We start from the raw sequence: 243,793 nt of genomic DNA on the forward strand, positions 1-243,793 counted from the left end.
ATTCCTTCTACCTTTACCATGCCCATTTTCCGACCAAATTCTAGTACCTTACTGCTGATCAATGACAGCTCAGCCCCGGTGTCTCTCCAGATTCGTATGGGAACTGGTGTGTCTTCCTCCGTCACAGACACGGTTCCGTGTGACAGACAACTCCCAGAGCCTTCTCGTACTCTGTCTACCCTCGGCTCTCTGGTCGATTTACTGATTACCACGGCACACCTGATAGGGACTGCGGCTTTCCCTCTTCCTATCTCTTTCCTCGGAGCAAAGCATCGAGATGCAATATGCCCCTCCTTTCCACAATTAAAACAGGTCAAACCCGGAAACCTCTGGACATCTTGCCTTTCCCCCTCAACCTTACCGCTAGCTCCAGGTGGGACCTCTGCCTCACTCGTCGGACTTTCTCGATCGTTCCCACGGTCTCTCTGGGAACTTTTATTCGAGGAAGACTTTATCTTGTGGGTTAGGACACATTCATCCGCAAACCTAGCAAATTCTGAAATGGACTTATCCGGCTTCTCATTCAAATACATCCGGATCTCCTCCGGAACACAGCCTTTAAATTCCTCAATCAAAAGTAACTCCCTGAGTCGCCCATAATCCTCGTCCACCCTTTCCGTGGTGCACCAACAGTCCAAGAGCACCCCCTTCTCATGGGCTAGCTGGGTATACGTTTGATTCCACCCTTTCTTTAAATTTCTAAACTTTTGTCTATAGGCCTCAGGTACCAATTCGTAAGTCCGGAGAATGGCCTCCTTTACTTCAGCATAATTCTCCTCTTCTCTCTCCTCCAGGGACAATGCCGCATATGCTCGTTGGGCCTTCCCCTTTAACACACTTTGTAACAACGCCACCCACTGCTCTTTTGGCCACTTCTGATTTATTGCCACCTTTTCAAAAAGCAAGAATTAACTATCAACATCTGTCTCCTCGAACGGGGGTACCAATCTCAAATCTCTACTAACATTAAACCGCTCCTCTCGGTCTAACCCTTGATCTCTTCGCTTGTTCCTCATCTTCTCCATCTCCCAGTCATGTTTCCTCTGTTTCTCTTTCTCGGCCCGTTCCTTCTCTTTCTCGACTGCTTCTCACTCCTTTAGCTGAAATTCATGCTGTCTTTGCCTCTCAGCTTGGTCCTGCTCCTTTTTCACCTCTAACCCCTTTAGTTGAAGCTTATGGTCCCGGGTCGCCTCTAGCTCCTTTAGGTGGAACGCCTGCTCCCTTTCTTTCTCTCTCTCAGCCGCTTCCAGCTCTTTTAACTTAATTTCATGTTCCAACCTTAATTTCTCCACCTCTAACTGAACCGTCCCACTTGATGGTACCTTTTCAGGGATATCTTCCAATACCTCAGCTTCAAACACATTCTTCCCAATGTAATACTGAGTTATGGCCCTTCGCACCTCCTGCTTTTTCATGGACGACCTCACTTCTGCGAGGTTCAACCCCTTTGCCAAATTTAACAAGTCTGATTTGGTGGCCGCCTCTAGCGCCCCCACAGTTGGGTTTTTCTTAAATTCACCCACGTCCATCTTTGCTGGTTTCCCGTCTGGCTACCAACGTAACCAGATTCAAGTTTTGGACTTACAAGCCCGATTCACTGGCCTCCCAATCTGGTGTCAAATCCCGAGACGAGAAACCCAAGTTGTTACATATCCTGTAACTGGATAACTTACCAGCAAAGATAGAGAGGTCCGTTGAAGTCTGATGGCACTATTTTCAAACGGTTTTATTTATAAAGGGGCACAAAAGTAAGGCTAATACAAATATTCAGATAATGCACGTCGTCAATACTCAATCTAAAGCGCGGGTATAGTAATAAGCATCCTTAAGAAATCATCTCGACTGTTGTCTAGGGGATAATATATTGTCCGTTGGAGATATAAAAGTCACTCAGAAGTCTGCAGGCTTCAGCCTTTTGGGGAATCGCTGGGTTTCACGTGTTTTAGAGAGATTGGTGAGGAACGGAAAAAAGACTTGCCCGGGTCTTTATGAAGCCACTCTGTTGAATCAGGGGAGCGTTGTTTCCCCTTTGTTAGTTCGAAGTCCTTCTCGGTATTATCAGCCACCTGCTCCCCAGGCAAAGGAGTTACGGAGCGCACGTGGCGTTGAATGGCTTCCTGCTAGCACGGGAGCACTGAGCGATGGTGTCCTTCTGGTGCGTCGCTGGGGTACCGCCTCCTGCAGTCCCCTTTTATCTTGACTTGCAGAGTTGTAGATGTCCATCAACAAAGGGTAATGCAATCCCCACCCCCACATTGCCCGAGGGTGTCCATATCCATGGTAGCTGTCAAGTAGCAGGGACATGCACTTCACACAGGTGTCTCTAAGAACAATGGCCAAAACCGTTGCATTGTCTCTCATTTCCTGGGTCCGAGACCCGAATTAATAGTGATCTTGCGATTCTCTGGAAGGAGGGGGCTGCTCCCGCCCCTTCGGCCCCTCAGAGCTGTGGTACATTCATAACAGTAGGTTAGTGCCTAAGACAGAGCTGACTAGATTTACAACCTTCTTCAGCTTCTTTTGGTCCTGTGCAGTAGTCCCTCCATACCAAACAGTGATGCAGCCTGTCAGAATGCTCTCCACGGTACAATTATTGAAGTTTATGAGTGTATTTGTTGACATGCCAAATCTCTTCAAACTCCTAATAAAGTATAGCCACTGTCTTGCCTTCTTTATAACTACATCAATATATTGGGACCAGGTTAGATCCTCAGAGATCTTGACACCCAGATACTTGAAGCTACTCACTCTCTCCACTTCTGATCCCTCTATGAGGATTGGTATGTGTTCCGTCATCTTACTCTTCCTGAAGTCCTCAATAAGCTCTTCCGTCTTAATGACGTTGAGTGCCAGGTTGTTGCTGCGGCACCACACTGCTAGTTGGCATATCTCATTTCTGTATGTTCTCTCGTCACCACCTGAGATTCTACCAATAATGGTTGTATGGTCAGCTGTCTGTCTAACACGTTAAGTACATCTATTTGTTATTTAAAGTCATAGAATTATCTCTAACTTTTGCTTGAGGTTTTCTTGGTAATCATTTCTATTCAACCATATGAAACTAAACTGCTGCCCATAGTATTTTGACTGTAACCAAGCTGACATAAATGGGATATTATGAAATCATTAATTTCTTTGAGAACTCATGCAGGAAATCAGTTAGAATAACTATCCAAATTACTAACAAGGGAAAATCTGCAGTATCCAAATTACTACTTGTTGGTGGAAGGTGGCAAGAATATCATTTGACATCCATCATTTTAAGTTTTTTATGTTGGAGTTATCAATTCATTGGTTATATTTAAATAAAATTACAGTCATAAATGTTTCTTTTAGATACACAAGGGCAGGTTATTCTGGATATAGACACAAGATTTGCATTTGTTTTTTTGTCCCCCTTTACAGACCATAAACTACCAGTCCCTAAGACTTCACATATGTTCAATTCAACCTCTGTTTCTGGGCTTGACCGCATAGAGGATCAAAACCTTTCAGGTACTTGTGGTAATATGCAGAGTAGGTAGTAATGATGCTGCGTAATGTTAAACACTATTGATAATTTTGATAATATTTTATGATCCATTTTACAATTCTGTTGTTTTAACAAATTGCAGTTTATTATTATTGCTTTAATTTTATCGTACAGTTTGTATATTGATTTTAAAGATATACAAAAGCTAATGAATTGACATTGAGCTTTGCAAGTGTTTATGGTGTTACTAAATCAGTGATCATCTATTTTAAATATTTGTTTTGAGAGGGTTATTCATTTTAATGCATGGCTTGAAATGATATGAATCAGTTTTAATCCATTTTAAAGTTATGCCATACCAAAATTACCCCTGGTTTATTTCTCTGGAAGTTGTATTGGGTAAGCAGTATATCACATGGAGTCTTTTGATTCTACTTCTGCAAACTAAACTTGCTGGGCAAAAGCCATAGATGGCATAGATGCCATAGATGGCATGAATTATAAATGGTGAGTTTGGCTGTGTTTGTCCATATTTAGATAACTAGTCGATCATGGACTCCTGGTATTCAGACAGAAACCTTGTATACTGTAATTACATCACCTGGCAACTGGGAATTTCATGCTGCTGGAATATTGTTGTTACATTGTTTATTACTTCATCACGCTATGTTTTACAAATTCTAATGACGTTAACTTACTGTGCCTTCAGAAGGTTTTAGTGTTTACCTATTCTTATTGGCTGAAAACTGGACCAGAATTTTTAGGGAAATGGCAAATAAGTCCTTGTTGAAATGCCGAGCTCTATCTTGCCTCAGTTCCACTTATTTTGAGATCTCTGCTTGAATTATTCATCTTTCTTTCTCTGCTGTTGGATTCTTCATGGATTCCAGCAATGAACAGCAAGGTAGAGCCAGTTTGCCAGGTCTTATACGGGGCAATCTGCCTTCTGACAGCAACTCTAAGCATTTGTATGGCGATGAACAACTATGGGAAAGCAAGGTAATTATCTGAAAATTTATATATCTTTTTATTTAAAATAGTTGAATATTTTTAATATTTCTAAAATGCTCTGAAATGTTTTTAATTTGTGATTTTGATTTTTTTAAGGGGGCAGATTTTCTGCTGTCTCACAATTGGTGGCTGCTACCTAACCATACCAGTTGTTCCGGCGAAACCTTCCATCTTCCTCTGGAAGCATGGGCACCAGCTCTTCAGTGTGGCTAAGGAAGGCACAAGTGTAACCTTCGCAATCATTCACCTAGACTCAGAATACAGCTTTGACATTTGCAAACCTTCAATAACTTTCCAGACTTGTTTAAAAAAATAAAAATATTGTTTTTATTTGCACTTAACAAGAAAATAGAATCACAGTGTCATACTGCAGGTAAGCTGACCCTTCAGCCCTCCATGCTAACCTGGACTACGGAGCACCCATTTTCTAAGAAACTGATAACTTTTCATTTAATGCTTCTGCCATGTTCAATGCAGTACAGGCTCTGCAGTCAGGCTTCCTAGCATCCATGAGGACACCAATGTAGCAGACGAGTAGTCACCAACTGCAGGGTAGAAAGTACCACAGTGAAATTGCAGCCATGGCAGTCCTAGACACTGTGATCTCAACTTTCATTATTAACATTGGTATTAGATTGCAGGTTCCTGGCTGATAATTTTTGAGTTCAGGATCATGCAAAACTTCTCAGAGTTTTGACAATCAGCTACACCAGGTCATTTTCTGGATGTTTTATAAAAAGGCTTCTGCCTCCTCACAAGACTCATCAGGCTCTGTTACCATTCAGTCCTGATTCTAAGGAATGAGCTGGCAAACATCAGCAATTTGACAATGAAAATATACATAAGGTAAGTTTGACCTCTCTTGAAGCACAGTGCTGAATCTCTGTTGACTCACCACTTGTAGCCCAACTGCATTCCTAATGACAGGGAAAAGGTTTTTAAAGATCTTTATACTTGCTTTTTAATACTTAACTTCCTAACTTAGGTAGGGTCTGCCTTCAGAAGCTTCTGTAATTGGAGAACAGTTGGAAGTAAAGCTGTGGGCCTCGATGGCAGTTCTAGGAGGAGCCTGTGTTATTGTTACTGAGCAGTTAAACAGCTCAAATGGTGTACCCATTTGAGATCTCCGAGTACCTACTATGCAAAAGAAGTATAATTCTTCTGAGCAAGTGAGTCCAGAATAAAGATTTTCCTTGACCACAGGTTTTTGGTTGGTAGTAATGGAGCAGTTAACAAGTGGCTATGAGGTGACTGCACCAGAAATAACAGAATGCTTTTACTTTGGGTGAATGTTAATTTTGGAGTAAAGTCTTAAGTCAAAATTTCCATCACGTTTTCTCACATAAAACTGATGCTAGGAATAGCATTACATCACTGGTGTCTAGCAAAGCTAGACTAAGCGAAACATTTAGAACAACTTGTCATTTATATTCATCAAATGGCAAACTCCTGAACAGAGTGATCTCACAAGGAGTCAGTAAAACAAATCTAAAATAATCTGATGCCTCCAGTGGGGTCAGTAAGACAGCTGGGTGAAGGCAAGCACTGCTGCATTGAATTGGGTTAGGAAGAAAAATCTAACCGCTAAGTACTTGTTTGCACACCTCCACTATGTGTGTAAGTCAGTAGCTCACACAAAGTTAATGGATTGCAACTGAATCCTGCAGCTTGCCCAAATTTGGATTTGTTCCCTGTTATGTGCACCAGGATTGAGTTGGGGCTTCTCCAACAGAAATAAAATAATTTCTGTACAAATCACTAGTTGAGAAATGGATGTAATATTCTGCATTAGGAATGCTCTATACTATAGTGGGAAGAACATCTCCCTGCTCTGATAATGAGACGAGGAGGATTTTCTGCAACAAATAGACTTCTTTCTGCACTGTAATCATCTGACATAATAACTGTAGTGTTGCAAGAAGAAAAGTGAACTGACTAAAAAAGGAAAGGTGAAAGCTTGCCATCACTTTTCTCTATGGATGTTCATAAAGATACATTCCATACTCTCCAAGTTTCCTCCTGTTCATCCCACCACCATTAGTAGAGGGCTGCATCTAGCTGTGAGGTAAGTTGGAAATGTGATACATGAGGGTCATTGAGATATAGAGGCTTGAGGGAGTAGTGTATTCAAGCATTCTCATTATATTTAAAACACTATCTTAAAAAGAGTATTTGAAGCACCATGGCATGAAAAGCTATAGACCAGGTGCTGGAAAATTGGGTGAACACAGATAGGTACTTGCTCACTAGCATCAATGTAGAACTTGATAACAGAGAAGATTTCATCGTGCCAATGCAAGGGAGGGCATTTCTCCTTTTACAGTGGAAAGCAACAAAAGGATGTTCAACTGACAGACCTTAGCTCCTTTGATAATTTTTTTGTTGATGAGGTTCTCCAAATCCAGCAACAGAAACCACCATCAACTGATGAAGAAACAATGGGCTTATTCCATTTCACTTTTTGCATAACACTTAAGCTTTCATTCACATTAGTCTTTCATTGTCGAAAATGCCATCACTTCATACCCATTCTTAACTGAATGTTGCATGACTATTCATTTCTTTTGCTGACTACATAGAGGCAAAGGCTTCTGTACCAGGTACTTGTATGTGTGGTTGACTAGTATCATCCTTTGCAAATCACCTTTGCATTGGTGTTTCATTGCTGTAATGCAGTCACCTCATTACCAACCCAACAGGTAAGTTCACCAGAACTCTGACGCAAGGACTGGTGAGATTAAGAATGCATTGCCTGATAAGGTAATGGAAGCAGGCACTCTCACAAGGTTTAAGAAATATTTAGAAGCCATGGATTGATGGCTCTAGGCTGAGAGCTAGAAAATGAAATTAGCAGAGGTAGGTACTTGATGGCCAGTTGTACTGAGATCTCCTTATTCCTGACTGACAGGTAAGTTGATACAATGAATGGTATATGTGTGCATGGCTTGCCAAGCTGTGATTAGTGTTACTGCCTTTTCCAGTAAGCAATCATCCACGCAGCTTGTCATTGGTTCTTTCAATGTTTTCAGGTCATGGATAGGGATAGCAGTTAAGCAGTTTGTCCTAAAGTTGAAGAAACACAGAAGCTCATGTCATATTCTGTCTGAATAACTTCTCCATTTTAACAGTGACTTTCTCACTTCAGAATATGCCTGATTTGTTATACCCATTCTGGATAGTATGACTGCACAATGCATTCTTTCTGAGAAAATTAGGAGATGGTACCTGTGATCATTTCAATATTGGTTACAATCATGTGTAATTGGCAAAAAAAAACCTCCCAGCATTGATCATTATTGAGAGTTACAGCTGCCTACACTTGATGCCATTTCCTCCTTTCTCCTGATAGGAGTTAATTGAAGCATTGGATTGTCTCCATCTGCCTTTGAGAGACCTGAGGGCCTATTTAATACTATTCACAGGCCTTGAATTATGCACGTAGTGCATAAGGATGGATGTAGTGTATAAGGATGGACCATAATGAAGTTAGCCCCCTTTTATTCCATGTAATAGACCTTGTGAACATGGCTAGTCTGAAGCATTGTAATTACTGCCAGTATACTGAAGTATAAACAGAAGATGATTCAAAAACTACTGTTTGATAACTTTAATAAAACTGTTGTCACCAAAGATCATTTGCAACCACATTACTTGAAAGCAATTGGAAACCAAAGATGATGTAAATCTGAATTAAGTAATCTTTGGGAATTACGCAGCAGTCGGGCATCTCTGTGGAGGGAGGCACAGTTAACATTCCAGATCAAAGGTCTGGATCAGAAATTTAAATGTTCAGTTTAAACTCACAGCAAAAAGATCTTGCATTCCATCTTGTTTCAGAAATGCTGATCAATACTTGTTTGTTCTGTTGCATGTTTGCATAGTTTATTCAGCTAGAAATGTGTTGTATATTGATTGAAACCACAGGCACTCTATCATGCATCTCACTGCTTTTAAGGACTTGGGATGTCTGATACAGAAACGCAATAGGAGTAGATATAGGCCGCCGGGACCCTTAAGCCTGCCCAGCCATTCAGTATGATAATGACTGATTTATGCTGGCATCACTAATTACTCTCAACAGTTCCCCATAATTATTATAACCTTAATTTTTCAAATACTTATCTATTTCCAGCTCAATATACATGTACTGATTCATCCTTTACCACCCTCTAGTACAACAAATTCCAGAGATTCAATACCCTCTAAGAGAAGAAATTTCAGTGTACTTCAGTTTTAAATGACCAATCCCTTATTTTGATATGTTTATATATTACCCTCTTAGGAGTGAAAAGATTTCAACATCTACCCTGTTAGGCCCTCTTAGTAGCCACCTGAATAAGATACCCTCATCCTTGTAAGGATTACAAACCCAAAGTGTCTCACCTTTCTTGATAGGACAAGACTCTCCTCTCAGGAATTAGTCTGGTCTGTCTCCTTTGGACTGTCTCTAATGCTATGAAATCCTTGTTTAGATAAGGGGAGCAAAATGCTGCACTCTCCGGGTGTGGCTTCACCAACACTCTCTGCAATTGTAACAAAGCTTAACTTCTTTGCAACACAGATCAAAATGCCATTCTAACAACTCCTTGGACCTGCCTGCTATCTTTTTGTGATTTATGTGGTAGATCGTAGGTTCCACTGAACTTCACTTATCTGTAGTCTTACTCCATATGTAATAATCTACTTTTGGATTTCTCTTGCTGAATCTCGCACTTCTCACACTGACCAGGATTTTGCCCAATCACTCGATCTATCTGTATCCCACTGCAGAATCCTCATTTGAATATGCCTTTCTACCTGTTTTCATAACATCTGGGTGAAGTGGTTTTGATCTTGTATTCTGGAGACTGGGTTTCTGTAGGGGTATGGTGATAGTGCAGAAAAGGCAAATTATTTGCATAATTCTCATACTTGTATTTGATTTCTTTGTTGTCTCTTGCAGATCAAAAGCTGCCAAAATCTGACGATTATGCATCCAATCCAGCCCCTATATCTGAACGTGGTTACACAGAAGAACAAGAATTTAAAGGTATTCTTGTTCATCTGTGATGCAGTGTCCATCAGCTATTTGACATAATATAGAAAATATTAATATATAATATCTTTTTTGTACAGTGGCTTTTTATGTTTAGTGTATGTCTATTTTGCATTAAGATTATATCTTGAATTAGATAGCTTATAGAAACTTAGAAAGTGTCACTGAAAAGTTTTTCTTGCTTTTATAAGAAGTCACTACAGAAAATTAATCTCTCTAAAGTTATCAGTTATAGAAACATGCAGTCATAGTACAATACAGCATGGACACAGACCCTTTGGCCCAATGAGTTAGTGCTGACCACAATGCCCACCCAGCTAGTCCTATACCTCTAAGCCCTGCCTTTCTATGTACCTGTCCAAATGCTTCTCAAATAATACTATCTCTTCATTCTCATCCCAAACTTATGCACCCCCCCACCCCCGGGAAAAGACAATTACCATCCGCCTATGACTCAGAACTTTAAGGATGCCCTTCATTCTCCTATGTTCCAAAGAAAAAAGACCCAGCCTGGTCAACCCCTCACTCAGGCCCTCTAGTCCTGGCAACATCCTTGTAAATCTTTTCTGCACTCCTTCAATTTAACCACTTCTTTCCTATAATTGGGTGATCAAAACTATACAGATTACTCCAAGTGCAGCTTCACCAGTGAATTATAGAACTGCAACATAACGTACCAGCTCTTGTAACACCCTGACTGATAATCATCATCTAAGAAGAGAAAGCACTAGCTGTGTAATTTTAAAGCACAGTGTAAATAATGTCTTCCTTGCTACGTTCTATATTGTAAGTATTTAATATTTAGAAAGTTCTTGTTTACATTTAGGTAATTAAACTGAATAAGCAATGCATCTTTGCCAGATGGCACTGGGAACCAATAACAACATTTTGCAGACAGCTCACGCTCACTAAACTACCAGATATTCTAGTAGATATACTTATGAACTGTAGCCACTATGGTCAGCAGCCTGTAATTTCCCTTTAAGGGATATATTTTGAACCAACTAAGCAAACTGGCACTTTTGCGATCTCCTGTGAATTCAGCAAAGTAGACTCTCAAAAGTGCCAGTGGGGTGGACTCTGTTCCAAGGAGACAGTGAAAGAGGAATCCATGCTAGCCTTCATTACTCCGCACCAACTGAACTGTTGAGCAAGATTAAATTTGTCAAGGCTGAAAGCAGGTGTTTGCTTTGCTTTTGGCTGGTCTCCCTTTCCTCTTGCCATTACTGCTGGGCGGGAGATGCTTGGGTCCCATGCCACCAAGTTTGGGAGCATTTGCTGCCTGTGGCCATCAGACTGGATGTACTTCACCCACCTCAGTGATGAACTGGCTCTGCAGCTCTGGTCTCACTTTCAGGAACTCTGCAGTTCATGTTCCATGTGTTATTTGTTTACTACTTTTCACTATTGGCACTATTTGTCTTCTTTTGAAAATTGGATATGGGATGGTCTTTGTCATGTGTGTTTATTTTTCATAGATTCTATTGTTTTTGTTTTATGAGTGCCTGCAAGAAGATGGATCTCAAGGTTGTTTATGGTATACAAATTTTGATAATAAATTTGAACTTTGAAGTTCCTGGATCCCAAAATGGTGGTTTGAGTCTGATAAAATTGAACATTTGTCTTTTGAAATTGGAGAATACAAACCTTATTTGAAACCTGGTTGTATTCTTCATTGCCAGAGTTTCCCGAATTTGACTGTGTTGGCATCACAGTGATGCAGTTGGTGGATCTGCTGCCACACAGCTGTGGCAAATTGGGTTTGATTCTGAGCTTATACATTCTCCTCATAACTGCACAAAACTTCCCCTGGTGCTCTGATTTATTCAAACATCCCAAAGATATGCTGTTTGGTTGATTAATTCACCACTGTTAACTCCTCCCAAAGTAGTTGGGTGGCAGGAGAATTAGAAGTCTTGATGGGCATGTGAAAGGTTATAAATTATTTGGAAAGTAATTTGGGAAGGGACTGATGGTATTGTTCTTGGATTGAGGGATCTCCTATGTTATGAGGAAATATCAAGTCACCAGAACATTTGCAATCAGTTCTTTGTTGTCTGCAAGATTACTAAGCTATTAATAATAAATACATTATTATGAGGCTAGATTTGTTACAGACCAATTTTTAATCCATGAATTTATTTACATATAAATTGACAAAAATAATTACAGACAAGGCAAGTTACCAAAGTGGCATCAATTTGGTAATGACGCAAAAGATTCTGTTTATTTCCTTCAGCCTCTGAACCAACAGATTCGGAAACTTCTCATGTGCTAATTTCAACCCCAAGATCTGAACTTGATAAGAAAGAAGACCAGGAGTTTACAGGTAATTAGTTCTCCATGTTTTGAGACTCCATAATAGATAAATGAATATAAATAATAGTGTGTACATGAGTTGTAGTTTCTCCTTCACTCGCACCCACCACGCATGGAAGTGTGCCTGCTGCAATGCCTTAGGTCCAAGGACTGAAGAGTGCCATCTTGCACTTCCCCTTTCATTTCTATCTTCCCCTGATTATTGTTTCACTCCCAACACTGTGCTACCAAGCTCTTTACCCCTCCACACTCACATTCTCCCACTGCCACCAGTGATCCATTCACTGCACTATTCCATTTCTTCCCCAATCTCAAACATACTTGAATGCCAGACTCGGATGCCACCCCTGCTCCAACATCTGGATGTTCTGCTCAGCTACATATAGGTGAGGTTCTCTCTCAAATGACACATTCAGTGGAGGTCTCACCTTTCCACAAACGCTTAAGTAGCCAGCAGATGGGAACAGTGAGATGATGATGGTAACTGTGTCACTTTATGAAGTATCAGTCTTTATCACATCCTTTAAGTTTTAGATCCAAAAAGGGCAGAAGTCTGAAGTTTATGACTGAGACAATGACTTCAAAGTAATTAATGTCCACATACAGTAGCTGCTAAACAGATTAAAGGCAGTGGAAAATCTGCTGCATTTTGATAGACTTGAAGATCTTTGTTTGCACTTGGAAGTCAACGTGCTTGTAGGAAGTACATAGAAAGAATGAACAAAAATGCATAAATAACCTTTTGAGTTACAAAATGCCCAGGTAGTTAATGTTAGTATTATTTGAGTGAGACATATACAGTAGATATATACTTTGTTTTTTTTAACACCTTTATAGATTATAAACAGCCAGCTTCTGGCACACCAAATGTGCTTAGTCAAAGCCAAGAACCCACACACGATAAGATAAAGGACGAGGATTTGGCAGGTAATTGCAATATTGTCTCTGGCACGGGTTCATAATGTTCTGTTGTAATATTTTAAGAAGTCATATCTACTCCTTCATGAAATTATAAAGTGACTTTAAGAAATTACCATATTTCCTTTAATGGTGAGTTTACATTTTTGAGGAAATATTAGGAAACTGGAACATTAAGTATGAATCAAGGGCATTGTTGAATAATGCAGGTTGGTTTCATGAGAATTTTGCATCAAGAATGTTGTCAAGTGCTGGGTAACTTTCAAACCTAATCAAATTGTCATTAAAGATACTTACTATGTGCAATTTTGAGAAATAAGTTATTGCAAGCTATGTAGCTGTTAACTTGTAAATATCATGCTGCATTCTCACATGCATCGCACTGGAGAACTGTACTCAGCACTCACAGCACTGTAACTTGCATGGAGTTCATTCATTGCTTTGTGATCAGTTTACCTTGTGCTTCAAGGTTTATTAGTGTTCTGCCTATTCCCTTTTTACATATTAACTGTATTCTATCACTGTACTATAGAGGCATGAAAAATAGATTGGCTGATCAATATTTTGCAGTTGTGGCGACCCACTTTCTGCGCAGGCGAACCGGCTCACAAATAGCCAGCGCGCAGGAGGAGACTTTGGTAATGCACCTCGGACGTCATTTCCGCCCGGAGAGGGCGGGCGCTAGGGATTAAATGCCAGTGCCGCGAAGTTGGAATAAACTAGTCTCGAAACGATTTACCGACTGTGTGTCGTTATTTCAGCGCTTTGTGTAGCACATCGCTACATTGGTGACCCCGACAGTCCAAATGGGATTTGGACCAAAGATGACCAACTCTTCATCTGTTCACGCAGTTTCACTGAAACTGCCGACTTTCTGGATGCTGCGACCACGCGTGTGGTTTAGCCAAGCAGAAGTCCAGTTCCAGATTCAGCAGATATCTTCTGATTCCACGTGTTACTATCACGTGGTGAGTGCCCTTGACCAGGAGACGGCCGCCCAGGTTGTGGATTTCATACAGTCACCCCCCCCCCCCCCCCCACCCCGGAAGAAGGCAAATATGAAGTATTCAAAGCGCTGCTCATTGAAACCTTTGGCCTCTCACAGCGTGAGCGAGGTGCCCGCCTGCTTCACCTGGACAGTTTAGGAGACAGACTGCTGTCAGCATTGATGAACAAGATGCTGTCCCTGGCTGATGGACACTAGCCCTGCCTCATGTTCGAGCAAGCGCTCCTAGAGCGACTGCCCGAGGACATACATCTGCTGCTGGCCAACGCAGATTTCAGCGACCCCCAGAAAGTGGCGGCCCGGGCAGACGTGCTGTGGAAAGCCAAGAGGGAGAGCGTGGCGTCTGTCGGTCAGATTACAAGGCCACGCGCCCAACAGCAGACCAGACCAGGCCCAGCAGAGGGGTGCACACAACACAGAGGCAGGAATGAGGAGGCCAGTGAACAGTGGTGTTTCTACCACCAGTGATGGGGCACAAAAGCCTGCCGTTGTCTCCTGCCCTGCAAGGGCCAGGGCCAGGGCCATCTGCCACTAATGACTATGGCAGCTGGCCACCAGGACAGCCTCTTGTACATCTGGGACAAACAGTCGGGACGCCACTTCTTGGTCGACACTGGAGCGGAGATCAGCATCTTGCCCCCGACGGGGTACGACACCCGCAACAGGAAGCCAGGACCCACCCTGAGGGCCGCAAATGGCAGCACGATACGGACCTACGGCACCCGCACAGTGCAGCTACAGTTCGTCGCCAGCCGGTTCACGTGGGACTTCACGCTGGCCGCGGTGGCCCAACCACTCCTGGGGCGGACTTCTTGCGAGCTCACAGCCTGCTGGTGGCCTTGCAAGGAAAAAGACTGGTACATGCCGAGACTTTCCAGACGTTCTCCCTGGGTGAAGCCAAGTTGCCAGCCCCACACCTGGACTCCATCACGCTGTCGGACAACGAATTCACCAGAATCCTGGCGGACTTTCCATCAATTCTGGCACCGCAGTTCACGGCAGCCATGCCCAGACACGGGGTACAGCACCACGTTCTGACCCAGGGACCACCCCCCCACGCCCGCGCATGAAGGCTCCCCCCGGAAAAGCTCCGCCTGGCAAAGGAGGAGTTCAAGAGGATGGAAGAATTGGGGATTGTACGGAGGTCCGAGGGCCCATGGGCCTCCCCCCTGCACATGGTGCCCAAACCAGCTGGGGGTTGGAGACCAAGCAGCAACTACTACAGACTGAACGAGGCTACCACTCCAGACCGCTACCCTGTGCCACACATATAGGACTTTGCAGCAAACCTGCACGGGGCAAGGATCTTTTCCAAAGTAGACCTCGTCTGGGGATACCATCAAATCCCTGAAGACATTCCCAAAACAGCACTCATCACCCCGTTCGGTCTGTCTGAGTTCCTCCGAACGCTGTTCAGCCTGAAGAATGCTGCACAGACGTTCCAGCGGCTAATGAACGCGGTGGAACGCGACCCGGACTTTGCGTTCATCTATTTGGACGGCATCCTTATAGCCAGTACTTGTCGCCAGGAGCATCTGTCCCACCTTCACCAGCTCTACTCCCGCCTGAGTGATTTCAGCCTGATGATCAACCCGGCCAAATGCCAGTTTGGTCTCGATACCATCGACTTCCTGGGCCACAGGATTACCAAAGATGGGGCAACCCCTCTGCCAATCAAGGTAGGCGTGATCCGCCACTTTGACCAGCCCAACATGGTCAAAGGCCTGCAGGAATTCGTTGGTATGGTGAACTTCTACCACCGTTTCCTCTCCTCAGTAGCCCGTATCATGCGCCCTTTGTACACCCTGATGTTGGGTAAAGGCAAGAACATTACTTGGGACGAGGAGGCCGCGGCCACTTTCGTTAAAGCCAAGGAAGCCTTGACAGATGTCGCGATGCTGGTGCACCCCAGAACGGATGTTCCGACCGCCCTCACGGTGGATGCATCTGACACAGCAGTCGGTGGGGTGCTAGAGCAGCTCATCAAGGGCGCTGGCAACCCCTGGCGTTCTTCAGCAAGCACCTACGACCACCCAAACTCAAGTACAATGCTTTCAACCAGGAGCTGTTGGCACTGTATCTGGCAATCTGGCATTTCAGGTACTTCCTAGAAGGCAGGCCGTTCATCGCGTTCACGGACCACAAACTGTTGACCTTTGCGTTCACAAAGGTGTCCGATCCCTGGTCGGCTCGCCAGCAGCGACAGCTGTCCTACATCTCCGAGTACACAACTGACATCCAGCATGTCTCGGGAAAGGACAACGTCATGGCGGGCGCACTCTCCAGACCAGCTGTCCAGGCCCTGTCCCTGGGGGGTGGACTATGCAGCACTGGCGGAGGCACAGCAGGCAGACGACGAGATGTCCAGCTACAGGACCGCAGTCTCGGGTTTGCTGCTGCAGGACTTTCTCGTAGGCCCAGGTGATAGGACCCTCCTGTGTGACGTGGCTACCGGCCAACCTCGCCCCATCGTTCCGGCAGCCTGGAGGCAGCGAGTTTTCGACTCCATACACAGTTTGGCACACCCATCTAACAGGACAACTGTCCGGCTGGTCTACAGCAAGTTTGCGTGGCATGGACTTTGCAAGCAGGTCAGTGAATGGGCCAGAACGTGCGCTCAGTGCCAAACAGCCAAGGTGCAGTGGCACACTGAAGCCCCACCGCAGCAGTTCGAACCCACCCACTGGTGGTTCGACCGCATTCATGTGGATATTGTGGGCCTCCTACCAGTGTCTCGAGGAGCGCGGTACCTCCTAACTTTGGTAGACCGGTTCACGAGGTGGCCAGAGGCAGTCCCGCTCACCGACACATCTGCCGATTCCTGCACCTAAGCACTGATCGCAACCTGGGTAGCACACTTCGGGGTACCGACCCATATTACCTCCGACAGGGGCGCCCAGTTCACCTCCAGCCTGTGGTCGGCTGTGGCCAGCCTGTTGGGAATGCAGCTACACCACCCAACTGCCTACCACCTACAGTCGAACGTACTGGTGGAACGCTTCCACCGTCACTTGAAGTCAGCTCTCATGGCCTGCCTGAGAGGACCTAACTGGGTGGACGAGCTTCCCTGGGTCCTGGTTGGAATTCATACAGCGCCCAAGGAGGATCTGCATGCCTCGTCGGCTGAGTTGGTGTACAGTGCGCCCCTGGCCATCCCAGGAGAGTTCATACCAGCGCCAAGGGGGCAAGAGGAAGAATCCACAGCAGTCCTGGACAGGCTACGCAAAAGGCTTGGCAACCTGGCCCCCGTGCCAACTTCACAGCACGGACAGACCCCGACCCATGTACCCAAAGACCTGCAGAACTGTAAGTTTGTGTTTGTACGAAGGGGTGGACACTGGGCACCGCTACAGCGACCGTACGAGGGGCCATTCAAAGTGATCAAGAACAATGGGTCCACGTACATTCTGGACATTGGGGGGATAGAGGAGGCTTTCACGGTGGACCAACTCAAACCAGCCCATGTGGATTTGGCGCAGTCAGTCGAGGTTCAGGCTCTGCGGAGCAGAGTCAGACCTCCCAAACAGAGGCTGATCCAGACTGTAGACATTGGGGGATGTAAGGACGGTTCTGGGGGGAGGTTATGTGGCGACCCACTTTCTGCGCAGGCGAACCGGCTCACAAATAGTCAGCGTGCGGGAGGAGACTTTGGTAATGCACCTCTGACGTCATTTCTGCCCGGAGAGGGCGGGCACTAGGGATTAAATGCCAGTGCCGCGAAGTTTGAATAAACTAGTCTTGAAACGACTTACCGGCTGTGTGTCGTTATTTCAGCGCTGTGTGTAGCACATCGCTACAAGGTTCACTTTCCACTTAGGTATTGTTCCATGTATTGCATTTATGCACAGTGAATGACAGAATTCCACAATATCTTGCTTGGAATCTTTTTGTTGTTCTTGCATGAAACACATTATCTTTTAAGTGTGCCATGTCTTGCATTTGCCTGCTTTATTCAATAGTTTTAATATCCTTGAACTTAGTGTTTCTGCTTGTCGAGAAATGGATTAGCTGGCTAATGCTGTGCCTTTAGTAAAGTTTAAGTATTGTTTTTGCATTTTTTTTTCGAAGAGCTATTATTCCTGAAAGGTGGCTATTGAATAGTACTGAACAATAAATTCTGCACTCAGGCTTTCTAGAAGTTATGAATGTTCTAACCAAACAGAGTGCATTTTACCTTGGAGAATGTATTACCATAGTCAGTGCATGAGAGATGAAAGACTTTGTGTTTGGTATTTTTTATCCTTGACAGACTATGAGCTTTCCTCTTCTATCACTTCAAATGTGTTCAGACCATCTCCTGTGTCAGACCTGGGTAGCACTGGTAAAAAAGATCTCTCAGGTATTTTTAAAAATACCAGCATGGATTTTAATGTTGCTGTTAACATTGTGTTAAAAATGTCATTATCATCTCTTAATCATCCATTGTTGCTCGACATCGTCATTCTAATCTTCTTAGCTTAATTCATAACTGGCTCTATTTTTATCTGGCATAGATATCAGTCTCCCAAAATATTGAATATTGGCTGAAATGATGCGAGCATATGACATGGATATAAGTAATGTCCTGTTATGCCGCTCATTGTTACATATAGCTCAGTAATTTGCTTTGCATTTGTGCAAGATGTGCTTTCGATATCTTGTATGCTTGCTTTGCTTGAAATTTTACCACTTCCTTTTGGTCATTACATCAAGTAATCAATTATGTTAATTTATTTCATTTTAATTTCTTTGCCCAAATGTATGGACAATTCAAACTATTGTTTCATTAGGCTAATGTTCTAAATGATCTTCACACATCAATGATGATATGAGATTCACTGCTTGTATCGTATATAATCAGAAAGAATGCCTGAACTTCCCTAGTAAATAAATACATTGCAGTGCCATCAGGTTTTGTTATTAGATGTACACAATTCAGGGATTTTGAAATTGCTCTCGGCTCACATCTTAACCCATCTTTGGACATTGATAAAATTATATGCCCTCCTGGACCGTGTTTTTAACTGGCCACTTTTTCTATTTATTTGTTATCTCTTACAGAATCTGATCCTCAATCAGACATATCTTTCAACAGTGCCTCAAAACCAGTACACAAAACCAATGCCAAACCATACCGCGCAGGTAATAGTCGATCACATTACAAGCAATACATGATTTAGAAATACTGTTACTCTCTTCGGCTGCCATTTCCTGCCCCTTTACCAGTTGTTGAGTTAAAGATCGATTTTTAATTTAGTGCTTCTCCTTGGATTCAGGACACTTTATGTAAAAAATGTGAAAGCGCAATTCCAGATAGTGAGTGTATTTAGATTCAAACATACTAGGCAGAATCATTAATTTCTTCATTGAGATGAGAAAGAATAAAGTCCAGCTGCTTTCCTTTAAAGGATTCTATAACTGTAGATGTAAAGTAATGCTCAATTTTTAAGGAATACAGTTTCTTACTAAATCAATTGATTTTAATGTATTCATTTTGCTTTTTAACATATGTTTTGCATTTTGGAGGGTGATAAAATAAGCTTGGATCAGTAGTGCCTTTTGTTTTGGTGTTACATTCTATTTTGGTATCAAAATGATGCTCACTGTGCATGAAATACAGCGGGTTGTGGTTAATTGGTCCATCAGTTAATTTGGTTAGTGGCTTTTTTGGGACAACTCTTAAAGAACAGAAGTTAATTGAGGAAATAGACAAGATTCCTTTTGTTTATTTGCCACTCTGCACTGTTTAATTTAGACAGAAGGCTGTTGTGAACAGTTACTAATTAGAAAAACACACACAAGGTGCTGAAGGAACTCAGCAGGTCAGGCAGCATTTATGGAAATGAATAAATAATTGATGTTTCAGGCTGAGACTGTTCTTCAGGACCTGAACACATGTTTATTTATTTCCATTGTTGTTCCCTGAGCTGCTGAGTTCCTCCAACATTTTGTGTGTGTTGCTCTGGATTTCCAGCATCTGCAGAATTTGTTCAGTTTCAGAGAAGATTTTATCTAGTGTTAGTCACATGGAATTGTGTGGCCTTTAGACACGACACCATATTTAGAGTGGATGGTTTTTAAACAGAGTCAGTTGAGTATGTTTGTGTTCAAAAGGCAGTGATTTTTTTCACTGACATTTGGCAAGAAATAAGCAGTAAGATATAAGCAGTATAGAACTGTCTTTTTCAAGCATTGAGGCTTGAAACATCCAGGAATGAAAATGGAACTCTTTCACCAATTTCACTACTTCACCAAGTTAGGAACTACAAAGGATTTGAAGGTATTAACAATCATCTTGAATGTTACAATGATAACGAAGATTTGGAGGAAGCAGTCCATTATCTGCTCTAGTTCATTGTCACCAATGCTAATTTACTTTATATTACTTTGTCACCAAACAATTGATACTACAGCGTACAATCATCACAGCGGTATTTGATTCTGCACTTCGTGCTCCCTGAAGTGCAAATTGAAGTAAATATAATAAAAACTTAAATTATAAAACATAATTAGAAAATAGAAAGGGGAAAGTAAGGTAGTGCAAGTCAGGTCCCGATATTTGGAAGGTACGGCCCAGATCCAGGTCAGGATCCGTTCAGCAGTCTTATCACAGTTGGAAAGAAGCTGTTCCCAAATCTGGCTGTATGAATCTTCAAACACCTGAACCTTCTCCCGGAGGGAAGAGGAACAAAAAGTGTGTTGGCTGGGTGGGTCATGTCCTTGACTATCCTGGCAGCACTGCTCTGGCAGCGGGCGGTGTAAAGTGAGTCCAAGGATGGAAGATTGGTTTGTGTGATGTGCTGGGCTATCTTCACAATCTTCTGCAGCTTCTTCCGGTCTTGGACAGGACAACTTCCATACCAGGTTGTGATGCACCCTAGAAGAATGCTTTCTACAGTGCATCTATAAAAATTAGTGAGGGTTTTAGGGGATAGGCCAAATTTCTTCAGCTTTCTCAGGAAGTCAAGGCGCTGGTGGGTCTTCTTGGCAGTGGACTCTGCTTGGTTAGACCAAGTCAGGTCATTTGTGATATTCACCCTGAGGAACTTAAAGCTTTTGACCTGTTCCACCTGTGCACCACCGATGTAGATGGGGTCGCTACTCCTTCTGAAGTCAACAACCAATTCCTTCATCTTGCTGACGTTGAGGGATAAGTTATTGTCTTTTCATCATGCTAGCAGGTTCTTATTTTCCTCTCTGTACTCAGACTCATCATAACCCAAGATACGGTCTACAATTTTGTTCATTTATAGCAGGGGTGGGCAAACTTTTTGACTTGAGGGCCACAAAGGGTTCTAAAATTTGACAGGGGGGCCGGACCAGGAGCATATGGACGGAGTGTTTTGGTAATACACCTCATAAGAGAAAATAAAATATCATGGGATATGTAGAAAACATGTGCTTTAATTTCAATTGAAAATGAACAAATGCATTACAACAAAATATCTGTCTTTGAAGTCCCATGGTATTTAGCTATTTATTGAAATGTCTTTTAAAGCACTGAAAATTAAATGAATAAAATACAGCTTTTTTTAATAGTAACAGTTATTATTTTAAAGCACTGAAAATTCTGTTATCCTTCAAGATATTATCATCATCACTCTCCTCCTGACTGTCTTTATTTCAAAAACGGTAAGAGATGCAGGTCTACTTGTCCTGCTCCTTCTTATTCAATTGTCCCCTGTGCCAAAACTCAACAACAACCAGCACAATGACAGAACAGTGGGAGCGCGCCAATATGCGGAGCTCTGTGCTCACAAATCCCCGTAGGCTATCTCCCTTAGCCGGAACGCTGGCTAATTGTGAGCCGGTTCGGATGTGCCAGGAAATGGGTCGCCACAAGGTCACAAAGTAAAGTGCAAATGTGGAGTAATACGCTGCATCTCAACAAAGGTCAATGTATATAGAGTGCGTCATCTATTGGGAAAACGCCAGAATTGCGGGGAAAAAATGTTGACAAGGTTTATTAATATAATTTCATCAAGTTCTGCGGGCCGGATTAAAAAGCTTAACGGGCCGCATATGGCCCATGGGCCGTAGTTTGCCCATGCCTGATTTATAGTCATCTAATGGAAATGGAGAGTGTTGGTTGTTCGTGGTGTCCAACTATGGCAGTGAAACCTGTACAGGGGAATTTTTAAAGTGGAGAAGCCATTGAATCAGAATCGGGTTTAATATCACCGGCCTATGTCGTGAAATTTATTGGTTTTGCAAAGCAGTACAATCCAATGCATAATAATAGAGAAAAAATTAGGAAATAAAAAATAGTAAGGTAGTGTTCATGGGTTCAATGTTCATTCAAGAATCAGATGGCTGAGTGGAAGGAGCTGTTCCTGAATAGTTGAGTGTGTGCCTTCACACTTCTGTACCACCTTCCTGTGTGGTGGGGGTCCTCAATGGTGGCCACCACCTTTCTGAGACATTGCTTTTTGAAGACGTCCTGAATACTATGGAAACTAGTACCCATGATGGAGGTGACTAATTTAACAGCTTACTACAATCCTGTGCAGTAGCTTCCATACCAGACGGTGACGCAGCCAATTTCAATGCTCTCCACAGCAAATCTGTAAAAATTTGCAAGTGGTTTTGGTGGCATAACAAATCTCCTCAAATTTCTAATGAAGCATAACCGTTACAGCCTTCTTTATAGCTGCTTCGATATGTTGGGTCCAGGTTAGGTCCTCAGAGCTATTGACACCAGGAACTTGAAATTACTTATCCTTTCCACTTCTGATCCCTCTATGAGGACTGATGTGTGTTCCCTCGTTTTACCCTTTCTGAAGTTAACAATCAATTCTTTGATGTTACTGACATTGAGTGCAAGTTTGTTGCTGTGACACCACTCAACTTGCTGGTATATCTTGGTCCTGTACGTGCTCTCGTCACCATCTGAGATTCTGCCAACAAAGGTCGTATCATCAGCAAATTTATAGATGGCATTTGAGCTATGCCTAGTCATATAGTCATGGGTGTAGAGAGATTAGAGCAGTGGGCTAAGCACACATCCCTGAGGTGCACCAGTGTTGATCAGCAAAGTGGAGATATTATTTCCAATTGCACAGATTGTGGTCTTCTGGTTAGGAAGTTGAGGATCCATTTGCAAATTCTGGATGAATCCCAGGTTCTGGAACTTGTCAATCAGAACTATAGGAATGATGGTGTTAAACGCTGAGCTGTAATCAATAAACAGTATCCTGCCATTTTTATTGTCTACGTGATCCAAGATTACGTGGATAGCCAATGAGTTCACATCCGCTGTAGACATATTGTAGCAATAGGCAAATTGCATTAGGTCCAGGTCCTTGCTGAGGCAGAAGTTGATTCTATCCGTAATAAATCTCTCAATGCAATTCATCACCACAGATGTGAGCGCTACTGGACAATAGTCAGTGAGGCAGCTCACCCTGCCCTTCTTGGGCACTGGTGTAATTAATTGCCCTTTTGAAGCAGGTGGTAACTTCCAACTGGTCTGCCACAGGGATCAGTGCTGGGTCCATTGTTATTTGTCATCTATATCAATGATCTGGATGATAATGTGGTAAATTGGATCATCAAATTTGCTGATGATACAAAGATTGGAGGTGTAGTGGACAGTGAAGAAGGTTTTCAAAGCTTGCAGAGGGATTTGGACCAGCCTGAAAAATGGGCTAAAAAACGGCAGATGGAGTTTAATTCAGACTAGTGTGAGGTATTGCACTTTGGAAGGACAAACTAAGGTAGAACATACAAGGTAAATGGTAGGGCACTGAGGAGTGCAGTAGAACAGAGGGATCTAGGAATACAGATACAGAATTCCCTACAGGTGGTGTCACAGGTAGATAGGGTAGTAAAGAGAGCTTTTAGTACATTGGCCTTTATAAATCAAAGTATTGAGTATCAGAGTTGGAATGTTATGGTGAGGTGGTATAAGGCATTGGTGAGGCCGAATTTAGAGTATTGTGTGCAGTTTTGGTCACCAAATTACAGGAAGGATATTAATAAGGTTGAAAGAGTGCAGAGAAGGTTTACAAGGATATTGCCGGGACTTGAGAAACTGTTGAACAGAGAAAGGTTGAATAGGTTAGGACTTTATTCCATGGAGCGTAGAAGAATGAGGGGAGATTTGACAGAGGTATATAAAATTATGATGGGTATAGATAGAGTGAATGCAAGCAGGCTTTTTCCACTGAGGCTATGGGAGAAAAAAACCCAGAGGACATGGGTTAAGGGTGAAGGGGGAAAAGTTTAAAGGGAACTTTGGGGGGTGGCTTCTTCACACAGAGAGTGGTGGGAGTGTGGAATGAGCTGCCAGATGACTGTAGACTTGTAGGTCTGACACGGTGGTCAGCAGCACAGGAGCGCCGCAGGGGACCGTGCTCTCTCCGGTCCTGTTCACCCTGTAAACATCAGACTTACAATATAACTCGGAGTCCTACCATGTGCAGAAGTTCGCTGATGACACGGCCATAGTGGGGTTTGTCAGGAATGGTCAGGAGAAAGAGTATAGGAAACTGATACAGGACTTTGTGATATGGTGCAACTCAAACCACCTGCATCTCAATATCACCAAGACCAAGGAGATGGTGGTGGACTTTAGGAGATCTAGGCCTCATATGGACCCAGTGAACATTAATGGAGAATGTGTGGAGCAGGTTAAGACCTACAAGTATCTGGGAGTGCAGTTAGACGAGAAGCTAGACTGGACTGCCAACACAGATGCCCTGTGCAGGAAAGCACAGAGTCGACTGTACGTCCTCAGAAGGCTGGCGTCATTCAATGTTTGTAGTGAGATGCTGAAGATGTTCTATCGGTCAGTTGTGGAGTGCGCCCTATTAAGAAGAGGGACGCCTCACGTCTTAATAAGCTGGTAAGGAAGGTGGGCTCTGTCGTGGGCACAGAACTGGAGAGTATGACATCGGTGGCAGAGCGGAGGGCGCTGAGTAGGCTACGGTCAATCATGGAAAACCCTGAACATCCTCTGCACAGCACCATCCAGAGACAGAGAAGCAGCTTCAGTGGCAGGTTGCTGTCAATGCAATGCTCCTCAGACAGGATGAAGAGATCATTACTTCCCAACGCCATTCGGCTCTACAATTCAACCACCAGGGGCAAGACATGTTAAACTGCCGGGGTTAGGACTAAGCTTAAGTTTACACTCAATGCTCTTTAGTAAACTATTTAAGAACTTTTTAAAAGCTATTTATTAATGCTTTTTGGGAGGGTGATTTTAGATGCATATCATATTTATACTGAGTTAAATACTGTATGTAATTAGTTTTGCTACAATAAGTATATGGGACACTGGAAAAATGTTGAATTTCCCCTTGGGGATGAATAAAGTATCTATCTATCTATGAAGTTGTAAATGTGGGCTCACTTTTAACATTTAAGGAAAACTTGGACAGGTACATTGATGAGAGATGTATGGAGGGATATGGGCCAGGTGTAGGTCAGTGGGACTAGGCAGGAAAATGGTTCGGCACAGCCAAGAAGGGCTAAAAAGCCTCTTGCTTTGCTGTAATGTTCTCTGGTTCCATTCTATGTAGCAATGAGAGATTGAAAATGTCTTTAAGCACCATCCCCCTGGCCCCCTGCCAGTTAGCACACATTTTCAGAGCCTTACCAGGTACTCCATCGGGGCCTGTCGCCTTGCGAGGAGGGGTCACCCTCTTGAAAGGCAGCCTGGCATTGGCCTCTGAGACAGAGATCACAGGGTCACTGGGTACTGCAGGGATCCTCATAGCTGTAGTTTTATTCTCCCTTTAAAAGTGAACACTGGGGCAGTTCCACTCTTTTGACCTCAAAGGTCCAGTGGTGCAAGTAGTCATCAAAGCTGGGGTCTTCTTTGTTTGTAGTGGATAACCATGACACCTTCTGTGTCTTGTCATGATCTTCGTTCTCCATGAAGTGATGCAGAACTGCCGCCTTGGCTGTTGGATCTTGCTGTTGATTTCATCTTGCCTAGTCCGTCGAAGCTGACTTGACACGCTAGTCTGTCCCTATCTCACTGGGGTATGAGACCCACCAGCTACCCTCACCCAGTTTAGCTCACTTGTCGAAGGGGTTTACAGGGGTGTGGCCACTGTTGCATGTAAACAGCTACTCAGACCCACAGGTGAGAGCTGAGTGTCAGGTGTGGACCAGAGGTGAGTGAGTTTCTCCAGAAGGGACGTAAGTCAATTTACCAGAAGTGCTGCCCCTCCTTGGACACCCCATAAACAGCAACATCCCTTAATCAATAACTATTAGGAAGTGTTGGCACATGGCCTAGTGGATAAGGCATCAGTCTAGTGATCTGAAGGTCACTGGTTCGATCAGCTGAGGCAGCGTGTTGTGTCCTTGAGCAAGACACTTAACAACACATTGCTCTGCGATGACACCGGTCATCTGCTCTGCGATGCTTGGGTCCTAGTACCCTTCCCTTGGACAACATCGGTGGCATGGAGAGGGAAGGCTTGCAGCATGGGCAACTGCTGGTCTCCCATACAACCTTGCCCAGGCCAAAATATACTGGTCCTGATGTGTCCCAATTAACTGGAATTCACTAGACATTTATGATTTGCCACCATTCTATAAATTGATTAATTAGACAGTGTACGAAGAAAGTATACAGAGTAAATAAAACATGACATCAATTCATTCAACAATGATTTGATGTTATGTTGTCACCTTTGGATCTTTCTGCTCCAGTTGATACACTTTTTCCAGCACCACATCAGAACACAGCAAGCAGCATGAAAGACTCCTCTACCTAGCTGCTACAAGGACAAAGCCAGCCGGAGAGCTGCTGCTTGTTGACTACAGGTCCTCCCCAGCCTATGAACACCTAACTTGTGTACTGCCCAAATGTACAAGTAAGCACTGGGATGAATTTACCAGCTGCTGTAAGGCTGCAGTCAACATCTACCACATTTCCGACTTATGAACCGTCTGAGCTACAAACAGTTTACAGGAACAAAACCCGACTGTAAGCTGGGGAGTTGCTGTAAGTAGCTGTTGCTACACTCTTACAACTATTTAACCCATTGTTTCTGTTCTAGAAATGGTGAAGGAATATAGTCACAGGTAAAGAAAGTCAATAGGCTGCAAAAAGTCAGTTGCTGCCAGACTTGGCTGCATTAATAATATGTGCAATATGGCATTATTGGAAAAATAACCAGAGGGAAATGAGAACTATTTGAAGAAGAAGGGGGAGACAGTTTCTCAGCAAGAAGATAAACATTTAGCAGATGTTTGGGGAGGTTCAGTGTGATCTTTCAGATGCCTGACCTCTATAAGGACATCTTCTTTCAAATGTGCCACCTGCTACAGTAACAAAAGCTCCTTGGCCCTCTTAGTTATAGAATTGCAAGAGTTAAACCCCTCTGGTGAAAAAAGGTTTCTTCTAATATAACCATATAACAATTACAGCAGGGAAACAGGCCATCTCGGCTCTTCTAGTCCGTGCTAAACGCTTACTCTCACCTAGTCCCACCGATCTGCACTCAGTCCATAACCCTCCATTCCTTTCCTGTCCATATACCTATCCAATTTTTTTTTAAATGACAATATCAAACCTGCCTCTACCACTTCTACTGGAAGCTTGTTCCACACAGCTACCACTCTCTGAGTAAAGAAGTCCCCCCTCGTGTTACCCCTAAATTTTTACCCCTTAATTCTCAACTCATGTCCTTTTGTTTGAATCTTCCCTACTCTCAATGGAAAAAGCCTATCCACGTCAATTCGATCTATCCCCCTCATAACTTTAAATACCTCTATCAAGTCCCCCCTCAACCTTCTACGCTCCATTATCCTTATCATGAATATTATCATTATCCTTATGGCCAAATTTCCCAATTCTGAATAGCTAGAATATTCTTTATGAGAAAAAGACTTGCATTTATCCAGAATAATTCATTGCTATAGAGAGTCCAAGAACTTTTCTTTGGATAATGAAATACTCTTCTGGAAGAATAGCCACTGGATAAAAGAGGAGATTTGAGAGTGCGGTGGGGGAGGGGGGTGGTTGAGAAAGTTGGGAAATGAGGAATACTGGAAAGGGTGCTGTTCTGATGGGAGTTGAGGCTGCTGCTTCCCTTCTGCATCAGAATCAGAATCCGGTTTATTATCACTGACTTGTCTCATGAAATTTGTTGTTTTGCAGCAACAGTTCATAAAGACGTAAAATCACTCAAAGTTACAAAATTAAGTAAAATGTTGGAAAACACAAATAATGAGGGTTCATGGGTTCATGGACCATTCGAATAAGGAGATAGTATTTAAGGGTTCATGATCCTTGTGGGTGGTAGTGTATCTCTGAAATTCTTTACTGCAGGGTACTTGGAGGTTGGATCATTACAAGTATTTGAAGTGGAGCTAAATAGATATTTGAAAGATTGGTGAGTTGTGGGCTTTGGGGATCAGGCACAGAAGAACGGTCAAGGCCTGGAATGGATTGGTATGATCCTCATGAAATGGTGGGACACAGTTGAGAGGCCATGTGGCCACATTTGAGAGGCCTTGTGGTTAGCTGCAGTGTTTCCAGACCCCTGTAAAGCTTGATGGCATGTTGAGTTGGGTGGTTTGAGTGTGAAATGAGTTGACAGCGGAAGTGGTAGATGCAGGTTCAATTGCAGTATTTAAGAGAAGTTTGGATAGGTACATGATTTGGAGAGATGTGGTCTGGGTGTAGGTACATGGGACTAGACAGAAAATCAGGTTGGGAAGGACTAGATGGGCTGAAAGCCCTGTTTTTATGTTAAAGTGCTCTGTGACTCATGTCAGGGACTCCCCTGGCTTGGTCCCATCCTATCACTCAGTCATAATCAGAATATTTGCACCCCTTGTCACATCATTATTTGTACTGTCCCTCCATGATTTAGCTTTGGCTTAATCCTTGTTGTCACCTATGTACTGCCCTTGGGAAAAGACATCCAAAGAGGATTAGAAACTCATTGTCTTGTGCTAAATTTGCGACATCATGTAGAGAATTTTAAAATTTCATTTCATTGAAGCCAATGAAACTAAACTGCAGCATTGATTTAAATCCTGAGGCAGCACACCACTTCCTGTCATAAAATTTATTACAAAGACAAGAACGTCTGCAGATGCCAGAAATCTAAAGTAACACACACAAAACGCTGGAGGAACTCAGCAGGTCATGCAACATCTAGGGAAAAGAATAAACAGCCGATGTTTCAGGCTGTGAGAAGAAAGGGGGAATAATAAGGTGGGAGGAGAAAGAAGCTAGCTGGAAAGTGATGGGTAAAGCTAGGTGGGTGGGAAAAGTCAAGAGTTGGAGAAGAAAGAATCTGATAGGAGAGGAGAATGAACCGTAGAAGAGGAGGGGATCCAGGGTGCAAGTAATAGGTAGGTGAGAAGAAGTGAAAGATTCGAGTGGGGAACAGAGGAAAGGCAGACAGTTATTTGTTTACCAGAAGGAGAAATCGATGTACATGTTATCAGGTTTGATGGAAAATATGGTGTTCCTCCAAAGACATTGACGTAGTCAGAAACTTACCCTGAATATTCAGATACTAAAATACGTAATCAATGAGTTAAGTGAATCCAACAAGGTTTTTCTCTGCCATACTTAAACCTGCAATTGTGCCAAAACTCCAGATTCATGGATTAAAAAAAGAATCACGCTTGGAAACATCAACTCAGGTGGTGTCTGTGCCTGAGAACTGCTTCTGGGTAACATTATTATTATTATCAGTGCTGAAAATAGAAATACAAATGGTAAGAACATTGATTCTACATCCCTTCTGTTCTGAGTCCACCATTCGTCATCTGAAATGAGTGTTCTGGATTTCCAAATGTCATATTTGGCAACAAATCACAGAAATAAGTTAGATAGAATAACTACTTTCATCATTCCTTGCTATTCTTCATTCATTGATATTTCAGCTTTGAATTCTTGGTTTGAAAGTATGTGCAATTATATTAAGAGTAAAGTTGAAGACATCTAGGCTTAACTGCAGAGTACATTCCAAAAATCCCATTCTTCTTCAACAATAATCAGTGATGTAATTTCTGGCCACTATATTATCCTAATTGTTTTGGCACTCAAGTGTTTGGATAAAATGCACATCGTGGGACATGGACTGTAGTAACTCCAGTTGTAATACTGCAGTTCAGCAGTTCATGGATTTTAATTCAAACTCATTAAATATTACTCACCTATTGTTAATTATTTATTCTGCCCCTTTGTGAACAAATGAATAAATATTTTGCATGATACCAGAGACGCAAGAGAGACTACAGATGCTAGAAATCTTGTGCAGCACATGCAACTTGCTGGAGGAACTTGGCAAGTCAGGTAGCATCTATGCAGGGAAGTTTATTTCCCTCCATAGATTCTGCCAGACCTTCTGAGTTCCGTTAGCATTTCATGTGTGTTTTGAGGTAATAATTGGAGTTTTAAGGAACTCTTAAGGTGAAAATGAATCTAAGTCTGAGTTTGGATCCAGAATAAGTGATGTGGTAGTGGTAAAATCCTGGATTTTACAAATTGTTCCAAATTAAGGCATTAAGATTAAGAAGCCAAAATGAAAACTGCTCCTGATGCTGAAGCAGAACAGTTTATTAGACAAATAATGTTTCATCAGGGATAGTAGTTGACCTCTGATTTGTGAGGCTACCACTCCAGAAAGTCAAAGGAATGTAAAGATTATCACGCTAAAGCAGGGACATCCACAGTTAATGGGAGGGGTCCATGGCATAAAGAAGGTTGGGAACCCCCTGCCCTAAAGGGATAAGCCAGATTTGACACAGCTTTTCCAAAGTCAGTGCAGTGCTATAACATTATTACATATTGAAAGGAATTACAATACAATATAGTGTTGTGTGGTTGTCTTTAAAAACTGGTGTACTTGATTTATCATTAATGGGGATGCAGTTGGTACCCTTCCAGTTGTTATTTCAGCACATCTTTGAGAGAGTTAAAGCATAATTATTGTCTGCAACCTGAAATACAAATGACCACAATTTTAGTACAAAGGAGAATATTTTCTTTTGCTAATGGTTTAATGAAATCCAGCAATTATCCACAGAGGAACTGTTAATCAGATATTAAATTCAGCTTGAAATGAGTGTGAGTCACAAAACCAAACAGCTAGAACTGGTTATGGAATATTTTTCTAAGCTGACAAGGATGGGATTATGTCCCAACCCTGTTTCTCAATAAACACAAGCCTGCCCTTCGCTGTAAAATGGAGAGTTTATCCAGAGACTAATAACCTTTATCTGCCATGCAGAAAAGTCACCACCTCTAGTATGCTTTGTATGCAGACCAGTGAGCCCCTAAAGGAGTCTGAGATGGGGCTATTGCACGACTCCTGTTTTTAATTGTTACTCCAATATCTGACAGCAAACAACAAATAGATGTGTGATGATCAGTTTGTATACTTAGATGCTTCCTATTTGCATATGGAGCCTGATATTTTGAATGAAGTTCTCTGCTGCTTGGGTGTTAATCTAAAAGTAGATGCCCATCTGAATTAAAAGAAGCTGTTGCAGAGTGCAGTTGTTTCATTAAGAAACTGAGGGCCATAGAGTCAATACAACATGAAAGCATGTTCTTTGGCTCAATTGGTCCCTCTAAACCATAGGTTCCTAACTTTTTTTATGCCATAGACCAATACCATTAAGCAAGGGATCTGTGGACCCCAGGTTGGAAACCCCTGCTTTAAACCTTTCTTATCCATGTCGCTGTCCAAGTACCTTCTAAAAATTACTAAGATTCCTGCTTCAACCATTTCCTCTGGCAACTCATTATATTTACTGACCATTCTCTGGGTGAAAAAGTTGCCCCTTAGGTTCCTATTAAATCTCTCTACTCTTCCATTAAACCTGTATCCTTCTTGATTCCAAAAGCCTTCGGTAAATAAATGTGCATATTTCCTTTGTCTATGCTGCTGATAATTTTATACCCCTCTTTAAGATCACCTCTCATTCTCCTACAGAGCAATGAAAATAGTCCCAACCTGCACAGCCTCTCTCTGTAACTCTTCCTTTGAGTGCAAACATTGTCCTTATAAATCTCTGCACTGTTTACAGCTTAATGGGATCTTTTCTATAGCAGGGTGACCAAAAAAGAACACAATATTCCAAATGCAGCCTTACTAATGTCTTGTATGACTGCAACGTATCATCTCAGCATCTAAACTGAGTGCCCTGACTGAAGAGGGCCAGCATGTCAAAAGCCACCTTCACCACTCTATATACCTGCAACACTCAAGGTGCCATGTACTTGTAGAACAGAGTGAATTAGGAGTACAACACTCCCCAGGGCCCCATCATTCACTGTGGAAGTCCTACCCTCATTTGTCTTACCAAAATGCAACAACTCACTTATCCAAATAAACCCATTTGCCATTTCTTGGCCTAATTATCCAGTTTATCAAGATCCTTCTGTAAATCCTAATAATCTTCATTGTTCACGATACCACCTACTTCAGTGTCATTAGTAATCTCAGCTAACTAAGCCTTGTAAATTCTCATCCAAATCATTGATATAGATGGCAAATAGCAATGGCCTATCACTGAGCCATGTTGAACACCACTAGTCACGGGCCTCCAGTCCGAAAAATGACCTTCCACCATCATCCTCTGTTTCCTACTATTGTCAATTCTGTATCTAATTAACTCAGTCTCCCTAAATCCCATGTGATCTAACTTACCAAAGCAGTTTACCATGCAAAATCTTATCAAAGGCCTTACTGAAGTCCATGTAAGCCATGTCTACTGCCCAGCTCTGATAGACCTTCTTGGTTACTTCTCCAAAAGATGTAATCAAATTTATGAGACATGGCATATGCTGACAATCACTAAACAACTCATCCTTCAAACCGTTTGTATATCTTATCCTTCAGAATCCCCTCTAGTAACTTACCAACCACTAGTCTATAGTTCCCAATTGTTTTTCATTTGCAGTTATTCTTAAATAAAAACAAACATTAGCCACCCTCCCTTCTACCAGCACTTCAGCCATCACTAACAATGATGACATATCTCAGCCAGAACTCCCGCTCTTTCTTCCTTAGCTTCCCATGGTGTTCTTGTATATACCTGATCATGACCTGGATATTTGCCTACATTCAACATCCAATACCTCCTCTACTGTATACAGACTACCCCAAGACCTCCCCATTAATAATCTCAATGTCTAAAGACTTCATGTCCTTCTTAACAGTAAAGTCAAAGGAAATATACTCATTGATGACTTTGCCCATCTCTTGCAGAAAGTTGGATAAGTACACAGATAGGAGGGATATGGAGGACTATAATCTAGGCAAAGGTTGATAGGAGTTGGTAGGATAATAGCACAGCAAAGACTAGATGAGCTGAAGGGCCTATTTCGGTTCTGTAGTGTCCTATGACAATGATAGACAGAAGTTTTGTTAAAATAATCATGAGCATACTAGATCAGATGTTTATTAAATATTGATTTGAATCAATGGAAAAAAATTTACAATGAAATCCTTGAGAATTTCTATTTTTTAGGTTACTTCTTGGGTGCTTATGAATCTGTTGGTAAGATTGCCATCTATTATCCATTCCATCTACACTGGAAAATTTACTTGAATGATAAAGTCTATTGATAAGTTCGTGGCCTACGGTAGAAGGAGTCCATTTTAGAAAACCTAGTACATTTATTTTTCAACATAGTTCCGTCCTACATTTACACACTTAGTCCAGCGATCAAGGAGCATACAGATCCCTTCCTAGTAGAAGTGGTCCACAGCAGGGGTGATTGATAAGTTTGTGGCCTATGGTAGAAGGAGATGTCATTAACTTCAAACTTTCTGCAATATCACTCAAAGAGTTGAATGTAACAAGAGTGTCTTGGACCTCCAGGTGGTCCACAGCAGGGGTGATTGATAAGTTTGTGGCCTAAGGTAGGAGATGAGTTATATAGCCCTCGTTACATGCATGTGCAGTTCAACTCTGGGTGATAATGCAGAAAGTTTGAAGTTAATAACTCATCTCCTTCTACCATAGGCCACAAACTTATCAATCACCCCATGCTGTGGACCACTTCTGGAGATCCAAGACACTGACTTCTATGAAGAAGGGATCTGTATGCTCCACAACCACTGGACTAAGTGTATAAATGTAGGAAAAATAAATGTGCTAGGTTTTCTAAAATTGACGCCGTCTACCTTTGGCCACGAACTTATCAATCACCCTTTGTATGTGGTGACAGACTAAGCAGGACAGGATTTTGATCTATTAAAAAAAATGGCATGCAATGTTGCCTTGGAAGTATCATCTAAAAAGACAGAAGTGAGAATAAGGGAATGGTAATGAAGTGGACTTGATGGGTCATTCTATTGCTTTTTTGTAGAGGGGTCACACTATGATATGCCAGTTTTGGAGGGAGGTCAAGTTCCAATCTGGTGGTCTACACGTGACTGATATTATCATGCCAATTGAATGTTGCTAAATTGTAATGAATCAGGCTTGTGTGAAGTCATCTATCACATTCCTCATATTTGGCTTCTATCTAATCTAGAAGAATCGCAAAATGAGCAACTTGTTACAGATTATCCAGCTTTGACCAGTTCCATCAGAGTAGGCATTTGTGTGATTGGAACATTCAATTTTCTGGTCCATAGTGATTATAGGATGTTAATGCTGTTAGACTTTCAAAGTTTTTTTTAGACTTTTCCTGGTTGGGAGTGATAATTGCTTAGCACTACATTGTGTCAGTCTTGAGCACTGCAATCACTAGGGAACTTTCTGTTGAATGGAAGATTACTAATAAAGGAGTTGAAAATTGCAACTGGAAATGCAAGAAACTCAGAGCAAGTCAGGCAACATCTATGGAAAGAGAAACAGTTAACCTTTCAGATCTTAACATTTCAACTCATTAACAACACTCCCAAATGCAGCACTGTATTACCTAGGCTGAGGTAGCAAATGTACAGGAATTACTGTAAAGACAATATTACTGAAGATAGTTGGTTTTAAAACAAGGGTACTGGGGAGCTGCAGCATCTTCGTCCTGGAACACAAATAACCATTCTCCAATTTCCATAAGCATCTGCTTTCTTCATAGCTGGTCTTAGGAAGCAACAGAATAAATGAGATTGTAGAGCAGGTATACAAAACAATTTTTACAGACCCCTTCACTATCTGCCACAATAGCCACAATAACCAAATGTTCCTACAGTCTGTATTGTTTTTGGAACCTCTTATTCTTTGTTGTTTTGTATTGATTTGTCATTATCCTCCTCTGTTAACTTTTTAATGCAATTTATAGTCAAGACATTAAACAACTAAAGCTCCTCACCCATGTTCTGTTGTATCCAATAACCCCATACTATTTATTGATGACTACCAGTCTTCTGACAAACACCAACTGGCTGATCTCTTTCTTCCAACAAATATTATCTCTTCAAAACATTTCAAGGCTTGTTAGCCAGTTATTGATCTACTCGAGGAGCACAACTTCCATATAAACAAAAGAGGTTCTGCATAGGTTGGAAATTTGGGGCATAACACACAAAATGCTGAAGGAACCTGGCAGTTCAGGCAGCATCTATGGAGAGTAATAAACAGTTGATATTTCAGGCTGTGACCATTCATCAGGTTCCAGCATTTAGTCTGTATTGCTCAGCATTCACATTAATATTTCATGTATATTTATTTTGGATTGTATATGAGTAGTATAATCTACATCAGCTTAACTTTGGATTGTAACACAGCCATTGCTATTTATAATTTTAGCCCAACAGAGAATTAAAAAAAAATTGTTTATTGAAATATTGCAATGATTTATGATGTTGCACCTCCGATGTACAGGAGTACGCAGTGGTAGAAATTGAAAATGGCCGCTCACTGAAGCTGCTCTACAATAAAAAATGTTATCTTTAGTTACTCATAACGGCATTTTGTGCTTATACAATGAATTGGAATTTTGCTATATAGTTCTTTAGCTGTACATGTTTAATAGTTTTCTATTGCTCCAGAATATTCCTGGCATTTTGTATTCATCTCCAGGCCTCTGCTTAAAGGGAACTCGTCAATAAAAATCATTTTACGTATTTGTTTTGGGAAAGGGAATGAATTAAAAGCTTTGGATGAGTGATTAAACAACAGTGAAAGTTTATCCAATCAAGATATGGACTTCCCTTTCCACTTTGTTTGGGAGGCATTGTCATAGAGTCATAGAAAAGTACAGCCTAGAAACAGGCCCCTTGGCCCATCTAGTCCATACCGAACCATTTAAGCTGCCTAGTCCCATTACCTGCACTGGGACCATACCACTCCCATCCATGCACCTAATCAAACTGCTCTTAAAGGTTGAAATCGAGCTCATGTGCACCACTTAGGCTGGCAACTCATTCCACACCCTCATTGCCCTCTGAGTGAAGAAGTCTCCCCTCCTGTTCCCTTAAAGTTTTCACCTTTCACCCTTAACCCATGACATTTAGTTATAGTTTCACCCAACCTCAGTGGAGAAAGCCTGCCTGTATTTACTCTATCTATACTCATTGTGTGATAGGCTTTTGGATGAAGGAGGTGATGTTATGTAAACTCCAGCAATATAGCTAACCCCATGCCCTGCTCCTTTTCTACTACTGTGGATCTACTGTCCGGCTTTGCATTATTCTTGCCCTGATCTCTCTTAGGCTCAGACAGTGATCAGTTATTCTTTTATTCTGAAATTCTCAGCCAGATACATGCTAAGCCGTCAACTGTTGAACAACTTTTAAACTTTGAGCTACTTCTTTGTCTTGCTATCAGTATATTTCATTACTTGTGTACCATAAAGAACTTTACATTATGTGTTTGCTTTCACTCTTGTAGGGATGTAAATAGCAATAATAGCTGTGTAATTGATGCACCATAAATAATTCTCGGAGACGTGAGGCGAGAGATAGGCTTTTATTAGCTGGAAGAGAGAGAACTATCAGCAGCAAGAGACCATCACACAACATCCTGGAGACTGAGGGAGGAGCAGTGCCTCCAATCACCTTTATACAGTGGTCAGTGGGGGGAGCCACAGGAGCAGTCAGCGGGGGAGGGGGGCGTGTCCAGACAGGTACATGTAGTTCCCCACAGTAATTGAAGGACTGGGCAAGGAGGAATGCTTAAAGTATCATTTGGAAGAGATTATTCAAATATTTTCCAAGACAAAAGATTTATGAACATCTGCATTGTGAACAAAACCCTTTGACATCCTGAACCTGACGAATGGATGGTGACTGATTTCAGTTCAAGCCATACAGCTGTATTGGTCAGCCAGGATTTTACTGCACACTGCAATCCACCTTCTGACATTCTGTTCAATTGACTGGTATAAGAAATACAAAATAAAAAGGATCTTATGGATTATTCTTCTAAAGCCAACTATTAAGACACTGTGGGTTGATCTTTATGCTGTTCCTCCTCTATGGCTTGAGTACTGAATATAATTCCTGTTAAATGTGGCAGACTTCCATTCCTGAAAAGCAAATGGATACAAAAGTCACCCAGAAAATGAAATTATTACAAATGAAAATCCACATGTTCTGTTTCTTTATTTGCACTAATGTATTAAGAATCATTCATCTTATATTAGAGTAAATTAGTTCTATGTATAATCAATAAGAAAATACATTTATTTACTGTTAGTGTTGCCCCTTGTACAGATCTATTGACCTCCCTGTTTGACATAAAAATGCTTTAATCTGACTCACTGAGAATGTGATTTAATTGGTTTGAATAACATAGAATCAAATAAATCAACGCACTAACATAGAGTGAGCTAGCTGTTTCCATTACTTGCTGAAAGCCTGCCACTCCTTCCATTACTTCATTACAACTAAAGCCAAACCATACAAATTCCTATGGCCATTGGTTATGTTATAGTAGGACTGAGTTCAGACCACTGCTAAGCTTTCGGGTTTCCAATCATTCATGTAGACACAAAGCAATATTTGGCAGTTGAAGTTTTATTAAACTAGTCACCCTGCCAACATTAAATTGAAAGCACTAAAGAAATGAGTGTCTGATGTGTCCAGACTTCCCTGGTGTCCTTAAGTTTGCTTACCCTTGCTTTCCTCTTAAGCACTCTGATCCTGAATTGCACAAAAGCAATAAGCATGCCTGGAGAATAATAACTTATCTATATTTTGTAGATGGATGTAAGATGAACAAGTTCTGAACAACTTTATGGATCTCACTTTGTAGATCATATAATTTCTAGCAGATTTTAAAAGTAACAGGGCAGTTGGCTTCTGGCTAAAGGAGGTGGGAGTTTCATAGTAAAGGGCAATTGAATGGCATCTGATTCACAGAAATTGCAGGACATTTAATAAACTGAGTGTTGATTCCTATAAAATGCTGAAATCTCTGCTGTTAAATAAGTGGCGTGAGTTTCAAAGGTAGTTAGAATGTAAGAACATCAAAAATGAACACAACTATGCAAGGATGAATGGCAGTGAGAGAGGGAAAATAGAGTAAATTCATTGCTAAGTAAGTACTAATGGTTATAGAATTGAATACTTTATTAGAATTGAATACTTTGTTGTAATTGAGGCCACAGTGTAGGAGACATTGAGGTAGGGAATGAAAAACAAAGTTGTAAATAAATGCATTTTATGGAGGAGAAAGCTCGAGTATTAGTATGAAGTGCATCAGGAAAGTTGAACTGAGAGGTGATGAAATTTTGAATGACATCAAATAATGACTAAGAGGCAGAAATGGATATCTGTTTGATAAATAAACAAAATACTAAAGATAAACTGTACAAATAACATATCATATACATGATTATATGAATAGTCTTCTGGTGGCCCAATTGAATCTAGAGAGGAGGCTACACACAGATCGAGGCGAGACATCTAAAAAGGAGCATTTGTGGCCTTTCGGCTTTTTCCAGTGGCTCAATCAAATCGCAATTCATTAGCAAGGGCAAATAAAAATAAGTTAGGAACAGTGGAACAGCCCTTGTGCGAGTGGACCAGTGTTACAGTGGGGAGGCTTTGGTTCAACAGGCGTGGGTGAGAACAACCTTGTTTGAGATAAATTTCTGGTAAGTTTCTTCTTCATTCATTGTCTGTTAGAGCAGTGAGGATGGTTCCAGAGGCTGTATTGTGTTCTTTGCGTCAGATGTGGGAATTTTGGGAGACTTCCAGCCTCTCTGATAACCACCGGTTGGACCAAGCTGCAGCCTCTCAGAGAACATGTTAAGGAACTGGAGCTGCAGCTCAATTATCTTCAGTTCATACGGAACACTGAGGAAGTGATAGTTAGGAGCTACAGGAAAGTTGCTACCCCTAAATTGCAGGAGGCAGGTACCTGGGTGACTGTCAAGAGAAGGAAAAGAAATGGGAATCCTGTGCAGAGTACCCCTGTGGTCATTTCCCTCAATAATAAGTATTCCACTTTTGATACTGTTGAGGGGGACAATCTACGAGAGTAATTGGGTCTCTGGCGCTAAGTCTGGTGCTGTGCCTCAGAAGGGAAGGGTGTGGGGGAGAGGACTGCAGTAGTGACAGGAGATTCCATAATTAGTGAAGTAAACACTAATTTCCGCAGACACGGAAGAAACACCTGGATGGCAAGTTGCTTCCCAAGGACCAGGATCAGTGATGTCTCAGACTGGTCCCACAGCATTCTAAAGGAGGTGGCTGAGCAGGCTGAACTCATGGTGCATATTGGCACCAATGACATAGGTAGGGAAAGAGAGGAAGTCCTGAAGAGAAAGTTTAGTGAGTTAGGTAGAAAGCTGAAAAGCAGAACCTACAAGAGGTACCAGATGGAATATACTGTAGGGAAGTGTATTGTAATGCACTTTGATAGAAGGAACAAAAGAATAGACTGTTTTCTAAGTGGGCAGAAAATTCAAAAATCCGGGGCGGAAAGGCACTTGGAAGTCCTCATGCAGGATTCCCTAAAGGTTAAGTCAGGCGGGGAAGGTAAATGCAATGTTTTCATTCATTTCAGAGGACTAGAATATAAAAGCAAGAGTTTAATGCTGAGACTTGATGAAGCACTGGTGAGGCATCACTTGGAGTATTGCGAGCAGTTTTGGTCCCTTTATGTAAGAAAGGATGTGCTGACATTGGAGAGGGTTCAGAGGAGGTTCATGAGAATGATTGTGGGAATGAAAGGGTTGCTGGATGAGGAGCGTTTAATGGCTTTGGGCCTGTACTCCCTGGAATTTAAAGAATGACGGGGGATCTTATTGAAACCTATTGAATGTTGAAAGGCCTTGATAAAGTGGATGAGGAGAGAATGTTTCTTATAGTGGGGAAGCCTCGGACCAGAGAGCAGAATAGAGGTATATCCATTTAGAATGGAGATGAGGAGGAACGTCTTTAGCCAGAAGGTGGTGAATCTGTGGAATTATTGCCACAAGCAGCTGCTGTGGCCAAATCACTGAGTATGTTTAAGGTGGAGGTTGATAAACTTGATTATTCAGGGCATGAAAGTTTATGAGGATAAAGCAAGAGAATGGGATTGAGAGGGACAATGGATCAGTCATGATGAAATAGTGGAGCAGAATGGGTTGAATGTCCTAATTCTGCTCCCATCTCTTATAGTGTTATGAGCCATTTATTTTTTTAATAGCTGAGCAACTATTGGACATGTTTACCAACGTTCTCTTTCTGTTACTATGCTCCAGAACATCTAAAAACAGCAAATCTTAGATTATATCAATCATTTTGAGTCATGTATTCTAAATTATAATTAAAACCTGCGATTATGATTAAGTAATTCATCTTTGAAGTCCACAAGCAAAACTCATGCTATACCATATTATTTAGTTCCTAATCAGTCGTAAGTCACTGTAGCATGAAAATTGAATACAGCTTGCAGGCATTTATAATTTTGGTTCTTTTGAAATGGATGAACAATATAAAGATAAACATAAGAAGAGAAGAACAAAGAAAAATCAATGGTCCCTCAGCACACCCTCCTGGATTGACCTTTCTCTTGATGCAACCACCCGCATCGCATGTAACAAACTGCAGGAAATTTATTCTCTTTGCAATTAATTCCCAGCACTGAATCTTTAATGTGGTGAATTAAACCATAACTATTCCATGGCCTTGAAAATTGTATACTTCAGCTGCAAATGAAGAGATAAAAGTGGATTAATTTAAATTTAGTGTGCTTTTTTGTAATCTGCAAGTCTGCAGTAAGCATTGAATGACATAGATGCTCAGAAAGTTTACATGATAGAAAATGAAATATTAAAAAAGTTGGGTCTGAGAAATGAAGACTAGAGGAATTCTGTGTGAACTTAATAATGTGTTAGACAAAGCATAAAGTTGGCTCCAGTGACATTCTCCTCTTTAAGTATTGGGCAAATGGCATGGTAGGTGAAGTGATAGAAAGGAACCCAAGTCTTTTTTTAAATCCAGTGCTTCTGACAGAAGTAAAACTGCCATGTTTTGCCTTGTCATATTTTAGTTTCTTTCTGATTCATATCTTATCTCTGAACAACAATCTGTTGCTAAGGTTAAAACCAATGGAAAATGTTTTGCTACTTCTAAACATAAATTAGTACCAAGGATTATTTTCAGGATAATGTGAAACATTAGAATACTTCAGTGACTAATATTAATTTAATTTTCTAATATTATACACTCCGAATACCATATTGGGACAAAAACCACCATATTACCACCATATTTAATGCGATGGAAATTTCTACCTAATAATATGCTTTGTTCTCTGTCTAGCATGAAATTTAATCATTAGCATTGAAACAAACCGACCATAATAATTTAAAAATAGATTTTGTATAATTTACCAGCAGATATTATAAGACTACTTTTAAGAAAGATATAATTATTCATCATATTTTCATTTTTCAAGTGCACATGCTTGCTGAAAGCAATGAGAAAATAATAGATGAGCAAATTCAGAGCACTCTAAAGTGTGCTAAGGTTGTAAGACCTCAGAAAATTACTTTTGTTTTTAGTGTGCACAACATTTTACCCATTTCTTCAACGTTTTTACAATCAAACTGCATTTGCACATTACTTGCTCACGAAATGAACTACAAAAAAGATAGAACTGATGATTAGAAGTTTTAACTACAGAGGTAATCTCATTGATTAAATGTCAATGAATCTCTGTGACCCAAAAATTGAACTATTGCAAATATTCAATCAGTCCCTCAGACCATTGCTAAGATTTAATAAATGGTATATTATGAACCATATTTTTTCTCTCTTCCCCCCCAATCCAAACTACTTCACCCTCTGATTTTTCTCTTTCTTTGCTTGAACTCACACAAATTCACTCTTTCTTATTCATCCTTCTTCTCATTTATGTGTAAATTCCAAAATGTTATTTGTAAGATTGTTCTCGCCACATGCCTGATGACATTGCAATGTATTTTTAAATACTGCATTACTGTTGGGCTTCTCTTATTTATAATATGTTTACATCGTGGTATTCTGCCTTAAGAATTTAATTGATGAAGCAGTTTTGTATTGGTATGCTTAGGATCAATTGAAATCCACTATAAATTGCTTGGGAAATGATCATGATGTTAAATTACCATGAAGGCCAGATGCTCTGCATAATTACTTACTGCCCATTATGCTGCTGGCATTTAGGGCAGCAATGGAGGCCCTCCATCTCTGTCTGTCCTTGGCCACTCAGATGTAGAAGAGTTTTTTGTAGCCGTTTCCATAACAATTTTGTTTTACAAGTCAGGGTTGAACCCCCAAACCTGGAGGACCAGTGGACCACTCTTAGCCTGGCCTCTACCCTCTACCCTGACTCCTGCCAACATAGCTCTCCGGCTCACTGAGGCACACAAGCCTCCAAACCATGGGAAGGTTGTGATCCTGTTGAACGTCTGCACAATTATAAAGAGTATCAGAGATGGTGTTTCTACTGTAAATGAGTATGTTGAATGATCAGCAAAGCAACAGTCTAGTATTGTGCATTGAATGTTCATTGACAATGTTGTAGTTACAGGGCTTTTAGGGATAGTGTCGCATAAAGATTGGAAGTGATTTAGTTCAATTGGAAACCAGGGTTTCAAATCAGGATAGAACAAACTAAAAAGGAATAACACATGCAACACATACAAAATACTAAGGGAATTCAGCAGGCCAAGCAGCATCTATGGAAAGAGTATAGTTGATGTCTTGAACCGAGACCTTTCATTGCAACTCCTTTTTCATTGAATGTTACAATGAAAGTGAAGTTTTGGATGATGCAATCATTGAAAGTATTTTGTGTGAAACTAGTCTGCTATTTGCACTAGGTGTCTACGCCGATTTTGTTTATTTACAGTCAATCTAAACAACACAGCAGTGTACGCTGAATAAATTCCTCTGCTATTAACTTTTAGGAACCAATACACAGTTTCATAGTACTGTAGTAGTATTGATAGTGTTCTGACTTGTTCTGTATATCATTTAACTACATTATCTGTTAATCAGTTAAATTGTGGTTTGTGTTCTTTATACCTTTTAAAATATTTGCATGAAACAGGCTAATTGAGGTAGTCCCTTAATTGAGCCAAATTGTACTGGTCCCAATGTGTCCCAATTAACTGGAATCCACTGTATGTCCCTCCAAAGTTAAGAAAAAAGTAACAAGAAAAGTGACCCAGCTGTGGGTATCATGGGAAGTTAAAGATAGTATGTGATCAAAGGAAAAGCCTTAAAACATTGCCAAAAATTCCTGAGGATTTGGAAAAATTTCAAAATTCAACAAAAGAGAACTAAGAAATTAACAAGGGAGAACAGACTAGAGTAATGTGGAATGTAGAAACAGATTGCAGGAGCTTCTATAGAAATGAGAAAAGAAAAAGATTAGCAAAAGTTAACTTCAGACTATAATGTACTGAGACAGGAGAAATTATATTGAAGCATAATGAATTTAAACAGTTATTTTGTGTCTGTCTTCGCAAGAGCAGAATATGTCCTGGAAATAGTACAGATTGACAAGTAGGGCATTGAGCTGTGCGGTGGAACAAAGGGATCTGGGAAAACAGATCTATAATTTCTTGAAAGTGGGATCACAGGTAGATAGGGTCATAAAAGGTGCTTTTGGCACATCAGTCTTCGTAAGTCAGATCATTGAGTACAAGAGTTGGGATGTTAATGTCAAAGTTGTATAAAATGTTACTGAGGCCAAATTTGGGATACTGTTAGCATTTGTGGTAAACTACCTACCAGAAAGATAACAATAAGCTTGAAGGAATGCAGAGAAAACTTACAAAGATGGTGCCAGGACTTGCGGACCTGAGTTATGCAGAATAGTTTAGGACTTTATTCATGGGAGCAGAGGAGAATGAGGCAAGTCTTACAGAGGTGTACAAAATTATGAGGGGTGTCAGTAGTGTGTATACGCAGGCTCTCTCCCCTGAGGTTGGTTGAGGCTAGAACTAGAGGTCGTACATTTAGGTTGAAAGGTGAAATATTTTAAGGGGGACCTCTTCACTCAGAGGCCAGTGCGACTGTTGAGTGAGCTGCCATCTGAAGTGGTGAGTGCACATTCAGTTGCAACATTTAAGAAAATTTGGATATGTATATAGATTAGAGGGCTATGAAGGGCTAGGATAATGGTGCAAGATGATGGGACTAAGCATAAAAGCAGTAGGCATGGACTAGATGGGCTGAAGAGCCTTTTTTGTGCTGTAGAGCTCTTTGACTCTGTAACCAGAGCAAAGGGGAACCTCAAAGGATTTAGCAAGATTAAACAAATTGATGGGCTTGGAAGCTGATGATGTTCTACAACCTAGTTTAGCAAGCAAGTAGAAAAATTAAATAGCTGTTGGCCTCATTGCAAGAAAATTTGAGTGCAATAGTAGAGTGCTTTACTTAATTACACAAAACCTTAGAGAGGCAACACATGGAATATTGTGAACAAGTCTGCTCTCCCTACCTATGGAAAGATACACCTGTGATAGAGGAAATGCAGCAGAAGATGACAGGACTTATGAGAAGTGATTAAGCAGAGTAGGCCTGTGTTCTCTCGAATTAGGAAGAATTAAAGATTATCTCAATGAAGCATCAAATTCTTAGATGGTTGCCCTTGTGGGGGGGGGGGGGGAGTGGTTCTTGTCTCAAAACAAATGGTTAGCCATTCAGGACAGAAGAGAGAAGAATACCCACTAGATTTTGGAATTCTTACCCAAGAAGCTCAGTTGCTGACTCTGCTCAAGATAATTACTGATAGATTTTTATGTATTAGGAGAATCAAGGAATATGAGGTTATTTTAAATAATAATTACTTATATAGCACCTTTCATACATTAAGATACAGGCTCAAAGTGATTGTAAAGATAGATCAATATTATCATAAAAATATGAGACAAAATTAAAAATCATAAATAAAGACAAACATATGGAATAAAATGTAATCAAATATATCAAATTATATAAATACCATGAACAACAACAGGCATTATGTAAGCCAATTTTTAAAAAGTAGGTTTTTAGAATTATTTTGAAACGTTCCACAGTAAGAGCCAGGTGTATCTCAGTTGGTAAAGTTTCCATATTTCAGGTGCAGAAGAGCAAAAGGCCGGATCACCAGTTCTTATGTGTTTGGCTCTAGGAATGCTAAGCAAATACGTATCCACATACTTAGGAATTACGATTAGGGATGTAAAGCGATAGACATGACAAAATATATGAAGGAGCTAGATTATTCAGAGCCTTATATACAACTAGGGGTATTTTAAAACTGATGCTAAACAACACAGGCAGTCAGTGTAATGATGTAAAAACCAGTGAAATGTGCTCAGATTTTCTTATTTTGGTTAAGATTCTTGCTGCTGCATTTTGAACAAGCTGCAGCCAATTTATATCTTTCTAAAGAAAAGAAAGTACTACCGTAGTCTAATCAACTAAAAACAAAAGTGTGTTATCAATTTTTCTGCATCCCAAGATGTTATAAGAAATAGAACTCTTGCAATGTTCTTTAAATGAAAGTGCGCAGTCTAGGTAATATGGTTAATATGTGATTTGAAATTTGGCTCTGAATCAATAATAATACTTAAATTCTTTATTTCTGGCTTGATTTGTAAGGTCAGATGATCAAGTTTATTTCTAGGATTCACACCTTTTTATTGGGTTTCTTCCTTATTTAGTTTAAGGAAATTCAGAATTCAAATTAAAAGCTCAGTGACAAAAAATTCTTGAATGAGGTTAGCAGCCATGAAATGCCAAATGGTCTACAACTACCCTTGTTTCTTATGTTCATAGGGATGCCTAATTTTGAAGGAAAGTCAATCATAAAGTAATGGTTCAGTTGAAGGCTAAATAAACAGGGCACCTTCATGAGATAATTGTTTGAATCTAGTACACCAACTTTTTGATTTTTTTCAAAACAACTTAAATTCTGATTGTTTTTAAGAATTCTTTATAGTGTTTTCCCTGAGTTACTGTTATGTCATCTACAGAATGCCTTGGGTTGGTCAAAACAAAATGTGAATTTTGTATAGCAGTATAACATTTCAACTGTGGATGTTTTGTTTTAATTAATTGAGTATTGCTCTCTGGTGCTGACTGCAAAAAAGCAGCAAATTATCAAGTAAATATAAGAGTTTTCTAAAATTATCACTTTACTGCTACTGGTAAACCTCATTATCATTTTTGTTTTTGTTTTACTGTCCCCTACAGGACCCAAAACACCATCAACGGTTAGTCAGTTACCCTCCACTAGTTCTCGAAGTACTCAAGGTAAGTAATGATTAATGGAAACATATAACTGACTTTTTTCACAGAAGTAACACTTTACAAATCACAGGAAAATAACATGTTTCAGCAGTGTCACCTCATTTTGATCTCTGTTGGATCAAGTATATCAACTGTATTCAATGTAAATATCTTATATACTACATTATTGAATATTGCCATGTTCAACCACTGAAGACTATGTTTCCCATGTATAAACTTTGCTACGGCAAGAATGACAGATGTTTACTGAATTCATTTAAAAAATATGATGGATTCATATCCAACAGATCTGTACCAAGACTAAACTCAACCATGAGCTACTAAAAATAATTGCAAATAATTAAAAGTAATGCACATGAAAAATATAATCTAATAATTTGGATTTCCAGCATTTTAGTAGAATATGAATTTTGTTCACCACCAAAGATTCATACCATTTCTTACTGAGGAATCCTCAGCAATTGCAGAGTTTATTATGATCCTTAGCTGTAAAATATTCAACCAAGCCATCAGACTAATTAACACATGCTGATTTGAGTGTATTTCTATGTTATATTGACTGTTCTATTTATTATAAATTACTATGATTACACATTGCACATTTAAATGGAGACGTAATGTAAAGATTTTTACTCTTCATGAATGTGAAGGATGTAAGAAATAAATAAAGTCAACTGCTCAGTTAAACAAAATCTCAAATTAATGCTTATTTACCCATTTGGCAAAACAAATTATTTTTAAATGATATAAAATCACTATTTAATCTTGCTTTTAAGTGTACACTAGACAAAAAGAAAAATGCTATACCTAGTCTGTACATCAAATTCAAATTAAAATCATCATTGCAACATCTAAAAGACATTTGGAGAGTTATGTAGATAAGGAAGGCTTAGAAGGATAGGGGCTAAATACAGGCAAATGGGACTTGCTCAGAAAGATGCTTTGGTTGCCAGTTGGGCCAAAGGGCCTGTTTCTGTTCTGTATAACACTGTAACCCTATGATTCTATTACAACAAATAGATGAAGTCATAGAGTTGTATAACACAGCAGAAGCAAGTGGTTCAGCCACCATACTGACCTTTTTGCCTATTTACATTCATCCCACTTGCCTGCACTAGACCCGTATCTTTCTATGCCTTGCCAATTCAAGTCTGTCCAACTGTCTCAAACATAATGATTATATCTGATTCCATCCTTTCAGTTTAAACTTATATCCTCTTGATTTTGATGTCCCTACCATGAAGAAAAAGTTGTTGATAATCTACCCATTTTATGCCTCTTTTAATTTTACCTGCCCTCCCAGTTTAGAAATGCCCAAATTATGGACACCAGAAGGGCTGTAGGCATCTTCTGCTGTTTGAGAACATGGTTCATTGTCACACTTCTGATTTGAGAACTGTTCAGATTATGAACATTTCACAAGAACAGAACCCTGCTGAAACCTGAGGAGGCTCTGTTTACACCTTCATCAGTACTCCCTTCACTCCAGGGAATGCAAACCCAACCTGTTCAGTCTCACCGCCTCCCCCCCCCCCCAACCCATAACTCAAGATTTCCAGGCCAGGTCACATTCTGGTTAATCTCCCCTGCACTCCATAGCAGAAACAAATCCTTCATGTATTGTGGCGACCAGAACGCTACATGATACTCTTATAAGTGCAGTCTAACCAGTGTTTTATGAATTGCAAAATAATTTCCTAAGTTAAAAATTCCAGCCTATGAGAGCAAGCCATATGTGCTTTTCACCACTCTATCTGCATGTGCTACCACTTCCAAGGAACAATGAATTTGAATCCAAGAGTCCCTTTGTTCATCACCTTCCCTCGGGGCTTAAAGTTTGCTGTAATGACGTCCAAAAATGCATTAATTCACATTTGTGAGGATTCATTTTCATCTGCCAATGATGCACACAACTTTTCTCTGATCAATATGCTACTGTAGCCATTGCCAATATTTCTTCTTATCCATGTCTCCACCAATTTATGTGTCACTGGCCAATATACTAATTAAACCTCTAATGTTCATTTCTAAGCTTTTACACTATTTATTTTAAAGAGTGTTTTTTTTACTATGTACATATTAAACTTACAGTTCTTTGCTGGGGGACTAACTACGTTAACTACTGCCAGTTCTACTTAACTTCTGGCTGAAGGGAGGTATGCATGGCCCTCAAATCACTAATACAGGTCTTTGACGTCTTACGGAATGTGAAAAACATAACGTGACTGAAAATCGATGAATATTGTTTGAAATCCACACGGGTTGCCTGGAATCTGTATTATATTGCATGTATTTTAACCATAAAGACCTGGTGTATGATCAATTTTAAATATATTTTCCTGCAGTTCTTTATATGAATGAAGAGTGAATGTGAGTATAGAGTGATAGAGGCAAGTTTTCGACTTCTAGACATGCACTGAGTCTTTTTGTTTCAAATGTGACTGGAAAAATGCAGGTGACGATTGTGTCTGTGAGTCTGAGAAGGTATTGCTTGTAAAATGTTGCTTGTAACATCAGAAAGCAGATGCTCAGCAATAATATTAGTAATGTATCCTGTTTAGAATTAAAGTGAAAAGAAAATGTGGGGTTTGGAAAAAAGGGAAAATATTTGTGTGTGTAGGTTCTCTGTGTCTATTCAGGTTATTATACTAGGCATAGTTAAATTAGAAGAGAAAAGTCATCATATCCTCTTGGGTTTGATGGGCCTGCATAAGAACTTCATGAATTGTCGCACAGAGCAACAGAGTCTCTCAATCTGATATGAATAGAAATTATTTGCAATTCTGGCAAATTTACTTGCAGCAAAGAAAATAGTCTTTTGCTCTGATGGTAGTCAAATGCTTGAAAATCAAATTTGATGTCAAAATGTGCTGCTATGAGGATATTCATGAAAATGAATAATTGAGGTTAGAGTAGTTTGTCACTTTATGCAATTAAAGGTAGCTATTTAGAGCTTATGCTGCATGTGCTTTTAATATGGTATTGCATTGTCAATAAAGCTGCATTTTGCCCAAAATTTAATCAAGGATTTTTGCCTTTCATTTACATTTTCCTTTATTACAAATACTTTATTGGTATTAATTATCAACAATGCTAATATTGGTACTAACATTGCGGAATAACCCCTAGTTTTTTTCTGGATACAGTTCCATGGTTCAAAATAATGACCGAACTGGTAGGACCTTTACTGGCATGCATTATTAATATTGTGTTATTAAGGTGGGTTTATAATAAATTCTCTTTATGCATTAAATTCTCACCTCTGAAACTGTCTACATTCATTTTGGACTCTCACACCTACAGTTACCTGTAACAGAATCCATGGTATTACAAACATTGGAATGAGATTATGAAAGTACCTTAACTGGCCGGGAACCTAGGTCAGACAACTGGATTTATAATTAACTTTGAATCATTTGACTATTAAACTTTTGTTAGCTATGATTTATTGAGATCAATAGTCACCAAAAATAATGCTGATTCAGAAACTTTGAAGCGAAAGCAGAAGATGATGGAGATGTGCAGCAGTCTAATCAACATTCATAAAGAGAAAGCATAAGGAAATGTTTCTGTTCTATATGTTTCATCAGAACTTAAAACTTAAAAATCAGTTATTTTGTTAAGGATAAAATAGAAAAGCTGATGATGCAATAAAACAAGGGAAGGTATATGGCAAATGGCTGCATGAAAAATTCCCATCCCACACTTTCAGAACGTAATCCACATGGACACTTCAATGCAATACTGAGATAGTGACACTTCGTCAGAAAAGCTCTTCCTTCAAATTCATCATCGAATTAGACCCCTGTCTGCTGTGTAGGATTTCTCTGATAACTGAGGATCTGGCTGCATGACCTGCAGCGTGTTCATTGATGCCTTAAAGAAAGGCAGTGAAAATACATGCGGAAATTATCTGTTATGTCTCCGAACATTTTTCTGTTTAGTAATTTGTTCAACATTATACCCATTGATTTTCTCTCAGTGACTGAAGTATTTTTGTGTCCTTACTCAGATACTTGCAGTAGTTGTCTTGTAGTTTTAGGTTCTGATGAAACGAATACACCTGCAATGCACAGTTGTTTCTTTAGTCTTTATGCTTTTGAGTACCTGCTGCATGTGGCCAGACATCTCTATTTTCCAATAGTTTCGATATTTCCTTTCAGATACTGTGTGCACAAAGCTGGGAAGTCACTTCCAGACTCATAAAAATGCTTTCTTTTAAATTTATTACAGAAAGTCCGCCTGTCTTCAGATCAACCCCAGTATCTAATATTGATGGCCAGGGGCAAGAAAGATTTAGAGGTACAGTATTCCTGTCAGCTTGGCTCAGCTGGGAGCATTCTTGCTTCTGAGTCAAAAGGTTGTGGGTTCAAGCCCCACCCCAAGGACTTGATAACATAATCTATGCTGACACTTTAGTGCAGTGCTTAGGGAATGTTACATTGTCAAATTCACTATTAAATTTCTGCCCAGTTTGCTATCCAGAGTGCTTTTGGTAGGTATTAAAACAAGGTTCTATTCTCGAAAAGTAGGGAATTCTCCTGGTGGCTCAACAATCCACCTTCAATAAACCCCACCAAACTGGTCATTCCAATCACCTCTGTTTAATGGGACCTTGAGTGCAAAATGCCAGCTTTGTCTGTCTGCATAAGCCTATGCAACAACAGTGATTTTAACCTGTTGTGTATGAAGTTCTTAAGCATGTTTGAGAAATATGGTAAGGTTTGTAAGGGTGAGATAGCTTTATGTAAGTTCTGCTTTCCATTTCAGATAGTGAAGTGTGAATGTATGGCTTGATGGATGTTTCTTTACAGTAGTGTCCTAAATTAAATAATATCTGGAATTATGCAGAATAGTATTGTTTTTGCAGTGGAGACTGCTTTTCAATTCATTGCCTTGTTTGGATCAGATATTTTATCCATCACATGGAATCATCTGAGATCCAGGATTGAAATCAATTGCATTGCTCTTCCCGTAATGTATAACACTACTAAGTTGACAAATTTATTAGAGAAATTATAAGTATATTTGATGTGTAAAATGGAAATCTTTATGATGGTTCTGTTCAGAATTTGGGGAAAGAGCAGCGGCGTGGTACCTCATCTCTATCATTATGAGTAGATCTTTCAATACCAGTTCTACTGTGATGACTGCAGAAATAATATCTTCAAAAATATTAAGATGAGCTTTTACTAGAAACCATGTATCATTTTCACACAGCACCATTATTTTGAATGGACCAAGTAATATGGTTGAAATTATAAATTCCAAGTAGCATTTGATCCACAAGCAGGATTTCAGAAAACAATGAATTTAAACTCTCCCCAACAGCTCTAGCAAACCTACCCACAAGGATATAGGTCCTCCTCAAGTACAGGTGTAGCCCATCCCTTTTGTACAGGTTCATATATTCTCCAGAAGAAATCCCAATGATCAATAAATCTGAACCCCTGCCCCTTACACCAGTTCTTCAGCCATGCATTGATCTGCCAACTCATCCTATTCTTGCCTTCAGTGACGGTGGCAAAATCAGTAGTCAGAGATTGTTACTCCAGAAGTTCTGCTTTTCAGCTTTCTACCTAGCTCTCTAAATTCTCACTTTAGAACCTGCTCTCTTCATCTTCCTTTGTCATTGGTGTCACTATGTACCAAGGCATCTGGCTGCTCACCCTCCCCCTTTAGAATGCCTTGGACCTGAACCGAGATATCCCTGACCATGGCACCTGGGAGACAACATGCTATCAGGATCTCTCTATCATGCCCACAGACTTTCCTATCTACTCCTCCAACTATGGAATCTCTTATCACCGCTGCATTCCCCTTCTGAGCCGCAACACAAAATTCAGTGCCAGAGACCTGGTCACTGCAGCTCTACCCAGTAGGTTATCTCCCTCCACGCCCCCCCCCCCGCCAACAGCATCCAAAAAAGTATACTTGTTATTGAGGGGCACAGCCACAGGGGTATTCTGTAAAAGCTGCCTATTTCCCTTCCCTCTCCTGATAGTCACCCATTCTCCTGCCTAATGCAACCTAGGGGTGACTACCTCCCAGTAGCTTTCATCTATCATCTGCTCAGTTTACCTTATGGGCCAAGGGTCATCGAGATGCAGCTCCAGTTCTTTAATACATTTTCTGAGGAGAATGGGAATCTGAGTTCAAAAAAATTAATTTCTTATCCGTAAGACATAGGAGTAGAATTAGACCATTTAGCCTGTTGAGTCTGCTCTGCCATTCCATCATGGCTGATCCCGGATCCTGCTTAACCCCATACATCTATCTTTTCGCCATATCCTTTGATTCCCTGACCGATCAGGAAATTATCAATTTTTGCTTTAAATATACCCACAGTCCTGGCCTCCACTGCAGTCTGTGGCAGAGCATTCCACAGATTCACTACTCTCTAGCTAAAAATATTCCTCCTTACCTTTGTTCTAAAAGGTCTCCCTTGAATTTTGAGACTGTGCCCTCTAGTTCTCTCCACAGGAAATATTCTGTCCATATCCACCTTGTCTAGATATTTCAACAGTCAGTAGGTTTCAATAAGTTCCCCCCACATTCTTCTAAATTCCAGTGAGGACAGGCCCAAAGCTGCCAAGCGTTCCTTGTATGTTAACCCCTTCATTCCAGGACTCATCCTCGTGAACCTCCTCTGAACTCGTCTCAAATGACAATACATCCTTTCTGAGATATGGGGCCCAAAGCTGTTGACGATGCTCCAAGTGTGGTCTGACTAGTGTCTTATAAAGCCTCAGCATTATCTCCTTATTTTAATATTGTATTCCCCCTTGAAATGAACACCAACATTGCATTTGCCTTCTTTACCACAGACTCAACCTGTAAATTAACCTCTGGGAGTCTTGCATGAGGACTTCTAAGTCCCTTTGCACCTCTGATGTTTGATTTTTCTCCCCATTAGATAAAAAATATGCACTATTGTTCCTTTTACCAAAATGCATTATAATACATTTCCCAACACTGTATTCCATCTGCCAGTTTTTTTGCCCATTCTTCCAATTTGTCTATGTTGTTCTGCAATCGCATTGCTTCTTCAACACTACCTACCCCTCCACCTCTCTTCATATCATCTGGAAGGTTTGCCACAAAGCCATCAATTCCACTATCTAAATCATTGACAAACAATGTGAAAAGTAGCAGTCCCAATACTGACCACTGAGGAACACCACTAGTCATTGGCAGCCAACCAGAAAAGGCCTTCTTTATTCCTACTTGCTGCCTCCTGCCTGTCAGCCATTCCTCTATCAATGCCAATATCTTTACTGCCATCCCAGTATTTTATGATAATCCACTATATTATCAGATGGATGGAAGCTAAGGAATTGTTAGAATGATTTTTTCAGAGATATTCATTAAGAAATCATAACACAACCCAGTCTTTGGAATTTGTGGCTTATGTATTGATATGTTAGACATTTTTCCAGTTCATTCCAATTAATTAGAATCTATGAATATATAATGTCACTGGCAGTAACCTTAAAACAAAAAAAAAAGTAATTGGCAGCATTCTAAGGCTAAGCTGAAGGTGTCCAAAATGAATATTAGAAGTAAGAGTGAAGTAGGAAAACAGATTGTAGACAGAAGCAAAAGGGTTCCAAGGAATTTGGTTCAGTTATGTAAAAAGTTGATATAAAAGGCCAGGTAGTTCCTTTGAGGAATAAGTTGGGTAGAAATATCATAGAGAATCAGGAAACAGTAGTCGTTAAATATATTTTTCACATCAGTCTTTAGAAATGAAAACCATGAACAAAATCCAGATGCATTTATTTGGCTTGGAATCTGTAACATATGTAAAGATCGATAACGTATATGTTACAAAGAAATGCAGAGAATTGACTGCCTGAAGAGCACTTACACTGGATAAGATATGCACCAGACTCATCCAAAAATCAGCCAGGATATAGACAAGACTCGTGTTAATATTTCTGAGAGCTACATAAATTAGAGAGTTGTACCTGATTGAAGGTTATGCTGAAGGAGTATTCAACACAGTAATTATAACTTATTTGAGTGCCAATTATCAACTGTCAGTGGAAGTAATTTAATGACCCCATGAGTTTGAAAACAATTAAACAAAGCTGGCAAAATTCTGTGAAAATTTGTTTAAATAATTTAAGATTCACAATGTTAATTAATTACATAGTTGGATTAAAAATTGTCATATAGACAGAATATACAGGACTGTTCCTGGTCATTAAAGGGATAAGGTAAACTCAATGAACATGCTATATCTGAATTTTCAAAAGGGCGTTAGCAAGGTAGTACATGAAATGGGGCTCAGAATGAAGGAAGTAACATTAGCAAAGTTATAACTTTATTTAAAGTAGGGTTCCCAACCTGAGATCTACAGACTCCTCAGTTAATAGTAAGGTTCCTTGGCATATAAAAAAATTGGGAATTCCTGATGTGAAGGATAGATAACTGTGTTATTATATGTGCATAACTCCCCGTTCCCTGTGAGCAATGCAGGGGGTTCACCCGGAACTAGAAGCTTCGATGGTGAGTTGGTCGCATGTATTCCTGGATGAATAAGAGTTCAGTGATAAAATGTTCTAGCGTAAACCCACGCCAAGTTTGTCTTTATTAAGAACAAATATGAGATGGTGTCAGAAGTTGGTGTGAGGTAAACATGGAGAGTAAGTGAATACCGTGCGCAACTGAGAAAGAGACGCTAGTTACAACAGAGAGAAGCAGGACAGCAAAAGAGCACACTGTTCTAGAAGTTCATCAGATTCACCAAGAAATTAAGGTGAGAGGCTGAGAGTTCCTGTCATGGATAACCTAAGTCCTCCTTTACCAATGCAGTTTACCAGCAATTTAATTGATAACTGGAAATGCTTCAAACATCAATTCAATATATATTTAGCGGCTAGCAAAATGGGAGAGGCCAATGAAAATTTGAAAGCATCCATTTTCTGCATGTAATTGACAAAGATGCCTTAGACATCTTTTAACAGTTTTCAAATTGATGGCAAAGCTCTAACATTGGACAGTGATGACAAAATTTGAGTATTTTGTCCCGAGTAAAACACCATGCTTAAAAAAATGTTTTTTTCCCGTGACCAGAAACAAGGACCAATACTTAGCTGAGCTTCACACACTGAGTAAGTCCTGTGAATTTGGAGATTTGAAAATCTCACTAGTTAGAGACAGAGTAGTTTGCAGAATTTCATATGATGGACTGTGTGAATACTGTGTGAAAAAGATTTGATGCTGGAAAGACTGTGAATGTGTGTAGGTCAGCGGAGACCACATGAGCACAAGCCAAGGTGTTGCACACGGCAGACACAACAGTGCATGATGTGAAAACAGGAGCAGCGTACAAAGTGCTTCCCAAAGCAACAGGAAAACAAAAAGAAAGGCTCAAAAGACAAATGTTGGGGCAGTCACATTCCAAAAACGTGTCCTGCTGATGGAAAGTCCTGCAATAATTGCAGGAGGAAGAATCATTTTGCAAAGTGCTACAAAACTGGGGCTATCAAGAGAAAGGTGCAGCTGGTTGATGAGGAAATGGAGGAAGCCTTTGTAGATTCTCTACAGACTGCAGCTGCTGGAAAAACAGAACACATTGTTCCAGTAACTGTGAATGAAACAGTCATTCCATTCAAGCTCGACACCAGAGCCCAGGTGAATCTGTTATCCATGGATGATTAAAAGAGCCAATATTAGGTCTGAATGCATATGAAAAGTTCAACCTGATGAAAGAGTAATGAAAAGATTAATGCAGATATACAGGCCTATGTTGACATGAGTTGGGCAGTGAGAGGGAGTGCAGAAAAAGAGCTACCTTTCAAAAAGTTTGACTACCAAGATTTAAAAGGCAGAGCTTCACAGCAGTTTCTCTGAGTTGGGATGTAACCAATCAAAAAGAGGGGTTCATTAGAAAGTGTGAATAAAAATAATGCAGTGCAAGTGGAGCAGCCATTATTTTGAGTGTGTCACATAGCGTGTCTTTGCCTTGTCGTGCTTAGGCGAGATCCAGCTTGGGTGAGGTAAAGTATCTGATAAGTTTCTCTCTTTTTGTTCTTATTTGCTCATTCTTCATCTATTAGGGCATAGTAGTGTACTGAGAATGCCTCCTAGGATAGAGTTTTGTATTCTGTGCAGGTTGTGGAAAGTCTAGGAGACCTCCAGTTTCTCAGATAAGCACACCTGCATCAGGTGCAGCTCCTGAGAGAATGTATTAAGGAACTAGAACTGCAGCTCAATGACCTTCGACTCATACAGAAGAGTGAGGAAGTGATAGACAGGGGGTAGTGACCCCCAGGTTGCAGGAGACAGGTACTGGGTACTGTCAGAAGGAGGTGAAATACGCAGCCAGTGCAGTGTACACCTGTGGCCATTCCCCTCAATAATAATAATACACAACTTTAGATACTGTTGAGGGAGATGACGTACCAGGAAGGAGCTACAGTGTACTTAGTCTGGTGCTGTGGCTCAGAAGAGCAGAGAGGTGAAGAGGTCTGCAGTATTGATAGGAGATTCCGTAGACAGAGGAACAGAGATGAGATTCTGTGGCCATGGTTGTGACACCCGGATGATATGTTGCCTCCCTGGTGCCAGGATCAGGGATGTCTTGGATCAGGTCCATGGCATTCTCAAGGGCAAGGGTGCGTAGCTAGAAGTCTTGGTGCACATTGGCACCAATGACATGGGTACACAAGGTGAGGAAGTCCTGAAGAGAGATTTTAAGGAGCTAGGTAAAAAGCTGCGAAACAGGACTTCCAGGGTAGTAATCTCTGGATTACTGTCTGTGCCACATGCCAATGAGGGTAAGAATAGAATAATTTGGATGGTGAATGTGTGGCTGAGAAATTGGTGCAGGGAACAGGGGTTCAAATTTTTGGATCATCGGGATCACTTCTGTGGAAGGTATGACCTGTACAACAGGGTTGGGTTATACCTGAACCCAGGGGAGTCCAATATTCTGCGGACAGGTTTGCGAGAGGTGTTCAAGAGGGTTTAACCTAATTTGGTAGGTTAATGGGAACCACAATGACAGGACTGAGGATGGAAAAGTTGATTTAGAAACAAAGGCAATGTGTAGTGAGACTCCTAGCAAGGAGAGGTTGATGGTAGGTCAAAATTGCAGTCAACAGGACAAGTTGCAATGTAAAAGGTGGACAAACTCAAAAGGGGTGAATATAGGACTGAGGTGTTATATTTGAATGTGCACAGCATACAGAATGAGGTAGATGAACTTGTAGCACAGTTACAGATTGGCATACAAGATGTTTTAGGCATCACTGAATCATGGCTGAAAGAAGCTTATAGCTGGGAGCTTCACATGCAAGGATACACATTGTATCAGTTATTTTGGATTGGGTGTTGTGCAATGAACTGGAATTGATTAGAGAGCTTAAGGTAAAAGAACCCTCAGGGAAAGTGATCAGAAAATGATTGAATTCACCCAGCAAGTGAAGTTAAAGACAGATGTAATGGTATTATCATAGAGTAAAGGGAATTACAGAGGCATGAAAGAGGAGCTGGGTAAAATTAATTGGAAAAGATCACTGTCAGGAATGACAGCAGAGCAGCAATGACAGGAATTTCATGAAGCGATTCAGAAGGCACAGGATATATATGTCCCAAAGCAGAAGAATTATTCTAAAGGCAAGATGACACAACCATGGCTATCAAGAAGTCAAAGCTGTCATAAAAGCCAGAGGGCAGATAATAGAGCAAAAATTAGTGGGAAGTTAGAGGATTTGGAAGCTTTTAAAAACCAACAGAAGGTAACTAAAAGAGTCATTAAAAAGGAAAATATGGAATACAGAAGTAAGCTAGCCAGTAGTATCAAAGGGGATATCAAAAGCCTCTTCGGATACATACTGTAAAGGAGAAGTGAGAGTTGATATTGCACAACGGGAAAATGATGCAGGCGAGGAAGTAATGGGGGACAAGAAAATGGTGGACAAACTGAATGAGTATTTTGCATCAGTATTCATTGTGGAAGACTCTAGCAGTATGATGGAAGTTCCAGGTGTCAGGGGTCAGAAGTGTATGAAGTTTCCATTACTTGGGAGAGGGTTCTATAGAAATTGAAAGGTCTGAAGGTAGGTGTGTCACCTAGATCAGATGGTGTGCAACCCAGGGTTCTGAAAGAGGCAGCTCAAGAGATTGTGGAAGCATTAGTAATGATATCTCAATAAACAATGGGTTCTGGAAAGGTTCCAGAAGTCTGAAAATTGCAAATGTCACTCCACAGTTCAAGAAGTGAGGGGGGAAAAGGAAATTATAGGCCAGTTAATCTAACCTCAGTGGTTAAGAAGATGTTAGAGTTGATTGTTAGGGTGGATGTTTCAGGGTACTTAGAGGCACATGATAAAATAGGCCATAGTCAGCATAGCTTCCTCAAGGGAAAATCTTGCTTGACAAATGCGTTGGAATACTTCAAAGAAATAACAAGCAGGATAGACAAAGGAGATTCACATGATGTTGTGGATTTGAATTTTAAGAAAGCCCTTGACAGGGTACCAACGAGGCTGCTCAACAAGTAAGAGCCCATGGTATTACAGGGAAAAGTGGTAATAAAGGGAGACTTCATTAGTTGGCTGCCGATGACTTGTGATGTTCTACAGGGGTCTGTTGGGACTGCTTCTTTTTACATTATATGTCAAAGTCTTGCCTGATGGAATTGATGGCTTTGTTGCAAAGTTTGAGGGTGATACCAAGATAGGTGGAGGAGCAGGTAGTTTTGAGAAAGTAGAGAGACTACAGAAGGACTTAGATTAGGTTAATGGGCAAAGAAGTGGCAGATTGAATACAATATTGGAAAGTATAAGGCCATGCACTTTGGTAGAAGAAGTAAAAGGATACACTATTTTCTAAATGGAAAGAAAATCCAAAATTCTGAGGCCCAAATGAATTGGGATTCCTTGTACAGGATTCCCTGAAGGTTAAATTACTGGTTGAGTCTGTGGTTAAGAAGGAGAGTGTGATGCTATCATTCATTTCAAGACCACTAGAAAATAAAATCAAAAATGTAATGTTGAGGCTTTATAAAGCACTAATGAGGCCTCACTTATTGTATTGTGAGCAGTTTTGGGCCCTTTATCTTAGAAAGGACATTCAGAAGCTGGAGAGGGTTCAAAAGAGGTTCATGAAAATAATTCCAGGTTTGAGTGAATTGTCATATGAAGAGCGTTTGCTGACTCGGGGCCTTTATTCAGAAGAATGTGGTCTGACTGAATTAAAACCTATTCATTGAGGGTGAAAGGCCTTGATAGAGTGGATATGGAGAGATTGTTTCTTATTGTGGGAGAGTCTAGGACCTGAGGACACAGCCTCAGATGAAGAAGCATCCGTTTAGAACAAAGATGAGAAAGAATTTCTTCAGCCTGAGAGTGGTGAATCTGTGGGATTTATTGACACATTGGCTGTGGAGGCCAAGTCTTTACGTATATTTAAGGCAGAAGTTCATAGATTCTTGATAGGTCAAGGCATGAAGGGATACAGGGAGAGGGCAGGAGACTGGGGCTGAGAGGAATAATGGATCAGTCATGATGAAGTGGCAGTGGATTCGATGGGCCTAATGGCCTAATTCTGTTCCTATATCTTATGGTCTTTTGATTGTCACCTCCATTCCAGTATCTCCTGATAGAGCAGAGATTTAAAAAGCAGCAGGGACAAATGAAACAATGAACGTACTCAAAGAGGCAATATGGAAAGGATGGCCAGCAGCTTAGAATTACTGTCCAATGTGCATTCATGATTATTGGGTACACAGTGCTAAACTGTCAGTAGTGGAAGATAACGGTCTTCAAAGGGAACACATTTTGTAATTCAAGTGTTGCTATTCAAGTAAATGCTGCAGAAGACACACAAAGGGCATCTTGGTGAGGAAAAATGTAAACATTGAGCTCTGGAAGTGAATATACTGGCCAAGAACGAACCAAGACATCAGCTAGACCACTGTTTCATGTGAAATATGTCTTACCTACAGACCAAAGCAGCAACCAGAACAGCTTACACCACATTCTGTACCAGGCAGGTTGTGCATCAAAGGTGGAGTGTATTTGTTTGATTGTAATGGGAAGAATTACGTTGTTGTAACAGACTACTTTCCCAATTATCCGGAGGATGCAACATCCAGCAAAATGATCAGTCATCACCTTCCTGAAAGCTGTGTTGGTGAGGCATGGAGATCCCTGTGAAGTGGTATCAGACAGTGGTCCACAATTTTCGAACTGTGAATTTGAGTCTTTTGCCAATGATTGGGAGCTTCAGCATATAATTTCAAGCCCATTTCATTCAAAATCTGATGGCCTAGCAGAGAACTTGGTCAAGGAAGAAAACACAAGGTGGAAGAGAGAACTTCACAAAAGTCAAATGATTTACTGAAGTGTGCCATTGCAGAATTGCCTTTCTCCAGCCCAAATGCTGATGGGTTGACACATACGTACTAACTTTCCAGTTCACAAAAACCTGCTGATACCTGAAAGAACACACTCTGTCAAATTGACTGAAGTGATAGGGAAATAAAAAGAGAAATAGCAACACAACAAAACTGCAAAACGCCTACCAGTCCAGAAGTATGAATGGTAGAAAATCGATGACTTGGCAGATTAATGCATGGCTGAGAAGCTGGTGCAGGGCAGGGCTTCAGGTTCTTGGATCATTGGGATATCTTCTGGAGGAAATATGTCTTGTTCAAGAGTGACGGGTTGTACCTGAACCCAAGGGGAATCAATATTGTCACGGAAAGGTTTTTTACAGCTGTTTAGTTTAAGCTAATTTGGTGGGGGGCGGGGGGGCGGGACTGGAGTTGAAGGGATTTAGGATTAGATGGATGGTGAAAAAGCAAAGATAGCATGTGGTCAGATTATCAGGATGGGCAGGCAGAAAAGGACATAATTGCAGCCAGCAGGGTGAGTATCTGTGCATTAGGGATGCAGAATCAAAAAGGGTAGTAAATACAGCACTCAGAGTATTATATCTCAGTGCATGGAGTATAAGAAATAAAGGTGGATGATCTTGTTGCACTATTACAGATTGTCAGGTATGATGGTGTGGCCATCACTGAATCATGGCTAAAGGGATGGTTGTAGTTGGGAGCTGAATGTCGAAAGTTACACATTGTATTATAGGGACAGGAGGGTAGGCAGAGGAGCTGGTGTGGCTTTTTTGGTAAAGAATGGCATCAAATCAGTAGAAAGATGTGACAAAGGATCAGAAGGTATTGAATCCTTGTTGGTGAGTTAAGAAACTGCAAGGTTAAAAGGATTCTGATGTCAGTTATATACAGGCCTCCCCACAATAGCTGGGATGTGAACCACAGATTACAACAGGAAATAGAAAAGACATGTCAAAGGGGCAATGTTATAATAGTCATGGGAGATATACAAGGTAGAAGACTTGTAGAACATACAAGGCAAATGGTAGGGCACTGAGCAGAGCAGTAGAACAGAGGGATCTGGGAATACAGATACAAAATTCCCTGAGAGTGGCGTCACAGGTAGACAAGGTCATAAAGAGAGCTTTTGGTACATTGGCCCTTATAGATCAAGTTATTGAGTATAGAGTTGGAAGGTTATGGTGAGGTGGTATGAGGAATTGGTGAGGCCGAATTTGGAATATTGTGTGCAGTTTTGGTCACCGAATTACAGGAAAGATATTAATAAGGTTGAAAGAGTGCAGAGAAGGTTTACGAGGATGTTGCCAGGACTTGAGAAACTGAGTTACAGCGAAAGGTTGAATAGGTTAGGACTTTATTCCCTGGAGCATAGAAGAATGAGGGTGACTTGATAGAGGTATATAAAATTATGATGGGTATAGATAGAGTGAATGCAAGCAGGCTTTTTCCACTGAGGCTATGGGAGAAAAAAGCCAGAGGACTTGGGTTAAGGGTGAAGGGGGAAAGGTTAAAGGGAACATTGGGGGGGGGGCTTCTTCACACAGAGAGTGGCGGGAGTGTGGAATGAGCTGCCAGATGAAGTGGTAAATGCGAGCTCACTTCTAACATTTAAGAAAAACTTGGACAGGTACATGGATGAGAGGTGTATGGAAGGATATGGTCCAGGTGCAGGTTAGTGGGACTAGGCAGAAAAATGATTCGGCACAGCCAAGAATGGCCAAAAGGCCTGTTTCTGTGCTGTAATGTTCTATGGTTCTATGCTTCTATATCAACATGCAGGTTAAAAATCAGGTCAGAAATGGATCTCAAGAGAGTGAGGTAATTGAATGCCTACAAATGACTTTTTAGAGCAGTTTGTCATTGAGCCTGCTAGGAGATCAGCTATATTGGAGTGGGTGCTGTGTAATGAACAGGAGGTGATTAGCGAGCTTAAAAACGAACCCTTAGGAGGCAATGATCACAATATGATTGAGTTCAACTTGAAATTTGATAGGGAGAAAGTAAAGTCTGGCATAACAGTATTTCAGTGGAGTAAAGGAAATTGTTTCCAACGAGTGGACAGTTGCAAGGTTGCAGGACCGGATGGCGTCCCAGGGTGGATACTCAGAGTGTGCAGAGCACAACTGGCAGGTGTGTTTACAGATATTTTTAACTTCTCCTTCTCCCAGTGTAGAATGCCTTTCTGCTGTTGTTGTACCTAAAAAGACCAAGGTAACATGTCTGAACGACTGGCATCCTGTCACATTCACTTCAATAATAAGCAAATGCTTTGAGAGGCTGGTCAAGGATTACATTTGCAGTGTGCTACCACCCACACTGTACTCCTACAGTTCATCTACCAACAGATGATGCAACAGCCACAACTCTACACACCGTCCTTACACATCTGGAGAAGAAGGTTGCTTATGTGAGAATGCTGTTCTTGGACAACAGTTCAGCATTCAACACCATAATTCCCTCCAGGCTCGACAAGAAGCTCAGAGACATTGGCCTTCACCCTGCCTTGTGTAGCTGGATCCTGGACTTCCCGTCAGATCGCCAGCAGGTGTTAAGAGTGGGCTCCCTCACCTCTGCCCCTCTGACCCTCACACAGGTGCTCCTTAGGGCTGTGTACTAAGCCCCCTCCTTTACTCTCAGTATACCCATGACTGTGTTGCCACCCACAGCTCCACTCTACTAATTAAATTTGCTGATGATGCTACACTGATAGCCTGATCTCAAATAATAATGAGGCAGCCTACAGAGAAGAAGTCATCACCTTGACACAGTGGTGTCAAGAAAACAACTTCTCCCTCAGTGTCACAAAAACAAAGGAGCTGCTTGTGGACTACAGGAGGAATGGAGACGGGGTAACTCCTATTGATATCAGTGGATCTGGGGTTGAGAGGATGAACAGCTTTAAGTTCCTCAGCATACACATCATCAAGGATCTCACGTGGTCTGTACACACCAGCTGTGTAATGAAAAAGGCACAACAGTGCTTCCTTCACCTCAGACGGTTGAAGTTTGGTCTGGGCCCCCAAATCCTAAGAGCTTTCTACAGAGGCACAATTGGGAGCATCCTGGCTGGCTGCATCACTGCCTGGTATGGGAACTGTACTTTCCTCAATCGCAGGACCCTGCAGAGAGTCGTGTGGACAGCCCAGTAGATCTATAGATGTGAACTTACCACTATTCAGGACATTTACAAAGTTAGGTGTGAGAAAAGGGACTGAAGGATCATTGGGGACCCGAGTCACCCCAACTGCAAACTGCTCCAGCTGCTACCATCCAGGAAATGTTATCGCAGCGTAAAAGCCAGGACCAACAGGCTCTGGGACAGCTTCTTCCACCAGGCCATCAGACTGATTACTTCATGCTGACACAACTGTATTTCTATGTTATATTGTTGTACTATTTATTATAAATTACTATAAATTGCACATTGCACATTTAGACGGAGATGTAACTTAAAGGTTCTCTTGTATATGAAGGATGTAAGTAATAAAGTCAATTCAATTCAATTTGCTCATTACAATTGAAGTTAATGTAGATAGCTTTTTTGGAAAGGATTATTGTTCCTTGTAGGTTTATGAGGACATCGTAGTGTGTTTGTTTTTCTTTAATGGGGGAAGATGTGTTGTTATGTGTGCATAATAAAGAATTTTCGGGCAATGTGGATGGTTCACCCAGAACAGGAAGCTTTGATTGTGGGCTGAGAGGGGAAGTAGGTGGATGGGGAGGGTGAATGAAGCTAGAAGCTGGGAAGTGATAGGTGGAAAAGGAAGGAATCTGATAGGACAGCAAAACACACAAACTGTTAGATAAATTCAGCAGGTCAGGCAGTTTCTATGGAAACAAACAAACCATTGACATTTCAGGCCAAGACCCTTGTTCTAGCTCCTTCACTCCATCCATAATAAAACAGCATCTGATCGGAGAGGAGAGTGAACCATGAAAGAAAGGGAGGAAGAGGGGCATTGGAGGGACGTGGTAGACAGGTGAGGAGAAGTGGTAAGAGAGGAGCCAGAATGGGAAATTGAAGAAGAGAGAAGTGGGAAGGGGAAGAAATTACTGGAAGTTAGAGACATTGATTTTCATGCCATCAGGTTGAAGGCTACACAAATGAAATATAAGGTGGTACTCCTCCAGACTGAGTGACCTCATCATGGTAGTAGAGGAGACCATGGACTGACATGTCAGAATGGGAATGGGGATTGGAATTGAAATGGTTGGCCACCAACATCAGGTCTCACCAAAGTAGAGGAGTGATTGGGGAACCACTTTGTCGAGCACCTTCACTCCATCTGCAACAAACAGGATTCCCAGTTGCCAACTTGTCTGTTTTTATCTCTTTCATATTTAAGTGAATTACAGTATGAGAGCATTGGCCTTTATGTGGCGTAGAAGTCCATTTTGAGTGGGATTAACAAGGTAGAGGTCAGATGGCTGTTTCTTCAAAATGGTGAATGGTCTCAGAATAATGGATTGGCTATTGAGGACTAGGATAAGAAAGGTGATTTATTAAAGGATTAAGTCCATTGAATAGTGAGTAAACACTCGCAGAAACAATACCTTTAGGGATGGGTGCAAGGATGGGTGATGAAGTGATTGAGGCACCAGATAAAACATGAGATTGAACAATGGCAGGGCTTTAAGCCTGCTATTACTAATGTTTCTAAACAAAATATTCAGTATATATGAGTGGTCTGGGTGCAAAAAAAAAGGCTCATAAAATAGGCTGGACATTGGAGGAATTCTGTGTGATGTGTGGTATGCAGATATGACTTCGTCAAAAGCATGGGAAGGCTTCAAAGGATTTGTCCTGACTACCTGTAACTAATATAGAAAGGTTGAGAGACGACACTTAGAATCTATTTCTGTTTTCTAACTATATAAAATATGGAGGAAAATGTTTTTATTGGTGAAATTCAAGTTCAACAGCATGGACTCTAGAAAATAATTAGGAAAGGTAAGTGCATTGAACTGAAAAATTAGAAGTCACATCTGGCATGTGCTTCAGGTCTTAACATAGAGTAAATGTTGATGAATGATAAATGATGTGTATTGTGATCAATGATCTAGAGGTCCTTCATGGCAAAAGAGATGAGAAATATCGCTCATAGTGTGTTTAGCTGCCTTGTGTACAGTTCACAGAGCAGTTGCTTTAACTTTGATCAACTTATTTTGGGAGGTTATACTAGACTGGTATTGTAGCTATTAACAATTACTTTTGGAAGCAGAGAAATATTTCAGTCAGGATTGTATTACTAGTTTTAAATTTCTTCCTTCATCTTCAGCTGATTGGGTGAGTATGGTTGGGTTGAAGATGAGCTCAATAGAATGAAAACGTGAAGAGATAAATTTTTTTTTTCCTGTAACACCTTCTGTGTTCATAAAGGCACATATTCACTTTTTAAATAGATAAGAAATGCAATATATGTATGTACTTCAACAGACACCGAAAGTAACTGTTAAGGAAGGTAGAGATGTATTTTTCTGCTGCATTAAATGGAGACTGTGGAGAAAGTACTTGTCAGAGTACCTTGTATTTTCCAATTCTTGAAACATAGTTCCTCTTGTTGGCTGACTAAATGATGGAAGGGTGTGGCTGTTAAATCAGTGAGAATATTCCATTGGATTGAAGAGAATATTCAATTGTATAGAGATTACTGACTATTTATTATCCTGCTGCTGTCTTCCCTTCTAAGGCCCTCATGTGAAATACCTGACAAAGGAAAACATGCCCTGTTCCATTACTGAATCACTGAAGCATTTTGAAGAGGAAAACTCTACAAATGCAACTGCCTTAACTGCTCCGAAATATCCACCTTCAAACCTTACCCTTGTGACCGTTGAAGGCTGTCCGACTTTTCTCATAGTTGACTGGAAGAAAAATGAAAATGACACTGCAAGCGGTAACTGATCCATATCTAAAATTATCTCTCTCTTTCTGATGCAAGTTTTGACTGTGACATTTTCTGTTTGTTAATATTGAATATTTGTGAAGTTGGAAATGATACATGTTAGCTATTCTGCCATCTGGATTGTAATTACTTTGCTAGAACAAATCACAGACATAAGAGGAGTTTACTAATTCTTGTTCTCTGCTGATAACTGATAAGTTTGCAAATTGAACTTGTACTTAAGCCCTGAAGAAGGGTGTCGGCCCAAAATGTCGACTGTTTATTCATTTCCACAGATGTTGCCTGATTTGCTGAGTTCCTCCAGCATTTTGTGTGTGTCACTTTGGATTTCCAGCATCTGCAGAATTTCTCTTGTTTATAACTTATAAACTTATGCCTGATTGCCTAAGAAGCCCTTGTTAATGTCCAATTAAAGATGGCCAAGAGGCAGCCTATGGTATTATTGAGATCCAAGAAAAATCAAACATCCCATTTTTTTTTCTTGGATGGCACTTCAGGTTTTTGATTCTTTGTCCTGAGTTTTACACAGCAAAGCATCATTGTCTGTGAGTTCAGAACAGGTGGTGAGACCCTTAATATATTTTCCCATTAACAGCACTTGGTCATAGCTTTAGTCATTAGTTGACTTTTCAAATATAATTGCAGAGAGTTTGGGTGAAGCCTTTTACAAAACTAAAGCTTCCTACTTCAAAATGCTCAAAATAATCATCTTTTAAAAAGTTGCGAGTTAGATTTGGTGAGGAAAAATGGAAGGAAATTAAATTCACCTTCCTCAGAACAGGGCAGTTCCTTCCATGGTTTCTGAATTTTTATACACAGAATGTTGGCTGCTGTACTATACTGGCATAACTGCAAGAGACTGTACCAGACATCTGTTGGTGTCACCTCACACACCTGCACCCCTCCATCCAATGCTTCCCAGCATATAGTTCACAGATTGTATTGTTGGTTGGTGGTGCCACTCCTGCAAAGGTTTATCAGAAACAGATCAATGAGCTCTATCTTTACAAGGTTATATTATTAAATAAATTATTAAATAAAATTCATGTCCGCTCTCAGCTGCCTAAAAATTTATTTTGGTTATTATCAACATAAATTGACTAGAATTTCTTTGCAAACTTCTGAACACTCACCATTAACACAGAATATTCACCCTCTCCCTTCCCCATTACTGAAATATCACTAACCTTGGTAAACAAGGTCCCAATTTTGCCCTAGTCTTTTTAGTTGCCACACAATCCTATTAGAATGTGTCAAATCAAATTTTAAGACCCATGTCTCTAAAATCAACCCAGTTATCCATGTTCTTTGTGAAAAATAACTTATTGGACATCAGGAATGATTTTTAATGATATGAAGAAATCTCTTATCTTGAATTATTTTACTATTTCAATTGAAAGATGTCTTCAAGGAAAATTATATGTAGTATTATATTTATTTATCTTCAGTAAGTCTAATTGCAACCATTTTATTTTTAATTTTCCTAGTTCTTAATATAAAATAATTGTTTTCCCTTTCTAAAATGTCTTCACATTTTCATCTTACAGAGTATGAAGTTGTATCACAAATGCAAGGTCCTGACAACAAAACAGAGAAACTTGTTACTGTTACCAATCAAACCCACGCTGCAGTGGAAAATCTCAAACCAAACACTAGGTGAAAAAACATGTTTTTATTCTTCACAGTTCCAAGTAACAAATTATTTTCTTTTCCATTCAGAGTTCTGAGAATATAACTAAACCTCAGTTGTCTGTTTATTTGCATAAAAGATTACAGCCAATTGAGAAAATACTGCATTTGATTTTTCTTAAAGGAGGCTGTAGGGGACCTGCAAAGCTGATGTTTGGTAATCTTTGAGCCAGTTAAAGATTCTTAAAACAATTGCTATGTCAGTTATCAAGGCTGTTCATACAGGTTGGTATTAAAGATAAACGTTTAAGTTTTCATGAATGAACCTTCTTCAAAGCAGAGACATTGGTCAAATATGGCTTTCTGTTGGAATTCAGGCTTGAAGAATAGGGAAAACTGAAAAGTATTACTTGTGGTGGAATAGACGTGATGGGGCAGATAGCCTGATTTTGCTCCGACTTCTTATGGACTTATGAAATTCTCCTGGGCAGATCGAAAACTCATTGCAGGATTTAAGGAGAATGGACTCTGAATGATCAATAGCTTAAGCGTTGTGGACATGGTGAATCCAGATTTGAACCCAAAATCCTGATCTCGCTGAGTAATTATTCAATTTCCACTCTTCCCTACCTTAACAAAATAATTTACAGTTATATACACCTAAGCTTGTTTTTAGTGTGCTAACTCAGAAACAGTGGCTTTATGAAACAAGTTATGAAATTTTAAAGTTAATCTTTAAAAAGATTTAGTAGCATCATTACTCTGCTATATAAAAATAAAAATAGTGAAATGAATTAACCATCTGTTAACGTGAATAGATTACCTGCTCCCAAAGTTTAACATATGATCAGAATAATTTTCTATGCTCCCATGAGTGCAGTTTGAAATATTGTTACAAAATGATAAAAGCATCATATCATTTGATTATGGTCTCTTTGAAGTAGAAATGTTATTAAACATCTCCAGATGGAATTACACATACTGGTTGACCTTTTAGCCCACTCCCACCAATTCATCCTTGTATACAAATTATATCTAGTCTGTAGCTCAGTAATATGAAACTGACGCGTTGTCTCTAATGTTACTGTGGCAAAGTCACTGACGGGCATAAATGATTCTATTGCACAGGAGCACAGGGCACATTTTCAGCAGAGCCAGAAACCAGAGCTAGGTGTTTCTCTCTGGATACATCTATGTGCAGTTAACTTCCTTCTCAAGCACTATCATAACCAGGATAATCATTGCACTCATGTTGCAAAAGGTTCTTAAAAGCAAGAACTTTTGAATAGCTTATGTTTCATATTTGCGTATCTTGTATCTGTTAGAAACAATCAGTAGAGTATCATTGTAGAGATAATTTGCAGTAATAAAAAATTAATCTTCAATTGCAAATCTCCCCAGGATTAGCTCCGATGCCATTTTTCAGAAAGCTATTTTAACAATAATTTGGGAAGATGCTAGTTTATAAGCTTTCAAAATAATACACATAGACCCTGGTGTTCTACTTCCTGAGTGTGCACTGATGATCATAGCCTTAGTACTTACAATTTATTTGGCTTTGGTTAGTTCTGGTTAAGAGTATGGCCTGACTTATTTCATTGTTCTACTGAACCTAATAGATTTAATTTCTATAATTATACAATTATATAAAATTGACATAATTTCAAAAATTTGGCAGCACTGTGTAATCAGCAAAAGGTACAGGAATATTTATAATCTACATAGAAATACAATGCAGTATATAGAAAAATTAATATAGTATCAATAAATAGATGTGACAAAGGATAAATCAGCATATAAAAAGATATTAGTGCACAGATCCATAGAAAGTTGAATCTGAACTTCAAATCAGTGATTTCCTCAACAGTGGAGGAAAAGGTTAAACTGGTCATTATGGTATTAGTTACATTTTCCTCCCCATTGTGGTAACTCCCTGATGGCATGGTTGTCTAAGTTGCTTGAGTTGTTATCATTTGACATTATTGATCATGTCACTTAGCAAAAATTACAATGTGAGCTCCTTATGTAGTGTGATAAAACTGTCTTGGCGGACAAATGAATAATTCCAGGACTTAGTGTGATCTTCATTTGGCATTTATGAGGTGCTTTTGTGAGGTGTGGCCCTTACCCTGATGCTGAGTTCTCAGTCATTGATCTCATTCCATCCTATGTGTTCATGTTTGCAAAATTGCCCCTCAGTGGTTTCCAAAAACTACTTTCTATGTATACAAATATGCTAATCTGAAAATATGTAATGTTTTAATTGGTTGGTCTAGTCACCATTATATTCCCATAGATTTTCATTTTGTTTGAATAGAATTTTTAAATACTAAAATATATTCAGGACATCATATTTAGAGGTTAAGTTCCCTGAAAATGTTACAGTGTAGTTACATACTAAAAACAGGGATCATGTGTTCTTATTTCATTAAGCAACTTTCTGACCCCAACTGGAGTCTACAGGAGTTGCAGATTAATCTTCTGGGCAGTATTTCAAGAAAAGAGAATTGTTCTGCCACAGTCTCGTTTGCCCTGAAGGATTTTACAGAGTCCTCTCAGCCAAAGCCTAACATTAACAAGAGCCAGAGGTTGTTTTTCCTGGCATTTCTCACAGAAAGGACACTTCTAATGTATTCACTAGCCAATATTTACCACGCACTTTTAACTTACTACTCAAAAGTGCCACGTGAGGTCAAGAAATTAGAGTTGAGTAGAACCAAGAGGTAATGGTGTGTTACTGGGAGGTAAAATTAATGATGAAAGCTGCTTTATGTCCAATTAGAGCTAGAAATCCTGTCTAATTCCCTTAATTCCCTGTGGGATAAAGATATACAATCAGTATCTTTCTATGAAAGCATCAGTGTTCCAAATGTATGAAACTCATGAATAACAAAACACTATCTAGTCACTGAGTTTCCCTTTCAGGAAGAATAGAAAGGCTGTGGTTCCAATACTGTGGCTGAACAAATAGGCAGACAACTTGCAACTGTTCTTGGAATGAACTGAGTCTTTAAAATGTTACAAATGTACCAGAAGTTTAAAGCAGGACCAGGGTAAAATGCACTAAGAGCTGGAGGAACTCAGCAGGTCAGGCAGCATCTATTGAGGGCAATAAACAGTCAACCTTTGGGCTGAGACCCACCTATTTATTCCCCTCCATAGATGCTGCCTGGCCTGCTCAGTTACTCCAGTATTTCCAGCATTTGCAAAATCTTATATGTCCAGGATAAAATACCAAAAGACCATGAGACATATGAGCAGAATTAGGTCATTTCACCCATCACGTCTGTGCCACCATTACATCATGGCTGATTCATTATTCCTCTTAGCACCAATCTCCTGCCTGCTCCCCATATCTCTTCATGCCCCTACTAATCAAGAATTTAACAACCTCTGCCTTAAATATACCTAAAACTTTGTCCTCCACAGCTGCCTGTGGCAATCAATTTCACAGATTCACCACTCTCTGGCTAAGGAAATACCTCCTCATCTCAATTCTAAAAGGACGCCCTTCTATTCTGAGACTGTGTCCTTTGGTCTTAGACTCTTCCACCATATGAAACACCCTCTCCATATCCACTCTATCAAGGCCTTTCACCAGTGAGGTCACCCCTCATTCTTCTGAATTCCGGTGAATATAGCCACAGAGCCATCAATAAAAATTAAGCCTGGAATAATTTTTATGAACCTCCTTTGAACCCTCTCTAGTTTCTGAATGTTCTTTCCATGATAAGGAGCCCAAAACTGCTCACAATACTCCAAGTGAGGCCTCATCATTGCTTTATAAAGTCTCAAAATTACATCCTTGGTTGTATATTTCAGTCATCTTGAAATGAATGATAACATTACACTTGCTTTCTTCACCACAGACCCAACCTGTAAATTAACCTTCTGGGAATCCTGCATAAGGACTCCCAATTCCCTTTGTGTCTCAGCTTTTTGAATTTTCTCTCCATTTAGAAAATAATCTTCACTTTCATTTCTTCAACCAAGGTACATAACCATGCACTTCCCAACACTGTATTCCATCTGCCATTTCTTTGCCCATTCTCCTTATCTGTCCAAGTCTTTCTGTAGCCTCTCTATTTCCACAAACTTACCTGCCCTTCCACCTATCTTCATATTGTCTGCAAACTTTGCAACAAAGCCATCAATTCTATCATCCTAATCATTAATATATAATATAAAAAGAATCGGTTCCAACACAGATCCCTGTGGAACACCACTAGTCACCAGCAGCCTATATCCCCACTCTTTGCCTCCTACCATTCAACCACTGCTTTATCCATGCTAGAACAATCCCTGTAATACCATGGGCTTGTAGTTTGTTAAGTAGCCTCACATGTGGCACCTTATGAAATGCATTCTGAAAATCCAATTACACAACATGAAGTGATTATCCATTGTCTATTCTGCTTGTTATTTCTTCAAAGTATTCCAGCAGATTTGTCAGGCAAGAGTTTCCCTTGAGGTAACCATGCTGACTACAGCTTATTTTATCATGCACCTCTAAGTAACCTGAAACCACATCTATAGCAATTGACTCCAACATCTTTCCAACCACTGAAGTCAGATTAACTGGTCTATAATTTCCTTTCTTCTGCCTCTCTCCCTTCTTGAAGAATGAAGTGACATTTGCAATTTTCCGGTCTTCTGGAACCTTTCCAGAATTTAGTGAATCTTGAAAGATCATTACTAATGCCTCCGCAATGTCTTTAGCCATCTTTTTCAGAACTATGGGGTGTATACTATCTGGTCCAAGTGACTTATCTACCTTCAGATCTTTCAGTTTGCCAAGAACCTTCTCCGTAGTAATGGTCACTTCATGACCGCTGACACCTGGAATTTTCACCACAGTGAAAATTGATGCAAAATACTTATTCAGTTTGTCTGCCATTAATACCTCTCCAGCATCGTTTTCCAGTGGTACAATATCCACTCTCGCCTCTCTTTTACACTTTATGTATCTGAATATATTTGTACTGGTTTAGAATCTTGGCTCCTGATGAAGCGTCTCAGTCTGCTTATTTCTCTGCATGGATACTGTCTGATTTGCTCAGTTAATCCAGCATTTTTGTGTATTTCTCCTGGCTCCAGCTTGACCCCTATTGGATTTACTCTGGCACTTTCACAGGAATGTCTCCATAAGACAATAAGACATAGGAGCAGAATTAGCCCATCAAGTCCATTTCATCATGCCTGATCCCAGATCCCACTCAACCCTAAACACCTTCCTTCTCGCATAATCTTTGATGCCCTGACCGATCAGGAAACTATCAGTTTTCACTTTAAATATACCCACGGTCTTGGCCTCCACAGTTGTCTGTGGCAGAGCATTTCACAGATTCACTACTCTCTGGCAAAAACAAATTCTTCCTTACCAGAGAGCTGTGCCCTCTAGTTCTGGTCACCCCCATCGTAGGAAGCATCTTCTCCACATCCACCATATCTATTCCTTTCAACATTCATAAGTTTCAATGGGATCCCCCTGCATTCTTCTAAATTTCAGTGAGTCATGGCCCAAAGCCGCCAGACTCTGCTCATATGTTAACCCCTTCATTCTTGTCATCCTCGTGAAATCCCTCTGGAGTCTGCAATGTGGCGACCCACTTCCCAGCACACTCGAACCGGCTCACAAAGTGGCGCGCACCGGCATTGAGGCCGGTCCCAAAGATGGCGCCAAGCCTGCTTCACCAGCAAGGGGAAAAGCCTGCGCGCGGGACGGGACTGTGAACTACAGCATTCTCGCCCGGGGAGGGCGGGAACAGGAAGACATTAAAGCGAGGCTGCGAAGTTTGAATAAACCTCTTTTGCAACTACAGCTCACCGACTACGTGTCGTTATTTCAGCATTGCGTGTAGCACACCGCTATAATTGGTGACCCCGATGGCCCAAACGATATTTGGACCGGAGATGAACGACGCTGCATCTGTTCATGCAGTTTCATTAAAACTGCCAAGCCTCTGGATGCTGCGACCTCACCTACAGTTCCAGCAAGCAGATGCCCAATTCCGCATTCGGCAGATAACGTGGTGAGCTCCCTCGACCAGGAGACAGCCGCCCAGGTTGAGAATTTGATACAATCAGCGGACGGCAAACACACAGAATTCAAAGGCTTGCTCAAAAGGACTTTCGGACTCTCACGGTGCGAGCGAGCTGCCCGCTTACTGCACCTGGATGGTTTGGGGGACAGGCCACCATCGGCTTTGATGAACAAGATGCTGTCCCTGGCCGGAGGACACAAGCCCTGCCTCATGTTTGAGCAGGCATTCCTGGAGCAGCTGCCCAAGGATATATGCCTGCTGCTGTCCAACGCGAATTTCAGTGACCCCCGGAAGGTGGAGGCCCAGGCAGACGTGCTGTGGAAAGCCAAGAAGGAGAGTGGGGCATCCATCACACAGATCACCAGGCCACGCTCCCAGCAGCAGACCAGACCAGGCCCAGAGCCCACTAACCCCAGAGGCAGGGGTGAGGAGACCAATGAACAATGGTGCTTCTATCACCAGCGGTGGGGCGCAGAAGCCTGCAGCTGTAGCCCACCCTGCAAGTTCCCGGGGAACGCCAGGGCCAGCTGCCGCTGATGGCCATGGCGGCTGGCCATCAGGATAGCCTCCTGTATGTCTGGGACAAGCAGTCGGGACGCCGCTTTTTGGTCGACACCGGTACCAAGATCAGCGTCTTATCTCCGACGAGTTACGACACCCGCAACAGAGAACCGGGTCCCACCTTGCGGGCCGCGAACGACAGCCCAGTAAGGACCTACGGCACCCGTAAGGTGCGGCTACAGTTTGGCTCCAGCCGGTTCACGTGGGACTTCACACTGGCCACCGTAGCCCAACTGCTCCTGGGAACGGATTTTTTGCAAGCTCACAGCCTACTGGTCGACCTGCCAAGGAAGAGACTGGTCCACACTGAGACCTTTCAAACGTTCTCCCTGGGTGAAGCCTAGTTGCCGGCCCCACACCTAGACTCCATCACGCTGTCCGACAACAACTTCACCAGAGTCCTGGCAGATTTCCCATCGGTTCTGGCGCCGCAGTTCACGGCAGCCATGCCCAGAGACGGCATACAGCACCACATCCCGAAACAAGGACCACCCCTCCACATGCGTGCTCGAAGGCTTCCCCCGGACAAGCTCCGACTGGTGAAGGAGGAGTTCAAGAGGATGGAGGAATTGGGGATCATACGGCGGTCTGACAGCCCATGGGCCTCCCCCCTGCACATGGTGCTCAAAGCAACAGGAGGCTGGAGACCATGCGGCGACTACCGCAGGCTGAACGAGGCTACAACACCGGACCGCTACCCTGTGCTGCACATTCTGGACTTTGCAGCAAACCTGCAACGCACGGATCTTCTCCAAGGTAGACCTCATCCAGGGATACCATCAAATCCCGCATCCGGACAATGTCCCCAAAACGGCTCTCATCACCCCATTCAACCTTTTCAAGTTCCTCCGCATGCTGTTTGGCCTGAAGAATGCCGCACAGACGTTTCAGCGGTTAATGGACGCGGTGGGACGCGACCTGGACTTCGCTTTCAACTATTTGGACAACATCCTCATTGCCAGCAGCAGTCATCAGGAGCATCTGTCCCACCTCCATTAACTCTACGCCCAACTGAGTGAATACGGCCTAACAATCAACCCGGCCAAATGCCAGTTCAGGCTCGACACCATCAACTTTCTGGGCCACAGGATTACTAAAGAGACGCGGTCTGCCATTTCCCTCAACCCAACACAATCAAAGGCCTTCAGGAATTCTATCTATTCAGGCCTTCAGGAATTCTATGGTGAATTTCTATCACCGCTTCCTCCCTTCAGCAGCCCGAATCATGCGCCCCCTGTTCGCCCTGATGTCGGGTCCGGGCAAGGACATTATCTGGGACAAAGAGTCCGCCGCCGCTTTCATTAAAACCAAAGAAGCCTTGGCAAATGCCGCGATGCTAGTGCACCCCAGAACAGACGCTACCGCCCTCACAGTGGATGCATCTGTCACGGCAGTCAATGGAGTGCTGGAACAACACATCGAGGGTCGCTGGCAACCCCTGGCGTTTTTCAGCAAACACCTATGACCACCCGAGCTCAAATCCAGTGCTTTCGACTGCGAACTGTTGGCGCTATATCTGGCAATCTGGCATTTCAGGTACTTCTTAGAAGGTAAGTTGTTCACGAACCACAAACCACTTACCTTTGCGTTCATGAAAGCATCTGACCCCTGGTCATCCTGCCAGCAGCAACATCTGTCCTACATCTCCGAATACATGACGGATGTCTGGCATGTCTCGGGAAAGAACAATGTTGTGGCGGACGCCCTCTCCCGCCCTAACATCCAAGTCCTGTCCCAGGGGTAGTCTTTGAAGTGCTGGCAGAGGCGCAGCAGGCAGACGAGGAGATCCCTAGTTACAGAACAACAGTGTCCGGTTTGCAGCTCCAGGACCTCCCCGTAGGCCCAGGTGTGAGGACCCTACTCTGTGACATCACCACCGGCCAACCCCACCCCCCCCCCCGTCATCCCGGCAGCCTGGCGGCGGCATGTTTTCAACTCCATTCACAACTTAGCGCACCCCTCCATCAGGTCAACCATCCAGATGGTAGCCAACAGATTCATTTGGCACGGACTCTGCAAGCAGGTCAGTGAATGGGCCAAAACGTGCATGCACTGCCAAACAGCCAAGGTGCAGCGGCACACCAAAGCCCTGCCGCAGCAGTTCCATCCCGCCCACCGGCGTTTCGACCACATTCATGTGGATATCGTGAGCCCCCTGCCATGGTCGCGAGGAGCGCGGCACCTCCTGACTGTTGTGGACCAGTTCACAAGTTGGCCAGAGGCGGTCCCGCTCACTGACACCACTTCCGAATCTTGCGCCCGAGCACTGATTGCAAACTGGGTATCTCGCTTTGGTGTACCGGCCCATATTATCTCCGACAGAGGCTCCCAGTTCACCTCCAGCCTGTGGTCAGCTATGGCCAGCCTTTTGGGGACATAGCTGCACCACACAACTGCCTACCATCCACAGTCGAACGGACTAGTGAAGCGTTTCCACTGTCACCTGAAGTCGGCTCTCATGGCCCGCCTGAGAGGAGCTAACTGGGTGGATGAGCTTCCCTGGGTCCTGCTCGGAATCCGCACAGCACCCAAAAAGGATCTGCACACCTCGTCAGCCGAGTTGGTGTACGGCGCACCCCTGGTCATCCCAGGGGAGTTCATACCAGCCCCAAGGGGGCAAGAGGAAGAACCCGCAGCAGTCCTGGGCAGACTACGCAAGAGGATTGGTGACCTGGACCCCATACCCACTTCACAGCACGGGCAGAAGCCGACCTGTGTACCCAAAGACCTGCAAAACTGTAAGTTCGTTTTTGTACGACGGGGGGACATTAGGCACCGCTACAGCGGCCCCACAAGGGGCCGTTTATGGTGGTCAGAAACAACGGGTCCACATTCGTGCTGGACATTGGGGGAAAAGAGGAGGTTTTCACAGTGGACCGACTCAAACCGGCCCATGTGGACTCAGCTCAGCCGGTCGAGATTCAGGCACCGCAGCGCAGAGACAGACCTCCCAAACAGAGTCCGACCCAGACTGAGAACATTGGGGGTTGTATCGCCAGTTCTGGGGGGGGGGGGGGGATATGTGACGACTCACTTCCCAGCGCACTCGAACCGGCTCACAAAGCGGCGCGCACTGGCATTGAGGCCGGTCCCAAAGAGGGCGCCAAGCCTGCTTCACCAGCAAGGGGAAAAGCCCGCGCGCGGGACTGGACTGTGAATACTCTCCCCCTACAGCATTCCCGCCCGGGGAGGGCGGGATCAGGAAGGCTTTAAAGTGAGGCTGCGAAGTTTGAATAAACCTCTTTTGCAACTGCAGCTCACCAACTACGTGTTGTTATTTCAGTGCTGCGTGTAGCACACCGCTACAACACATCCTTTCTGAGATATGGGGTCCAAAACTGTTGACAATACTCCAAGTGTGGCCTGACTACTTCTTATAAAGCCTCAGCATTATCTTCCTATTTTTGTAGCCTAGTCCCCTTGAAATGAATGACAACATTGCATTTGCCTTTTATACCTGAGAGTCTTAAATGAGGATTTCTAAGTCCCTTTGCATCTCTGAAGTTTGAACTTTCTCCCCATTTAGAGAATAGTCTGTATTTTTGTTCCTTTTACCAAAATGTGTTATCATACATTTCTCAACATTGTATTCCATCTGCCACTTTTTTGTCCATTCTTCCAATTTGTCTAAGTTCTTCTGCAATCATAATCCTTCCTCAGCACTACCTACCTCTCCACCTCTCTTTGTACCATCTGGAAAGTTTGCCACAAAGCAATCAATTCCATTATCTAAGTCATTGACAAACAATGTGAAAAGTAGTGTTCTCAATATTGACCCCTGAGGAACCCTAATCACTGGCAATCAACCAGGTCACACCTGCCTCAGAGGAGGTCCCAATGATCCAGAAATCTGAATCCCTGCCCCTTGCTGCAATTCTTCAGCCATGCATTTATCTGCCACCTCATTCTATTCCTATACTTACTATCGTGTGGCACAAGCAGCAATCCTGACATTACTACCCTTGAGGTCCTGCTTCTCAACTTTCTTCCTAACTCCCTATATTCTGTTTTCAGGACCTCCTCCCTTTTTCTACCTATGTCGTTAGTACCAATATGTACCACAACTTCTGGCTGCTCACCCTACCTTTTGAGGATATTGTGGACGCATTCAGAAACATCACTGACCCTGGCATGTGGAAGGCAAACTACCATCTGTGTTTCTTTTTCACACCCACAGAATCACCTATCTATCCCCTTAACTATAGAGTCCCTTTTACTGCTGCCATCCTCTTTGGTTCCCTACCTTCCTGAACCACAGGCCAGACTCAGTGCCAGAGGCATGGCTGCTGTTGCATCCCCTGGGTAGATCGATACCCCCGCTCCAACAATCCTCAAAATGAAGCACTTATTGTTGAGAGTGATGGCTGCAGGGGTGGTCTCCACTATCTGACATTTTCCCTTCCCTGTCTTGACAGTCATCCATTTATCTATCTCCTGTAGCCTTCGGGGTGACTACCTCCCTGTAGCTCTTGTCTATCACTTCCGCAATTTCCGTAACAAGCCAAAAGTCATCAAGCTGCAGCTCCGGTTCCCTAACATGGTCTCCAAGGAGCTGCCTCTTAATGTACTTGGTGCATATGTGGCCATAGAGTAGGCTGGAAGTCTCCTGGAAATCCCACATCTGATTCCCAGAACAGAACACTAGCCCTGCAGGCATACCCCCTATTCTTTCAAGAGTTAAATAAGAAATAAACTTACCTACTTACCTCGCCTCTGCCTGTTCTTGCTGAAGCCTGTTGATTCAAAGCCTTACCACTCTGATGATGACCGCTTCACTAGACGGTACCTATGGAGATTGAGTTCTTCAAGTTCAGCTCCAGACCTGCATGGGAACACTTTTACTGTGTCTCTACCACTGTCCAATCAAAGACTCTTGCTGAAAACTGGATGCTTTTTCAGCTCTGCTCCAGACCTGCGCGGGAATGCTTCTACTGCATCTGTGCTGCTGTCCAAAAGACCTGCAGTTTTTAAAAGCAAGCTGCTTTTCAACAAGATTCATGAAAAAGTCAATGGATAAATTCACTGTAATCTAGGTGATTGTCTAAAGTACAGATTAGGCAGAAATTTAGTATGTCTTGGGTGAAAAGCAGATCATAACAGAGAGTAAATAGAACTGGTCACAGAACTTCAAACTACCTGAGCTAAAGCAAGTTTTTTTTTAATGCTTCTTTTGAAGAAATGAAGGATCTCATTGTCATCAGTGCACTATTTTTAAGTTCTATGCTCAGATATTTTCTTTAAAATTTTTCTATTTTTTCTGGTCCAGATCTCACTCACCAGGCTTTTTCTCACAACTCCCAGTGGCCACACTACTTTGTTTGGTTGCAAGGACCAATCCTGTTGACCCTCAATTTCTTAGAATCCTGTAGCATGACATCAGCTCAGTGGGGCCATGTGCAGAGAGGCAAGAAATCCCACCCCTGAACTGTTACACAACTTTTGTGAGCTAGAAAAGCTGGGAATGGAGTCTTATCTGCTCTGAAAGTTTTCATTGTTTTTTTTTTCTTTTCTCTGACATCCAGAAAAAATTTAAAATAATTAAAATAAAATTGGTAGTTAAAATATACTCAATAATTTAAAAAGTTAATAACATTTATAAACATTAGAAACATTAAACTATTCAAAAATTACAGACCTGCTCCTTTGCCTCTGATTCTTTGACAATTCCTGTTGAAATTGGTGGCTGAAATCTTTCACCAGGTTTGATGGGGCAAGTGATTAAAAAGATAACTTCTCAGAGGTCCCAGCAAGAATAGGCTCTTCCACTGCATATGGCCTTTTGAATCTCTTCATAATTTCCCAGTCTTGGGCTTTTGTTAACGAATGTACCAACATCTAAGAGTTAGATTTCAACAGGTAAGCACCGGTGGTTTTCATCAATCTAAGCAAGAGTATCTGTCTCTGTTGTTGCTTTAGATTCATCAGCTGCATGGAGAGAGGGAGCCTGCTACATGGCTAATGGCTTGCTCTTCATATCATTCTGCGTGGCTTGCATAATGGCTTGTGTATCATGTAGACAGCTGGAATGCAACATCTGTGGTCGACCCTGACCCACAGAGGTCCTCAAGCAAGAGTCTACCCAATAAGCTAGTTGATGTTGATCTCTGCCTTTTATATGAATGTTATGGATAAGCATTTGATTATTTTCAGTTTTCTTTGAATTACTAATCTAGGAATATTTCAATTTGCTGCCTCAAAGATCCATGGTTAATTAGATAAATGTAAATTTAATACAGACATTTTTAGTTAATCTTGGTGTGCTATTTCTGAACAATGGTTCAGACCCCAGATAGCAGCAAATTGCCAGTTTAAGCACTCTTTTTTTTACCCTACTGCATGGAAATCAATGCCTTTAACATAAGTAATTCTCATATCCTGGTTTCCATCAAAATCATCATTCATATGGGCACACTTGGATTAAAAGACTTTTCCAATATTGGGTCTCTAAAGCATTCCTGAGAAATAGCATGCTTAGATGAAAAGACTGTGTAGATAATCCTAAAGTAATCCTAACAGTCATGCATAACATATTGCTGAAAAATTGCTTAGTTTTAGTGGCCTTGAGATTTGATTTCTACATTGTTTCCAAAAGAAGTCTTCACCATGATTCACAGTTAAACCTTCACTGGCTTCTTATTAGTTGATACATACTTCGCTCTGAACAAAAAGGATTCTCCTCTAATGCCAATATTCCATTTCAATAAATATGTTATTAATATCTTTCTCCAGCATGAGGGAATCCCAAAATGTGGATACAGTTTAAAAATAACTGGCTGTTTGGTGTCAATATAAGATTCTTTTGAAGAGAAAGGATCTTGCAGACCAAGCCATAAATCAAAGTCATATTTTTAATGTGTTTCTTTGGTGGCTTTAGTGGATTGCCCAAGCAGATTTGGCTTAGAAACCTGCAAAAGATGTATTCCTCTACCATTTGGCAGAATCATCTATCCCAGATAAAAATATTTGCTCTTTAGTAGAATACTTGCAGCAGTCTGTTGCAACCTGTGAAGGGCTTACAGTCTTATCAATAAATCTGTCATTGATATTTACAATGGAAGCTTCCATTACTGAAGCCATTTCCTGGATGAGTTGTCTCAGTGTTACATTTTGATTCTCCAAAACATAAAAACTCATTAGAAGCAAAAACAGCAGAGCCAGGTGACAACTTGAGTACCTTTGTTTTTACTTTAGTGAGGCATGTACGTTTGACGTGGCTGCATAGTGACATATGCATTTATGGTATCTTACATATAATCCATGATACATTCTATATATAGCAGAAGGCTTCATCAAACAATTAATTTACAATGTTACTCAAATATTGATGGTATCCATTATTCTCGCAAGACCATGGATCTGCGCCTGGAAAGTCTTGCAGAATGTCCTCTCCAGGGCACAGGCCTGGGCAAGGTTGTATGGAAGACCAGCAAGTCTCTCCTCTCCACGCCACTGATGTTTTCCAAGGGAAGGGCAAGGGTTGTACAGCTTGACGTCGCAGGAGTTGCCAGAGTGAGGTTGAAGGCAACGTCGGACTGCCTTAGGGACTCCAGCTCCAGATTTGTCCTCAGGGTTTACTCCCAAAGACTTTCCCATGAGTGGGTATGGCTGCAAGGCAACAGAGGTTTGAAATCAGAGTTTCCCTGTCTTAGATGGGCTGCCTTCCCAGGCTGACGAGCTCCATCTACCCGAAGCACTGGTTTTAAGGTGCCAGGACCCACCTTCACCCCTTCTCCTGTCAGTAGAAACAGTTCCGCCAGGCTTAGAGGCTAAGCCACATGAGAAGGCCAGGAGTGGGACTTGATTGTCAGAGGCTATTTGCTGTGAAGAGCACTTTAGGTAGTGGGAGCTTGTCCCCACTACCACTCCTTGGCTTGACAATACACAACACTCCTCCCTGCTTAGCTATAAACTCCACATCGATAGAGAATGCATCTCAACTATATACTCAGTATACTATGTAATATAACTACTAGAGATAGACATCCACAGCATAGTAAACTTTAAATTGTCCCATTTCAGCCTAAAGATTTAATCACTGTGGAGGCTTTCTTACTCTGGTGGGATAATGTCTTTTCTAACAAGGAAGATCACTCTGCTTGGCAGATGAGACTTGTGGCTTCTGTGGCCTCCTCTGTGGTGTTGTAGGAATTGATTTTGAGGCCGTAGGAAGTGGTTCTGACAGCTCTAGATACATTCCTTCTGGATGTGTTGGCAACCTGAACAGTGCATAGCAAGCTTCACTGAAAGATGTGGATAATAATGTGTGAGTACGATATCCTTTTCCTTTACCTTCTGTAAAAGCACCGCACACTGCTTTGTCCATTGCATTTTTTTCCCTGTCTGTAGTAATGAGTTCAAGGAGTGGAGCACAGTAGCCAGGTTTGGCAGGAATCTGTTAAAGTCATTGATGTATCCTTAAAAGGACTGCAACCGTGACACATACTTTGGCCTTCGGGCATCTACCACTGCTTGAATTTTCTCTGCACACTTGTGTAATCATTTAATGGTGTGACCACAGTAATTGATGATTGGTTTAAAGAATTCACACTTGTTCCATTGTGCTCTGAGCTCATAATCTTGTAATCTTTTTAATACTGTATTGAGGTTTTGGAGATGTTCCTTGTCATCCTCACAGATAACAATGTCATCCATGACAACCTTCAAGCACCTGGTCCATAGCTTTCTGTCAAAGTGCAGGTGCAAATGTTACTACAAAAATAAGGCTATTAGAGTGATAAAGCCTTTTGTGAGTGTTTATGGTGATAAACACTTTGGACTCTTCTGCCTTCTCCATCTGTAGGTAGGCTGCAGATGTCCACTTTGCTAATCTGTTTCCCCCCAGTTATCCTCTATCCTGGGCAGTTGATCTACTTTCAGAACTGGTTTGATGGTGGCCTTTCAATCACCACAGATCCTGACTGACCCATTCTTCTTGGTTACTGGGACTCCATACCCATGGACTGGGCTCAAATTTGGAAAGAATTCTGTTTGCCTCCATGTAATTTAGCTCACTGGCTACTTTATCGAATGGAAGAACTGGATGGGCTCTGTAAAATTTGGGTGTGATGTTTTCATTTAACACTATTTTACCCTTGATATATTTCAGTTTTCCAGTGCCATCTGTGAATGCTAATGTGACATTCATCCAGTACCTTTTCTAATTCATTTTCAGTTGACTCTATTGCAGGGGATGTGGCATGCAAATGATGGAAGGATCTCCAATCAAATTGTGGTTGTTCACCCTCACTTTTGTTCCTGACTGCAACTCAATTGCATCTCTATCTGCTGTTTCCATTGATACAGCTATTTCAACTACTCTTTCAAATGTAAGTTGTGCTTCAGGCTACGACCACACTAGACTGGATAAATCTGTAACCAAAGCTTTTTCTCTTCGCTTTGACCCTCCGTCCACACTGAAACAGTGTTCTCCTCTCCCGAAAATGGAGCTTTTCTAAAACACCCTCCAGAGTGTGTAAATTTGAAAACGGTGATTGGGCAGAGCAGTGTGGATGGGGTAACCTGGGGTAAAATGCTGATGTGACATGCCGGAACAGATAGTGGTGGCAGCGCAGCATTTCATTGTTTTCTTGAATGCAACCCCCACACAACCTAACAATTTCAGAACAGACGGCAACGAGACTGGAGCCAAAAGAGTTAGAAATGTACTCACCAAATACTTTGACCCATAACTTACTGAATAAATAAGTATACTCACTTTGCCCTGTTTTCTGTCCTTGCTTATATGAAGGTGCTTTACCTATTTATGCAAGTACTCCTCTAACAATAGATGTGTAGCAGCCTGCTGTTACATTGTATGGAAATACAAGATAACACTGATGCAGACATGTTTTATACATTTAACAAAGCGCTTTATTAATGCACCTTACAGAGTTAGTCAGTTTTTCAATGTTCATCGTCAGCCGGGTCACACTGTCCATGAACTCCCTGTCGGTTGCCTTCATACGCTCCAGTATTTGTTTTTTTTTTTTAGTTTTAAGTCCTCCTGCATGAAGGCCAACAGCTGTCCATTGTTTGGCAATTTCCTTTTAAGTTTTTCTAGTCTGTAACTGCACAAACACGCACTTCCACGGCGAGATTCGACAGCAAACATGTCGCTTGTGTTCTGTAGATGTGTCCTGTACATACCCAGTAGGAGGAGATTCGCCCAACTACCCATTTTAATGTGGACGGAGGTATTTTCAAAAATCCTTGGTGTGGACGCCTATTGTTATTATGCGTTTTCAAAATTATCCGGTCTAGTGTGGACGTAGCCTAATCAATTAGAGGCTGTTTTGGAATGCTTTCTTGTAAGATTCCACAAACTAAATGATCTTTTACTGCATCATTGAGTCCATCATTGAACTGACAATGCTCAGACAATATCTTCAATTCAACCACTGAAATAGAGTCCTGTTCCTTTTGATTACACTTATAATACATAAAGCATTCTGCAATCAACAATGTTTTCAGTTCTAAATGTTCCTGTTTTGCTTTCACAATGTCAGCAAAGACCATTACGGGTGGTTTGGCTGAAGGAGTCAAGCTTATAAGCAAACTGAATGCCTTTAAACCTAATGCACTCAGCAAAACTGGTACTGATTTCTCATTGGCTATTTCATTTGCTTCAAAATACTGCTCAATTCACTCAGCACACATGAGCCAGTTATCCATTGGACAATCAACCTTGTGTATCTTTTTGATGAAGCTGGCCATTTCTGCTTTTGTTTAATTTATGATTATAATTACCTGGTACTCACTGTTTATAAACCTGTGAATTTTGACCATTTTTTAAAAAAATGTCCCATGCTTCAACAGGTAGCTAGTAATCTCTGGTTTGTTTTAAAATTTCCTTGTCACCACTGTTATGTTTTGTAATTCTAAAACACAAAACTAATTAAAAGCAAAAACACAGCCAAGAGATAACTTGTGTACAAGAATGTAGACAGAACTCTCTCTTGGCTATATGCAAACAATGGATTTGGCAACAAAAGGACACCTATTTTGTTCTGAGTTGATGTTCTTCAAAAAAAAGTCAGTTGAAAATATTTTATTTTCCCAGCAATGGCACCTGTTATGGTCTGCTAGGACGTAGCAAAAATGGCTGAATTTATTGTACAGTACCTTTTGTAAAAGTACTTGGGCATAGAAATTTTCTACCAAAAAATCTCCTAAATTAGTAGAGGGCCTACTACAGCCAATCACTTTACAGAGAATTTAATCTAAAGGTTTGAGTCAGTGCATCATCAGTCTAAAATTTTTGCAGGCTTGTCAAATTTTAAGTAATGTTTTTATAATTGTATTTTACATTACAATAGAACATAGAATGGTGCAGCACAGTATAGGCCCTTCAGTCCATGGTGTTGTACTGACCTACACAAATCCCACGATCAATCTAATCCTCTCCTACACAGTCAGTAATCCTCCACATTTTTCCATCCATATGCCTATCAAATGTTTGCATTGCATCAGTCTTTACCACCAACCCTGGCAGTGCGATCTAGGCACCTACAATTCCCTGTGTAAAATAAATCCTACCTCTGACATCTCCCTTAAACTTCACTCCATTCATTTTAAATGGATGTCCTTTTCTGCCCGAGGAAAAGGCACTGGCTGTCCACTTCTTGTAAGCCTCTCTTAACTTAATATGCCTCTATTGAGTTGCCTCTCATTCTCAGACTCTCCAGACAGGAAAGACCTAGCTCGCTCAACATTTTCTCATAAGACATGTTCACTAATCCAAGCACCCTCTCTAATCTCCTTAGCACCCTCTCTAAAGCTTCCACATCCTTCCTATAGTGAGGCTGCCAGAACTGAACTCAATACTCCATGTGTGCTCTAACTAAAGTTTTATGGAGCTGCAACATAATCTTATGGCTCTTGAACTCAGCCCCACTGAATAACAAAAGGCCAGCATGCCCTACATCATTTGCACGGCAGCTTTGAGGGATCTGTGGACGTGGACCCAAATGTCCTTTTGTTCCTGTGTACTGCTAAGAATCCTGCCTTTAAACTAGTATCCTGTTTTCAAGTTCAACCTTCCAAAGTGCATCACTTCACACTTCTCTGATTGAATTCCATCTGCCACTTCTCCATTTAACTCTGCACCCTGTCGATATCCCCATGTAATCTGTGACAACCTTCCATACTATCCACAACACCTCTAGCCTTTGTGTCATCTGCAAACTCTCCAATTCATCCCTCCACTTCCACATCTAAGTCATTAAATAAAAAATTACAGTCTAGGTGGCCCCAGAACAGATCCCTGTGGAACACCATTAGTCACTGACCTCCAGCCAGAGTACTCCCCATCTACTCACATCCCCTGCCCTCTGTGGCCAAGCCAATTCAAAGTCCATGGAGCTGGGTTTCCCTGATCCCATGCATCATGACTTTCTGGATAACCCTTACATGATGAAACTTCTCAAATGCCCTACTGAAGTCTATATGCACCACATTTACCACTCTACGTTCAGCAATTTGTTTTATCACTTCCTCAGAAAAACTCAATTGGATTCTCACAAGGCATCCCTAATAAGACTATGTTTCTCCAAATGTTCTTTAATCCTACTCTTAAGAATCCCCTCTATTAGTTTGCTATAAGATACACTGGTCTATAATTCCCAAAATCGTGTTCCCTCTATTTTTTTACAGCTGCGTGGACCAACCATTCCTATGAGTAAGAAATTTTTACATGGCCTGAAAACTGCATGGCACTTTAGTAAAACATTATACAAAAGGAAGTTCTAGCTACATGGGAACATTTCAGTTACTGCATGGCACCCATGTAGCCTAAAAGGAACAGTGCCCAGGATTATAGCTGTTTCTTTTCTTGAACACCATTATTTAAACCTCTGGTACCACCACTGTGGTCAAGGAGGATGCAAAGGTTGTTGTCAATGCCTCAGCAATTCCTTTCCTTGCTTCCCATAGCAACTTGGCTTAAATCCAGAGACTTGTATATCCTAATGTTTTTAAAAAGCTCCAACTCTGTCTCTTTCTTAACCTCGACATGCACATTAACCTGCTCTATACTAACCTCATATTTGTCAAAGTCCTCTCCCTGGCAAAGTATTCTTTAAGAACTTTCCCTACCTCCTCTGCCTCTAGGCACGTTTCCCCATTTATCCCTGAGCAGTCACCCTCCTGTTCTTCACATACCTGTAGATTGCTTTGCAGTTTTCCTTAATCCTTAGTCCTACTCAGCAGGGCCTTCTTATGCCCCCTTCTCACTCGCTTAAGTCCCTTAAGGTCTTTTCTTGTCTGCCTTATAATCCTCAAAATCCTGTCTGCTATTTGCTTCCTAAATCTTAAACTGCTTCCTTCTTCCTTTAGACAAAATGTTCCACTTCTCTTGTTAGCTTACAAAATGTCAAGAAACACTAAGTGACAATTTATTTTGAAGGTGTAAAATACTCTTCCTAATTTGATGATTCTCCCCATGATTCATGTTCAATAGTGTCCATTAGCAACCAGCAATCTTGGACGCAGAGCAGTATATCCCTAATCCTAGTATGTCCTAAAGTACTTTGCAACCTGTGAATTGGTGTTAAGGTGTATTTGTTCCATAACAAAATGTTTTATCACGTCTTAACTGAATGCAAGTGTTGCCTATTTGCATTTGGTGGCATTTTCTAATCCAGGTGGCTGTTACCTGGCAGGAATTGTGTGTGTGTGTGTGTGTGTGTGTGTGTGTGTGTGTGTGTGTGTGTGTGTGTGTGTGTGTGTGTGTGTGTGTGTGTGTGTGTGTGTGTGTGTGTGTGTGTGTGTGTGTGTGTGTGTGTGTATATATATATATAAAATAGAATTTTAATAAAAATGCTGATGAGTATGTCAGGAGTCAAAGTCAAAGCAGGTTTATTATCAAAGTACATATATGTTACTATATGCTACCTTGAGATTCATTCTCTTGCATGCATTTACAGAAAAATAAAGAAATACAATAGAATTTATGAAAATCTATACAAAAACAAAGAATACTTGCCTTTAGTTCAAACATTGTTCACTCACCTTAGCTGGTACTAACCATAAACTATAACAATATACTTATCTAAATCAGAGTGAATCTAACCTAAAAATATTCAATACTCATTTTTTGACATTAAAATAATGCTGTAGCTATTCCTAATATTGTTTGTGAAAGCTATGTAAAGCACTAGAATTTCATTTGTGAGGTTCATAGAACAGCACCATTACATTCCTTTAATAATGCTGTATTGATACCAGTATGTTGCAACTTTTTATATATATTTGTCGGGTTCTAGTGCAGCAGATGTGGTCTTTGTAGCCAGTTTTTGGAATTCGAGAACAAACTTCAGACAGAGTTTTGATTTTGAATGAATTGGTGCTGTGATGACAGGAATGGGGTAGAATGGTAGTTCCCAAAGGGTCTTAGTAGCTGGACAGGCTGATGAGGAATTGTCCCTTCATGCAAGGAGCCAACAGGTTAACACCAGGATCAGAGCCAGGCACTCCTTGACAGGATATTGCCAGAGAGGTCTCTGAAGGCTTGCATAATGGATAAGCATACTATTGCAGGGAAAATTAGTTTGTTTCTGTAGGCTGAGGGAGAAATAAATGAAGTCTTCTCTTGGAGAATGGAGATTGAGTGACTGACCTAATACAGCAGAAATCAGCAAACTCAGAGATCCTGGACCCCAATTGGCAAGGAGACCAAGGCTTGCAATCAAAGGAAGCTATTTGTGTCTGTGAGAATGCAGTTTTTAAAAAATGTTTGCCTTTAAATGGTACTAAATATGATCTATAGTTTTTCATCCTATTTGTGGGAATCTTACGCTGGAATAAAGTAGTTTGGAGAAAGAAATTTCTGCCAAAAAAAAAAGAGGAGGCAAATTCACTAACAGGTGCTGAGTCTCCCAGAAATGCATACAGAATCGCTATACATAGCTTTAAGGCAATTTTCAACCCTCAGTGTTTGGAGTTATGTGGACAAAGTTTTAGGCTCATCAACTAATTTCTAATTGTACAGTTAGACTAAGGAAATGAGTCTGTGTTTGAAATCTATACAGGTAAGGTGTGCTATGAAGAAGGTTAGACCAGTAAATATGTACATGTCTCTACAGGCCTGCTGGTAAATGCACATTCCAAGAATGCCATGGGAGCAGATATTTGCTTAAAATTATTTCTCTATCATTTCAACATGTATTAATACCATTGTTATCAAAAAGGATCTAGCATTTTCCTTGCATATACGATAAATAAACTCTTCTTGGGCTTCCAGCCAGGTACAGATATTGATTATAACTGACATTTCGATGACAAACTCTACTATCTTCTTTAAGGATAATGGATATGTCTAGTCCAGTGGTATTAATATCCCCATTGTCAGTTCTCTCCTGTTTGGTTAATCCTCATCCAGTCAGGTTTCTGCTCTCCCATCTTGTTTACAATCGGATTCCAGTTCTTACTTAGAGTGCTACCTTCATCTTTTGTTAACAATTCTTTTCCTCTAGTTTTATTTCAATGGCTTCTTTTACCTAGCAGTCCCAAAAGCCATTAGTGTGCTACAGTGCTTTAGTTTCATATGTTGTGTTTTGGTAGCAGAGCACTGCATTCTCAATTGCCATAGGATTGCCCTCAATGGTACAAATCCAAGAGCAGAAACCTGATTAGATGAGGACTAACCAATCAGGAGGGAATGGAACACAGAGGTATTAATACCATTAGACTAGACATGCCCAGGCAGCATCCCTAAAGAAGATGGCAGAGTTTGTCATCGAAACATCAGTTAAAATTGATAACTGTACCTAGTTGGAAGCTTCATAAGAGTTTATTCACCATTGTTGTCTTTTACTAAGATATTCAATAGCTTCTTTATCAATGGAAATACAAGCTTCACAACCACATGACAGAACATGACACCTTTTGTGTTCCCTGCGAAAGGAATGGTAGTAGATTGCCTTGATTTGAAACTATGGAAGGTTAAGGAATATTGATAAAGTTATTCAGAATCATGAAGTGTTTGCTTTAAAATCTACGGGATTTTAAGAATAAATACACAAGGCTGTGTGGAAGGATCAGGGAAGTTTGTTTAATTAAAAAGCTCTTTCAAAAATCAGAAAGATGGGTTAAGTGGGTTCTTTCTGCACTTATCCTTGTTTTAAAGGATGTATTTACACTTTTGCTCTAAAAGAATATCTCAACATTATGAATGCTGACTTAAGTTGTTCACTATTTTTAACTAATACCAATTGTCAGATTTCATGTAAAGCAATTATAAATGAAGACAAATCGGGTTTACATTTGGTAAGTGGATTTGCATGTCCTGATGCAGGATATTGACCCAAAACATCAACAGTTCCCACATGTGCTGCTCAACCCATTGAGTCCCTTCAGTAGTTTTTTTGCTTCAAATTCCAGCGTCTGCATTTTTCAACAGTACTATATGGGGAAAATTTCATTGTTTTTGTGTGCTTGCTGTTCCCTTGGCAGAACATGATTGTGCATAGGGAAAAGAATATGCTTAAACAGGAAGCCCTGAAAATCAAACAAAAGTAGTTCTATGAACCTAGAGTTCTTTTGTTTGCTCATGGGCATTGTATATTAGAACTAAGGAATGATAGATTTTCGTCAGAGGAACCAAGATGAACTCCAATTGTTTCTATGAGTCTACAAGAATATCTCATAATGGAATACCAGCAAACCTGTTCTTAAGATATTACTTGTATTCACAAATTACAATAGTTGTATTTTGGGGTTATTCATAGAGTCTTAGAGAAGTACAACACAGAAGCAGGCCCTTCAGCCCATCTAGTTCATGCCAAAACTATTTAAACTGCCCATTCCCATTGATCTACATCGGCACAGTGGCCCTCCATACTCCTACCATTCATGTACCTATTGAAGCTTGTACTGGCAGGTCATTCCATACTTTCACAACCCTCTAAGTGAAGAAGTTGTCCCTCATATTCCCCTTAAACTTCTCACTTTTCACCCTTAACCCAAGAGCTCTGGTTGTAGTCCCATGCAACTTCAGTGGGAAAGAGTTTGCTTGCATTTACCCTATCTGTACCCCTCATAATTTTCTATAATTCTATCAAATCTCCCTTCAATCTTCTGTGTTCTAAAGAATACAATCCTAACCTATTCAATCTTTACTTATAAGTCACGTCCTCCAGACCCGACAACATCCTTATAAATTTTCTCTGTACTCTTTCAAACTTGTTCACATCTTTCCTGTAGGTAGGTGACCAAAACTACACATAATACTCCAAAATAGGCCTCATCAACATCTTATACAATTCTAAAATAAATGTTCTTGAATGGATTTTAGAGTAAGCATGGAAGATCTGTGATTGCATTGGATTTGAGTTAAGAAGTAAACTTTCAGTCTGAATTTTTTCCGAAGTACAATTTAAAAAGGCAAATGCAGATTCATTTTTGTTGTTCTGAACAGTTGAGTAGAGTGGGTTGTTCTTAAGAATAACTAAATAATTTTTTATGTTTATTAATGTGTTTGCTGCCTATATTTAACAGCTATACGTTTTCAGTGACACCTACAAACAAACATGGCAGAGGCCCATCTAGTGACTCACTTCCTTTTGTTACTGAATCAGGTAAGCAGATATTTCTAATGGAAGTATGGGGAAACTATGAGATTAATTACACCATGCTGATCTGTGTCTTAACCTTTAGCTACCTGCCTCACTTCCATAACCTCTTGTTGACAAGTCTCAAGGAAAATTATCAATATTAATTCTGAAATCTATAATTCATACTGCTGGTTGCAGGGAAGGCTGGTGAGAAAAGGATGAGAGAAGAACTACTATTTTTTAACTGTAAAGAAATGTTTCTTATATTACCTTTCAATGGCTTACCTTTAATTGTAAGAGTCCTTAATTATAGATTTATGCAGAGGAAGTAACTTCTGTCTGTTAACATAATGCTCTTAAAATCTACATATCAAGACCAACGTGGTAAGTATGTTGGGGAAGATAGGACCACTCAGATGAAGGAAGGAATATGTGCTTGAAGGTGAGGTCTAAATGAATGATTTGCATCAGCATTTATGAAGTAGGAGGGTGTGACAGTCATACTAAAATGCTGGAGTCTCTTGAAGGACATGAATGTTGCCCCAGTGCCTACTATATCCCAGGTTATTCAGAGAAGCTAGAGTTGAGAATGCTGGGACCATGACCAATATTTCATGGCAAGGTTCTGGAAAACTGACAAGTAGCTATTGAAATTCCATTATTTAAGAAAAGAAATGGGTATAATCGTGGCAACTTTAGACTGGTAAGTCTCACATAGATGGTAGAAAAGTGATTTGAGGATTGCTTGGGACAGAATTTATGAACACTTGGAAAGCCATGGTGTAATTGGAGAAGATGATTACTGTCTTACAAACTTGATCGCTTTTTTTTGAGGAAGTGATGGAGATGGTTAATTAAGGTCAAGCTGTGGATATTGTGTGCATGGGTTTAGTAAGGCACTTGTTGGGATTTGTCATGGGAGATTCATCCAGAACATTAAGATGCATGGGATCCAAGGTGACTTGGCTATTTGGATTTGGAATCGGCTTGCCCATAGAAGACAAGGATAGCGGTCGTGGTGAGTTATTCTGGTTGGAGGCCCATGACTAGTGGTTTTCTACAGTGATCCACATTGGAATCTCTGCTGTTTATGATATGATTTAGATGGACAGTTAATAAGTTCTCACACATTACAAGATTGGAGGCATTGTGGAAAGTGCAGAAGATTGCCAAAGGATACAGTGGGACGTAGATCAGTTGCAGATATAGGTAAAGAAATAGCAGATGAAGTTTAATCTGGCCAAGCGTGAGCTGTTGCAATTTGGGAGATCAAGTAAAAGTCACAGTACACAGAGGACTTACTAGGGATCCAAGTGGTTGCACAAATTGATCACGTGGTAAAGAAGGCAGATAGCATTCTTGCCTTTATTAGTCAAGAAACTGAGTTCAAGAGAGAGGTATTTATGTTGCAGCTTTATAAAATTCTGGTTAGGCAGCATGTGATGTATTGCATTCAATTCTGATTGCCCATTATAGGAAGGTTGTGGAGGGTTGAAGAGGGTGCCCAAGAGGATTAGCAGGGTGCTGTCTGGATTTGAGAACATGTGCTCATTGGAAAGCTTGGACTTTCTCTGGAGCAGCAAAGGCTGTGGAGAGACTTGACAGAAGTTTGTAAGATTATGAGAGGCATAGATAGACTAGACAGCCAGCATGATTTTCCCAAGATGAACTGTCTAATACCAGCAGTGAGAAGGGTTAAGTTCAAAGGACATAGATTGGTCAAGTTTATTTTGCAAAGGGAGGGGAGAGTGCCTGGAATGTGTAGCCAGGGGTGATTGTGGAAACAGATATAATTCAGGCATTTAAAAGGCCTTTAAATAGGCACATGAATAGGTTGCTAGGCTCTTGATTAGTAAGGGTGTTAGGGTTGAGAGGGATAATAAATCAGCTATGATGAAATGGCGGAGCAGACTTGATGGCCTAATTTTGCTCTGATGTCTTGTGGTCTTATGAATATGCAGAGAATGAAGGGGTATGGGCCTTGTGCAGGCAGAAAGAATTAGTTTAGTTAGGTTTTTAATTATTAGCTTATTTTAATTAGTAGTTTATCACAACAAGCCCTAGTGGGCTGAAGGGCTTGTTTTTGTCCCAGTTGGATGAGTTAGTGCAGTTAAAACAGAAAGCAACAAATACCGGACTGAAAGTGCTACATTTGAAAGCACACAGCACAAGAAATAAAATGGACGATCTTGAAATTCAGCTACAGATTGGTAAGTATGATGTTGTGGCCATCTCTGAAACTTGGCTAACGGATAGCTGCCTTTGGGAGCTGAACATCCAAGGACATATGGTGTATCGGAAAAATAGGTTAGTAGGTAGAGAGGGTGGTGTGGCTCTGCAGATAAGAAATAATAAATCATTAGAAAGGAATGACATATTGGAAGGTGTAGAGTCTCTATGGGTTGAGTTAAGAAATGGCAAGGGTAAAAGGACCCTAATGGCAGTTGTATATAGGCCTCTAAACAGCAGCTGGGATGTGGATTACAAGTTACAGCAGGAGATAGAAAAGGCATGTCAGAAGAGCAATGTCATGATAATCGTTGGGGATTTTAACATGAAAGTGGATTAGGAAAACCAGGTCAGTACTGGACTTCAAAAGAGAGAATTTGTAGAATGTCTAAGGGATGTTTTTTTCTGAACAGCTTGTTGCTGAGCCAACTAGGGTATGGTGGATTGGGTGTTGTGCTATGATCTGGAGGTGATAAGAGAGCTTAAGGTTAAGGAACCTTAAGGGAACAGTGATCACAATATGATCAAGCTCACTTTGAAATATGAGAAGGAGAAACTAAATTGCAATGTGTCAATATTTTGGTGGAATAAAAGAAATTACAATGGCATGGGAGAGGAACTGGCCACAGCTGACTGAGAAGGGACATTAGCAGGAATGACAGCAGAGCAGCAATAGCTGGAGTTTCTGCAAAAAATGAGGGAAATGCAAGACAGATATAGTCGAAATTAAAAGTGAAGAAGGACACTGCCGTGGTTGACAAGTGAAATCAGAGCCAAAGTAAAAAGAAAAAGAAGGCATATGAGGAAGCCAAAGCTAGTGAGAAGATAGAGGATTGGAAAGCTTTTAAAAATTTGCAGAACGAAACTGAGAAGGTCATTAGGAAGGAAAAATTAATTATGAAAGAAAGCTGGCAACTAATATCAAAGGAGATACTAAAAGCTTTTTTTTAAGTATATAAAGTGTAAAAGAGAGTTGAGGGTAGATATAGGACCAAGAGAAAATGATGCTGGAGATATTGTAATGAGAGATGCAGAGATGGCAGAGGAACTGAATGTGTATTTTCCATCAGTCTTCACAGTGAAAGACATCTACAGTCTACTGGACATTCAAGAGTGTCAGGAAGTGAAGTATGTGCAGTGAAAATTATGACTGAGAAGGTGCTCAGGAAGCTTAATTGTCTGAGGGTGGATAAATTTCCTGGATGTGATGGAATGTACCCTTGGGTTCTGAAAGAAGTAGCTGGAGAGATTGCGGAGGCATTAGCAATGCTCTTTCAAGAATCAATTGATTCTGGCGTTGTAGCGGATGACTGGAAATTTGGGAATGTTACTCTGCTATTTAAGAAGGGTGGGAGGCAGCAGAAAGGAAACTATTAGGGATAAGATTACAGAATACCTGGAGATGCATGACAAGATAGGCCAAGGCCAACATGGTTTCCTGAAAGGAAAATCCTGCCTGACAAACCTGCATTTTTTTGAGGAAAGTACAAGCAGGGTAGACAAAGGAGATCCAGTAGATGTGGAGTACTTGGATTTTCAGAAGCCCTTTGACAAGGTGCCCCACACATGAGGCTGCTTAGCAAGATAAGAGCCCATGGAATTACAGAGAAGTTACTGGCATGGTTGGAGCATTGGCTGATCAGCAGAAAACAGAGTGTGGGAATAAAGGGATCCTATTCTGGCTGGCTGCTGGTTACCAGTGGAGTTCCACAGTGGTCGGTGTTTGGACCGCTGCTTTTTAAGATGCATGTCAATGATTTGGACTATGGGATTAATGGATTTGTGGCTAAATTTGCCGATGATACAAAGATAGGTGGAGGAGCGAGTAGTGTGAGGAAACAGAGAGCCTGCAGAGAGACTTAGATAGTTTAGGGGAATGGGCAAAGAAGTAGCAAATGAAATACAATGTTGGAAAGTGTATGGTCATGCACTTTGATGGAAGAAATAAACGGGCAGACTATTATTTAGATGGGGAGAGAATTCAAAATACAGAGATGCAAAGGGACTTGGGAGTTCTTGTGCAGGATACCCTAAAAGTTAACCTCCAGGTTACCCTAAAAGTTAACCTCCAGGTTGAATTGGTGGTGAAGAAGGCGAATGCAATGTTGGCATTCATTTCTAGAGGTACAGAATATAAGAGCAGGGATGTGATGTTGAGTCTCTATAAGGCACTCGTGAGACCACACTTGGAGTATTGTATGTAGTTTTGGGCTCCTTAATTTAGAAAGGATATACTGACATTGGAGAGGGTTCGCTCTTTGAAACATTACAAGTATTAAAAGGCTGGAACAGATTAGATGTGGCCAAGTTATTTCCCATGGTATGGGAGTCTAGGACAAGAGAGCATGACTTCAGGATTGAAGGACATCTATTTAGAAGAGAGAGGTGGAGAAATTACTTTAGTAAGAGGGTGGTAAATGTGTGGAATTTGGTGCCACGAGTGGCTGTGGAGGCCAAGTCATTGGGTGTATTTAAGGCAGAGATAGATAGGTTCTTGATTGATTAGGTCATCAGAGGATATGGAGAGAAGGCAGGGGAGTGGGGATGACTGGAAGTATTGGATCAGCCCATGATTGAATGGCAAAGCAGACTCGATGGGCGGAGTGGCCTACTTCTGCTCCTATATCTTATGGTCTTATACTGTTCTATAATCATTTCTATAATAATCTCTATTAAATTTTACCCTTCAATCATGGAGGAATTAGAATCTGGATTAATTAATTGTTTTAGTGTAGGTAATATCCTAGCAAATCAATGCTGCAGTCCACTTCTTCCCTCACCATACAGTTTATGCATCTTATCTGATGTGTACTTTGTAAAACTGAATGCAGTATTTCAGATGGGTTGTAAACTGCTCGAAACTGGTATACTTCCTTTCTATTCCAGTGCTACTGAAAGCAAAGGACCACCAGTCATAGGTGGTGCTAGAATAGTCCAGCACAGTACAGGCCCTTCAACCCATGATGTCATGCCAACCCCTACACTAACATCAAACTAACCCTTCTCTCCCACGTACTCTTCCACTTTTCTTTCATCTTAGTATTTTGTATTATTTTTGTACCACTAGTTTTTATTGATATCCATGCTGCATAGTTGAATTATATTGTAAGAATATAGCAAGTGATATAAGGACAGATAGACAATGTGTCTTTGGGAATGACAAAAAATGTGGCTAAAGTGGAAAGGGGAATCTATCCTAAGGAACTTGGATAAAGTGCAGTCAAACTAAAACCATCTGTAATACTGTTATTTTTCCTTCCATAATAAAAGTGTTCAAGTGTTCAACCATAAGTATTTCTTTCAACTGTTTCCCAACACTGGAATTTATTTTGAAGTTATTAGCTAAACAATAGAACTCTGGCAGAATATAAAAAAGGAGCATCTTTAGCTGAGGTTTGTGCTCCAACATTTATGAATGTGTTTCACTGTGAGAGTTCTAAAGTACAAAAGATAATATTTCAGTGTGGGCTGCATTTATTTTTAATTCTGTCTACACCACTTCTGCATTATTTCTGCTTCTTTGTCTGCTGCCAGCTCTCCAATACTTTATCCAAGTGACCTTTAGCAAAGTAAATGAACAGCAACTAAACTAAGTTATTTTACGCCTTTAATATAGCAAAGCATATGAGTGCATTCAAAGAAAGAACAACAATGATACAAAGACATTTAAAGACACCTAGAGAATGTAACTAGGAGGATTGATCAGTTGTCCATATGCCAGTAAATTGGGCTGGAAAGATATCCTTAGTTTCACTGTTAACTTGCAGACAAATAAAGTTGAGGTCCAATGAAATAATTTGAACAAAGTCTGCATATTTAACTTCGGTCTTGCAGCCTTCTGGCATATGATCAAATGCTATGAGAAGATAACGGGATTAAAAGAATGTTTTCTTCCCCTTTTTACCTGCTGGATTAATAGATTCCAAAAGGTATGCTGTCTTAAAATTGTGAACAATTCTCAAATTTCAAAGTACAATTTCATATCAGAATATATACATGTCACCAGATACAACCCAGAGATTCTTTTTCCTTGGGCATGCTTAGCAAATCGATAGAACAGAAACTGTAAACATGATTAATGAACAACAAGCTGTGCAAATAAAGATATAAATAAATAGCAATAAATAACAAGCATGAAATTACAAGATAAAGAGTCCTTAAAGTGAGACCATCGGTTGTGGGAACACCAGAAGTAGAATGAGTGTAGTTATTCCCTTTTTGTTCAGGAGCCTGATGGTTGAGAGGTACTAACTGTTCTTGAACCTGGTGGTGCGAGTCCTGAGGTGGTTGTACTTCCTACCTGATGGCAGCAGCAAGAAAAGAGCATGTCCTGAGTGGTGAGGATTTTTGAAGATGGATGCTGCTTTTCTACAGCAATGTTTCATGTAGACGTGCTCAATGGTTGGAAGGGTTTTACCCATGATGTACTGGGCTGAATCCACTACCTTTTGTAGGCTTTTCCACATGTTTAAACCACAGTGTTGTAAAACATTTTAGCCTCAAACCTCCAGTATGTAATGAGAGAGTATGCAGCTTTCTAAAAGAGATCTGAGATTGTTAAGAATTTTTAAAAATAGTATAATTTCAAAAACATATTGCCTGAGTTGATGTTTCTTTTTGAGGCAATGCTTCTCTAAGAAAGATGACCCTTTTCTCCTCTCCATTTCATTTGCACTACACAATTCATGGGATCACAGTCAAGTGTATTTCGCACTCATGCCAAGGTGCTATAAGAAGTAACATATGTCAACAATGTAGTAAAGTAATATCCAAATCGGGTGAGAACCTGAAATGATAGAGTAAACTGTTGATTAAAATAAAATGAGACAGTTACTAACTAATCAGTCATAGTGTCGTTTAAAAATATAGCCAGACTATATAACACAGACTAAACCTCACTGTGCCCATCTTACAGATATAAATTATTAAAAAAACATATTGAATCAGACTTTATGACAAAATTCTGATTGTCCAATGAAAATGAAAAATTGCTGTTTCTATTGAGCGCCAAGAAAGAATTCTGAATGTCCTTAAATCCAGCAATTTAATTTAAATAGCTATTTCAGACAGATAAAAGCAGAGAAAGCTGTTATGTAATTAATGATACCTTATTTTCAGGGCTGCAGAGGTTTCCTGTTCTTGAAGACTAATCACACATACTTGCCAAACACTTGATGCAAGTTCCATATGCAGACAGAAAAAGCAAACATTCTTTTCGATCTTTCCTTAATTCCACAGTCAATCTCCTGATCACATGCCACTGCATGTGATATTGGGAATATGAACAAGACCACAATATCTCACTAAGCATATAGACAATAAAAATCAGAGCAGCATGAGAAAGCAGAGCTGGAGCATTAGTGTGGAGAGAACTTCAGAGTTAGATTTAGAGCAGTTGGACGTACAGGAAGCCCAAATATTAGTGGAGAAAAACAAAATGAAAAATACAAAGATATTTCTATTTTTAATAGAAATCCATGACACCAACTTCAAACCTTAGTGATTTGAATTTATACCTTAATGTTTCTGTAGACAGACTTTTAAAAACGCTACTCAAAATAATTTTAAAATCAATTCTCTCAATTAACGTCATTCACAGATTTAGGCAAACACCAACTCTTCAGACTATTGATTTCAAAATCAATACAAAATAATATCTATGAGTCGGTATTTGTTAATTTATTCTTTTGAATTGTTTCTACCTTTGCGATTGTTTCACACACTTCATAAAATTTCATGTTCTAACATTATTTTCCAATGTTAATTTTCTTTCCCTTCCCCTCTTATAGCGGACCCCAGCGTAAGTGAATACATACCAGGTAAATGCAACAGCTCCATTTAGAATGTATTTCACTGATGTAAGAGTGTAATATGAAAGCTAAAAGCATTGTAATGTGTTAACATTGTGTTCATCTGCTCGACCCATTGAGCTCCCTTGGTACATTGTTTGATGTGTTATCGTTAGACTTACACTATTCTCCTCTGCCATCTGATTTCCAAATGGACATTGAACCCATGAACACTACCTCACTTTCTTTATTATCTCTATTTTTGCACCATTTTAAATTTAACTGTTTAATACACACACACACACACACACTTTTTTTTCTATATTATCATGTATTGTATTGTACTGCTGCTGCTAAGATAACGCATTTCATGACATATTAAACCGGAGATATTAATTCTGATTCTGTTTCCTCTATGTTGCACAGTAACTGAAGTGCTTCTGTGGACATAGCCTTTGTTGCCCCACTGCTGGAATTTTCTTTTATATAATGTTTTATTCAAGTGCTGTGCAGTTTTCAAGCTGTGTAAAGATTCCCTGCTCAGAGCAATGGTTAGGTCCATGTAGCTGTTTAAAAAAAATGGAGGGAACTTTGGACACTTGTGTCACTTCCACCCACCTATTGACAAGGGTAACTCAAATATATCATCTTTGATGTAATTGAGATAATTTGGTAGTTTTGAAGAGATACTATCAAATTGAAAATATAATTAAGATTTTTTTTCTCTTCCTGTAAACTGGTATTTTTATTACTTTTCTCAGAATTTTATTCTGATAATGTGAGCCCCACCATAAAGACCAGGATTACGGTAACTGACCAAAACAAGTATTTTTCATATTACATGGTTTCTAAAATGTTAATCCATGGGTTTTTATCTTTCCTTAAAATGCTTCGGCCTGTTCATAATTTACAGATTGGTAAGAATGGTCACATGGAATGCACCTTAAAGCTGGTGCAAAGGTGGAAAGAGGAACTGTTCAAGGAAAGGATGCAGAAGGCAGAAGCTGAGTAAAGAACCTACAAAGCAGAAAAGAGAAAACTGAAGTAAAGGGGGAGAAAAGGTGGCCTGCAATGTTTAAGATGGGCAGGAATGGCAGCTCAACATTAATGGGGTTCACGTGAGATTGAGAAGAGCCAGTGGGGGAAATTGTAAAACACTGAGGTGATCAGCATGTGAGGTCAAATAGGTTGAAGTGAGGAACATTTTATAAACTGAACAATCACATTTATGGTGGCATATTGTTGGCCTCACCAGTCAGAAGTAGCCAACCTAAATTGGGATTCTAGCTGAATATGGGCATAGAAGTAGCATAATCCTTGAAGTGAATTCATGAGAATGCAGCAGCTATTAAAAGTTAGAGTCATAAAGGAGTACAGCACCAAAAGATCATTGATATAAATGACAAATAACAATGGACCCAGCACTGATCCCTGTGGCACACCACTAGTAACAGACCTCCACTCAGAGAAGCAATCCTCCACTACCACTCTCTGGCTTCTCCCATTGAGTCAATGTCTAATCCAATTTATTACTTCACCATGTATGCCTAGCATCTGAATCCGCCTAACTAACCCTCCATGTGGGACTTTGTCAAAGGCCTTACTGAAGTATTCTCTTGCATTTCTTGTACTCCATAAGCACCTCCTTTGTTCCTACTTGCCTATACCTGCTACGCACCTTTTTTTCCCTTAACCTAGAGCCTCAATATCTCTTGAAAGCCGTGGTTCCCTATACTTGTTATCCTTATCTTTTATTCTGACAGGCACTTACAAGCTTTGTACTCTCAAAATGTCCTTTTTGAGGGCCTCTACCTTCCAAGTTCACCTTTGCCAGAAAACAATTTGCCTCAGTTGACACTTGCCAGATCATTTCTCTATCGCCTAAGTTGGCCTTTCTCTAACTTAGAATCTCAACTCATTGACCAGACCTATCTTTTTGCATATTTACTTTGAAACTAATGGCATTGTGGTCACTGGGTGCAAAGTGTTCCCCTCACAGACTTCTGTCACCTGCCCTGTCTCATTCCCTAATAGCAAATCAAGTATCCCATGTTCTCTCATTTGGGACTTCTATGTACTGATGAAGGAAACTTTCCTGAACACATTTGACAAACTCTATCCCATCTGGTCCTTTGTCAGAATGAGATCCCCAATAAATATGTGGAAAGTTTAAAATTACCTAATATAACAACCTTGTTTCTTGCAACAGTCTGTAATCTCTACAAAATTGTTCCTCTAAATCCCTAGGACTGTTGGGTGGTCTGTAATATAGCCCCATTATCATGGTCATACCTTTCTTATTTCTCAGTTCCACCCATATTGCTTCACTAGTCATGTTCTCCAGTCTGTCCAGTTGAAGCACTGCCCTGACATTCGCCCTGACCAGTCACAGCACCCTTCCTCCTTTAATCCTTTCTGCTCTGTCACATCTGAAAGAATAAAACCCCAGAATATTAAGATGCTAGTCCTGCCCATCCTGCAACCAAGTCTCATTAACGGCTGCAACGTCATAATTCTAGGTGTTGATCCATGTCATGAGCTCATCTGCTTTTCCTACAATACTACTTGCATTCAAATATAGGCAGCTTAGGACACTAGTCGCACCCATGGTCAGCTCAACCTTTTGATCCTTACTTTGTCTGAGGTCTAACCAACATCTGCCTCCACAACCTCTCCAGTAACTATTCTGGCACTCTGGTTCCTATCCCCTTGTAACTCTAGTTTAGTGAGTTTCAGGCCAAATACATTCCCAGTATAGCAGTTAGCATGATACTATTACAGCTTGGAAGCTGGAATTCAGTTAACTTCCAGCATCCTCCATAATGAATTTGTATGTTCTCCCCATGGAATGTGTGGGTTTTCTCCAGGTGTTCCAGTTACTCCCTACAGCCCAAAGCCATGCTGGTTCGGTTAATTGATCTTTTGTCCCATGATTGTCTGGGTTCGCTGGGGCAGTGTGGCTTGAAGGGCCTACTCTGCGTTGTCATGTTAAATATAAAGAAAGGCTCCCAAGTTTTGCAGTACTCAAATAGGACAAGATGAAAAACATAAGCTTATTACAAATTTTGAGAGGTTTCCAAACAATGGAAAGCCCAAATGGATCCTTGTTGGTTTATGAATTAGTGGCAGGACTAGTTCACTCAACTTCTCAAACCTGATCCACCATTTATTAAGATCAGGGTTTTTAAGGGGTTGCTGTAGGTAGTGGCCCCTGATTTTTAAAATGACACTAGTTCTAGATTGATTCCTCTTGTGGGATATTCAGCTGGTTTAAGTTTTGGCAGCATTATTAAACAATTCAAACTAATGATAGGAAAGCGAGACAAGGATAAAGAACAAAAAGAGAATAGTGAATACTGTGTGGTTAACATTTCTATATATTTATAAACCATAGTACATGAAGGTTTATTAATAGAGACTACAAAGAGCATGCCAGTGGACGGATATTATTTGGGGGTGATTAGTAGTTATGTAGGAGGAAGTAGAGACATAACTGGTAAGTTTGTTGTGCATCACAGAACCAGAGCACATCTTGTTTATGATTGTGCAAATGGGCCACAGATTCTGCCAAGTGATTAATAATTCCATGTATTGAACTAGTTTGAGATAGGTACAATTTTTAGTGTAATTGTTTCCCTTTGTTTAATAGGAAAGGATGCAATCTGGACTCAGTACAGTTTCAAATTTGACTCGTATTCAGAATGTCAAGGCAAGCGATTTGTTAAACGGACCCGTTACAGGAAATTTGTCGGCATTATACTGTGTAACTCTCTGAGATACAAGATTTACCTCAGCAATTCCCTCTCAGGTATGATATGTTTTCTAGATATCACTTTTAGTGCAAAGAAAAAAATGCACCTCGCACCTCTTACCAGCAGTGTAATAGTTATTAGAGTACTTGTGGGGGGAGGAAAGTTGCCATAAAGCATTTGTAAGATTGGCAAGTTAATTCTGCAGTTTTAAATTAAACTGCCAATTATGGCTCTACCACAATGCCAAGATGCAAATTTTATTTCAGTATTTCCTGCATTACCTTCTCAGCTGTGAAAATGCATATTTTTAATCAATTATTTGCCTAAAATCCAACCAATTGCCAGCTAGAAGATTATTCATATTGAAGAAATATTTGTGGCAGAAGAAATGGAAAGTGAATATTTTAAGTGAATATAAGAAGCAGAAAAAAGCAAATAATACTTAGTAACTATGACCTGTATTATTGAGTTCCACATTGCACCATTCACTTGGTCTTCCCAAAGCTGGCTTTCACGGGTAGCTCCTGCACATGGAGCCATCGAAACATCAGCAAAAGGCACGGACTCATGCCAAGTACCCAGCACAACACTATGCACATGAGCTTATTTTATTTAAAGTAAAATGTATGTATTTGTGAGTGTTCAAAATGAAAAACCAGGAGCTGTATAACAAGAGAGGCATGGTAGCATAGTAGGTAGCACCATGCTTTACAGTACCAGCAACCCAGGTTCAATTTCTGCCTATAAGGAGTTTGTACATTCTCCCTGTGACTGTGCGGGTTTCCTCCGGGTGCTCCAGTTTTCCCCTCATAGTCCAAAGATGTGTTTGTCAGTAGGTTAATTGGTCATTGTAAATTGTCCTGTGATCGGGCTAGGGTTGCTGAATGGCACGGTTCAAGGGTGATTAGGCTGGGGTTATATCAGGGTTGCCTAACGGCACAGTTCAAAGGGCCAGAAGGACTTATTCCACTCTGTAGCTCAATAAAAATACAAACCCCATTTCCAGAAAAGTTGGGATATTTTCCAAAATGCAATAAAAACAAAAATCTGTGATATGTTAATTCACGTGAACCCTTCTTTAACTGACAAAAGTACAAAGAAAATATTTTCGATAGTTTTACTGACCAACTTAATTGCATTTTGTAAATGTACACAAATTTAGAATTTGTTGGCTGCAACACACTCAACAAAAGTTGGGACAGAGTTAAAATAAGATTGAAAAGTGCACAGAAGTAACACCGGTTTGGAAGACTCCACATTAAGCAGGCTAATTGGTAGCAGGTGAGGTATCATGACTGGGTATAAAAGTAGCGTCACTGGCTCACCCCTCTGTGCCAAAACTTGTGACGGAATTGTCAGTTAGTTCAAAAGGAACATTTCCCAACACAAGATTGCAGAGAATTTAGGTCTTTCAACATCTACAGTACATAATATTGTGAAAAGATTCAGAGAATTCAGAGACATCTCAGTGTGTAAAGGGCAAGGTCGGAAACCACTGTTGAATGTGTGTGATCTTCGAGCCCTCAGGCGGCACTGCCTAAGAAACCGTCATGCTACTGTGACAATTATAGCCACTTGGGCTCGGGAGTACTTCGGAAAACCATTGTCACTTAACACAGTCCATCGCTGCTTCCAGAAATGCAACTTGAAACTGTATTACGCAAGGAGGAAGCCATACATCAGCTCTATGCAGAAAAGCCGGTGAGTTCTCTGGGCCCAAGCTCATCTCAGATGGACTGAAAGACTGTGGAACCGTGTGCTGTGGTCAGATGAGTCCACATTTCAGCTAGTTTTCGGAAAAAACAGGCGTCGAGTTCTCCGTGCCAAAGGTGAAAACGACCATCCTGATTGTTATTAGCGAAAGGTGCAAAAGCCAGCATCTGTGATGGTATGGGGGTGCATCAGTGCCCACGGCATGGGTGAGTTGCATGTATGTGAAGGTACCATTGACTTTGAGGCGTATATTAGGATTTTAGAGAGACATATGTTGCCAACAAGGCAACATCTCTTCCCGGGACGTCCACGCTTATTTCAGCAGGACAATGCCAGACCACATTCTGCATGGGCTACAACAGCGTGGCTTTGTAGAGACAGAGTGCGTGTGCTTGACTGGCCTGCTGCCAGTCCAGATCTATCTCCTATTGAAAATGTATGGCGCATCATGAAGAGGAGAATCAGACAACGGAGACTATGGACTGTTGAGCAACTGAAGTCTTATATCAAGCAAGAATGGACAAATTTCCAATTGCAAATATACTACGATTAGTATCCTCAGTTCCAAAACAATTAAAAAGTGTTATTAAAAGGGAAGGTGATGTAACACAATGGTAAACATGCCTCTGCCCCAACTTTTGTTGAGTGTGTTGCAGCCATCAAATTCTAAATTTGTGTATATTTACAAAGTACAATTAAGTTGGTCAGTAAAACTATTGAAAATCTTTTCTTTGTACTTTTGTCAGTTAAATAAAGGTTCACGTGAATTAACATATCACAGATTTTTATTTTTATTGCATTTTGGAAAATATCCCAACTTTTCTGGAAATGGGGTTTGTAAATAAATAACATCAGGATTCTGAGATATGGCACAAGGCAGCTATCTTAGATCATTGCGACAAAAGTTACGAGAACAATAACCAAAATCAAGCATCTTGAACTATCAATTCATACATGAAAATGTGGAGGAGAGAATAAATGGATGTGATAGAGATTGTAATGCTTAGTCTCAAATCCCACTATGAGTGTTGTCACTATTTTTAGCATTTTCAAGATTCAGGGCTGTGCAGCAGAATGCTTGGGGACCAATCTGACGGTACCAAAATAACCGACAAAGTCTGATTAAAAGTAGATGGGTGATGACACCACTATTAAAGTTTCACAGTTCCGAAGCACCAATCCCATTAGATTCTACAGGTTCAGTCTTTATGGTATAGTTTCTTGATTAAAACAACAGTGGTGAAGAAGACATACATTAAAACAAGAAAAAGTCACCTTTCTGTCATAAATTTTGTATGTAAAACTTTAACCTGCTTTTAATAACCATCACAAAATGCTAGAGGAACTCAGCCAATCAGTGTCTATGGAAATGAGTACACAGTTAATACTTTGGCTCAAAATGTTGACTGTACTCTTTTCCATGGATGCTACCTGGCCTGCTGAGTTCTTCCAGCATTTAGTTTGTGTTGGTTGGATTTCCAGCATCTGCAGATTTTCTCTTGTTTTTATAACCTTTCTCAGATAAACTTGTTGAACAGTTCAGTAAGATTATGTAGCTGTCAAGAAACTTGTGATGTTAACACAATCACAAAATGCAACTTTGTCCAAAATGGAAAGCTAGTCCAGACAATATTGTAACAAAATCCTCCCACACCTTGAGTATTTTGGAATTGTGAAAACAGAACCTTGTCTCAGGTGGATGCCACATGCATAAATGTAAACATGCTATAAACCCATTAAAATAAAGTTTCTTCTACTGATGATTTAAATCAAAATAAAAAATCTAGTGTGTTCATAGCATGGTTCGTAAGTTTCAGTCAATTTCCTCAGCCACAAATATAATCAGTTTCCTATTATTCTCATTCTGTCATCCAGATGAGTAGTAGAGCATAATGACCATATGGGAAGCAAACTGTGAAGTCACATCAGTGCAGAACTCAATGTTTGTATGTATACTAACTTTCCACATTATAATAAAGGTTATATTATTTATCAAACTCAGTGAAGCAGAGAAAACTGATGTATATTTAAATTCTGAACTTATTGTATTGCTATGAAACTGAAGGTGCTTAAGTGGAATTGAAGTGAACATCATGCAAATTATGAACCACATGTCAAATTTGTCATATTGTGGTTAGATGAATCTAATTTATGTAAAATGCATTTCTAGTCCCAGATTGAAAAGGAATAGCATCAATATTAAACCTGATTATATATTTTTTCTCATTTCAAAACAAAATGCAGGCATTTTCTACAACATCGGAGATTTATCGGGGCACGGGGAAGATCACTGTCAGTTTGTGGACTCCTTCCTAGATGGGAGAACAGGCGAACATCTCCTTCCTGAACAGTTACCAATCAGACAAGGTGAGCTTATTCTTAATAATTATGCTCACCTGATCTCATTCTCTCTTGGTCCAAAGTTGTGCAAAATATTAACACAAAACTATCCAAAATGGTAAAACTTTGCTGTGGTAATGGGCAGGTTAAATAACCATCAGGCTGTAACACATTTCATTTGATATGAACTCTGCAAGAGACGCTGTTGGCTCTACTTCGAGGAAGACAGAGGGCTTAAAACATGTATATATATCTGCCACTGCATTACGATATCGAGAATTAAAATTACAGGTTGGGTAAAAAAAATTATAGGTTGTTGTGTTCTAATTGCTCTGCCCTGTACTATTTTGGATCTGTAATTTCTGCCAATTTTTTGTACCTGGAAAATATTCTGTCAGGTATTCCTTTCCCCAGGCCTAGCTAAGGAGATCAGCATGTGGCAGTGAGGGGAGGGTTTGGTTGCCAGAGACTGGCTTTGTACCTGATACTGCATGTATTCGAGTATGCATCTTGTACAAGACCATAAAGCACAGGAGTAGAATTTAGGCTATTCTCCCACTGAGTCTACTCTGCCATTCAACCACAACTGATATTTTTTGTTACAACCCCCTTTTACTGCCTTCTCCCTTTAATCATCATTCCCTCACTGATCAAGAATCTATCACTTCTATAAGAGCTAGAGGAAGAAGATGAAATATGATGGTAGCCTAGCTAATAGTATATTTTTAAAATTCCAGATTGTTATATACGTAAAATACTTTTGTCTTAATGTACTACGTTCAATCTCTGCCTTAAATACTCCCAGTGATTTGGCCTCTACAGCCATCTGTGACAACAAATTCTATAGATTTACCACCCCAACTGAAGAAATACCTCCTGTTCAGTTTTAAAGGATTGTCCCTCTAAGGCTGGCTGGTGGCATAGTGGCATCAGCGCCGAACTTCGAAATGAAGACTCCCAAGTTCAAATCCAGCCAGCTCCAAAAACCTGGAGAGGGATGGGCTCTGCCAGGTTTCAGATGCCTGAGACACACCGTATAATGAGCAATCACCAAAAAGATCGGTGCAAAAAGCTTGTCATGACGGCACCCCGACGGCTCCACCAGCAGTTAAGGGCGCACGCACACACACCCCCTAATGTGGAAAAAGGAATAAAGAAATGATCTTTTAAAACTCTGGTCCTAGACTCTCCTACTAATGGAAACATCCACTCCATGTCCACCATTCAGACCTTTCAGTATCTTGTAAGTTTCAATGAGATCTCCATTCATCCTGACAAACTCCATCAAGTACAGGCCTAGATACTTAAAAGGCTCGTTATTTGTTAAGCGTTTCGCTGCTGGGATCAATTTTATGAATCTCCTCTCGAGGGTCAGCATATCCTTCCTTAGATATGGGGCCCAAAATTGCTCACAATTTGCTAAATATGGTACGATCAATGCCTTATAAAGTCTCAGTATTACATCCTTATGTTTATATTATGGTGCTCTCAAAAACAATTGCTAACTTTGCATTTGCCTCCTTTACTACCAACTCAACCCACAATTTAACCTTCAGGGAAACCTGCACAAGTCCCAAATCCTTTGCATCTGATTTCTGATATTTTTCTCATTTTAAAAAAAAACTCTCTTTTCTTCATCCTACAAAAGTGCATTACCCTCCATTGCATTCCATATGCACTTCTTTGGCCATTCTCCCAACTTGTCCAAGCCCTGCTGCAGATTCCCTGCCTCCTCAACATGACCTGATCCTCCACCTATCTTGATATAATCTGAAAACTTGGCCACAATGCCATCTATCCCTTCATCTAGATCATTAATGTATAAAATGAAAAGTTGTGGTCCTAACATTGACTCTGGGGATCACTACTAGTCACTGAGAGCTATTCTGAAAAGGCCCCCTTAGACCCCACACTCTGATTTCCATTAGTCAGCCATTCTTCTATCTGTGCTAACATCTTGCCTTTAACACCTCATGTTAAAAATCCAAGTATGTAACATCCACCAATTCTCCTTTGTCGAACCTGCTTCTGACCTTGTTAAAATATTCTAACAGATTTGTCAGGCAAAATCTCCTATTATTAAAAACATACTGATTTGATCTTATTTTATCACAAACTTCCAAATTTCCATCCTAATAGTACTCCAAGATCATATAAAGGTCAGGCTAATTGCCATATAATTTTCAGTCTTTTAACTTCTTAAACAGCATTGTTATATGTGATTTTCCAGTCATCTGGGATCCTCCCTAATTCCATTGAGACTGGTAAGACCACTACTAATGCCTCCAGTTTCTTTAGCTACCTCTGAGAATTCTAGTGTGTGGTCTGATGCAGGTGATTTATTCACCTTTCAGCTTCCCCAACATCTACTCCTCAGTAATGGCTACCACCCTCACCTCTGCCCCGATTCTTTTGAATTTCTGGCATGTTGCTGGGTTCTTCCACTGTAAAGGATGGGAAATACTTAGCTCCTCTATTTCCCTGTTCCCCATTACTACTCCTCCAGCATTAAATTGTCCAATGTCCACTTTTACCCCTCTTACCTTTTACATATATTAAAAACAAACTTCTGTAATTTTTTTAATCATACAGTATTGGTTAGATTAGCCTCATATTTCTTCTTCACCTCCTTTATAGCTATTTTAGTTGTCTCCGTTGCTTTCTAAAGGTTTCCCAATCCTCTGGAATACTACTAGTCTTCACTAAAAAGTGTACTATATACCTTCTCTTTTGCTTTTATCTTGTCCCTGACTTTCCCTGTCATTTTTCTTTTGTACTTCACTTAGTGTGCTGCTTCTTCCTTGGGATGAAACTTCAATGCAGCTTCCAAATTACTCCCAGAAACACCTGTCATCTTCTCTGCTAGGGCCCCGCTGAATCAGCTGTAGCTAGCTCCTCCCTTCTACCAGTATACCTTTACTCAGCTGTAATATTGTTACATCAGATATCAGTTTTTCTCTCCTTGCTGGGTAATTCAACATTAAGACCAATATCTCCTAAAAGTTCCTTCATCTTAAATTCCCAGATCCAAGTCTGCCTCAAAAGAAACACACACAATAATCAGAAAAAAAAAATTTAAACAACACTCAATCTCAGAATACTATCACTTTATCCCTTGCAGCTGTTTTTTTTTCTGTTGAAAACAATGCACTAAGTGCTTTAAATAGATTTCCCAATTATACATGGTCAGGAATTGCTGTACTCTGTTGCCAAGTCCAATGCTGAAGTGCAGTTGAGAAGACATGAGGGAAGAGCTGTCAGCATACAGAAGGGTTAAATCACAAGCTTCCCAATACTTACCATGGGAAATGCCAGCTTTTCTGTGCAACATCCAGGAACTGGTTCTAAGCCAGAAAAATGTTTCGTTTCTAGTCAAATCTTCATTTGACGCATTGTAATGGAAAATCTTAATACAGGATCATAATCAATACATTTTGTGTTTATTTCTATTGTGAGGTTTCTGTATCAAACTGGCCAAATAGCTGTCTTTGGGAAAACAGAATTACTGGGAACTCCTTGTTTATTTTCCAGTCAGTAGCACCACATGCACAGCCCTTTGGGTACAGGTTTGAGAAAATGCATGTCAACACCAAATTTAATTTTTGAACCAAATCACATTCAAAACTACTATTCCAGTACTACTCACATGTAACAGACTGGATGAATATTTAGTCTGCACACAGATAAGGAAATATCGGACCTAAAGGTTAGTGCCTTTTATACTCAGATTATCGAGACATTTGTTAATTTTTGAATTCTCAGGTTTTTATCGAAGTGTTCGCCAAGAGCCGGTTATGTTTGGCACAATAGGTGGGCAAACACATATCAATTATGTCCACTGGTATGAATGCGGCATAGCTATTCCTGGGCAATGGTGAGTCAAACATCTACAGTACAAGCAATGAAGAAGAAACAGCAAAGACCAAAGGAACCTAGTCGTTATATTCTATTGATATTGTTCCTGATATTCAATGTAAGATTCAAGTAGATCATGTGATGTACAAAGTGTTATTTTTAAGCCGCATTGAAATGCTTACATAATGTGGTACAGGGTCAAGTGTACCCATTCTAAGGCACATAATTGAAATTATTCCACAAATAAAATGGCTTTAGAACAATACAACCACAAAATCGGGCAGTAAATAATGACATCTATAAGATGTTAAAAGCAATTTTCTGACCAACTTCCACTTAAAAAGGCCAGATGAAAAAATTAATGTGCTACTTCCAAAAGTAGTAGTGGCCATTAGAAAATTGATGTAAACATCTAAGTACACTAAAAGAAATTCTCACCCAGAGCATTGTAAATAACTGATAGTACTGCCCTGATTTTTGTAATCTTAAACCAACAGGCTATTTGGTCAATATGTCCTTTACAGTTTGCTTTATTTATCTGAAGAAACCCCCTGATTATTTTTTTTTGAAAACACAAGCTTTGATACTGGGAAGCTGGCTCCCTAAACCATCAGTTTTGAATATAATTGTTTAAATGTTATTTATCAGGAATGTATTTAAAACAAAACAACAAATTGTAACTTCTATTCACAAAGTGTTGGAGAAGGGTTTTTTTTTATTTAGATTTTTTGTAACAAATGAGCTTCAGGAATAGAAGAGAAATTTCTCTCATTATGTGCCCTGAAGATCAAGTAGTTCCTGTAGCAACTGTACCCAAAATAAATGTAGTGTATGTGTTGTTTTGTCCAAAGGATGTACTGAAAACACAGGTACCTATGGGGGTGGGGTGGGGGGGGGGGGGGGGGGAAGCCTTTTCTTTCTGCTAGTTAAATTGATGGTTACACTATTTTAGTCAAAAAACAGTATTTACAGCCAGGATATTTTCTTTACACGCCCAATTTGTAATTCTTTTATTAATGCATGTATATTTATCCACATTATGATGAGCGTACCAGAACGTACATTCACAAATAACCCTATGAAAATACCTAATTATAATAGTGCCCCGATGAAATTGTTGGCTAACATACATCCACACATCCATTTAATGATGCTTACTACTGTTGCTCTTGCAGGTGTTCTTTCAGTACTTGCAAATATTTTATTCCCTTATATTCTTACCACAAATGGATAGGAAAAATGCTATAGATCTAAAAATGTACACTGTAAGTAGCTTCGCTGGAGTGATTATTTTAAATTTCATAAGGCTAAATTACCCACGTAACTCACAAAAATACTCAGCATCATACATCTGAGTATGCAGATAGGGCACTAATCTCCAGCTTAGCTGCCAAATGTCTGTATGCATTCAAATCCTTAGTCATTAACAGTTCCATATAAACATGTTCCTCACATGTTCATGCACATCACAGAAGTTTTCAATAATTTTGTAATGCTGTAACACTCATTCAAACATCTTCATGGAAATACACATGTTCTCATGTACCTGTTCATTGTGGTAAAAAGAGAAAAACTTATCACAAGCCTCTCATTGCCAGTTGTGCAATGTCACCAACATAAGCATAGGCTAACAGATATCTAATAAAGCGTGTGTGGAAATAGGCAGTTATCAAACATTTATTTATTCAGTCCCCATAGAGCCCCCATCGTAAAAATTCAGCGAACATTGTTCTAAAAATGCTCAATTATCACATCTTCAAAAAACCCTCAAGCACCATTTCTTAGTGTCCATATAGAAAGGTTTAATTTTCAATTTCTGGTCTTATTGCAGAATGCTGCAAAAACAGATGAAATGTAAATCAAATCTCCACTCCTAACAGGTGCTCAGTTGCCAAACATTAACAAATGCTCACACAGACATTTAGCTTTGTTGGCCTTGCAATTTATTCAATTATTTGTGGAGGCTTTTGTCTCATATTCTGATGTCAAATGGATACTATAGGTTCAGTAATGCATACTAATATATAGTTTTTCTCCTATCTGACATTGCTAGTTACACAAGTTTATTTGTGAACAAATGGCTGCAGTTTGTATTTAGATTGTCAGTGGCCTTACTTTTGCAGAGTTTTTGATAAATTTTGCAAGGCTGCTTGCAGCAGTGAATTATGCTGTCATAATTATGCTGAGAATAAAACATAATTAAAATGTAAAACTTAACATGAAACTTATTACCTGATGTTTTTATGCTGTAAAGAAACGCACACACAATCCTTGGGGGCTGCCTCATCAAAAGACACCAACAAATATGATATTCAAAATGAAGTTCATTACTTTATGGACTCTTATGTTCTACAATTACCACCTCTTTTAAAAATGTAAGTATTTTCCTTTACTAGAATGCTTTCCACAACTTCAAAAGCTGTTTGGGAAGTCCTGAACTGTACTCTCTGGGGAAATAGCAGCAAATTTGCACGTAGAAAGCTCTCACAAACAAGGTGATTACTAAGAGCATTATCCAAAACAATGGTGACTAATAATTCTTCAAAATTGTACCCTCTATCTTTAGCCTTCTGCTAAGTTAGCAAACTCATCCATAGTTAATGGTCTCATTTACTCACTGACACTGGCAGAAATGGATCATTTTTCAGTACTGTACTGGATGTTAATTGGGCATCTCATTTGACTTCAGTCAAACATCTGAAAGGTGCCATGTAAATACAAATTCTATAAATATGTGGATATGTCCACAAACAAAATAAATGCCCAGTTTCTTCCAAGACATTAGTAAGTCAAACAATAGTTAAGTCTCTTGTTTATGGGTATTGTTATTTTTCTGCCTGTGTGGTAATGCTTGTTAAACAAAGGAGACACTCAGAATGAAGAATGTATATTTGTAATGGTAATGCAAAGAAAAGGTGGACTCCCTTCATATGCAGTTCCACCCATCACTTCCATTGCCTAAACTTACTGATCTGTTTCACATACAGATCCAATACGTCATCAGTAGACATAATGTAATCATGTATGATGCATGCGGACCTAGGGTCAAACTTCCTACTAAAGCCTACCCTAGTATGAGGCTGAAAGGCCAGATGCAATGCAGCTGGCTTATCTCTTCAGCACATCACTGCTTCAGCATTGGGATTACAGCAAACCCAGCAGGAATGCAGATGGCCAGATGTACCAACATCTGTTGCCCAACCTCATTCTTGATGATCTTTTTCCTTGGATTAGGCAAATGAACAAATATCCAATGTAAGTTACTATCAAACTAGAATTAAGTTATAGTCTGGAGAGAAAATAAGCTACCAGGTAGCCAAAGTAATGATTTCAACCATTTTATTAGTTTTGCAGAGGAATATTACTTTTGTACATATTACCTTTGAATTTCACCTCAATTAGTACATTTTGTTATTCATACAACAAAGAAAATGAATCGCATTTGTGGCCTACTTAAAAACTATATTTGTATTATTTATTGTTCTTTTGCCTATGCATCTACAAGATCAAAATCACAACACGTTTAGGTAGTGTCTCGAGAAAAGAAATTTTTATGCTATGATGCTGATAAAATTGAAAGCAGAAAATAAGAAAAATCTATTTTGGTCTTTTTTCCTCAGCAAACAAAATCCCATCATTCTGAAGTTAATAGAAGGGCTGCATTGCTTTAGATTATAAATTGTTTCCAAATCAAAATTGGTTTGCACCCAGTGTGCATGGATGGAAATTATTACCTAAAATATTAAGTTTGCTTGCAGCTTTCTGAATAATTCAGGTACCTTACCGATAACCTGGACCAGGTTGAGTGTACCCTTGAGCAAATGGAGGACGATTACGTGCATATGGATTTGATCCAGGTAGCGGCGGTGTCACATTGCTCCCTGGGGAAGGTGTAAATCCTGGTCTTGGCTGGTAACCTCCTGCTTGATTTGGAGCTATACCAGGCTGGGACGCAGGTGGCATTGTGTAATTAGCAGGCTGGGAAGCTTGTGTTGTGTAATTCTGTGGTGGGAAGGAACCTGCTTGGTACTGCTGAGGAGGCTGTGATGGCATGGGCTGGGCTTGGGTGGAGAATCCAGGTGCAGGAGCTTGGGGAGCTTGCTGATTGAAAGCCTGAAATTGCTGAGCCTGTGGCTGGGAGGATGTTTGCTGGCTGTAAGCTGTAAAGACAGAAATTTAAAAAATAAGCAAGCTTAATATAAATAAATGGGAAAACAAATCCACAGTATAGTTTCATATGATTACTTTATACTCTAATTAGACCTCAAAACCAAGTATATTACAAAACACACAAAAGATTTGTTTCTTAAAATCTATTTCTGAGTGTAATTTTTGTGCATCAGATGCAATTATTACTGTTGAACTCTTCTATTCTCTGCATAACCACATAAAACATAGCTAATAGTATTAGCTATTTAGTACAACTACAAAGTAACAAGGCAGAGAAAAAGCACAATAAAAATTTAGAAATTGCTGCCTTGAGATGTGCAGCCCCATCAGTAACATTTCTGAAAACGGCATATTTCTGTTTATTCATATTAAGACAAGACCAACTGTAATGGTGAGTTCAGTTTGCATCAACATGCCAGTGAAAGTCATGCTGTTCAATTATAAATCTGCCCAAGTCACAGACACCTTTTAGAGAACCTTTTAGAATTAGCACGTTAATTCTAACTCCCATTTAAAGCAACTTCTACTCCATAAAATCTTATGTAATTTCAAGAGACAAGTGGTAATGTGCCAGTCAATCATTTAAAACAAATCCTGGCCTATTAATTAGCCTCTTCAATGTATCCACTGATTCAGGACCACACCTGAATGAACTTGTTCATCTGCCAAAAAGATTTTAAGATTATAATACTGTGCCATATCTTGGAAATGTCTAAAGCTGTCAAATATAATGTGTACAATTCTGGGCATTACTGTTTAGATGTTAAAAACAATTTAAAAAAATCTTTAAACTGAGATTTTTTTAGAGCCAGTAAGTAAGGAATAGAAGGCCTTCAGCATTGTGATAAATATTTGCACAGTTTTAATCAGTTATATCTCTTCGTCCATCTTGGACAAGTCTTCTTATAACTCTGAACAAGACACAACAATAAATACAAGCAAAGCCATAGCAAATGGTAAAAATCTGTGTTTAAAAAAAACTAAATGGTAAATGGCAAATAGTGACTTGTATCAACATGTCTATTCAAATCTTACATTTCAAAGCTTAATTAAAAACAGCATTAATTAATTTCAGTTTGCTCTTATTTGTTCTTTAAATGAAAGGAGCTTAAGCTATTTTTAATCACAAAAGTGCAGCCATCTGACAATGTAACTCAAGTTTCAAAATCCAGCAGTGTTAAAAACCCACAGCAAATATTTTAATGCTCATATAAGGGAATCAGTCTATGCACACTGCTATCCACTGTTATCCTCATTCTTTGTGACTGCAATTTAAGGGGAAAACCCCTCAGACCATGTATGGGCCATTCTGAGAACAACATGCACAGATCCTCCTTTTAGGAACCAACACTTCAAAGTTTCTCTTATGAGTGACAGTTTACCCTGGAGATGCACAACAGCTGATTAAATCATTGCAATTAGACTTAATGTAAACATAGAATAATACAACACAATACAGACCCTTCGGCCCACAACGTTGCGCCGACCCTTAAACCCTGCCTCCCATATAACCCCCCCCCCCACCTTAAGTTCCTCCATATACCTGTCTAGTAGTCTCTTAAACTTCACTAGTGTATCGGCCTCTACCACTGACTCAGGCAGTGCATTCCAAGCACCAAGCACTCGCTGAGTAAAAAACCTTCCTTTAATATGCCCCCTTGAACTTCTCACTCCTTACCTTAAAGCCATGTCCTCTTGTATTGAGCAGTGGTGCCCTGGGGAAGAAGCGCTGGCTGTCCACTCTATCTCTTCCTCTTAATGTCTTGTATACCTTTACCATGTCTCCTCATCCTCCTACTCTCCAAAGAGTAAAGCCCTTGCTCCCTTAATCTCTGATCATAATCCATACTCTCTAAACCAGGCAGCATCCTGGTAAATCTCCTCTGTACCCTTTCCAATGTTTCCACATCCTTCCTATAGTGCAGCGACCAGAACTGGACACAGTACTCCAAGTGTGGCCTAACCAGAGTTTTATAGAGCTGCATCATTACATCGCATCTCTTAAACTCGACTTATGAAAGCTAACACCCTATAAGCTTTCTTAACTACCCTATTTACCTGTAAGGCAACTTTCAGGATCTGTGGACATGTACCCCCAGATCACTCTGCTCCACACTACCAAGTATCCTGCCATTATCTTGTACTCTGCCTTGGAGTTTGTCCTTCCAAAGCGTACCACCTCACAATTCTCTGGGTTGATCTCCATCTGCCATTCCTCAGCCCATTTCGACATCCTATCAATGTCTCTCTGCAATCTTCGACAATCCTTTACACTATCCACAATACCACCAACCTCTGTGTCGTCTGCAAAATTGCCAACCCACCTATTTAGGTCGTTAATAAAAATCACGAGAAGTAGAGGTCCCAGAACTGATCCTTGTGGGACACCATTAGTCACCACCCTCCTATCCAAACGTACTCCCTCCACCACAACCCTCTGCAGGCAAGCCAATTTTGAATCCACCTGGCCAAACTTCCCTGGTTCCCATGCCTTCTGTCTTTCTGAATAAGCCTACTGTGAGGAACCTTATCAAATGCCTTACTGAAATCCATGTAGATCACATCCACTGCATTACCCTCATCTATATGCCTGGTCACCTTCTCAAAGAACTCTATCTGGAACTCTAAAACTGAGATCATTATAGTTAAATCATGAAAATTATAGGATTTTGCACTACATTTTCTCCTGCTGGATCACCAGGTTGAGTAATTAGTCTACCTAAGAATTAGAATTGATTAGGATTTATTTATGGTTTATACAGCTACATTCAATGCAGCATAAAATACTCATACAAGTGATGAAATGGCATAGAATCTTAACTGATGGCTTAAAGACAACAATAAGGCAATCCACAAATTTGCAGTACTATGCACAGAAACCATTTAATCCAATCATTAACATCACCCACAACATGACCTCATCATTGTATCATCAAGAAGGTGATACAGGAGTCTTAAATTTGTTTCAAGAACAGCTTCTTCCACACTGCCATCAAATTTCTGAATGGACAATGAATCCACGAACACTATCTCACTATTCTTCCCTCTTATTTTGCATTAATTTTTATTATATACTTCTTATTGTGATATATAGTTGTTTAAATTAAGTATTGCAATGTAATACTGTTGCAAAATAATAAATTTCATGACACGTTAAACTTGATTCTGATTCAAATTTGGTTTTCAGGAAAGTCTTCAAATACTAAACAATTTGACTGTACCTCATAAATAGAAATGGAACTAAATACTTCCAAGGAAGTCTTTTCAAAACAAAGAAAATACAAAATCATAGGCTTCTCAGTGGTTTTCAACAGATCTACAAAAAGCAGGTTTTCTCAATCTACAAAATATGTTGGACATCCACTGTATAGTGCACAAGGAAACTTTGCGTGCAAAAGCTGGCCTTAAGGAACTTGAAGTAGTGATAAAAATTGTAATCAAGATGACTAATTTTATTTCTGGTGTGCTTTGAAAATAAAACTATTTCAGAATTTATTGAGAATTCACTAAACACAGGAGTACTAAAGTACTACAATGTTCTTGGCTTACTAGAGGTTCTATATTTAAATGAATGTTTAGATGAAACTTGTCTGATTTTGATGAATAAAACATTTTCTTGTCAAAAATTATATGACATTGTGTGGATTTGTAGATCGATTTTTTTTTTGCGTTTTTCTCCTCGTTTAAATGACTTAAACATCAAATCTGACAAACACCATATTAAGCACTACACACAATGCCATTTTCAGCATCACATTAAATACTTCCAATTTGATTTCCAGCCAGGTAATATAGAAACATAGAAAATAGGTGCAGGAGTAGGCCATTCGACCCTTCGAGCCTGCACCGCCAATCAGTATGATCATAGCTGATCATCCAACTCAAAACCCTGTACCTGCTTTCTCTCCATACCCCCAATCCCTTTAGCCACAAAGGCCATATCTAACTCCCTCTTAAATATAGCTAACAAACCGGCCTCAACTGTTTCCTGTGGCAGAGAATTCCACAGATTCACCACTCTCTGTGTGAAGAAGTTTTTCCTCATCTCGGTCCTAAAAGGCTTCCCCTTTATCCTTAAATTGTGACCCCTCGTTCTGGACTTACCCAACATCGGAAACAATCTTCCTGCATCTAGCCGGTCCAATCCCTTTAGAATATTATACATTTCAATGAGATCCCCCATTCAATCTTCTAAATCCTAGTGAGTATAAGCCTAGTCGATCCAGTCTTTCTTCATATGAAAGTCCTGCCATTCAAGGAATCAATCTGGTGAACCTTCTTTGTACTCCCTCTATGGCAAGAATGTCTTTCCTCAGATTAGGGGACCAAAACTACACACAATACTCTAGGTGCGGTCTCACCAAGGCCTTGTACAACTGCAGTAGAACCTCCTTGCTCCTGTACCTGCATGCCCACCTTCAATGACTGGTGTACAATGACACCCAGGTCTCATTGCACCTCCCCTTTTTCTAATCGGCCACCATTCAGATAATAATCTGTTTTCCTGTTCTTGCAACCAAAGTGGATAACCTCACATTTATCCACATTAAATTGCATCTGCCATGAATTTGCCCACTCACCTAACCTATCCAAGTCACCCTGCATCATCTTAGCATCCTCCTCACAGCTAACACCGCCGCCCAGCTTCGTGTCATCTGCAAACTTGGAGATGCTGCATTGAATTCCCTCCTCTAAATCATTAATATATATTGTAAACAACTGGGGTCCCAGCACTGAGCCTTGCGGTACCCCACTAGTCACTGCCTGCCATTCTGAAAAGGTCCCGTTTACTCCCACTTTTTGCTTCCTGTCTGCCAACCAATTCTCTATCCACATCAATACCATACCCCCAATACCGTGTGCTTTAAGTTTGCACACTAATCTCCTGTGTGGGACCTTGTCAAAAGCCTTTTGAAAATCTAAATATACCACATCCACTGGCTCTCCCCTATGCACCCTACTAGTTACATCTTCAAAAAATTCTATGAGATTCGTCAGACATGATTTTCCTATCACAAATCCATGCTGACTTTGTCCGATGATTTCACCTCTTTCTAAATGTGCTGTTATCACATCTTTGATAACCAACTCTAGCATTTTCCCCACCACCGATGTCAGACTCACCGGTCTATAATTCCCTGGTTTTTCTCTCCCTCCTTTTTTAAAAAGTAGGGTTACATTAGACACCCTCCAATCCTCAGGAACTAATCCAGAATCTAAGGAGTTTTGAAAAATTATCACTAATGCATCCACTATTTCTTGGGCTACTTCCTTAAGCACTCTGGGATGCAGACCATCTGGCCCTGGGGATTTATCTGCCTTTAATCCCTTCAATTTACCTAACACCATACTAACATGTATTTCCCTCAGTTCCTCCATCTCACTAGACTCTCAGTCCCTTACTATTTCCGGAAGATTTTATGTCCTCCTTAGTGAAGACAGAACCAAAGTAGTTATTCAATTGGTCTGCCATGTCTTTGTTCCCTATGATCAATTCACCTGTTTCTGACTGTAAAGGACCTACATTTGTCTTGACCAATCTTTTTTCTTTTCACATATCTATAAAAGCTTTTACAGTCAGTTTTTATGTTCCCTGCCAGCTTTCTCTCATAATCTTTTTTCCCTTTCCTAATTAAGCCCTTTGTCCTCCTCTGCTGCTCTCTGAATTACTCCCAGTCCTCAGGTATGCCGCTTTTTTTTGCTAATTTATATGTTTCTTCTTTGGACTTGATACTATCCCTAATTTCCCTTGTCAGCCACGGGTGCACTACCTTCCCTGGTTTATTCTTTTACCAAACTGGGATGAACAATTGTTGTAGTTTATCCATGCGATCTTTAAATGCTTGCCATTGCATATCCACCGTCAACCCTTGAAGTATCATTTGCCAGTAAGTTCAGAACCTTTGTTTCTGAATTAACTATGTCACTCTCCATCTTAATGAAGAATTCCACCATATTATGGTCACTCTTACCCAAGGGACCTTGCACGACAAGATTGCTAACTAACCCTTCCTCATTGCTCAATAGCCAATCTAGAATGGCCTGCTCTCTAGTTGGTTCCTCGACATGTTGGTTCAGAAAACCATCCCGCATACATTCCAAGAAATCCTCTTCCTCAGCACCCTTACCAATTTGGTTCACCCAATCTACATGTAGATTGAAGTCACCCATTATAACTACTGTTCCTTTATTGCACACATTTCTAATTTCCTGTTTAATGCCATCCCCAACCTCACTACTACTGCTAGGTGGCCTGTACACAACTCCCACCGGCGTTTCTGCACCTTAGTATTATGCAGCTCTACCCATATCAATTCCACATCCTCCAGGCTAATGTCCTTCCTTTCTATTGCATTAATCTCCTCTCTAACCAGCAATGCTACCCCACCTCCTTTTCTTTCCTGTCTATCCCTCCTGAATATTGAATATCCCTGGATGTTGAGCTCCCAACCTTGGTCACCCTGGAGCCATGTCTCTGTGATCCCAACTATATCATATTCATTCATAACTATCTGCACATTCAATTCATCCACCTTGTTACGAATGCTCCTCACATTGACACATAAAGCCTTCAGGCTTGTTTTTACAACACTCTTAGCACTTATACGATTATGTTGAAAAGTGGCCCTTTTTGCTTTTTGCCCTGGATTTGCCTGCCTGCCTGCCTGCCACTTTTACTTTTCACCTTACTACTTTTTGCTTCTTCCCTCATTTTACACCCCTCTGTCTCTCTGCACTTGTTCCCATCCCCCTGCCACATTAGTTTAAATCCTCCTGAACAGCAGTAGCAAACACTCCCCCTAGGACATTGGTTCCAGTCCAGCCCAGGTGCAGACCGTCCTGTTTATACCAGTCCCCCCCATCCCAGAGCTGGTTCTAATGCCCCAGAAATTTGAATCCCTCCCCCTTGCACCATTTTTCAAGCCACGTATTCAACTGAAATATCTTCCTATTTCTACTCTGACTAGCACATGGCACTGGTAGTAATCCAGAGATTATTACCTTTGTGGTCCTACTTTTTAGTTTATCTCCTAACTCCCTAAATTCAGCTTGTCGGACCTCATCCCCCTTTTTACCTATATCGTTGGTACCTATGTGCACCACGACCACTGGCTGTTCACCCTCCCATTCCAGAATGTCCTGCAGCCGCTCAGAGACATCCTTGACCCTTGCACCAGGGAGGCAACATACCATCCTGGAGTCTCGTTTGTGGCCGCAGAAACGCCTATCTATTCCCCTTACAATCGAATCCCCTATCACTATAGCTCTCCCACTCCTTTTCCTTCCCTCCTGTGCCGCAGAGCCACCCATGGTGCAATGAACTCGGCTGCTGCTGCCTTCCCCTGATGAGACATCTCCCCCAACAGTATCCAAAACAGTGTATCTGTTTAGGAGGGAGATGACCTCAGGGGACTCCTGCACAACCTGCCTACTGCTACGCTGTCTAGTGGCCACCCCTTCCCTTTCTGCCTGTGTAGCCTTTACCTGCGGTGTGGCCAACTCACTAAACGTGCCATTCACGACTTTCTCAGCATCGCAGATGCTCCAGTATGAATCCAAGTGCAGCTCCTGACGCTCAATGCGGTCTGCCAGAAGCTGCAGCTGGACACACTTCCTGCACACAGTCGTCAGGGACACTGGAAGTATCCCTGATTTCCCACATACTGCAGGATGAATAAACCACAGGGCTGATCTCAGCTGCCATGACCTACCCAATACTTGCCTCAACTTTCGAAACTTTCTCCTTTGAAAGGAACTTACCCAGCCTTACCTCACTTGGAGTGAAGCTTGTCCTCAGCCTCTGCTCGCCAAAGCCTCTCGAGACAAAGCCTTTCTACTCTGTCTCCCTCTACTCCGTCGCCCGCTCTGTCTACTGTTCTCTTTAAATACTCCCGCTGCCTCACGGTCTGACTTACACGCGCTTGCGCAGTCGTGTCCCCATTAAACTGCCGAAGAAAATGACCTTGGAATATAAAAGCCTTGGAAATCAAACTGGAAGTATTTAAATGTGATGCCGAGAATGGCACTTTTCAATAGTTCACTAACCTAAAAAAGACATGACAGATATAGAAGTTCTTGAATTGACAGACATTCAGAGTCTTCCAATGCAATTTTTGAGCATTAAAGGGTCAACTATTGAACAATTTTCTTTAAGATTCACTAAATTCAGGTCATGTGAAGAAACTACAAAATTCAGGAAGTAGGCAGAGAATGTCACATCAGGCACACTGAATATGGAAATTTTGCTGTGGATTAATTTGGACAGTTTTGAAATGCAGTTAATAGATTTCTGAAACAGCTCACTTTGGAGACAAAAACTTGTAGATTTAAGACGTGAACTAGAAAATATTGAAAAGGATCAGTTAGTGACTGGATCAAAGCATAAAAATCCAGACAATGAGGTTCTAAAACTTGATATTCCATTCCTGACAATTCTGTTGCTTGATTGGCAAGGTTTAAGAAGAGCTCGGGGCCTTTCAGAACCTTTTGGCGGGCTGCAATCAGAACAATTCCTTTAGGCCTTGGCAAAGGCCAATAAAAATAAGCAAGGTGTAGGCAGAGGAGCCATTTGAGGAGCAGACAGTATTAGAGTTAGAGTGGTCAGGCCTTGGCAATAACAGGCAGAGACCAAGCAAGTTTCTAGCAAGATTTTTTCTATTAGTACACTTTCAGGGCACTGAGATTGGGTCCAGACTTAGTGGTATGTCCTTTGTGTGAGATGTGGGAATTCTGGGAGACCTCCAGTCTCCCTGATAACTACAGCTGCATCGAGCTGGCAGCTCCTTAGAGCCAATGTTAAGGAACAGGAGCTACAAGCTGAATGACATTCTGCTTGTACATTAGAGTGAGGAAGTAATAGATAGGAGCTACAGGAAGGTAGTCACCCTTTTGTTGCAGGAGGCAGCAGGTGCAGAGTACTCCTGTGACGGTTCCCCTTGATAATAAGTACTTCACTTTGCACACTGTTGGGGGGGCGAGGAGCTGCAGCAACCATGTCTTTGGCACTGTGCTTAGCTTTGTGGCTCAGAAGGGAAGGTGAGAAGAGAATTGCAGTAGTAGCAGGGGATTCCATAGTTGAAGGAGCAGACAGGAGATTCTGTGGACGTGAAAGAGACACCCAGATGGTATGCTGCCTCGCAGATGCCAGGATCAGGGATGTCTCAGACTGGGTTCACAGGATTCTAAAGGGGGAGGGTGAGCAGCCATAAGTCTTGCTACATATTGGTACCAACGACAAGGGTCGGAAAAGGGAAGAGGTCCAGAAGAGAGGATATAGGGAGTTAAAAAGGGCAAAGTTACAATAGTTATGGGGGTTTTTAATATGCTGGGAATTTGGGAATATCAGGTTGAGCCTAGATCCCACAAGAGGGAACTTGTAGAATTTTCATGAGAAGGCTTTTCAGAGCAGCCTGTGACTGAGCCCACTAGGGGAAAAGCAGTTCTGGGTTGGATGTTGCATAATGAACCAAATTTAATTAGGGATCTTAAGGTAAAGGAACCCTTAGGAGACAGTGATCATAATATAATAGAATTCACACTGTATTTTGAGAGGGAGAAGATAAAGTCAGATTGGCAGTATTACAGTGGAGTAATGGGAAATACAGAGGTATGGGAGATAAGCTGGCTAAAGATGTTTGGAAGAGAATGCTAGCAGGGGTGATGGCAAAACAGCAATGGCTGGAGTTTCTGGGAGCAATTCAGAAGTTGCAGGATAGATAAATCCCAAAGATAAAATAGTATTCTAAAGGGAGGATGAGACAACCATGGCTGGCAAGGAAAGTCAATGACAAAGCAAAAGGGAAAGAGAGGGCATATAACAGCGAATATTAGTGGGAAGTTGGGGGATTGGGAAACTTTTAGAAACCAACAGGAGGCAACTAAAAAAGCAATAAGGAGAGAAAAGATGAAATATGAAGCTAAGCTAGTCAATAATATTGTGGCGAGCATTTGGTCTATAATGACAGATGAGGAAGCTCTTTAACTCAACAACATTTTTACTGTGATAGACACAAAACAGACTGGGCACAGTTACAGTCAGGGTGACCCACAAATACACAAGCAAACAACTGTATAACCCAAGCTAAAATGTAACAATAAACGAACTGGAACTTTGCACCATAATCCCATAAAAGCATTTTTTAACACAAGAACAATAAACAGTACTGTCGACCACACCTCCACCCAGAACATCACGATATAAAAGAGGATGCCAAAAGATTTTTCAGATACATAAAGAGCAAAAGAGATGCAAGAGTGGAAATTGTACCACTGGAAAATGTTGCTGGAGAACTGGTAACCAGGGACAAAGAAATGGCAGATGAACTTAAGCATCCTGTATCAGTCTTCATGTGGAAGACCCTTGTAGCATGCCAGAAATTGGAGAGGGTCAGGGAATAATTTACTGTAGTTGCTATTACCAAGGAAAAGTTGCTTGGGAAGTTGAAAGGTCTTAAGATAGATAAGTCACCTGGATCAGATGGAATACACCCCTGGGTTCTGAAAGAGGTAGCTGTGAAGAGATTGTGGAGGCACTAGTAGTGATCTTTCAAGAATTACTAGATTCTGGAATGGCTCTGGAGGACTCGAAAATTGGAAATGTCACTCCACTCTTCAATGAGGGAGGGATGCAGAAGAAATTATAGGCCGGTTATCCTGACTTTAGGGTTGGGAAGATGTTGAAGTACATTACTAAGGATGAGGCTTCAAAGAACTCAGAGGCCCATGATAAAATAAGCATGATTTCCCTATCCGGACAAATCGGTTGGAATTCTTTGAGGAACAACAAGCAGAATAGACAAAGGAGAGTCAGTGGATGTTGTTTATTTGGATCTTCAGAAGGCCTTTGACAAGGTGTTGCACATGAGGTTGCTTATTACAGGAAAATTACTAGCATAGATTGAAGATTGACTGACTGGCAGGAAGCAAAGAGTGGAAATCTGAGGGACCTTTTCTGGTTGGCTGCTGGTGACTAGTAGTGTTTCAAAGGGGTCAGTTTTGAGATCACTTATTTTCAGGTTATATGCCAGTGATTTAGATGACAGAATTGATGGTTTTGTGGCCAAGTTTGTGGACAATACAGAGATAGCTGGAGGGGCTGGTAGAATTGAGGAAGTAGGGACTCTGCAGAAGGAATTAGACAGACTGGGAGAATGGGCCAAAAAGGACAGATGGAATATACTGTGGGAGTTTAAGGTCACACACTTCGTTAGCAGTAATAAAGGCATAGACTATTTTCTAAACAGAGAAAGTTTTAAAAAATTGATCTGTAAAAGGACTTGGAAGTCCTTATGCAGGATTCCCTAAAGGACAACTTACAGGTTGAGTCAGTGGTAAGGAAGGCAAATGCAATATTAGCATTTATTTCAAGAGGACTAAAATATAATAAAGGATATAATGTTGAGGCTTTATAAGGCATTCGTCAGACTGCACTTGGAGTATTGAGAGCAGTTTTGGGCCCCTTATCTAAGAAATGATGTGCTGGCATTAGTGGAGGCTCACGAAAATTAATGAGGAATGAAAAGGTTAACATATGAGGAGCATTTGATGGCTCTGAACCTGTACTCACTGGAGTTCAGTAAAATGAGGGGGGGGATCTCATTGAAACCTATCAAATATTGAAAGGCCTAGATAGAATGGATGTGGAGAGGATGTATCCTTTAGTGGGTGAGTCCTGGGCCAGAGGGCACAGCCTCAGAATACAGGGACGTCCAATTAGAACAGAGATGAGGAGGAATTTCTCTAACTAGTCATTAGTGACTCTCCATGGAATTCACTGCCACAGACGGTTGCGAAGGACAAGTCAATGAGTATATTTTAAGTGGAGATTGATAGGTTCTAGATTATTCAGGAAGTCAAAAGGTTATGGGGAGAATTTTAAGTTCCAGTTTCATTATCATTCAACCCTACATGGCCATAGCCTAATGAAACAGTGTTGTTCCTCCCAGCCCAAGGTGCAAACCTCATCACCAACAGCATACAGCACATATGGTTATGACAGCAGAAGCATACAGTCCAGTTTATTCTTCCACCAAGCAAACACTGGAGGACAGCCCCCGGCCCAGGCTGCAGAAGAATGGGGTTGAGAATAAATAAGTCATAAAGGAATGGCGGAGCAGACTCAATGGGCTGAAATGGCCTAATTCTGTTCCTATATCTGAGGATCTTATGGTCTTATGAAAAATCTCACAATGGCAATATTAATAGTATTTTCGTTTTCATATTCCTGACAGTTTTTAGTGATAAACTTGGCCCAGTCAATTATAGTAGACCTACTGATGAAAATAGTGCTGCATACATAGTATTCAAAACAACCAAATATAAGATCCTGATCCTGTTCTATGTCTAAAACAATTCAATTATTGAACCAAATAAATGCAAAAATATCAAAGATATTCTCTTTTAGTTGCTTCCTTTTAAGACTTAAATGTCCAGTTTGCTCTAATCTTTCCAATATTTCATGGCTACTCTTACAATATTGTCAGAAAATATTTTTTTCATAACTTCCTGGTGGACAATAAATGGAACAAAATGTAGTAACTGATTAAGAGGAGCATCCACATTTTGCATTGCTGTATGAAAAGATAATTACATTAATTATGCTTAATTTCTTTCCACCTTATTTCCATGTGCATTTGTCTATTTTGATTTGATCTACTTTATTTCTTCCGCAATGCATTTTAAAGACATGGAGGACTTAGGAAAGGAAACTTGCTCAGTGACAATGTCCATTCTCTATAACATGAAGAAATGCACAGTTCTAACAACATAACGCCAACCTATTCAGCAAACCAGTACGAAAAGCAACACAGGGAAATTTATATGTAGGTTAATGCCCTAGGTCACTTCATGTTTTTTCTTTATGATCTTTTAAGTAGGTTCAAGGTCCAGTTTTCCCAGATCAGCTCAAACCAGAAAACAAATTCCATCACTAGGTTAAAACTCTAAAATTCTGCTAATTACACTCATGTAAGAAATTTAAAATCATCTTATTTTTCTGCACATGCTGGGAATAATATATGCTTTTTCAAATCATGTAGTAAAACAGTCTTCCTTAATAAGAAAATTACTATTTAAAAAAAATTAAACACAAGGCCACAATGGTTTCATTAATAAAAGTCACCTGCAGTGATTTTTAAAGATGGTTAGTGTCACAGGTGATAACAAGAGGTATTTCCAGGTTATCATGAATATATCAAGGAGCCCTCTTTGATGAACCTAAGATTGCACTGTACAAATTTCCATCTGTACAGCAACACAATAGATCACTTGCTTAAAATTTAATTTATCATGCCAAAATTTAATTTAGCAGGAAGCTTAGGGCTTAAAAAATCCAAATATATTTTGGGTGCAAATTCCTATCTGCAACTTGGTTTACAGCATGGAAGCCCAAAGAAAGCTGCCTCCATTATACACTATAAATTTTCTACCAAACCACAAGTACATCCCTGACTCTAGCCACTTACAGCAGAAAACAAAATGTTTCTTCTCATGAACTTCAAATACTTTCATTTTATGCCTGCTGTTTCCTGACCCTTCTACCAACAGGAAAGTTTTCTCTATCGAGATGCTTCATGATTTTAAATAACTCAGACCTTTCTCTAACTTGTGTTCTAAGGAGAATTAACCTTGCCTTTCTATTCACTTCATGCATTTATAGCCCCTTATCTCTGTAATTATGTTTGTTAACTTCTACCCCTCAAAGCAGAAATGCTACTCTTTTATTTTTAAAATCACTTCATTTTTATTTTGGAAGCAGAGCTGCTTACTTAATGATCTGCTGAAATCACTTCCTAAAGAAAAGGTGTGAGCCCACTATGAAAAATGATGCAAGCACAGATCCTTTCTGATACAAATAGTCAAGTTCCCTGTTGATGTATTTAAAACGGCGAAATTGGCAATAATACTGTCATTTCCTACTTTACTTAACCTTCCAATTATTGAGATGTTATGTGACATGACAAGCACATGCTCCAGTCAATATACTAAAGGAAGGATGTGATTAAGCTCAAGTGGGTGCAGAAAAAGAAGGATGTTCAATGACTGGTAGGCTTGAAGTATAAGAGAGACGGGATCAGCTGGGACCTTTTTCCCTGAAACAAAGGTGGCTACTCAGTGGCCTTATAAAAGACATATAAAATCATAAGGGTCATAGATAATCAGATGGTCAGTTCTTTTCCAAGGGAAAATGTTTAAAACTAAAGGCCATAGATTAAAGGAGATGGGCAAGATATAAATAGGACCTGAGGGGCCAGGCTTTCCAGAAGCTAGTGGACAATATGAAACAAGCTGCAAGAGGAATTAAATTGAATTGACTTTTATTTCTTACATCCTTCACATACAAGGAGTAAAAATCTTTGTTACATCTCCATCTGAATGTGCAATGTGCAATCACAGCAATTTATAATAAATAGAACAGTCAATGTAATATAGAGTACATTCAAATTAGCATGAGCTCATTAATCTGATGGCTTGGTGGAAGAAGCTCTCTTGGAGCCTGTTGGTCCTGGCTTTTATGCTACGGTACCATTTCCCAGATAGCAGCAGCTGGAACAATTTGTGGTTGGGGTGACTTGGGCCCCCCAATGATCCTATGGACCCTTTATACACACCTGTCCCTTGTAAATGTCTTGGATCATGGGAAGTTCACAACTACAGATGCGTTGGGCTGCCCGCAACACTCTCTGCAGAGTCCTGTGATTAAGGGAGGTACAGTTCCCATACCAGGCAGTGATGCAGCCAATCAAGATGCTCTCAACTGTGCCCCTATAGAAAGTTTTTTGGATTTGGGGGCCCATACCAAACTTCCTCAACCATCTGAGGTGAAAGAGGTGCTGGGGGGGTGGAGTTTCATGATGGCGACGTAAGCATCTGCCTTTTAGGCGCTCTTTATTTTTTTAACTATAATCACCCTTTAATTAGATCTTTTCGAACTTAATCATATGAGTTGCTACCTTTGATTGACCCTTTTTTCCTAAAATAATAGTTGATCTAATCTTGTCAAACTTAAAATGGCTACAAGTAAGAAATCGGCTAAGGATCCTGTATCCATCGACGCAATTTCTGGTCTTTTGGACATTAAACTGGATGTTAAATTTGCGGGTATGGAAGGTAAATTGGACAATAAACTGTATGCTAAATTTGCGGGTCTGGAAGGCAGACTAGAAGGTAAATTGGACAGTAAACTGTTAAGTTTGGAAAGGAGGATTACTTCGAAAATATCCGATCTTGAAGGAGTTGTTAAATCGCTTGAAACTAAGTTTCAGTCGCAGGCGTTAGAGGTTCAACAGCATGGAAATAAGATCACGACTCTTGAACAATCAATTTGTGAAAAAGCACGTACAATTGAAGTGTTAGAGAAGAAGATAGAGTCGACTGCTAAAACTTTAGATCAGTACAAGTTTAAAATTACTGATCTTGAAAATCGTTCTCGCAGACAGAATTTGCGCATCATCGGAATTCCCGAAAAAGTTGAGTCCGGTGATTTAACTGAATTTTTCTCTAAATTACTGTGGGAAATTTTCGGTGGTGAAGGTTTGAAAAATGAACCTGTTATTGACCGCGCTTCATAGAGTTGCGAGGTTTTCGTCTGTGCCTGATAAACCACGAGCGGTGATTGTTCGCCTTCATTATCCTCGTGAGAAAGAGCTTCTAATTCGATTAGCTCGTAAAAAAGGTATGATCTCCTACAGAAATTACTCATTTCGAATAGTTGAGGACTATTCGTATGAAGTAATGAAAGCCAGGATCGCTTTTAAACCAGTGATGGCAGAGATTCATTCGATTGGATTTAAACAAGCTTTAATGTATCCAGCGAAGCTTAGAATGGTGCTGCCCGACAACAGTCTACACTTTTTTAACACTCCTGAAGAAGCGAAGAAATTTGTTGAAGAATATCGATCCTCTAGTGCAACTTGAACTACGAGTTACATTGAAGATTTTTTTTTTGGAGAGAGGATGTCATTTCATTTTAAGTTTTAACCCTGGAAGTTGGGTTATAACTTTTTATTTTGAACTATGGGTCTGGGTCTTTTTTTTACTACTATTATTATTGCTTATAGATGCTGTTTTAATTTTTATAATATCCTTTTTTATACACGTTTGTATTTTGTAATAATGAATTATTTTTTCAAAATGTCGTTTCTTCTTCCCATAAGTCTTTACTTTTTATAAGCGTTTATTTGCTTGCCTGTATTTAGAAATGGAACAAAGGTTTTGAATTCTTTTTTTTTAGTTTTTTTTTATATATGTTGTAGTGTCTATTAAATCTTTTTCTTTTAAAAAATTCTATTTTGATAACTTTTTTACTAAATTTTCTTATTAGATTGCTGAATTTATATTCATATTTTGTAATATGGCTTTCTCAAAATGTCGTTTCTTCTTCCCATAAGTCTTGGCTTGTGAAACGTCATCTTTGTATCTGAATATGGAATTTCTTTTTTAAAGATGTATTACATTTTTAAACTTTAATGTTCATTTTTTTTTATTAATGATTTTTCTGGTTTTACTATTTTAGTTTTTTTTTGATTTGTCTGATATGTGTGTGTATGTGTATATATATATATGTAGGTATATATATATATATATATATATTTTTTTTTTTGCAACTCTATATTTTAATTAGGGTGTTATATAGTTTTTTCTTAAAAAATTTTCTTATGGAGCTGCCATCTTGAAATGGGGGTAATTTTAGTATTAGTTTATGCGCCTGCCGCTTGGCTTTCTTTCAAAGGGTGGGGGGAGGGGGGAGGGATCTTTTTTCATGCTTTTGCTTTTTATTTTTTTGCTTTTAGTTTATGGGCTGACTTTAAATTGTTAATATTGTTGAGGTGTCAGGATCTCCGGTTGCTCCTGAATCAATTTTCCTTCTTCCTAAATTGTGGGTTATGTGTCTTTTTAACCTTTTATGATACACACAATTAATATTGGTATGATGGATAAATCTATTAACTTTATCTCGTGGAATACTAATGGTTTAAATCATCCGATTAAACGTAAAAAAATATTTAAAGTATTCCATAGATTGAACGCTAATATTATTTTTGCACAGGAGACCCATATTAGGAGGGAGGATAATCAACGTTTTTTTAGGTTCTGGAAAGGCCAACAATTTCACTCAAATTGTACCGCTAAAATTAGGGGTGTGTCTATTTTTATAGACGCTTCAATTTCGTTTACACATTATGAAATTATTTCTGATCCACAGGGTAGATTTTTGTTGATAACTGGTTCACTTTTTAGTCGGAAAGTTGTTTTAGTTAATATTTATGCTCCAAACTTTGATTGTCCTGAATTTTTTAAACGTTTATTTACTTCTCTTCCTAATTTGAATGAATATATGTTGATTATGGGTGGAGACTTTAATTGTTGTTTGAATCCTTCGATGGATAGATCTAAACCTATTCGAACTCTTCCGAATAGATCAGCTTTACTTATTAATTCTTTTATGGTTGATTCTGGAATTATTGAAATATGGCGGTTTTTGAACCCTAAAGATAAAGAATTTTCATTTTTTTCACATGTATATCATAGTTATTCTAGAATTGATTACTTTCTTATTGATCATCGTTTATTAACAGATGTTATTGATTGTAAATACGATTCTATTGCTATTTCGGATCATGCGCCTTTGAAGTTATCTATCAAGATTTCGGACTCTTCTATCAATACTAGATCCTGGAGACTTAATGCTACTTTACTTCAAGATCCAGAATTTATTACCTTCATTAAGCAACAAATTGACTTATTTTTTTCAACAAACTATAATGAAGAGATTGATAAAGGAATACTTTGGGACTCTTTCAAGGCTTTTATTCGTGGACAAATTATTTCATATTCCGCTGGTAAAAGAAAACAAAGATATTCAGATATAGCTTTATTGGTGGATAAAATTAAAGAAATTGATAAGATTTATTCCGTTACTCCTACCAAAGAACTTTATAAGAAGAGAGTTGAGCTTCAAATGGAACATAGTTTATTATTATCTTCTTCAATTGAGAATCAATTAATTAAGACTAGGGCTCAATTTTATATTCATAGTGATCGAACTGGTAAATTGTTAGCTAATCAATTAAAAGCTATTTCGACTAAGCGACAAATTATTAAAATTCGTAAACAAGACGGTAATTTAACTACTGATTATAAAGAAATCAATAACACTTTTCAAGATTTTTATAAATCTTTATATCAATCAGAATTTGACGGTGACCGGTTTACGATGGATAATTTTTTTAATAACTTGAATATTCCTAAACTGATAGATGAAGATTGTAGCTTGCTTGATGCTCCTATTTCTATGGATGAAATAAGAGAGGCTATCTCATCAATGAATTCAGGGAAAGCTCCTGGTCCTGATGGTTTTATTGTAGAATTTTTTAAAACTTTTTCTTTATTGCTTTCTCCTTGGCTATGTGAAATCTTTAATGATGCGTTTGTTAAGAAGAGACTACCTCAATCGTTTTATGAAGCTACTATCTCTTTAATTCTTAAAAAAGATAAAGATCCTACTTTATGTGCATCTTATCGCCCTATATCATTATTAAATGTAGACTCTAAGATTCTTACAAAAATTTTAGCCATTAGATTAGAAAAGGTATTACCACAGATTATTTCAGAAGATCAAACTGGTTTTATTAGGAATCGATATTCCTTTTTTAATATTAGAAAATTGATTAACATAATTTATACTTCATCACCTACAACCCCAGAATGTGTTATCTCATTAGATGCTGAAAAAGCCTTTGATAGAGTTGAATGGACATATTTATTTAATGCATTGAGAAACTTTAATTTTAGTCCTAATTTTATATCATGGATTAAATTAATATATTATAAACCTGTTGCTTCTGTTCTTACAAATAATTATAGATCCTCTTTTTTTCAATTATCTCATGGTACGAGACAAGGTTGTCCTTTAAGTCCTTTATTATTTAATATTGCATTAGAACCTTTAGCTATTGCTATTCGTGAGTCTCCTAATATTTTTGGTATTACCCGTAATGAGAAGTTATACAAATTATCGCTTTATGCTGATGATTTGTTGTTATATATTTCTAATCCTAGTAGGTCTATTCCTGCTATTTTATCCTTGTTGGCTCAATTTGGTAGCTTTTCTGGTTATAAGTTAAACTTAGATAAGAGTGAGTTATTCCCTTTAAAAGCGCAAACTTTATTGAGTGATAGGATGCCATTTAAAGTTGTTACTGATAACTTTATCTATTTAGGTATAAAAATCACCAAGAAATATAAAGATTTATTTGGACTGAATTTTTTACCTATGCTTCATCAAATTCAGCAACTTACTACTAGATGGTCTCCCTTATTTTTATCATTAGTTGGTCGGATTAATGCTATTAAAATGATGATTTTACCGAAATTTTTATATTTATTCCAAGCTTTACCAATTTTTATTCCTAAATCTTTTTTTGATAATATTGATTCAAAAATTTCCTCATTTGTGTGGCAAAATAAAAATCCTAGGTTAAGCAAAAGGCAATTACAAAAGTCTAAAAAAGATGGTGGTCTAGCTTTACCTAACTTTAGATTTTATTATTGGGCGAATAATATTCGTAACCTAATGTACTGGAAACTAGATTTGGATTCACCTGTGTGCCCACAGTGGGTAAATTTAGAATGTAGTGAGGTTAAGGGATATTCTATATTTTCCGTTCTTGGTTCTTTTCTTCCTATTGATTTAGCCAAATTCAATAAACAGATATCTAACCCTGTTGTTAAACATACACTACGAATTTGGTTTCAATTTCGCAAATTCTTTAATCTGAAAAACTTTGCTCTGGACAGCCCTATTTTATGTAATTTTTTTTTTAAACCTTCATTGACAGATCAAGCTTTTAGTATATGGAAAAGGAAAAGTATAAAATGTTTTCGTGATCTTTTTTTTGAAGGTACTTTGATGTCTTTTGATCAACTATCCAACAAATTTGAATTACCTAAATCTAATTTTTTTAGATACTTACAAATTAGAAATTTCTTACATAAAATTCTTCCATCTTTTCCTAACTCAACTCCATCGGATTTTTCAGATTTGATTTTTACTTTTAATCCTTGTCAGAAGGGATTAGTAGCTTTTATTTATAACATGATTATGAAGATACAGCCAGAAATATCGGATAGAATTAGACAAGAATGGGAAAAAGAACTTCGATGTAATATATCAATAGATAAATGGGAAAAAATTTTACAAATGGTTAATTCCTCCTCTATTTGTGCTAAACATGCTTTAATACAATTTAAAATTGTACATAGAGCTTATATGTCTAAAGATAAGCTTGCCCGATTTTATTCGCATATTAATCCTCAATGTGACAGATGTCACTTAGAAGTGGCTTCATTGACTCACATGTTTTGGACATGTCCCACTTTACATAACTATTGGAAGGACATTTTTGATGTCATTTCCTCAGTATGGAATATCGATTTACAACCCCATTTTATTACTGCAATTTTCGGTATACCAAATGAAGATGGCAATCAGCTTTCCCCTTCAATCAGACGAATGATTGCCTTTGTAACATTAATTGCCAGAAGGTCTATATTACAAAACTGGAAAGAAGTAAATCCTCCTACTACATTTCAGTGGTTCTCCCAAACTATTTCTTATTTGAGTTTGGAAAAAATCAGAAGCACTATCTTTGATTCTTCAATTAAATTTGAAGAAACCTGGGGACCATTTATTCGACACTTTCATATGAACTAATTTGGCCTATTTCAGATCCTTTTCTCTACTTATACTTGTTCAGGTATGGAGTTCCGGAGTTCTTTTCTTGACACCTTTATATATTTATAAAATGCTATTATTGCCCATGTTAGTTTTAGTTTAGTATTTTTTTTCAATATATATTTTTTCACATATATAATTTCAATTTTTTTTCTTCTTCTTTTTTCGATGATTATTTTTGTTTTTTTTCATACATATTTATATAGACTTGATTGATTTATGTACCTTTTGTTGATGGATGTTTTAATAGGATATTATTATCCTATTACTAATGTAATCTCAAGTTTATTGAATCTGTAATCTATTCATTATTATGTGCTGTTTTTTTTTATATATGAAATTTAATAAAAAGATTGAAAAAGAAAGAAAGAGGTGCTGTTGTACCATTTTTACTACACAGCTGGTATGTACAGACCATGTGAGGTCCTTGGTGATGTGGATGCCAAGGAACTTAAAGCTGTTTACCCTCTCAAACTCAGATCCACTGATGTCAAAAGGGGTTAGCCAGTCTCCATTCCTCCTGTAGTCCACTACCAGCTATTTGTTTTTGCGACATTGAGGAAGAAGATGTTTCCTTGATACCACTGTGTCACAGAGGTGACTTCTTCCCTGTTGGCCATCTCATTATTGGCCAATCAACATAGTGTCGTTGGCAAATTTAATTAGCAGATTGGGAGTTGCAGGAGGAGAAACAGTAACTGAAGCAGATAACACTTAAAAGTTCAGGAGTGTACATTGCTTTTTATGGGTTGAAATCACTGTGACTGTCACCTTAAACTATTAATGCTTTTGCACTATATAGATAGTTGCTTATTTATCTCAAAGGGAGCTGAATTTCAACTCCATTTCCTTCCCTATCCACACCTGAGAAACAAAACAAGATTTTAAAGATCAGTATTGTTGTAGAAAGATCCAGAATCAAATGCTGTGCTGATGAATTGTCCTTTTTTTTCTGTCTACTCACCTGAGTACGGTGGACCATACTGTGGCTGAGCTTGTGGTTGTGGCTGAGTTGTATATCCTGGTTGTTGGTACTGCTGATACATTTGACCTATTCAACAAAAAACATTCACCTTCAATCATATATCAACATTATAAAATTATACAAAAAATATATAGTTGAGAGGAATATGCCCAGAACAGGTCTTACTCAGGTAAGAAACAACTTTACATTTTAGTTTAAATGACCCATAACTGATTTTTCAGGGTTTTCACTTCCTTTCCTACAGCGAGTGCCTCAGAAAAGAAAGTGGCGTTACTTTGTGACTGACATTAATAGTTCGCAAAGTAAAAATTACTCCTGTGTTACATTAGTTCATTTACTGAAAGATGAGCTCTGTAAAGACAATTCTTAACAATGAATATTTACAAGTCTGAAAAACAGCTGAAATTTTAATGTCCTGAAATTCAAATTGAAAATTGTGAAGTTTTCTAATCTCTTACATTTAAAAATCAATGAAAAGAACTAACCCAACCACCACCCTCATATTCTGGAACAGACCCTACCAAAGACTGTTTTCTCTTAAAGCAATAGAGTGAGGCTTTGGGTACATTTGTGATGCCAGTTAGTGTTGGAATCAACTAGATTTTGTTTTTACCAACATTAAACTCAGCTATGAAAGATCAATCTGAGAGTAACTTTTCACAATTTATATAAATTACTTGGATGAAGGTACTGAAGGTAGGATTGCTAAATGCAAAGATGGGCAGTGAAGTAAGTGGAGAAGAGGACTAAAGCAGGCCACAAAGGATAGACAGATTAAATGAGTGGGTACTAATTTGGTCAATGGACTACAAAGTGAGAAAATGTATTGCAATTGCTCTGAGTGACAGTGAGGTACTCTAAGCTTTGCATACCACCCAGCTTTTCCGGTGAGATAGGTGAGTGCTCAGACAGAGCAGGTCTACCCTGTCAACAAGGTGCTCTTTGGTGGATGAGTGGAACTTGGTGCAGGACATGTTGCCTGCTGCAGAAAGGCGTTGGAGTCAGTGCATGAAGGTGGTGCGCAGTCTAACAGCAAATGATTGTCTTAGTGTTTTTTTATTGTGATCACAAGATCCTATTGGACACTGGCAATGTGGAATGCTGCAAATCAGGTTCACTGGTTTATCGATGGGACTGATGGTGGGGCAGTTGCGTGGCCTCACCTATAACATGGACTAAGCCTCATGCCACGGTGTCACCTGCTGCAGCCACCCAAGGGGGGTGATGCTGGAGGTGATATGGCACATCAAACATACTGGCATCGGTGTTGCCCTCCAGTGTTCGTTCAGTGGAAAACAAGCTGGATTGCGTTCATCTGCAGATTTGTTCTTGCCAACAGCATCCATGGAGTCAGGGACTTTGACTACATTGTATTCTTATCTTGTGCAACTGGATGTTTACAGCTATCTTATATGTGCCTTGTGCTACATATGACTGTTGGTTCTGTGGTTTGCACCTTGATCCCAAAGGAACGCTGTTCTGTTTGGCTGTATTCATGTATAGGTGAATGACAATTAAATCTGATTGGATCATACCATGCATAATTACACTGAGGTAGTAAAGAGAGAGAAGAATGTAGTGGTGCCATGTACTATGCAGGCAGATTTTAAAAGGCCAAGACAAGGTAGAATGGGTGACCAGAAGTATTTTTATAGAGTCCTTTATAGAGTCTGGTAACAGTGGGATAGAAGATGTTTTTGAGCTTGGTGGCTTGTGCTCTCAAGTTTTTGTATTTATGTACAATAGGAGAGAGGAGACAAAGATCAGGGAAGAGAATTCATTCATTATGTTGGCTGCTCTCCCTGAGGCAGCGGGAAGCATGGATGGAGCAATGGAAGGAAGATTAGTTTGCATGATGGATTGGGATGTGTTCATAACTCTCAGCTATTTCTCATCATCTTGGGCAGAGCAGTTGCCATATAAGCAGTGATGCATCTGGATAGGATGCTTTCTATGATACATCTGTAAAAATAGGTAAGAGTTATTGGAGATGTGCCGAATTTCCTCTACTATCCTTTTCGTGAGGAAAAATAAAGAAATCATATAATCTAAATTATCTGATAGCACATTTCTGGCGTAGAGGATTTTGGTTGGCTGTATTATTCTCAAAGCACTTGTAAATTGGTACAGGAAGCAAGCAGGAAAGCTAACTGAATATTATCATTTATTGCTACAGATCTAATTCTAACAAAGAATTTTTGCAGCAGATGGCAGAATGTTTATGGAACTCAGTGCTCATAAAATTCAAGATGTGTAGTTAGAAACTTTCTTGGCATTATCTGGCCACCTCTGAGGCACTATTGTGCACCATCACTGTATGATATCTAGGCTTTGCCATGCACAACACCTTTGAAATTCATGGCTCTTTGGTCCAAGTTTACAACAGGATCTAATAAGATCTGGACGAAGAGGTCCTGGCAAAACACTGTGTAATTGTAAGCAGGTTATTACTGAATAAGTAGTACTTGACAACAAATCAAGGGCACCTCGTATAACTTGGATAATAATTAGGAGCAGACTGACTGGGTGGTAATTAGCCAAATTGGATTTACATATACAACATAGATCAACCACTTTCCATGTCATCAGGTGGCTGTTACTGTTGCAGCCAAACTACAACAGCTTGGATGGAAAGAGAATTTGTTTGGAGCAGCTAGGCTTCAGACCTACACCTGGGATACTGTGCAGACTCAAAGCCTATTTGCTATCCACAACCGTCTGCTGTTTCTTGACATCATGTAGAGTGAATAAAACTGGCTGAGAACTAGCTTCCATAACAATGGAGAGCTTGGGAGAAAGCCACGATGAATCACCCACACAGCAATTCTGGCTTCAGTCTCATCTTCAGTCCTCACATACTTGGCTCTGCCGTAATACCGATGGCAATTCCTTGGAGCTTCCTTGGAGTACAAGCTTCCTCTTTTTAGCTGTCTCTGATCTTAAACATGTTCATTCGTGCATTTCGAGTAGATAAATATTTAAATCTAAATACAACATCAAATATCTGGTTCTGAATCTGTTTGCATATTCCAAATCATTCAATTCTCCACCCCTCCCCCGTGGAAAGTGTGCAAAAACTTTGCACACAGGTAAATATCACAAATGTTCCAATATGTAATCAAGAATTGTGACACAGTAGCATAATGGTTAGTGTAACACTATACAACACCAGAGACTCCCACATTCCAAAGATGTATGAGTTAGTAGGTTAATTGATGACATGGGTATAATGGGGGGGGGGGGGGGGTGCAATCTTGTTGGGCTGGAAGAGTCTTCAATTATGCTCTCCCTCTCTTTAAAAAGATAACTGGTACAGCTGATGGTTCATGAAGTTCCATTAACTAGAAAACACGTTTTCCCTGAAAACCACCTAGGTATTAATGAAAATTGTGGCAAATAAATTAAAATTAATATCTGTAAACATTTTGGATGCAAATAGTCTTTGCATAGATGATACACTCCAGGGAAAAAAAAACTTTTCATGCTAATGTACAAGTGAATCCTATTACCTCACAACAGTGTAAACAAGTTATTTTGCTTGCACTCTATTCTACACCTTTTATCACTAACCCCTTTATTCCAATCTCAAATGTGGGAGCTGATTATTTTATCTACCCTCTCAGATATTTTCAGATTGTTTTGGAGCCTAACACTGTACACGGTACTGTAACTATTCATCAGCTTTAAAATTACCCAGGTTTCTCAACACAACGAACTTAAAGCTAGTATTTCTACAAAACGTTCTTCATTCCACCAATCTCTTCTTAATTCAGGCCTCTGCTCTCACCTTTTCTATCCAGAAACTGCACCAATATACACTTCTATTTAAAGTTCAGTCCTTTATTCATACGGCCCCTAAAAGAAAGAGCTATACGTTCTATATTGGGACATTGAAAATTTTTGATGCTATTCTAATAGGGCATGAAACAGAATTATTGATATACACAATGAATGTACACCCAGAATTGCAGTTCAAATGCATTTTGCCACAATTCATAGCAATCTTCTATTTTAGACTAATGTGAATTAGATTTCATTTACTGAGTCAAGCTCCTTTACCAAAGCACCTTGCTTAGTTTTTAGCCACATTAAATTTCATTTTCCATTCTTTTAGGATGGCCAAATTATTTCTGAATACCACCTTCCTACTATAAACTCTTCGCCTATCAAAATGTTTTGTATCACTAGAGGCTAACAGATAACTAATAAAATTATGTGTAAAAAAAGTAGTCTTTTTCTTTCCTGAGAGAGTTTGCTGTATGAAAATTGGTTCTAGAGCTCCCTGTGTTAAGCTTCAGAAGCACATAAATGTAAACTTCTTTAGGGTAACTAAAAAATGCAAGTATTATTTTCCTAATAAAGATATGATCATCTATAGTTGAAACAATATTGCTGTAGCCACATCTGTACCTAGTCAACAATTTCCATTGGGCAAAACTGCCAGAAACGCAGACCACAACAGCCACGCAGTCTAATGGAAGAAAACTTCTCCAATTCTTCCAGGACAAAGGTGCTTCAACAGTATCCAAAATTCTTGTAACAAGAAACAGTCGTCCATCTGTTGTCAACTGTTCATTAGTTCCATTTAAATTTCCAAACTTCTCTACTGAAATAGCTAACAGCGGTTCCACATATTTGGTGTGTGATTCTTCCAAAAACAAAAATAAAAGTACTATGTATTACCAAGGCTTTCCTGTGATTTTTTTTTCCTTTATCATTGCCTGAACCTTAAATGGCAGAATTGGAAAGCCAGTTTTCTGACAAATTTATCCATTAGAAACATTATTTATTGAACCAATCTGTTACAAATTTATCTACAATGTCATATACAGTGGATGCAGTCGATTGGTCCAGTGGGGCAGCCTCTTATTTGGGACAACTCTTAAAAAACAAAAACTATTTACCAAAATACCTTCAATTCCCTTTGTTTATTTGGGACACCATGCCACTTAATTGGGACAAGAGACTGTTGCCGAACAGTTTCCAACTAACATCAATCGTGTGAACTTATGTAGCCATTAGACACTACAGCGTCCTTAGAGCGTACAGTTTTTAAAAGGTGGCCCCAGTATTTCAAATGTTCGCTTTATGACAGCTCAGTTACGAAAGACCTACATTAGTACCTGTTTTTGCTAACCAAAGAGGATTTTCACTTTTACAAAAAAAAAGACGCTCGCCTTATACATGTGTTTACCCCAAGACTACGACTGTGAAGCCTTGTGCGTGCAGTTGCGTGCGCATGCATGTACGTGCGGATTTTTTTTCCTCCAAATCGATTTTGGCTCACTGTCTTCCCGTTTTTGATAAGTGAAACTACACCATACATACAATATTTCTAATTTATACAGGCTGTATATTTATTATATCATTCTTGCTTTTACTATGTGTTTGTGTTATTTTTGGTTTTATGTGTTATTTGGTATGATTTGGCAGGATATTTTTGGTCTGGGAACGCTCAAAAATTTTTCCTATATAAATTAATGGTAATTGCTTCTTCACTTTATGACATTTCAGCTTACAAACTGTTTCACAGGAATGCTCTACCTTCAGATAACCTGTAACATAAGTTGCTTGTTTGAGTTCAAAAAGCAGTGATTTGTGTCAGTGGTAGCTGGTGAGAAAAAAAGCTGTAAGACAGTTTAGAATTATTTTGCTCACTGTGGTTTTAAGCATTCAGGCTTGAAGATTCCAGATACTGCCAGGAGTGCAAATCAAACAATTTCACTACTTCACCAGATTAGGAAACCCATATACTGTACAAGCAGTGTATACTGGGTGAATTACTCCATTGATAAATATAAAGAACTAATACACAGTTTTATAGCACAGTAGTAGCATTGGCAGTGTTCTATTTTGTTCTGTTTTTTTCATTTAAATACATAATTTGGTACTCAGTTATACATTAGTCCTTTTTATACATTTTTAACTATTTCTACAAAACTCTGGCTAATAGGGCAGCCAATTAATCGGACAAAAATGTACTGGTCCCGATGTGTCCTAATTCATCATTATTTCAAAAAATGTTCTGAACCTTACATTTTCCCACTAAATCTATGTTGCAATCCCTCCAATACCACATTCATCCTAAAGAGTAATGCCCAAAATTACTCAAAGGACTCCAGGTATAGTCTAACCAGTGCTTTGTAAAGCAGACATTACATTGGTTCACATCATCCTCCTCTTCCCTGCAACTTGAAACACATTTGTTTTTGTTCATCAACCTTAAAATTAAATCTGTTTTCATTCCACACATACTGCCTGACCTTGAGTATTTCTAGCATTTTTGCTTTTGTAAAATTTATGACATCTAGTTCTGCAATAATCATAAATAAGGACTTTTCCATCACCATCCTGTCAGTTTCTACTGAACTTTCAAGAGAGTTAATTTTTAAAAAACACAAATCTATCCAATGACACCCACAGAAGTTTCCATAGTTTGCACTTTTCTCTGGTGCTTCTCAAAATTGATGAAAGCTCTACTCAAGTTGAATGAAGCTCCATAGTTTCTGAATTTTATTCTCCTAGAGATAAATTACAGTAATTTATTTTCAATTTGTAAAGCATGGAATGCATCTGTATGTTTGTGTTCAATGATGTTCAATGTGCATCTATATTCCATGATGTTTTGTACTTCTACTTCGTTCAGATTTTAAGGGATAAAATTTCAGAGGAGGCATATATCATGCTTCAATTTTGAATACAGTCAAGTATAAATTTTTATTTCAACTTTTCTAAGGTGTTAGTCCCCTGGTGTTTTACTTCAATTATAAATTCTTGTCACCAGCATAAATGCTGATGGGTTGACAAACAGTAGCCTCAACACTGATCCCTGTAGAACATAGGCGCATAAGGAACTTGCACATAAAGCGCTACAAATTACAGATGTTAGTTAGCATACTTTGCTAAAATATCCAATGCACAAGTATGTTCACAAAGCTTGCCTAACAAATGAACATCTACAAAAGGGCACTTCAAATAGAAAGCTTTCTGACAATTCTGCTATGGTTGACATTTTGTTTAAATTGTTAAGATTTTTTAAAATCATTGTAGAAATCCATTATATAAAACAACAGAATAGAGAGCTTAACCACAATATTATTCTTCCAATTTTCATGTGGATTTAATTTACAACACTTGAGTTGATTTGTCCTTTCGCAACACAATAAACATAGTGACCACACAGCTGAAACTTATAATAGCTATGGCACTATGGAAAATAGCATATTAAGTTTGCACCACAAAATGCAACTTCAATGCTTAACTATTTGAATATTTAGAAGTTACAAAAGACAAGGATATAAATTTACAATACTTTTGCCACAATACAAATTAATTATGACAGTGCTCCAATTGTATATTTGCTTGTTTATTCCAGATGGCGAACAAAATATTTGTTCCTGCTTTTCGTTGGTAGCTGGATTTCTTCATCTTTTCACAAAAATTCATTAAAGGGATGCTACTATACCATTCCCCCCAGTCCCTGTGTTTTGGTGAACTTTCATTATCAGATTCACAGTCACTTTCATTCTGAGTAATAGATCAGCCAACTTCCTTGTTCTTGTCAAGTGCTACCTGCCACTATAAATCCCATCCTTTCCAGGTACCATAATTTTTTTCTTCAAAATATGCCCTCAGCATTTCTCTTCTGAGAAAAACAAAACAATTCACACAATTTCCTGTTCCTCTCCAGTCAACGATGTTGAGTCAGCTTCAATGATTTGAGGTACATTTCGATATAAATCTTTTCACAGGTTTAATCAATGCAACATTACTGAAAGAATGTGTTCAACTCTGAACTTACTCCTTAGATATTTTAGTTTCTAGAGATGAAATATTTGCAATACTATGTACTAAATAAAACCTTTACAAAATAACAGCCTGAAACGTAGATTTAAATATGTTACATTTACAACTTTAAAAAATCATTGATTTAAGTCAATTTGTTGGTCTAATCAGATCAAAACACTGTCAGAAGAATAACACAGCATCACAGTGTCATCCTTGCAATGCAAAATAAATCAAAACTGCAAAAAAATTACCACTTGCCAAAAAAAGATTAAATATTTTCAAGATTGTGTATGCAAATGCTTAAAAACTCATGCAATAAAAATCATTTATACTTTTATTCTCACTACACCAACGTTCAAGGCAGTAAATATTAATAACAAATGGAGACTACAGACTCTTTACTATTGCTGAGGTTGAGATCCTTTCCCTAACTGTTCCATATTCTTTCAGGGTGGTCATTTCTGAGGATGGTGTGCATATGGAATGAGCTGCCAGAGAAAGCAGTTGAGGCAAGAGTAATAACATCTAAAAGACATTTGGGCTGATAATGGAATGGCAAGGTTTAGAGGAGGGGTTCCCAACCTGCTATTGGTTTAATGGCATAAAAAAGGTTGGAAATCGCTGGTTCAGAGTGATATGAGTCTAGCTTATATGGGGAGCATGGTTGGCATGGATGAGTTGAACTGAAGGGCTCAAACAGACAATTGCTTCTTTTAATGCACAAATTGATATTCCTGATACGTCAGGTGTGGCTCAGCTGGTAGCATACTGATTTGAGTCAGGAGACCCACTGGTTTGAGGACCACTTCAGCACATGGGACTGTCACCATTTAAGGATAATATATTTAGGTCCTGTCGGCCTTCTCATATGGGACATGCATATGCATGGCACTACTCAAAAGCAGAGGATAAACCACTGGTACTCTGATGAATGTTTAATTAGGCTACAATGCATAGTTTCTTGTTATTAGTACAATGCTGCTAGTGGGACACTGCAGTGTATGGTTTGGTCGCAGTATTTCTTATAACAATGCTCCACATTAAAGCAAGATCTATAATGCAACTTGAGATGCCTAGGAATTATGAAGACTAGTTAAAAGCAAGATTTCTCTTTATAAAGAATATTCATTGAAATATGTAATTAGTACAGACGCTACAAGCAATGGAAAGCGCTACATTCGAGGGTAATTCTAAATGTTCAACACTGAATAGTTTCCATGAATTGAAATAAACAAAATTAAATGTGAACTGAAAGAGGGATTATAATGTGACATACTGAGTGTTCACTAAAGCTTTTCTTTAAGCAATAAAATTCTGTTTGGAGCATGCCAATTACTCAACATCTGAAGCTGTCTGATTATTTGCTGACTGGCAGAATCAATTTAACAGGAAACATCGCAGTGTTTATGTTTACCATGTCCAATTTCAAAATTGGAACATTAAATCAATTATTAAACTATCCTCAGGCAAAAAGGTTGATGAAAATTGTAGTTCATACATATATTTAATGATTGCAAAACTGATTCATGGTCTGTAATTGGATTTAAATACGTGCATTTATAGTTTTCAAAATTGAGTCATTAGAATCTAACACACCTACGCAATGTGCATCATTAGAACATGTTGTTTATATTAGGGCTTTTTAAACCACTTTAACATGTACCAGGAGGATTCAGGATCATTATCAATCTGTCCAAAGCGGCAGTGATGATAATGTAATGTATGTGTGTGTGGCCTCTAATATGGAGTGACTAGTAGCACAGTTTGAACATTTGCATTCATGACCAAAGACAACATCTTTGGTTTACTGAGTATTTAGCTCTAGAAAACCTTACCGAGATGACATACATGAAAGCTAACGGAATAGAACAGAAGGTGACTTGAGATCCAGGTCCTTATTTTCAGGTATAATCATATAACCATATAACAATTACAGCACAGAAATAGGCCATCTCGGCCCTTCTAGTCCGTGCCGAACGCTTACTCTCACCTAGTCCCACTGGCCCGCACTCAGCCCATAATCCTCCATTCCTTTCCTGTCCATATACCTATCCAATTTTACTTTAAATGACAATACCGAACCTGTCTCTATCACTTCTACTGGAAGCTCGTTCCACACAGCTACCATTCTCTGAGTAAAGAAATTCCCCCTCGTGTTGCCCTTAAACTTTTGCCCCCTAACTCTCAACTCATGTCTTCCTGTTTGAATCTCCCCTACTCTCAATGGAAAAAGCCTATCCACGTCAACTCTATCCATCCCCCTATAATTTTAAATACCTCTATCAAGTCCCCCCCAACCTTCTACGCTCCAAAGAATAAAGACCTAACTTGTTCAACCTTTCTCTATAACTGAGGTGCTGAAACCCATATACCCAGGTACTATTCTTTTCTCACATAGTAAAAGGTTTTGCTGAAATTTTAATTGCATTGTTATTGCCCTGTTTACTTACAAATTGAAAGCTGGATGTATGGATCCCAAGCTTGGTTAAAAATATAAAAATCTTCTAGAAAACATTGATTAACTTTTCTATAACTGTCTGATGTTACTTTCTTATCTAACATCAAGGCTTTCTCATATATAACTGAATTTTGCTACTGAAATTAAAACTGAAGTGCACAGATCATCTAATTTGAAATTTTGGAAGCCTTTGTGGTGTAATTTAGCAGCAAGTTTACCTTCCATCTGGCCAGCTTGAGGCTGAACTGCTGTGTAAGACTGCTGATGCTGTGGTGCTCCAGGCTGATGAGCAGCAGATGAGGAAGAGGCAATGCTATCTGGTGTCCCTGATCTTTCATCGACTGGGGCAGTGGGAGGACCTGAAATACATCAGATAAAAGATATTCAACAGAGGGACAACATTTAGAATACAATCCCATCCTAACAAAGTATTTAAGAAATATATATACAGATGTCCACCACAGGGACATTGTAACGTGGATTCAACAAGTCGCCCCCTGTACAGACACATAAAACAGATCACATTTTACCTTCGAACCCATATCCCTCCACACTCTTTTCAAGTATTTGCTTGTTCAACCATGGTACATTCAAAACTGAAAGGCAGAAGGGTGTACAGCTTGAGAAAAAGGGGGTGGCTGGGTGTATGTGTGTGTGTGTGTCGGTGTCTCTTGGATTTGTTAGCATATTAGTTAATTAATTATAGAACATGCAATAGAGAAAGTTAAACCTAAGGTAAAAAAAATTTTGATGTTGTAAATTGAGAGGCTGGTGGTCAAATCAAGTCAAGACACTTTTTATTGTCATTTTGACCATAACTGCCAGTACAGTACAGTCAAAACGAGACAACGCTTTTCAGGATCATGGTGTTAAATGAAACAGTACAAAAACTAGACTGAACAATGTAAAAAACACAGAAAAAAAACTACACTAGACTACAGACCTACCCAGGACTGCATAAAGTGCACAAAACAGTGCAGGCATTATAATAAATAATAAACAAGGCAATAGGTGCAGTAAGGTGTCAGTCCAGGCTCTGGGAATTGAGGAGGCTGATAGCTTGGGGGAAGAAACTGTTACAGAGTCTGGTCATGTGAGCCCAAATGTTTCGGTGCCTTTTCCCAGAAAGCAGGAGGGAGAAGAGTTTGTATGAGGGGTGCGTGGGGTCATTCACAATACTATTAGCCTTGCGGATGCAGCGTGTAGTGTAAATTTCTGTAATGGTGGCAAGAGAGACCCCGAGGATCTTCTCAGCTGACTTCTGCAGGGTCTTGAGATCCAAGATGGTGCAATTTCCGAACCAGGCAGTGATGCAGCTGCTCAGGATGCTCTCAATACAACCCCTGTAGAATGTGATGATGATGGGGATGAGGGAGATGGACTTTCCTCAGCCTTTGCAGAAAGTAGAGACGCTGCTGGGCTTTCTTTGCTATGGAGCTGGTGTTGAGGGACGAGGTGAGATTCTCCGCCAGGAGAACACCAAGAAATTCGGTGCTCTTAACGATCTCTACTGAGGAGCCATCGATGTTCAGCGGGGAGTGGTCGCTCCGTGCCCTCCTGATGTCAACAACCATCTCTTTTGTTCTGTTCACATTCAGAGACAGGTTGTTGGCTCTGCACCAGTTCATTAGCTGCTGCCCCTCCTCTCTGTAAGCTGACTCATCGTTCTTGCTGATGAGACCCACCACTGTCATGTCATCGGCGAACTTGATGTTGTTGTTCGAGATGTGTGTTGCAGCACAGTCATGGGTCAGCAGAGTGAACAGCAGTGGACTGACCACACAGCCCTGGGGGGGCCCGTGCTCAGTGTGATGGTGTTGGAGATGCTGCCTCCGATCCGGACTGACTGAGGTCTCCCAATCAGGAAGTCTAGTATCCAGTTGCAGAGGGAGATGTTCAGTCCCAGCAGTTTCAGCTTTCCAATCAGGTGCTGAGAATGATTGTATTGAATGCTGGACTAAAGTCTATGAACAGCATTCGAACGTACGTAGCTTTCTGGTCCGGGTGGGTGAGGGCCCGGAGGATGAGGGTGAGGGGGATGGCAGTGGCGTCGTCTGTTGAGCGGTTGGGACGGTACAGAAACTGCAGGGGGTCCAATGAGGGGGGCAGCAGGGTCTTGATGTGCCTCATGATGAGCCTCTCGAAACATTTCATGATAATGAATGTGTGTGCAATGGGATGGTGAAGAGACACTGAAGAGAGGATGGTGCAGGAGGGAGGGCTTCAGGTCTTTAGATAATTGGGCTTTGTTTCAGGGAAGATGGGATCTGTTCCGACAGGACGGTTTGCACCTGAACTGGAGCGGTACTAACATTCTTGCAGGAAAATTTGCTGGTGCTGCTCGGGGTGGGGAGGATTAAACTAAATTTGCAGGAGGCAGGGATCCAGAATGTGAGAGAGGATAGCGAGATGAAGAATAAAGGACAGGTGGGGACTACAAGGTTCCGGAATACTTAGTGTGTAGTAGAGAAAGGTGAGGCGAAACAAGTGATGAGGAGGACACATGTACAGAGGGATGGTTTGACGGAGCACAGAGTTAAACGTGCAGAAAGCATAAGTAAATTTAGGAAGGACAACAAAATTCAAGGGACGTATAGCCCGAGGGGAGTTCAGGGAGCTGGGTTAAGCACAATAGGCAGCGATTTAAACAGAGAGAGGAGAAATGGGCTAAAAATTCTATACCTGAATGCATGAAGTGTCAGAAATAAGGCGGATGAGCTTGAAGCTCAGGTGCGAATGGGTAACTATGATGTTGTTGGGATAATGGAGACATAGCTGCAGGGGGATCAGACCTGGGAAATGAATGCACAAATGTATACGTGCTACCGTAGGGACAGAAATGTAGGTAGAGGGTGGCCCTGTTGGTGAGGAATGAGATTCAGTCCTTTGCAAGGGGGGGACATAGGATCAGGAGAAGTAGAGTCTGTAAGGATAGAACTGAGGAACAGTAAGAGCAAAAAGACCCTAATGGGTGTTGTCTACAGGCCCCCAAACAGTAGCATGGATATTGGGTGCAATTTGAATAGGGAGTTAACATTGGCATGTGGCAAAGGTAATGTCGCAGTAGTTATGGTGGATTTCAACATGCAGGTGAACTGGGAGAATCAGGTTGGTGCTGGACCCCAGGACAGGGAGTTTGTAGAGTGCCTAAGGGATGCATTCTAGGAACAGCTTGTACGAGAGCCGACCAGGGACAAGGCTATTCTGGGTTTAGTGTCGTGTAATGAACAGGATTTGATAAGCGATCTTGAAGTAAAGGAGCCATTAGGAGGTAGTGACCATAATATGATAAGTTTTTATCTGCAATTTGAGAAGGATAAGGGCAGATCGGAGGTGTCAGTGTTGCAGTTGAACAAAAGAGACTATGGAGCCATGAGGGAGGAGCTGGCCAAAGTTAAATAGACTGATATCCTAGCAGAAAAGACAGTGGAACAGCAATGGCAGGTATTCTTGGGAATAATGCACAAGGTGCAAGATCAGTTCATCCCCCAGAGAAGGAAGGATTCAAAGGGGGGAAAGGGGCCACAGTGGTTGACAAAGGAAGTCAGAGATTGCATAGCATTTAAAGAAAAATATGACAGAGCTAAGGTGAGTGGGAAGACAGATGATTGGGAAATTTTTAAGGAACAACAGAACTTAACCAAAAAGGCAATACGGGGAGAAAAAATGAGGTACCAACGCAAGCTAGCCATGAATATAAAGGAGGATAGCAAAAACTTTTTTAGGTATGTGAAGAGAAAGGAGATAGTTAAGAAAAATGTTGGGCCCTTGAAGAATGAATTGGGTGAAATCGTTATGGGAAACAGAGAAATGGCAGAAGAATTTACTAAGTATTTTAGATCTGTCTTCACTAGGGAAGACACAAACAATCTCCCAGATGTATGGATGAGCCAAGGACATAGGGTAACAGAGGAAATGAAACAGATTGACATTAGGAAGGAAACGGTGATAAGTAGATCAATGGGACTGAAGGCTAACAAGTCCCCAGGTTCAGATGGTCTGCATCCTAGGGTACTAAAGGAGACGGCTCTAAAATTGCGGATGCATTGGTAATCATTTTCCAATGTTCCTTAGATTCAGGATCAGTTCCTGAGGATTGGAGAATGGCTAATGTTATCCCACTTTTTAAGAAAGGAGGGAGGGAGAAAACAGAGAACTATCGCCCTGTTAGCCTAATATCAGTAGTGGGGAAGACGCTAGAGTCCATTATTAAAGATGAAATAGTGGCATATCTAGATAGCAGTGACAGGATTGGTCGAGCCAGCATGGATTTACCAAGGGCAAATCATGCTTGAATAATCTATTGGAGTTTCTCGAGGATGTAACCAGGAAGTTAGACAAGGGAGATCCAGTTGATGTAGTATAGCTCGATTTTCAGAAGGCATTTGATAAGGTCCCACATAGGAGATTGGTGGGTAAAATCAGAGCTCATGGCATTGGAGGGAAGATATTGACATGGATAGAAAACTGATTGGCAGATAGAAAGCAAAGGGTAGCGGTGAATGGGTGCTTCTCGGAATGGCAGGTGGTGACTAGTGGGGTGCCATAGGGCTCAGTATTTGGACCACAGCTGTTTACGATTTACATCAACAATTTAGATGAAGGCATTGAGAATAACATCAGCAAGTTTGCTGATGATACTAAGCTGGGTGGCAGTGTGACGTGATGAGGATGTTAGGAGAATTCAGGGAGACTTGGATAGGCTGGGTGAGTAGGCAGATACTCGGCAGATGACGTTTAATATGAATAAGTGTGAGGTTATGCACTTTGGGAGCAAGAACAGGAAGGCAGACTATTATCTGAACAGTGTAGTTAGGTAAGGGAGAAATACAAAGAGATCTAGGAGTCCTTGTTCATCAGTCACTGAAGGTGAATGAGCAAGTGCAGCATGCTAATGTGCAGAAGGCTAATGGAATGTTGGCCTTTATTACAAAGGGAATTGAGTACAAGAGCAAGGAAATCCTTTTGCATTTGTACAGAGCCCTGGTGAGACCACACCTGGAGTACTGTGTACAGTTTTGGACTCCAGGGTTGAGGAAGGACATCCTGGCTGTAGAGGAAGTCCAGCGTAGATTCACAAGGTTAATTCCTGGGATGTCCGGACTGTCTTACGCAGAGAGGTTAGAGAGACTGGGCTTGTACACGCTGGAATTAAGGAGATTGAGTGGGGATCTGATTGCAACATATAAGATTATTAAGGGATTGGACAAGATAGAGGCAGGAAATATGTTCCAGATGCTGGGAGAGTCCAGTACCAGCGGGAATGGTTTAAGAATAAGGGGTAGGTCATTTAGGACAGAGTTAAGGAAAAGCTTCTCCTCCCAGAGAGTTGTGGGGGTGTGGAATGCACTTCCTCAGAAGGCAGTGGAGGCCAATTCTCTGGATGCTTTCAAGAAGGAGCTAGATAGTTATCTTATGGATAGGGGAATCAAGGGATATGGGGACAAGGCAGGAACCGGGTATTGATAGTAGATGATCAGCCATGATCTCAGAATGGCAGTGCAGGCTCGAAGGGCCGAATGGTCTACTTCTGCACCTATTGTCTATTGACTTCTTCGGCCTGGGGACGATGGTGGTGGCCTTGAAGCACGTTGGAACGGTGGTGCTGCTCAGGGAGATGTTGAAGATGTCAGTGAGAACATCTGCTAGCTGATCTGCACATCTGCTAAGCACTCTACCAGGAATGTTTTCTGGTCCAGCAGCCTTCCGTGGGTTGACCCTGCACAGGGTTCTCCTCACATCGGCCACGGTGAGACAGAGCACCTGGTCATTTGTAGGAGGGGTGGACTTCCTCGCCGCCACGTCATTTTCCACCTAAAAACAAGCGTAGAAGTTATTCAGTGCATCTGGGAGGGAGGCATCACCTTCACAGTCAGGTGATGTTGTCCTGCAATTGATGTCCTGGATGCCCTTTCACATGCACCGCGTGTCGCCGCTGTCCTGGAAGTGGCTGTGGATTCACTGGGCATGTGCACGCTTTGCCCCTCTGATGGCCCTGGACAGTTTGGCCCTTGCTGTTGTTAGGGCTCCCTTGTCGCCTGCTCTGAAAGCAGAGTTACGGGCCCTCAGCAGCGTACACACCTCTGCGGTCATCCATGGCTTCTGGTTGGCACTTATAGTGATGGTCTTGGACAGAGTAACATCATCAATGCACTTGCTGATGTAGCTGGTCACTGATTCTGTGTACTCCTCAGTTGGTAGAGTCGCTATTGGTGGTGGTAAGGATGAGCAGATTTAAGTTCCTTGGTGTCAATATCTCCAAGGACCTTTCGTGGGCCTAGTGCATTGCTGCAATCACAAAAAAGGCATGCTGTAGTTTAGTACAAATTTTGATGTGATCTGGTATGAAAGACTGTCTCAGATATCTAGATGTATAGTGGGAGAACATTCTGGCTGGAGACATCATATGAAGGCTCCAACACATAGCACCATAAGAGGTTACAGAGGGTTATAAATCTTTTCCAGCTTCATCATGGGCACTAGCCTCCTCACCTTCAAGGACACCTTCAACAGGCAATGCCTCAAGAAGGCGGCCTTCATCATTAAGAACCCTACCAGCCAGAACCTGCTCTCTTCATATTACTTCCATCAGGGAGGAGGTACAGGAGCTTGAAGACACTCACTCAATGATTCAGGGGCAGCTTCTTCCCCGTCATCAGACTTCAGAATGGTCCATTAACACTAATTCATTGCTCCTTTTTTGCACTAATATTTTGTAATTTGTAGTAATTTTGTGTCTTTCCGCTGTAGCCCTGTCACAAAACAACAAATTTCACATCGCAAGACAATGATAATAAACCTGATTCTGGGATATTTACTTGTACTGTCATTTTAATTCATGATGTCAAACCCATTCCACCATACTCCTCCATAATCAGAAGTACTTTATCCTAGGGTTACACAGGTCCACCTTTTTTTTAAAGGGACAAATTAAGTTTATACTGGACTTTATAATTAATCAGTGAATATTTCAGACATTCATGTTTACACAATTAAACATATTTTCTAGTTTGTTTTTGTTCATGTAACTTAATTTTCGCTTTCCATAAGCTGAAAGCCACTAAATAAAATTCCATCAGTTTCACTGCTTGGCAGATGAATTTGTTAATTATTCTCTCTCTCTTAAAGTACTGTCACATCCTCCTTCCAATCCATAATCATTGCCTTCACAACCGAAAACCTTTGATTATTCCATCCTTGCAAACCACCCATGTCTCCAACTGCCAAAGTCCTTATGTGACTTTCACTTTCAATCTCCACAACTATTTTTTTTAAATTCCTTCCTTCACTTCCTCAAATCAGGTGTTAATCCATGGCTCAATACAAAAACATAGTTAATCAAATCACACCCTATACCTATGACAAAGACAGACTATCCCTCTTTATCATCAGAATTTGTGACAGCTTGATGACATCATTCTCTTTCAGTATGTCACTACTGTCCAACTGAAGGGCTCTACTAGTAATATATTTGCTTATTCATTAATAACTAGAGAATCACTTGCAAAGGTATCACATCTCATTTGTGTGACACTATATCAGATGACCAAGAATCTTCTCTTCTTCTCCCTCTTATTTATCTTCTATGTACAATATGATGTGAAAAGTGCCATTCAAGACATGCTGATGCCAACCAACTCTGATACCTCACAACTTTTTCACTATCTGCATATTTGACAGAAGGACTTAGACAGATTAGGTGAATAGACTAAGTGGCAGATAGAATACAGTTATGATCATGCATTTTGGTAGAAGGAATAAAGGAGTAGACTATTTTCTAAATGGGGAATGAATTCAAAATCAAAGGTGCATTAAGGGCATCAAAGATTACAGGGCAAAGGCAAGAGAATGGGATTCAGGGAAAATAAATCAGCCATGATTAAATGGCAGAGCAGATTTGATGGGCTGAATGACCTAATTCTGCTTCTTTTGGCTAAGGATCTTGTGATAAATGGACAAAAGTCCTCCCCTACATTGGTGACACCCATCACAAATTGGAGGACCGCTGCATCAAACACCTCTGCTCCATCTGGCAAAAGTGGAACTTCACAATGGCCAAACATTTTAATTCCACTTTTTATTCCTGCTCTGACATGTCAGTCCGTGGCCTCTTCTTGTGCCACGATGAAGCCACCCTCAAGATGAAGAAACAACACCTTATATTCCATCTGGGTAACCTCCAATCTAATGACATAAATATTGATTTCTCCCTCTGGTAAAAAAAATAATGTTCCTTACCCATCCCCTCTTCTTCTGTTCCCCAATCTGGCCTCTTACCTCTTCTCACCTGCCTATCACCTTCTCCTTCCCTTTCTCCTACAGTTCACTCCCCGTTCCTATCAGATTCCTTCCTCTCCAGCCCATACTCATCTGGCTTCACCTATTACCCTTTAGTTCTCCTCCTTCCCCTCCACCACCTTTTTATTCCGGTGTCTTCCCCTTCCTTTTCAGTCCTGAAAACTGGTTTCAGCCTGATGACTTCATTTTCATAGATGCTACCTAACCCGCTGAGTTCCTTCAGCATGTTGTCTGTGTTGCCATGGAAGAAAGTCTAATTTCTGTGATAAGCTGAGATATGCCAACAACTCTTTGTAGCTCCTTCGAGTCATAGGCAGAGGCAATTGTGTTGAATCCAGATAGGATGCTTTCTCTGCAGCATTAACGGAAATTGAAGTGGGTCAAAGAGGAAATGGCAAATTTCTTTAGCCTCCTGAAGAAGGTGATGCTGGTGAGCATACTTGGCCAAGGCATCAACCTGCTTTAACTCAGCAGTACTAACGCACACAGAAGCTTGTGCACTGTTCTCATCCCCTTCACGCCCCCCCCACCCCTCCACTTTTGTTTTGCTGACTCTGAGAGAAACATTATGGTCAGGATACCATCTCACTAAGCTCTCTATATCATTCCTATACTCCAACTCATTATTATTTAAAGTACAGTCCACCATGACAGTATTATCTGCAATTGTAGGGAGTAGCATCGGGGGCTTAGGACGCAGTCTTGTGGAGCAGCAATTCTGAAGATAATTGTGGCAGAAGAGTTGGTGTCTATCCTTACAGATTGTGGTTTATTGTCAGGGAGTGAAGGATATATGGTTCTAAAGTTACCAGCAATTTTCAATAACACACCTTCTGGGCTATTCAATACTCAGTAAGCTCATTCAGAATAGTAATATATATTGGCATGGAAATGAAGGAAAATAAGTTAAACAGTGGGTTACATATGTTGCCTATAGTAGTATGAAGTGCAGGGAACTTCACTCTCCACTCCATCACAAAGTAGCTATAGAAATGATTACTTCACCAGAAATAAAACCAAAAAAAACATTAGATACAAGAGCAAAGTTAGGCAATTTGACCCAATGAGTTTGCTCCATCATTTCACCATGGCTGATTTATTTTCCAATACCACTCTCCTGCCTTCTCACCCTCACCTCCACTATAAATCTACCCAATGTCTTGGCCTTCACAGCTTACTGAGGGCAGCAAAACTAATCCAAAATCAAAACAACTGTCGCTTGCCTGTGACCATATGGACTGTTACACTAGTGTGATGCACACAGAGCTCCAATGATTGCTCCAAAAGTTGGATCCTTTATTAGCAATAAGCAAACATACAGTTAAGCATTACCTCAGCAAAATTAAGTGGTCAGCAAAAGATACAACCTCTGCCAGTCTCCAGCTACAAACTGCCACGAAATAAGCAAGAATATGTAATTTATTCCCTTCACTTTTACCACTACTATGATTAGTTGCCATAATAAACCCTGCAACACTGAATACAATGCACATAGCGAACAGACACATGGCTCCTACAAGTTACATGGATTCACCGCCCTCTGCCTAAAGTAATTCCTCCTCATCTCTGCTGAATAAAAAAAATCAAGAATGCAAATATTATCACCCCAAGAAACTGTAGCAGCTGATACAGTCTAATACAACACAACATGCACAGCTGAAATGAGACAGAAAAAGTTGGAAATCCTAAGTAAGCAACATCTGCGGTCATCATAAGAAAGGAATAAAAAATTTTATGTGCAAACTGAATCCAAATGTTCTCTGCACAGGTGCTGCCTGTCCTGCTGTTTCCGGAATATTCTGTTATTCTTTCACATTTCCAGCATCTGTGGTTTTTTAAAACTTTTCCACATACACAGCTGAAGGTCTGTTGTTCAGACAATAATAAATCCACTGACATTACATCAGGTCCCTTGAGACACTGCGGTCAGCAACTTCAAGTCAAGTGAAAGTCATTCTAAAAGATTTCCTTGCTTAGGGACTTTAAAAATGGACATAGTGAATTGATTAGTTTCTCTCCTCCAGAATCCCCCCCCCCCCACTTGTTTTCTGTGGAACTGCTTTCTGATGAAATACAATGTTAGTACGTTCCCAATGGTTTTCCTTAAATGGCACATGTCCATAATGCAAGTTTGTTCAAAACACATTGAAGAGAATCTTTATTTGTTGTTTTTTTTAAGTTTGTGGGCATGGTTTTAGAAACAGTGTGGGGAGTTATGGGTTATGAATGAGGGAGAGTTAAAAGTCATAGAAAGTTCAGGGCAGAAACCAGAGGTCAGGGTCCAGGTTAGCCAGTACAGCGTCGAAGGCCACTGATCCAAGGAAGGAAGTTGGGTCAGCTAAGGATGTAGACCAGAGATCCGATGTCAAGGGCAGAGGTCAGCAGGACCCAAGGATGAGGACCTAAGCCACCCAAGGTTGCAGGTCCTTGTGGGGTAGGTCCAGAGGCGTGAAGTTGATCAACAGATCCAAATGCTGGACTCCAGCGATCCCCAAGGACAAAGTTTAGGCCACTGGAAATGAAGACCCATGCTCTCCAAGATCAGCGGACACTGAGAGTGTGTGTTGGTGATCACATGGGGGATGGGGTGGGGAGGTAGGAAGGAGTTTGTTTTGCTATTGTTACACCTGGGTTAACATAGCAGTCATAATGGAATCGCAGAAGACTTGATGGGCCAAATGGCCTGTTATTTTTAATTCTCTTCAGAAGGATCTCCCTGCTCCTGCACCTCTTTTAGAACAGTTTCTATACTGCTTTGACTTCTCCACTTTAACATTCACCTGCCATGCAACTACCATTCCACCTGCTTATATCTTGCTGCGGTCTATCAGTATCCTCACAGCTCACAATCCTTGCCGGTTTTGAGTCATCCATCAATTTGGAAATTGTGACAAGCACCCCCCAAGTCTTGATCATTGATATAAATCAGAAAAGTCTGTGGTTTCAACACTGATCCCTAGGAAACGCCACTATTCCCTTCTTTCCAGTCTGAAAAAACAATCAAGCTTCATGACCCTCTGGAATTCATCCAAATTCACATTCATGCTACCAATCTCTTATATGCCACAAACTTCAATTTGCTGATAATGTGGCACCATAGCTCTCTAAAATTTCATGAACACAATAGCTGTTTTGCTCTCCAAATTCATCTGTTACCTCAAAAACCTCTATCATTAATCCCTAAACAGCACTTACAAATTCTCTCCCATCAGTTTGGTTAAACTAAATGGCTTGAAGTTCTGGAACCTACACACAAGCACAGAAAGGTTAAGGTCAATACCCTTGTGATTTCCTTCCCTATTCCACTCAAAATCCAATGATGCTACCCATCCAGTTCTGTTGACTTACCAACTTAATTGCATTCAATCTTTCTAATACCTCCATGCGAACCTATTTTTAAACACAGAGTTAATTCTGAAAATTTGTTGCTATTTATTCTGCAATCCCAACAGTTCAGCATGTGACTCACTGAGTGATCTTTTCCACACTGCCATTAAACTCATCAGGCCCTACTTCCCATGCACCCTTTAAACATTCAAATTCTTTAAATATAGATGGTTCATTGGAAAATGTGTTATATTACTGTATAATTTTGACAAAAGGGAATTAAAGGTAACACATTTTCAGAAGGGAGTCTAGCACCTGTTGCACATTCCCACAAAATCTTAGCAAAGCAAAATGCTAATTCCCCAAATGACAGTCTAAAAATCTGGCTCAATCCAACTGCCAAGAGTTCTCAAATGATATTAAGAAAGCAAACACATGAAGCCTTATTGATTTGTTCAAACTATCGGCCAAACTTTCAGCAGGTTCTTTGTATGTACACTGCACTGAATACTGTCTCACTCAACTATCAAAGTGCAAATACAAGTGTAAATAGTAGATCCATTTTGTGACTCTAAATTTTAACCAAAAATGATTCTGCTGCAAAGTACAATGATGGTTTCCAGAGTTCCCTACAGCTAGACTTCCGCCAGGTCACAGTTCTGTGCCAGCCCAAGGTTGATCTATTACAGTGCCTGGTCATATTTGACAAATCCACTAATCAGCCTAAGCAAAAACTATATAAAAATTAGGTGAAAATAAATTATCTTTTACACAAACCTACAAGAGCTCAGAATGCAACTTGAGATCACGCAAATTCAACGCCCATTCAGATACAATTAAGAGATAAGTTTTACTGCCAAAGAAATAAATAAAAAGTCAAACTGTATTAAGCCAAGGACCTAATGTACTTCGCCAGCATAATCTCTCTGTGTTCAGTCAATAAAACTGTTTATGATTTTCTTTCCATTGCAAAACTTTTGCCATTGGAAGACAACTTCATTTGCTTTATTTATCATAGCTAACACATGCAAAGATTTGAATTACTTAAGCAAAACATTTCACCTGAACATACTAAAGATTCTCTGGATGCCATCACAGAACAGAATCATGAGCTAGATTTCCAGTTTCTTTAAAACTATTGAAAAAAAAAGGATTAATTGTCATTTGTAGAACATCCAATTTTTTTTAGTATGGAAGTGACTAACAACTAAAATTGACAATTTTACAGCCACCCAGATTTCACACCCCCTGTGGCCTGCTTGTAGGAAGCACCCTATTCCACTATGAGCATTTTAGTCTCTTTCACGTTTTTTCCATCAATATCCTTCTGAAGTATCTTTACTGGTTTTCAACTGACTACTTTCATTCTATTTCGTATTTCAACCACATTTCATATCCCACATATCGTAATACACACCTTCACCTTCCTTCCAGAATTACAATGGGGATCCCCTGCCTTCACCTTTCATCCCATCAGCCTCCACATTTAACAGATCTCCCATTGTCTTTTTGACATTTCCACCATAATACCACTACCAAAAAATTCATTTCATTGTCAACATCAACACACATTCCTCCAGCCATCTTTCCTTTCCAAGATGAAATCCCTTGTCTTTTAATGGTTATACTTCCAACCACAAAGTACTTTTTCCAGATGCACCAACAATTTGCATGTGCATACCTACCAGAGTTTGCATTACAGTCTTCTCTACTGGGGAGACCACATTCTGAACAACTTATCCTGAGTTTCCTGATCCCTGTCACTTTAATTCCCCGTTGCTCTCCTACTCTCAAAACACAATAAGGCTTCTTTTTCTTGATTATAGCTTGATCTTCAAAACCTCATCCCATCAAGCTTCAGAAGCTGGGCCTCTGTAGCTCCCCCAGGAACTGGATCCTTACTGGGAGAGCACAGTGAGTGTGAATCAGTAATGAGGTCTCCTTGTGGACAACCAGTGCAGGTGCACCTCAAAGATGTGTGCTTATCTCACTGCTCTACACTCAAGGCTGTATGGCTAAGCACAGCTCAAACTCCCAAGATAAATTCACCAAATAACACCACTATTGTTGGCAGAATTTCAAAAGTGACAAGGAGGCCTAAAAGAGTGAGATAGATCAGCAGGTGAGCAGTGCTGCAACAACCTCAGACTTGATGTCAGCAACACCAAGAAACTGATTATGAATTTCGGGAATGCAAAGTCCTCAAACTAGTTCTCATTGAGAGATCAGTGATGGGAAGGGTAAGCACCATCAAGTCCCTCTGCATCAATCTCTTGGAGGATCAATCTTCAGCCTAACACATTGATGCAATGACACAAAAGGCACACCAGTAAACTCCACATTGAGTTTGAGGAGAATTGATACATCACCCAGAACTCTGACAAATTTGTACAGATGTACAGTGGACAGCATTCCAATTGGTTGCATCACTGAGTAGTATGGAGGCTCCAACGCAAAGGACCACAAGGAGTTGCAGAGGGTTGTAGACTCTGCCAGCTTCATCATGGGCACAACCCTCATCACCATCAAGGAATCTTCAAGTGGTGGTGCCTCAGGAAAGTGGCATCCATAATTAAGAACCTTCACCTTCTGGGACATGTCCTCTTCTCACTATCATCATCAGGGAGGAAGTACAGGGGCCTGAAAGACCCCTCCCCCTCAATATTTTAGGAATAGCTTCTTCACCTCCATCATCAGATTTCTGAATGGTCCATGAACTCATGTACACTACAGCATTTTCCCTTTTTTGTAACTTACAATAATTATGTCTTGCACTGTATCACTGCCACAAACAATAAATTTCATGAGATACATCAGTGATACTAAACCTGACTCTGAGTTCAGACCCTGACTTCATAACTATTCCAATACCCATGCTCAGGAAATAGCAGCTCACTTACCATTAAGACACAGTATACTCTTCTAGACTCAATAACCAGTTCGAGAGTTTCAGAAACAAAGGACTTGGATTTCCATCATCCACAGCATTTTACTCTGTTAACGTTGAGCAGTAATTCTGCTTTTCAAATTTACACCTCCGAGACTGCCATCTTCTTTCTTCACCTGCCCCATTTTCCATCACAGTTTTATCATTTAACTTTTCCTACTGTGCGTGCTGGCCGGTGGCGTAGTGGCATCAGCGCCAGACTTCAGAGCAAAGGCTCCCGAGTGAATCCAGCCAGCTCCCTTGCACACTTTCCATCTGTGCTGGGTTCAGCGTCAAGCTAGCAACTCGGCCTCGTAAAAACAAAAATGCCTGCTAAAAGAATGCTGTCACGACGGCATCCAGATGACTCCATAGGAGTTAAGGGCTTTCTTCCCTATGTTGTAGCCCTGTTGCAAACGTTTACTTTGTTCACTCTTCTCATTCCTCTTTGCTCAGAATTTTAACTCTTTATAACAACTGTTGAATTGACCTGAAATTTTAACTCTCTCTCTAAATACATTCTGTATAACTTCAACAAGTTCAATTACTCTTTCAGGTTTTCAGCAACTGCCATGTTTATTTATTGTATTTTCACTTCATTAAATTTCTTGAAACTTAACTTTGAGAATTATTTTAATATGACTCTATTTGCTTTAGCTGGCCCTGTGTACTTTTAAAACTGCAACTACTGAAACTGTTTGAATGAAAAGCTCTTCCTTTTTAATTACTGCCCTAATGCTGATTCAAGAAACCTACCAGAGACCTGGTCTTCAGTCAGGCCAAATGATGACATAACATTTTTGTTGATTTCATCTTGATTTTTTAAAGGATCAAAGGCAGACATACTGGCAGCACTAACAGGAACCGGCTGCTTGATTGTGGAGTCTGGTGCCACAGCCTTTCCATCCCTTCCATCAACTGCATCTATAACAAAGCACAATAATAAAAATGCGTCTTCACTATATATTAAATTGTTGATATCTAAATATATCAGGATTACAACCAGATTTCTCAGCAGCTTTTGTTAAAAACTGCAAACCAAAATAAAGAAAAAAGAAATGTAATAATGGTGGGAAAAAGAATGTTTAAAAAGATTATAGGCATATGACACACATTTCACTCTTCGTTGGTTATATCTGTACACTGCTGGATGCTGAAGTCCTTCAGAAACTAGTCAAGTAGCTTTACTGATGTGCTATGATCACATCATTATTAGCGGCTTAGATGCAATTCCATATAATAATGGAAATCATTCTTGCAACCTGTTAAACTGGTTAAAGGTCATTAAAGTGCAGTCTCTACAAAAAATACCATCAATCTTAATGCACAGAAATACAAGAAAATAGGAACAAAAGATCAGACCCAACAATCCTGCCCTGAGATATAATGTGATCATAGCTAATCTATGCTGGGCTTAACCCATCTTCTATGTCATTTTGCCATACTCCTCTGAACTTCCATTCAACAATTATTTGTCCATTTTAAATATTTCTACCACTCAGTGGAACTGAGTATTCCAGAGATTTACCACGCTTTTGGGGAAGAAAAGTTTTAGGTACTAAGTTTTAGGAGACAGGCCTCCTTGTCTTGTTATGTCCCTTGTTCAGATCAGCCATGATCCTACTGAATGGCAGTGCAGGCTTGATGGGCTGGATGGCCTACTCCTGCTCCTATTTCTTCTGATCTTAAGTCTACCCAACCAGTGAAAGCATCCCAACGTCTAGCCTGTCAATTCTCTCAGGATCTTATGTTCCTGAATAAGGTTACTGCTCATTCATCTCAACAGTCAAACTAAAGATCTGTAATAAGTAATGATTTACAAAAACAAATGAAATATGATCCTAGAGGTAATGCCATTTTAAGTGAACACTGAAAATCAAGCAGTAAGCTTAGTCAAACTCATTTGAATCAAAACACAAGTAATCAAAGAAAGTTCTCCCTTCCTTCAGAGCATACACCATTAAACTTGATGGCCAAGCATTCTTTGATTGATGCTCTTAATGTTGGTAATCAGCTTGGAGATTTACAAGGATGTTGCCAGTACTCAAAGGATTGGATAGCTTGCTTAAAATGACCCATGTGCACTGAAGCTACCCTGATTGGGGAAAAAAAAATACACTTTTGGGTAAATGTAACCAAGTTGCATACAACAAAATTATTGGCATATGCACAAAACCATACCTTCCCATGGAACATTCTCTTCTTCATGGAACTAACGGATGAGTCTTTTAAAAAATAATGAACCCCTGAAATATGCCTTCTAAATCAATCTATAATAATAAAAACATAAAACCAGACAACAAAAACAGAATGAAGTATGCAATTAGCGTTCTGGGGCCTGAAAAGATACATCAAGAATGACAGACATATTAGATCTTGCCAAGGAAAATTTTCTGCAAGATCCTGGGGCAACAAACATTGTTAAGATTAAGTGGACAAATATTTCATACATTAAATTGTACATAGAGCAATCAGAGGCCTTTTTTTTTGCAGCAATTATAGTTTTCTCAAGCCTCTTCTCATTCTTTCCCATCTAGTTAACCTTCCTCAGATATCCATTTTAGCTTCTCCATAGATACACAAGTAACTGTAAGTCTCAACTACACTGTTGCACGCTACCTATAAGTATTTTACTTTTATCTTTTATGTCTGTATTGTATGAGCAATTTCCACAACAGGAAAATAAGGAAAGCATTTTAATCCATCTTATTAAACTTTTTTTTATTGAGTTTTCAAATAATTACAGAAATAAAAGAAAATATGAGAAAAAAATATATATACCCTACCCCCCCTCCCCCCTAACATCCCTATATAAAAAAGAAAGAAAGAAAGGAAAAAAGAAGGAAGAAAGATATCGGATATCTGGATATCGGAAGATCCCCACATGCTCCATGGAGTTCGTAATAACGTTAGTATATTTATTTATTTATTTATTTCCCCAAATAACCAATTATTTTATCTTCGGAGCACCTATATATTTAATCCTGTCTTTTGTAAATAAGGGCGCCAAATTTTCAAAAATGTTTCATATTTATCTCTTAAATTGTAAGTAATTTTTTCAAGTGGAATACAGCCGTAAATTTCCTTCTTCCAACGATCTATACTTAAGTATGCATCCGATTTCCAAGTAACTGCAATAGCCTTTTTGGCTACTGCCAATGCAATTTTTATAAATTCTTTCTGTTATTTATTCAATTTGGGTTTCGGTTTTATCCCTTCAATATCACCTAGTAAAAATAATATTGGATTATGTGGAAGTTGTGTTCCAATAATTTGTTCCAATAAAACTCTTAAATTTGTCCAAAAAGGTTGAATTTTAGAACACGACCAAGTAGAATGTAAAAAAGTACCGATGTCTTGTTTACATCGGAAACACTGATCGGATAAATTTGGGTTTAATTTATTTATTTTTTGTGGTGTAATATATAATTGATGTAAAAAAATTATATTGCACTAATCTTAACCGGACATTTATCATTTGTCATACTGTCAAGACATAGTCTTGACCAATTTGTTTCTTCAATTTTAATATTCAAGTCACTTTCCCATTTTTGTCTTGACTTATGGACTCCTTGTTTAATTGCCTGTTTTTGAATCAAGTTATACATATAAGAAATAAATTTTTTAATTTTTCCTTTTCGAATTAAAGTTTCTATTTCATTAGATTTTGGCAATAACATTGTTTGACCTAATTTTTCTCTTAAGTAAGATCTTAGTTGGAAGTAACAAAAAAGAGTATTGCTTGATACTTTATATTTATTCTGTAATTGATCAAATGACATTAATATACCTCCTTCAAAACAATCTCCTATATATCTAATCCCTTTTTGAAACCAATTATATAAAAGTCGATTATCCATTGTAAAAGGAATAAGTCTATTTTGAATTAAAGATCTCTTTGCTAATAAAGATTTCTTTGTCTCATCATCAACATTTATCTTATTCCATAAGTCAATCAAATGTTTTAATATAGGAGATTCTTTCTTTTCCCGTACCATTTAGATTCCCATTTATATATAAAATCTTCTGGTGTATTTTCTCCTATTTTATCTAGTTCTATTCTAATCCATGCCGGTTTATCTTTCTCAAAAAAAGATGCAATAAATCTAAGTTGGTTTGCTTTATAATAATACTTAAAATTTGGAAATTGTAACCCTCCTAGATCAAATTTCCATGTCAATTTTTCCAACGATATTCTTGACATCTTACCTTTCCAAAGAAACTTCCTCACATATTTGTTTAACTCTTGAAAAAACTTCTGAGGTAGTTGTATTGGTAATGATTGAAATAAGTATTGTAGTCTAGGGAATATATTCATTTTCATGGTATTTACTCTACCTACTAATGTCATTGGTAATACCATCCATTTATCAAGATCTTCTTGAATTTTTTTCAGTAATGGTAAGTAATTTAATATATACAAGTTCTTTATATCATTATCAACTCTTACACCTAAATATTTTATACCATTTGTCGGCCATCTAAATTGTTATTAATCGACATTGACTATAATCTCCATTAGTAAGAGGTAAAATTTCACTTTTATCCCAATTTATTTTATAACCTGATATTTTCCCATATTCTTCTAATCTATAGGATAATTTACGCAACGAGTGCAATGGGTTTGTTAAATAAAGCAGAACATCACCAGCAAATAAGTTAACCTTATATTCTTCCTGATTAACTCTAAAACCCTTAATATCTGGGTCCATTCTAATTAATTCAGCTAATGGTTCTATCACCAACACGAATAAAGCAGGTGATAATGGACAACCTTGCCTAGTTGACCTTGTTAGCTGAAGTGGTGTTGAAATTTGACCATTTGTCACTACTTTAGCTTTGGGATTAATATTTAAGGTTTTAATCAATTTTATAAAAGATACTCCTAATCCATATTTTTCTAAAACTTTAAATAAAAAATCCCATTCCAATCTATCAAATGCTTTTTCTGCATCCAAAGCAACTGCCACATTCATTTCCTCCCTCTTTTGTGCCAAATGAATTATACTAAATAATCGAGTTACATTATCTGCCGATTGTCTATTTTTAATAAATCCTGTTTGGTCCATATGTACTAATTTTGGTAAGTATTTAGATAATCTGTTAGATAAGATTTTTGCTATTATTTTATAATCAGTGCTTAATAAAGAAATAGGTCTATATGATGCTGGCTTTAAAAGATCTCTATCTTTTTTTGGCAATACTATTAAAATAGCTGTCGAAAAAGATTCTGGAAGTTTATGCGTTCTTTCTGCTTGATGTATTAACTCCATAAAAGGAGGAATTAATAAATCTTTAAACTTTTTATAAAATTCAGGCGGAAAACCATCTTCTCCTGGAGATTTATTTATCTTCTCCTGCATCTTTAGCAATTGGTGTATTTGTACATTCCATTAATTTTGCAGCAAAATTTGGGATTTCTGTACAACAGAACTGAAAAGCTCATGATTGTTAAAACAGGTGGCTCAATTTTCATATCAAATGCTACAAATAATAAAAGAACCATTATTTCTTCAGCGGTTTGATCGGGGCACGACTGCTCACTGGGTTTAGGTGATAACGGGTCGAGGCAAGGTAGGTTGTCTGCGTAGAATACAGACAGCAAGAATGTGTGTGAGGCTGGTGTTCTGTGCTCAGTGTCAGATGTAGGATGTTCAGGAGACTCCCAGCCTCCCGGACGACCAGATCTGTGCCAGGTGCGTGGAGCTGCAGCTCCTTAGGGACTTTGTTAGGGAACTGGAGACGCAGCTCAATGACCTTCGTCTGGTCAGGGAAAGTGAGGAGGTCACAAGAGGAGCTATAGACAGGTAGTCACACCAGGGCCGGTGGGAGGGGGGGGGGGGGGGGGAAGACAGGTAAGTGGGTAACAGTCAGGGCAGGAGTCAGACTCAAGAGAGCACCCCTGTGGCTGTATCCCTTGACAATAAGTGCTCCTGCTTGAGAACTATTGGGGGGGGGGGGGGGCAGCCTACCAGGGGGAAGCAATAGTGGCCACATCTCTGGCACAGAGCCTGACCCTGTGGTTCTGAAGGGTAGGGAAAGGAAGAGCATGGCAGCAGTGATAGGGGACTCTATAGTTAGGGCGTCAGAGAGGCGATTCTGTGGACGCAGGACAGAAACATGGGTGGTAGTTTGCCTCTCAAGTGCCAGGGTCCAGGATTCTGATCGCATCCACGATATCCTGAAGTGGGAAGCAACCAGAGGTCGTGGTACATATTGGTACCAACAACACAGGCAGGAAAAGGGAGGAGGTCCTGAAAGCAGACTACAGGGAGTTAGGAAGGAAGTTGAGAAGCAGGACCACAAAGGTAGTCATCTCGGGATTACTGCCTGTACCAGGTGACATTCAGTATAGGAATAAAGTGAGCTACAGGATAAATGCGTGGCTGACAGATTGGAGTAGGGGGCAGGGATTCAGATTCCTGGATCATTGGGACCTCTTTTGGGGCAGAAGTGACCTGTATAAAAAGGACGGGTTACACTTGAATCCCAGGGACAAATATCCTGGCAGGGAGTTTTGCTAAGGCTATTGGGGAGAATTTAAATTAGGACTGCTGAGAGGGTGGGAACCAATCTGAAGAGACGGAGGAAGGGGCGGTTGGTTCACAAATACAGAAAGCTTGTAGACAGTGAGAGAGGGAGGATAGGCAGGTGATAGAGAAGGGATGTGCTCAGACCCATGGTTTCAGACGTGTCTAAATTAACACAAGGAGTATTATGACAAAGCAGATGAGCTTTGAGCATGGTCAGTACTTGAAGCTATGATGTTGTGGCCATTACAGAGACTTGGATGGCTCTGGGCCAGGAATGGTTGAGTGCCAGGCTTTAGATGTTTCAGAAAGTACAGGGAGGGAGGCAAAAGAGGTGGGGCATGGCACTGTTGATTAGAGATAGCGTCACAGCTGCAGAAAAGGAGGAAGACATTGAGGGATTGTCTACAGAGTCTCTGTGGATAAAAGTTAGGAACAGGAAAGGGTCAATAACTCTACTGGGTGTTTTTTTTAAAGACCACCCAATAGTAACAGTGACATCAAGGAGCAGTTAGGGAGACAGATTCTGGAAAGGTGTAATAAAAACAGGGTTGTTGTGGTGGGAGATTTTAATTTCCCAAATAGCGATTGGCATTTCCCTGGAGAAAGGGGTTTAGATGGGGTGGAGTTTGTTAGGTGTGTTCAAGAAGGTTTCTTGACACAATATGTAGATAAGCCTACAAGAGGAGAGGCTGTATTTGATCTTGTATTGGGAAATTAACCTGGTCAGGTGTCAGATCTCTCAGTGGGAGAGCATTTTGGAGATTATGATCATAATTCTATCTCCTCTACCATAGCATTGGAGAGGGACAGGAACAGACAAGTTAGGAAAGTGTTTAATTGGAGTAAGGGGGAAATATAAGGCTATCAGGCAAGAACTTGGAAGCATAAATTGGGAACAGATATTGTCAGGAAAATGTACAGAAGAAATGTGGCAAATGTTCAGAGAATATCTGCGTGGAGTTCCGCATAGGTACATTCCAATGAGACGGGGAAAAGATGGTAGGGTACAGGAACCGTACTGTACAAAGGCTATTGTAAATTTAGACAAGAAGAAAAGAAGAGCTTACGAAAGGTTAAAAAAAAACTAGGTAATGATAGAGATCTAGAAGATCCTTGAGGGAAAGGATTAAGGAAAACCCCAAGGCATTCTACAAGTATGTGAACAGCAAGAGGATAAGAGGTAAGAGAATAGGACCAATCAAATATGACAATGGAAAAGTGTGTATGTAACCAGAGGAGACAGCAGAGGTACTTATTGAGTACTTTGCTTCACTATTCACTATGGAAAAGGATCTTGACAATTGTAGGGATGACTTACAGCAGCTGAAAAAATTGAGCATGTAAATAATAAGAAAGAGGATGTGCTAGAGCTTTTGGAAAGCATCAAGTTGGATAAGTCACCGGGACCGGATGAGATGTACCCCAGGCTAATGTGGGAGGCAAGGGAGGACATTGCTGAGCCACTGGCGATGATCTTTGTACTATCAATGGCGAGGGTTGCGGATGTTGCTCCATTATTCAAGAAAGGGAGTAGAGATAGCCCAGGAAATAATAGACCAGTGAGTCTTACTTCAGTGGTTGGCAAGTTGATGGAGAGGATCCTGGAGAGGCAGGATATATGAATATTTGGAGAGGCATAATATGATTAGGAATAGTCAGCATGGCTTTGTGAAAGACACATCGTGCCTTCCAAGCCTGAATGAATTTTTTGATTTTTTGAGGATGCGACTAAACACATTGATGAAGATAGAGTAGTAGGTGTAGCGTATATGGATTTCAGCAAGGCATTTGATAAGATACCCCATACAAGGCTTATTGAGAAAGTAAGGAAGCATGGGATCCAAGGGGACATTACTTTGTGGATCCAGAAATGGCTTGCCCTCAGAAAGCAAAGAGTGGTTGTAGATGGGCCATATTCTGCATGGAGGTTGGTCACTAGTGGTGTGCCTCAGGGGTCTGTTCTAGGACCCCTACTCTTCGTGATTTTTCTAAATGACCTGGATAAGTAAGTGGAGGAATGGGTTAGTAAATTTGCTGATGACACAAAGATTGGAGGTGTTGTGGATAGTGTGGAGGACTGTCAGAGGTTACAGTGGGACATTGATAGGATGCAAAACTGGGCTGAGAGGTGGCAGGTGGAGTTCAACCTAGATAAGTGTGAGGTGGTTCATTTTGGTAGGTCAAATATGATGAGAGAATATAGTATTAATGGTAAGATTCTTGCAATGTAGAGGATCAAAGGGATCTTGGGATCCGAGTCCATAAGACACTCAAAGCTGCTGCGCAGGTTGACTCTGTAGTTAAGAAAGCATATGGCCTTCATCAATTGTGGGATTGAGTTTAGGAGCCGAGAGGTAATGCTGCACCTATATAAGACCCTGGTCAGACCCCATTTGGTGTATGTGCTCAGTTTTGGTCACCTCACTACAGGAGGGATGTGGAAACCACAGAATGGGTGCAGAGGAGATTTACAAGGAAGTTGGCTGGATTGGGGAGATGCATTATGAGAATAAGTTGAATGAATTCGGCCTTCTTTCCTTGGAGCAACAGAGGATGAGAGGTGACCTGATAGAGGTGTATAAGATGATGAGAGGCATCGATCATGTGATAGCCAGAGTCTTTTTTCCAGGGTTGAAATGGCCAGCATGAGAGGGCACAGTTTTAAGATGCTTGGAAGTAGGTACAGAGGAGATGTCAGGGGTAAGTTTTTTTTTCCCCACGCAGAGGGTGGTGAGTGTATGTAACGGGCTGTCGGCAACGGTGGTAGAGGCGGATACAATAGGTTCTTACAAGAGACTCCTGGATAGGTACATGGAGCTCAGAAAAATAGAGGGCTATAGGTAACCTAGGTTATTTCAAAAGTAGGTACATGTTTGGCACAGTTTTGTGCGCCGAAGGGCCCGTATTGTGCTGTAGGTTTTCTGTGTTCTATGTTCTAAAAGGGTTAACTTTTTCAGCTACTTTAAAAGAAATGCTAGAGGAACTCAACCAGTCAATAAACAATTCTAGAAAAGGAAACCAGTCAACTTTTCTGGTCAATAGGTCAGATTCCAGCATCTGCAGTTTTATCTGTTTTCCAAAACTTTTTAGATTGAAGACCCTTCATCAGAACCGGCAAAGAGATAAAACAAGTTCATCTTAAGTTACTGCCTGGGTAAGGGAATAATAGACAGGACAAAAGGAATAAATGATAAGAGTGAAGCTAGAGTTGCTGTGAGAATAAGAATGTGGCAAAAGATAAATGAAAATCAAGCAACTGTCAATGTTGGAAATCAGAAATAAAATAAGAAAATGTTGGAAATACTCATGAAGGTGGCAGCTTGCATGGAAAGAGAAACTGAGTTAATATTTCAGATCAAAGAGACTTCAATCCTCAGCTCAAAATTGTTTTCTGCACAAAAGAAAACACAGTAAGATAAAGAATACAATACACAATAAACATACATACTGTACATAGGATAGCTTATATACATAGATTGTCATAGATTAAACAGAATAGAGATATTAATGGTGGCTCTTTTCAGCAAGCACTGGAAACTAAGTTTATGATTTTTTTTTAAGCTTGAGGTCAACAGATTCTAGATAGATGGGAAAGAGTTATTGTGGGTAGATGGGATTGACACAATAGAACAGAGGAACCATCATATTAAAAGCTAAAGCAGGCTCAAAGGAGCGAGTAGACCACTGTTCCTAACTCCACTATATACTACTTGCTTGTCCTCCAATTTAGAGAAATATTTTCATTTTAATCCTTAAGCTCTTCTACAACATGAACTGAAATTTGGATATCATAGTCAAGGACTTCACAGGAACAAACAAAATAGGTGACAGATATAAAAGGAGTTATTAGTAAAATCTTATTGAACTGCCAGGATATGGGGAAAATCTTAAAGGGGAAGGTAGAAGGGATAAGGGAGCTAACTGTTGAGCCCAGAGCTTTTTCTCATCACTTTGCACATCACATCGAGGAAAGGGTTGGAAGAGTGACATTTAATGTATAACTTTAAAACAATCAAATCTTGTTTGTCATTTTGTACTCTCACCTCCCTTTTTTTGTCTTATTTATTTGCATAGATCAATTATACTTATCTGATACATCTGGTAACTTGTAACATTACCCACTGAGCAATAAGTGAATGCATCAATTACACTGGACAACAAAGATTTTGTTTCCTGAATACCTTTAGGTGTATCTCATGAATTTTGGCCTACTAATCATGAAAATCACCATGAAATTTCCCTATCATTCACCATTTTTAATAAACTTATGTTTATTATTTCAATTCATAATTCAAGTCAATCAAAATGTTGCCTACAATGTAAGCTGTAAAGTTTCCTATCTTGTCCAGGCATGCTTACGTGGCGTGGCTGCTGCATGTTAGGACAGGTTTCAGTAATAGTTATTGGGTTCAAGACTGTAAGGATCAAATTTGCAGTCACCAGGCACAAAAATTTCTATGAAAGATTTTGATATTTGAGACAGATGATTCCCAGAATAACTGATGCCAAGATTAAGGAAAGCATTTTTGCTGGTCCACAAATCAAACAGGTCATCAATGACAGGCAGTTTGAAGAATTTCTACTGGGACTGGAGAAAATCACATGGAAGGCATTCAAGGAAGTTGTTTCAATTTTTCTCGGCATCTACAGAGCACCAAACTACATTCAGCTGGTTGAAAGCATGCTTCAAGGATATAAAACCATGAAATGCAACACGTCATAAAGATTCATTTTCTGCATTCTCATTTAGACTTCTTCCCTGCAAATCTCAGTACTGTTAGTGACAAGCATGGTGAAAAGTTTCACCAGGACATTGTAATCATGGAGAAAAGATACCAGGGCAACTGGAATCCATCAATATCAATGCTGGCAAATTATTGTTGAACACTTAAGAGAGAAACCTCAGACACTGAGTACAAATGAAAATCATTAACAAAATATTTTTAACTTCGTTGAACAATTGCAAAGCATCAGCACCATTATGCAATTAAACACATTATATTCAATAAAAGTTAATTTGTTGTTTCTCCAAATTCCTGTGATACAAGTATTCTGAAATTATATTTGTGTTCCTCTTCAAGCAGCCTATCGTAAACAAAAGAAAAGTTTGAGGAAGCAACACTTTTGAAAAAAAATTGCTGTCCAATGTTACCACATGAATACAAAATGTTCCAACTATTTTGCACATTATATCATTACTTAGAATTTAAGACAGACAATATCTCAAGCATTACATGTAAACAATTTTAAGATGTAAAGTTAATTACACTCTATGATTTTGACTCATTATCAGATAGGAAATAAATGAACTGGAATATTCTTTTGTTGAACTCAGTCGGATATTTTCTTAAATCGAAACATTAGAAAGGATGTGAAAGCCATATGTGTTCCAATTGAACATGTGGGATTCGGTGTGCAAATGTGCAATAAGACCATTAAATACTTCATACTTCCATAAAGTATGTATGACTGTACTCAATTAAAAGTAAACTTCATGAAATGTGTAGATCTACAGATAATGAGATACCATGTTTAAAAGGAGCAAAGAAGTCTTGTCAATAATCCAACGTACCATTTTCAGAGATGTTGGCACATAGATTTGGATCACTAGGTGGCTCCAAGCAATCCAGCAATCGATTCACTTTATTCCGAAGCTCTATGAGTTCCCGGCGAAGATACTTAACTTGGTTTGACTCCAATGGCCGTGGCTGTCCATTCACTATTTCAAAAACAAAGAAATATTACTTACTAAGTTATCAAAATTGTAGATGCTGAATACATGAAATACAGAAAATCCTGGAAAACACTCAGCAAATCAGGCAGCATCTGTGTAACAGACACAGTGTTAACATACAAGGCTGAAGCAACTTTGTTTTTCTTTCATATTGGAAGGTGGTTGCCTTGTTCTAGCGACTCATGTTGATCACTGCTACACCACACTACACCAATCAAGCAGTTCCTTGGTGAGAACCCAGAGAAGTCAAGAAGTCTTTACTTTTTCAACAAGCAGCACCCTCAAGTTAAGTAAACAAGTCCACACATTTGGATTCTCTGTAGTGAGAGATTTCAGACAGAGACCCTGGGAAATAATGCGCTCTCTAATTTAAGGTGGTGGTGGAGGGGAGGGGTTAAAAATTATGATTAATTAAAACAAAACAAACTGAAGAGTTACATTGTTTATTACTATTTTCAATTATTTGAATCATATTGAGACAATTTCTGAAAAAAATGAGGTATTACTGCAAAATAATTAGGAGCTGGTGCTAGGGCCTACTTTTTTTTTAAATTTCACCTTTCTCCCAACAGAATGGCTGCCAGCTTGCCCTTGTACCTCTACACCTGTTGTGCAAGGGCTTAATGATATACCAAAGTGGCCTATGCCCACACCCACTCAGAAAATAGTTATGTGTGTAATGGGCCAGATAATCCAGCTGTACTTCTCATTCAAGCAGTTAGAATGCATACATTCTTTATTTTTGCGTTTGATATTTTACTGAACTGCTCTTCTTTTATGGCATGGGTCTGAGCTGGTGAAGACAGAACAACATAATTTCTATTTCTCTACCCTAAAAACAAGTAAAAATACAAATGCATTTCAATGCCCTTTCCCTCTAGATATTAACCTGCCAGCATTTTCCAAAGAACAAAATGAAACAGTGGATTTTGGTTAAGTGGGACACATCAGGATTAGTATATTTTGGCCTAATTAAGCAGCTGCCCCAATTAGCCAAAGTTTCATTAGAAATAGTTATAAAGTATAAAAAAAGACAAACTACTATTTAACTGAGTAAATATAGTACAAATTAGAATACTACCAATGCTACCACAGTAGTACAAAACTGTGTATTAGTTCCTAATAATTATCGACACAGTAATTCATCCATGCTGTGCATAGAGTCCAGGGAGGGGTAAGGTGAAGGGGCTGGTTGTGTCTATTCTGGGGCAGCTAACTCAGCTTTGGTCCCCACTGAACACTCACCTCTCACTGGTGGCTCCAAGCAGCTGTTTTGCATACAGCAGTGACCACACCCAGTACTCCACTCCGACAGGTGGGCTAAACCAGGTGAAAGTAGCTGGTGGGCCTCATACCCCAGTGAATGGGAATATCCCTGTCCTAGCATGTGAAGTCAGCTCCAGCAGACAAGACAGATGAGATAAACAGTAAGATCCAGCAGTCAAAAGGTAGTCCTACAACACTTCGTGGAGAGTGAAGGGCAGGGTAACACACAAAAGTCATGGTTATCCACTGAAACCAAGAAAGACACTAGTCTGTAATGACTACAGGTACCACTGGACCCAGACTTTGAAGGTCAAGAAAGTGGAACTGTCCCAGTACAACAGCTTTTCCACTTTAAAAACTCTCCTATGCAAGTCATTGGATGCAATGGACAACCAAATCACTGCTGTTTCCTTCTTGTAAATGAACAAAATGAGTGCAGATAATGGACTACCTTCATACAATGCTTTTGATGATTGTGTCCTCCAAATCTTCAGTTTCATTGAAACATTCAAGTTGATTGTTGATACATTCAAATCCTTCATAGTTCCTAACATGTTGAAGTAATGAAATAGTTTCATTTTCATTCCCGGCTATTTCTGACATCTCCAAACCTGAATGCTTGAAACCGCAGTGAGCAAAGCCATTCTAAATTGTCATATTGCTTATTTCTCTCCAACTAACAAAAAATACTGCCTTTTGAACACAAACACTTGTGAATGACCCCGTTTTTTAAAAATGTTCTATCTAAGCATGGTGTACTTTCTAATGGCCACACAAGTTCACATAACTAACTCTATTTAGAAATAGTTCGGCAACAGTCTCCTGTCCAAATTAAACAGCATAGTGTCCCAAATAAACAAAGGAAATCCCAGTTATTTTCACAATTAGTCCTAAACAAGCAGTTTCACTGATTAACTTTTCAACTAATTAACCACTGTTTTCTCAAATGAAAATTGATCTAGTCACTTGAAGAATAATGAAGGCAAGCATATTGAAGAACCTCCTAAACATCAAATAGCTCATCAATTTTTAACATTACCCAAATATTGTTAGTTACTAGTAATTTTAAAACTTTTCACCTATCATACAAAATTCTGGTGAACAAGCAAAACTGTGTACTTAAAATTGGAGTAAATATACTGAGAATATATAACAAATAGAGACATAAAACAGTACCAACAATTACGTTTTACTACTGTGGCTTCAAATGGGTGGGATTGGAGTCTTTAGAACACTTTGTTATGTCTAAACAAGAATAATCATTTACTGCATTTATTATAATTACACTAAAATGAAGCACTCTTCACATGACATTCTTGGAAAGGATTCAAGATAAAACTTTAAAGCCAAAATATGCCTTTCATTCATGCAGGTCAAGAGATTTCCCACAGAAAATAATATAGCTAAACTATCGGACCAACTGTACAGAAACTATAGAATGAAAAGCGAGAGAAGTCTTGGATCAGTCAGCAACAGACAAATTTAAAAATATATCAAACAATATGCCTTATAAAAAATATATTTCTTATCAAAGTATGTATAATCATTCAATGTGATTAAGCTCATTCAGAATAGATTAGTGTAACATTAAACGTGGTGTATTTGGATTTCAAGAAGGCAAATGTTAAGGCAACAATGCAGAGGATTGAGAAAAGACATGGTCATACATTGGGGCATAGATAATACAAAACGGTTTGGATAAAAAGGGACACTCAGAGAGGCTATCGATAACTAGTTATGTGTTACAGGGATCAGTGCTTGTTCCTCAACTATTTACAATGTATATTGAAGATCTGACAAAGACAAAGTATACTGTGTCCTGATGATACAAAGATAAGTGATTTAGCAATTTGTAAGGAGGGCATGGAGACCCTATAAAAGGGACACAGATCAGTTAAATGAAAGAGGAAGAAGTTGCCAGAAAGTAAACAGTTTTCCAATCTACAAGGAAGAATGATAAAGCAAACATTTAAATAGGGACTACAAAATGATGACCTCATAATCTACCTCATTATGATCTGATACCTTATTGTCTGCCTGTACTGCAGTCCCTCTATAGCTATTGCACTTTATTTCCCATTCTGCTATTGCTTTAACTACCTGAATTCATTGTTTTCTACACATCTCCAGATTCTGAATGGACAATGAAAGTATGATCAGCACCTCAGTATATTTCCTCTCTTTTTTGCACAACTTATTTAATCTATATATATTTTTGTTGGAATTTATAGTTTTTATTTCTGTGTACTGCAAGGTACTACTGTTGCTGCAAAAGAAGAAATTTCATGACAAATGTCGGTGATAGTAAACCTGACTCTGAGTTGAATTACTTAATCTGTATGAACAAGCTTTTCACTGTACTTTGATATATGCGACAATAAATCAATTCCAAAGGGACCTGGGGTTCCTAGTGCATGAAGCACATAGGGTTGAGATGATGGTGCAGCAAATAATTCAGAAGGCTAACAGAATATTACAGTTCTATAAAACCACACTTGGACCACACTTGGAATATTGTGTTCTGGTTCTGGAAAGATGTGGAAGATTTAGAGTGGGTGCAGAGATTAACTAGGATGCTACCAAGGCGGAAGGGATGTCTTATGAAGATCGGTTGAGTGAGCTAGGGCTTTCATCTTTGAAGTAAAGGAGAATGAGGTGATTTGATGTACAAGATAATAAGAGGCATATCTCACATGTTTATAGAAAATATTCAAGTATCGATTATAGTCGACCCTCACCTCTTGCCTAGTGTTAAGAATTGTGAATATGATGCTATTGCTATATCTGATCATGCGCCTTTGAGTTTGTCTTTCAAATTCGATGATGTTGTCCTTGCCCGCCCACCTTGGCACCTATCCCAAACATTATTGCAAAATTCTGACTTTGTTAGTTTTATTGAAACCCAGAAAAAATATTTTTTTCTTTTTAATGATACAAGGGGGTATGTCTAAATTAATCATATGGGATACATTTAAAGCATTTTTACGTGGTCAGATTATTTCTTATTCAGCTAAGCTTAAGAACCAGACTAAAGTAGAATTAGATAAGATTTCAAAACAAATTAAAGATTTAGATAATATTTATGCGATTTCTCCTAATATTGACTTATTTAAACAAAGGGTGGAACTTCAATCACAATATAATTTATTATTAACTTATCCTATTGAAGGCTACTTGCTTAAGCTAAAAAGTCAATTTTATATTTTTGGAGATAAAAATAACAAACTGCTTGCATCTCAATTAAAAACAGCCAGAGCCAAAAGGCAAATTTTGAAAAATCTGTAGGAAAGCCGGCACCCCGGCTTGGGAATATGAAGAAATTAATAAGATTTTTCAAGATTTTTATACTGAACGTTATAAATCTCAATTTCCAGTGGATTTTTCTAAAATGAATGTTTTTTTTTACGAAAGATTGCTTTTCCTCAAATTTCTGTTGAGGATCAAAAAACTCTTGATGCTCAAATTACTGAAGCCAAAATTCATTTTTTTTTTCAATGCAATCTGGTAAGGCCCCTGGCTACTCTGTAGAATTCTATAAAAAACTTCAGAAAATTGCTTTCTCCGTATACGTTGGAACTGTTTAAGGACTCTTTTGTGAAAGGTGATTTACCCTTTACTTTTTATTAGGCTTCTATTTCTTTAATTCTTAAAAAGGATAAAGATCCTACTGATCATGCCTCATATAGACCTATTTCATTATTGAATGCTGATGCTACAATCCTGTCAAAGATAATGACCAAATAGTTGGAAAATATTTTGGGTAAAATTATTTTTAAAGATCAAACAGGATTTATAAAGGGTGGTTATTCCTTTTCAAATGTTCCAAGATTATTTAATATTATATATTCGTCTTCTTTTAAAACTCCACAACTCCACAATGCGTCGTCTCTTTGGATGCTGAAAAAGCGTTTGATCCAGTCGAATGGAAATAATTAATGTTTTAGGGAAATATGGTTTTGGTGTTAATTTTAATAATTGGATTAGAATCATATATAAAACTGGTAATTGTAGATCCCCTTTTTTACAGCTTTCATGGGGAACAAGGCAGGGTTGTCCATTAAGTCCTTTGTTGCTTAACTTAATATTAGAACCCCTTGCTATTGCTCTTCGTGAAGCTAAAATATTCATGGGATTTTTATGAATGAGACCATTCATAAGGTTTCTCTTTATGCTGACGATTTACTGGTTTATATATCTAATCCTTAGGAATCTATCCCTGCCTTGCTAAAATGATTCAATTAATTTGAAGATTTTTCAGGATATAAAATTAATTTTAATAAAAGTGAACTGTTTCCTTTAAATGAATCTGTTTCTATATATGATAACACTCCTTTCAAAGTTATGGATTCCTTTAGATATCTAGGCGTTATAATCACTAAAAAATATAAGGATCTTTTTAAAACTGATTTTATTCCCTTGGTTGATTCTATGAAGTATTTATTTAGCAGATGGAACCCATTTACATTTTCACTTGCTGGCCGCATCCATATGGTCAAATTGATGATTTTACCAAAATTTTTATATTTATTTCAGAATATCCCTGTTTTTTTGACTAAGAAGTTTTTTGATCGAGTTGATTCTATTATCTCATCTTTTATTTAGAATGATAAAAGACCAAGAATTGGTAAATGTCACTTACAAAAATTGAAAAAGGACAGAGGTCTTGTTTTGCCTAATTTAAGAATGTATTACTGGGCTGTTACTGTGCAATATATGTCCTGGGTTGATAAGAATGAGCGGCCAATTTGGGTAGATTTGGAATTGAAAGCTGTGAAACAGTTGTACTTAACCTCATTATTGTGAGCTGCTCTACCTATACAGTTAGCTAAAGTTGCTCATTTAAATTTATACCCTGTGATAAAGTATCCTTTACAAATTTGGCTCCAGTTCCGTTATTTTTTTAATCTTAAAAAAATTTAAGCTTTAACCATATAACAATCACAGCACGGAACCAGGCCATCTCGGCCCTCCTAGTCCGTGCCGAACTCTTAATCTCACCTAGTCCCACCTACCCGCACTCAGCCCATAACCCTCCACTCCTTTCCTGTCCATATACCTATCCAATTTTACCTTAAATGACACAACTGAACTGGCCTCTACTACTTCTACAGGAAGCTCATTCCACACAGCTATCACTCTCTGAGTAAAGAAATACCCCCCTCGTGTTTCCCTTAAACTTCTGCCCCCTAACTCTCAAATCATGTCCTCTCTTGCTTTGTAGTTTAATTTATCAAAACTATTTTTAAGCCTTCTTTGAGTGATCCAATTTTTTTTATTTTGAAAAAATAAAGATATTAATTCCTTTTTGGATCCATTTAAAGAAGATAGACTGATGTCTTTTGAACAATTAGTTGATAACTACTCTCTTTCATATTCACACTTCTTACAATACCTTCAAATTAGACATTTCTTTAAGTTTCCTTGCATATTAGAGGCCAACCTGTTAGATACTATTATGAGTATGAACCCTTTGATGAAGAGTTCTATTGGAAGAATTTATAATTTATTATTACAATGAGATAAGCACTCTTTTTTTAAAGATTAAACAAGATTGGGAAAAGGAACTTAATTTGACTTTTATAACGGAGAACTGGATGCAGATCTGCAAGTTGGTTAACTCTTCCGATTTGTGCTAGCCATTCATTGATTCAATTTTAAATTGTACATCGTTACTATTTGACGAAGCAGAGATTGTCTAAAATCTTTCCTAATGTTGATAGTTACTGTGATGTAAAACTGAGACAGCTACACTGACACACGTGTTTTGGTCTTGTTCTATACTAGAACAGTTTAAGAAGTCAGTTTTTTCTACAATTTCTAAAGCACTTAAAATTAATTTACAACCTAACAAATTAACTGTGCTCTTTGGAATAATACCTCAAAATATCCATGGTATTTCTTTGTCTGACCAACATGTTATTGCGTTTGATACATTGATAGCTAGGAGGGCCATTCTGTTGAAGTGGAAGGATATGTCAGCTCCCACTCAGTCACAATGGTTCTCTCAAGTGATGTTATGTCTTAGTTTGGAGAAAATTAGAAGTCGAACCTATGTTTGATTTTGAGAAAAGATGGGGTTCATTTGCTTGTTATTACCATTTGAGTTAATTGATAGATTTCCTCCACGTTCTAATTGTAAATTTTGGTACAATTTTTTTTGCTGGTGGTTTGTTTATCTTTAGAAGCTTTAGGTGTGACACACGGCTCCGGGGTTGAACACCTAATGGGTTCTTTTTTTTCTCTCACTTTTTTCTTGCTTTAGTAGGGTTTTTTCCTTTTTCTTTTTGTGCCACCATATGTTTCAATCCTTAATATTGTTTTTTTTCCCCTTTGAGACATTGTAAGTGTTACTTACTTCGATGTACTCTTGTTATTTTGGATAATAATAATAATAATAAAAAGATTCAAAAAGAAAGGAAGATAATAAGAGGCATAGATAGAATGGATAGTCAGAGATTTTTCCCTCAGGGCAGAAATTGCTAAATACAAAGGGTCAAAGGTTTGGAGAGAAAAGTACAGGGGAGATATCAGAGGCATATTTGAGAACTGTGCAGTTCATGTTTTGTGTATTATTTGTTTGTATGATTTGTTCCTTTTTCACACATTAAATGATTTGTTTGTTGTGTGAGGTTTTTATTTTATGAATTCTATTGTGCTTCTTTGTTTTGTGGTTGCCTGCAAGAAGATGAATCATAAGGTTGTATATGGTATGCATACTTTGATAATAAACATACTTTGCGCTCTGAAATGCAGAAGTTCACTTAGTTGATTTCTGGAATGAAGGGTTGATGACTTAAGAGAACTTGAACAGGCTCGTCCATTGAAATTGAGAAGAATGACAGAAATTTATAAAAAGGGTTGACAGTTTCATCATTTATCAAAAAGTTCTGCTGTTTTATTAAATCAATTTTATACAGTAGATTTGGCTTGAAAGTTTAATCAACAACAATACTTTCAGAAGTTAAGACAGGGATAGAACATTTCTCAGTTGTAATATAAACAAAAAAGAGACATTTTCTTTCTTTAAAATGAATCATTTTAAAGAAAGAAAAATGTTAAACAAAGTTTTGGCAGACTCCCAACAGAAAATTAGGCATGCTTATTCTGCACGTTTACAATAAAGCCTCACACCATGAGCAGAAGTAGGTCCATTACTCAACTATAGCAAAAGAAAAATCAGATTTAAACCACAAATGTAATTTTTGTGGAAAATATTATTATTTGCCCAGAACTTTGATCCACGTTGAACCATCAGAAGTATATTAGATTTTAATGGTAAAAGCTGTCTCAAAACATTTTTTAAAATAGTGTTTCTTTTAATGTATTATCTTAAATATTAGGGTCATAATTCTAAAATTATTTCAATGATCATAATGTGTGAATGTACAGGTTGTTCTGTACCACCCACAACCAGCTGGATAAGAAAATTACCATTGGCTAATTTGTCACCAATTACACAGCTTGTAGTCCACTTCAAATCAGTGATACTTTAATAAGCATCAGGTGGACTTCATTCAATGCTTCCATGCTGACAAAACTATGTTCATTCTGAAATTTAAAGAAACACCCATAACTAACTGAAAAATATCACTCAGCAGAAATAAAAAGAATTTTTCTAGCATGAGGCACTATGGATCAGCATCATCTTGATCCAAATGGTGAGAACTGTTTTTGATGGTACTTCAGGTGCTCAAATTAGACTACAAGGCATCAGCAGGAGTTGATCATAATTGCTGCCCTACTAGAATACACTTGGCTGTCTTTAATGGAAGGTAAAGCTGGAAGCAGAGCTTTGCCTTCAGTCAAAAGCTGTAAACAATTTATATAAGTGTTTAAATACCTCAAACATTCTGAGACTTCTAAAATCGACTAAAATTAAGTAATCTCAACAACAGCCCTAACAATGGGCTCTACAAATTCAGCAGTTTGTCTGTAGGAGTGAGGAAACACTGGAGTTTCAACAAATGATAAGCTGATTCCAGCCAGCAAGATTTATTCCACCTGGTTCACATACTTTCCATTAATTTATCTTCAATGTTTTCATGTTTCTGTCCCCACCACTCCCCTCACCCCTTCCCTACCATCTACTAACTTAAGCTCATTATTGTTCAACAGTATTCCAATTGCACACCATTCTGCTTTCATTGGCAAACTAAAATTTAATTTACAAATATTCACTAAACTAGATGCCATTTAGCAAAATCATGCAGAAGCAGGCACAAATTCAGCTAATCTGAGTCACAATGTGTACACAACAGGCAGGCTGGATTTGCATTTTCTGAGACAAATCCAGGCAGTCCCCAGGTTACATACGAGTTCCGTTCCTGAGTCCGTATTTGTCAGATTTGTACGTACGTCGGAACAAGTACATCCGGTATTATTTAGCGTCAGTCAAACGTTTGTCTTAGTTATATAGTATATATTTTACCTTTATATGCATGTAAAACACTTAAGAAACATATGTACTCCAATAATTAAACCACTGCATTGCTTAGTAATAATTGCAGCTTTCATTGGGGCAGAGCCTTTCAAATGCTCCATTATTCTCACTTTATCCGTTATCCTTTAAAATTTCAATCGTTGACCGACTATAGCCCAGCATTTTTCTAATGACCAATGACATTTCACCTCTTTCCAATCGCTTTATTATTTCCACTTTATTTTCAATCACGATTGCTTCCAGTCAATGGAACACTGCAGGCAGCGGGTCCTGACCTCCGCCAGCTCCTGAGGTCCGCTGGGTCCCAAGGACCACCACACTGAGACAGGCTGAATGCGACAAGTGGGGGCTGTGCTGGGTTTGCGTATTTGATCATCCACAATATTCTGCATGGGAATTTAAACTGGAGGTGGCAGTGTTTTTTTTATGAGGTCGTGTTGCGAGTTCGATATCAACCCGGCACGGATGATACGGGAGACACTGGATCAACATCAACCCGGCATGGAAACCTCCGTTCTCCAGCCCGGCACTGATCTCACTGCGCCACCAGCCAACCGGAAAAAGGTGGGGGGGGGGGGGTCAGGGTGAATCTTGCTAAGAAAAATTTAAGCCAAATCCAAAGTTACACACTCAACACAGTGTCAACGACAACGACTTAAAATGGTGGACGGCATCACGATACAACTTAAAATGGTGGACGGTGTTCTCCTTCCTTGGTTCGTAAGTACGAGTTGTTCGTAAGTCAGACATTCATAACTCGGGACTACCTGTATTTACTTCACTTTCTCATGTAACATAGCAAAACCTCTACACATTTCTCATTGCTTAGTTTTTCTGGGTACAATAATTTTCTTCACAATATCATGTATATTATCAACTCTTAAGAGCCAAGAACAAACTGCTGGGAGAATTCAATTGTCAGATGAGCAGGCCCAGGTCTACGTGAAAGGTCTCTCCTCAAAACATTCACTGTCCAGTTCCCTCCACAGATGCTACCGGACCCACTGACTTCCTCCAACAGTTGGCTTTTTGCTTCAAATCCCAGCCACCTCCAGTCTCAAGTCTCTATAACTTTTACTATCTATTTAATTGCAATATACTACCTTATATTGATGATGTAGCTGATGTGCCATGAATTCCCTTCAACAAAGCTCCATATTAAGTACACTAATAGTAATGTTCCCAATTTTATATATATCAATGAATGAAGTACACTTTGGGAAATTTTCAATACAGAATGCATTTTTAAATGAAAAAAGCCCAGTTGAAATCAGCAGTGCCCAATTCTTCGGCCAATAAATGAAATTTATATGGAGAAATTCACTGAGTTGATGTCAGTTCTATAAGCAAATACAACATTTTTCAATAATCCTGATCAAAATTTATTAGTTAACTTGCTAGAGACAGGAAAAGTAGATTTTTCAAAGGCACTTATTCAAAAGTCTTGAAAATAGCTGCAGCTGAGAGAAATTATCTGACTTGAAGCAAAACACAAGCATTTAACCATATAACAATTACAGCACAGAAACAGGCCATCTCAACCCTTCTAGTCCGTGCCAAACGCTTACTCTCACCTAGTCCCACCAACCTGCATTCGGCCCATAACCCTCCATTCCTTTCCTGTCCATACACCTATCCAATTTTACTTTGAATGACAATATCGAACCTGTCTCTACCTCTTCTACTGAAAGCTCGTTCCACAAAGCTACCACTCTCTCAGTAAAGAAGTTCCTCCTCATGTTACCCCTAAACTTTTGCCCCCTGACTCTCAACTCATGTCTTCTTGTTTGAATCTCCCCTACTCTCAATGGAAAAAGCCTATCAACGTCAACTCTATCTATCCCCCTCATAATTTAAAACTAGATAACATATTACATTGTTGGATATAATGAAGTAGTAATGAAAAATCAAATAACTTTCAATTCTAATGTCATAAATTTCTAATTTGTTACTTCATCATTTCCAGTCCCAGGACACAATAAAAAATTGCAAGAGCTTATTTTCAAAAGGTCTAATATTATCAAGATCATATATTTGAAATACGCTTATTTAGCAAACTATGCATTCATTTACTGCCGTGAATGTTGCTGTGTTAATTCTTCATCAATTAACAAATAACTAGATTACAAAAATGGACTCATTAACTATTGCAATATATAATGCTCATCCAAACAGATCAGACCAACAACACAAACAAAAATGATGAAAGTAAACATAATGAAAATAAATATAAGAAAATACATGTAAAGATGAAACATAAAAATGTGGATTATCTAATTACAAGTATTAATTGACACGCTCATCAAATTGTTATGATGAAGCAATGCAAAAGAAACTACTAGAATTTCGCAGACATATTCTAAGCACTAATGACAACTATACTGAACAAAGGACAAAATCATCAATAATGTACATTAATAATTCAATGCATTATCTTATTAATTTTCTATAAAGTATTCAAAAATATAAATTAGCTAATAATATGTGCTATGCAGCATACCTGGCAGGGCATGATGCCCTGGAATTCCACATCCCCTCTAACTTGGTATCCTGGGCCTCAGACCAAAAATCTACTGCCCTCTACCCTGAATGCTACTTCTGATGCAACCCCACACATTAATTACTGCCTGAGAGGTTACGTCAAAAACAATGAATCATTGCTTTAGATACTTCTATCCTCACAAAACATTGATGAAAATTTTGCAATAGTGTTACCTAAGATTATTGCACCAGAAGGGAGACCAGGAGACGAAGGGAGGACCTCTGTGATTTTTTTTTAATGCAAGAGGGAGAGCAGGGGGAGAATGAATTATGGTAAATTATGTCTGTCAGGGTACCCATTTTATAAGTAAACTATTTGGCAGGCACGGTACAATCAGGCTATTGTAACCATGAGCATTGTCCGCTGAGGGTCACGGAAACTTTAACCTTCATCAATATCATCCAGCTACAAAAGCACAACACAAAACAGTGATAGTAAAAGTCAGTATCTGTTTGGATTCCATTTTAAATACACTCAGTTCCTCACTTGCTATGTGATTTGCTCATGTTTGATTGGTGTTCATACTTTGAGATGTTTTGTTGCACTTTCTACCAATGAGTCAAAAACGTGCACCATACATACTGATGACTAAAGGAAAAGGAGTGACCCGCAACAGAAAATGCTCTACTGTTTTCCAAATAGCAGGATTTTGTAGTAAGTACTTCAAAATACCTCAAAACACGTGCACTTTTTATGTGCAAGTTTTGCATGAAAATAGATGCAAGTCTTCACTTACAAGGCTTAAAATTTTTAAAACTTACTCTTCATCCACCAATTTCAACTTCCTTTCAGACTCTATCATAACATCCCTCTATTTATCCAAATTAAACATATCAGTTCAAAGTCACACTGTCGTACCTATCCACCACTAAGGCCCAGATACCCAGTCACTTGATCTTTATGAGAGTGTATGCTGTCAGCAGGCTTTGTCAAAAACACTAGAGGTGAAACTTGCAGAATAATGAACAAACATTATAAACTGCAAGATGCCGCACCTTATTTTGAAAATCGCTTTTCCCCTTTCTAGTCTGATGAGATCACCCACATTACACGACCAATTGAATGAATTAGGAGTTATTGCCTTTCTGGCAAATTATATAGCTTTAAAAAGTGACTGAAATTATAAACAAGTTATCTCGATTTTGTCTCAGCATATAAGATTTAACTTACTACGACTGACCAGAATTTCCTTCTGCAGCACATCTATCTTGATTGTATACTTTTCTCTACATCTGCCTAATGATACTGCTTCAGATTTATATCAAATTCTAATGCTTACAACATGAAGAAAGGTCTGGTTCAACTGAAAACAACACAAATCTCTGTATTAACGTTATATTCTTAAATGCCGCTTACAGTGATGAGTATCAAGTTGCACAGACATTAGTTTTTAATTCTATGTATATGATTTTTACCCTTAGCCAATTAATTGTCTTTGGATAAATTTTGTTCCGAGTTAGAGTGCTTTCTTTCACCAAAAAGCACATGATTTACTCTGTACTTAAGTATTATTAATCTACTAAAAGCAACATGAGTGCCACCTGGTGGAGCTCTGAACAACTGCAGGTGTGGAATCTGAAATTCATAAAGATTGTTTAATGTACATCAAGTGCAAAGGAAAAGGCAATAATTGTTGTTCTGGATTAGATACAGCACAAAAAAAAACACAATAAGATAAAGAACACAATACTAATGAAAACACAATAAATATAAATACATAAAATAGCTGACATACATTGATTTTAAGTCCACAAAATGATGTTGGCACAGAAGTATCTGGACATCAGGTGATTCTGACAGGAAATAATAAATTAGTGGTGGAGTACGGAGGGGTGAGTTAGTGGGAGATGTTGATCAACCTTAGTGCTTGGGGAAAGTAACTGTTTTTGAGTCTGATGGTCTTGGCATGGAAGCAATGTAGCCTCCTCCCTGATGGGAGTGGTACGTCGAACAGCAGGATGCATAGGATCCTTCATGATGTCACTGGCCGTTTTCTGGCACTTTTATCTATACATGTTCTTTCTTTTCTTTTTCAATCTTTTTATTGATTTTCATATATACACAAAAAAATAACATAGTAATAAGTAAGTTGTGAATACAATAGACTTGAAATCACATTGATAATAAGATAACAATATCCTACTAAACATCAACAGAAGAGAATACCTTAATCAATCAAGTCCACATGATTATATGAAAAAAAACAAAAATAACCATTAAAAAAGAAAAAAATATATTAAAAATATGTGAAAAAAAATATATAAAAAAAAACACTAAACTAAACTAACCTGGGCAATAATAACAGTTTACAAGTATATGATAGTGTCAAAGAACTCCGGAACTCCATACCTGAACATGAATGAGCAGAGAAAAGGTCTGGAAAAGGCCAAATTAATTCATATGAAAATGTCTAATAAACGGTCTCCAAGTTTCTTCAAATTTAATTGATGAGTCAAAGATAGTGCTTCTAATTTTTTCCAAGCTCAGATAAGAAATAGTTTGAGAAAGCCATTGAAATGTGGTAGGAGGATTTACTTCTTTCCAATTTTGTAATATAGACCTTCTGGCCATTAATGTTACAAAAGCAATCATTCATCTGATTGAAGGGGAAAACTGATTACCATCTTCATTTGGTATGCCAAAAATTGCAGTAATAGAATGAGGTTGTAAATCTATATTCCAAATTGAGGAAATAGTAGTAAATATGTCCTTCCAATAATTATGTAAAGTGGGACATGACCAGAACATATGGGTCAATGAGGCCACTTCTGAATGACATCTATCACATTGAGGGTTAATATGAGAATAGAATCGAGCAAGTTTATCTTTAGACATATGAGCTCTATGTACAATTTTAAATTGTATTAAAGCATGTTTAGCACATATAGAAGAATTAACCATCTGCAAAATTTTTCCCCATTTATCTGTTGATATGTTATATTGAAGTTCTTTTTCCCATTCTTGTTTAATTCTAACTGATATTTCTGGTTGTATCTTCATAATCATATTATAAATAAAAGCTACTAATCCCTTTTGACAAGGATTTAAGGTAAAGATCAAATCTGTAGTGTCCACCAAAGTTGAATTAGGAAAAGATGGTAAAACTTTATGCAAGAAATTTCTAATTTGTAAATATCTGAAAAAATTAGATTTAGGTAATTCAAATTTGTTGGAAAGTTGATCAAATGACATCAAAGTATCTTCAAAAAAAAGATCACGAAAACATTTTATACCTTTCCTTTTCCATATGTTAAAAGCTTGATCTGTCCAGGAAGGTTTGAAAAAGAAATTAAATAAGATAGGGCTATCAAGAACAAAGTTTTTCAAACTAAAAAAACTTACGAAATTGAAACCAAATTCGTAATGTATGTTTAATAACAGGATTAAATATTTGTTTATTAAATTTAACTAAATCCGCAGGAAGACAAGAACCAAGAACAGAGAATAGAGAATATCCCTTTACCTCATTACATTCCAAATTTACCCACTGTGGGCACAGTGGTGAATCCAAATCTAGTTTCCAATACAATAAATTACGAATATTATTTGCCCAATAATAAAATCTAAAATTGGGTAAAGCTAAACCACCATCTTTTTTTGATTTTTGTAATTGCTTTTTACTTAACCTAGGGTTTTTATTTTGCCACACAAATGAGGAAATTTTTGAATCAATGCTATCAAAAAAAGATTTAGGAATAAAAACTGGTAGGGCTTGAAATAAGTATAAAAATTTCGGTAAAATCATCATTTTAACAGCATTAATCCGACCAATTAATGATAAAAACAAAGGAGACCATCTTGTAGTAAGTTGATGAATTTGATGAAGCATAGGTAAAAAATTCAGTCTAAATAAATCTTTATATTTCTTGGCAATTTTTATACCTAGATAGGTAAAGTTATCAATAACAACTTTAAATGGTATCCTATCACTCAATAAAGTTTGTGCATTTAAAGGAAATAATTCACTCTTATCTAAATTTAGTTTATAACCAGAAAAAGTACCAAATTGAACCAACAAGAATAAAATAGCAGGAATAGACCTATCAGGGTCAGAAATATATAACAACAAATCATCAGCATAAAGAGATAATTTGTATAACTTCTCATTACGGGTAATACCAAAAATATTAGGAGATTCACGAATAGCAATTGCTAAAGGTTCTAATGCAATATTAAATAATAAAGGACTTAAGGGACAGCCTTGTCTCGTACCACGAGATAATTGAAAAAAAGAAGATCTGTAGTTATTTGTAAAAACAGAAGCGACAGGTTTATGATATATTAATTTAATCCATGATATAAAGTTAGGACTAAAATTAAAATTTCTCAATGTATTAAATAAATATATCCATTCAACTCTATCAAAGGCTTTTTCAGCATCTAATGAAATAACACATTCTGGGATTGTGGGTGGTGAAGTATGAATTATATTAATCAATTTTCTAACATTAAAAAAGGAATACCGATTCCTCATAAAACCAGTTTGATCTTCTGAAATAATCTGAGATAGTACTTTTTCTAATCTAATAGCTAAAATTTTTGTAAGAATCTTAGAATCTACATTTAATAGTGATATAGGGCGATAAGATGTACATAAAGTAGGATCTTTATCTTTTTTAAGAATTAGAGAAATATTAGCTTCATAAAAAGATTGAGGTAATCTCTTCTTAGCAAACGCATCATTAAAAATTTCACATAACCAAGGAGAAAGCAAAGAAGAAAAAGTTTTAAAAAATTCTACTATATAACCATCAGGACCAGGAGCTTTCCCTGAATTCACTGATGAGATAGCCTCTCCTATTTCCACCATAGAAATAGGAGCATCTAACAGGCTATGGTCCTCATCAGTCAGTTTAGGAATATTCAAATTGTTAAAAAAAATTATCTATCATGGACTGGTCACCATCAAATTCTGAATGATATAAAGATTTATAAAAATCTTGAAAGGTATTATTAATTTCTTTATGATCAGTAGTTAAATTACCGTCTGATTTGCGAATTTTAATATTTTGTCGCTTAGTCGAGATAGCCTTTAATTGATTAGCTAACAGTTTACCAGTACGGTCACTATGAATATAAAATTGAGCCCTGGTCCTAATTAATTGATTTTCAATTGAAGAAGATAATAGTAAACTATGTTCCATTTGAAGCTCAACTCTCTTCTTATAAAGTTCTTTGGTAGGAGTCACAGAATAAATCTTATCAATTTCCTTGATTTTATCCACCAATAAAGCAATATCTAAATATCTTTGTTTTCTTTTACCAACAGAGTATGAGATAATTTGACCACGAATAAAAGCCTTAAAAGAGTCCCAAAGTATTCCTCTGTCGATTTCTTCAGTACAGTTTGTAGAAAAGAACAAGTCAATTTGCTGTTTTATATAAGTAATAAATTCTGGGTCTTGAAGCAAAGTAGCGTTAAGTCTCCAAGATCTGGTATTATTGGAATAGTCCGAAATCTTAATAGATAACTTCAAAGGTGCATGATCCGAAATAGTAATAGAATCATATTTGCAATCAATAACATCCGTTAATAACCGATGATCAATAAGAAAATAGTCAATTCTAGAATAGCTATGATATACATGTGAAAAAAATGAAAATTCTTTATCTTTAGGGTTCAAAAACCGCCATATTTCTGTAATTCCCGAGTCAACCATAAATGAATTAATAAGTAGGGCTGATCTATTCGGAAGAGTACGAATAGGTTTAGATCTATCCATCGAAGGATTCAAACAACAATTAAAATCTCCACCCATTATCAACATATATTCATTCAAATTAGGAAGGGAAGTAAATAAACGTTTAAAAAATTCAGGGCAGTCAAAATTTGGAGCATAAATATTAACTAGAACAACTTTCCGATGGAAGAGTAAGCCAGTTATCAACAAAAATCTACCCTGTGGGTCAGAAATAATTTCATGATGGGTAAACGATATTGAGGGATCTATAAAAATAGACACACCCCTAATTTTAGCGGTACAATTCGAATGAAATTGTTGACCCTTCCAGAACCTAAAAAAACGTTGATTATCCTCCCTCCTGATATGGGTCTCCTGTGCAAAGATAATATTAGCATTCAGTCTATGGAATACTTTAAATATTTTTTTACGTTTAATCGGATGATTTAAACCATTAGTATTCCAGGAGATAAAGTTAACAGATCTATCCATCATACCAATATTAATTGTGTATATCATAAAAGGTTAGAAAGACACATAACCCACAATTCAGGAAGGAGGAAAATTGATTCAGGAGCAACCGGAGAACATGACACCTCAACAATATTAGTAGTTTAAAGTCGGCCCATAAACTAAAATCAAAAAAATAAAAAGCAAAAGCGTGAAAAAAGATCCCTACCCCCTCCCCCCACCCTTCGAAAAAAAGCCAAGCGGCAGGCGCATAATCTAATACTAATATTACCCCCATTTCAAGATGGCAGCTCTATAAAAAAAAGATTAAAAGAAAACTATATAACACCCAAATTAAGATATAGAGTTGCAAAAAAAAAATATATATATATATCAATCAGAATAAAAGAAAACTAATATAATACAACAATCATTAATAAAAAAAAGTATAAACGTCAAAATTTAAAAGTGTAATATACCTTTAAAAAAAAATCCCATATTCAAATACAAGATGACGTTTCAAAAGCAAAGACTTATGGGAAGAAGAAACACCATTTTGAAAAAGCCATATTATTAAAAACAAATGTGAGTTCAGCGATCTGTTAAAAGACAAAATAACATTTAAAAAAAAAGGATATAATAAACAGTACAACATATATATAGAAAAAAAAACAAAAATCCAAAACATTCGTCCCATATCTGAATACAGGCAAACAGATAAATACTTGTAGAAAACAGAATCTTACGGGAAAAAGAAACGACATCTTAAAAAAAAAGGTAAATCATTATTGCAAAATATAAACGTATATAACCAAAACCGAAAGAAAAAAGGATATTATCAAAATTAAAAAGAACATCTATAAACAATGATGCTAGTAAAAAAAAACCGGACCCATAGATCAAAAAATAAAAAGTTATAACCCAGCTTCATAGGTTAAAACTTAAAATAGAAAAATATCCTCTCTCCAAAAAATCTTCCACATAACACATAGTTCAAGTTGCAGTAGAAGATCGAAATTCTTCAACAAATTTCTTCGCTTCTTCCGGAGTGTTGAAAAATCGTTGACTGTTGTCGTCCAGCACAATTCTAAGCTTCGCTGGATACATTAAAGCTTGTCTAAGTCCAATCGAGTGAATCTCTGCCATCACTGGTTTAAAAGCGATTCTGACTTTCATTACTTCATAAGAATAATCCTCAACAATTCGAAATTGAAAGTTTTTGTAGGGAATCATACCTTTTTTACGAGCTAATCGAATTAAAAGCTCTTTCTCACGAGGATAATGAAGGCGAACAATCACCGCTCGTGGTTTATCAGTCATAGACGAAAACCTCGCAACTCTGTGAGCACGGTCGATAACAGGTTTAGTTTCCAAACCTTCACCGAAAATTTCCCATAGTAAATTAGAGAAAAATTCAGTTAAATCACCGGACTCAACTTTTTCGGAAAACCCGATAATACGCAAATTCTGTCTGCGAGATCGATTTTCAAGATCAGAAATTTTAAACTTATGCTGATTTACAACTTTAAGAGTCGATTGTACCTTCTTATCCAACTCCTCAAGTGTACATGCTTTTTCAACAATTAATTTTTCAAGGGTCTCCAACTTATCTTCATGCCGCTGAATAACCGCTGCCTGTGACTGAAACTTAGTATCAAGCGATTTAACAGCTCCTTCAAGTTCAGACATTTTCGTGGTAAACGTGTTTTCCAAACTTGCCATTTTACTTTCCAACCTTACAAGTTTAGTGTCCAGAAGATTAGAAATTGCATCAATAGATAAAGGCTCCTTAGACGATTTCTTACTTGTAGCCATTTTAAGTTCGGCAAAGTTAGATCAAATATAGTTTTAAAAGAAAAAAAAGTCAATCGAAAATATCAACTCATTTGATTAAATTCGAAAAGATTTGATTAAAGGGTGATTATAGTTAGAAAAGTGAAGAGCGCCTAAAAGGCAGATGTTTACGTCGCCATCTTGAAACTCCACCCCCTTATCTATACATGTTCTTGATGGCAGGTAGGCTGGTGCCGGAGACGCATTGGACATTTGTGACTACCTGTTGTAGAGCCTTCCTGTCCACAGAAGTGCAATTTCTGTATCATTCAGTGATGCATGTAGGGATGCTCTCTACTGCACATCCATAGAAAGTCATGAGTATAGGCTCTTCACAGCCTCCTCAGAAAGTAGAGGTGTTGCTCCATGAAAAGATGCGTACTCCCAAGAGTTTGAAACTCCTCACAATCAAATGTATTCAGAAGATTTGAGAAGCTCCAAGCTTGAAGGCAAACTGATTTTACTTTTATTTAAATTTAAACTTCTTTACCTTTGCAAAAGTATGCATAAAAATATTTAATTTATTACTTGATAGTTTCAATACCAAAGTTTACAGAGCTACTCTGGATATGTGCATGGACACAGTTGAAGTCAGAAGTTTACATACGCTTAGGTTGAAGTCATTAAAACTCATTGTTTAACCACTCCACAGATTTCATATTAGCAAACTCTAATTTTGGCAAAACATTGAGGACATCTACTTTGTGCATGACAAGAGTAATTTTTCCAACAATTGTTCACAAACAGATTATTTCACTTTTAATTGACTATATCACAATTGCAGTGGGTCAGAAGTTTACAAACAAAATCAAAAGAAATCAGCAAAGACCTAAAATTATGGACCTCCACAAGTCTGGTTCATCCTTGGGAGCAATTTCCAAATGCCTGAAGGTACCACGTTCATCTGTACAAAACAACAGAATGCAAGTATAAACACCATGGGAACACACAGCCGTCATACCACTCAAGAAGGAGACACATTCTGTCTCCTAGAGATGAACGTATTTTGGGTCAAAAAGTGCAAATCAATCCCAGAACAACAGCAAAGGATCTTGTGAAGATGCTGGAGGAAACAGGTAGACAAGTAAAACGAGTCCGATATCGACATAACCTGAAAGGCTGCTCAGCAAGGAAGAAGCCACTGCTCCAAAAAACAGTTTGCAAGTGCACATGGGGACAAAGATCTTACTTTTTGGAGAAATGTCCTCTGGTCTGATGAAACAAAAATTGAACTGTTTGGCCATAATGACCATCGTTATGTTGGAGGAAAAAGGGTGAGGCTTGCAAGCCGAAGACCACCATCCCAACCGTGAAGCATGGGGGTGGCAGCATCATGTTGCTTTGTTGCAGGAGAGACTGGTGCACTTCACAAAATAGATGGCATCATGAGGAAGGAAAACTATGTGGATATATTGAAGCAACATCTCAAAACATCAGCCAGGAAGTTAAAGCTCGGTCACAAATGGGTCTTCCAAATGGACAATGACCCCAAGCATACCTCCAAAGTTGTGGCAAAATTGCTTAAAGACAACAAAGTCAAGGTATTGGAGTGGCCATCACAAAGCCCTGACCTCCATCCAATAGAAAATTTGTGGGCAGAACTGAAAAAGCGTGTGTGAGCAAGGAGGCTTACAAACCTGACTCAGTTGCACCAGTTCTGTCTGGAGGAATGGAACAAAATTCCAGCAACTTATTGTGAGAAACTTGTGGGAGGCTACCCAAAATGTTTGACTCAAGTTAAACAATTTAAAGGCAATGCTTCTGACCCACTGGGAAAGTGATGAAAGAAATGAAAGCTGAAAAAAAAATCATTCTCTCTACTATTATTCTGACATTTCACATTCTTAAAATAAAGTTGTAATCCTAACTGACCTAAGACAGGGAATGTTTTCTATGATTAAATGACAGGAATTGTGAAAAACTGAGTTTAAATGTATTTGGCTACGGTGTATGCAAACTTCTGACTTCAAATGTACAGACGTCATTTGCTTCCTGGTCAACTCAGTGCTAAAAGTTGCAGAACATAGATCATTTCAAACTTGGGGACCTGCAACCAATCAATGATGCATTTCTTATTTACATTTTTAAACCAACCCAACAATGATGACTGCAACATTTTCACATTACGGGAAAGAATTACTCAAGAGCATTCATCAGTCATAGAACACAGACTTCTTTTAATTTCACTGGAAAGTTTGTTGCAGAAAACACAATGTTCTATTCCAAGGCATTACAAAATCAGTAAGATAATTAATTTAAATTCATGTTCTCAGTATGAGAAGGCAATCTATGCTGAAACTATATCAAATAGTAGTCAACAGATGGTGAATTATAAACATTTCTGGGCAGAAAATTATTATCCAAATTATTCTCATAAAGAGGACCACAATCCTGTTGTGGTTTGGAGACTTGCATGCCTCAATGACACGAACAGCTATGTTGGCTGGAGTCAGGGCTTTATGCAATGACCTTTGGTTGTGCCAAACAGGTCAAAGGGTAGAGGCTGGACTGCATGGTCCAACCGTCCTCCAGGTTTGGGGGGTTTAACTCAGGGCAAACAACACCAGCTGGTAAAAGAAAATTGTCATGAATCCAGCACTGAAGAATCCTTCTACATCTAAGTGCGATGCTATTCCTGAGTCTCCACCTATGTCTTGCATGATTGACAATAGTAGAAACCGAGAGGAAGCTACTGACATGATGAAGGAAGCCCTGAACACCACCAGAGATGGAGGACCTTCAGTGCTGCCCTAAACACCCGCAGGGTAAAGAGCAGTAAGTAAGTATGCTCATAAAGGTCAGTTGAAACAAATTTTTTGTTCAATTATTACAGGGTGATGTGGTGTGACATTGAGGAAAGTTACTGAACAAAAAAGTGTCTCTGATGGCATTGTTTATGATGTGTGTAGTAGGTTGTATCTACCCAATTTTATAGTGCTTTTCAAGGATATTACCAGGAATATTGATGACAAGGCAGTGGATGGTGTTTACATGGACTTTAGCAAAGCATCTGACAAGGTCCCGCATGGGCAGTTCATCATGAAGGTTAAGTCGTTGGCATTCAACATGAGGTAGTAAATTGGATTAGATGTTGGCTTTGCGGGAGAAGCCAGAGAGTGGAAGTAGACAGTTGCCCCTCTGACTGGAGACCTGTGACTAGGGGAGTGCAGCAGGGATTGATAAACACAAAGTACACTACAGGTGCTGTGGTCAAATCAAGATGTACAAAAAAGCAGGACGAACTCAGCAGGTCGGGCAGCATCCGTTGAAAGAAACAGTCAACGTTTCGGGTCGAGACCCTTCGTCAGGACTACAGGAGGAGGGGACAGGGGCCCTATAAAGAAGTGGGGGGGAGGGTAGAAAACCAATCATAGGAAAGATCAAGCGGTGGGGGAGGAGAAGCAGGGAGGGGATAGGCAGGAGAGGTGAAGAAGGAATCTAAGGGGAAAGCACTATGGGTAGTAGTAGAAGGCAGAATCACGAGAGGTGATAGGCAGAGTGAAGGTGGGATTGGGGGAAGGGAGAGGGTAAGTGCTACACCTGTCCCTACACCTCCTCTTTTACTACCATTCAGGACCCCAAACAGTTCTTCCAGGTGAGGCAACACTTCATTTGTGAGTCTGTTGGGGTAATATATTGCATCCGGTGCTCGCAGTACGACCTCCTCTACATCGGCGAGACCCGACGCAGATTGGGGGAGTGCTTCGTCGAGACCCTATGCTCCGTCTGCCACAACAGACAGGATCTCCGGGTTGCCACTCACTTCAACTCTCCTTCACATTCCCATTCGGATATGCCCATACATGGCCTCCTCTACTGCCATGATGAGGCCAAACTACGGTTGGAGGAACAACATCTCATTTACCATTTGGGTAGTCTCCAGCCCCTTGGTATGAACATCGAATTCTCCAACTTCTGGTAATTCCCTCCCTCTCCCTTCCCCCATCCCACTTTCACTCTGTCTCCTCTCCTAGCTGCCTATCACCTCTCATGACTCTGCCTTCTACTACTACCCATAGTGCTTTCCCCTTAGATTCCTTCTTCACCTCTCCTGCCTATCCCCGCCCTGCTTCCCCTCCCCCACCACTTGATCTTTCCTCTGATTGGTTTTCCACCCTCCCCCCTCCTTCTTTATAGGGCCTCTGCCCCCTCCTTTAGTCCTGATGAAGGATCTTGACCCAAAACGTTGACTGCTCCTTTCAACAGATGCTGCCCGACCTGCTGAGTTCGTCCAGCTTTTTTGTACATCTTGAGCAGGGATTGGTGTTGGGTCTGTTGTTTGGCATCTATATCAATGATTTGGATGATGTGGTTAACTGGATCCGCAAATTTGTGGAAGACACTAAGATTAGTGGTCAAGTGGTCAGTGAAGAAGACTATCAAAGCTTGCAACAAGATCTGGACCAGCTGGAAAAATGGGCAAAAAATGGCAGATTGAATTTAATGCAAATAAGTGTGAGGTGTTGCATTTCGGTAGGACCAGGCAGTGTAGATCTTGCACGGTGAATGGTAGGGTACTGAGGAGTGCAATAGAACTAAGGGATCTGAAATACAAGTTGCTGGAATCCACTGTTTTTTTAGTAATACTTTTTATGAAATTTGTACTTTTTAAAAAATTCATGTATTTTTCACAGTACTTGGTGATCTATCCCCACTCACTGACTGAAAGCGGTATAGCAGCTAAACCAGCAGTTTATAACCTTTCTCATTCCTCCTTGGCTAAGTATTAGCACATTGATGTAATTGTTTTAAATATGTAGCCTATTAGCTTGTTTATTCCTATCTAAGGAATTTCTTATCTATAAAGGTGATGGATTTTTCAAAGGCAACAAATTTTCTGGTGCTTTTCTTCATATTCACCCCTCTTTATTTAGTTTGCTTCGTGTTTGTACTCTAAAATAAGCTGAAATCTTCAAATTAAGACCGTCTGTCATTCCTGACGCCAGAAGAACCCCAAGGATCAGAAAATAAACAGAGATCCAACAATTTGGTACCCAAACGCAGGATGATTACTTGAAGTTAAAGAAATGGACTGAGAAAGGAAGTTTTAAGCATGTAGCAGGGAGGTAGGACACTCCTCCATTTCTTCATTGTCCAAGAGTAAATACCTTCAGTATGTAATTTATTTTACTTGTTGTGGATGTTTCGTGGTTGAACAAGCTGCGATGAGCCAGTATAAATTATCGGAAATCCAGAGTCTGATATTATAGTCACAACAGAATTATTGTACGAGTTATTGGACATGAGGCTGACAAAAGTTTTAAGATGTTTATTTGGTTGAAACCTGCTATTATAGTCACAACGGAATTGCGAGTTTTGTGAGATTTCTGACATCTGAAAGTGAGGAGTACTGCTTAAGATCGAAACTAATACAATGGCCAAAGTTTTGAAATGGACCAGCAGGTCCCTCGAATTCCCAGCTGAAGTTAACAGAAATCTTAAGTGCTTACTTAACTGATAAATATAAACAATACAGTTGGAAAAGAAATACAAAAGAAATGTGCTATTGATACCAAGTCTAGATCAAAAAGATGTGGTCAAGAACTAAACAAAACAGCTTAGCCTCTAGCAAACTTGACAAAGCTGTAAAGGCGCAAGCATATCGAGTTGCACGTCTAGACAAATACTTTAAAACGCGAAAGCACTGATCTAGAAAATCAATTCGTTGAAAAAGAAGAGGCATATTATGCTAAAATTGCAGTATGAAAAATACAATAAATCACCAAAAAGACACTGAACAGAATGGGTAAAAAGACAACATGAAAATTATGTCCATGGTCAAGAGCTCAGTGTCATGTTGAAAGGCAGCAAACACTAACTAGACCCAAGAATCAGCGATGCTTTTGGAACTCCAAGAAACTGCAAAATGACATTGACTCAACAGAGACCTCTAGTGGCTCAGGTGATGATGGCAGTAATGAGTAAAGATTTGCGTCAGTAAAAACTAGAGTGAAAACATGCAAGACTAATGATGGAGAGTATGAAAAGAAGCAGATTTGTCATCAACCACCAGATCCAGAAAAATATGACAAATGGGCCAGGGGAGTTCCACATCTTCAAAAAGGAAGCTTAAAGACTTGTCTGAACTTCCAACAAATTAAGAATATATACAATTTGCATCCATATGATGGCATTCAAATTTTAGCTACCATGCTAACAACTCAAGCTAAAAAAAAACTAGTTGACACAGCAAGTTAAAGATAGTACTAGAGAGGATAAACAGGATTTACCAGCTGGTTGGGAAGCAATTAATACAGCATGATTAGAGGGACAAGGCCCAAGCTAGATTGATTGGAAGAAAGTAGTCGACTGGAAACAAAAGCCTTCAGAGGATGCTTCTGAATATGAAGTCTGCAATAGGACAATTTGGCTCAGTTACTCACGAGTTCCGGGAATAAACAAAGATAATATTGAAGATGCTATATATGGCCCTCTCAAGTCAACTTATTTGGATGGTGTGAAACCAGATGTTACCAAAATGGTGAAGCTAACAAAAAAAAAATTGGGAGTGGAACTGCTGTTTCCTACAGTGAACTGGTACTAGCTGCCAAACAGGTGGAACACTATACCTATGACTGAATAAGATTGGTACAGACCTGCTAACCAAAAGAACAAGCAAAATTTGGATATGTAAATTATGTGGTAGAAGGGGACATCAGATTTGACCTTGTTAGAAATCAACATCACCACAAGGTCAACAGCAAGCTTACCCCTCACCTCACAAGGGAAGGAAAATGCTGACTGGACAGCACAAGTTCAGGCTACAATTGCAGATGTAATGGAGACGTTGTCAAAGTTGCAAAAAATACTTTACCAAAGTGCCAAGGAACACATTTCACTGGAATTGTTTGTTAAGAATTATGTCAACTGATAAATATTGAATTGTCTTTTCATTGCCCACATCATCCAGAGTCATCAGGACAAGTTGAAAGAATGAATGGCATCATTAAACAACAGCTGGCTAAGTATCACAAGGAAAGTGTATAATGGCTGACAGCTCTTTCTTTGGTTTTATGCAGCATCAGGGCAACCCCAAACAAGAAAACAAAATTGAGCCCATTTGAAGTGGTGACAGGGTGACCTATATCACTACCAGAAGCTCTCGATCTCAGAGGCCAATGTACACGTTATGTCAGATAGTTTAGTTGATTATTATGCAGTTTTTAAAATTATACTTTGTATAAGATTTGTACTTTTTAATAAACTCATGTCTTTTTCAGTGTGGTAGTCTATCTCCACTCACTAGCAGAAAGTGGTATAGCAGGTCAACTGACAATTTATCACCTTTCTTATTGACACATACCTAAGTGATGTAATTGTTTTAATAACATAGCTTATTAGCTAATTTATTCCTATCTAAGGAATTTCTTATCTATAAAACTGATGGATTTTTCAGAAGCAAAATCGTTTCTTTAGCTTCTGTATTCTTTTGCCTCCACATTCACCTCTCGGCATTATTTATCAGCTCTATATTTAGTTTAGCAGTTGTATGTTTGATGGTAGTCTAAACTAAACTGAAATCTTGGAATTAAGATTGTTCGTCATTCCTAACTCTGGGAAGAATCAGAAAATAAACAGAAATCCAACAAGTTCCATAATTCATTGAAAGTGGTGTCACAGGTAGATAGGGTCGTAAAGAAAACTTTTGGTACATTGGCCTTCGTAGATCAAAGTACTGAGTACAAGGGTTGGGATGTTATGTTAAAGTTGTATAAGACCTTGGTGAAGCCTAATTTGAGAAGTGTGTGCAGTTTTGGTCATCTACCTACAGGAAAGACATCAATGAGATTTCAAGAGTCCTGAAAATATTTACAAGGATGTTGCTGGGTCTGGAGGACCTGAGTTATAAGTTGGAACTTTATTCCCTAGAATGTAGAAGCTTGAGAGGAGATTTAATAGAGGTATACAGAGCTATGAGGGGTATAGATAAGGCAAATGCAAGCAGGCTTTTTCCATTGAGGTTGGTTGAGAATACTACTAGAAGTCATGAGTTAAGGGTGAAAGGGGAACTGTTCCAGGGGAACATGAGGGGAAACTTTACTCAAAGGTGGATGCTGTTTTGATTTCAATTTAAGAGAAGTTTGGATAGGCACGTGTATGGAGGGCTATGGTCCGGGTGCAGGTCAATGGGACTATGCAATTTAAAAGGTTCGGCACAGACTAGATGAGCCAAAGGGACAGTTTCTGTCTTGTAGTTTCCAATGACTCTATGATGACACCTGCCTATAAATTTAGTTGCATAGGGTAAACAAATGCTATAATAATAATTACAATAATTATGGTAAGATGAGGGCTATCATTACTAAATTAGAAAGCCCCATGGGTTCATTGCATTAGCTTTATTACATTCTTCAGGTAAGCTCTATTTCAGTTCTGAGAAATGCTACATTGTTTGAAGCACAATTTTCAACCCAAAAAATCAGTAAGTTGCTGGATGTTTTGAGAGAAGCAGTGAATTTTAAAGTCAACGTTTAACCTTTGTTAGCTCTAGCAAAACAGATCATCAGGCCATTTTGCTCATTTGTTTTTTTTTTGTGGATTAGCAGAGAAACAGGCCCATTGGCCCCACTCGTCCATGCTCACAAAGTAGCCTGCCTGAGCCAGTCCCATTTACTTGCGTTTGGCCCATCTTTCCTTTCCATGTACATGTCTAAGTGTCATTTACTGTAAATGTTGTGATTGCATTTATGTCTACTACTTCCCCTGCAGCTTGTTCCACTTACCCACCCATCCTATGTATGGAAAAAGTTGTTCTTCAAATACTCCCCCTCTCACGTTAAATCTACACCTTCTGGCTGTAGACTCTCCTTAACTGGGAAACAGACTGTGACCATTCCTGTTATCTATGCACTTCATGATTTTATTCCCCATACTTCTACAAGGCCAGACTCCCAATGCTCCAAAAAAAACCCAGCCTATTATCTGTTTTAAGACCTCCTGCATCTCATGTTTATAATACAGAAATGTTCAAAGACATCACTTTTATTTTCCCTGAATTCCCTTGATTAAATTACCTTCTCCACAGTAAATACAGATAAAAACTACTTATTTAAGATCCTACACATTTTTCTGTGCTCCCTGTGATCCTTAACTTCAGAGGATTATTCCAAGGGACAGGAATAAAACTAAATCGATGCTTAAAAGGAAAGGAAAAAAGTAGTAAGCAGATGCAAATGAAAAAAAATTAATAGTTTCCAGGCACTTTAGCAAGATGGAGATAACAAGACTTTTTCAGATATCCTTCAGAACACAACATTTAGCACTACATCTTTCTTCCACTTCCAGGAACAGTTTAAATCTAAAAAGACTGACATGGCCAAAATCTCTAAGACAATGGTTTTAATAAATTTAAGTTTATTGTCACGTACACATAAAACTGAATAAAAAACAAAACAGGAAAACTTAGAAAGCAATTCTACATTCCGATACAGAAGAAGTAAAAGCTGTTATGAAGTTTTTCCTGAATAAGAAAAGCTCTTGAAGTTGGCATTAAACTTATTTTAAGTGGTATTGAACAACAAAAATCCAAAGGGTTTCATTATGCTTCTACATGTCAAAGAAAACATGTATCCATGGACATTCTGGCATATGAAATAATGCTATCAGGCTATCACCAAACAGCTATCATTTTCTCTATAAATCAAGGAGAAACTACAGATGACCCACCTGCAAAATTATGCATTCTCCATACAACATATTAGTATCCTATAACTTTACCTTTCACGACTTACAGGAAGACATGAAGTTCTGTAGCTACTCTACGAAGAAGATCATGAGCAGCATTTGCACCATTAGTTCTTTCATTTAGAGAATAGGAATATTCTTGTTGTGATATATGTGCTATTATTATTATATTGCAATTCTAACATTTTTATACAGCTATTTTGCAAAATATACTTAGAGCTACATTCAGCCACTGATATCCGAAGGGTCCCGAAAGAAAATATTTTAGTTTTCATGAGAACATTAGAAAGTATATTTTAATAACTTTAAATTACAACATATTATCAAGGAGTACTCACCAAACAAGGTTAGCTTGAGTATTCTACTACACTGGGTAGCAAAAGAAAGATCAGAGCTATCAAATATGGTTATAAGATCTCCATCTGCAAAAAAAAACACACAAAATAAACAGCTATTCATGAACGATTGAAGAAGGCAAGCTGCTTATTTTATGCAATAATATGCAGAAAAAATAGAGGCAGAAACTGATTAGCAAGTACCCATACAATAAAAAGTGTATTAAAATTTCAAACTTCCAGAACAAAAATCTAAAAGATGAGTAAATATATCAAAAGTTGCCAAAGGCAGTTGTTTTATCTTGTTCCTGAAGCAGCAAATGGACCTTAAGATTTCTTCCTAAGGATTACACCCAATAAAAAGTGCAATAAAATATTAAGACTAGATTACATTTCTGGAGTTTAGTTTCTGGAGAAGTGATGTAACCAATAATTTCCAAACTTGAAGGTTCTACCACCATATTTGAACTGTAGAAATTAACAATCATAAAGAAGCTAAGAATTAATAAAAATTATTTTTAAATTTAGGCAAAAGTAATTTAAGTCAACTCTATACAATTGCTGAAGTTTGCAGCATAATAAATAACAACTTTGGAAAATATATTCCAGGTAATTTGAAAAACAAAATCAGTTATTTTAAAAGCAAGGTTATAATTGCATTGTGGATTGTAGTTCAGATAAGCAGAGCATGATCTGAAAACAAGATGCTGAGGATTTGGAATAAAGGCAAAACATGCTGGTAGTCAGGCTGCATCTCTAAAAGCAAAAGTTCTTAATGAATAATCATCAACCCAAAAAAACATTAACTGTTCCTCTCTTCAAAGATTCTGGTGAATACTTCCAGCATTTGTTGTCTTTATTTCTGATTTCAGGGTTTTTTTTTTGCTTTCTGATGAAGATGTCAAAGACTTTTCCCATTAAGATCCCCTGCAACAGTACACAATTAATGCTTTGGTACTATACAGGTATTTCGTAGAAAGAGTCTCCAAGCAGTAAGATGGTAAAAGGGTGCAACATCCAAGAGGTTATAAGAAAATGATTAAAATAAGCCAAAAATATACTATTTTAAGTACTATGTATCAATCAATTCTACATTCAAATTTATTAAAATTTAGGTCTGGAAGACCTAAACTGCAGGAATTGAAACCAACTTTTCCATGCCTCAATTGTGTTACAGTTTGGCTTTACCTATATTTATGGCAGTATATTTTTATGTGATGCAATGGAAAACATTTCAAAGAACAAATTAATTTTCATTACTTTAGTTACTAAGTCATTTAAAATGATTTTTTATATACAACTGCCCACATCAAATTTTTCTTAAGAAGGTGATATGTTTATAGACGGGTAATTAGGGGTTTCCAGAATTTTGACAGAACAATGAAGAATATAATTCCAAGATAGGATAGTGTGTGATTTGTACAGGACAGCACTCCTACTTGCTTGTTTCCCCCGTCCTTTTAGGTAGCATGGTATTGGGAGTTACTGTTGAAGCTTCATCACCAAAACTCTGGAACTTCTAAGTTAACAGCACCGTGGCAACATAATCATCAGGGAAACTGCAATGGATGAATGTAATGCCTCACTCCACCTTCACAGGTATAATTCAGGACTGGCATAAAATACTGGGCTTGACAGAAATACCTACATCCCATCACAGAACCAAAAGAAATGCTTTGCTGAATTTCTTCAGCTAATCTTGTAAATACCACACACCACAACCACAGAATACTTAGTCACAGAGGGATAGAATTTCCAAGTTGATGATGAACTGGATCCCAATCAAGAAAATGGCAAGACACAGATGCCATGCACATAGTCTACAACTGTCATTGTGCTGTCTTTACGACAGTTATTTAGTTTATAATATTTTCGCTTAGTAATTCATTCGATAGTATTTTCTAGTTAGAATTAGAAGTGTTTAAAGTATATTCATTGCATGTAAAATATATCGGCATGCGATGACGTCACATCCGGTTTCGCCGCGTCTTGTGGGAAAGTACCGGTTTGAAATTAACGCGAGGGTGGGGGCTCACCACGAGGCACACCTGAGCAGAAGTTGTTTTGCAGGCATGAGAAATCACAGTGAGAGCAACGCTGTAAGTTAATAGATAATCGATATATTGAACTAAGATGTTAATGCCGATCCTGTTAGAAGTAACGACGGTCGATAATGTTTATGCTTTCGTTAGTTAAAGAGTTGCGGATAGTTTGCATGGAAGTGTATTTAAAGTAGTCAATGGAGCAGGTAAACTCTCCCTGTATACTGCACCTTAGTGTAATGTAGTTATAGTCACCTTTGCAAGTATTTACAATTGAAATGTGATATTAAGGAAGGAACAAATACTGTATCAATCTTGTATTGTTTTATCAACAGTTTTCACCATATGTTAATGTGAAGAGTGAACAGTAAATGGTTAATCTTACTGCGATCTGGTTTCATTGACTGGTTTATCTCGACGTTGAATTCGGCGTTTTTAGTACACGCGAAGGAGAACGTTACAGTCATGTTGTCAAAGGAATCCCTTTCACCTCTACCATACTGAGTTCTTGCATTCATGCTTGAACTAGGGACATCATTAAATTAAAATCCACATTAGCATATGAAATCTGACCCAACAATTTGGCTGATCATTATGCTGTCAGCAACTCCAAAGAGCCCCGAGTAAGCTGGCTGAATAGCCCAACATTAAACACGTGCTCTTGGAATGCCATTTTTTGACAGGACTTAGCACCTACCTTCATCTTTGTACTTGATTGTGACTTCGTCATTACTCTGAAGTTTCCCACGGAACACTCGCTGCATCATCAGAACCAGTTCGTCATAGGTGATATCCTCATTGTGGATAGGAATCCTGCGAATATCATCACCTAACTGAGCTTTAATGATGAGTTTTCCACTGAGATCCAGTTGCCCATTCATTGTTTCCTCCTGTCAGGCTGTATACCTAGAATATGTAATTATTAATTACTAATAATTAATGTGACCTAGTTAGAAAGTGTAAGTTGTAGTTTCTAATATTGATATTAGTCTAGAAACTGGATTTCCATTACTTTGATGTGTAAAATAGATGCAGTATTTTTCTAATACCAAATCATGGTCAACACAAAACTGCAGCATCTGCACTTTAAAAAATCTCTATTGTGTTTTGCTTCTATTCACAATCTATAGAATATGACTTGCATGTGTTTACAGGTACCAACTTCAGTTAAACTCACCATGTTAGTACATTAAAAACTCTACATAACAGACAGGATATATTCGCAGAAAAGGTGCTCTGGGCAACCCCACGTGAACTCTTCCCATTAACTCTGGTGCTGTATGAAGGACGATGGCAATACAAGCTTATCATTGCAGTATGCTGGTCATGAGTGATTGCAAAGCCTGGAATCATTGAAGGAAGTTCCTGTGAACTTTGTAATATTATGCTGGTTGCTGAAAAGAAAGTTTGTGCATACAAGAACATCATGTGGCATTGAAGACCATGTAATTAACATTTTGTCTCCAATCCCTGTCTGATGTCCTTTTTATCGTTAATTAAAAATTAGGGACCCACTTTTCCCTCACAACCTGCAATTTCTGCCACCACTGGAGGAATTTTCTGAAGACTGCTAACTGACACAAGGTGATCACTAGCAAAACCAAACATGCAGGAAACAGGTTTTATATACAATTTCACAAACAAAAGTGTGCAAATTGGTCAATTTCTAGGCCCCCAAATAAAGATTATACAATTGCTCTTGTAAGCTAGCTCATTATATTGCAATTCCCCCATCCCTGGAAATATTCTTGCTACATTAAACAAAAAATAATCAGAAATAAATTAGATGCAAAACCCTCTAATTAAATATTAGAGATATGAAAATACTAAATTAACATGGTTGAACAATTTGAACAAAATTTAATAGTGATATCAAACATTTTCAAAGAAAAAAAATCAAACAAAATGATAGTCAATAAACACTCAATTACACTCGGAAATAAATTCAAGAACTGATAGATTTCAGGGGTTGATCCAAGTAAGTGTCATCATAACATCAAAGGCAACCAACACAATCATGAAAATATAAGAGACTTGCAGATGCTGGAATATGGAGTAAAAAACAATTGCTGGAGGATGCTGCTCTGCTGGGAACCTGATTAAGTCACAACCATTTATACCAAAAGCCCACAGTGACCTCACCTTCACATGACTCAGTGTCAGGTGAACCATAAGCTGGTCTACGTGTTGACTAACAGCCATATATCAGCCTCTCTCATCAGAGGCAATAGAAGCTGCTTTCTTTCCCTTGTCTGCACTGTTCTCCTCAGTTGTGATAACAGTTGGTAACAAGCTCAACAGCAGTCACCAGCTATTTTACCTGGACAGAATACTCCCAAAACTTGTATCTCACTGTTGATGGGCCACTCACCAGCCGTCACAGCAATCTCTTCATACACCGTCAAATTGAGTCACTTCACATTGAACCATGAGATCATCATTTTATTCATATAGGAGTGCTAGTGGAAGGCAGGAAAGCAGGTTATCTAGTTGGAGATTTCACAATCAAGTCCACAGGATACCAGTGAAAATGGGATGCTATTCCTGACGCTTGAGTATGATCTTGTTTGTAATATCAGAATCAGATTTATTGTCACTGATTTATATGACATGAACTACAGAAAGTTAATCATCCTGGGAGTAGGATGGTGATTTAAAGTGACAGACAACAAAGTCTCTCCTGCAGACTGAATACAGGAGGCACCCGTTTTTCAAACGTTCGCTTTACGACAGCTCACTGTTGCGAAAGACCTACATTACTACCTGATTTCGCCAACCAAAAAAGAGTTTCGCTTTTACAAAAAAAGATGCCCGCTTTATACATGTGTTTACCCCGAGAAAGACTACCATGACCGTGAAGCCTTGTGCGGACAGTTGTGTGCGCATATGTGTAAGTGCGTGGGCATGTATGTGCCAATTTTTTTCCTCCGAATTGATTTTGGCTCGCTGTCTTCCCAATTTTGATAAGTGAAACAACACCATACATACAATATTTCTACTTTATATAGGCTGTCTATTTATCATATCATTCCTGCTTTTACTATAGGTTCGTGTTATTTTAGGTTTTATGTGCTATTTGGTTATTTTTGGGGCTGGGAATGCTCAAAAAATTTTCCCATATAAATTAATGGCAATTGCTTCTTCACTTTACGACATTTTGGCTTACAAACGTTTCATAGGAATGCTCTACCTTCGGATAGTGAGGGAAACCTGTACCAAAAAGTGATCAACCAACTTATAACTGGTTTCTCAAATGTAAGGGACATCACATTGATTGCAAGTGCAATACACCAGATTGCAAATAAACTACTGTTTCAACTGACCTGGTGTGTTTGGGATTGGAAATGGAATTAGTTTATTATCATCACAGTAATACAGTGAAGAACTTGTCTTCTATACTGTGTTTGCAGCATTTTCTGCTTCAGTTTCAGACTTTCAACACAACCAGTATTTTTTTTACATAGAAATATTTTCTATGATAAAAACATTGTTTTCATTAAGCTAGCTATCACTTTCTTTTGCAGAGCCCGGTAGAGGATTCGAGATACTGAACACCTTGACAAACACCAACTTGGGCAACCACTGGCTCTTGCCCATCCAAATCAACAACCAGTTCAAAAAGGAAACCAAGAAAAGCCATCTTCAGTGATCAAGCAGAAATTAAATCTAACAAAATTCTACACCTATGTTGTTAGTACTGCATTTAGCACCAATGTATTACACACTAAAATCAAGAACTTTTAGAATGATATCCTCATGTCCACACAATCATGACTGACGAAGGGTCTCGGCCTGAAACGTCAACAGTGCTTCTCCCTATAGATGCTGCCTGGCCTGCTGTGTTCCACCAGCATTTTGTGTTTGTTGTTTGAATTTCCAGCATCTGCAGATTTCCTCATGTGTTCAACTATTAGTTTTGTGTGTGTAGAATGGCAACTTGCAGTAAATATCAAGTGGCTGCTGGCTCTTAAAGAATCAAATTTCAATATAGATATTCTAGGAAAGGGCAGGAAGAAACAACAAAAAACACTTCATTGGCTTTCTTCATTATTATAATGAATGCTATCTAAATTACTAACACTAAGGCAAGCAATCACAGCCCTCAGGTAAGATATGACCAACTGACAGGGACTGGCCAATAAGTTGAAGCAGTCAGGGAACCAGAAGGTAAATGTTGGAAAATACTTACGCTCATTCAACAAATGTAAGGTTCATGCAGCCTATATGAACAAGGGGCCATACATTTAGAAGGATATAAACACTATCTGCAAAAGTTGTTAAGAGGTGAGATCAAGTTATCAAGGAGATAACTTCACTCAACTTCACCTGCCCCACTGTTGAACTATTCCCACAACCAATGGACTCACTTTCAAGGACTTTCATCTCATGTTCTCAATATTTACTGCTTATTGATGGTTCTTTCTTTTTGTATTTGCAGTTTGTTATCTTCTGCACTCTGGTTGAATGCCCAAGTTGGACGGTCTTTCATTGATTCTGTTATGGTTATTATTCCATAGAGTTATTGAGTATACCCACAAGAAAATGAATCACAGGTCACATATACATACTTTGATAATAAACTTATTTGAAACTTAGAATTTTTTGAACTTTGACATGAGTTGAGGGTAAATTTAGAAAGAGGGAACAAGTTGATAGAACAGAATGAGTACATCTGCAAATGCGTGAAAGTATAGACAAATGGTACAAAATACAGATTACTTTGTTTTAAACAAATGTTGTATGTATTCAGATAAACAGCAGATATAGAGATAACACATAGAGAAATATTTGGGTATGACCTGATTGCATTTGCAAGGAAGTTTTTGCAAGGTGTCCAAGGCTGTGGACTAAATTTTAGAGCACTTGATCTTTTCACAGGACAGATAAAAGCAAAAAGGTGAAGTAACAGAAAAGAATGGGATCAGTAGTAAGAAATTATCTTGGCTCATATATCAGGATGCTCTTTCAGGTAGGACAGTGATAAAAGGTGGCAAGTATCAAGCACCATCAGGGATGTAGGAAGGAGGTACAGGAGCCTGAAGACTTACATTCAGTGATACAAGAACAGCCTCTTCTTCTCCATCAGATCTCTGAAAAGTCCATAAACTGATTAACACTGCCTCATTATTTATTTTTATTTGTACTACCTACATATTTTGTAATTTATGTTATCTTTATGTTTTTGTACAGTACTGCTTCAACAACATTATGCATTTCACAACATATAAGACAGTAATAATAAACATGACTCTGGAGAACATGTCACTAGTGGGTACTGACGAAAGAGTTCATAAAGCAGGACAGAGCACAAACCAAGAAATACAGGAGTTTGCAAAGAAGGTCAAAGTGGTGCAATGCAGAAAAAGGCCCTTCAGCTAATATCCCTCTGAACTCTTATCCACATACTGCAGAAATATACCTGCCTCAACCATTTCATCTGGCAGCTAGCTCCATATATCTACCACCTGCTGCATTAAAAAGCTGCCCTGCAGGTTCTAACTAAACCTTTCACTTCTAAATTTAGAAATACATTCTCTAGTTTTCAATTTCATAAACTTCAGTAAGCAACTTCAGGAAACTATCATGCAGTAAATACAACTGCTTCTTTTAGCAGTATAGTCAGGAAGCAACACAGGATTGGTCCATTTTAGGTCTAGTCATTAGTTATGAGACAAAATTAATTATTTTCCTCAACAAAGGACTGACAAATTTCAGTGGCAGTTTGAGGAGAAACTTGATTTTGATACAAACACCTTAAATTTAAGAGCAGTCACAAACATAAAACGGTGATGGTCAAAGCAGGTCAATAGCTTAAAAAAATTTAAATCATGGAGCTGTGGATAGCAAAAAGCCAAAGGATACAGCAAAACATAGATCAATTAGAAAGTTGGATGGAGAAATGACAGAATGTTTAATCTAGGTTAGGGTGAGGAGATGCATTTTGGGAGGATACAAGAGGAAATTATAAAGTAAATGGCAGAATTATACAATAAATAGCAGGATCTTTTGTAGCATTCATGCACAGGGGATCTTGAGGTTCCTTGCTCCCTTTAAGTGACAACATACTGTATGGTATGCTTCCCTTCATTGGTCAGCGTATTGAGAAAAAAAGTCAGCAGCTGTATAAAACTTTGGCAAAAGCAAGTTTGAGTATTTTTTGCGTTTCTAGTTGCCGCACTATAGGAAGGATGGGGAGGTTTTGGAGAGGCTGTAGAAGTAGTTCACCACACTGTGCGTGGATTGGAGTGTAATTGCTATCAGAAAAGAATGGACAAACCTGGATTGTTTTCATCAAAAGATAACCAGATGGAAGTATATAAAATTATCAGAAGCATCAACAGGATAGATGTCAGAGTCGATTCTCTTAGGGAGCAAATATCCAATATTAAAGAGCATAGTTTTGAGTTTGCAGTGGGAGAGCCTGAAGTAGATTCATGAGGAAAGGTTAGTTTTTAACATAGAGGATGACTGGTGCCTGGAATGAACTGCAAGGGGAGTTGGTAGAAGCTGAAGCATTTAAACATACACCAAAACAGCCAAGGAACTGAACAACATGAACCAAATTCAGGCAGACAGAATTAGTTTAGACTGGAGAGAATATGGGGTTCAGGTAGGCAAACACCCTGTTTTTGACTTTACTGTCCCATGTAACAGTGACAGACATTTAAGAAAATTAATTTCACAATTCTCAAGAATGAGACACTTTATATTTTAACTGAGATAGTAGTGTCAGTAGATGCTTTGGATATAAACTTCCAATGCTTCCTTGACTCCAGAAAAATCTCAGTTGATCTCAAATATTACACATTAACAAAATGAGATGTAACCTATGAAACAAGCTAGTTAGCCTAACAAATGTCATCTTCCACTAAAATGCTGACATTTTGTACGACATTTGGGAAGTCATTAGAATGTCAAGTAAATTCAAGATGCTTTAATGAAAAGAAGTGTCTAACAAATTCATTAGTTTTTTTTAAACATAAATTGAGCAAGGTAGATAAAGGTTGATTCGTGAAGCTGAAAATAAGGTGCAAATACGGCATTTAGATGTTTCAGCCAGATGGCAGAGTGTGTCAGTCCGATACACCGTAACATCCCTGAGGCAGCCAAACAAAGCAATGAATCACAATGACATCAACCACTGAACTGCTGAGTTATGAAACTCTGCAATTAGAAAATAAAGTCTCTGAAAGATTCATGAGACTGGATAGGAGAATATAACTTCCCTTTTCATGTGGTTCTTCATGTACAGTTGCAAGAAAAATCTTGTGAACCCTTTGCAAATACCTATTTTTCTGCATTAATTAGTCATAACATATGGTCAAAGCTTCATCTAAGTCACAATAATAGACAAACACAATCTGCCTAAACTAATAACATACAAACAACTGTACTTCTTCTTGTCAATACTAAGTACACCATTTAAACAATCACAGTATAGCTCAAAATAGAATGTAAACCTCTGGGGTAATGCCTTCTCCAAAAACTATTTGGAGTCAGGTGTTCCAATCAATGAGATGAGATTGGAGGTGTAGGTTGTAGAGGTGTGTTGCCCTATAAAAAAGACACACAGTCAGGTTACTGACAGACCCTGCTCTTCTCAATGAAGGTTTTTGTTTATGTGTAATGGGGGCAATGAAAACACTTTCAGAGGATCTTAGATGAATCGCAGAGATGCACGGAGCTGGAAAAGGCAACAAAAGCATTTCTAAAGACCTGAGGGTTCATCAGTCGACATGAGAGAAATTGTCTACAAATGAAGGAAATTCGGTGCTGTCGCTAGTCTCCGTAGGTGTGGAATTCCTGCAAAAGATCATACCAAGAGCACAACTTGCAATGCTGAAGGAAGTGAAAAAGAACCCAAGGCACACCAGCAAAAGGCCTACAGAAATTTCTAGAACTTGCTAAAATCACTGTTCGTGTGTCCACTATAAGAAAGATACTGAACAAGAATGGTGTTCATAGAAAGACACCAACGATGAAAACCACTGCTCTCCAAAAATAAACATTGCTGCACATCTCAAGTTTGCAAAATACCATCTGGATGTTCCAAAACACTCCTGGGACAATGTTCTGTGGACAGATGAGACAAAAGTTTTTGGCAGATAAGCACACCGCTATGTTTGAAGGAAAAAAGGCCTTGCACACCAGCACCAAAACCTCATCCCAACTGTGAAGCATGGTGGAAGAAGCATCGTGGTTTGGGGCTGCTTTGCTGTCTCAGGGCCTGGAATCATTGAGGGAACAATGAAATCAAAATTGTATCAAGACATTTTACAGGAGAATGTCAGGGTAGTAGTATGTTACCTGAAGCTTAACAGAAGTTGGACGATGCAACAGGACAATGATCTGAAAAACAAGAGTAAATCAACAACAGGACAGTTTAAAAAGAAAAAAAAATTCCTGATTTGGAATGGCCAAGTCAGAGTCCAGATCTTAACCCAATTGAGACACTTTGGCATGACCAAAAGAGGACTGTTCATGCAAGGTATCCCAGAAATATTGATGAACTGAAACAGTTTTGTATGGAGTAATGGTCTAAAATTCCTCCTTGCTGTTATGCAAGTCTGATCTGCAATTACAGGAAACATTTGGTGGAGGTTATTGCTTTATTGCTGGTAAAGGAAGTTCTACCAGTTATTAAATACAAGGGTTCATCTAATTTCTCCAGCCTGGACTGTGAATGATTAAGCAATGTGTTCAATAAAGACATGAGAAGTACAACTGTTTATTTGTTATTACTTTAGCCAGATCATGTTTGTCTATTATTGTGACTGAGATGAAGATAAGACCACATTTTATGAGTAATTAGTGCAGAAAACCAGATAACTGCAAAGGGTTCACAAACTTCTTCTTGCAACAGTGCTTGAAACTGTACTTTCCAGTGAATCACTAAAAAAAGCAGACAAGTATAGCAAATAATTTGGAAGAAAAAATGACATATCGGGCTTTATTGCAAGAGGGCTAGAACTTAGAAATGGGAAAGTATAGTAAAATTCCAAAAATATGACACCCTCAGATTTTAAGCCAGTGTAGCAGATTTTGTGCAGCACTGTGACCCATTTTCCAGGTACTAATAAACTAATGGAAGTTATTCCTCAATTTGGCAACAAACCATTATTTCACTTTTTCAGATCTTGCACAGTATTACAACCAGCTTTCCAGTGGACACGATAACTGTAAACAGATCGCGAGAATCCAGACAGTTTAAAGACTGTTCATGAATCAGAGTCTGGTAACTAAGGACCAGTAAATGGAGATTGAACTGTCAAGTCCACTGCCATATGCACAAGTAAATGTACACACATGCAATGAAAAACTTACTTGCAGCATCACAAACATACAGCATCAGATATACAAGACTCTCAAGAAAAACATACATTATACACAATTAAAAAAAAAGAACCAATAAGAACAAAGAAAAATCCACTGCAGTGCATCATGGTCATACTGAAGTACTGTTTATGGATGTGCAGGTTGGTCAAGAACCAATTGGTAGAAAGGAAATAGACATCTTGAACTTGGTGCTATAGGACTTCAGACTTCTGTACCTCCTGTCCAGTGTTAATTGGGAGAAAATGCAACAGGCCAGATGTTGGCAATGTTTGATGATAGATGTTGCCTTCTGAGGCAATGCCTTAAATAGAAATGACCACTGGTGGGAAAGGATGTGATCACAATATATGGGGCTGAATCCACAACAATCTTCAGCTTCTTGCATTGTTGCAGGTAGGAATTTCCGTAGCAGACCATAATGTAACCAGTCAGGAATTTTATCCCCAATAAATATCCAAATACACTTTTAACTGCTTTTGTAAAATGTTATACGAGATAATAAAATTTCCCAAAAATCAGAGACTGGAAGAAACAGACCCTAGAGAGTTTAAAGGGAGTGGGAAGAAATGGGGCCCCTTTGAGTTTAAAGGAAGCATGGGAAAGAGATCAAGTAGCATGGAAAACAAGACCCTGGTGATTCAGATGTTGAAGCAACTAGAGTTCAGAACAACTGACTACTGAATAATCAAAGTCACTATTACACAAGGTGTTGGTAAGCCCACATTTGGAACATTGTGCCGAGTCTTGGTCTCTTGTTAAAGCATTGGAAATAGTACAGTAGCAATTCACTAGGTCAGGGGTCAGCAACCTTTACCACTGAAAGAGCCACTTGGACCCGTTTCCCACAGAAAAGAAAACACTGGGAGCCGCAAAACCCGTTTGACATTTAAAATGAAATAACACTGCATACAACGTTTTGTTTTGCCTTTATGCTATGTATAAATAAACTATAATGTGTTGCATTTATGAAATTGATGAACTCCTGCAGAGAAAACGAAATTACATTTCTGCATGCAACAAAAACATTTTGAACTCCGAAAAAAAGACGTTGGGTTGAAGGTTACTTTTAAGTAAAATACTCAACGTCTATTTGAGTCCTTCTTGTATTTATGAAAAACGCCAAACTTAAATTTGCCGCCAGCAGCAAACCAAAAATAACGTCAGCCAGCTGTCAACCTGAAAAATAAAAGGACTATTTCACTGAACAATGAAAACATATGAATATACGTAAAATAATACGCAATTAAAATATTTATCATACTTCTTCAGGTTGACTCACACCTGACAATGCAGTCGTATTCAGTAGGGATGGATCGATGCTTAGGGGAGTGACCGGGAAGGATAATGTGTTTTTTTCCTCTCTGAACTCACAGAAGCGTTTCCCAAACGATGTTTGCATTGCGATGATTGCAGAATGTAAATACTCCGAATTTATCATGTCGTGACATTGTTTGAACTCTCTCAAATTGGGGAAGTGAGACAATGTGCCTTTCTGTAAATCTCTGGCAAGCAACGTCAACTTGCGCTCGAATGCAAAACATCCTCCAACATGTGCAGGGCTGTACGTCCTTACCCCGTTGAAGAGCTGTGTTCAGCGTGTTCAGGTGCGCTGTCATGTCTACCATGAAGTGTAGCTTTTCCAGCCACTCTGGCTGTTCCAGCTCAGGAAAGTTGAGCCCTTTGCTGCCCAGGAAAGTTTTCACTTCTTCCAGACGCGCGACAAAGCGTTTCAGCACCTCCCCTCTGGACAGCCAGCGATAAAAACACGTTGTAGCGGTTGCTACACGCAGTCAGTAAACTGCAGTCAAAGATAGCTTTATTCGAACTAAACAGCCTTGCTTTTAAGCCTCCCTCAACCCGCCCCCCATGGGCGCGGATGCTGCAAAAGACACGTGCTCACAAACCCCCGTAGGCTATCTCCCTTAGCCTGAACGCTGGCTAATTGTGAGCCGGTTCGGATGTGTCAGGAAATGGGTCGCCACAACGTCTTATTTAGATTGTACAAGATCACCATAATCTTCAAATTTAGATTTACATTTCAAAAACTAACAAACTAACATAAAATACATATTAATTAAATACTGACCATGTAGCGGTGTGCTACACGCAGCGCTAAAATTACGACACGGAGTCGGTAACTGCAGTCGAAGGAAAAAAACTTTATTCGAAATCTTCAGCCTCACTTTTAAGCCTCCCTCAACCTGCCCCCCCCCCCCCCCCATGGCGCAGAGGCTCCAAAGCTCTGTGCTCGCAAACCCCCGTAGGCTATCTTATTGTGAGTCGGTTCGGATGTGCCAGGAAAAGGGTCGCCACAACCAATTATTTCCCAAAGCAACAGGGAGCCGCAGCACAGACGTAAAAGAGCCACATGTGGCTCCGGAGCCGCGGGTTGCCGACCCCCGCACTAGGTTAATTCATGAGATGAGTGGGTTGTTCTATCACAAGTAGCTAAAATAAATTTGGATCTGTGTTCTTTGGGGTTTAGAATGACCGATAACTTCTTGAAAAACACATGACCCCAAGGAAAATCAAGATAGATATTGAGATATTCCTACTTCTGAGGAATCTTTCTCAAGGATTAAAGGTTGAATTGTTTTTTAATGATTGGGTAATTGGGGACAATGGGGAACGAGCAGAGAATAATGTCTGCAGCAGATCAGCTATAATGATAGTGAATGGCAGGGTAAGCTGGTTAAATGCTACTCCTAAATTTCTTGTGTCCCTGATTACAAAAGTTATGAGAATTATAGGGAAGTACAGCACAGAAACAGACCCTTTGGCTCATCTAGTACATGCTGAAACCATTTAAACTGCCCATTCCCATTGACCTGTACTGGGACCATAGCCCTCTATATCCCTACTATACATGTACCTGTCCAAACTTCGATTAAACATTGAAATTGAGCTTGCATGGTCTAGCTGGCAGCTCATTCCACACTCTCACAACCCTCTGAGTGAGGAAGTTTCCCCTCATGTTCCTCTTAAACTTCTCACATTTCACCATTAACCAATGATCACTGGCTGTAGTCCCACCTAAACTCCATAGAAAAAGCATGCTTGCATTTAATGGATATATACCACTCATTATTTTGTTTACCTCTATCAAATCTCCTCTCAATCTTCTGCGTTCTAAAGAATATTGCCCTAGCCAATTCAATCTTTCCTTATAACTCAGTACCTCCAGACCCAGCAACATCCATGTAAATTTTCTCTATACCCTTTCAACCTTTCTTTACATTTTTCATGTAGATAGGTGACAAAAACTGCACACGAGTGGTTGCCAACCGGTCGATTGCGATCCACTAGTCGATCTTTGAGACTTTCCCAGTAGATCCCGAAAAAATGAAAAATAAATACACAAATACAGTTGTATTATAAAAATAAGTAATACTAATTAGGATAATGGTAATATAGCAATACTTTCACTACTGAAAGCTCTTTGTAAAGAGAGATTGTTTCCAGGTTGCGGGGTTTTAGTTCTGTTCTTTCTGCCCAGTGTGCATGTGTGTATAGCTTCCCCGCTATGCACCGTGTTTTCAGCATAGCTTATGCTGCATCAAAGTGACCAATTAGATTAGATTAGAGTACAGACTGTCGCAAACATCAATATATGGCACTCGCTGGTGATATCCTGCAAGGTAGTTTGCTAGCATGGCAGAGGCTCCACGAAAGAAGGCGAAAACGTACAACTTCCAACCAGAATGGCAAGAGGAATTTCTATTTACCTTGGTGAAAGACAAGTGTGTATGTATGTTGTGCCACCAAACACAAGCATTGACTAAAAGAGGGAATCTGGAGCGGCACCACAACACCAACCACCAGAAATTTAAAGACACCTACCCCCCAAAGAGCGCAATCCATGCCAGGAAGTTTGAGGAGCTGAAATCGGGGTTGAAGGCCCAGCAATCGTTTTTCACAAAACATGCTGCTCAAAGTAAGGCTGCTATTGAAGCATCATTTCGTGTAAGTCACCTTTTGGCTAAACACAAGAAGCCTTTTACAGATAGCAATTTATTCAAGGAAGCAATAGCCATTACCGCAGAGACTATTTTTAATGACTTTAAAAACAAAGACAGTATCAAAACTGCAATACATAATATACCACTTTATCCTGCAACAGTGACAAGGAAAGTAGAGTCACTGTCAGAAGGCGTGGATCGACAAGGATTAAAGGACTTGTCACTCTGTGAATATTTTTCACTGCAGCTCGATGAATCCCTGATGTAATGCAAACAGCTCAGCCTGTTGTATTTGTCAGAATGGCTTTCTAGGATTTTAAAACAAAGGAGGACTTCCTCACTCTTTTGCAATTAAAGGAGAGAATGAGAGGTGAGGATATTTACAATGAGTTTAAAAAATATATCCCTGAAAATGACATCCCCATTCATGAATTAGTGACAATTACTACTGATGGGGCCCCAGCAATGTGAGGTGTGAGCATCAGTTTTATAGCACTGTGTCATAATTACCCTGATTTTCCCACCTTCCTGGATTATCACTGTGTGATTCATCAGCAGGCCTTGACTCGAAAGGTCGTGGACTTTTCTCACTGGTGGTTAAACTGATAAAACTTGATTCGAGCAAAAGCGCTTCAGCACCACTTATTCAAGGTGTTACTGGATGAGCTCGATGCCGCTTACAGAGACATAATTCTTCATGCTGAGTGGTTGAGTCGCGGCAAAGTGCTGCAACGATTTGTTGACTTGCTGCCTGAGGTAAAGACTTTTATGTGGACAAGAAACGACGAGCACGAGGAACTGTCAGATGATGCGTGGCTACTGGATTTAGGGTTTCTGACAGACCTAATGGCTATAACAATGAGCTCATGGGAAAAGACCAACACCTTATCCATATGATAAGTGCAGTAAATGCATTTAAGGCCAAGCTCAGCGTTTGGATTTCAAATTTAAAGAATGGGAGGCTGACACACTTACCCAACTTGGAAAAAATGTTACAGGCCATCAAGGAAGAAAATGCTTTTCGCCCTGAGCAGTACTGTGCTTACCTAGAAAAACTGGCAATAGAGTTCGATCAGCGTTTTGGGAAGTTAAACATCATGAAAGATATTGCTGCATTTATTTCAAACCCATTTCTACCAATCGATATAGAACAGATAGCAGCCGAAGTGTTTGGTGTGCCAAGTGATACCGAAATGGAAATAATTGATTTGCAAAATGACATCGAGCTTAAACCAAGATCAAGGGACTGTGACTTCCGGGACCGTGTCGGCAGGGAGAAGTTTCCTCATCTCACCACATGTGCACTGAAAGTCTGTGCCAACTTCGGGTCAACGTATCTATGTGAAATTGCATTTTCACAGATGAAAATTATTAACTCTAAGTACAGGAGCTGTCTTACTGACAGACACCTCAGACTGGCTGTCTGTAGTTATGAACCAAATTTCAGGGAACTAGCAGTAAGTATTCAGCCCCAGTCATCACACTGAGTGCAATAGTCAATTTTTATTCATTTATTTTTTGTGTTAAAATAAAATTAAATAATGTAACTTAGAATTAAAGGTGTGAAGTATTGTAATATTCTTAAAGAAAGACAGCTGTTTGATATGCTAGTTACAGTGTTTTCTTGTTTGAATTAATTTGAAAGTTTGACAAAAGTATTTTGTGTAATTCAAATACAATTAGCCCAAATAAAAGGCCTCAAATTGGAAGTACAATCTGAGCTGTATTTTCTCTAAACGATTTAGTAGATAGATCTTGCCTTTCGCTAAAGGCAAGGTGAGGGGATCTTGGGCTTAAAAAGGTTGGTGACCACTACTGTACACAATACTCCTAATTAGACCTCACCAATGTATTATACAACATCAACATAACATCCCATTTTCTGCATTCAGTACATTTATTAAAGAAGGCCAATGTCCCAGAAAGCATTATTTACAACCCTATGGTGCCTCTTTCAACGAATTATGTACCTGTATTCCAGATCTCTTTGTTCTACCACATTCGTCAATGCTCAATCGTTCACTGTGTAAGATCTACCTTAGTTGTTCCCACTGAAATTCAAAACCTTTCTTTTGCTTTCTCTGACTGAAGCCTCAAAGAGCTAAAGCCCGAAGTTTACCACTCTTGACTTTGTCCACTCCATCGATGGCCGCTGCAACTATGGCTACTGCGCTTGCCCCTGCCTTCCTTTAATTTGCTCTTGCTAATTAATCCCAACCACTGGTTGCTGGTCAGAGGTCAATTACATTGTCGCAACACACTGCTGCCTTCTTCTACTTGGGTCTGTGTGAAATCCCCGCCTCTTAAACTTCCAATGTCCAGATCAGTCTCAGATCAAGCTCTAAAACACCCTGTCTTCTAACGGCACAAGTCTGGATTACTAGCCTTCTTGCTTCAAGGTGGCATCTGTTACTATTTCAGCAACTATTATACTTTTTTCAGACGATTATTTTTAGTAATGTGGTTCCACATTACATGGCAACCTTTCTGGAATAAATACTGAAAGATTACTCTTCTAACTGCAAGAACAAAGAAAATCAGCAAAAGAGTAAGCTAGCAGACCCGTCAAGCCTGTCCTATCTTTAAATATGATCATGGCTGATCATTACAGGCCTCAGCTCCTCTTTTCTGTTGTTCCCCATAACAACAACTCCTCAACCGCTCAAATATTTATCTACCTCCACCTTAAATGTACAAATTCATTTGGCTTCCAGCATTCTCTGGGGCAGAGAATGCCAGAGATTCAACAGCCTGAGTGAAGCACGATTTTGTTCTTCTGTGAAATGTAATATTACAATGCTTATCTAAAGCCAAAGCAAATGAAGTGATCAGGATGCAACTCTTTTCAAATGCATAAATAAATAAGCTGGGTGTTGGAACTTATATATTCATCCATTGAGTATGAAACACAATTTGCCACCTTGTTGATGTGGGATTATTGCTAGAAATACTCTTAATTCTTAGGGTTGGGTGTGTATTATTACTAATACAAAATGTATCAGCAGTCTTTGCCAATGTTAAGTTAGGACATCTTAAATAGCATAAATTAATGAATATTTCAATCAGCTTGTAACTTATCCTTTTATCTTTTTCAATCATCTTCCTGCCTTGTACACAATCGGTCCAGGGTACCTTTACATTGAAATCTCTGAAATGAAACAATGAAAAATTACAGAATAAAGCATTCAGCCCACTATACGTGCCAGATCTTTGGAAGTATTCCTATGAATTCTGTTTTCCTATTCTTCCAGTTCTCCAAAAAATTTATTTTCCGAGTATTTATCTTGTGAAAGCTTGCACTGATCTACTTCAAGGCCTAAATGTTAAGACCTGCATGATAATTGTGTTTCACATACAAGTCATTCAAATCCCCTCTACATCAGCGCTGTGTAACATAACAATGACAATGTTTTGCATTTCCATTCATCCTACTAAAGTGGATAACCTCACATTTCCACACATTAAACACATTAAAATGTTTTTCATTTGCATGCGGGAATGCAAACTGTATTGATTTTACAAGCATGCCATTCCTGATCGTCAGCAATCCAATCCCTTAGCTCTATTCAACCTGTCATAATTTGCTGGTTGGTCGAGTTTTGCATATCTAATTGTCTAAAGTACAATGCTTTTTCCTACTAAATGATAAATTCAATATGCATGTCAACAATTCATGGGAACTCTATATGCACTAAACTTCACTAAATTATATCTAATCTAAACTATTACAAAACTACATCTGTACATTTGAAAATCCCTTAAATTAGATAATACAGTCGGCCCTCCTTATCCGCGAATACAACATGTGCAAATTCAACCATGAATCGAGAAAACCCAGAAGTGCTCTTCCAGCACTTGTTGTTCGAGCATGTACAGACTTTTTTTTCTTTGTTATTATTCCCTAAACAATGCAGTATAACAACTATTTTACATAGCATTTACATTGTATTAGGTATTATAAATAATCTAGAGATGATTTTTTTTATTAGTTTTTCAAAACATTTTACTAGAGATGACTTAACATATATTGGAGGATGTGCGTCGGTTATCATGGATCGGGATCAAAAAAAATCCTAAGTTCTCTTACTAAGTAAGTTGGAACAGGTACATCCGGTATTATTTAGCATCAGTTATGTCAAATGTTTGTCTTAGTATATAGTATATATTTTACCTTTCTATGTATATAAGACACTTAAGAACATAGTTTCAGCACCAGACTCGGGAACAGAAGTTCCTGAGTTCGATCCAGTGACAGATCACCCCTGAGCGCACTCTTCATCTGTGTCTGGTAAATGCGGTGGATCAAAAACCCCAAACCCCAAAACCCAATAATTAAACCAGTGCCTTGCTTAGTAATAATTGTAGCTTTCATCAGGGCAGGGCCTTTCTCACTTTATCCTTAAAATTGTTCTGATCGCTGACCGACTGTAGCCTAACGCTTTTTCAACGACCGATGGTGTTTCACCTCTTTCCGATCGCTTTATTACTTCCACTTTATTTTCAATCGTGATCGTGATTATTTTTGTGAACAGAAACACTGCAGATTCAGAGCTCCGCCGTCAGGTCCTAATGTCCACAGCACTGAGACAGGTTAAATAAGGACTGGGGTTCTGCTGGGTCCTAAGGTCTACCGCATTGAGACAGGTTGAATAAGGGACTTGAGCATCCGCATTTTTTGGTATCCGCGAGGGGTCCCGGAACCAATCCCTCATGGATAAGGAGGGCCGACTCTACTGTGGTCACAAAGCTTGGGCATCAGCGCAGCATTTCAATCTTTGCATGGAAATGGATGGAATTAAAACATTCACAAAGAAAGATGGTTTTGGCTGTCAGAGGTTAATTATCCCTGCACCAAGACATCCCCATAGGAACTTGAGTGGTGTCCCAGACTCAGTATCTCCAGAAAAGTGCTAGGCATGACCCGTTTCTAAATACCATACCAAAAAAACCATGACTGCTACCATAAACCAAAGACTCAACTGGATCAACCACAATGACTATAAGAGCAAGTTGATGTCTAAGTATCCTCCAGTGAGTGACCCAACATCCGATAAGAGTCATAGAACACTACAACACAGAAACAGACCCAATGCCCACAGTCAATGCCTAACTATAAATCTGCTTAGTCCCATTAACCTGCACCTGCTCTCTAAACCCCTCCCAATCATGTATAAAAACATAAGAACATATACGTATAAGACCAGGAGACACAGAGGTAGAATTAGGCAATTTGACCCTTCAAGTCTACTGTCATTCCATTATGGCTGATTAATTATCCCTCTCAACCCCTTTCTCCTACCTTCTCCCCGTGACCTTTGACATCCTGACTAAACAAGAACCTCAAACGGTAAGACTCTTGGCACTGTGTAGGATCAGAGGGATTTTGGGGTCCGAGTCCATAGGACGCTCAAAGCAGCTGCACTGGTTGACTCTGTGGTTAAGAAAATGCACGATGTATTGGCCTTCGTCAATCGTGGAATTGAACTTAGGAGCCAAGAGGTAATGTTGCAGCTATATAGGACCCTGGTCAGACCCCACTTGAAGTAAAAGAGAAAAACAAAAAAAAAACAAGAACCTCTCAACCTTCACTTTAAATATACTCAATGATTTGGCTTCCACAGCCGTCTGTGGCAATGAATTCACAGATCCACTACCCTCTGGCTAAAGGAATTCCTCTTCATCTCTATTCTAAATGGACGTCTACCCTGGAAGTCCTGTGTTTTAACTTTCTATCTAACCTCTATATTCTCTCTTCAAGACCTCCTCCCTTTTCCTACCCATGTCATTGGTATGTACCATGACAGCTGGCTGCTCACCCTCCCCCAATAGAATGCAGTGGACCCAATTTGACACATCCCTGACCTTGGCACCTGGAAGGCAAAATACCTTCTGGGTGTCTTCTTCATGTCCACAGAATCTACTGTCTGCTCCTCTAACTATAGAATTCTCTATCACTACCGTTCTCCTCTTCTTCCTGAGCCATAAAGCCAGACTCAGTGCCAGAAACACAGTTGCTCTGGTTTCCCTTGGTAGGTCGTTTCCCCTCCCCCAACAGCGTCCAAAGCAATATATTCATAATTGAGGAGAATGGTCACAGGGGTACTCTGCACTGGCTGCTTATTACCTTTCCCTCTCCTGACAGTCATCCAAATATATGTCTGCTGCAACAAGGGGGTGACAAACCCTTGTAAATCCTATCTATTACCTCTTCATTCTCCCTGTATGACTCTGGCTTCTCTCATGAAGGCATTGTCTAATCCAATTTAATACCCCCAGTCCTTTCTGCCATCTACAAAGACTAAGTTAAGAACGTTGTAAAATCTTTTCATGTGCCTAGAAAAGTGTAGTGACAACAAGAAGCTCAGTGCCATTTAGGAATATGAAGCCCATTAGACTGACACTCATCAACTACCATAAACATTCAGATCCTCCACCACTGCTCTACAGTAGTTACAGCATATCATCCACCAAAGGCACCACAATCACTCATCCAGGCTGCTTCAACCCCACAAACTCAACCACCAAAACAGGCAAGGACAGTAGCTACATGGAAACACCACCCTCCAGGTTCCTTTCTAAATCATACAAAGACCTGGAAATATACCTCCCATCCTTCATCATCACTGGCTCTAAATCTTGGAAATCACAAGCCAATTGCACCATGGGACACCTTCGCCAGTAAGACTGCAACAGTTCGAGAAGGCAATCACCACCACCTTCTTATGCCCAATTAGGGATGGGCGATAAATGGTTAGATCCCAAAGATGATTAATTCCTTGACAACATACCTTCAAAACACATTTACTATATGCCTATTAAAGTACATATTCCATTTTAAAATAGATACTTTATTGATCCCAAAGGAAATTACAGTGCCACAGTATCAATACAAATACAAATAAATATTAGAAATAAAAAATAAGTCACCTCATACAGTCTAACAAGAGGCTTCATCATTTCCCCAGCTATAGGTTGACTTATTATATAGCCTAATGCCAGAGGGTAAAAATAACCTCATATAGCACTCTGAGGAGCAGCTCAGTCGTCTTAGTCTATTACTAAAAGTGCTCCTCTGTTCAGCCAAGGAGGCATGTAGAGAGTGAGAAACATTATCCAGAATTGCCAGTATTTCCATATGGTCTATCACAGCCTCCAGAGCTACCCTTTCAAATCAGCTTATTGAGCTTGTTGGCATCACCTGCATTGATGCCATCGCCCCAGCACACCACCGCATAGAACATTGTACTGGCAACGTACTGGTAGAACATATGATGGAGAGGCCTGCATACTCCAAAGGACCTCAGCCTCCTCAGGATGTCTCTGGCCCTTCTTGTACACAGCCTCTGTGTTGGTGCTCCACCCAAGTCTGTCATCTAGGTGCATCCCCAAGTACTTGTAGGTCCTCACTATCAATAGTAACAGAGAGCAGTGCAGGCTTCGTATTCCTAAAGTCCATCACCATCTCTTTTGACTTACTGATGCTGAGCTACAGATGCTTCAGCTTGCACCATTTGACAAAGTCTTCCACCAGGGCCCTGTATTCATCCTCCCATCACACACCCAACTACTTTTGAGTCATCAGAGAATTTCTGTATATGACGGGACTCAGTGATGTATCTAGGTATACAGGATAAACAGGAAGGGAGCCAATACAGTCCCCTGTGGGGCCCCAGAGCTGCTTACAGTCATGACTGATGCACAGCTCTGAAGCTGCATAGACTGTGGTCTGCCAGTCAGATAGCATTATCCAGGATACAATGGAAGAGTCAACCTGCAATGACTGAGCTTCTACCCTAGCATTGGGGGTACTTGAGAAATCAAAAAACATGATCCTCACAGTGCTGCCCTGCTTATCCAAATGGGAGTAGACTCTGTTCAGCAGGTAGATGACAACAATGTCGATTCCAATGTGCTCCTATAGGCAAACTGCAGGAGATGGAGGGGGTCAATGAGACAAGACCAGCTTCTCTAGAGTCTTCATGATGTATGAGTTCAGAGCCATTGGATGGTAGATATTCAAGACTTTTGGTTGGCCTTTCTTGACCACAAATAATGTTTTCCACACAGATGGGACCCTTTCCAGGCTGAGACTCAAGATAGAAAGTGCACTGGAGAACACCACACAGTTGTTCAGCAAGCTCCTTCAGGACCTTGGGGTTCACACCATCCAGTCCCAATGCTTTGCCATGTCTGAGTTACCCCAGAGCCCTTCACACCTGCTCAGTAGTGAAGGTGAGCCCATGATGACTGGAGAGTTGATGGAAGGTGGGGGCTGGGGGAGGTGATGATTGGTACGATAGCAGTTGGTATGTGGTGGTGTGGATGGCAGGTGCAGGGTAAGGAAGGGATGTAGACAGATTAATTATTATTCATGCCTAGTAAAGCACCAGTTCTTATTATATGAACCGACAAAGTCAAGGTAATGCAGTCATCTATTATTCATTGAGGGGCGTAGTGTACTCAGGCATTAATGTACTCAACAGCCTCTCTTTAATGCAATACATTTATAAACTGGCAACTCACTTTCATCCCAAGTCCTAAAATCATTTCTGGTAATAGAAAGAGAAAATAGATTTAAATAATTTTATTCATCTCACAGTTACAAAATATGTTATTTAGTCTAACATTGCCAAAATAGCTTGGTAAGTCATTATTAGCTCCCACCACTGTCTGTAAGGAGTTTGTACATTCTCCCCATGACTGCACAGGTTTCCTCCCACATTTCAAAAACATAGTTAGGATTCGTGAGCAATGGGCATGCGTAGCAGCACTCACACAAGCCCCACTGATTTGATTTTGACGCAAAATCAACGCATTTCATTGCATCTTTTGATGGTTTGGTGTACATGTGACAAATAATGTAAGAGAAGATTATGTGGATGTGAATGGGACACCCAGATGGTATGCTGCCTTCCAGGTGTCGGGGTCAGGAACATCTCGGATTGCATCCACAGATTTTGGAGAGGGAAGGAGAGCAGCCAGATTTCTTATTACATATTGGTACCAATGACATAGGAAGGAAAAGCAAAAAGGTGCTGAAAAGAGAATTTAAAGAATGAGGTAAAAAATTGAGAAGCGGGACCTCCCAGGTAGCAATTTCTGGATTGTTATCTGTGCCACATTGCAGTGAGGGTAGAAGCAGAATGATTTGACAAATTAATGCGTGGCTGAGAAGCTGGTGCTGGGGGCAGGGCTTCAGGTCCTTGGATCATTAGGATCCATTCTGGAGGAGGTATGACTTGGTCAAAAGTGCCAGGCTGCACCTGAACCCAAGGGGAACCAATATTCTCACAGGCAAGTTTGTTAGAGCTGTTGGAGAGGGTTTAAACTAATTTGGCCGGGGGGGGGGGGGGGGGAATCAGAGTGAAGGGACTCAGGACAGGATGGATGGTAAAAAGCAAAGACAGCATGCAGTCAGACTGTCAGGAGGGGTAGGCAGATGACAGGACATAATTGCAGCCATGAGGGTGAATAGTGCATTGGGGATGCAGAATCAGAGAAATACAGTTCTCAAAGTGGTATATCTCAATGCATAGAGTATAAGAAATAAGGTGGATAATCTTGTTGCACTATTACAGATCGTCTCAGGTATGATGTGGCCAGCTCTGAGTCACAGCTGAAGAATGGTTTTAGTTGGGAGCTAAATGTCCAAGTTTACACGTTATATCAGAGGGATTGGAAGATAGGCAGAGGGGATGGTGTGGCTCTACTGGTAAAGAATGGCATCAAATCAGTAGAAAGATGTGACAAAGGATTGGAAGATGTTGAAATCCTTGTGGGTTGAGTTAAGAAACTTCAAGGGTAAAAGCACCCTGATGGCAGTTATATACAGATCTCCCAACATCAGCTGAGATGTAGACCACTGATCACAACAGGAAATAGAAAAGGCGTGTCAAAAGGGTAATAAAATGAGTCATGGGAAATTTCAACATGCAGGTTGATTGGGAAAATCAGGTTGGAGATGGATCAAGAGAGTGAGTTTGTTGAATGGCTACCAGATGGCTTTTTAGAGCAGTTTTCCATTGAGCCTACTGGGGGATCAGCTATACTGGATTGGGTGTAATGTAATGAACCAGAGGTGATTAGGGAGCTTAAAGTAAAAGAGCCCTTAGGAAGCAGTGATCACAATATGAGTTCAACTTGAAATTTGATAGGGAGAAAGTAAAGTCTGAAGTAGCGGTTATTTCAGTGGAGTAAAGGAAATTACAGTGGTATGAGAGAGGTGTTGATCAAAGTAAATTGGAAGGAGATGCTGACAGGGATGACAGCAGAGCAGCAATGGCGCAAGGTTCTGGGAAAAATTAGGAGGTGCGGGATAGATGTATTCCAAAAATAAAGACTGTGGCTGGCAAGTGAAGACAAAGCTAATATAAAAGCAAAAGAGAGGGCATAAAACAAAGCAAATATTAGTGAGAAGACAGGATTGGGAAGCTTTTAAAACCTACAGAGAGCAACTAAAAGAATCATTACTAATGAAAAGATGAAATATGAGAGCTAGCTAGCAAACAATATCAAACAATATATCATGGTGCTAGAGGACTGGAAAATTGCAGATATCACTTCACTCTTTAAGAAAGGAGGAAGGCAACAGAAAGGAAATTGTAGACCAGTTAGCCTGACAACAGTGGTTGGGAAGATGTTGGAGTCAATTGTTTTTTTTGAAAACTTTTTTTATTGCATTTTTAAGTAGTTACAAAATGAAGTATGAAAAAAAATGTATATAACCCTTCCCCCCCTCCCCTTAACCCCTCCCCTCTAACTGCCCTATAGAAAAAAAAGAAAAAGAGAAAAAAAAAGAAAGAAAGATTGCCTGGTTGTTGGAAGATCTCCACATGCTCCATGGAATTCGTAATAACTTTAATATGTATATTTATTTATTTCCCCAAATAACCAATTGTTTCATCTTCAGAGCATCTATAGATTTAATCCTGTCTTTTGTAAATAAGGGCTCCAAATTTTCAGAAATGTTTCATATTTATCTCTTAAATTATAAGTAATTTTTTCTAATGGAATACAACCATAGATTTCTTTCTTCCAAGAGTCTATACTTAAATATGTATCCGATTTCCAAGTAACTGCAATAGCTTTTTTGGCTACTGCCAGTGCAATTTTTATAAATTCTTTCTGGTATTTATTTAGTTTGAGTTTTGGTTTTATCCCTTCAATATCACCTAATAAGAGTAATATTGGATTATGAGGAAATTGTGTTCCTGTAATTTGTTCCAGTAAAAGTCTTAAATTTGTCCAAAAAGGTTGAATTTTAGAACAAGACCATGTAGAATGTAAAAAAGTACCAGTTTCCTGGTTACATCGGAAACACTGATCTGATAAGTTTGGATTTAATTTATTTATTTTTTATGGTGTAATATATAATTGATGTAGAAAATTATACTCCACTAATCTTAACCGAACATTTACTGTATTTGTCATACTATCAAGACATAGTTTTGACCAATTTGTTTCTTAAATTTTAATATTCAAATCACTTTCCCATTTTTGTCTTGACTTATGGACTCCTTGTTTAATTGCCTGTTTTTGAATCAAATTATACATACAAGATATAAATTTTTTAATATTTCCTTTCTGAATTAAAATTTCTATTTCATTAGGTTTCGGCAATAACATTGTTTGACCTAATTTTTCTCTTAAATAAGCCCTTAATTGAAAGTAACAAAATAAAGTGTTATTTGATACTTTATATTTATTCTTTAATTGATCAAATGACATTAATATACCTCCTTCAAAACAATTCCCTATATATCTAATCCCTTTTTGAATCCAATTATATAAAAGTTGATTGTCCATTGTGAAAGGAATGTCTATTTTGAATTAAAGATCTCTTTGCTAATAAAGATTTTTCTGTCTCATCATCAACATTTATCTTATTCCATAAATCAATCAAATGTTTTAATATAGGAGATTCTTTCTTTTCCCATATCCATTTAGATTCCCATTTGTATATAAAATCTTCTGGTACGTTTTCTCCTATTTTATCTAGTTCTATTCTAACCCATGCCGGTTTATCTTTCTCGAAAAAAGATGCAATAAATCTAAGTTGATTTGCTTTATAATAATTCTTAAAATTTGGAAGTTGTAATCCTCCTAGATCAAATTTCCATGTCAATTTTTCCAACGATGTTCTAGACATCTTACCTTTCCAGAGAAATTTCCTCACATATTTGTTTAACTCTTGAAAAAACTTCTGGGGTAATTGTATTGGTAATGATTGAAATAAATATTGTAGTCTAGGGAATATATTCATTTTTATAGTATTTACTCTACCTACTAATGTTATTGGTAATGCCATCCATTTATCAAGATCTTCCTGAATTTTTTTCAAAAGTGGTAAATAATTTAATTTGTATAAGTTTTTTATGTCATTATCAACTCTTATACCTAAATATTTTATACCATTTGCTGGCCATCTAAATTGAGTTATTAATCGACATTGATTATAATCTCCTTTAGTAAGAGGTAAAATTTCACTTTTATCCCAATTTATTTTATAACCCGATATTTTCCCATATTCTTCTAATCTATAAGATAAATTGCGTAGTGAATGTAATGGATCTGTTAAATAAAGTAGAACATCATCAGCAAATAAGTTAATCTTGTATTCTTCCTGATTAACTCTGAAACCCTTAATATCTGGGTCCATTCTAATTAATTCAGCTAGTGGTTCTATTGCCAACACAAACAAAGCAGGTGATAATGGGCAACCTTGCCTAGTTGATCTTGTTAACTGAAATGATGTTGAAATTTGACCATTTGTCACTACTTTAGCTTTGGGATTAGTATTTAAGGTTTTAATCCATTTTATAAATGATGCTCCTAATCCATATTTTTCCAATACCTTAAATAAAAAATCCCATTCCAATCTATCAAATGCGTTTTCTGCATCTAAAGCAACTGCCACACTCATTTCCTCCCTCTTTTGCGCTAAATGGATTATACTAAATAACCGGGTTACATTATCTGCCGATTGTCTATTTTTGATAAATCCTGTTTGATCCATATGCACTAATTTTGGTAAGCATTTAGATAATCTATTAGATAAGATTTTTGCTATTATTTTATAATCGGTGTTTAATAAAGAAATAGGTCTATATGATGCTGGTTTTAAAAGGTCTCTATCTTTTTTTGGCAATACTATTAAAATAGCTGTTAAAAAAGATTCTGGAAGTTTATGCGTTCTTTCCGCTTGATATATTAACTCCATAAAAGGAGGAATTAATAAATCTTTAAACTTTTTATAAAATTCAGGTGGAAAACCATCTACTCCTGGAGATTTATTACTTTGAAGTGATCCCAAAGCTTCCTCAACTTCCTTCAATGTAAAAGGCGTATCTAATCCCTTCTGTTCTTCTGTATTTAATTTTGGAAGAGTTATTTGTGATAAAAATTCTTCTATCTTAACATCATCATTCTTTGATTCTGATTTATACAACTCAGAATAAAAATTCTTAAAAGCCTCATTAATTTCTAGAGGCTTATAAGTAATTTCATTCACTTTTGTTCGAATTGCATTTATTGTTTTGGAAATCTGATCTGTTTTTAACTGCCATGCAAGAACTTTATGTGATCTTTCACCTAGTTCATAATATCTCTGTTTAGTTCTCATAATTGCTTTTTCTGTTCGATATGTCTGGAGTGTATTATATTTTAACTTCTTATTAATAAGTTGTCTTCGTTTTTCTTGTCATACTTCTTTGAGATTCTTTTTCTAATTTTATAATCTCTTCTTCCAATTGATCTATTTCTATCATATATTCCTTCTTAATTTTAGAAGTATAACTTATTATCTGGCCTCTCAAACATGCTTTCATTGCTTCCCACAATATAAATTTATCATCAACTGAATGTAAATTTGTATCTAAAAAGAACTGAATCTGCTTTTTCATAAAATCACAAAAATCTTGACGTTTTAGTAGAATTGAATTAAATCATCTATAAATTGATTCCTCTTTATCTATCATTATCATTGTCATTATTAAAGGAGAGTGATCAGACAATATTCTTGCTTTATATTCCACATTTTTCACTCTATCGAGTATTTGTTGATAATAGGAAAAAATCTATCCTTGAGGAGTCAATTGTTAAGGATGAGGTTATGGAGTACTCAGTGACACAGGACAAGATAGGACAAAATCAGCATGCTTTCCTTCAGGGAAAATCTTGTCTGACAAATCTATTGGAATTCTTTGAGGAGATTACACATAGGATAGATAAAGGAGATGCAATAGATGCTGTATATTTGGACTTTCAGAAGGCCTTTGACAAGGTGCCACATTTGAGGCTGCTTACCAAGTTAAGAGCCCATGGTATTACAGGAAAGTTACTGGCACAGTTAGAGCATTGGCTGATTGGTAGGAGGGAGTAAGCAGGAATAAGGAATCCTTTTCTGGTTGACTGCCAGTGAGTATAGTGTTCCGCAAGAGTTGGTGTTGGGACTGCTCCTTTTTATGTTGTATATCAGTGATTTAGATGATGGAATAGACGGCTTTGTTGCCAAGTTTGCAAATGATATGAAGATTGGTGGAGGGGCAGGTAGTGTTGAGGAAACAGGTAGGTTGCAGAAGGACTTAGACAGATTAGGAGTATGGACAAGAGAGTAGCAAATGAAATACAATGTTGAAAAATGTATGGTCATGCACTTTGACAGTAGAAATAAATGCGCAGACTATTTTCGAAACGGGGAGAAAATCCAGAAATCTAAGATGCAAAGTTACTTGGGAGTCCTTGTGCAGAACAACCTAAAGGTTAACTTCTAGGTAGAGTCAGTGGTGAGGAAGGCAAATGCAATTTTAGCATTCATTTCAAGAGGTTTAGAATACAACAGCAGAGATATGATGCTGACGCTTTATAAGGCACTGGTGACACCTCACCTTGAGTATTGTGAGCAGTTTGGGCTCCATATCTAAGAGAAAAGTATTGGAGAGGGTTCAGAAGAGATTTGCAAGGATGATTCTGGGAATGCAAGGGTTATCACACAAGGAACATTTGATAGCTCTGGGTTTATACTCACTGGAGTTTAGACGGATGGGGTAGAGATCTCATTGAAACCTTTTAAATGTTGAAAGACCTAGACAAAGTAGATATGGAAAAGATGTTTCCCATGGTGGGGGAATGTAGAACAAGAGGACACAGCCTCAAGTTAGAGCGGTGTCCATTTAAAACAGGGATGCAAGAAATTTCTTCAGCCAGAGGGTGGTGAACTTGTGGAATTTATTACCATGTGCAGCTGTGGAGGCCAGGTCATTGGGTGTATTTAAGGTACAGCTTGACAGGTTCTTGATTGGACACTGCATCAAAGGTTATGGGGAGAAGACCAGGGAGTGGGGCTGAGAAGGTGGAGAAAAGGATCAACCATGATTGTTTATTGTGGATAATTGTTTATCGGGATGGAGGCCGGTGACTAGCGGGGTGCCTCAGGGATCTGTTTTGGGCCCAATGTTGTTTGTAATATACATAAATGATCTGGATGATGGGGTGGTAAATTGGATTAGTAAGTATGCCGATGATACTAAGGTAGGAGGTGTTGTGGATAATGAGGTGGGTTTTCAAAGCTTGCAGGGAGATTTATGCTGGTTAGAAGAATGGGCTGAACTTTGGCAGATGGAGTTTAATGCTGAGAAGTGTGAGGTTCTACATTTTGGCAGGAATAATCCAAATAGAACATACAGGGTAAATGGTAGGGCATTGAGGAATGCAGTGGAACAGAGAGATCTAGGAATAACAATGCACAGTTCCCTGAAAGTGGAGTCTCATATAGATAGGGTGGTGAAGAAGGCTTTTGGAACGCTGGCCTTTATAAATCAGAGCATTGAGTACAGAAGTTGGGATGTAATGTTAAAATTGTACAAGGCATTGGTAAGGCCAAATTTGGAATATTGTGTACAGTTCTGGTCACCGAATTATAGGAAAGATATCAATAAATTAGAGAGAGTGCAGAGACGATTTACTGGGATGTTACCTGGGTTCCAGCACTTGGTTACAGAGAAAGGTTGAACAAGTTAGGTCTCTATTCATTGGAGCGCAGAAGGTTGAGGGGGGATTTGATTGTGGTATTTAAAATTTTGAGAGGGATAGATAGAGTTGACGTGAATAGGCTGTTTCCATTGAGAGTAGGGGAGATTCAAACGAGAGAACATGATTTGAGAGTTAGGGGGCAGAAGTTTAAGGGAAACACGAGGGGGTATTTCTTTACTCAGAGAGTGATAGCTGTGTGCAATGAGCTTCCTGTAGAAGTAGTAGAGGCCAGTTCAGTTGTGTCACTTAAGGTAAAATTGGTAGGTATATGGACAGGAAAGGAGTGGAGGGTTATGGGCTGAGTGCGGGTAGGTGGGACTAGGTGAGATTAAGAGTTCGGCACGGACTAGGAGGGCCGAGATGGCCTGTTTCCGTGCTGTGATTGTTATATGGTTATATGATTGAATGGCAGAGCAGATTTGACAGGCCAAATAGCTTAATTATGCTCCTATGTCTTTTAGTCTTATAAAGCTCATCTTTAATATCAAGATTAGCAATCTGAAGCACTAATGTTGTTTCTCTCACAACAGACACCACCTGATCCCTTATATATTTCCGGTGTTTCTGTTTCCATTCAATATTTGAAATATTTATTTTTGGAAATGGGTTTAATTTAATAGCAGTTCTCGTCCAGAAATGGCCACCTTAAATTAGCTCTGACCCTCTCTCTGATGAGAGTTTCAATGAAAGCAGCTTCAAGTATTTGATCCAATCACAAAGGTACACCGGTGGCTCTACTTTGAAAGGCGTATGGGATTCAGTATGTCACTAAAGACTCTTACAAATTCCTACAGATATAAAGTGAAGAGCATTATGACTGGTTGCATTATAGCCCAGCTCTACACACATGATCGCACATACAGGATCACAAGGTGTTACAGTGGGTTATAGACTTAGTCAGCTCCACCATGAGCACAATCCTCACCATTATCAAGGACATCCTCAAGAGCTAGTGCATTACGGCAGTGGCATCCATCACTAAAGACCATCACCATTTGGAACATCCCCTTGTCTCATTACTATAATCAGACAGGAAGCACAGGAGCCTAATGACCCAGAACCCACATTTTAAAACAGCTTCCTCCCCTCTGCTATCAGATTCTTATCAATGTACTATGCTGTTGCCACAGAACGATAAATTTCAGGTCCAGTAAGCCAATGATAATAAATCTAGTTCTTATGTCCCTTTGTTTACATTGATTGTTTTTGAGAAGGTATTTACTAATATTCACTTCTACAGCTATCTCCATCCTCAGCAAAAACCTTCAGCTCCAACCAGTTTTAAGGAAAGTTTAAAGACCTGAAGCATTAATTCCTTCTCTCTCCAGGAAAGCTATCTGATCTGCTGAATACTCCTGTTATAAAACTGTAAAGGACAGGTGCAGAACCAAGCCACTCAGCACCTCAAACCTATTCCAGAATAAAACAATAATACAGCTGATCTATTACGTCCTATACGAAGGGTCGGGAACCCGCGGCTCCGGAGGCGCATGCGGCTCTTTGATCTCTGTGCTGCGGCTCCCCGTAGTTTGTTAGTTTTTGAAATGTAATTTGAAATTTGAAGATTATGGTGATCTTGTACAATCTAAAAACGTTGTGGAGTCCCCATTTCCTGGCACATCCGAACCGGCTCACAATTAGCCACCGTTCCGGCTAAGGGAGATAGCCTACGGGGGTTTGTGAGTACGTGCCTTTTGGAGCATCCGCGCCCACGGGGACTGGTTGAGGGAGGCTTTAAATCAAGGCTGTTTAGTTCGAATAAAGTTACCTTTGACTGCAGTATCTTTATTTTAGCGCTGCGCGTAGCGCCAAACCGCTACAACGTTTTTTTTATCGCTATTAATATACATCACCACTGCCAATGCCTGATACCCGCCAGTGCACGCTTTCTTTTAATTCTTCAATCCAAGGTAGGCTACCTATGGAGTAACCTTCAACCCAACGTCTTTTTTTCGGAGTTCAAAATGTTTTTGTTGCATGCAGAAATGTAATTTTGTTTTCTCTGCAGAAGTTCATCAATTTCATAAATGCAACACATTATAGTTTGTTTATACATAGCATAAAGGCAAAAAAAAAACCGTTGTATGCAGTGTTATTTCATTTTAAATGTCAAACGGGTTTTGTGGCTCCCAGTGTTTTCTTTTCTGTGGGAAATGGGTCCATATGGCTCTTTCAGTAGTAAACGTTGCCGACCCCTGTCCTATACCAATATCCCCTCATTCATCTAATACCCACAAATGCAACAGTATCATCTTTGAATGAATAACTGAGCACTCACAGCACTTTTACACAGCAAATTTTTCAGCATTTCAGTCCTAAATGTGCTGGTCTTTATTTTTAATCAATGACCTCAAGTTCTGGTCAGGAAATATATCGCCCTGCTTCTACCAAGCCCTTTTAGAATCATGTACCTTTATGGATTTTATATTTGGGAAATACATTTTGCAAATGTATAGACAAAATGACAAATAAACAAATTACAATTGATTTTCCAAATATTGTATTAATTTCCACCACCACCTGAATGTCATGATTATGATGTCCAGTAGGTCAAGAGCCCATGTTTGATTACGCCCATCATTTCACTTACTATGTAGACTCAAACATGGACTATAATTCAGGGCAAGCAGTATCTATATCCTTTTTATACAATAAAACAGAATTGCCACAAGTCTAGTTATAGGAAGCTGGCTGAAAAAAAATATGATTAAATCAAAACCTGTTTCTAGAGAACTATCATTTAAAGTGACAACAGAAGTTTTTCATCTTTAAAATACTGGTCTTCTTGAGAATTTATTTTTTCTCCCGGTTACGCAGCACAAAGCCTCCTATTCATGAAGTGTCAAGTGCCCTGGATCCCAGTACTGTCTTTACAACAATCGTGGTCTCACCCTCCCCCAAAGCAGGACTCCCATTCATATTGGCAACACGCCTGCGCACAGGCGTAGACAGATTTCCTGCCAAGAATTTACACCATCCACAAGCAAAAAAAAATCCATGAAAGAAATGAAGGTACTGTAATTAATCAGAAAGAGGGGGTAAAATTCCTTGCAATACTCGGGCCTCAAGAGAAAGGGAGAGAGTTGCAGATAATCAGTTGGCTGAACTTCGGATGAATGATTGGGTGAAAGATGCCGGGCCGGGCTGCGCCAGACCAGACAGACCAGGCCCGGCTCCTTTCTACCTTCCTCACCATTACCATCTCCTAATGTAATAGCAAGCTCTGCGGCGGGAGCTTTTGAAAGGAAGTGCCGTACAGACCTGCGGGTGGAGGTTGGAAGAGAGCTCGGCACCTGCCTGCCCTGCCAGTCCAGTCCTGGGCTGTGCTCTTCCCCCGACTTCTCTCACTCACCACGACGGGAAATCCCTCCTCCCAGACCTCCTCTGGACGTGGCAAACGGAGGCCAGTGCGCCTGCGTGCACACCTTTCACCTCTGGGGGAGCTGGCAGGCTGCCGCAGGGATGAGTCACGATACTGGGCTGCAGGGTGGGCATGTGGGCACGTCCTCATTCCAAATGTACCATCCTACCGGGGGGGATCAAGCTGCTCCACCAACTAGAGTCAGTGTACCCTTACACACCTCTGCGCATTTTTGCGACCATTCGCCAGAGCTTTGAAACACAGGTGATGATGAATCAGCATATTGGAGGGATATTGAAGATGTGCTGCTGCAACAACCACCTCTTACTCAATGTTAGCAAGATGAAGGAGCTGATTATTGACTTCGGGAGAAGGAAACTAGAGGTCCATGAGCCAGTCCTCATCAGTGGATCAGGGGTGGACAGGATCAGCAACTTTGAAATTCCTCAGTTATTATTTCAGGGGACCTGTCCTAAACCCAGCACCTGAATGCAATTATAAAGAAAGCACAGCAGTGCCTCTACTTTCTCATAAGTTTGCGAAGGTTTGGCATGACATGTAAAACTTTGACAAACTTCTATTGATGTGTAGTGGAGAGTATATTGACTGGCTGCATCACAGCCTGGTATGGAAACACCAAAGTCCTTGAACAGAAAATCCTAAAAAAAAGTAGCGAATATGGCCCATTCCATCATGGTTAAAGCCCACCCAACAACTGAGCACATCTACATAAAACACTCTCACAGGAAAGCAGCGTCCACCATCAGGGACCCCCACCACCCAGGACATTCTCTCTTCTTGCTGTTGCCATCAGGAAGAAGGTACAGGAGCACAAACACCACCAGGTTCAGGGATAGCTACTACCCCTTAACTATCAGGGTTCTTGAACTAAAGGAGATAACTTCACTCAACTTGTCTATCATTGAAATGATCCCACAACCAATGGACTCACTTTCAAGGACTCACTCCTGATGAAGGGTTTCAGCCCAAAACGTCGTTATTACCTCCTCCCATAGATGTTGTCTAGCCTGCTGAGTTCTGCCAGCATTTCGTGTTTTTTTATTGACTCACTTTCAAGGACTCTTAATCTCATGTTCTCAATATTTATTGATTATTATTATTTCTTTTTGTATTTGCAACGTTTGTTGTCTGGTTGAAATCCCAAGTTGGGCAGTCTTTCACTGACTCTGTTATGGTTCTCATTCCATATATTTATTGAGTATGCCCACAAGGAAATGAATCACAGGCTTGTATATGGTGACATAGATTTATACTTTGATAATAAATTTACTTTGAACTTTGAGGTAATGTATCCTTCGATTCCACCAGCCTTTACCATTTGTAGTATACAATGCAATTGCCTTGGCCTTGAAACTTCTACAAAAGTCTTTCTGGGTGCATGCTGCATATAAAGCTAGACCTCCTTATAACCAACAGATCAGATAAAAGTTATGGAGTTCTATCACATCTAGTGGCAACTTGTAGTCAACGATACAATGTTTCAATAGGTAGTTAATGTCAGAGAAATGTATACAACATACATCCTGAAATTCTTTTTCTTCGCAAACATCCACAAAAACAGAGTGCCCAAAAGAATGAATGACAGTAAAACACTAGAACTCCAAAGCCCTCCCCCCTCCCACATACAAGCAGCAGCAAGGGAATGACCCCCCCACCAGCAAAAAAGCAACAGCGTCCTCCACTGAGCACTCAAGTGTGCAGCAAAGAATCAATAAAGACACAGACTTGCAGTACCCCAAGAACTCCTCATTCACCTGATTCAACTACCACAGGCACTCTCTCTCTCCCCCTCCTTAATAAGGGAAAAAGAGGTGTCCCCATTCACAGTGAGAGGGGAGACATATCAACTTACTGACTTACAATGTTAAAAGTCTGTTGCATCACTTTTTCCGAGCTCTGCACTGGGGAGTCGGCACCGGTAAGGCACAGCTCTCTAGACACACAACCCCCTGCAGCTAACCCTCTGCTCCCAGTATTCCATGTTCTCCTGTGACACTTCAGTCACAGGCACCACACTAGAATCAGCACATCTCCAGAGTGAACCCTGAAGGTGCACTAGTCTTCCAGGCCACTTCCTTGGGATATCAAAAAGCAGCCAGTCGTGAGGCCCTGAGAGCAGGTCCTATTCCCGCAAAGAACCAAAGTCAGAGGGTAACTCCAGGTCAGGGTCTTGAAAAGGGGAAAAAAAATGTCAAAGATAGAAATAGAGCTGTTTCCAAAGATGCAAGCAAAGGAGTCACCATGTAGTACCATCTTGACTTCACTCCACCTCTCCTCCTCCACCAATGTCAGTGTAGAATCCATCCTTAATTATCATTTTGCTTTATTTTCTTTTTGTATTTGTAGTTTGTTGTCTTTTGTATATTAGTTGTTTATATGTCTTTGTTGTGTGCAGTTTTTCATTGATTCTATGGTGTTTCTTTGTATTAAGAAAATGTTTCTCGGTAGTATCGGGTGTCATGTACTTTGATAATAAATTCACTTTGAACTTTGAATGTCATGGGAGGTATTTAGACTTTCACTTCTTTGAATAAATTTATGTGTATAGACTCAATTGACATTGCAGTACATGAGTATTATTTGTTCCTTATGGGTCCATATCTAAATATTGTCAAGGTCTTGCTGCATGAAAGCATGGGCTACTTCTTTGTTGCCAAACTGTGAGGGAACTGAACACAGCACAACTTTCTTCAACTATCTCATTTTGTTCTTGTGATGGAGGGAAGGTCAATGATGAAATTCTGAAAATTGGTGGTGTCCAAGACTCGAGCTTGGATAACTGTGTGCCACTGGTCCCAAGGTACTGGCCCCCAAACATCGCCAGCATCCTCCCTTGTTTTATGATCCAAATGTTCACCAACGGCCCTGGTGGAACCTAAGCCAAGCATAGGTGTGCGGATCAGCATTCAGAAAGTGCAGTTTGATAGCACTGTTACATACAATCACACTATTGTTACTTACTAATGATTACAAGTAGGATATGTGACAATAAGTAATCAGACAAGCTATCTTTTGTTTGCGTGAAGCACATATAAGGAAAATTCAGAAACAGCTTCTTCATGTTTGGTATCCAATTTCTAAATGAATACTGAACTCATGAACATTACCTCACAACTTTCTATCTCTGATTTTACATTTTTATCTATTTAACATTCATATGTATACTTATTGTAATTCATTATTTTATCTATATTTATCATATATTGCATTGTACTGCTGCCACAAAGTTAACAAATTTTGTGACATATGCCAGTGATATTAATTCTGATTCTGAAATTACAAATAGGTTTGTAGATGTGTTGTAGCTGTACTGGAATGGCTTGGATAAAGGCTAGCATGGAAGCACAATTTCAGCACTACTCTGGTGTATGTTCAGCGTCCATAGATGTGAGACTGATCAAATCTCTATTGGGAAGGATGACATCTTTCCCTACCATGATGGTACTCACACTAACTGCCAACAAATCCATTCTAATAGCACTGTCCTTCAGGACTTGACCTGTCCAAACAATCATGGTGCTACTAAGTTACACTTGGGGTGGATAGTACCCAGAGTTAATTCTTGTGCCATTGTTTCCTTGGTGCTTGTTTATAATGTTGTTCATCAGGAAGAATTACTGAGTCATCAGGTGAGGGAGTACAGCAGAAGTTTCCCTTCCTATACTTGACTTCATTCATGAGTTTTCATGTGTCCAGTATCTATCTTAAGGGCTCCAGGACGTACTCTAACTGACTATATACCATTGTAATGCCGTCTTTGGTACATCT

General features: G+C 39.2%; 2 protein-coding genes across 3 annotated transcripts; one reads left to right on the top strand and one right to left on the bottom strand.

Annotated features, from left to right (window-relative positions):
- The first annotated feature begins 4,448 nt into the window (after positions 1–4,448).
- LOC132392185 (target of Nesh-SH3-like) lies at positions 4,449–112,873 on the top strand. Its single transcript, XM_059966029.1, has 13 exons — positions 4,449–4,471; positions 4,580–4,707; positions 9,426–9,512; positions 11,758–11,847; positions 12,675–12,764; positions 46,299–46,358; positions 66,417–66,623; positions 68,180–68,288; positions 92,360–92,439; positions 100,434–100,463; positions 104,083–104,241; positions 108,143–108,265; positions 112,001–112,873. Exons 1-13 carry the CDS (start codon positions 4,449–4,451, stop codon positions 112,114–112,116), a joined length of 1,302 nt encoding a protein of 433 aa, XP_059822012.1. The 3' UTR covers positions 112,117–112,873.
- Positions 112,874–115,415: 2,542 nt separating this feature from the next.
- Positions 115,416–240,056, bottom strand: tfg (trafficking from ER to golgi regulator). Of its 2 annotated transcripts, none has more exons than XM_059968581.1 (8): positions 239,905–240,056; positions 208,017–208,225; positions 205,281–205,364; positions 174,885–175,031; positions 163,626–163,703; positions 148,447–148,587; positions 137,962–138,048; positions 115,416–116,253 (listed from the first exon to the last, which is right to left on the bottom strand). In XM_059968581.1, exons 2-8 carry the CDS (start codon positions 208,198–208,200, stop codon positions 115,874–115,876), a joined length of 1,101 nt encoding a protein of 366 aa, XP_059824564.1. In that variant the 5' UTR covers positions 208,201–208,225; positions 239,905–240,056; the 3' UTR covers positions 115,416–115,873. The 2 variants fall into 2 exon arrangements, with proteins under 2 accessions (XP_059824564.1, XP_059824563.1); XM_059968580.1 differs by having other exon boundaries at positions 163,536–163,703.
- Between the last annotated feature and the right edge of the window lie 3,737 nt (positions 240,057–243,793).

This window comes from Hypanus sabinus, chromosome 4, assembly GCF_030144855.1.
Source record: "Hypanus sabinus isolate sHypSab1 chromosome 4, sHypSab1.hap1, whole genome shotgun sequence".
Lineage (NCBI taxonomy): Eukaryota > Metazoa > Chordata > Chondrichthyes > Myliobatiformes > Dasyatidae > Hypanus > Hypanus sabinus.

Bases quoted from the DNA above. Each gene is read 5' to 3' on its own strand.
- tfg (XM_059968580.1), bottom strand. From the start codon at position 208,200: ATGAATGGGCAACTGGATCTCAGTGGAAAACTCATCATTAAAGCTCAG. The intron at 148,588-163,535 runs GTAGGTTTCTTG...GATGTATTTCAG, and splicing joins GACTGAAGACCAGGTCTCTG to GTCCTCCCACTGCCCCAGTC. The intron at 138,049-148,446 runs GTAAACTTGCTG...TTTGTTGAATAG, and splicing joins TCAAGCTGGCCAGATGGAAG to GTCAAATGTATCAGCAGTAC.
- LOC132392185 (XM_059966029.1), top strand. From the start codon at position 4,449: ATGAACAACTATGGGAAAGCAAG. The intron at 4,708-9,425 runs GTGTAACCTTCG...TGTCTCTTGCAG, and splicing joins TGTGGCTAAGGAAGGCACAA to ATCAAAAGCTGCCAAAATCT. The intron at 92,440-100,433 runs GTAAGCAGATAT...CCCCTCTTATAG, and splicing joins TCCTTTTGTTACTGAATCAG to CGGACCCCAGCGTAAGTGAA.